Source organism: Marmota monax, unplaced genomic scaffold (assembly GCF_021218885.2).
Source record: "Marmota monax isolate L192 unplaced genomic scaffold, Marmota_monax_Labrador192_F-V1.1 WCK01_AAM20220418_F8-fsc00320, whole genome shotgun sequence".
In the NCBI taxonomy this organism is placed as follows: Eukaryota; Metazoa; Chordata; class Mammalia; order Rodentia; family Sciuridae; genus Marmota; species Marmota monax.
The window spans coordinates 4559-285427 of record NW_026694783.1 but is presented as its reverse complement, the minus strand read 5'-3'; the positions used below and the strand labels follow the sequence as shown (position 1 = coordinate 285427).

Genomic DNA, 280869 nt, shown 5'->3' with positions numbered 1-280869 from the left:
CGCTCAGTCACAGAAATGTGGCAGAGCTTTCCCCACCCTTCTTGGGTGCGAGGATCAGTGTCCCGTGCATGGGTGTGTCTTGCTACAGCCCCATGGGTGAAGCTATGCTCACCTGTTCCTTTGTAATCTAACCCCTTGCCCTGTTTAGGATAGAATCTTCCATGGAAGTGCCTTGTGTGTGTCCCCTTCTCTTACTGTGCCCTTGGGTGTGGCCTACCCAGGTGTCAGTCAACCTGCTGACAGTGGACATCATGAAGATAGACTCAGCCCCCTGAAACCTGACCTCTCGCCTCATTTGAAGAGCTTCTCCTCAATAAAAGGGGTCAGTATGTGCTCTCGCTCTCTCTTCCTGCGGACCCTTAAGGTCAGAGGAGCCGTCACAGTGACCCCAAACAAAAAGGTATTTGTGTCTCTTGTGGGGTTATTTTGCGCAGCCCAGTCAGCCCAGTTCAACTGGAGTGACCCCTGAGCCTTTTAGTTTAGAACAGAAACTCGGCACTGGGGATGAGGCTCAGTGGTAGAGCATCTGCTTAGCATGTATGAGGGCCTTGGGTTCAATCCCCAGTACTGCAAAAAACATTGTGTTGACATCTTGGCCACAGTGTTATGATTCTGAACTTAGCATATACTGAATTATGGTAACATCATTGTTCTTTGAACAACCATTGAAGAGCTCAGGAGTTTTAAGCTTAATATTTCTAAACTAGATGTGAAGCAGATACTGTAACATGTGTCATTTTAACTCCATATTCTCTAAAAATGAGGCATGAAAGATTTGGCTGAATTGATTAGACCTTAAAGATACAATCAAGGAAGCATTTGCTCAAAGAACCCCAACTCTACCTGGCACCGGAATGCAAGCCCTCTGGCTGAGACAGAAAAACAGCATAGTTTACCTGAGGAAAGATGGTTTGAAACTTCAACTTTAAAAAAAAATTAGGTTGAATCATTTGTAAATCAAAAACAGCACAATTTCACTTCGTTCAATTTAATTTACCCATACATTGTTTTTGATGGCTTCTGCAAGCCAGTTAAAATGAGTACCACAGGTCCCAGGAGCAAAAAGTACACAAATTAGTATGGAGAGGGTTTTCATGAAGGTAGAGGCAAAACTGCCCTCAAAGGTTATTTATCGATCTCCTCCCACAACTACCACAGTCACTATTCCCAACTCCTGCTCACTAGAGAGTTAAATTTGATTAAACCTAAAGGTTAAGAGAAATCAACACTTTGGACTCTTCATTCATTCCTAAGTAGTTTTCCAACCAGAGGACTGATACATCTGGTGTGTAACGGGAGCCTAATCTCTACCAGTTCACATTCTCCAATGGATGGAGTTCTTTCATGTATTAGGAAGCTGCACAAATGCAAACAGGTGCTCTGAATATGTGTGCCTGCTACTCTGCAACTCTAATTCTCAGGCAAGTCATCTGTATAAAGAGAACATCCATTTGGCCACAGGTCAACTGTGTTCTCCAATTCACTTGAAAAAAATTAAAGTTTTATTTCCATCTGTCTGGCTGCTATGTTTTATTTCTCAATACATTTTAGACTCAGAGATGGAGGAAAGAATTATGATTGATAACCAACCATCACATACAATTAGACATGTGTATCACAGGATAATAGTTTAATAAATAAAGTGTCAACACTAAAGAATGTGAAGTCATAAAATTATTATTATTATTATTATTATTATTATTATTATTATTATTATTTTGGAACCAGGGATTGAACCCAGGGGCACCTGACCACTGAGCCACATCCCCACCCCTGTTTTGTACTTTATTTAGAGACAGGGTCTCACTGAATTGCTAGCACCTCACTTTTGCTGAGGCTGGCTTTGAACTTTTTTTTTTTTTTAATAATTTTTTCGTTGTCAATGGACCTTGATTTTATTTATTTATATGCGGTGCTGAGAATTGAACCCAGTGCCTCACACATGCTAGGCAAGTGCTCTGCCACTGAGCCACAACCCCAGGCCCCTGGCTTTGAACTCTTGATCCCCTACCTCAGCCTCCCGAATGGCTGGGAATACAGGCATGCGCCATGGCACCCAGCTATAAAATATATATTCTTAATATAAAATAATAAGTTATAAAATGTATAACTATAGAAACACAATAAAAAGCTGGGCATGGTGGCACAACACTTGGAATCCCCACAATTCAGGAGGCTGAGGCAGAAGGATCATGAGTTCAAAGCCAGTCTAGCAATTTAGCAAGACCCTGTCTCAAAATAAAAAAAATTAAGGTGGATACGTTCATTACTTACTCCTTTCTGCCTGCGGGTGCTGCTCAGAAAGCATCCGTAAAGTCTCTTTTCCTACTGCTGTCATGTCTAGATTAGAGCCCCCAAAGGGCCCAAACAGCTGCAGAAGCTATTCACTGGAGGGCCGAGCTTCAAAACAACTGATGAGAAGCCATTCAGAGCCAGGGGACACTCATGGACTGTGTGGTAATGAGAGACCCGAACACCAAGAGCTCCAGGGCTTTTGGGTTTGTCACTTAGGCCACTGTGGAGGAAGTGGATGCAGCTCTGAATGCAAGATCACGAGGTGGACTGAAAAGATGTGGAACCAAAGAGAGCTGTCTCAAGAAGATTCTCAAAGACCAGGGGCCACTTAACTGTGAAAAAGATCTCTGATGGTGGGCATTTAAGAACATCACCTATTTTGAACAGTATGGGAAAAGTGAAGTTATTGAAATCATGACTGACCAACACACTGGGAAGAAGAGGGCTTTGCTTTTGTAGATTTTGACGACCAAGACTCTGTGGATAAGAGTGTCATTTAGAAATACCATACTGTGAATGGGCTCAACTGTGAAGTAAGGAAAAAGCCCTGTCAAAGCAAGAGATGGCTAGTGCTTCATCTAGCCAAATAGGTCAGAGTGGTTCTGGAAACTCTGGTGGTGGTCATGTAAGTGGTTTCTGTGGAAATAACAATTTTGGTCATGGAGGAAACTTCAGTGGCCATGGTGGCTTCAATGGCAGCCATGGTGGCCGTGAATATGATGGCAGCAGGGAAGGCTACAATGGATTTGGTAATGATGGAAGCAATTTTGGAAGTGTTGGAAGCTACAATGACTTTGGCAATTGCAGCAGTCATCAAATTTTGGACCCATGGACGGTAGAAACTTTGGAGGCAAAAATTCTGGACCTTATGGAATGGAGGCCTATACTTTGTCAAACCACCAAACAAGGTGGCTATGGCAGCAGCAATAGCTATGGCAGTGGCTGAAGGCTTGAATGCTGCGAGGAAAAAAGCTTAGAGGGGAGAGGAGAGCAACGGAGTGCAGGACAGCTACAGGTTCCAAGGGACGGTGAACTCAGCTAAGCACAGAGATAGGTGGCAGGGCCTGGCTGCTACAAGAAGGCATGGTTTAGACAGTACTCATGTGGATGGGCAGGACCTGCAGGACTGTGCTTGTGACTAGCTGATAACAGGAACTCTAGTTTCCATTCTGTGGAAATTGTAAAGCATTCCACACAGGGTTTTAATGTAGATTTTTTTTTTTTTTGGCACCCATGCTGTTGATTGCTAAATATAAGTATTTTTAAAAAATAAATAAATAATTAAAATTTCAATTAATTGAAAAGGGCTGGGAATGTGATTCAATGGTTAAGCCCCCCGGGTTCAAACCCTGGTACCCCAGCATCCCCCCAAAAAAGAGACACAAGAAAATATTCATGACATAATACTAAGAAAACTTTTAAAAACATAAATACAATATGGCACTGAATGATTGCAACTGAAAACAGTTATGACGCAACCAAACAAAAAATGAGAAGTATTATGCCAAAGAAACAAATAAAGCTGTAAGACGGTAACGAGAATATGAGAGTTTCAGATTTTTTAAAAAAATCTTAAATGTTATAATTTTCAGATTTATGCCTCAGGACAAAACCTGAATGGAAATGTATTGAGAAAGAGTTAAAATAGTTAAGACTCAGGATATTTTTAATACCTTTTTTTGGTCATTATAATGCTGCTTAGCAATAACAAATTTTATTTTATTTATTTTTAAATATATTGTTTTAGTTGCTGATGAGCCTTTATTTTATTTATTTATATGTGGTGCTGAGAATGGAACCCAGTGCCTCACACACGCCAGGCAAGTGCACTGCCGCTGAGCCCCAGCCCGGCCCTCGTTTCATGTAGGTAAACAGGCAGGTGGGGGCGCTCTGCCTCCTAGAGCACGCCTGAGCCCTTTGTCCTCCTCCGTGACTTTCTCTAATCTAAAGCAGCAGGCACGGCCATTCTTTTTCTTTCCTTTTTTTTTTAATATTTATTTTTTAGGTGGACATGGACACAACACAATGCCTTTATTTTTATGTGGTGCTGAGGATCCAACCCGAGTCCCGCCCGCTCCAGGTGAGGTGGCTGAGCCACAATCCCAGCCCCTTTCCATTTTTTTTTTTAAACAACTTCTTGATGTAAAGAGTTGATCAGAGGGTTTGGATTTTTTGCTTGTTCGCTTGGTTTTGGAGCTTTTTGTGTGTTTGTAAACTAGGAATTGAACCCAGGGCCTCAAGCATGGCGAGCACGCGCTCTGCCACTGAGCTCCAGTCCCCACAGTCATCCCTGCAATCAAGACATCTGTTAAGTGGGCTGAGACTCTTGAGATCAAATATCCCACGGACACCGGTCATGGTCGGAAGCTTTTCAAGTAATCAATGAAAGCCCTCAGGTAGCCGTGGGTCCACTTCCCCAGGATACCGTCAGGAACTTCAGAATAGCAATGCTTTCTCTTTCTCCAAACTGCTAGCAATACTGTTAGACTCCCTACCCACCATCCCTCACATGTCACTCAAACACGGTTCCCATTAACTAGTAACTTACCTACTGCTTTCTCTCCAACTAGCCACTATCATCACCACCACAACCTCACTTAAAAAAAATTGAGACTTAATTTATCAGGAGTTTTCTTGGACTAAATCTCTTCTAATACACACAGTATTTTAGGATTTCAGTTATTAGTAAATACTTGTTATAGAGAATGACCTTTTCACTGTAAAGCATCTCCAGCTAAAGAAAAACAGTAAAATAGAGCATAGCCTTTGCTAAAATAATCAACTAAAATATGGAAAAGAAAAATAACTTTAGTTTCTATATATAACTTTATTTCCAACTTTTTTCTCCAGGGACATGAGTACAAAAACTTTACAGCTTAGGCAGACTATTTTGAGAGGTTTTTTCCACATCTTTGCTTATCTAAATTCTGCCTCCTCTTTAAGGCACCAACCATTGCTGCAAGTTTCACCTTTTTCTATGAAGTCTTAAAATGGCTAAAGGTTATTAGGCACTCACCATACGGCAGATCTAGCACTGAGAGCTACCATATATGAGTCTAATCTTCACCACATCTCTATGAGGTAAATATTATTATTTTACCCCATTACTTTTCAAAGTAAACAAAGAGGCACAGTTAAGTGGCTGATCCTGGATTTGAACTCAGTGTCATACGGTTCCAGAGGCTGTGCTCTTTTAAGCACTCTATATGACCTTTCCTGAAGAAAGATTTTCTTCCTTCTATTGTGGTTACATACATCCCACAATAAGTTTATCATACTCTGTACACTCTTCCTTGTTTTCTTGTTTGCTTCATGTGTTTACATTTGCTCTCCAACTAAACTATAAGTTCCTTGTAGGCATGGCAACTATGTCCTCTGCTTCTCGCCCCTTCTTCCGGAAGAGTGCTACGCATGAAAACATGGAAAACAGACTTCTTGGGTAACTTTTCAAAATCCCTGGCAACATCTACAATATTTTAAAGACAAATTTTTTTTTCTAATTTTAAAATGCAAAACGTACTTTAAAAAGAAGAAATTTAAATATTGAGGCATGATAACAAGGGAATTCTAAGGAGAAAGAACTGGGCATAATTATGCCTTGCTATAAGCCTGTCACTGCTAAAGAACATGAAGTCACCCACTATGACTCTGCAAAATTAACACCTGAAGGATAGCTCACACCATCAGTGTCAGATTTAGCATTACTAAAGTTAGGAAACTGACTACATATATTTATTTTTCTTCTTACTCAAAGCATCTCTTCCTGGTGAGTCATACCTATAAAACTGACAGACCAATCTACTTCCATTTCCTAAAAGAGAACACTTAAAATCAAATGAGGTTTTTTTCTTGGATATGCGCAATCAAAAACCAATAATCTGTTCTAAGTAATAACACACAGGGGGTGGGGGATGCTGACGTCAGAAAGTCTACCAGGATTCTAAAGCAGAATAAATTTTAAGAAAAGTTTTTCACTCCATAAAAATGAGAGTTCAGAGACATAATCTATCTGGAAGCACATTCTACTCAACCCATCTACCAGGCTATTCAGAATTAACCAAAAAACTGGAGTTAGGTTAGGAAGTGCCACAGACCATAAGCAAAAGAAAACATTCTTGGGCCGGGGCTGGGGCTCAGCGACAAAGTGCTCGCCTAGTGCACGTGAGGCCCTGGGTTCCATCCTCAGGACCACATAAAAATAAATAAATAAAACAAAAGTATTGTGTCCAACTACACAACTACACCTAAAAATAAATAAATAATAATTAAAAAAAGAAAACATTCTTAATAAAATGGGACTATTACCCAAACATTCACCAAGTTTTTCAATAATGATTTGAGGGGTACGGAATACATAGGTCTTAAGATAATTTCAGAAACTAAGAGAAGTCTAGGGTTTCATGGCTCCTTATTAATACCACTTTTCAACTGAAACTGTAGTTTCAATTTACATACAAAACAAATACTAAAACATTTCACTATACCCCTAGACATTTCAGCTACCTCTGGAAAAGACTAATGGGATCCTGAAACAAAAGAATTCTGATTATGGGATTTAACTTTTCTGTTAGCATCGGTCAGCTTTCTAGAGCCCGCAAGCTGTGTGACAATAGAGGATACACACCCAGAAGCAAAAGCAAAACCAGCGTCTGTTGCAGGTTGAAATGGTCTGTCCCTTTTGGATTCTAGTTTCTAAATGATTAAAAACAAAGCATAATAATGTCATTGAATTGCAATTTAAAAATAGCTAAGATGGTCAAAAAGACAACTGAAGAGATTTTTAAGATAAATGGATAAAGTGAAAAAAAGTGCATTGAATTTCATATAAAAGTGAAAAAAAAATACTCTGAATTTCATATGAAAAGAATGCCCTATTTTCAAATTACAGTTTTTTGTTTTTCTCTAAAAATATGAATGCCACATTTTACAAAGAAATTAAATATAGGCTCCATCTTGGGATTTGAAAGGCAATAAATGGCCTTAATCTATCCCCAACTACCAAGCTGACCTGAGAAGCAAGCTCTCTGTTACACTGCTGAAGAAAGCTTTCTTACAATCTAAATAAAAATTCTGGCCTGCTCATTCTTTACTTGATTGTGATGCCTCTAAATTAGAGTCTGCCACACTGATATTTCAAAAACAGCACAAGCTTTTTATTCTCATACCAAATACACAATGAAGAAGCAGAAAAAGAACTGAAAACATCAACAGGTCTCAAAGACTATTACTTTCTCCTAATCAAAGGTTTTCAAAAGTAACTTGCCAAAGCTTCAGCTACTGAAAGATCTTTGGAAAGGCTACTCTTACCCATATTTTTCTTATACATTCAGTCAGATTTTGATGTTTTGCTGCACTGGAAAGTGATTACCTGTCTGGTTTTAACACCCACCCACTTCCTAAAGAATCCCTACAGCTAAAGGAAAACTTACCTCTGCAAAACGAGTTGATGTGCTATTGTCTATCCGGCTGCTGCCACCACCTAAAAAACTGAAGAGAAAAAGGAATGGTGGTAATTCTATTCCCAGGAACAAGCTCCCTTCCCAGAAGCTAAATATAGAATGGCATAATGAGAACAAAGCCCAATAAGGAAAAACAACTCATCCCACACAACACCTACAAAGGGAATTATGAAGACTGCATGTGCAGTAATAAAAATGAAATCATTTCATTAAGAACTGAAGATCATCATGTTAAACAAAACAAGCCAGACTAAGAAAGACAAGTATTGCCTGTTTTCTCTTATATGTGAGATCTGGAGTAGAGTCGGGGCAGATGATATAAAAGCAGAAATGGGACCGACTATTAGGAAAGGGAAGGGGACCAGAGAGAGGGAGGATAGGGCATGAGAGAGAGTCATATAGAGGGCGAATGCAATCAAAGCATATTACATGCATGTATGAAAATGTCACAATGAAACCCACTATTTTGTATAATTAACATGAACTAATAATTCTAACTCTGAAAAAATACTGTATGTTAAACAAAGACTGGAAGGTGGTTCCATCCATGAAAAAATATTACAGTAAACCACAGAATCAGGTGGTTTTCAAGTGAACCAGACTAAATCAAGTGAAAATTTGGGAAGAACTACCACCACAGAAAAGGAAGGCAAACCCACAGCCAGTAATGCAATTCAAATCTGACCTAGCAAAGAAGAAAACACTCATCCTCAGAGGGGCTAAGAAAACAAGCTGGGTGCAGTGGCTCATGCCTATGATCCCAGCGATTCAGAAGGCTGAGACAGGAGAATACAAGTTGGAGACTAGCCTCAGCAATTTAGTGAGACTACTGCTTAAAAAAGAGACAGAGAGAGAGAGAGAGAGAGAGAGAGACAGAGTCAGAGTCAGAGAGATTAAGAAAACAACAATTTTTCACAATAAAACCATTCAACCATAATTGGGAGACTGAGGCAGGAGGATTGCAAATTCGAGCCTCAGCAATTTTAGCGAGACTGTGACCCAAAATAAAAAAGGGTGAGTACGTACTCAGTGGTACAGCACCACTGGCTCAATCCCCTGTACCAAAAATAAATAAATAAACAAAACCATTTGACTACCAGATGATCGCAACTTTGAGAAAATAAGTTAATATTTCCTGAGAATGATTAAATGTAGTCATATAAGGGGTCTGGCACAGAATTTAGCACATTAGAAAAGGATTCAATAAATATTTTCTTCTTCTTCTGATCATTTATCCAATTATTTGATTATCCTATCCATCCTGAAGAACTCATCTCAAATACTACCTCTTCCATTAAATCACTTCTGAATTCACTAACCAAATAAGAATCCTCTATACCCCTCTACACTCTAATGATCCTAAATTCTACCTTGTATTATAAACATCTAGGATTTTTCTCATTCACTTCAACCCTTTTCCTTCCTTTCACAAAAATAAATTCAAAAGACAAAGACTGTACCTTATCATGCCTCTAAAATATTTAGTGTTTATTACATAGAACACTCATCACCTTAAAATATCAATAACTCAAAAATAAAAGTTGTTGAATTAATATCACATGTTTAAACAATAAAATACCTACCTATTCCCAAGGACTCTGAAGAGTGGGAAGAAACATTAAATCTCATTGTCCAAGCCAGGTGTGGTGGAGCACACCTGTAATCCCAATGGCTCAGGAGGCTGAGGCAGGAGGATCACTGAGTTCAAAGCCAGCCTCAGCAACTTAGCGAGGCACTTAGCAACTCAGTGAGACCCTGTTTCAAAATAAAATATAAAAAAGGGCTGGGGATATGGCTCAGTGGTTAAACCTCCCTGGTAGAAAAAAAAAAAAAAAATCTCATTGTCCATATGAAATTTGCCAAGAAGAGAAACTAACACTGTAAAGAAAGGGAGATGGAAAGACTCACAAGAACTGCTGGATACCAGCTCAAGAGACACACATAAGTGCATACACATACATACAAAAACCCTAACAATAGAACATCTACAAACTATTATAATAGCTTTCATTTTCAGGATTACAATACCCGTCCAGGCACTGTGCTGAGTTCAATACAGAAACAAACACATCCTGTTAGTCAAATCAGAAGCAAAAAGCGAATGCCAATCTCTATGTAATCGTTCTCAGGCCTTACTCTGATTAGCAACAACTTAACGCCTGTTTTGCTTCAGAAGTTAAAAGTGCTTTTATAAAAATCACTTCCATTGTATAGCATGCACTTGTGTACCTGTACATCTACACTAAATACTACCAGATACCCTGAAAGGCAAAGTTGAACGGCTATATATCCATTTTATTGCCTGAGCCTAACAAGCTTCCAAGGCTCTTCTTCTCTGCCTTTGCTACATGGTTTCAGGAATTTAAATATTAGTAACTCAAACTATCAATTTGCAATTAAAACCATCAACTGTATCTTTTAGGATTCTGCTCCCCCTGAAACTCGAAACCTCCCTTTCCTTAACATTCCTTTGCATTTTAAAAGTGACAGAGCTAATCATAGAGAAGGGATAATAAAAACAATGTTCTGAGAAATTTTACAAAGCTAAAGAAAATTCACAAGATGTCTTTCTAGATGTATGTTTACTTGGGGTCCATTATCCCATATTTACATTCAAGGACTTCCTCTTATTAATTTTTAAAATCTAATCACTGTAATTGCTAAGTATTCAGATCAATAAACACTTACAAAGAGAAGGGAATCTTATGCTGCTTCTAAGATTGATTCTAAGAAAAAGACTTCTTTGCTTATTTAAAACACTGATCTCTTTCAAAACACAATCACTGGGGTTGGGATTGTGGCTCAGTGATAGAGCAACTGTGAGGCACTGGGTTCGATCCTCAGCAACACATATAAATAAATAAAGGCATTGTGTCCATCTGCAACTAAAAAAATTTTTTTTAAACACAATCATTACTTCTCAGTAATTGCTACCAAAAGCACCTAGGTAAGACTATTTTTTTGACCTATAAAGGTAGAAATAAAAGAATTAAAGTCAAATGAGAAGTGGAGCTGCAGAATTCATAGTTCCATGCTAGAAAAAGACTTATCCTGGCGTTTATCACTGTATCATTTATAACTATATCTAGGTATGAAAATACCGTTGCCTAAAGAAACCAGGATTGCGGTTTTAAATCTTAGAGAAAAAAAGTCTCATTAATTACTCCCCTACAACCAATAGGCTCTTATCCAACACATGCAGAGAACAAGTGCCTGATAAAGTATTTGATGCAATTATAACAGCACAAATAAAAAGCTATCCCAAGTCAGCATTCCATCCACACACATTGCTAATTTTGCTGTCATGCTATCTTATAGGGTCAGTGTTGGCACTGTTATTTAAAACCAAGATTATTACATCAACATGTAAGTATTTGTACCAAATTAGATTCCATGCCACACAGAAGCCCCAGCTCATTTACACATATAATCAGCAATCTTTAATAAAGTAAAACTAACAGTACATACTGTAAAATGCAGAGTTTTTCTTGGTAGTTGAAGGGACCTTCAACCTTAGATTCTGCCAACAGCAATGGTAAAGAAATTACCTAATGCCATTAAAATTCCCAAAGTCACTCTAAGATTAAGAAGCTTCAGATTGCAGATTCTTTTTAACAGCTGGAAGTTCACTTCTTTAACCAATGTTTAACTAGCCCCAAAAGAACAAGTGCCATTATGTTTAGCCACACACACACAAATGCCAATACAATATCAATGCTATTCTACAATTTTTAATAATTTTATTCATATTAGCCAAAAAGAAATCTATAATATTGTCCCTTCTGAGAATATTTATTCCTCCTTTTTTCAGTTTTATTCCTTTACAAAGGCCAATGAGAGGGCTAGGCTTATAGCTCAGTGGTACAGTGCTTGCCAAGTATGCATGAGGCCCTGTGTTCAAGTCCCAGCACCACAAAAAAAGAAAGAAAGAAAGAAAGAAAGAATACTAAAGCAAATGAAAACGAATTTCAAAGCATAACAGACACAAATATTAATATTACAGTGGCAAGATGGCAAAAGTTTGACAGTAATAATCTTAAATAAGAACAAGGGATCCAAGGCTTCCTCAAAACAGAGTAACAAATCAAGTCCCCTTGGCTAGATATTCTATCTACCTTCCTAGATGTCTTTATGAGAAGTTGCACCATAACCCACCAAAGACACATAACAGCAATTTACCTTCAGGTAACAAAATGATCCCCAAAAACTAACCAATAATCTAAGAGAATCCCAAAGTCTGAGAAAATAAATGAAAACTTACCAGATTTACTCTGATATGGGTATAGAATGAAACACCATCACGAGCAAATGGGTCTCATCACACTCCCTATCACATTACTTTGTAAATTTTCCCTTTTTCTTTTCCTTCTCTCCCATTCTTCTGCCCTCTCATGTGTACATGCGCACACACATGCACACTAGTGCTTGTGTGTGTGTGCTCTCTCCTTTTCTCATAGTGTAAGTCATAAAACAAATTCATTCAGTTGATGGCAAGAGAAAACAGTTTTAATAATAGAATGCCTGATTTATTCATGAGCTCATACAATACCTGGAATCATCTGTCACTTCTTCAATAAAGCCTGATTCACATCTGGGACATATATATTCCTATAAGAGAAAGGAAGAAGTAAATAAAGGTTTTTTCATTAGGAAGCTAAGTATGTAGTTTCAGAATAGTATGCAGTATACAAGGTAAAGTACTGAAATGTTGTATTTAATTGCTGATTCCCAGGATGATTTTTTCCTATCATACACTGGTAAATAAAGAATTCCCTAAGATGTTTGTGGAATGGCTTCATAGGTACCTAAATTGTTCCTATTGAGAGATGGAAGGAGAGTGTCAAAAATTTGTTAACTTGATTTTTGCTTGTTTTTAAAATTTGGGTTCATTGGTTTATTCTGTGTTATTGTTTTGGTGATAGTGGTAGGACAGTTGGTTTATTTTTTAGCTGAAATGAACTCATTATCTAATTTTATTTCCAAATTAAAAAAAAAAAGATCCACTACATACATGAGAGTCGTAAAAGATATTAATAGATGGATATAGAAATATTTTTTAAACATGAACATACAGGAGACAAACTAAATCAGACAAATCACAACACTAATCCATTCGCAGACTAGAAAATTACAATTTTCTAGTAATTGATAGGGGATGCTTATCATAGTTCTCCAAAGTATAAAACAGGAAGAGTAACATGTGCTACTTGGGAGCTGAAGCAGAAGAATCATAAGTTTAAGATCATTCTGGAAAACACAGGATGACCACAACTAAAAGGAGAAAAAAAAAAAAAAAGAAAATGACAATAAAAAGTATATTTTAACTACCTTTTAAAATAGATGTGGGAAAGGCTTCTTCAACTTTTGTTCCTGATACTTTATGAACTCTAAACTTTGTTTTATCAGACCGTGATGTAGCAATATTTAGCTCTTCAAAGACAGAATGGTATCTTAAATATTCAAAGGCTTTCTTAAGAGGAATGTAAAGAAAAGAAGGTCAATCCTTCATGTCAAGGAGATTAGTTTGATGAGAAGAGAGTTAAATCAAGAAATGGTAGTATTTAATAAAATAACTAATATCATCAAAGAATACTGGAAATGAAATAAATATCAAGGTTTTGTCTGAACAGAGTCCCCAAATACTAGTCTGTTTGTTCAATTAAGAAGGAAATTATAGGGGCTGGGATTGTGGCTCAGCGGTAGAGTGCTCGTCTAGCATAAAGGCATAGTGTTGTGAGGAAGGAAGGAAGGGAGGGAGGGAGGGAGGGGGAGGGGGGAGGGGGGAGAGAGAGGGGGAGGGGGGAGAGAGAGGGGGAGGGGGGAGGGGGGGAGAGAGAGAGAAAGAAAGAAAGAAAGAAAGAAAGAAAGAAAGAAAGAAAGAAAGAAAGAAAGAAAGAAAGAAAGAAAGAAATTATGGGGGCTGTGGTTCAGTGGTAAAGTGTTTGCCTCGTATGTGTGAGGCACTGGGTTCAATCCTCAGCACCACATAAAAATAAATAAAAACCACTGTGTTCATCTACAACTAAATAAATATATAAAAAAAAGAAGAAGAAGAAAATTATGGGGCTGGGGCTGAGGCTGGGGCTCAGAGATGGAGTACTTGCCTCTCGTGTGCCAGGTGCTGGATTTGATCCTCAGCACCACATAAAAATAAATCAATCAAGGTATTGTGTCCATCTACAACTAAGAGACAATTAAAAAAAAAAAAAAAAAAAGGAAATTATGTATTTAGGATCATGATGACAGAAAACAGCAGGCATGGGGTTTGGAGGGGAGTTGTATGAGTGTGGATATTCAGAATAGGCAAACAGGGACCAGACTGTGGAAAACCAGATCACCATAAACCTTAACCCTGTGATCAGAAGCTCTCAACCCTAGAGACATATTCATAATGGACATACTACTATAGAAATAAATCCCCGAATCCCTCCCCCTACTGCTTCACCCTCCATACTCCCAGGTAGCGGTAACTCCAACCCTTTCTTTCCCAATGAATCAATAACTTATTTTATTTTGTGTTACTAGGGATTGAACACAGGGCCTCATGCATGCTAAGGCAAGCACTCTACCACTGAGCTACCTCTCCAGTTCTTTTATTTATTTTTTAATTTTAAGACAAGATCTTGCTAATTGCCCAGCTAGCCTCAAACTTGTAATCTTCCTGCCTCAGCCTCCCAAGTTGCTGGGATTACAGATATGGACAACTGCACCCAGCCAGATTTTCAATGTAGACCAAACAGCCTTATATTGAAGATGCCATTGAGGACTTTCATAGGTAGACAGAAGTCAAGGCCTAGCCTCAAAGGACAGGCTGACCTTGCGAGGGGCCACTGCAGCTGGCTTCAAAGCCAATGTTCATTTACCATTCTGGGATTCCTAGGGCCCAGAAGACGTATACTAAATCTACTCTGCCTATGCTCTACAAATGGAACAACAAAGCCTGGATGACCATCCATCTGTCTACAACATGGTTCACTCAGTACCTTAAGGCCACTGTTGAGACCTACTGGTCACCCAAGAGCTCTGATGAAGATATACAGATGTACAAGATCAATGCTGTTTTCATGCCTTCTAACATAAATCCATTCTGAACCCAAAGATTAAAGAGTAATTCTGACTTTCAAGTCTCATTATATAAAAATATAAAACACCCAATAAGATACACCCCTGTAATCCCAGGTACTCAGAAGGGCAAGGCAAAAGGGTCCCAAGTTCTAAGCCAGTCTCAGAGACTTAACAAGACACTGTTTAATAAAAAATTAAAAGGGATGGGGATGTGGCTCAGTGATAGAGCACCCCTGGGTTCAATTCTCAGTATAAAAAAACAAACAAAAAAACTATCACAGATGACCATGAGGTTCAATATGTGGCTACAGAAGGAGAGAGCAGCAAGAGGGGTGAGGGTCGCTAGAGGTTAAGGGTCATCTGTGTTTATGGTGGACTTCAAAAACATTTGATCGTAGGTGTGGCTCTAGGAACAGGCCATAAGCCACCACAGCTCCGTCATAGGAACAAGACACTTCGGAGGTATACGTAAAACTGTAGAAGTACTAGATGGTTCTTCCTATCATTTGGCAATAACAAATACTCCTTCCATTTATAAGAACCAATCAAACTTTTCTACATAGCTCTTGATACAAGGAAAAGAAGCCGAATTTTTCCATATATGTATATATTTGGGGGGGGGTGTTTTTTTAGGGGTTTTTTTTGTTGTTTTTTTCAATACTTGGGACTAAACCCAGGAACACTCTACCACTGAACTACACCTCCAGCCCTTTTTTATTTTTATTTTGAGACAGGGTCTTGCAGGGTCTTGCTAAGTTGCTGAGGCTGGCCTGGAACTTGCAATCCTTCTGCCTCGGCCTCCCTAGTAGCTGAGATTATGGGCACACATCTGTGCTGGTGGTCCATAAATTATCCCTAATAATAAAAGTAGCTAATTGTAAAACAAACCAACCCCACAAGCATGGACTATCCCTCCTGCAATCAATATTACAGAAAACATGGGGCTGGGGATGTGGCTCAAGCGGTAGCGCGCTCGCCCGGCATGCATGCGGCCCGGGTTCGATCCTCAGCACCACATACAAAGATGTTGTGTCCACCGATAACTAAAAAATAAATATTAAAAATTCTCTCTCTCTCTCTCTTTAGGAAAAAAAAGAAAACACAGACAAGTTCTTCATCCTCTATCAAAGTAAAAAAAAAAAAACAAAAAACATTGATGTCTCATACTTTAGTAGACTGACTTCAGAACAAAGCCTGGCCTCAGAAATTATCTCACTTCCATTTCTTTAATCTGCCTCTTGGAAGCCTGAAAACCCTAAAATAATATATTGTTGTTCCTGTTTCTAGTTTTGTTTTTTTTTTTTTTTTTTAAGGCTTATATCATTCCACTTACTAGCACTACTCTTCAGGATCCGACCCTATTCACTGGAATCTACCCCTCCACTGCACAACAGAATTACATTAATCACGTCAAACTAATCCATAGGCACAATACTGAGAGAGGAGAGAGAGGAAATAACATTGACATACACTGATAGTTGTTAACACTGAGTTAATTTTTGGAGGTGTGTCTATGTGGGTTTATTTTATGGGGTTTTTTTTGTGGTTAAAAAGAAAGAAAAAGAACACGTGAAACTTGAAACTTAACCCCTTAAACATTTTTAAGTGTATAGTTCAGGAATGTTACATAGATTCACATTGCATGAAGCAGATCTCTAGAACATTTTTGTCTTGCAAAAGTGAAACTTTATACCCATTAAACAACAACTTCCCCTTTCTATTCCTCTCCCTATCCCTGGTAACTACCACTTTACTTTGTTTCTATTAATTCGACAATTTTAGATATCTCATGTGAGTGAAATCATATAATATTTTTCTTTTTGTGACAGATTTATCTCCTTAAGTATGAAAGTTCTCAAGGTTCACCTACATGGTAGCATGTGACAGGATTTCCTTTCTTTTTAATAAGACTGATATATTATTCCACTTTATGTTTATACCACACTTTATTTTGTTTTACTTTGCTTACTGAAGAACATTTGGATTGTTTCTACTTCTTAGCTATTGTGAAGAGTGCTTCTGTGAATACAGGTGTATAAATCTCTCTTCAAAATCCTGCTTTCAATTATTTTGGACACACAGCCAAAGGTGGGATTGCTGGATCATATGGTAATTCTATTTTTAATTGTTTGAGAAACAAACATACTATCTTCTATTTCAGTTGTACCTCTTTAAAGTCCAACACTATACCAGAGTTACAATTCTTTGATGCACAAAAATTGTTAAGTCTGATATAGTCCCTTTTATCTATTTTTATGTTTGATGACCTATACTTCTGGTGTCATATTCCAAGAAATCACTGCCAAATCCAAAGCCACGAAGCTTTTCTCCTTTCTTCTATGAGTTTTATAGTTTGGGGTCTTACATTTAGGTCTTTAATCCATTTTTAGTTGATTTTTGTGTACAGTATAAGGGTCCAACTTCATTGTTTTGCATTCAGAGATTGTTTTCCTAACATCATTTGTTGAAGAGGTTGTCCTTGTCCCATTTAGTGTTACTAGTATCTTTGTCAAAAATCATCTGATATCATCTAACCATCCAGCAAGAGTTTTTGAGTGAGTTCTCTATTCTACTCCATCAGTTTAGGTCTATCTTTATGATAGTACCACACAGTTTTGAACACTCCAGCTTACCATATGGATTAAAGTAAGGAAGTGTAAGTCCTCCAACTTTGTTTTTCAGAATTTTTTGTTGGGGCGGGGGTATTGGGAATTGAACTCAGGGCACTCAACCACTGAGCCACCTCCCCAGCCTTATTTTGTATTTTATTTAGAAACAGAATCTCACTGAATTGCTTCATGTCTCGCTTTTGCTGAGGCTGGCTTTGAACTTATGATCCTCCTGCCTCAGCCTCACAAGTCGTGCACTACCACTCCTGGCATTTTTCAGAATTATTTTAGCTATTCATTATCCCTTGAGATTCCATCTGAATTTTAGAACAATTTTTGCGATTTTTGGAAAAAATGTTATTGGGATTTTCAAAGGGAATTGTGTTGAATCTGTAGATCACTGGTAGTATTTATATCTTAACAAAATTAAGCTTCCAAATCCATGAACATATGATGTCTTTACATTTATTCATCTTCTTTAAATTTCTTTTAGCAGTGTTTTATAGTTTTTAGTATGTTAGCTTTTTACTTCCTTGGGTAGGCTTACTCCTAAGTATGTTTTATTCTTTGGGGTGCTAGTATAAATGGAAATTTTTAAAAAACATTTTTTAGTTATAAATGGATTATTTGTTTGTTTGTTTATATGCAGTGCCCAGGGCCTCACACATGCCAGGCAAGTGCTCTATCATTGAGCCACAACTCTAGCCCATAAATGAAATTTTTTCTTAATTTCTTTTTCAAATTGTTCATTGCTAGTGTATAGAAATGTGATTGATTTTCGTGTTCATTTTGTGTCCTGCAACTTTCATGAATTTGTTAGCAAGGGTGTGTGTGTGTGTGTGTGTGTGTGTGTGTTTTCTTTTTCTTACCTAACTGCTCTAACTAGGACTTTGAGTACTAGTTGAATAGCAGTGGTAAGACCAGGCTTCTCTGCCTGGTTTCTGATCTCAGAGTACAAGTTTCCAACCACTGAGTCTGATGTCACTATGGCTTTTCAAACACGGTCTTCTAACCCTGATTTGTTGAGGGCTTTCATCATGAACGGGTGCTGAATCTTGTCAGATGCTTGTTCTGCATCAACTGAGATGACTATGTGTTTTCTCACCTTTATTGTGTTAATGTGGTATTTTCTCCACTTCAATGTGCTTGAAATTTTCCACAAAAAAGTTTGATTATTTTGTTTTTGATTTACAACAGTCTAAGAAACATAGATCAAGAAACTGGTAACTAAACCACACATAGATCAAACTGTAACAATCCAAAGTAAAAATAAAGATTAGAAATAAGCTATTATCCTAGAGAATTAAGAGAAAAGCTATTTACACCTAGGAAACACCTACAATGAACTTTACCCTGTGATAGTCCTCTTAACTACCCTGTAAGGTGGATGTTGTCCTTTCTATTCTACATGCATGAAAATGAAGTAAATTGTCCATGGCAGGTAATTATCCAAAGATGGCCCCCTCAAAATCTCCCAATCCACATGCTCTTCTACAGTGGGACTTCCCCACCCCTTTCAAGAGATGGAGTCTATTTTCCAGCCCTTTAAATTTGGGAGACTCTGAAATTTAAAGAGAACACTGTGTTAGTTCCGGAGCCCTCAACTGCCTGGTAGCTTCTGCGTCCTGACTCCTGGAGCCTTGAGCGATCCTAAGGTAAATCCAGACTCTTCTGCTGGATAGAGAGGCCATGTCAAGGAGCACCGCAACATCAGACGACAACAGGGGAAAAGAAGCTTGGCGGTTCATCAGAACACAACCAGAAGAGATCCCCTACGTGAAGACCGACCAGCTGAACCTAGTCGATCCACAGGAACGTGAGAGATAACAGTCACTTTAAGTCCCTGAATTTGGGGTGATTTCTTACAATAAAAGAAAACCAGAACAATGCCCATGGAATAAAAAAGAGCTTTAAACCTCGACCTTTATTTTTTATTAATATTTTATTTTATTTTTATGTGGTGCTGAGCATTGAACCCAGCCCATAAACCGTGATCTTTGTTGAATCCAAAATTCCATATTCTTTTCATTAAACCATGTTAATTGAAAATAACTGTTTTTAAAGAAAAGAAGAGTGATTGCCGTTTGCAGAAGATTGTATGGAAAGATTTATGGCCGGACCAAATGAGGCCTTGAAAGTACAGATGCCATTTACATTACCCGCATCTGCCTTACAGTGGAGCACACACAACCCAAGGTCTCAACTTCAACCTTATGGACTCAGAAATCTAAGAGAGAACCTGTCTTCTGAAGAAAAAATCACATTAAATCAAATTCAGAGGTCATATACATAAAACCCAGAATGCCGATTTTCTTAATTACAATGAAAAAGCCTCATCCCACATCCCCTTCTAATTGGACACTTTCTTTTTCCTGATAGAATATACTGAAACTACTTAGCTGTACATTCTTAGTTATAATCACAATTTAGTCATGCCCTACACTGAGATCACAACCATGTTACATTTTAATTATGAATCTCATTGATCACTTATAAATTCATATACATTTTAATTTTTCCAAAAATTTTCCAGAGGTGACTTTAATTTAGGGGAAATTTCCATGAACTGAGGAGTGTGTAAAAAAGTCAAACAGGAGTTATACACTGTCCTTCTCTGCCTTCATGCTCCTTCTCACATCCAGGACTTGGCCTCAGTATCATCCTGATACATTCACATACAGAATTTGCTGGAGTGGGGAAGTGGGGAGTAAAGGTAATCCAAAGATAATGGTGCTGTAGAAATGTTTCCTCTGCTTAATACATTAAGTCTTCAACCTCTCTCCTCTTGTGTAGTATTTCCAATGCATTTACCCACGTGGTCACAAAATCTTGTGTGCTGTGTGTGTGTGTGTGTGTGTGTGTGCGCGTGCGCACACTGGGGGTCAAAGCTAGGACCTCACATATACTAAGTATGTCCTCTTATCACTGACCTCTACCTCCAGCCTGGTCACAAAATCTTATCCAACAATTCAGTGAGCCATTTCTATCATTCCATCTATAAAAGAAAGGCCTAATAAACCTAAGCTACTTACCCGAAATCACTAGACAACAGGAACTTAGCTGTTTATATCAAACTGCTTTCCTCCCAGGATCTAAAAGTTTATTGCATACAACTCTAATTAAAATGTTTAGTAGCTAGTACACTTGAATGAACTGCTTCAGATGTCCCACTGCCTATTTCATCTAAAAATATCTATAAAGAGAAACATTTTTCACATTAATAGTCTGAGTCAGGAACAATTCCCTAAACATTACTTAACCCTAATGCTTACCCACTTAGAATAGCATAAGAGGTCACAAAGCACTATAATATAGGAAGAAAAGGGAAAGGATGGTTTTAAAGCATTACTTTCTTTTGCCTCCCGTATTTCGATGGTCAGTGATCACCAGGCACAGTGGTATGCACCTCCAATAATCCCAGAACTTAGGAGGCTAATATAGCAGGATCACAAGTTCAAAGTCAGCCTTAGCAACTTAGCAAGGCCCTAAGCAACTGAACAAGACCCTGTCTCAAAATAAAAAATAAAAAGGTCTGGGGATGTAGCTCAGTGGCCAAGTGCCCCTGGGTTCAATCCCCAGTAGCAAAAAATAAATAAAAAGAGATGAATGATCAAAATATGTGACATCTTGACAGGACAATAAGGTATAAGCCAGGACCTATTTACATCAAGTCCCATAATATGAAACTTACATGAATTTGTAACCAACATTTATTCAGTATATCAAAAATAGTATAGACACTATTAATTTCCCAATTCCACAGCTGTGCTTTTATACATCTGTGTTATCAAATCTCAATATTTTTATTTTTATTTTGTCTAAAACAAGAGGACTAGGCATTTTCTGTCTAGTGTGAAAGTAAAAATCTAAGATCACAATATTAAATTAGTCACAACCCCCAAAGCGTGGAGAAGGCAGGGCAGAGTGACCTCAGCCCACTGCGGCCCCCCACCTAGCAAGGCATGGCTCTCCCAGCCTGTCTCCATCTAGAGACAACAGCCAGGACTGCAAGACCCTCGCCAAGGTCCCACAGGCCTGGCTACCAGAGGCAAGATACTGGCACCCTGCAGGGACACAACAAGATTACAGGGTAGAAACTGTAATACCTCAGATCCCTACTGTAGAGAGAAGACACTGAGCAACATAAAGAAACAAGGGAAGAAAGTGCCCCAAACAAACCAAGATGCTCTAATAACAGAATCCATTGACAGCACAGTAGATGAACTTTCATAGGATTCAGAATGTTGAATGATCTGCGAAGCACAGAATGATATAAGAGAGCAAATACACATAGCAAAAGACTACCTCAAGAAAGAGATTCTGGGGGAAAAAAAAAACCAAACAAACAAAAACAGAAATCCTTGAAATGAAGGAAACAATAAACCAAATAAAAAATTCAATAGAAAACATCACTAACAGACTAGATCACTTGGAGGACAGAACCTCAGTCAATGAAGAAAAAAAATATAATCTTGAAAATAAGGTTGACCACACAATGCAGATGGTAAGAAACCATGAACCAAGAATTATGGGATAACAACAAAAGAACAAATCTAAGAATTATCAGGATAGAGGAAGGCGCAGAGATATAAACCAAAGGAATGCACAATCTCTTCAATGAAATAAAATCAGAAAATTTCCCAAACATGAAGAATGAATTGGAAAATCAAATGCAAGGGCTTACAGGATACCAAACATACGAAATTATAACAGATCCATACCAATGAAATTATAATGAAAATGCCTAGCATATAGAATAAGGATAGAAGTTTAAAAACTGCAAAAGAAAAGTTTCAGACTACATACAGGGGAAACCAGTTCTCATCTCAGCAGATTTCTCAACCCAAACCTTCAAAGCTATGAGATCCTACAACAACATATACCAAGTTCTGAAAGAAAACGAATTTGTTTTCATTTTCTTTCAGAACTTGGTATATGCTTATATCCAGCAAAATAAAAATCTAAAATCTAAAAAAAGCTTTAGATTTGATAATGAAATAAAAACATTCGATGATAAATAAAAGTTAAAAGATAATACAACGAGAAAGCCTGCACTACTGAACATCTTGGCAAAATATTCCTCGGGAAGGAAATGAAAAACAACAATGAAGATTAGCCAAGGCAGGAACACTCTAAAGGAAAAGATAATCAATGGAGAAACCAAGTCAAGATTAAAAACCAAAAATAAACAGGAATGCAAACCATATTTCAATAATAACCCTGAACATTAATGGCTTAAACTCATCAATTAAAAGAAATAGACTGGCAGATTGGATTAAAAAAAAAAAAAAGACCCAACATCATGTTGCCTTCAAGAGACTCATCTCATAGGAAAAGACATCCACAGGCCAAGGTGAAAGAATGAAAAAAAAAAAACATATAACTCACATGGACCTCGTAAACAAGCAGGGGTTTTCATCCTCAGATCAGGTGAACTTAAAACCAAAGTTAGAAAGGATAAAGAAGGTCCTTTCATACTGCTTTAGAGAATCACACATCGAAAAGACGTAACAAGGGGCTGGGCTGTGGCTCAGTAGAAGAGCACTTGCCTAGTACGTGTGAGGCACTGGGTTCGACTCTCAGCACCACATACAAATAAATAAAATAAAGGTCCATCAACAACTAAAAAATATTTTTTAAAAAGACATAATAATCATATATATCTATGCCCCAAACAATGGAGCACCCATGTATATCATACAAACCCTTCTCAATTTCAAAAATCAAATAGACTACAACACAATAATACTGGGTGACTTTACTACACCTCCCGTCACTGAACAGATCTTCCAAACAAAAATTAAACAAAGAAACGATGGAATCAATAATTCAGATTCAACAGACATATACAGAATATTTCATTCATCAAAAAGCAAATTCACTGTTTCTCAGCAGCACACGGATCCTTCTCTAAAATAGACCATATGTTACGCCGCAAAGCAAGTCTTAGCAAATGCAAAAAAAATAGAGATACTACCCTGCATTCTATCAGACCATAATGGGATGAAATGAGAAATCAATGATAAAATAAAAAAGAGGAGACTAAACAATACATGGGGCGGGGAGGCGGGGGAGAGGGTACTGGGGATTGAACTCAGGGGCACTCAACCACTGAGCCACATCCCCAGCCCCATTTTGTACTGTATTTAGAGACAGGGTCTCACTAAGTTGCTTAGTGCCTCACTGTTGCTGAGGCTGGCTTTGAACTTGTGATCGTCCTGCCTCAGCCTCCCGAGCCACTGGGACAATACACTATTGAATGATGCATGGATAACAGAAGACATCCAGGAGGACATAAAAAACAAGCGAGAACTCCAATACAACATATCAACATCCCTGGGACAGTATGTAGGCTGTACCAAGAGGAAAGTTCATTGCATAAGCTCATTCATTAAAAGAATAAAAGTCAACAAGTAAACTACCTGACATTACATCTCAAAGTCCTAGAAAAAGAACAAATCAATACCGCAAGTAGTAGAAGACGGGAAATAATTAAAATCAGGGCTGAAATCAATAAAACTGAAACAAACAACTGAAAAATTGACAAGACATAAAGCTGGCTCTTTGAAAAAATAAATAAAATTGATAAACCCTTAGCCACCCTCACGAAGAGAAAAAAATTACTAAAATTTACGATGAACATGGAAATATTACAACAGACACTATTAAAATACAGAAGATAATTAAAAACTATTTTGAAAATTTATGCTCTAGTAAAACAGAAAATCCCAAAGACTCTGTCAAATTTCTAGAGGCATGTGATCAGCCCAAACTGAATCAGGAGGACATACACAATTTAAACAGATCAATTTCAAGCAATGAAATAGAAGATGCCATCAAAAGCCTACCAACCAAAAAAGAGTCTGCAACCAGACGGATTCTCAGCAGAGTTCTACAAGACCTTCAGAGAAGAATTAACACCAATACTCTTCAAATTATTCCATGAAATAGAAAAGGAGGGAACTCTTCCAAAATCATCCTATGAAGCTAGTATCACCCTGATACCAAAACCAGACTAAGACCCATCAAGGAAAGAAAACTCTAGACCAACATCCCTGATGAACATAGATGCAAAAAATCTCAATTAAATTCTGGCAAGTCACATACAAAAACATATTAAAAAGATAGTGCACCAGGGATGCAAGGTTGGTTCAACGTATGGATATCAATACACACATCACATCACATCAATAGTCTTAAAGACAAGAATCATATGATCATCCCAATAGATGCTGATAGAGCACCTCTTCATGTTCAAAACAGTAAAAAAAAAAAAAAACTAGGATAGTAAGAACATACCTCAACAGTTAAAAAGCTATGTATGCTAAACCCAAGGCCAGCATCATTCTAAATGGAGAAAAATTGAAGGCATTCACTCTAAAAACTGGAAAATGACACGGATGCCCTCTTTCATCACTTCTATTCAACATCAGACAGATAGATGAAAGAAATTAAAGGGATACACACAGAAAAAAAAAAAAAAAAGAACTCAAACTATCACTATTGCTAATGATACAATTCTATATTTAGAAGATCCAAAAAATTCTACCAGAAAACTTTTAGATAAATGAATTCAGCAAAGTAACAGGATATAAAATCAATACCCATAAATCAAATGCATTTCTAAACATAAGCAATTAATCCAAGAGAAATTAGGAAAACCACCTCATTCACAATAGCCTCAAAAAAAAAAAAAAATAACATACTTGGGGATCAATGTAACAAGAGGTGAAAGACCTACAATGAAAACGGAACACTAGAAAAGAAATTGAAAAAGAGAAGATGGAAAGATCTCCCATGCTCTTGGATAGGCAGAATGATGCCCTTCAACAGATGAATGGATAAAAAAAATGTGGTACATACACACAATGGAATATTACTAGGCACAGTATTGGTACCAAAATAGACATATAGACCAATGGTATAAAACAGAAGAGACAGAGACAAACCTACACAAATACGGTTATCTCATAGGTGCCAAAAACACACACTGGAGAAAAGATAGCCTATTCAACAAACGGTGCTGGAAAAACTGGAAATCTACATGTAGCAAAATGAAATTAAACTTCTATCTCTCACCCCGCACAATAATCAACTCAAAGTTGATCAAAGACATGAGAATAGAGATCCTGTGCCTAATAGAAAAAAAGTAGGCCCAAATTTTCATGTTGGCTTAGGACCTGACTTTCTTAACAAGACTCCTAAAGCACAAGAAGTAAAATCAAGAATCAATAAATGGGATGAACTTAAAACTAAAAAGCTTCTTCTCAGCAAAGGAAACGATCAATAACATCATGAGAGAGCCTACAAAATGGGAAAAACTGTTTACCACACACACCTCAGACACAGCACTAATTAATCTCCAAGACACATAAAGAACTCAAAATACACACACTCACACACACAATCAATAAGTGTACTAAGGAAGTGAACAGACATTTCAGAGAAGAAGAAACACAATCGATCAACAAAGATGAAAAAAGGCTCATCATCTCTAGCAATTAGAGAAATGCAAATCAAACCTACTCTAAGATTCCATCTCACTCCAGTCAGAATGGCAATTGCCAAGAATACAAGCAATAACAAGTGTTGGCAAGGATGTGGGGAAAAGGTACACTCATACGTTGCTGATGGGACTGCAAACTGATGCAACCACTATGAAAAGCAGTATGGAGATATCTCAGAAAAACTTGGAAAGGATCCACCATTTGACCCAGCTATCCCACTTCTCAATTTATACCCAAAGGACTTAAAATCAGCATACTACAGTGACACAGCCACATTAATGTTTACAGCAGCTCAATTCACAATAGCTAAACTATGGAGCCAACCTAAATGCCCTTCAACAGATGAATGGATATAGAAAATGTGGTACCTACGCACAATGGAATATTACTCAGCCTTAAAGAAGAAAAAAATTACGGCATTTGAAGGTAAATGGATGGAACTAGAGAATATCATGCTAAGTGAAACAAGCCAATCCCATAAAGCCAAAAGTCAAATGTTTTCTCTGATAAGTGGATACTGTTTTATAGTGGGGCGGCGGGGATAGGAAAGAATGAAGGCTGATTTCTGTAAAGGGGAGTGAAGGGAGGGGTGGGGGTGTGGGGATGGGAAGAAGGATAGAATGAAACAGATGGCATTACCCTATATACATGTATGATTACATGACTGGAGTGAATCTGCACCATATACAGCCAGAGGAATGAGAAGTCATGCTCCATTTTGTATACAATATGTCAAAATGCACTCTACTGTTAAATAAATAAATAAGCAAACAAGCAGATAAATAAATAAGTAAATGCCTACTCTCCGCATTCCCTTTGAGAAACTGACACATGGCAAAACAGTTCAGAGCCCTCATTAGAAGAATTAGCTTTTTCTCCCCACTTGATGATACTGGGGATCAAACCAGGGCCCACACATTAGGCAAATGTTCTGAGATGCACCCCAGCTATAGGAGGGTTAGAAATACAAAAGTTTTAAACACATCCCATCCCATCCAGTAGGCGTCACCCCTTGATTCCGTGTCAAGCTACATCTCCAAGTTAAGGACCCTGTGTGTGAGTGTGTGAGTGGAGGGGTTGTTGTTTTTCGTTTTGGTAGTTGCAGATGGACAGCAGGCCTTTACTTTGTTTTATTTTACGTGGTGCTGAGGGTCGAACCCATCGCCTCACACACACACAAGGCAACTCTACCACTGAGCCCCAGCCCCAGCCCCAGCCCCAGCCCCGGACTCTCGTTTTTTCTTGAGACTGGCTCCATGATCCCTATCACCTGTTTTAAGACAAGTTGTACTTCCTCCTCAAGAGCATCAGATGAACTCTGCTGGGAAAAGTATAAAGGACAGCCGCACCCCAGAGAAAAACCCCAACACGGCGCCTAACGACCTCCTCTTCCTACCTTCCCCTTTTCTGCAGTGGCGCGAAAAGTTCCCGCCCTGTGAACTCTCCCGCCCGAGCCAGTTTCAAATCTCGCTGGCGGGGAACCTTAGCTCCAACGAGAACTAATTCCTGGGCTCCGGAGCCGATATCTGGAAGAACTTGCCAATATAGGGGTGGCCTGCCATTTATCTAAGCCCTGCCATCTCCCCTTAGATCTATATAAGCACACAGCCTTTTGCAATAAAATTGGAATTCTCCCGGCGAAGTGTCTTTGCGTGGGGAATTCTTTCAAACTCCAAAATAAAGACAACACAACTTGTGAGTTCTGCTCCCAGTTCCACCAGTACCTTCGCAGACTTAGTACAGACCTGTTTCTAGAGCACAACTGACTTATCCAACTCTCCTTCAAAAAACAGGAAGTCGTGTCTCTCACTCATGTAGCGATCTACTCAGTTAAAAAGAAGAGAAGTGGGGCTGGAGTTGTAGCTCAGTGGCAGAGCGCTCGCCTAGCATGTGTGAGGCCCTGGGTACCATTCTCAGCACCACATACAAATAAATAAACAAACCGAACTACTGTGCCACACCTCAGAGCTAAAGACTGATATTTGGGGGATCATTTACCATTTTTTAAATCTGTGCAACTAGGTTGCTCTATTTCCTACTACTTTAGTGTAAGCTAAAACACTATGTAGTTAAATCTTTTCTGGCTACATTTTGTTGTATGAGGTTAACCTTTTTTCTAATTCTTGTAGTTCAGTTCTTCTTTGTTCTTAGAAAATTTGGTTTCTTGTTCATCACATCAGTGAGCTCACATCAAATAACGCTTTGTCCTGTGACCTGATCTTCTGCCTCACTACACAGTGAGCTAAAGAAGGTTCACTGATGATACCCTTGTGTGTGGGAGTCCCTGATAATGTCAGTGTTCAGTCATGTCCTGGAATGAAGGAACGAAATGGTGGAGAATGTGAAAAACCAAGGCGTTAATAGTTGAAAAGCTGAATATTTCAAACAGTGTAAAACTGTATAATTAACCTTGTATAAAACTTAAACTGGGGGCTGGGGATGTGGCTCAAGCAGTAGCGCGCTCGACTGGCATGCGTGCAGCCCAGGTTCGATCCTCAGCACCACATACAAACAAAGATGTTGTGTCCGCCAAAAACTAAAATAAATAAATAAATATTTAAAAAAAAAAACTTAAACTGTACTTGCTTAGCAAGTATGAGCCCTTGGGTGCAATCCCTGAGGGAACAGACACAACAATATAAGGTGACAGTTTCACAGGCGCAGGGGAAGACAACAACAAAAGGCACAGTCGTTTGGTTTATAATTTATCTTCTTACTTTCCAGTTTAGGCTGATAGAATCTTCTTTCATAAACTGACAAGTCATTCACTCAGCAAATACAGTCTAAGTTCTACATATGCTGTGCAGAAAGAAAAAAAATAATCTGGGACTTCAAGTCATAGAAATCACCTACAAAGCATATGCTCTATAAAATCACTTCCACTACTATATTTCAGTAACGGTTTCACTATGTTTAGGTATGTCAAAATATCATGTTGCTCACCCATTAAGTACCAAGGTTTCAATTTTGCAAATACTTCAAAGAAATTGACACAAGTGCATTAAAATAGGTTGGAAATCATAATCTAGAATTTACATATTATCATAAACGGTACCTGAAATGTAATAAGTTCTCAACCAACTGTAAGTCTAATAAATTCTTTTGGATATGAAACATTTCTTAAGCCATGCCTTAAGTTATTAAGCAATGGTCTCTTTTTCAATAGATCTTTTTATTTGTTGATGGGCCTTTATTTATTTATTTTTATGTGGTGCTGATGATGGAACCCAGTGCCTCACACATGCCAGGCAAGTGCTCAACCACTGAGCCCCAGCCCCAGCCCCAATCACTGGTCTCTTAAGGGAAAAAAAGACCTGGAAAAGGATGAATTAAAGAATATTAAGCATGGTGCTTTACTGAATAACTTTTTCAGAACCATTCTGAACCATATTTTCATTTTTCAGAAAGACTGTGTCATAAATGGGGAAATGAAGGGATAGAGATGGGGGTGGAGGAGAGTATAAACTATTTTATCATGAATGAACTCCTATTAAATCTCCAGGCATAGTTTGAGAAAGTTATTTAGATAACTGATTATTTCCAAACATTTAGATTCCACAAAGCAATTCAATTTTAAAATTAAAATTAAAAAAAAAAAAAAATAGAAACGAACGTGAATTGCCAACTTTTTCAATTTGACAAAAAACATTTTTTTTAAATCACCACTTACTATCACCATTATTTCATTTGAAAAGTATTATTTTAAAACCAAAGGACAGGAATAAGGCATACACTTTTAATGGCACACACCTGTAATCCCAGCAACTCAGGAGGCTAAAGCAGGTGCCAGCCTCAGCAATTTAGCAAGGGACTAAGCAACTGAGTGAGACTCTTATCTCAAAACAGAAAACAAAGGAGTCTGGGAATGTGGCTCAGTGGTTGAGTGACCCTGGTTTAATCCCTAGTATCAAAAAAGAAAAAAAGAAAAAGAAAATCTTTAAGTTAAAGAACAGATCTTTAAATTACATCTACCTACATCTTCCTATCACCGCCCTCAAGGCAATCCAAAATCTCTAGTTTAGACCTCTCTATCAAAATACAAGTACTCAGGGGCTGGGGTTGTGGCTCAGTGGTAAAGCACTAGCTTAGCAGGTACAAGGCCCTGGATTCGAGCCTCAGCACTACATTAAAAGAAATAAGTAAAATAAAGATATTTTAAAAAAATTATAAGTACTCAGAATTCTTGTATTGACTTTCCATCAAGAAGATAAGGATACCAAGAGGCATTCAAGTCAGCAAAGATCACATACAAACTGGTCCTTAACAGTAGCCACAGACCACTACAGAGTAAGAAAACAATAGAGTTCACTGAATAGAACTTTAATAATGAAAGCAACTTAAAATCAACCTCAAAGGAAAACCATGAGGTATATTTATTTTTTAATAAGTTCTGAAAAGAAAGTTTTCCAAGGACTGGAATTATAGCTCAGTGGTAGAGCACTTGCCCAGCATGTGTGAGGATTTGATCCTCAGCACTACATAAAAATAAATAAGGGTTGAAAAAAAGAAAAAGAAAGTTTTTCCAGGTCAAATGTACATGCTACTGAATCCCAAGTCTTCAAAACAAGTGTTAATTTATTCAGTCAACATTTCCAGCATTAACAAGGTATTGCTGGGCTGTGGGTATACACAGGTAAGAATGTTTGTCTAGCATGTGCAAGGGCAGGGATTCAACCCCCAGCACCATAAAAAAGAAAGAAAGGGCGAAGAGAAGAAAAATCTTGACATTGCTTTGCATTATGTCCTGGATTCTGACTAGCAATTTTCAAAATTGTTAGTCACCATAAAACAAGAGAACATATGAGTTTGTAACTCATAAAGAAGATAGTTTCAAGGTATATTTAACTCCCAACAAGATTAATTTGATGACTATCATATAATTTTCTATGTGGAAAAACTATAGAACAAAATTCTCTTATATGAAATCCAAAAATACCCAAATGCTCAAATCATTAAAGCAGATAGCAGAGATAAATGCAACTAAACTGCCTTGGTTTACAGACAAGGAAAATAAGGCCTTAGAAGGTTCAATCATGTGTTTAAGGAATGAAAAAGCCAGGCACGGTGGCACACACCTGTAATCCCAGCAGCTTAGGAGGCTGAGGCAGGAGGACTGCAAGTTCACACAGCCTCAGCAACTTACCAATGCCCTAAGCAACTTAGCAAGACCCTGCTTCAAAATAAAAAATAAATAGGACAGGGGATGAGGCTCAGCAGTTAGCACCCTAGGTTCAATCCCCTAGTACCAAAAAAAAAAAAAAAAAAAAAAAAAGGACTGGGGATGTAGCTCAGTAGTAAAGCATCCCTGGGTTCAATCCCCAGTACAAAACAAAAAAAAAAAAAAGACTAAAAGAAAACTTTTTTCTCAGTGACATAATACTTTATATATTTAATTAGTAAAATAAATAAAACCAACTATGAACAGGGATAACAGTTGCAAAATGAGTTAATTGTTAGTTTTACATCTTGAAGTCACAACTTTTTATTCTTAAAGCCCTTTCCTACCATTTTTAAACTGTTTAAAAATGGTAGGAAAGGGCTTTAAGAATAAAATGGTAGGAAAGGGCTTTAAGAATAAAAAGTTGTGACTTCAAGATGTAAAATGGGCACTCCATAAATACAAAGTGTGTGCCTGGGCGCACACCTCTGTCCTTGGAAGAAAATATCACACTTGGGAATAGAAATAGACTCATTTGAAATCCTTTCTTAGCACGAGTGTTGCAGGATGAGACAAATCTATGTTACATTGCCAACCTTATTAAAAACCTTAGGAACTCTGAATCTATCCATGTATATTAAAACAGGATGCTAGTGTGTGAGGTTAAGGAAGTTCCTCTCATTGAATCAGCATCTGCACTTGATAGAGAATAATAAGCCAATAATTTTAGTGTATTAATGAAATAAAGTTGATGTAGCTGAGCAGTAAAAGGCTTGTTTGGTATGTGAGGCCCTGGGTTCAACTCCAGCACCATTAATTATATACATAAAGGTTGAAAATTTCAGGGAATTAAACATTTTATGATTCTCATTAATATCACTTTCAATTACTTTGGGTTTTGTTTTGTTATATTCTGTTTTGGATAGTGGGCAAGGTCTCCCTAAGTTGCCTAGGGCCTCGCTAAGTTGCTGAGGCTGGCTTTGAACTCATGATCCTCCTTGCTTCAGCCTCCCAACCCACTGGGATGATAGGTGTGGGTCACCACACCCGGATTTTATATTTTATTTTGAGGCAGAATGTTGCTAAATGGCTAAGACTGGCTTCAAACATGGTGACCCTCCTGTGTCAGCCTCCCCAGTCACTGGGATTACAGGCCTGTGCCACCATGTCCAGCCAATCACTTTTTAATCTACAACACTCAAAACAAGACTAGCAGAGAAAGTTGATTTGATGAATTTATGTTTTACATGTTATTACACATGAAGTGAATGTGTACAATTATAACAGTTTTCACAGTGTATGAGCGATCCAAATAAATAACAGTTAATATTTTTCAAATCAATGAGGTTAAGCTACAAAATTTCCAGTCTTCAACCTAACTTTTCTTAACTAGGTACACTAATGCCTCCAAACTTTCAGCAGTTACCATATTACAAGATCACTAGTAACTGGCACTATAAATTCAAAATCACAGAATCAACAGTTTATAAAGCTTGAGGGTTAAAGTACCCTGACTACTACTTAAATTAGAAAAGATCTACTAGATGAAGTTATATTCAACAAATTCAGTTACAAATGATTAATGAAAGACCCATTCAGTCATTCTGAAGGGCATATATCTATGGACAGTCTCCTCTACTCTCATATGTAGTAACAATGCTATGTTCAACACAAAAAGGTTCAACTCTGCCTAACAGTAATGCTAAATGGTCCACTGGAACACTGCTTTGAGCCAATTATTTATTCGATTGTCTACAGGTTTGTATTTTTTTTTTAAGTTTTTTTATGATATCCTCATCATTTACCAGGTACACAGACAGAAAGTGACAAGGGAAAAAAAGCCTACAATTACAATTCCCTCATTAAACAAGTAATTAATGAACATCTACTATGTACCAGGCACTGTTTCAACACTAATGACAAAGGAAATGGTAGTAAAAGTGGTAAGGAGCCAGGGGTATGGCACACACCTGTAATCTTAGGTACTAAAGAGGCTGAAGCAGGAAAATAAAAAACTTGAGGCCAGCCTTAGCAATTACATAAGACGTTTCTCAAAAAAAAAAAAAGAAAAACAATTTTTTTTAAAGGGTTGCATGTGTGAGGTCCTAAATTCAATCCCCAGTACTGCAAAAATAAACAGGAAGAGTGATAAGGAAATGAGAATGTAAAGGTACCTAAAGAACAGGTAAACCTTTGTCAAGTGCAACTTGTAAATGTCTAAAAGACAAGACTGAATCTTGTAAAATGAAGAGTTACTTTGTTAAAGAATTCAAAAAAAAAAAAAAAATTTTTTCTTCATTATGTCTAGATTCCCTGCCCCCCCAGGACTGGAAATTGAGCCCAGGAAATTCTACCACTGAGGTACTGAGCTACATTCCCAGACCTTTATATTTTTCATTTTGAGACCAGGTCTCACTGAAGTTGCCCAGGCCAGCCTCCAACTGGTGAATCTCCTAAGTCAGCCTGCCAAATTGTTGGGATTTTAAGAGTGTACCACACCCAGCTTAGCAGTCACTCTTTTTTTTTTTTTTTTTTTTTTTTTTGTAATTTTTAATTGTAGAAGGACACAATGATTTTATTTTGCTTATTATTTTTATGCAGAGCTGAGGTTGAACCCAGTGCCTCACACATGCTGGGCACTCGGTTACTGAGCCACAACCCCAGCCCTAGAAGTCACTCTTAACAAAGAAATACAATCCATTAGGAGACACGCTAGACATCTGTGGAAGGCATTTTGGTTGTCACAGCAATAAAGAAGAGCTACTGAAATTTAGGCTGGGGGTACAACTCAGTGGTAGGGTACTTGCCTACCCTGCACAAGGTCCTGAGTTCAATCGCCAACACTGGAAAAAAACATAAAACAAAAAAAGTGCTGCAGATATTTAATGAGCAGACGCCAAGAAAGCATAAGAAGTCCAGAAAATGATGAAATCTCTCTATTCTCAAACTTACATATGCATTGTTTATAACTACCAAAGCCGAGGACCTAATTCCATTCCACATTTAAGCAAGTCTTTCTATATAATTTTAACATGCACTATATGCTCAGAAAAGAAACTACTGAATAAAGCAAGAGAAAGGTATACTTTATTTTATTTTGTACCTTGACCAAGAATTTTTCATGATTCTGGTGCTTTATTTCTAGTGGTATTTAAGTCCCAAATATCCTTATATAAGTCCACTTGGGTAGCTATCATGTCAAGCTGATTCTGTTTGGTGATAACATCTACTAGATTTTCCTGTTATGAAAATCCAATATTTACAGACTGAAATATATACCCCTAGCACCACAAAAATAAAAATTAAAAAGAACTATGATTTAGAATTAGTCATAAATTATTTTCTATTTATCCTTTTTTTGTGTGTGATGCTGGGGATTGAACCCAGGTTCTTGTGCATCCTTTATCTTCCATGAGAATTTTTTAAATTATGTGCAGAAAAGTTATATTACCTGTGTATTTTATTTCATTAAAGGGTGGATTTCAAAATGTTTATTAAATATGAAGCTGGGGGCTGGGGTTGTGGCTCAGTGGTAGAGCACTCGCCTAGCACCTGTGAGGCCCTGGGTTCAATCCTCAGCACCACATAAAAATAAATAAAATAAAGGTGTTGTGTCAAACTACAACTAAAAAATAAATATATAAAAAAGAAAAGAAAGCTGGGAGCCAGGCACAGTGGCACACGCCTGCAATCCCAGAGGTTCAGGAGGCTGAGACAGGAGGATCACGGGTTCAAAGCCAGCCTCAGCAATGGTGAGGCGCTAAGCAACTCAGTGAGACCCCATCTCTAAATAAAATACAAAATAGGGCTGGGGATGTGGCTCAGTGGTCTAGTGCCCCTGGGTTCAATCCTTGGTACCAAAAAAAAAAAAAAAAAAAGCGAAAATGAGGGTAGTAAGTCTGAGAGGTTTTAGAACCATCAGAATAGAAGATCAGCATCATTGTAGGATGCCTGCAGATCTCAGTTAATCCAGGAAAAGGCAGAAAAAAGCATATAACTACAGTAATTTTTTTCTTTTGAAAATGTAAATTCTAAGTACAGTAAAGAGTGAACAATTAAACCTTTATCAAAAGATGGCTCTATAGATTTAAAGCCTATTCAAATCTGTACAACACAGTGGTAAGGAGAAGGTAAATACAGCACCATGTCTTGTCTACTCAAAAGTTCCCTGAGTCACTTATTGAAATTATCAAGGAGAGAGATTAGCTGTCTTAACAGGTTTTCTTTCTTTCTTTCTTTTAGTTGTAAATGGACACAATACTTTCATTTTGTTTTATTTGTTTATATATGGTGCTGAGGGTCAAACCCAATGATTCACACATGCAAGGCAAGCGCTCTACTACTCTACCACTGAGCTACAACCCCAGCCCTCAACAGGTTTTCAAGGAAGACAAAATTAACTGATTTATTTTGGGAAAAGAAATTCACAATCTATTTATGCTCCAAGAAAAAATATTCACGGTTTAAAATCAAGAGATTAACATACCTAATCTGGTATGTTTACATCTGGGGACTGCTAAAAAACTTTAAACTGCTAACAATCAGAAACAAAAAACTTAAAAAGAAGACTCTTTCAGCACCTAACCTAAACTTCTGTATGTGACATTTTAAGAACAATCTAAAATATTTCTACTTTGGCAAAGGCCCTATTTCTTTGCTAATAAGGATTGCTCATCATTTTTACAGTGCCTTTCACTCAGGATTAGATACCTTCATTCCTAAGAATGTTCATTCAAGCTTCTAATAGGTGCACCTAAGTATCATTTTACAGTACGTATCTACAGTAAACTGAGAGGGTCAGATGACTCAGCTTCAGTCATATGAAGACCTTGTATTAGAATAAGGAATGAGAACTTCAATCCACTCTCTCCACCAAGATTTGAACAAACTCAAAATTTAAGTGCAAAATTTCCTGAGCTCATGACACTTAAAGTTGTAAGAGAAATATAAAGTAAAACATGATTAACACTAAGGTGATCCTTAAAAAAACTGAAGTTAGGCTTCTCTTCTTTCTGTTTTGTTTTTAAACTGGACTTTCCAGATGTTTTACTAAGTTACATGTATTAGAACTAACTCCCAATTAATTCCCAACTAACAAAATTTTAGACACTTTTAGAAGTTGCCCTACAATGTAATGTGTAACTTGGGAGAAATAATCCAATTCCTCTAGCCTCACGAATCAGGAGAGAAAATAAACCCAACAAACACTGCTATAATGTAATAGCAGCCACTAACTACCAAGTTCTAGTCCCTATTCTAAACAACCTCCCCTTGAGGGCTTTGACTAAAATTCTATGGTCTCAATTATCTTACTGAAAATTCTATGGTCTCATTTATCTTACTGAAAATTCCCAAAATTAGCAATCAAAGCTACACACAGTAAAAACTTAAACACCCCTAGCATTAGGAAGACAATGACTGAGCTGGGGATGTGGCTCAAGCGGTAGCGCTCGCCTGGCATTCGCGGGGTGCTGGGTTCGATCCTCAGCACCACATAAAAATAAAGATGTTGTGTCCACCGAAAACTAAAAAATAATATTAAATATATATATATATTTTTTTTAAAAAAGAAGACGACAATGACTGTCCCTTTATCCCTCTATTCACACCAGGATATCTTAACTTCAGCATTCTTAACACTTTGGGCCCAGTAATTGATGGTGGCAGGCAGGAGGGAGCTCCTGTGCATTGTAGCAGGAACTGGTTGGTTTAGCAGCATCTCTCTGGTTTCTACTCACTAGACCGTTGTAATCCTCCCAACCTCCATTTGTGGCAATCAAAAACATCTACAGATATTACCAATGTCCTCTGAGGGCAAAACTGCCCCCAATTTAAAGCTACCTTCTTTACTGCTCACTATTATGGAGCAATGGAACAAAACCAGCATCCACCCTATCTTACTCTTAAACCCCTTCTAATTCAACTGCCGAAAAGAAGAACCAACAAACCTTTCCTCTTCTGATAAGCTGGCTGCCTGAAAGACCTTAGCATCCTCTCTCTGAACAAAAGAAAAGGTCATTAAAGGCCAACTAAACATAAAGAAACACAAAGTGTTAGCAATATAGTCAGTACCTTCCCTACCCCTGCCAAGAAAGATAAGAAATTTCATACACAGTAAATTTAAGAGTTTTTTCTTCCCCATATTGAGAAAGTCCCACAAATTTCCCAACATATATACATGTCTATTTATCAGGAGAACTTCAAGCAGAACTAGCCTTCTACCCATTAGAATACAAATTTCTTACTTCTAGATCTTGCAGGAAATACATATACTGGCACTTTATATTCAAACTTTTTATACCACTGTAGTCTTTTAGAAAAAAGATCTCAAAATACTAAAGTCACTACTTTCTAACTATTAAGTAATTGATTCATATCACTCATTAGATTAAAAAACATTCAATCAACTACTATAAAGCACCAGAAAGATGTTAATCAAACAGACTTTTTAAATGTTAAGTTGCCAACAACAGAGTTTAAGGTGATCCAATAATTAAAACCTCTAAAACCCAGATCAAATCACTACAGTGCTTCCCTCAATCCAAACATTATAAAGTCCTGAAGAAATCTACTTTCTTGGCTACTCTTATTATGAGGTAGGTAGAATGTTTTCCTGTATCAGAGCCATTACAAGTAACACAGCATGATGAAAGCCTGTGTAGAAGTTGGTGAAGAGCCAAACTAGACAACATTACTTATTGATAAGGATGATATTTTATCAGATCAAAGAAGCTGATATATAAGAAAATGGGGAGATGCCTACTAGTCCCTTCAGACAGTGCCCAGAGGTAAGGAATACACAGGCAGGCCTAAACTTGACTGGTTTCTGGGAGATGTCTTGATCTCCATAAAACACTTAAGGACCGACCACCTTAGCCTCATCAACACCAAAAGGGTACTATGCATATGATTGATGTCATCGACGTAATGATGACTTTACCAGGACTGAACTCATAAGGTATTCCCCAACCTTGGTTTAATGGAGAAGGGGGGAGCACAGTAGTATGAAAGGATGGAATGACATCCTTACATTCCATGACAGAGCCCTCTAATGGTATACTACAGATTCTCCTTCAAAATAGTTTAGTAACTCCATTATTCTTGGCTTCACATCATCTCTGAATAGGACACTTAGGTGAGGTATGAGCTTGGTGAAGTTTCTGTAAGTATTGTTTCTATTGCCTGATGACCAAAAAATGCACAATGCAATTTTATCCCATAATATATAATCTTGAAATCCAGTGGCTTAGGAAATCAAAACCAAATCTTTTTTTTTTTTTTTTTTGGAAGGGGAGAGGGTACGGGGTATTGAATCCAGGGGTACTTTACCACTGAGCTACATTCCCCAGTACTTTTTTTTTTCTTTAATTTTTTTTTTTTTTTAGTTGTAATAGCTGGAAACAATACCTTTATTTATTTATTTTTCTTAACATGTTGCTGAGGATAGAACACAGCACCTTGCCTGTGCTAGTCAAGCACTCTACCGCTGAGCCACAACCCCAGACCCCCTTTTATTATTTTGAGACAGGGTCTCACTAAGCTACTTAAGTCTTCACTAAATCACTGAGGCTGTTCTCAAACTGCCTCGGCCTCCTGAATCACCAGAGCTAAAGGCATGTCCCACATGGGCCCAGCCAAACATCTCTTGTTTTAAAATCCAAGTTTAGAGCTGGCAGTGCGGCTCAGTGGTAGAGCACTTGCCTAGCATGTTGAAGGTCCTGGGTTTAATCCTCAGCACTTAAAAAAAAAAAAAATCCTAATATTCAACTAAATGGTACTAAAATTTTTTTCAGTGTGAATAGGAAACACTTTTTATAAGAGACTCCTCAAGCAACATTCACTTGGAATGGAGATTCTTATCTGAAGCATATCTGATATCGGTTCCACTGAATACATTTCATTTAAAACTACCCTATGATTTCTCATTTCTTAGTATCTTCTTTCTAAATGAACTTCTGTCCTCTAATCTGGGAGGATCCAAAGACACGAAGCAAAGACGGATACAGCAGGAAGAGCAGTAAGAAGTGCTATCTCATCAACTTAAACTAATTCTTTCTACAGATAGCTGAACCCACATACAACTAGGCATACTACAGTCTCTCTCAAGTAACAACCAAAACTGTTTCTCTTAATACAAACATTAAAGTTAGCTGGGACCATGAATCCTTCAGAGTAACTGGACTGACAAGAAAATGAAAAACAAAAACCTAAGGGTGTTTTCAAGGCTGAATATTAAGTAAGCTATTGCTGTTGCCTGTATATACCTCCAAATGTATCAAGAAGTGCTATATCCTAGAGTTGATTAAAGAAGAAATAACAGAAAAGTTGTAAAACCTTGCAACATAGTCCCATAGAAAACACTTATAATTGTGCTATGTGGTGAATAAACTGGCAAAAGATGAACTGGCTCTGAAGCAGTCCTTCCCACTTAGTAACAGCTCATTAAAAGCTGATGTAGGGTTGGGAGTATGGCTCAGTGTCAGAGCACTTACCTAGCACATGTGAGGCCTTGGGTTTGATCCCCAGACCGCCCCCCCACCCAAAAAAAAAACCCAAAATAAAAAAACTGATATAAATACAATACCTAGTCTCTGGTGTTCAGTGGGGACAGTACCCATGGATGATAATTCTTGACCTCCAACTACCCCAAGCATCTTACCCTCCAGCAATACAACAGTCAAGACAGTGAAAAACTTTATTTATAAGCTGGGTCTGCGTATCCTCAGAAAGATGGTCAGGTTTCCCTAACAATTATCCAGTTCAAGAAATTATGCGTGCCTACTGTATGCTGGACCCTCATGATGAGGAAATTTCAAGTTACCTTATAAACCAAGTGTAGTGGCCCATACCTATAATCCCAACTAAGGAGGCTGAGGTAGAAGGATCCAAAGTTCAGAGCCATAGGGGTGGAGTTTCAGCTCAGTGGAAGGCCCTGGGTTTGATCAGCACCACTTAAAAATAAGTAAAACAAAATAAAAGTACTGTGTCCATTAAAAAAAAAAGTCCAGGGCCATTCTGGGCAACTTAGTGAGAGCCTGTTTCAAAACAAAAAAATAAAGGCTGGAGATGTAACTCAGTGGGAGAGCACCCCTGGGTTCAGAGTACCACAAGAGGAAGGAAAACTGTGGAAACCTTTTCAGTGTCCTCCCAGAGGGATCAAATTACCAGTGTTTCCCGTGGTTCTTCAGTAACAGATGGGCGTGTACTGGACAAGAGTTACTGACCTGGTGGTTCTTGCTTTTTCTGTTGTTTGTTCGTTTGTTTGTGGTACCAGGCCCAGGGGCACTAAACTATTAAGCCACATCTTCAGCTCTTTTTTATATTATATTTAGAGACAGGGTCTCGCTGAGTTGCTAAGGCTGGCTTTGAACTCTTGATCCTCCTGCCTCAGCCTCCTGAGCTATTAGGACTACAGGCGTGTGCCACCATGCCCAGCAACCTGGTCATTCTTAAATCAACATTTTCAAGCCAACGTCTGGGATTGAGGATACAGAAAAGGCCATAAAACAAGGTAAAACTCGCTGACATATACAAACAGAAACTCGAACTCTGACCTCACTGTACCTTTTCCTAAAAATGGGTAACAATAATGATTTTCTACTGTACATCGTTGTGACCACAGCTCGTATATAATTTGAAATTGTGCCAGGCATGGTGACACATGCTGTAATCCCGTGACTCTGGAGGCCAAGACAGGAGATTTGAAAATTCAAACCTGGGCAACTTAGTAGTACCCTGTCTCAAAATAAACTAAGGGCTGGCAGTGTGGCTCAGCAATAAAGTGCCACTGGGTTTCATTCCCACTGCCACAAGAGAGAAAAATTTGAATAAACTATACAAACAAATATATTACATATACATTATATATAAATATGCATGTTATATATAAACATCATGCTAGACCCACTCCATAAATATATACAATTATACACTCAACTTTAAAAAAATAAAAACAGTGATAAGACAAAATATTTCCCCCTTCTTTCTCAGTCCACTTTTCCTTTTGCTACCTCATGGCCTTAGGCTTCTGTTGGTTGTTTTTGTTTATGCAGTACTGGGGATATCACTAGGCTACATCCCCAGCCTTTTTTATTTTGAGACTAAGGCTAAGTTGCTAAGTCTGGTTTCACACTTGTGATCCTCCTACTGCAGCCCCACTAGTTGCTGGGATTATAGGTATGAGCCACCACAACCAGCAGTTTTGGATATTATAAATCTGAATTGTACCTATTCTCCAAAACTCAGTTTAAATCCCACCTCATAGCCAAACTCAGAAAGTGAAGGGTTTCTTATTTTCTCTCATGTGTGGAAGCTACAGAGGGGGAAAAAAAAAAAGAAAGGGGAGAGAGGTGACATGAAAATCAAAGGGAGATCAACAGAGGACAGGCACCAAGGGTTGGACGGGAGAGGGAGGAGGAGTGACAGTGGCCAAATTATGTTGCTATATTATGTGCATGTACGAATATACAACAACAAATCCCATTATTATGTACAACTATAACGCACCAATAAAAAACGTGGGAAGAGAAAAATCAACAAATCCCACCTCAGCTGTCTCACCTTCCCCACAGCATCAATGCCACCACACACACCCCTCCCTCTAATCAAGAGTACATACTATCCATGCACTAGTAGTCATGCCCTACTTAGGTTCCAGTCAACTAACTGCATGCAGCCTAGAGGTTGGGTCTATAAGACTGCACTGCCCAGTGACACTGTAGCTGTCTTTGTATAAGTACATTCTCTTGATCTTCTTACAAGAATGAAATCACCTAACAATGCTTCTCAGAACTTGTTCCCATTCTTAAGCAATGTGTGACTATACGTTGTTACTTTTTCCATGTTTGTCTTGTTTTTCTTTTTTTAAAATATTTATTCTTAAGTTTTAGGTGGGCACAACTGTGGGAGACCAACCTTACATGTGACTGAGTCGCACTCCCCAGCTGGGTGCTGAGGCGCTCAGTCACAGAAATGTAGCAGAGCTTTCCCCACCCTTCTTGGGTGCGAGGGTCGCTGTCTTGTGCATGGGTGTGTCTAGAAAAAGGTATTTGTGTCTCTTGTGGGGTTATTTCATGCAGCCCAGTTAGCCCAGTTCAACTGGAGTGACCCCTGAGCCTTTTAGTCACAAGAACAGAAACCCGGCACACAATATTTTTATTTTACATTTATGTGGTGCTGAAGATCGAACCCAGTGCCTGGTGCATACTACCACTGAGCCACAACCCCAGCCCCCTTGTCTTGTCTTTCAACAAACCAATAAACAAACAAAAAAAGGTGAGGTTCCTCAAGAGCAATAACCACATATTCCTTCACATTTCCTCCAGGGAATCAAGCAAAGGAAGCATTTGGTTATAGTAACTGTGATAGGTCTCGATTTATAAGTTAGGCAAAAAAAAAAACAAACACAGATAACAAATCAGATTAAAAATATCAAGAAGTTCTCAGCCTGGCACAATGTCCCATGCCTGTAATCCCAAGGGCTCAAGAGGCCAAGGCAAGAGGATCTCAAGTTCAAAGTCAACCTCAGCAACTTATTGAGGCCCTCAGCAACTCAGCAAGACCCTGTTTCTAAGTAAAATATAAACAAGGGCTGGGGATGTTGCTCAGTGGTTAATGGCTCCTGGGTTTAATCTCTGGTACCAAAAAAAAAGAAAGAAAGAAAGAAAGAAATTTTCCAGGCATCTAAGGTTTAGAAAAACACTTTAAAATGCCTCTCAAGGGCTGGGGTTGTGGCTCAGTGGTACAGCGCTCGCCTGGCATGTGTGAAGCACTGAGTTCAATCCTCAGCACCTCATAAAAGAAAGAATAAACAAATAAAATAAAGTTTTTAAAAAAGCCTTTCAAATTACCCCTTTGAAATGAAGACTTGGGATAAGAGGATATAATAAACTGTAGAAATTTAGGCTAAGTCTTCTCACCCTAAAAGGCAAGTTAGTGAACAACTTGCAGATCCTAAGAGAACGTACACCAAGGCACCATACATACTCAACCGAGCTGTCCCTGGTCACACAGCTGAATCCCAGACTCCTCTCTGCGGAGAGAGTTCTGCGGGCTCTGATGGCCACTGGAAAATACAAGGTGTCTGCTTTCCCAGCCCTGAAACATGGCAGGAAGTACCTGGACACACAGCGAGATCAGCAAATGGAGCCAGGCAGCGTTGGAGAGAAGTATGAGTACGCATTTGGGGATGAGACAAAAAGAGATGGAGGAAAACATCATAAAGGCCTGAAAAGCACATGACTTTTAGGTGAAAAGGCTTTTAAAACACTCCTTAGGTGCTAATTCACTACACTCCATTTGTCTTAAAACTGAAACTAAACACTCCGAAGGGAAAGAAAACCATCACCCGTTCTATAAAAAACAGCTGACGAAGGCAGATTAACGTTCGTCCAGGCTGGGGTCTTGCACAGCGGCGGGTGGGTTTGGGGGGCCGGCCCCGGCTAGCTCGTTACCCCCCAGCACTGCCTCTCTGCTGGCTAACTGGAGTCCGGAGAACTGGGGAAGAGCGGCTCTCTGCCGAGGAAGCGGTCCCCGCGTCGGCCTGGCCTGCTTCCTAAGAGAAGGGGAAGAGAAGAGCGGGCGGGAGGCAGGCGGGAAGGCTACGAGGACGCCGGCAGCACGTACCCAAAGCACCGGGCGCTGAGCGTCCTCGGCAGGGCCAGGGGCGCCGGCAACCTGCAAGTCATCAGCCCTCGGCCTTTCGCTTTCACAGGGACCGGGAAGCCACCGAGACAAAGTCCCCTCCCCAGAGCGTCCCCCCTCCGACCCAGCTGCGACCCTCGGCCCTCGGCTGCGCGGCCTCCCAGGCGGCGGAGGAGCGTGCGGCCCGGAGCCGCGGGGCAGCAGGGGACGGGGAGCCGCGGCGCGGAGTCCGGGCGGGTCCGGGGACGGGGAGCGGCGGGACCCCGGCGCGGATTCCAGAGGGCTTGGCCGGAAGACAAAAGATGGAGGGGGCAGGAGAGCCGGGGCCGCAGCCGAGGAGGGAACCGCGCCCCGGCGCCCGCGGACTGCGGGCAGCCCAAGACGCAGCTCCGGGCCCCGCGGCCGGGAGTCCGGGCCGGCGCCGACGCGCAGGGGGCAGGGGCGCTCACCGGCAGTTTGGGGCTGACCTCGCCTTTGCAAAAGTGGCAGAAAAACCGGTGCGCGGCCACAGCGGCGCCCGCGTCCGCCCCGGCCGCCGAGGCCTCCGCCATTTTCCTCCCCGCCGCGGCTGTCGGAGGGCGAGGGCAGCCGGCCGGTCCCTCGCCAGGCCGCTACCTCACAGGCTGCGCTCGCCGCCGCCGCCGCCGCCTCGGCGCGGCCCGCCGCTCCAGAGTCCGCGTCGGTCACGTGAGTCTGCCGGACCCGGAGGGCGGCGGCGCGGAGAGGACCCGGCGGCCCGCCTCCCGGCACCAGAGAGGCGTGGGCCGGAGAGTGCGCCGGCCGCAGCCGCCCGCCGGCAACTCAAAGTACCCCTCGCCAGTCCTCCAGCCTTCCAGCGAGAAGAAAGGCAGAGTGTCCCCGGAAACCACCGACACTCCGGGGTAGAGCGGCACCCGCGGCGGGGACGATCTGCTTCCGGGAAGGCGCCCGGGGCTGCCCGAGCGCGGCGAGCACCCGCGGGCTCCGGGAGCCCACGTGCGGAGGCGGCGGCCTGGGGTTGGCCGCTGTGGACTAGCACTGACCCCGAGGTTAGTGGGTCCAGACGAGGCGGTTCTGACTCTCGGCCGAGAGACCAGAACCGGAACCTGTGTGAAGCCAGCGGAGCGCAGTGGGCTGGAGGGGAGCGCGGGCCAAGGGCGCGGAGCTTCTCGGAAGCCGTGCGGGGGGGCTCGGGCCGCGCGAGGCCGGGCGAGACCCGCATCCCGCGGAGCTGGAGGATTGCGGCCGCCGTGTGGGGGCCGCAGCCGTGACCGGGAGTCGTCCTGGAGGCAGCCCTCCGTGTCTGTGTGCGGCGAAGGAGTCGAGCTCAAGAAGTAAATCCTGCTCCGCAAGGATCTGCAGCTCCCCGTTGAAACACCCGGTTGAGAAGCTCGGCTTGGCCCCATTTCTGTTAAGTTTGATTCCCTTAAAGGACCGAAGGAGAAACTGCCTGTTCACCCGCTGAACAGTGGAGACTCTTTGTAGAAACTAAGGTCTGGAGCAGAAAAGTCATCTGCACGCAGTGTTTGTTTGTTTGTTTATTCATTCATTCATTCATTTTACTTTTTTGGTACCGGGAATTGAACCCAGGGGAGCTTAATCACTGAGCCACACCCCCAGCCTTTTTTTTTTTTTTAAGTTGTTGATGGATCTTTAGGTTTTTTTTATATATATGTGGTGCTGAGACTCGAACCCAGTGCCTTACACAGGAGAGGCAAACACTGTGCCACTGAGCCCCAGCCCCCCCACACACACACACACCCAGCCCTTTTGGTGTTTAGAGACAGGGTCTCACCGAGTTATTCAGGGCCTCGCTAAATTGCTGAGGCTGGCTTTGAACGTGAAATCCTCCAGCCTCAACCTCCTGAGCTACTGGGATTACAGGCGTGCGCAGCCTGGCTAATCATCTACACTCAATCTTTAAAGAAAGTTAGAATGACACATAATCCCATAAAACCTGACATATAGACTTCCAATCTTTTTTTGTACGTGCATGTTTTTTATTTTTCTACAGTAATTGAAGTTTAGGCCCGTTTTCTTTGCAATTTGTTTATATTAGGAACTATTATATACTAGAATGTATTGTACTAAAGTATTTTAAATGTTAGTGTATATACCCTTATATAAGTGTAGTGGCACCCCCTCCACAGAAAATCTTAATTAAGCTTCTCCAGAAACCTTCCCCATAATTGATCTTAAGACTATGAGCAAAGGAGTTCAATGTAGTTAAATTTCCTATTTCCTGTCGCTCTGTCTTATTTCCAGGGGCCTGAAAGAGATCAGCACTCCAGGTGCTGAACATCTCTTTACTACTTTTTTTAACAAACATTTATGAACTGTCTATTATGTGTGTATCAATTTGTAAAGTTTTTACAGTTTTTTTTTTAGTTGTTAATGGAACATTTATTTTATTTATATGCAGTACTGAGAATCACCCAGGGCCTCACACATGCTAGGCAAGCACTCTACCACTGAGCCACAACCCCAGCCCAGTTTGTAAAGGTTTTCAAGGGAAGTGTGCCTGCAAATGCAGAGTTGATAAGAAAAACAGATTATTTTAACTAGGCCTCTGGCTTTGGGCCAGAGCTTCACACAGATGTTTACATTTCAAGGAGAAAAGGTTTCTAATTGGGCTCCATGGTAACAACTGGCAGGGGGAGGGAAGAAAGGGGAGAAGAAGCTCTCCCCTTGTCAGTGGCTGACTTGAAGAGTTAACTTGCCCAGAACAGTGAAAGAAAAAGCTGCTTCTGTGTGAACTTCTGAGCCCTTCACCTTACACGCTGGGTATAAAGTTCTGAAACTTCCTGAACTTGAGTTTCAGAGGGATTAATTGATTACAGTGAAAGCTGTGCCCTCTGAACCTGGCTGCAGCCAAATGAACCTGCTTCCTGTTTCCTATCTGGTGTCCTGCCTCATCTGTACATAAGTATACCATAATTTGTAGTTAGATATTAGGTTGTTTCCATATGTCAGTATTATAAAGAAAATGAACGATGTCTTTTTATTTCCTTGGAACACTATCCAAAATGAAATTGTGAGGTCATATGTATGTAATATTTTAAAGCGTTTCAAATGTATTGTCAAATTGCTCTCCAAAAAGAATACATGAATTTACATTCTTGTTTTTCTTAGTTCTGAGACTCCCCAGTACAATGACTCAAGCGGAAATTAAACTGTGTTCTTTGTTGCTGCAAGAGCATTTTGGAGAGATCGTAGAAAAAGTTGGAGTTCACTTAATCAGAACTGGCAGCCAGCCACTTAGAGTAATTGCCCATGACACGGGAACATCACTGGATCAGGTATGTTTAGATGACATCATTTTGCTATCTTTAATTTCCTTCATTAATGTCTTCCACCTACTTTTGGAATATTTGTGCTTCTTTTTTTTTGTGTGTGTGTGTGTGCTGCTTAAAGTGGAAAAGCCTACTCTAGGATATAACAATGTTTCCTGTGGGGACAGAGGGTGATACTTCAGCCCTGAGGTTTTGCTTCTCAGAGTGTTCCTAGATCACTGTGGCTAAATAAATCTTTATTCTTCCCGTGCTACATCTCATTTTTTCATAATCAATCTACTAATCTCAGTACTACCTTTAAGTAATAAGAATGATAGAAGAAAAGTAAATCGTTATGTGAAAGCTAAAGATCAGAAAAAATATATACATCATAGCAAGGAATCTTCCTGATTTCTTCTACTGATGTTTGATTGTTATTAGCTACTCCAGCAGAGAGGAAATAAGAACAGAAATTCTTATCTAGCCATCCCCTGATGTTTAGTAAACTATAGGACAAAAAAACTGCCAGCAGTTATGAGCTATGTCTCCAGGTCTTCTCTTTTGAATTCTGTCTAGGTGAGAAAAGCCCTTTGTGTCCTCATCCAGCATAACCTGGTGATATATCAAGTGCATAAACGTGGTGTGGTGGAGTATGAAGCTCAGTGCAGCCGGGTGTTGCGAATGCTTAGATATCCCCGGTACATCTATACTACCAAAACACTATACAGCGACACTGGAGAGCTGATTGTTGAGGAGCTGCTGTTGAATGGCAAAATGACAATGTCAGCTGTTGTGAAGAAAGTAGCAGACCGACTCACAGAAACCATGGAGGGTAAGTACAGTATGCATATCTGTTAGCAAGAGCATCAGTTGGCTGATTAAAGGAATGAACTGTCATCTTAGGCCAGCTGACCTCCCTCTTTCCTTCTGTTGTACAGATGGCAAGACCATGGACTATGCTGAGGTATCAAACACATTTGTGCGACTAGCAGATACACACTTTGTACAGCGCTGTCCCTTAGTGCCTACCATTGAGAATTCAGATCTTGGACCACCACCACCTGCCCCAACCCTTGTTGTTAATGAAAAGGACATGTACCTGGTTCCTAAATTGAGCTTGATAGGTAAGAGATTTTGAACATAGAACCATAATGCCCTAATGGTGGATTCTTATTTAATAAATGTTAAATGAATGAATCAATTGAGCATTTACCAAGTATTCACTCTGTGCCAGACATTGTGATATAAAATAATGAGAAAACCATGATTCCTACCCTAATGGAGTTTAAGTCTAAGTATAGGAGATACACACTAATCAAACAATCACATAGATATATAAAAAAAACAGTGATAAGTACTGTGAAGGAGAAGTATAAGATGTTAAAAAATATATAATGGGAGAGTAGAGTTATACATGGGGTTAGGGCACATGTTTCTTTGAGAAAGCAAAATTGGAGCTTAGATTTGAAACAAGATTTTGAGCTAAGATTTGAAACTAACCAATGAGGTAATAGAGGATAAGCATTTTTATCAAAGGGATTAGTATGCAATAAGGAAAAAAACTAGGCATTTATGAAATAAAAGAAAGTCAGTATAGCTAGAACAAGGTGAGCAAAGTCAAGAGAAGTATCAGGTCAGAGCAGCAAGCAGGGGCCAAGTCAAGCAAGACCTTATACAGCACCTGTGCTTTATTCTAAGGATTTTTAAGCTTGGAATTAACATGTCCAAATTTACATTTTGGTGGGGGCGAGGGGCACCATGGATTGAAACCAGGATCACTTAACCACTTGAGCCCCAGCCCTAGCCCTTTTTTTTTTTTGGTGTTTTATTTTAATACAGAATCTCACTAAGTCCTTAGGTCTTTGCTAAGTTGCTGAGGTTGGTCTTGAACTTGCACCTCCTGCCTCAGCCTCCAGGATCACTGGATCTAATTTACATTTCTGAAATATTTTTCTGTCTACAGAAAGGGTAGGAGGATGAGGCAAATGGTAAATGAAAACGACTGGTGAAAAATTGATGTAGAAGTAGTGAATTACTCAGGGGGCTGAGGCAAGAGGATCCCAAGTTCAAGCCCAGCCTGAGCAACCTAGCAATACCCTATTTCAAAATAAAAAGAGCTGGGATGTAGCTGAGTGGAAGAGCACTTGCTTAACAGGTACAAGACCCTGGGTTTCATCCCTGTTACCTCAAAAAAAGGAAAAGAATAAGAAACAGTTAAAAGAGAGAGGTATCAAAAATAACATCTGTGTGTCTAACTTGCACATGTGAGAGGATAATGATGCCATTACTGAAAGGAAGCATTGGAGGAGGACCCGTTTGAGGGAAAAAGAAAGCATTTCTTTTAGTTCTTCAGCCTCTTAAACAACTCTAACCTACAGGTAGCTTTTGGGATGAAAATACACCTGCCCTCGTGTTTGGTCATTTCTCTCATCATATGGTATATAACCTAACTGTTGATTTGTTTTATTTGGCAGGAAAAGGTAAAAGGAGGAGATCATCTGACGAAGATGCTGCTGGGGAACCCAAAGCCAAGAGACCAAAACATACCACAGATAACAAAGAGGTAATGGAGCTTCTTGATTAGACTTCTCACCCTGAAGCCGGCCAGAAAGAGCACACAGATAACAAACCCCAAGAGACCTTAAAGGTCCCTAAGCTAAGAGGTAGTAGGACTAATGTCAAATATCACTGGTCAGGAGTGACCCAATGAAGGACAGGAACCATTGTGTCCTCCTTCTGAGGCTTGACGGACTTCATGCGTTGAACAATGTAACAGTGTGTGCAAAAGTATGGCTAGAACACGTAGACACATGGGGCCAATAGTGAGGAATGAGTCCGGAAGGACACTTAGGCCTAAACTCCTATATTTATATGCCTCCTCAACATTCCTATAAAGATGTTTAGTAAGTGTCTCAAAATTAGTATGGCCAAAGCAGAATAGTTGATATCCCCCTCCCAGATATCTGCTCCCTTCCAAGCTTCCTCGTCTTGGTAAAGAACACCATCACCTACATTTTTTGTTTGTTTATTTCTTAATCACTCACTGGGCACAGTAGTGCACATCCGTAGTCCCAGCTTCTCAGGAAGCTGAGACAGACCAGCCTGGGTGATTCAGTGAGACCTCGTCTCAAAATAAAAAATACCAAGGGCTGGGGAATGTAGCTCAGTGGTAGAATGCCTGCCTAACATACATGAGGCCGTAGGTTCGACTTCCTGTACTGGGGGGTCGGCGGGGACAGCAATTGGACTCCTTTAAAAGCTTCTCATTATCTTAGAAGAAATCCAGACCACAGACTGTCAAGCCTTATGTGATCATTCTCACTTCTTCCCAACTCTCCCTCTTGATCACTGTGTTCTATCTACTCTCTTTCTGTTCCTTAAATACATTAGGCTTTCCCCTTACTATTCCTCCTGCTTCACATGTTTTTTACCACAACTTCATGTAGTTGCCCCTTTCATCATTCAGATCTAAGCTTAAATGCTCTTTTTCTTGGAGTTCAAGACCGTTGCCCAGCCCTATTCCAGTCTCTGCACATTTTTCCATTTCCTTATCTTCCAGCATTTAGATTCATGTTTGACATTATATATTGTTTATGTATGTGTTTGTTGTTGTGCCCTGGGTAGAATATAAATTCCTTAAGGGCAGCATATGGAATACTAGCACATGTTGATCGACTAAGGTTTGGCCTGTATCCTGAAGGCAGGAGGGTCTGTTAATGTAGAAAGATGTATAGCCCGTTGTTCACACAACTTGTCTGGCTCCATGGAAGATTCCAGAGTCCACTTGTACTTGTGCTCATGTGCATATTTTAGTGGACCTCTCCGTAGCTTTCATCTGATCCTTTAGCAGAACTGTGACCCAAGAAGGTAAAAGCGTACTTAGGAGAAATGGGAGAGTGGTGCAAAAGCCACGAGATTAGAACCAGAAAATCCCGGTTACTCCCTTAGAGAGAGAGAGAGAGAGAGAGAGAATGAATGTGTATGTGGGTTTGTTTTTTTTTTTAGTGAAAATCCCATCAGGGTAGTGGTGCACACCTGTAATCCGAGCAACTTGAGGAGGTTGAGGCAGGAGCATCACAAGGTTGAGGTTAGCCTCGGCAACTTAGTGAGACCCTAAGCAATTTATACCCTTAATAATTGTCTCAAAAGTGAAAAATAGAAAGGACTGCTTAGTGGTAAAGCACTCCTTAGTTCAATCCTCAGTTGAAAATGAGTTAGGAAGCTATTATAATCCAGTTGAGCCATGATTAGAACCTGAAATACGGTTAACAACATTAAGGATAATGAAGAATAGACATCTCTGAGGTGATAGATAATGCCAGTTTCCCTGATCTGATCATTTCACTATACTCCATAAACATGCACATAAACATGTCAAAAATTAAAATAAACAGTAGAGATCTGGCTGGAGATGTAGGTCAGTGATAGAGCACTTACCTAGTGTGCAAAGGCCCAGAGTTTGACCCCCCACACACACCAGTGCTACCAAAAAAGAAAAGAAAAAAAAATTTTAAAGCAAGGAAGAAAGAGGATGTGTGCACAAAGTCAAGTGAGTTTTTACTTAATGACTTCTGATTTCTCTGTGAAATCAAAGGCAAGGTCATCAGCGAAAAGTAAGAAAGAAAGAATCAAGTAGGAGACTTGAGATAATGGAAAAGAGTTAAAATAGAAATAGATTGGAGATTAGTGTGAGAACTAGTTTGAAGCTGGAATTTATCAAGACACTGATTCATATGATTGAATGATTTTTCTCCAACCAATTTAGTTGTTATAGTAGAGGAAAAGAAACGGTGAACAGTCAAATCCAAGCTCCTCACCAGAAAACTCCGCATTGTTTAAACGTTTCTCTCTAATACTTTCTCCTCTTCAGCCCATTCCAGATGATGGGATTTATTGGCAGGCCAACCTTGAGAGGTTCCACCAGCACTTCCGTGACCAAGCCATTGTGAGCGCAGTTGCCAACAGGATGGACCAGGTCGTATCTACATGGGGTCTGTCAGTGATCATAGGGAATAAAGTCATTCAGTTGCCAGATGTGGCCCTTGGCACATAGCCAGATCTGGGGCAACACAACTAATTCTGAATCCCAGTTTACTTTTCAAACCCAGACAAGCAGTGAGATTGTGCGGACCATGCTCCGGATGAGTGAGATTACCACTCCCTCTAGTGCCCCCTTCACCCAACCCTTGTCTTCCAATGAGGTGAGTTTCATGTTTTTGTGCTAGCTTCTAAGACTTGTGGATATTATAACAATTAGCATACGTGGAGCCTAGGGTCTAGGTCCAAGCTTTGAAAGAAAAGGGTTTTTATTATTTAGATTACCTTCAAGTGGTGAGCACTGAAATACTTGGTCTCTTGGGATCCAGCTTTTAAAAATCTACTTATTTGTCATATATAACTTATTCCTAATTATTCTAAGAATTCACTAGCAGTGTGTGTAATGTGCACCTTGTAGTCCCAGCTGCTGGATAGGTTGAGGGAAAATAATCACTTGAGGCCAATCTAGGCAACATAGTTAGATCCTATCTCAAAAACATTAAAAAAGAATCTTTGAGAACCTTAGCATTTGGGCATTATTTGTATTTGACCCCTTGTGTTTGAATTGTGTGTGTGTGTGTGTGTCTGTGTCTGTGTCTGTGTTTGTGTTTGTACTGGGCGCTGAACCCAAGGGCACTCTACACTGAGTTATATCCACAGCCCCTGTTGTTTTTTTATTTTGAGACAGTGTCTTACTAAGTTGTCCAAGCTGGTCTTGAACTTGTGATCCTCTTGTCTCAGCCTCCCATGTAGCTGGGATTACGGGCTTATGCCACTATACCCAGCTAAATTTTGTATTATCTTTAAAATATTAATGCTTAATATATCAAATATTTATATTTCATAATTTATTTAAATTGAATGTTGTGGCTAAATTTTTTAAAGTTACCATTTACCCAAAGGTTCAAGGGTGGTAGAATGTTCTTTATCTTATTGTGCCTGGTAGTTACATGGGTATATACAATTATCAATACTGATCAAATTGAACCCTTAAGATCTATGCTTCTTATTTTCTGTAATATACATCAATTTAAAATATCCATAATTTTACATAATCTCAGCCCCAGAGATCCCTGTTAATAGTTTGATATATATGTTTATTCAGAGCATTTTTTAACAGATAGCCTAACATATATGTAGATCTATGTATTTTTATTTTAACCCCAAAAAATGAGATTGTACTCATTTTTTGTTTTGTGGTGAAGGGTCAAACCCATGACCTCTCACGTGCTAGGCAAGCACTGTACCACTGAACTACATCCTCAGCCCTACAACTTACTTTTTTCATATGACAGTATATGTAAGACTTCTTTTCATGTAGTACTTACAGATTCTCATTCTTTATGACTATCACATTAATGCCCATGCTGTAGTTTATTTTAATTCCTTATTACTGAACATTGGGTTGTTTCTTATTTTCTTACTCTTAACAGTGTTACAGTGAATATTTTTTTGAACTTTTTTTTTATACTTGTGATAGCTAAAATTAAAACATCTTTATTAATGTTAGCAATCCTAAATGATCAAGCCCATTTTCAGTGTCCCCTCTTGCTCCGTAGATCTTCAGATCCCTGCCGGTTGGCTATAACATCTCTAAGCAAGTTCTTGATCAGTATCTCACTCTGCTGGCAGATGATCCTGTAAGTCTATTTTTGCACTTTTTTTTTCCTGCTCCTCTGTTTACAATTTACTTCTGCCACTGACACCTAGTATCATTCTCCTATAGCCTCATTCTGTACTAGCCAGCTCAGACAATTTCCCCACCATCATCTGACAGGAAAGCTACTTGCTGCAGACTCTTGGCCAGATTCACTCCATTGGAAACAGAATCACTGGACTTTCCATTCAGTTAACACTCTTTCTCTTTTTTTTAATAGCTAGAGTTTGTTGGAAAGTCTGGCGACAGTGGTGGAGGAATGTATGTCATCAGTATCCTTACCAGTTATTCTTTTTTCATTAAATTTTTTTAGTGGTTGATGGACCTTTATTTAATCATTTATATGCAGTGCTGAGAATCAAACCCTGTGCCTCACATATGCTAGGCAAGCTCTCTAGCACTGTGCTACTCCTACCAATTATTCTTAGTTATTATGGTACCCTGAGCTTTAAAGCAGAATGGTGACTTATGAAAGAAAGATTTGGTGATGTTTATTATACTAAATAAATTAGAAAATTGAAGTAACTTTCTATTTTTCTATGAATTTTCAATTAACTACATTAATGACAAAATAAAAAGAAATCTTACTCAACCAAATTTTAGTTAAGCAAAATTCTCAAACATTTTCATTAATTAAAATTTTAAGAAATATACCATAAATAAAACTAATGTGAAAAATAAAATGTCTCTTAAATTTTAATTATAAATTAGAAACTTAGGAATAAAACTGTCAAAATGACAAGGCTAAAACATTACTAAGTGACCTTAATCCTCTACATAAAGACCTCCATAAGGCATTAGCATCTCTAGCCACAGCCACTCTGGAATCCGTCGTACAGGAGAGGTAAGGGGGTCATTCTGATTGGGATTGGAGCTAGACACTTCCTATCCATACCTCATTTGAACAAGCATTTAATCATTATGTAAGTAATCAGTAAAGGCACATTTTGCCCCATTTTTCCACTGAACAGCTATGGATCCCACCTACTACTACTCTTCACTCCCCCACCCCACCCCCCAAAAAAAAAAAAAAAAAAAAACACTGTTTAATTCCTGGTTATGCAAATTAACCAGGCTCTTTAAAGTCTTGTAACACAACAACTGTGGCACTCAAATGAGTCAGCAGTTGGTGACTCCTTTATGATGAACAATACCATCACCAGCCTGTGGAGCTGTGAAGGAATTCTCCGATTGCTGTTCCCTTTTGGTCCTGGCTCCACTTATGGACTAGGACAACAACCATCTAAGACCAGGAGCTGATGTTGATTTTTTTTTTTTTTTTTTTTTATTGGTACGATATTTATTTTGTTTATTTCTTTCCAGATTCGGATCTCGCTGTGCCAGAATATTCCGTCTAGTTTTGCAAAAGAAACACCTGGAGCAGAAGCAGGTGGAGGACTTTGCAATGATTCCTGCAAAGGAGGCAAAGGATATGCTATATAAGATGCTCTCAGAAAATTTCATATCACTCCAGGTAGCCACGCATATAATTGCCAACCAGCAAAACTGTCCTAGAGTGAGAAAAACTCTTGAAGTAGAGTTTCAAGCAAACTGAGTCCCCAAGCAAACTCTGAATCTAGCTATGAGACAGAAAAATTTATTAACAAAGACATAACAAGCACTTAAAGTATACTGTGGAGCTTTAACTGGCCTAGTAAGAAAGATAGCCAAGGAATTGCCTTAACACCATGCTTCCCTTTTTTCCTATCATTCCTGTCCTTTCCTGAGCCTTAACTCTATCAGTAGCATATGTTGGGGCTTTGCAAAGCCATGTCAGAGACGCTATCGGGAAGTAGGTAGAATAGGTTTTAGAGCAGATCACAGCTCTGCCTCTTACCCAGTTACATTGAACAAGTCACCTGCCATCATTAAAAATGGTGACAGATTGTGGTAATAAGAATATGTTTGGTTGTAAAGATCAAATATAAGCCACCTGGCATGTTGAGTTTGCTCAGTAAGTATTATTTGCCTTTCCTTTCTTTCCCACTCAGGATGCTGATGGTCAAATGAAAAAATCAGGGCTATGCAGTCTTCATGTGGCTGATTGTGTCATAAACAGAGCGACTAGATAACTAGGGAAGGGGAAAGTATTAGTGAAAGAGAGAATTGAATGACTCTGAATGGAATGGGTGCTTACTTTGCCAATTCTGAAAAAATCGTACAATTTTTCTTATTTTTCTTTCTGTGACAAATAGGAAATTCCCAAAACACCAGACCATGCCCCATCTAGGACCTTCTATTTATATACTGTGAATGTCCTATCAGCTGCCCGGATGTTGTTGCACAGGTGCTACAAGGTAACCTCATGTGGTTTCTTCCCATTCCCTTCACTGAGACGTTTCATCCTGTGCCACCTCTACCCATTTTAGCTGAGCTATTTAAATACAACTATATGCATTTCTAGTCTTTCTTCTCTTTCCTCAGAGCATAGCCAACTTAATAGAAAGGAGGCAATTTGAAACCAAAGAGAACAAGTGAGTAGCATTTTCATTTGTCATTTACATTTTTCAAGATCAAAGGCCTAAAGGGAATTTTCTATAGAAATGGAGACAGATATCCAATAACTAGTCTAGTTAATTGAATCATTGTTTTAGGTTGGCATAAATCGTGCATTAGTCTATAGACTTTTCCAGTATACCCCCAAATACTTTTGCAGAGTAAGTCTATAGAAAATGTCTTTAAATGGTGCTGTTATCCACTTTGATCAGGAACATGGTGAAAGGGGAACTTGTGCCTCGGGGAGAAAGGGTAAGAAAACCTCAGAGTTTAAGGAAGAAGCCTCAGAGTTGTGTTTGTCTGACAGGCGTCTACTAGAAAAGTCTCAGAGGGTAGAAGCCATCATTGCATCTATGCAGGCCACAGGTGCAGAGGAGGCACAGCTACAAGAAATAGAAGAGATGATCACAGCTCCTGAACGTCAGCAGCTGGAGACCCTGAAACGGAATGTCAACAAGTAAGCATCATAGCTTCAAGCTATATTTCAAAATACCTTCCAGACCTCAACTTAACATGGGCCAACCTAAACTCACTATTTCAGATGATTTATTGACTACCTATCTTTATGGTATAAAGGCCAGGCTTTGTGTGACACACAGGGACTTTCACAATTTATAGCAGCCTGTATTACCTTCATGTCTTCTTGCTCTTCATCACCAACCTGAATCAGGATAATGATGAACATGCAGACTGCCTTGGGGAACACTGCCATCTTAACATTAAAATCCTCTACCTGTGAGCACAACAAGCATGCTGCCCATCTACTTAGGCCATCTTTAAGTTCCTTCAACAATGAGTTACTGTTTTCTGTGGTCAAGACTTCACCTGTTTTGTCAGTTTATTCCCAAGTTTTTTTTTTGTTTGTTTTGTTTGTTTTTTACTTGTGTGTCCCTATTTTAGATCATTCATTGCTAGTATAGAGAAAAACAACCAATTTGGGGGCTGGGGTTGTAGCTCATCGGTAGAGCACTCGCTTAGCACAGGCAAGGCCCTGGGTTCAATCCACGCTACATAAAAATAAGTAAATAAAATAAAAGGCATTGTGTCCAACTACACCTTTTTAAAAAAAAACAATTTTTGTGTAGAAGTGCAAGAACAGACATCCTACTCTTGCTCCTGATCTTAGGGGAAAGCTCTCAGGTTTTTCACCATTAAGTATGATGTTAGCTGTGGTTTTTCCCTAGGTGGAAAAAAACCCAATCGCCACGAACATTACGCTCCAGCCACTCTTCTCACAATTTTAAAATACACTAGCTCCTTCTACCTACACCTTTATGTGTGCTAGTCTTTCTCTTGGTTGCAAGTTAGGCTAAACTCCCTAAAAACGGAGGCTTGATCTTATACATACTCAGCAGCCTCCACAGTGCCTGGCACATAAAAGATGCTCAGTAAATGAAAAGTGATTTATTGGTTCTTCTGCTTTCCACCCAGTATTCTCAAGGGTAACCAAGACACACCTACCCCAACCTCTAAATTCAATATACTAATGAACATTCGGTCTGGGCAAATGCTTTTACTTTTTCACTCAGGTTGGACGCCAGTGAGATCCAGGTAGATGAAACAATCTTCTTGCTGGAGTCATACATCGAGAGCACCATGAAGAGACAATGACTCAGAAGAAGCACCTTCCTCAAAAGATCTGGGGAGATGGAAAGAAAAATAAAGGAGGTGGTGCCTGGATGCATTCTTTTAAGTGGAATAAGTTGCAGGTTCTTATACTGAAAATTCCTTTATGAATATACCTGGAAAAGTATTTTTTCAAGTCTGCTGACTGGCTTAGACCCATCACTATATTCTCCTCTCATCAAACCTTGGCAGTAGAAAGAACCTTAAATGATTAAAATTAATCATCTATAAGATTTATCAGTTGTTATCAAGAAGTTAGCCAAGCCTGTGTTTGAATGTCTCACAATAGAAGTTTCTCCCTAAGCCATCAATTCCATTTTCAAAAGTCTGTTGTTTATTTCATTGAGCTGTAATTTTTAACACATACACACGTTGTGTAGGGAATGTGGAAGATTACCATGAAGTGGAGAGAAAGCCTATTTTTAGGGCTAACAGGTGGATTGGCTCAAGCAGTCACATTTGAATGTGTGGTTACCAGACGCATTTGCCAGCTCTGGGCTTCTGGTACATCTGAAAATATGAAGGTAGAACACAGCACAATGTCAGGCTTCTCATAAGCAAGCAGTAAATTATTGCTTTCCTTTTCACATGGTCTCTGGAAAATGACAACTCTAAATTCTCTCTCACCATCATGGATATAATTTGTCCCAGCAGCTTCAATTCATTTAAAGCAGTTACATGTTGTTTATGATCCAAACCAGTGTTTGCTCTAACTCTTTAAAACAAGAGTGCTAATTAAATACAATATACAAAACCCTCCCACCATCGTTCACTTAGTACCAAGAACTGAGCCAGCCCTCAGGGATACAAAGAGCCGAGTACCTACGGCCTGGCGGGGAGAAGAGACCCGAGTACACGGAGAGCTGAAGTGGAGGAGTCGGTGCCAGGTGCACAGAGGCAAGAAAGGAAAGGGACAATCTGTGGCTTGAGGGGTGAGGGATTTTCCAGGTGACAGGGGTAGAGGCTGGGGTTTGTGCCAACTACAAATAGCGAGGACTAGAAAAGAGGGCGCGGGCGGTGCCAGAATGTAGGCTAGAGAGAGGGCTGACGGTCGGTCCCTGCTGGGAGCGGGGAGGAGTGGGAGCCGCCCTGCCTTAGCAGGTCCCCCCAGTGCAGTACGGTAGGTGGCGGTGAACTCCACCGTCGTGTGATCGCAGTGAACCGACTTGAGCTCATTCTGGCTGCTGGCAGAGGACGACTCGGGACAGGACATGGCGCCTGCAGGAGGGAGGAAGGCTGGGAATCGGGCTCTGCAGGCCGAGGAGAGAGCAAGACGTCAGATTTGGGGAAGTGTAAGGCCCTAGGACCCGCGGCACGCGGTTCTGAGGGAGGTGAGGGAAGGTGGCGGCATCCAGACGTCGCCTGAGTGACTTGGGGACGGACGTCATCGATTCTAAGGGGCGTGCACAGTGCGGTGGCGGGAGGTGGCCAGAGGCCAGAGAGCGTCCGTGCGGAGATCATCGTCCTAAGCTGAGGAGTCGGAGGAGGTGAAGCCGGGGCCTGCGGACAGCACCCCGGGGACCGTCCCCAACAGGACGGGGGTCGCGCTGGGCCGCCAGAGGGCGCGCGGCGGAAGGCGGCGACCCACGACCGCGCGGCCTCCTGCGGGCCGGGCCCTTCCTCGGAGGCTTCGCGCGACTTCCGCTCCAGGTCGCGAAGGGCACCGGCCGGGACCATGGCCAGGGCGCGGCTGCCGGCCCATCCCTCCGAGCGCCCCCGCCCCGCGTGGCCCTTCCGGGCCTTGGCCTGCGGCCCGGGGCCTCGGGTGTGGGCCTCGGGGTGGCCGTCCCGCTGCAGCCCAGCGGCCAGTCTGCCTCCTTGACGTCTTGTTGACTCGCGCTCTCGGGGCTCCCCCAACCTCGGGGCTCCCTGCGACCCGGCCTAGGCCAGCGAAAGCTGCTTCCTCCTCCCCGCATGCCCTTCCGGCCTGGGAAGGGTAGAGAAGCCGGCCCCAGCCTGGCTCGGCCGCGGTCCCCGGGGGCCACAGCGCAACCTGCGCACTGCGGGTGGGGTGGGGGGCCTCTGCCGAACCCCACTTCCGGGCCCCACTGGTTCCACTTACCGTAGGTGGACATGGGGACCTTGATGAGGAGGTACCAGGCCGCTGACCCACCTGCCCTGAGCCAAGAAACCCAAGTCCGGGTCCACCCTGGGCGGGGTTAAGGGAGGAAAAGACCAAAGGACTAGAGACGGGTTTTGGCCTCGGACCTGCCCTCTCCGACTCCCAGCTGCTGACGGGGGACTTGGAGAGCTGTGGGAGGAGACTGGACTGCAGCTGCCCCAGGGCCAGTTGTCTTGGGTCCCGTTGGGATTATGGGAGCTGAGACAGGGCCCTGGAAGAGGCCCTTCCCTATTTAACTGAGACCTCAACGACCCCCAAAGTCCACAGAATAGCCTCTACCTGCCTTGGACACTGGGGAACTGGTGAAGTGCGGGTAGACTGGAGTCCTCAAGCCATGACAACCCTCCCCATGTCCCTCCTGCACCACATTATCCACTTTCTCAGTTTCTAGCCAGCATTTTGTTTCATCCTAAAACTATACTTATGAAGTCTCAAAAACAGGAATTTCTCACTTTGGCTGTTTTCTTCTTAGTCTGCCTATCCTCCTAGGTGAGCTGGGGTTTCCCCAAATACCATCACATCATTCTTTATCCACTTGTGATCTCCCAGGGGTCAGGGCAGCAGCTGCAGGTAGGTCTGGCAGTGGAGGAAGAAAATGGAACTTAAGACTCAAGGGAACCCAACCAACATGGTTCCAACTGAGTGTGATCAAGGATGTGGGAGGAGGGAGAAACAAGAACAACCAGTAGCATCTCTCTTGCCCCTGCCCCATGTCTCTCTCCATTCCACCTGCGGGTCTGCTGTGCTCAGAACAGGCCAGGGAGAGGCCATGGCTAAGGAAATCAACATGTCTAAACCCAGGTCCGGATCTAACCAAACCCAAGTGAGGTGAGCGCCTTTATGTGGCTGGAACCAGATACAGCAGCTGCAGTGGGTGCCACAGAGGATAGGACAGAAACACCCAGAGATCTCCCTCAGGACCTCCCATCCTCTATCCTGTAAGTAAGAGCTTCTTCCTTAGCCTCCAACATAACACCACGTACACACTGAGAAATTCAGTTCCCTTCTTTTCTTTAGAATGGAATTTTGTGGTGTAGAGAAGATTTAGGGAGTGAGTTGGTTCACTGATGATTAGGAGATACACGAGATCAAACTCCAAGGGTTCTTACTCCAACTGGCTAGAAATGAGGACCTAAGTTTGACTCTCAACTAAGGGCACCCTCCTTGAACCTCTTGCCTTTCTGTAAAATGAGATTAATACCCAACCGCCTAACATGACCTAACAAAGTTTTTTCTAGGGGCTGGGGTTGTGGCTCAGTGGCAGAGCACTTGCCTAGCTTGTGTGAGGCTCTGGGTTCGATTCTCAGCACCACATACAAACAAATGAACAAAATAAAGGTCCATCAACATCGAAAAATTAAAAAAAAAAAAAAAAAGTAGTCCTTTCCAAGCCCTAAGGGACAACTCAGACAAGAGCTTGTCACACTGCGGTGCAGTAGAACTAAAGGAGGATGGAGGAGCCCAACCTCTGGTCCCACGTCCACACTGCTGTGGACAACCCCAACCACAGAGGAGGACAAGGAGAGGATCAGCACTGGAACCAAGTTTGCCCTCCGGCTATGGCTGCAACATCTGCACAGGTAAAGATGAGGAACGACTTGAGGGCTCCACGGCATTGGGGCTGGAATGGTCTAGGGTTCTTACAGGCATGGAGGAGAGGAAGGGATAAATAATAACTGCTCTTGAAGTCCTCAGCGTAACACGCCATCAGGTGAAAGTGGAGCTTACATGGATGTAGGGCCATCAAAGGAAGAATGGAACATGGACCCTCTTCCCCCAACCCAGGGATATGGAAAGTGAAGTGCCCACCCCCACGACACTCACAGAACATTCACAACCTTTATTATGGTGAGAACTTTGCTACAACTTTGAAAGTAAAAAGTAAAATTACAACATAGGTTCCAGGCCCTTGAGGAGCCAGAGAAAAGAGATTGGGAAGGAGGGCACAAGGGTCCTCCCACCTGCCAGGAAAGGTGCAAAATGAGCCAGGGCGAAGCCCAGGGCCACGGGCCTCGAGAGGCACAGGTGGGCCTCGAGAGGCACAGGCCCCAGGCTGGTCAGTGTTCAGACACGCTGTGAACTTAAATATATAAATAGAGAGAGACCCAGGCAGGCGGCTGGGCCCTCCCTGTTCTCAAACCCTGGGGATCTTGACTTAAGGCCTCTCTCCTACTCAGTCATACTGGGAAGTAGGGGCAGGAAAGTCATCTTTGGAGTATTTGGGAGTTTTCTGTTTATGTACAAAAAAATCCACAACACAAAATAGAGGTTTTTTTGTCCATCTCTGAAACTGCCTGTCTGTCCTGCCGCCTGTGTGGCCAAAGGGAACGGAATGGACATGAAAAGTATGAATGGTTGCGCTTGGGGGACAGAGAGGGCATCTCACAGACAAAAAAAAGAGGCCCCTTCCCCAGGAGGCTCCAACCCTTCCCCAACTGCCACCCCATCTCATTTGCCCCCCACTGCCTGGGTTAACACAGCAAAGGACCGTGCCACCATCTAAAGAACATTCCCCAAACAGACCCCAATGTCCTTTAAAAGAAGCTAAATATTAACCTTTTGCTGCTGGCTTTGTTAGGCAGAGATGAGGCCAAAGTAGGTGTCCTTGAAGGTCTGTGTGGCCTTTGGCCAAAGCCCCCGAGGGATGAGAGTGGCCAGGGGCTGGGGTCCACACAGCATATTTGCTCAGTGTTGGAGGACAGTGAAGGTTCCATACTCCAAGGAGCTCAGTCCAGGGAAATGATATCTGACCGACAGCCAGTCACAGAGGGACCTGAAGGCAGAGGTCCTCCATGTCCCTCCCTCAAGGGCGCCCCAGGAGCCACAGAGCTGCTGACACGGCCAGGAGAGGGTGCTGGAGTGGGGCTGCGGTGACAGCTCCCCAGTGCGGGGGCCAGGGGGCCCAGAAAATGGGAAGGGGTCCCCCGGTACTGGAAGAAGTGGCCCAGGGCATCCTGTTCATCTAGCGAGGTGATGACGGAAGGACCATAGTGCTGGAGGGATCAAGGGCACAGTTTAGGGTCTATCCCAACTCACCCACCTCCCATAACTCAGCTCAGAAATGTCTCATGGGGTCAGTGAGCCCCTGTGGGTTTCAAGGGCCCTTGTTTCTCCAGACGTAGGACCTCTGTGGCTCTGCCTGCTCTCCCACACCCCTCCCTTTCGCGCTGCCTGGAGACAGCCCCTCCAGCACACCAGGTTCTTGGCCTTGAGGTGTCTGAAATGTGGGCCTGGGCGGCGGCGGGGTACACCCAGTGCTTTAAGTGCACAGGATGTGTGAAGGCGAGCAGGCAGGGGCGGAAGGACACTAAAAATCCTCAAAGAACAGTGACAGGATCCAGGAAAACAGGTAGGAATCTGAGGAAGTACTAGTGGGGGCCGAGGAGGGAAATAAGCTACCTTTATCCTCCCTCCCTCACAGAGAAGACTGAGTTCCCAGGGACAATGGCAGAGATCAGGGTACCCTCAGTGCCTAGAAAGGAAGCTTCAGAGATCTCAGATCTTCATGGAGAAAGGAACCACTTACCTGACTCTCAGTCTGAAGAAAAGAAAATAAATCTAAACCTGGCAGGAAAAGAAAAATCAAAATCAACTTCCTATCTGACCCCTTCACTGCCAAAAGACAAGTTCTGTGGATGGTGGCTTCTTAGAGGAGACCCAGGAGACTTTGCAAAGGAGCAGGGTCCCATCTGTGCATCAGTGTCATACCTTGGATATCAGCCCCCAGGGGGAAGGCAGGTGGGTACTCATGTAGTGGGAGACCAGACAGGAAATCACTGCCCAAGGTGCCCATGGCAGGACTCCGTAGCACCGAGGAGGGCTGGTGACCAGGTGTGAGGACTCTGTAAGGAAAGCAGGGCCTGGGTCAGCTAGTGGACCACACCGTCCCCCAGGCCGGCTTCCCAGGTCCCCTCTACCCTCTCCACCTTTCCCGGCCTCCGGGTTTGATCAGAAAGCATTCCCGACTCTTCCATTGTCCCTTTTGCTGTAGATCCTCTTACCCTTTGCTTCCAGGTAGTGTTGGGATGGCAGCTGAGGTGACAGGACAGTGCTTCTTGGTTGGGGGCAGATCCTCCTCATCTGATGAGCTTTCTATTGTCAAGTCAATAACTTCAACCTTCTTCTTATTTTCTGAAGGATTTCCCTCTTGAACTGGGCTATACTGGAGGCCTGTAGGTGGTAAGAGGACTGTCTTAGAAAAAGGGCCATCTGAGATTTAGCTCAGCTGGGGGACAGGGGGTCACTCACCATCCAGCCCATACCCTGGCGGGGGGCAAACCTCAGATGCCTCCTTCTTGGGTTTCATTGGGCACCAGGATCCATCTTCCATGAACTGGATCTCATCACAATCCGAACAGGAATTAAGAATCTCCATGAATAAACTAGAGGAAGGGAAAGATGGGCATTTATGAGGCCGGGAGATGGCTGCACAGTACTCAGTTCTGTGACTCACCTTCCTGTGACTCAGTTTCCTCATCTGTAAAATAGGGATATCCACCCTACTAGACCTCTGAGTCACTGTTGAAATCAAAGTAAGTATATATGTAAAAGAACTTTGCAAGCTTTTGCTGTTAGGTTTTAACATAAATACAATCTGAGCACTTGTTAGGTATAATTCTAGGAACAAGATAGAAAAAGAGATACAGAACTTCTTAAACCATCTCAAAAAACACACTGCAAGCAAGATCCATATGAAGACTCTAGAAGATGGATAAGATCAACTAAGAAAAAGAAATTCTTTGCTTATGAAAAAAAATCTTTACTTGTGGGGAATAAAATATTCTTTGCTTGTAAGGAAAAAAAAAAATCTAACTGGATTAGCACACCCAGACCCTCAAATGAACTTTATTGCTATGCTCAGTGGAAGGTGAGATAGTTGTTATAAGCAATATGTCATAACAATTTGGTTCAGTTATAACTGCCCTACTAACAGTATAAACTTGAGCAAGACTCGATCTCTCTAGGCCTCAATTTCCTCTATGGCAGCTATCTCACAAGGTCATTAGGAGGATTCAATGAGATAAGGCACACAAAGTGCTCAGCACTAGGCCTCATACATACATATTCCTTAATATGTCACACTCACACACGTGCATGTCTGCATGTATGTACATTTGTGAATGTACAGCTAAAGGGGACAGAGCGAGAGCTGGAGTTCATGTGACGGGAAGTTAAGCCATTTATGTCAAGAGGGTCCTGGTGGATGCCTAGCTAAGAGGAAGAAAAATGACCCTACCCATCAATAATAAGAGATTCGTAGGGAGCCTTCTTGTCACACACAGGACATGTCCATGTTGGCTTCTTCTCATTCATCTGTAGATAAAGGGCAGCATCGAAACTCTGCAGGTGGGCGCAGGTGAGGGCACGACATGGGACAGTCAGGCGCATCTTCCCTAGCTGAGGAGAGAACTTTCTAGTCAGAGTCTTCACTCTGGTTTCATTCCAGAAAACCTCACTCTCACATCCCTAAGAACACTCATCACTCCCTCCCCTTTCCCTTCTCCCCTGGTACCCACCGGGCACATGAGTGACACCCGGAGACTCGTAGTAGCCACCTCACTGTCAGGGTCAGCCGTCAATTTCTCCTTGACTGAAACAAGAGTGAGGCCAGAGCCATAGGATCAGTAAGGCGGAAGGAAGCCCCGGGGTTGGTGAGGCCGATGCAGATGGCCCTGGCTAAGGCAGCTGGGTGGAGAGTCTTTGGGGATCACTGGACTGGTCACGTGGATGGTCTGAGATCTGGGTTACAAAGGCTGGGTGTGAGGGAGAGACTCCCAGTTCCTGAAGTGGTTCAAACATGGCTACATCAGAGATGACCTAGAAGGGACTGAAGCTGCTTTCCAGTCCAGAGAACCCAGATCCCATCCATCCTGGGAACGGTCTGGCTTCTCACATGAAGACTGGCAGGGAGTCAGGAGGGAGTTGGAGTTAGTGTGAAAAGAGAAGGGAGTTGTCACAAGAAAGGTATTATGAAGACTGAGGTCCAAATCAGAGGGGGAAGAGGAAAAGGATGCTACTCACTCAGGGCCCGAGAATGGTCTGGGTTGCGGATGCCCTTTGCTCTCAGTTTCTGTAGAAGGGTCCCTGCAGTCAGCTGCCTCACCAGGTACACAGACAAGGAGTAATTCTACTTGGAGGAGGGAGTCAGAGGGAGAAAATCAGCTTCGGCTTCTCATACCACCACCACCACCCCCTTTTGTCCCATGAAGAACAGAGATGATTTCCCTTCATCTCCTGTAGGCCTTTCCGGGCACCCTGTTTTAGTTTTGCTCACCCGTCCAAACTCAGATGACCAATTAACCACAATGGTGTTGGGAACAGTGGCTGAGAGTCGAGCCAGTGGTGTAATGTTGATGGGGCGGCTGGGCCTCTTAGGTTCAGCCCCATTCTTGGTGGGAGGAAGGTAACCCTGAGGAAGGGAGGAGCTGGTCAGTGGAGAGGTGGCTCTGGGAAGGGGCTCTGCTATGACAACAAAAGACACCTTGTCTCAGGTTGCTGACCACCTGGGGGAGAGGTCGGCTCACTCATGACCCATTCAGTGACACACAAAACTGGGATATTACCTAAGGTTGTGTAGGGGGTTCATGCCTGGAAAGAAAGGAGAGCTTACTTACTGACCAAGGAAATTCGAACCCACTCACTAAGTCCTTTAGGAGGAAGAACAGGGATACCTCACTTCCTCTACATAGAGCTCTAGGGCTTTGACTTTTAAGTCTTCCCTGCTAGGCACCATGGTGCACACCTGTAATCCCAGCAGCTTGAGAGGCTGAGGCCGGAGGATCACGAGTTCAAAACCAGCCTCAGCAAAAGTGAGGCACTAAGCAACTCCAGTGAGACCTGCCTCTAAATAAAATACAAAACAGGCTGGGGATGGGGCTCAGTGGTTGAGTGCCCCTGGGTTCAATCTCCAGTACCCCCACCCCACACAAAAAAAGAAGTCTTCCCTGAACCTTTGGATTGAAATCTAATGTCACTTCTCTGAGTCCTAATAGAACTTTTGTTTAGCTGTATCTTTTTTTCTTTTTGGCAGTATTGGGAACTGAACCCAAGGGCATTATACCATTCTACTGAGCTACATCCCCCACTCCCTTTGTCCCTTTGTGTGTGTGTGTGTGTGTGTGTGCGTGCGCGCACGCTCGCACAAGCAATACGGGGATAGAACCCAGGGGCCCTTTACCACTGAGCTACATTCCCAGCCCTTTTTTTTTTTTGAGACAGGTCTCACTAAGTTGCTTAGAGCTTCACTAAGTTGCTGAGGCTGGCCTTGAACTTGTGATCCTCCTGCCTCAGCTGCCCAAACTGCTGGGATTACAGCAGTTTTTAATACTCTCTAGATTATATCAACTCTTTCAATAAATTGAGTGCCTATTATGTGGCAGACACTGTACTGGGAATATCTCTCTCATAATAGATTTATAGTTGTTATTTATGAACTAAAACAGGAATGGGTTACTGTCAGGAGATGGAAAAGGCATTTACCGGAAGGGGGCACAGTTTCCCATTGACCTTGACAAAGAGGTTGGGGGGAAAATAATCCTCCTGGGGGCAGCTGGTCTCACAGAGACAGAACCTGGTGAAGAATGACAAAAGATAAAAGGTGGGAGGCAGTTACTGGAGTTGAATCTGGCAGAGAGGCAGGGAACCTCAGAAAATCAATCATGATCATCTGCAGCCCTAAGCATCCAACAGTCCCAGGGCTAGAGGAAGGAGAAGTTGTGCTCCATTTGTGTACAATGTGTCAAAATGCATTCTACTGTCATGTATAACTAATTAGAAGACAAGTGGACAGTGGCAGAGCAAGGCTACCTCCTAGGAATATCTATCAAACCCCTATTTCACTCCCACCCTACTAGGAGCCCAGCAGGGTAGAGAGGGAATATTAACTCACCTTAGCTGCACCTGTATGGTATAATCACATTTGGCCCCTGGCAGAACCTCTCTGTAAAAGGGAGAAAGATATCAGCCTCCAGATGGAGGGGTGAATGACAGAGACAAAGTTGATGTCCAGAGAATAGGGAAGAAATATACAAATGAAGGACAAGCAGGTATAGGAGGATGAATAAGGAGGAGAACAAAAAAGAAAGAAGGCAGAGTCCAAGGATAAGGGAGGAGGACTAAGAGAGAGGTACCTGGATGTAAGAATCTGCTGCACTTGCTGAGGTGTAAGGGCAAAGGTAAAGTGCGCTTCCTCAAACCGCTGGCTAGAAGTGGATGCTAAGGACACAAAGGGGCAGTTATTCCCAAGTCCATGCACAGGCAGCCACAGAAGTTGCTTCCATCCCAGATTTCTAATCCCACAGAACTGAAATCTAAGGAAGGAGTCCAGCCTACACTGGAGTCCAGGAAGACTGAGGGATCACAGAGAGCCATACCAAGGGTGGTGGGCCGGATGAGTTCCCCGTAGACTTCATAGAAGGGCAATGGTTTCATGGTGACATCAGGGTGCACGGGCTGCGGTAGAGGGGGATGCAAGTCCACCTCACGCTTGGGGCCCAGAAGGGTGCCAGGAGCCAAAAGGGCTGGGGGAATGGGAGTCAGAGGGCCAGGGGAGCCTACAGGAGAGGTGCCAGGGGGCAAAGAGAGCAGAGAGAGATCAGAGGGCCCTAGGGTCTTCCGGGGAAAGCGACGGCGGTAAAGTTCTTTGATCTTCATCTGGACACTGGGGGCACAGCTGGATTTGAGGAGGTGTAGGGCCTTGGCTAGGAGTTCGTGCTTCCGTCCACTCTTGTTCCGGCCAGCAAAGCCAAGGAGCACCTGCAGCTCAGATACCCGGAAACTCATCACCATGTGCTGTGAGAAGAAGAGAGAAGCTTGGGAATCCCACCGTGCACAAGCCTGTTAGCTAAGAGCACTGGGCTGCGGCTGCCCGGCGAGCGAGCAGTGCCTTTCCCTCCAGGGTTAATCGGAAGGGTGCTTCACAACTAGTAGATGACTGCCAAGCAGCTGTCCTGGCCACTCAGCAACACTCAGCTCAGCCTCACCACCACCACCTCTTCCCAGAGCCAGAGCGACCCTCTCCACACCCCTGGAAACTGGACGGCGGGGACAGAGGATGGCAGACAGCCTTAGCCATTAAGGCCTCCTACTCCATCCTTGCCTCTAGCCTAGACTCCCCTTTAAGCTGCTTATCTCCTCTTCTGCTCTTTCTCAGACTTTGAGACCCATCCCAGCCTCCTGGGAAAAGGACAGAAGGCAGGAGAATGAGGGAGAAGACAGGACTCGGGGCAGGCGGCCCACAGAGGAGAAAAGGGCCAGTGGCTGGAGCACTGCGCACCCTGCCCCTCCCTCCCCAGCCACCTCAGTCCCCCCAGGTATCGTCCCCAAGCCTCTGGGGCTTTATGGCCAGGGTTTTCGGTCAGAGTTCAATGCTCATAAGTCCCCCAAGTCCTTTCTTGGCATCGTTACGTAGCCACCTCCGTCATCCCTGTTCTCTGGGAGGGAAACAGAATCAAACCCAAGGGGGAAGGGTTCACGGGGATCACCAGCCCAGGTACCCTGCGGACCACCTGTGGACGCCGCCTGCTGGCCTCCCGGGAGAACAGAGGCCCGCCCCCCACACCCCCTGCGGACAGGCGGCCGGGCGGTGGGGGCTCTCCCGCGAGGGCTGGAGCCCGGCCGGGGGGCGGCGGGAGAACACCTGCCGGCCCGCGGCCCCGGGTCTCGGGCGGAAGCCAGCCGGGAAGCAGGGGAACCGGCGTCCCGGCGCCGAGATGGCCGCAGACGGGGTTACCTGAAGGGTCTGCGCGGTGGTGGGCGCAGGTGCTCTCCTTAAGAGACCCGCGTCGGGGGCCCTCCGAGACTCACAGGCAGGGGCAGGCCCTGCTCGCCAGCCCTCCCCACTGGTCCCCCCACCCAAGGCTCCGTGCTGGACCCCCTCTGGGGAACGCGATGGCAAACTTTGTTCCACCCTCCTCCCCATCCCACGCCGCCGAGGGTCCACTTCTCCCCAGCTCGGCCGGTGCCTTCCCTCCTCCCGCCCGCGGCTGCCCAGGACCGGGGCTCGGGAGGTCCGGACGTCCCGCTCAGCCCCAGGCGCGAGGCTCGGTCCGGGGCGCCCCCCGGCGGCCGCCTCCCGGAGGCGCGCGCGCGGCCCCCCCGCCTGGCCCCGCCCCCAGGCCGCCCTCCGCCCTCGCCGCGCGTCCCCGGCCCCCAGCCTGCGCGGCACCGCGGGCGGCTCCACCCAGACCACCCCTAGCCGCCGGCCGGCCTCCGCCCGCGTCCCGCCCCGCGCCGCGGCCCCCGGCGGCCCCCGGCCCCACCCTCCGCGACCCGCAGCCCCGCCCCCGAGCCGCCGCAGCCCCTGCCTCGCCGGCCCCAGCAGCCGATCCCCGCCGCCGTCCGCGCCCTGCGCGCCCCCCGGGGCCGCCGCCCGGGCTCGGCCGCCCGCCGGGCTCCGAGCGAGGCGCGGAGAGGGCCGTACCTTTAATTCGCCCAGCTCCGCCATCTTGAGACATCGCAGGCGCCCAGCCCGGGCCCGAGCTCAGGCCCAGGGACCGGCGCACAACTCCCCACCCGGCGCTGGCCGCAACTGCCGCCCGCTCCGCCCCGTCCGGCCCCTACACCTCCCCTTCCCAGCCCCGCCCGCCCGGCTTCGGACGAGCCCGGCGCGGCCCCTCCTTCCGCAGCGCCCCGGCCCCCGCACGTCTTCGGCCGCTGGGCACCGCCGTAGAGCGGGAGGGAGTGCCCTGCGCCACGACCGCGGGTCCTCGAGGGTACCCGAGGAGGCGGCCGAAGTGCCAGGGGAGGGCTCCGCCACGCCCGAGCTGGGGGGAATGAGCATCCGGGGAGCCACGGGCACTGGAAGGATGCAGGAAGGTCTGGGAGCCGCGGAGCGCAGAGCCGCGGGGAGGGCAGCGCGGTGGGCGCGAAGGTCCTCGCTCTCCGTCCCTAGAGTCTGACTCCAGAATCAAGGTCCTGCCAGCGCGCGAAACGGGCGACGCGGCCCACTTTGGGGAGTCGTGCGCAGTTAGAGGCTGTCCCCGTCCTTCGCCTCGCCTCCGTCCCCCCAGCACACCAGCGACGACCCGGAGCGTGCTCCAACTCGGCAGCGGAAAAGTTTGGTGCGGGGAGCGAGACTCACCAGCGCCGTTGCGGGAGCGAGGCGGGGCTCGGGAGGCCCGAGGGTGCCTGGGGTCCGGAAGGGGGCTCGGCAGCCCTCCGACGGGCTCCGCGGCTGGAGACCGACGGCCGCCGGACGCGGCGGCACCGCAGCTCCGCCCGGCCCAGCTCCTGGCTGGGGCCGCCCCCTCCAGGGTTAGCCCGCCGGGCTGTGGCCAGGGGAGGGGGCGGAGCCGCAGGAGGGAGGGGAGGCGTCGGAGCGGGGCGCGGGGCACCGAACTCCTCGTGCGGGGGCCTCCGGCGGGACGGGGTCGTGGCACCTCGGCGTTCCCACCTCCTCCGCGACCCTTCGCAGTGCTGCGCGGGTTAGGGGCGGGCCGAGACCCTGGCGTGCTAAGAGGTTCCTTCTTGGATTGAGACCTCTTTCTCCCGAGGGGAAGACCCAACCCTTAGCTCTACTGTGCACCTCCATCCACTGCCCCAAAGCCAAATGTATCCCACACCTTTGGTGCAGCGAAAATGAACATAGGAAAGATTTTCTTACAAAAGTAATCTCTCTGGCCCTCTCAGAACTGCCTACACGACTTCCTCCAGAGCCCTGGATCCTCCAGAGGCCCTAAACCCGTTATTACTCGCGATTGCAGAGTAAATCCGTTTCTATATCCGTGGAGATAACGACCTTAGGGCAGTGTATCCATACTTCAGTCTGGAAAAACTTGCAGCATTTTATAGTTGTCTGGGGCCTAAGGAATAATGTTATTTGTTCAATAATTACTTTCAAAGGGGGTGGGGGGGGGGCTCTAAATACTTGAGTGTTGGTTAGGGATTATTAGGTGTGAGGCTATAAATAAGTACCTTGCAAGAAAAACTCAGGTATTAGCAAAGACATGTCTATAATTGGCCTTACAAATAAAAAAGCTTTAATAAATATTAGAAACAATCCCCTCATTGAGCCTATGCTTTCAATGTGATCATTCCCATGTACTCCAACCCAAGCCGTAAGACTGAAGGTGCTAGCTTAGCAATATTCCTAATTACCTGTCAAGTGGACCCTGCCCAGCTACTTGGTGGTGTTCCTGGGGAAGACAGCCACTCTCTCCTGACACTCAGGTCTTTCCTTCCCTGTACTGCTGCTTGACTGGTAGGCCCCTCAAGGTAAACTTTGGCTAAGTATTTGGTTCTAAATCCCAATTGTTTCCTGCAACATCTGAGCCTTCTTCAGCCCCAAGTTCATTTTTTGTTGTTCTGTTAAGTCCTCTAAACTCAAGTTACTATGGATTAGTGTTTTCTAGAATTTTCAGTAGTTGTGGGGTGGAGAGAAGGGAAGATTAAAAAAGGAATGGGGCCGGGTGAGGTCGCTCTCGCTGGTAATCCCAGCGACTCTGGAGGCTGAAGCAGGAGGATTGTGAGTTCAAAGCCTCAGTAAAAAAAAAAAAAAAAGTGAAGCGCTAAGCACTCAGTGAGACCCTGTCTCTAAATAAAATACAAAATAGGGCTGGGGATGTGACTCAGTGGTTGAGTGCTCCTGAGTTTCATCCCTGGTAACCAAAAGCGGGGGGGGGGGGGGATTTTTGAGTAATGGTTATCTTCATTATTTTGATTGTATGGTAATTTTGTGGGACACACACACACACACACATATAAAACAACATGTCAAATTGTATACTTTAAATACATGGAACTTATGCATGTCAATTATACCCCAATAAAGCTGTAAAAATTTAAAAGAAAGTTAGCCTCACCTTGATTCTTAGTGATTTCATAAAGGAAGAATCTCCTTTAAAAATAATTTGAGGTTGGAGATAGGGGTGTAGCTCAGGGGTGGTATTTGTCCTTAGCATGCATGAGGCCCTAGTTTCAATCCCTAGCCCCACACACATATACACACGTTAATCTGAGGTTATAAATTCTAGCCATCCTACAGGACAACACAAAACTGGGGACCTGAACCTCATCCTCCGTGCAAGCTCTATTAAGGACAAAAACCATTTATGTGCTGTTCATACTCTGTCCCCAGGACTGAGCATATAGGAGACGCCTTGGATATCTGTTTTATAAATTAATGGGAGGGAAACTGGCAATCAAGACCAAGTTCCAGATTAAGAGCATTCAAAAACAGTCTGCACCTCATTGTGGCCCACCAGGCTCCACCTACTCTCGCCCACACACTCCTACTGTCTGAAGCAGGGAGAAGGAGGGGAGTGGAAGGGAGAATCATAAGTCCCTACTAAAGTCTTATTAAACAGGAAGGGACATTAGGGTTATAGTTACTTTGGGGGAAGAAAAGGTTGATTTATGAAATCAAGGAAAACTTCAGGGTTTGGAGGTGGGGATAACACTTCATAGGATTGTATAGAAGGAGACTATTTCAGAAAACCAGGGACTGGGGAGGGTTCCACTCCTGTTAACAATATCACTCACCACTTCTGTAGGCCAGCCATCCTGGGATAAGCTTCCAGAAGCCCTGGAGGGAGCCAAAGACCTGGCTTCCATTACCAAAGCTGTTTCCTGACTCATACTGAGCTTAGCCAAATGAGCTCCCACTCTCTGGATCCTTCTCTCTGCAGTTTCTTCATTCTTCCCATCCAGAAACCCAATATATAATGAGGAACTTAACAGTTCTTTGATACACTTTGGGCACTCTAAGAGCAGGAAGGAAAAGAGAAGCTCTGTTCCCCTTAAATGACTCCGACTCTTTTGATGCTCCTCCTTGGGCAGCTGCACCCCTTCTCCCTACATCTCCATCAATCCCTCCTCTTTCCATTCTCCCTCTGCCTTAAAGCAATCCTATACTCATTCACATAAACTCTAAAACTGATCTGCACCTTCTCTAGGATCTGATCTACACATTTCAGATGTTTCCCCCCTCAGCCAGTCTCTGCAGCCCTTGTGTAGCCCCCCCTCCCGTTGCCACAGAAACACCTCTCCCCACTCTTCCCTCAGTCCAGTGTCTTTACTGCCAAACCACTGCTGTCTGACCCAGGGTAACCCAGCAGAGGGCGGGCTTGAGAGATGGAATGGGGAGGGATCCTGGTGTTAGCCACCAAACCAGGATTCCAAATTTTGCAAGAACTCAATCTCACCTAGCAGCCTGGCTGGAGGAGGGGAAGGCAGGAGTGGATACTGGGGGAAGTGACTGAGAGATAGTCTTTCAATCCCAGAACAGAACCAAAAAGAAGCTGCAAAATTTGGGTATCTCTTTCTCTTTTTCTCAGGAATCAGACTTATATCCCTCTTTGTACCTGGGACAAAGAAGGGTGATCACTTGAGGCCATATGTATCAAACCTAGACACATTGTTTAATACATGATAGGAAATTTTAAATTGAACATCTTAAAAGAAAATCCAGTTCTCTTGAGCTCTCTTTAAAAAGACTGTGGATTAAGCAGGGCACAGTGGTGCAGGTCTGTAATCTCAGCTACTCAAGAGGCTAAGGCAGGAAGTGTTACAAATTCAAGGCCAATCATGGCACCTTAATGAATCTCAAAAATCAAAAAGGTCTTGCTGGGCATGGTGGCACACACCTGTAATCACAGTGTCTTGGGAGGCAGGAGGATTGCAAGTTCAAAGCTGGTCTCAGCAATTTAGCAAGGCCCCAAGAACTCAGTGAGACTCAGTTTCTAAAAGTAAAAAAAGGCAGGGTGCGGGGTGGGCTAGAGATATGGCTCAGTGGTTGAGGGCCCCTGGATTCAATCCCTGGTACAAAAACAAAAAAGGCCTGGGGTATAGCTCTGTGGTAGAGTACCCCTGGTTAAGTAGTTCACTTACACACACACACACACACACATCAAAACAAACTACTATAAACTATTACATAAATAGTGAACGTATGCCAATACAAATTTATCTAAACCCATGATATATGCAACACCAAAAGTGAATCCTAATGTATTACCTCTGATGGATTCTGGCTTATAATGTGTCAGTGTAGGCTCATTACTTATAAAAAATATGCCACTTTAGTAAGGGATATTGACAATGTACATAGACTCTATATACATGTGAGACAGGGTACATATAGGAAATCTCTGTACATTCTGTTCAGTTTTGCCATGAACCTAAAAATGCTCTAAATATAAAGTCTGCTTTTAAAACTTGTTTTTAAAGGACAAAGGAATGAACAAGATTTCATCCCCCACCCCTTTAGACAGGAAAAAAAAAAAAAAACAATGACACCCAGCATCATCCTGCCTCCTGCTTTATTTTCCATAGATACCCCTGGTTTCCACCCACACCTCTTGTCTCATCCTTGCTGATTCCAGGATGCATATTTTCAGGTCTGGGGGTCCATTCGTCAGGAGAAGCCCCACCTGCACCACTCCTAATGGCCAACCCCCCCCCCCACCACAGCTTGATAGAGTCTCTGTAAACAAAGGATGCTCTTATTCCCTGAAAGAAGAAATTCAAGAATGAAATACACACACCTCCATGTCCTCGTCTCCTCCTCCCCATGTCAACATGCTAAAGGGAACCCTTATCTTTCTGGACTGAAGGAGAAAGTCACCTTCATAGAGGTGGGGAGAAGATAAGGGAATAACTGTTCTTTGAATGAAGGAGAAATTCTGGAATTTGTAGAGTCCTGCCCTAAACTTGACGCCACTGTTCCACTATTGGTCTTTCACTGGCATCTCCATACCCCAGACCTTAGGAGAGTCACCCAAGTTCTCTTTTCCATCTCCATTTCATAAGTCTGCCCCACACTCCACCTGCTCAGATTCCTGACTCCATCCAGTGATTTCCCACACTGTCTTCTCAAGTGTCCTTAACTCAAATGCTCTATGCTTCATAGAACTCTGCAGTGTCAGTCACCACAGGGGTAAAAGGAGACTCACCAATTCCTTTCCATAAGCCTCCTTTCCCAGTTCATTTTTCCCAAGCTACATCCCTCTTCATCCTCAATCCACAACTCACAACAAAGAAATCCCATTCTCTCTGAGGGCACATAACAAGGCTGCCTCACTCCTCCTGAATGCTGAGGATTCGAAGTAGGATAGTGTACACATCCTGTTCCATGTAGCCCTGTAGGTAGCAGGAAAGACACAATGGAGATGGAGAACAGAAATCAGAGACACAGGTAAAGGAGGGGTTCTGTGGAATCTGTGTACAGTGGAATGCCATTTACTGGTTATCTTCACTTATAACTTTATCTTTTAAGCAGTCAACTTTTCCATAGTTGTCTCCTGCCTTCGTGGGAAGATAACTGATGTCTATTTTCAGGATTGCTGTGAGGGTTACAACTATGATTGTGAAGCAAAGCACCTGCTACACATTCTACAGTGTTCCACTCTTCATAGTTATCATTCCTCATAAAGGAACAAGCCACCTAGCTTTTCGTACTTAATTAGGGCTAAGTAGCCTCAGGAGGAAACTGAATAGTGGTATCAGGGACAGGAAAAGGCTCTACAATGGATCAGGCAATTGAAAAGGGGTTGCAGGGGCTGGGGTGGTGGCTCAGTGGTAGATGACTTTCCTGGCATGTGTGAGGCACTGGGTTTGATCCTCAGCACCACATAAAAATGGGTAAACAAAAGAAAGGTATAAAAAAATGTTGTATCTGTTTAAAAACTTTTAAAAAAAATGAGACACAAATACCTCTCTTTTCTTTTCACATTCATGAACAATCTCTTTAAAAAAATTTAGTTGTAGATGGGCACAATACCTTTATCTTATTTATTGATTTTTATATGGTGCTAAGGATCTAACCCAGAGCCTCACACATGCCAGGCAAGTACTCCATCACTGAGCCACAATCCCAGCCCCACATACAACCTTTATTGATCTGCCTAATGAGATCCAGAGATCTGGCAATGGATCCAGCTCTCTGAGAAACAGCAAAACTGTACAGGAACGAGAAGAGACCTCAAATGCAACATTCCCTACCAGCTTTGTGTCTGCCTCCCTCAAAACTCTACCATGCTCACCCGAGCAGCATTCAGCAGATGATTCCTGTAGGTGGAGATGACCTCTTCATGGTTTTTCTGGGAATCCTGGAAATGAGTATCAATGGGAAGTCATGTGCCCACCCTCTCAACACTCACCCAAGCCTAAGGAACAATAAAGGAAAATGGTCAGCTTTACTAGGTTAGCTCCCTTGGCCCATCGCTAGCTCAGTCTGGACCACTGCCTGGCTAGGCCTCTGCACCTCTCAGAGTGTCTCCCACATACCCATCACTTCCACTGTCCACCCTCTTCTCTAGCAATATCCATTTTCCTGAGGGTCAAAACATACCTGCAACTGTAAGGCAAGGCGAGTATTTTCACCCCGAACTGCAAGAACCTCCTCTGAAAGCTGCTCCAACTTCTTCAACAACTCCTTGATCTGAGGCCAAAAGGAAAGAAAGGGAACCAGTAAGGACCAATTCATTCCTCTCCTCCTACCCCAAATGCCACCGAGGAAAAGATCACCTCCTTTTACTGGCTATTTAATATATGCCAGATACTTTTACACACATTGTCTCATTTATGCCCAATACAGCCTTTCTTCTGAAAAGAATGATACTTCAGAGGTAAATATTATTATCTACATTTTGTAGATAAGGAGGTTGAGTTTAGTAATTTGTCAAAATCATACAGCTACTAAGTGATAAAATCATGATTCGCATCAATATCTCTTTGATTCCATAGTTCATGTTCTTAACTCAGTACTGGATCCTAACCCACTTTGGCTATTGACACTTGATGAAAATGAAGATGAGTCCTTTGTGTCTCAGGAGGTAGAGACACAAATGCAGTTAATAGTAACCAGCAGTAATAGGCATGGTGATAGTAGGAATAGTAATAACTACTCTTTATTGAGTACTTGCCAAAAATTATTCTGAGCATTTTAGATAAATACTTTATTTAATGTACTCCTCACAATTACACTATTATGAAGCTCATTTTGTAGAGGAGAACACTGGGGCTTAGAGATGTTAAATAATCTGCCTAAGATCAGATAACGATAAGAAGAGTTTTTTGTTTGTTTGCTGTTCTAGGGGTTGAACTCAGGGCCTTGTTCATGCTAGGCAAGTGCTCTACCACTGATCTACAACCCCAGCCTGAGTTTTGAAACTGGAATTCAATCCAGACAATCTCAGTCTAGAGAGTCTTAACTACCATTGAACCATGTCCCCAGCCCTATTTTGTATTTTATTTAGAGTCAGGGTCTCACTGAGTTGCTTAGGCCTTGTTTTTGCTGAGGCTGGCTTTGAACTCCAGATCCTCCATTCTCAAACTCCCAGCCATTGGGATCACAGGCCTCCATCGTGCCTGGTTCCCCGGTCCTTTTTTTTTCAGTTGCCAATGGACCTTGATACGTGGTGCTAAGAATCAAACCCAGTGCCATTCACATGGTAGGCAAGAGCTTTACCACTGAGTACAACCCCGGCCCTCCCCAGTCCTTTTTATATTTTATTTTGAAACAGAGTCTCACTAAATTGATGCTGGGTGGGCGGGTGGGTGGGGAGGGGGGGACTTGCAATCCTCCTCCGGACTCAGCCTCCCAGGTCGCTGGGATTACAGGAATGTACCACTGCAACCCAATTTGTGAAAGAAACCATTTTGAAGTGGGAGGGAAGAACAGAGCTGAGGAAAACCTCAGCAAGCCATTAAACTATAAGGCTTCTTCCCAAGTTAATACACCATTTAAGTCAAAATGCAAATCATCCGCGAGACTGCACACTGTTTCAGAACCCTGAGTCCTGAATTCGAGTACCTAACCCACTTCTGTCTTCTGTATCTACCTTTCCTCACCTCCAATTTCAACTCCAACCCACTTAGTCCCGGGAAAGCATCGTGTGGACCATGCAAAGGATCAGCGCTATGTTGGGGCTTCAGCCTGACCAAAGGCTTTAATCTGGATTCAGGTTAGCAAAGCCCCGAACTCACGGGAACTTTCCACGGTGCGCTCTGGTGCCCAGCTGCTCACCTTGGCCTCCTGGTCCCGGCAAGCCCCAGTGAGATGCTCCACCTTCTCTTTCAGCTGCTCGGCTGCTTTCTCCAGCTGCTCTGCGCGCGCGCGCGCCTCGCTGGCCTGGCGCTCCTGCTCAGAGGCCCGAGCCGCCAGGTCCTGGCTCCGCAGACGTTCCCCCGCCGCGGCCTCGCGCAGGCGCCCCATCTCGCGGCAGGCTGTGTTATACTTCTCCAGGACAGCCTTCAGCTCCTGGCCCCAAGCCTGGGCCTGGGCCGCCAGCGAAGCCCGCGTCTTCTCGTGCTGCCGCAGGCTGGCCGCCTCCCGGGCCCGCAGCTCAGCCACCTCCTCGGTGGCTTGGTACAGCAGCTGCCTCAGCTTCCCTATCTCCTGGCTCTTCCCGCTCATCGTGGCCTGAACCGCCCTGAGTTCCTCCTCCAACTTCCCCAAATCCTGCTCCAGAGCGGCCACTTGGGGGGACACTGGGACCTCGGAGAGGGCGCCCAGCTCTCTACTGGGGGTCAGGGATCCCCGCAGCTGCTGGTTTTCTGCCTCCAGCCGAGCCAGCTTGTGCTGGGCCTGGCGGTGCCTCTCCGCCAGGGTGCCGACGCAGACCCGCAGCTCCTCCAAGGGCTCCGAGCCTCTGGTCCGGGCCCTCCCCTGGCCCACCAGGTCCGGGGGCAGGCAGTCCCACAGACCTCGGAGGCCGCTGCTCTGGGAGGCCAGGTGCTTGCGCAGCTTCTCCGTGGCCTCCTTCTCCAGGGCCAGTTCATCCATCAGCAGCCCTACACTCCGCCGCAGCTGCTGCAGCTGGACCTGCGCCTCGGGCTTAGGCATAAACTCCCGCTGCAGCCGCTGACTCAGGGACTGCAGCTCGCCCTGCAGTCGCTGCCGCTCGCGTCCCAGCTCCCCCAGCTCCTCCAGCAGGCTGCTGTTGCTCAGTCTCAGGGCCGACACCTCCTTCTCCAACTGCGCCTTTGCCAGGCCGCCTCCTGGGGCCTGCTCTCCTCCAGAGTCCCCCGGAGGCTCTCTGCGGGCCCCGGGAGCCTTCGTCTCCTCGTGGTGCTCTGTGATGCACGCTGGGTCTGCCTTTGGGACACCCGTTCTGTCCTCCTGGGCAGGGCCCTCAGGTCTCACCTCTAGTCCTGCCTTGGCTCGGTCTAGCCTGACCAGCACCCTCTCCAGCCGCGCCTCCATTTTCTCCCAAGCAGCTGCTGCAGCCTCCTCGGCGCGGGGGGCTCCCAGGGCTCCCTCCAGAACGGGCCTTGACAAAGCCCCCCGGGCTGCGTCCTTTTCCCGCCACACTGCAGCCAGCTCCTCCCTTAGTTGGAGCAGGAGTTGGTTCATGGCTGCAGTACCCACTGGTTCAACCCCTGGGGCCTGGAGTCTCTCTCTCTGGCCAGCACAGAGCTGGTCAGTGTGGTCAGGGCCAAGGATCTGTCCCTGACTGGTGGTCAGTTGCTGTCCTGTGGCTTTCCCAATGACCTCAGACACTGGGCTCCGGGCTGACCCCTGTTCTGGTTGAGACCTTCCATGGACTTCATTCTGGATCTCTTCTGGGGTTGACTCTTCAACCCTTTTGGGAGCCAATGGGTTTGCTGTGGCTGCTGCCTGCTGCTGCTTTAACTCTTGTATACACTCAGCCAGCAAGTCCAGGGGACGGCCCTGCTCCATACCATCCCCTCCTCCGGGCCAGACAGTAGCGCTCTGTCCTCCTGAAACTCCAAGCTCTTGGGAGAGGAAGCCTAACTCCTGCACCTGCTCTCTAATCTGGTTCTCCAGGCCCAAGTAGGCTGCTGCTTGAGCCTTGCACTCTTCTGTCTTTCTCACCAGCTCCTGCTCCAACTGAGAAACTTTCCTCCGCTCCTCTTCATATTTCCATATCCATTCTTCTAAGCACGGGTCTTCATCCTCCTCTTCCTCCTGTTCCTCCTCAGGCTCTGCTCTCCATGAGCTCTTAGGTGGAGAACCCACCTGGGGCTCAGATGGAGAGGCCTAGGTCAAAAATAGAACAGTGAAGTGAAGCCAAGCAGCTCACCCAGCCCGGGAGGGCTTTCTTCTCCTAGAACATCTTGTCTTGATGCCCAAGGACATTTAGGAGAGGGTCCCAGTGGGATGACCTGGGGTGGGTCAGAAGCCAAAGGGAGGACATGTAGGGTCTTACCTGGGAGGCAAGATCTGGGTGTAGAACCAGCCCCTGACCTATAAGAAAAGACATGGGGCAAATGAGAGACAAGAGAGCTGTAGGCTGCTAACCCACACATTATCTCAGACTTTCTCCGAAATGAGCCGCCCTGCAGTGTGATGACCCTTAACACAGGTCTTCCCAGTGCCAGGAGCTACCTGGTTCAACAGGTCCCTAACTATCAGTAACTTTAGTTTCTGATCCCAGAGATAGAGCCACTCATTCATTTTGTTCACTCATTTATTTATTGACCACTCTGCCAGGAACTGTTATAGGCAGTAGGACCTCAATGATGAGGAAAATAGAGGGGTTGACAGTCTAGTAGGAAAGAGGGATATTGATCAGCAAATCATACCAATGAATGTACAATTCCTGTATTAAGGAATTTATGATTGTGCTTTTAGGAATATGGGGTTATCTCATAGTAGTAGCAATAAATAAGTAAACTCTCAAAGTGGCAATTGTTTTTCAGATGGATTACTTCCATGGGAACAAATGAGATACCAAGAAGTTTCTTTGATTCTTTGGCTATTGAGCAGAATCTTGAAATCACAAAAGGGCTTTTACCTCCCTGCCGGCGCAGCAGCCCCCACAGTGCCTTGTTCTGAGTGTGCAGAGCATAATGCAGAGCATCATGCCCCGTTCTGTCCACTGCCCCTGCATCTGCTCCATGGCTCAGGAGCAGTTCAGCCACCTCAGCACTGCCCTTCTCACAGGCCAGGATCAGAGCAGATCTGTAGGTGAAGAGGAATCTGAGCATAGGCTTTCTCTGTGGAATCCAGGAGTCCTGGTTCCAGAAATCCCACTCACAGGGTGAGCTATCACTCAGTCGGGTAAGAACAAGATACCAACCTTAGCCAATGACGAAGCATTGGGTAAGGTCAGAACTTTTAAAATGTCATTTCTAGGAGCTACAGCATCAGAAAGCAAGGGGTCAATTCAAAGGGCTCCATTTTTAGCTGTTTTATATAGTATAAAGGTTCTGGATAAAATTTTTATTGGAAAAAAGGATCACATTTTTCAGAAGATAGCTTGAGAAGCAGTACATTAAACCAATAGCTCCAGAGGCATCCATTCCAGTTCTGGGATCATTTATGCGAGGAAGATGGTCATGGAAGCAGGCAGAGCTCTTCTAAACCATCACTAGGGAAGGAGATTCCCAAGGACAGAGAGCACACTGCCCTCTTCTTCTATAACACAGATGGATACACACACACATACTCACACACACTATGCCCATTGACTCCTTTCTAGATTCAGGGTCTAGAAATTGGCATGAGAAGCTGGGGAAGGCTCACTTGTCATCCTTGTCTGTGACATTAACTCGGGCACCTCTCTGCAGCAGCTGTGAGCAGATAGCTGCGTGACCACCCAGCGATGCAATCATCAGGGGTGTACGTCCATCCTGCACAGATGGTGGGAAGGGGGTTTATAAGGAGCCAGGAAGAGTCATGGGCTCCACACAATCCTCCCAATGGCCCTCTCTCCCACCCCTTCAGGAAAAAGTCCAGGTCTCAGGGCTAAATACCGGCTTTCAAAGAGTTAAAAACCCTCCAAAAGATAAGGCTTTAACTTCTCTGTGAGGAAGAGGAGGAGAAATAGAAGGAGAAAGAATGTAGCAGAGTAGTAGTGTACAATATGGGTCATGGAATGTAACCAATCCAGCTCAGAAAGAAAAGCAGTCTCCCAGGCAGAACATTACCCACCTGCCACCTAATACTTACGTTATCCAACACATCCAGGAAGGCTTCATGGTCACACAGCAGAAGCACACTTGAGGCACAGCCAGAGGAGGCTGCGGAAGGTGGAGGGATGATTGGGTTAAGGTGAATATGAAGGACATCTGCATAAAACATGACCCTACTTTCCCTCCGACCATTCCAGCAGTTGGCCCTGGCTGCCCTTCCCACCAAATGTCACCCTCTCCTCCCCTTTCCCGCCCTACAGTTCCTGCAACCCTGTTCCCACCAGTTCCCCAGCACACACCTGCCCAGTGTAAGGGACTACGGTTTTCTGCATCCACAGCATCTTCGTTAGCACCATGCTGCAAATAGCCACAAAGGGAAGCAGCATGGAGCTTGGTGTTAACATCCTCATCCCACACCCTCTACTGGGCCACCAACTTCTATCTTAATATGGGGAAGGCAACTATTAGTCAAGCTCAGTGTATTCTTTTTTTTTTTTTTTTTTTTTTTTTTTTTTTTGATACCAGGAATTGAACCCAGGGGCACATAACCACTGAGCCACATCCTCAGCCCTTTTTCTTTTTTTATTTTGAGATAGGGCCTCGCTAAGATGCTAAGGCTGGCTTTGAACTTATGATTCTCCTGCCTTAGCCCCCCCCCCCCAGTCACTGGTATTATATATATGTTTGGCAAGTCTATTCCTTTTGTGTGTTTGTGGCAGGGGGGTACTGGAGCTCAAACTCAGAAGTGCTCTACCATTAAGCTATACACCCCCGAGTCATTTATTTACTTATTTATTTATTTCGGCAGTGCTGGGGATTTAACCCAAGGGTGCTCTACCACTTATCTACATCCCCAGCCCTTTTTATTTTATTCTGATACATGATCTCACTAAGATGCAGAAGCTGGCCTCAAACTTGCAATCCTCCTGCCTCAGCCTCCTGAATTGCTGATACTACAGGTGAGCATCACCATGCCTGGCAAGCCCAGTATATTCCTTGCAGATTCCTTGGATTTTAACCCTAGTTCCTGAATACAGAGCCTAAGAAAAATTAGATGCTAGGTAATAAACATGCTAGGGAAAATGACACCCAAATTCATATTCATGGATGGTACTTAAGGATCATAACTGTGAGATTTGGAACAAGTTAAGAAGAACAAAAGCAAAGCAGCCATATGCTCAATGGTTGAGCCTTTTGCACTTTGGGGACTTGTTAGAGTCTGTAAACAAGTCTGGATGGCGCCTGCAAAATGCCAGAGGGAGTGGTTTGAGAAGTAACAAAAGCGAGCCATTAAGTGTGGAGATTCCTGATTGGTTGACTGATGTATCTAGTTTATGCTAATTAGATAAGCTGTGTGGAATGTATAAATACTGCTCCTGTCCTGCAATAAACGGCTCCCTCTCCTGCTGTATCAACATACACAAGTTGTTCGTCACCCCCCGGTTATTTTGCTGCAGCCGGACTGCAGCAGGGACTCACTTATAAGTTGTTTGCATGTCATTTCACATGTGTATCTCTCTTTATACAACTGGATTATAAACTCCTCAAACACAGACAGTAGGACCTTGGCTTAATTTGAACATGACTGCCCTCCTTCCACCTGCCTGTCATTGTAGCAATTAGTTTCTGCAGTCTAGGCTGGCTTTGAACTTGTACCACCTCAAGGGAAGTATCAAGCTGGTATCTATTAAATAAAAGTTTGTGGATAAATGATCATCAGTTCTCTTACTGGGGCTGAGGGAGGTCAATTTAGCTAACTATTTCTTGTAACTGCAAAACAAAGTTAGGAGGCTCTGGGTCCATCTCTTCCCTTCACAGGAGTAGTATTAAGAGATCGCTCTTACCTGAAGCAGGACCTTGACACACTGTGGCTGGCAAGAGATGGTAGCCAAATGCAGGGCAGTGCTTCCTGGAAAAAGAAAGAGGGAGAGAAGAAGGGTGGGTGGCCCCATACATGCAGATGACTCATAGGGAGGGAAGGAAGGGACGCACAGATAATCAGAGGGAGATTAGAGAGAGAAGCTCTCAGCCACATGGGGCCAGAAATTCCTGTTCCCCAAGCACTCTGTACCTACGATGAGGGTGAGAATGGGGGTAAGGTGTGCTCAGCTTCTGGGAGGGAGATGCCTGCAGGGATACAGGCTAAGGCTCACTGAGAAGAGAAGCAAGGGTCTACAGTTGGAACCTCCAGCAGGGACCAGCAATGGCCCCCACTGCTGCTATAAAAGGGACAAGCCAGCAGTATGGTCAAGTGCTCAGTCTAACTCACCATCCTCATTCTTGCTGTTGATGTTAGCCCCATTTGCAAGAAGTATAGTCAGACACTCTGTCAGTCCTTTGGAGGCTGCCAGATGAAACCTGCCAGAATCAAAGCCAAAGGCACAGGATGAAAGGACCAGGGGATGAAGAGGGGGAGAATCTTAAAAAAACACTGCTTGCTACACTTCCTACCTCAAGTCAATGCCAAAAGCACAGAGGGAAGCTCCCCCAGCCTGACTTCTTGAGAAAGACAAGGCCATATGGCTTTAGTCATAAAATCAGGAAGCTAGAGGCAAAGCTGGAACTAAGAACTATAGGTCTCAAGGAATCTCAAGCTATTGCAGGGGTATGCAGGGGACTCACAGTGACGGGCCTCTCTGAGCACAGAACCCTTAGTGGAAACCAAAGCGTTACAGAAAGAATCTGCCAGAGCAGAGCAGAAGGCTGGACATTTGAAGCCATTTGAGGCAGCAACAAGGGGTGACATTTCCCATATTCTAATCACTCCCTCGGGTCCTGTGGCTCCCATGGCTACCACTTCATTCCTAATTTCCCAAGGATACACACCCTCCTACTTGTGCAATGAAGAAACCACCTATTTAGCATATTAGTTTTCTGTTTGTTTAATGAGCTTCGTATCCTTCTCAAGTCAGTGTTGTCACTGTGGGTTGTGAGGTGGATGGAGCTCAGGAGTGATATCTTCTTCCCTCTCTTTGTGCTGCATTTGATACCAAAGGTTTATTGATATGCTTACTAACTATGACCACAAAAAGGGCTTTGAAGTTGTAGGCATTTCCTGGTCCTACATCATATTAGGGTTTGGGGCTTTCAAAAGGAACCGTGTACTAGGGGTGGGATCAAGAGGACTTACTTACGGGGACTGGCCGTTTGAGTTTAGCTTGGTGGGTCGGGCGGACTTCCTGGAGGCCAGGGCAGCCACTCGTCCCACATCCCCACTCTGTACCGCCTCCAGCAGTTTCTGATCACGACGGTTCCATCTCTCCACCTGGTCCAAAACCACAAATTGTGTGAACATGGAGGATGGGGATGCTGTGGAAAAAGACAGTTTTATGCCAACTAAGGCAAAAGAAAAATCTCCACAGTCCTTTCACTGTTTCACAACCATTCGGCCTAGACCATTTGGTTCTTAGGTGGGCCAACTAAGTACTAACCAACTCATATGCTGCCAATAAGTATTGGCAGTACTGCCAGCCCTGAACCTAGAGGTCACTGGGCCACTGACTGAATTAAAAATTATCTGTGGGGCTGGGGATGTGGCTCAAGTGGTAATGCGCTGGCCTGGCATGTGTGGGGCGCTGGGTTCGTTCCTCAGCACCACATAAAAATAAAATAAGGATGTTGTGTCCACCAAAAACTGAAAAATAAAAAAAAAAAATTATCTGTGAGTGCTGAACATATCGTATTTCAAGTGTCTTCTTAGTTTTTTTCCCCCAATTATTTTCTTTCTGTACTTGGGATTGAACCCAGGGATCTGTACCATTGAACTATATCCCCAATCCTTTTTTTTTTTTTTTTTAATTTTGAGCCAAGGTCTCTCTAAGTTGCTTAGGCTGGCTTTGAACTTGCACCACCTGCCTCAGCCTCCAGAGTAGCTGGAATTACAGGTGTGCCCCACCACACCTGTAAGAGTCACTATGATTATTGTTGCTAGGTGCCTAGCCTCAAAGCAATGCTAGCAATGATTCCTTTTCCTTTTGGTCTCTAGGTCTTGGTGAAGAAAACTGCAACCACTTGACCACTTATGACTGGGCTCACACTGCCTCTCACCTCTTCCTGCTATTCTGAATTTTGTCCTTAGTTGCTAGAGAAGTAAATCAAGACACCTAGCATCACATCACAGCTAGGAGTCCAAAAAACTAACAATACTATCTCTACCCATTGGCCCCCCAATTGGGAGGGAAATCACAAGAGTTTCTATTTTCCTAACATAACTATTTATGCACTTTGGATAGTCTCTTTCCCTTCCATGGAAATAATAACCAAAAGGAAAAAACAGGGCCTTAGCTATTTTTGAGGAGACAGCAAGAGGAAGAGGCAGAAGACTCCCCTCCTCCTCCCTTTGAACCCTCCCAGTCTCCCTGGCAGGGAGCAGCTGTCCCGGGCAGCAGCCACACCTGAGCACGCATTGTTCTACCATTCCAGCTTGAGTTTTTCGGGTGGAGGAGTAATTACAATAATTGAAGTGTCACAGGGAGTGAAAGGGAAAAACTATGTAAAAGCACCTCAGACTGAAAGCACAGAAAGCCTTGTTTGGTCTAGAAACAGGAAAGGAAAGGAAGAAGGGATGAATATGCTATAAAGGGTCCCAAATGAATATCTTGTCAGCCAGACTGTTTGGGATCTGGTTCAGCTACATTCTTGGCTTTGTGACCTAGAGCAAACTATTAAACACCTCTAACCTGTTTCCTCGTCTATAAAATGTAGGAAATAATAACTACCTCATCATGTTGTGAGTATTAAATAAGGTAAAGTATATAAAATCTCTTTGTAAACTGTAGAGAGCCATATAAATGTATGGCATCCTTAAAATAAAACAGGAAGTAGTGAGAAAGTATTGGTAGCATATTGCATTTTATAAGGTACAACCTCTACAAGAAAGAGGTAACAGGAGGAGGTAAAGAAAAATAAGGTCTGTGGAAGCCCAATAATACATTTTCAAATATTGTTTATATAGCCAGGGCAAATTGTTAATCAACAACAGGAAAGATTTAAGTGTGCAAACCATAAAACTGTCTAGGGTAGATGAATTCAGAGGTCATACTCCTGTACAACACTCGTAACTCCTCATGGTCCTTTCAAGTGATATTTCAATTTCCAGGGGTATCTCAATATTCCTGGAAAATAGGGCTGATATTTGTTTTTATTTCATCTCTTTGACAGAAGAAGAATCAAAAGCACCATGAGGTCAGATAAATTTCCAGGATCACACAAAAGAGGGCTAAAATTGGGATTAAAACCCAGACTACCTAATGCCCAATCCTATTCTCACCACGAGACCATACTACTACTGAGCTATGGAAAAAGGTTCAATTTGTTTCCAGAGAAGTTTAATTATTTCTCAGACTAGCTCCAAGGCAAGCCACCCACCCTCATATGCTATTCCTTTTATGGAGAAAAGTCTCCAAACAGGTCAATTCTCCAACGACAAAATAAGCAAAATGACTTCTCCACATACTAACAGACTCTCATGTAAGAATACATTTTCCAGTACCCCTTGGGGACCAGGACAAGCCTGGAAAACAGAGAACTGGTCCATGCCTTCACCACACAGGGCTGACATCAGCTGACCTCCCCCTGAAGTTCTCTGTTTAAAGTCTTGATTCTAACACTTTCTGTCTTTGTGAATGTTAGGCACATAAGAACTTCTTTGAACCTCAGTTTTCTGATGATTGAATGACATATAAAGCACCTTTCCAGGTGTGTTGACACACGCCTGTAATCACAGCTACTCCTGAGGCAAAAGGATCACAAGTTTGATGCTAGCCTGTTTCAAAATTTAAAAAACAAAATTGGGGATGGGACAACTCAGGGAGGCTTTACCTCTAAGCTACATCCCCATTTTTTTTTTTTTTTTTGAGACAGGATCTAAGTTTGCTTAGAGCCTTGCTAAATTGCTAAGGCTAAACTTAAACTTGAGATCCTCCTGCCTCAGCCTCCAGAGTCATCGGGATTATAGATGTGTACAACTGCCCCCAGCTCACAATTTAAAAAAAAAAAAATTAAAGGACTGAGGATGTAACTAAATTTGCCCTTTTGTTCAAACCCCAGTACTGTCAAACAAAAACATATAAACCTTCTATCTCTGTGTCTGCCACATAGTAGGTTGACAATAAAAGTTAATTCCAATCCTCATCCTTCCTAGCTTTGCTGGACATAGAATTCTCCAGCTAGGGGAAAGGAGGAAGGCATCTTGCTTATATCAGCCAAAGAACAGCCAGGCTGTATAGATGGTAAAGGTGGTTTTGTTTGTTTTTAGTTTTTTTTTTAATTTCTTTTTTCTTTTTTTTTTTTTTTTTTTTGGAGAAAGGGTCTCCAGGCTGGCCTTGAACTTGGAATCCTCCTGTCTCAGCCTTCCAAGTTGCTGAGATTACAGGCATGTGACACTGTCCCTGGTGATAAAAATGATAAAGGTGTATTTCCAGCAAGGTAGACACTTTCTTTCCAGTTAGATAGTGCTAAATACACTCACCTGACTTTTTTTCTGGGGGTACTAGGATCGCCTCATAGGTGCTGGGCAAGCAATCTACCACTGAACCACATCCTGAGTTTCAATTCACTTTCTAAAATCTCATTATTCTAAGAGTCTTAAATGGGTGGAAATTCTTCATGTCTAAACCTCTGCAGAGCTGGAATAATAAAGGACAAAAGAAGGATGAGTCCATTGCTCACCTTAGCATCTTGGAAAGGAAACACTGGATTATCATCAACCCCAAGGGAACAATCACCAAATTAATCAGTAGACTAATAACAAGGAAAAGCTTTGTTGTTTCTGTATCTGAGATTAGGGGAAATTTTGTAGGAGTCATCGTACTCTCTCCTATCTCTGACTGTGAACCTGTAAGCACCCTGTCAGGATGGAAACACACCAATAGGTAGTATAAGAGAAAGAGAGTGGCTACTGCTGCAGAACAGGTGAATGGAAATGGAAAGACTGCCTGTAAGGCATCAGGACCTGCCTCTCAATATTTAAATGCAACAGAAATTCCTCTACTCTGATTCAGGATCAGAAGTTTAAAGTTATTCTCTGTTTTACTTCTTGGTCTGCTTCCTACCTAGGCAGAATAAGCTCAAATGTAAGATACCCTCTATTTGACTACAATAAAATGAGACTACAGGAGATGGATTTTTGCTTGTTTGTTTTGCTTCCTATATAGGGGATAATATAAATTAATTTAAAGATGATCACATATTTTTCAGAACTTACCTCAGACTAAGAACACAGGGCTCTGCCCCTGGATTCAGTGGTATGTATAAGTTGGGATAGGGAGGGGCAGTCTTCAGGCAAGACTTGGAAAAGCCAGGCTTTTGGAGTGACCAGGAAGATTGTCACATCATTTCTCTGATAAATAGGTCTGGCATGGCTAGCTACCCAGAGGAGTGGAGGAAATTATGGGAAGTACGTGGAAGCTTTGTGAGGAAATAATATGCTGCTGAAACTGACCTATTTTCAAAGCTTTCTGCAATCCCAGTCTAAGGAAAAAGTTTTCCTTCCAGTTAAATAGTTCTAAATTCCCCAATTTAGCTCCCATGATTTCATTGTACCAAGATCTTGTTTTACTAAGAAGAGTTTAGAATGGTTTAGACATTTCTCACAGCCAAACCTCTGTAGAACTAGAGTCAAGAAGGAAAAAAGGAATGGTTCTAAATCCCAAGTTCTGGACCATTACTCATTCTAGCACCTTGGAAAGGAGACACTGCCCAAGGATTGAAGAATCAGGAAGAATGCTGGGTTTCCACATTCCTAAAGAAACAGCAAACTCCACAAACCAGAAAAGGGAAGGGCGATGTTGAGGACTTTGGTATCTAGGGAAGAGTCTACATGAATAAGAAAATCATTGTGAGTTAAGACAGAGTTTGGATAGCCTCAGTTTCTGGTGCCTATAATCGCAAATGTCTTTTTTTTTTTTTTTTTGTATTGGAGATTGAATCTAGGGCCTCTCATAAGTAAGCACTCTACCACTAAGCTATATCTGCAGTTCTTTTGGTAACTACCTTTTGACTAGTTTATCAGTATGTGGAAACTTAGTGGAGAAGCAAATGCAAATGGGACAAGGACAGGCCTCAACAAAGTTCCTACTTTTGCCTCATAGCTTTCTTTCAGAATTCTGTGGTCTGCCCATGCAGAAAGAGTGAGCTAACTGAGCATTTCTCATATTTGCTTTTAAACGACAACACTAAATCAAGGTAACTAAGCAATATTACTCCAAGTAGCTGGCTAATTCACTTCTGATTTATAACCCCGACCTCCACAAGAAAGTCCATCCCCAGATAGGGGGTCTTTCTGTAAGAGATCATTAGCGATCTCTTCTGAGCTACTACTTTCTGCAGTCTTCTTCCTTCTGCTTTGTTCTGGGGGAACACAGAATGACTTCTGTCGTGGATTCTCATGATGATCCACCCTAACCTCCTCCCTTCTCCTCTCCTTTCAACATCACTTTCTCAAATTCAATCAAAGGAAACAAGGAATACAAGACCTAAACAACTGGATGAGGGTTCAGAACAAAGGAAGAGTCTAGAGAGAACTGGGAAGAAAGCTTTTGACTGACCCCAAGAATCAGTCTGATATCCAGACACTGCAGTGAACTAGAGGGTGGATTCTGCAGGCAACTCACCCAGTCCCTTGGGGAGCAGCCAGGCAACTGTGCGTCCTCTGGCAGTGCCTGCCAGGCTGGCTAGACTGCAAGATTAACTCACAAGTGAGCGGACAGAAGGTGGTCCAGGCAAAAGAGGGAGAAGTGGGACTGGGTGACCACTGGGCAAAATGGGAAAAGGGGGGGAACAGAGGCTGCTGTTGTGGGAGCACCAATTGGAAAGAGGTTTGGAGTGATGTTTGAAGTTCAGTAGTGCTAATAAGAAAATGGCAGTGGAAGTGGCATGGGGTGGAATTAAGGCAAGGAGAGAGGAGACTGTGAAGAAGGGCTAGGGAAAATGCAGCTTGTTGGGATGACAGAAAACACTACGGACGGGCCACCTGGCAGGGCAGGAACATGAGAACTGGGAAGGGATGGACAGTGAAAGTCCTGGATAAGAATTAGGGTGGTTGAATGAAGTCAAGGGCTGGGCAGGGACCGGATCAGATACTTGTGGGTGGTTTGATACCGAGAGACAGAGTAGAGGTAGAACTTGGGAAGGGGACAGGACTGCAGAAGTTGGGGGTGTAGATGCTAGGAGGACAAGAAAGGGGCTAAGGAAAAGAACCTTGGGTACAGCAGAGGTTAAGAAGGCAAGATGGAGGCTGGGGAACAGGTTATAAATGACCTCCACTAAGTTAAGTTAGCAAGGCTAGTGGGCTGCATTGCGGTTTGGGGTTCTCTGGAAAGACCGATGAAGAGATAAGGAAAGACGATGAAGCCTGGAGATGGGATTCAGGACTACTGTCAACACAGGGCTTGGACCCCAGCCCCATACTCCCCACGTTTTTGGTACCTACCGCCACTTGTGAACTGGAGCAGGAGAAGATGCGCTTCATGGCCGGGGCCAGGGCCACAGAGGGGACGGGGACGAGTGGAGAGCCGGGCCACAGTTTCCCAAACCCACCGGACTCGGCTGCGGCTGCTCGAAAGACAGCTGTCAAAAAGCAGAGAGGGCCCCGCCTCAGGCCCCGCCCCGGCCCCGCCCCGGCCCCGCTCAATCGGAGGCCCGAAGTGGGAGGCTGGGTCGCCAGCCCCGCCCCGGCCCCGCCCCACGCCCCTGCAGAGGGAGAAAGCCCGCAGTCTTCGGCGGCGACAGGGGCCGGCTCTCCAGCCTCCCCTCAGTCTGAGCCCGCCCACTCCCCCGCTCCGACCTGCTCCATCCGAGAAGGAACCCCGCGGACAACGGCTGAAAGTCCCCTCGGGCCCCGCCCACCTCCGTTCCGGGATGTGGCTCCGCCCCAAGCCCCGCCCCGGCCCCGCCCCGAGTTCGCGCGCTACTGCAGCCGGAGCTCGGTCCGGCTTCTCTGGGTGGCCTTGGCTCTTGCCTACTGCCTGCTTTAACCCTAGTGACGGCGCTTTATTAGATCCAAAGACCTTTGTCAGTTATTCTGCTTCGCTTCCCCCCCCAAACTCCAGCCCCAAAGAGGATTTAAAGAGAGCAGTTTGAAACAGGAGGAGGTTGTAGTGCTAAGCAGAGGACTGAGCACGGATAAAGTGGCCCACTGCACCTGGGGACAAAACCCGAGGGAAAGGGGATCACGCTCAATTTCAGAATTAGGAAAGGATAAGAAGAAATTTTTTATTTTTTAAGTATTCCCTTTCCGGAACAATTATCTTCCCTATTTCCACGACCCTTAAATTCAGATTTCAGTAATTCTTGCTTGAACAATCAATCGGGCGCAACCACCTGGTCTTCCCAGCTCTGTTAACTCCCTCATGTGGCTCCAGCAAACCCGCTGTGAAAACCTAAAGAACACCTGGGGACATAAGTCAGTGGTGGAGCTTGCCAGAGGCCCTGAGTTTGATCCCCACCACAGTGCCAAAGGAAATGTGTGTGTATGTGGTCTGGGTAATGAACCCAGGGGCCCTCTACCACCAAGCTACATCCCCCCTCCCTTCCCACTGTCTTTCTTTCTCTCTTAATTTTGAGACAGGGTCTAAGTTGCCAAGGTTGTCCCTGAACTTGTGATCTTCCTGCCTCAGCCTTCTATATCTCTGAGATTAGATTACAAATGCATGCCACCAGACTCTCAAAGAGAAAAATTCTTAATGTGGTTTGAAAGCTCTTCCAAAGCAGGACTGTCTCTTCATCCTCAGTGTCTTCTCTCATTACTTTTACAAAAGAGCCCAAACTCAAACTGCTTTAATTTACTACAATTCACTTTGCAGCTGGCAATTAATCCTCCCCAAAATCCCCTCTCACATTCAGTGAGGTCCCAGATAAAGTTTCTGTTTTTTTTTTTTTTCAGTTAAGTTTTCCCTTAAAATCCTGCTACATTGTCCAACAAAGTATGCCTCTTGTATGTAACATACTCCTACTACTTAATGGTATACTAAAGTACTCTATTAATCATAAAGAATAAAATATTGAGGATAAAGGATTAGATGAACCAATATTCAAAAAAATCTACTTTCCTTCGGAGGCTCACTGGGGGGTTAAGACGTAAGGAAATCTGTTAACATAAGTAGACTTCAGTTCCAGTCCCAGACTCCATGAAGGTTGATCAAGTTAGAGCCAATAAGAAGTGCAGGGAGGGGCTGGGGTTGTGGCTCAGAGGTAGAGTGCTCACTTAGCTTGTGTGAGGCACTGGGTTCAATCCTCAGCACCACATAAAAATAAAGATGTTGTGTCCATGTATAACTAAAAAATAAATATTAAAAAAAAGAAGTGAAGGGAGGGTCATCATGGACTATACTCTTACAAAATAACCCACAAATGCAGATGGTTTCCCTCCCTAAAAGGCCAGTTAGGCCACCTGATCTCTATAAGGCCATTAAATGCACATGTTCTTGGGGATACTAAAACTCTGTCTCAAGAGGAGTCTAGAAGACACCTAGACATATAAAGAAATAAAATAGATCTGATTTCTTTCTTTTTTGGTCCTGGGGATTGAATTCAGGGGCACTTAACCACAGAATCACATTCCCAGTCTGTTTAAATATTTTGTTTAGAGACAGGGCTTCACTAAGTTGCTTAGGGCTTCACTAAGTTGCTTAGGGCCTCGCTAAATTGCTGAGGCTGGCTTTGAACTCATGATCCTCCTGCACCAGTCTCCCAAACTGCTAGGATTACAAGTATGTACCACCATACCTGGAATAGATTTGATTTCTACTATTAGAACCTTAGGCTAATCAGTTAATGATCACTTTTGAGGGCTCAGAAACATTTGAAAGGGGTGAGGCATAGAAAAGATTTAGTGGAAGAAGATAACAGCACATAGAAGAAACAAATCTTCAGGGTCCGGGAAAGAATCACCAGAACAGGAGTATCACTTGGTGCTTCAGTGTACTTTCTTACTAAATCCTCATAACACAGGATAGATTATTTTATAATGAAACTTTTTTTTCAGCACTGAGGACTGAATCCACAGACGTCTTACCACTGAGCTACATCCTCAATCCTTTTAAACATTTTTTAAAATATTGAGACAGGGTCTTGCTAAATTGTGGAGGCTGCCTTTTAACTTACTATCCTCCTGTCTCAGATTCTGGAGTCATTGGGTTTACAAGAGAGAGCCATGGTGCCCGATATATAACAAAATATTTTTATAATTATAGTTACCATTTTTGAGCACTTACTATATGCTCACTTTTCTTGAACAATCTCACAACCCTAATACATTTAAAGGAGAGAAGTTAAACCTGTTCTAAGACAAACAGGTTTTAAGCAGTATAACCTGGATTTAAATCCAAATCTGTTTTCATTCCTAACCACTGTACTACACAGACTTTTATTGTTATCTTAGCCTGAAGGAAGTTATAATTTGGTTAAGGCCCGAAGCTAATAAATAGCAGACCTGGGGTTTCACTCTATGCCTCCATGCTTTCCAAACCTACACACTTTAGACTCTATGGTCACTTAAGTAGGTGAGAATTTCAGGAGGCCAGAGCAATCTCCAGTGAGAGAATCACGAAGAATATTCAGACTATTTCATAACTTTGCCTTCCAGGGACTCTACTATATATACAAGGTCTCAGGCAAACCAGTAATTTACTTTTCACTATTCCTGAGCAGTCCATATCCTAGGGAACTCAAATTGAGCCAGAAATCACCTGATACTGAACTTTATTTATTCTGACCACCTGAAACATTGTCCACCCTGCTGGGAAACAATGTTCAGGAGTGTCCCTGTCTATAGCAGACAAGAGACATGCCAAAATAAACAATGCACCTAGGACTCAATAACAGCCTGGGAGGACAGGTTTTTGTGGCTGCTAGTCAACTGCCCAATCAGTTGTCTTCTTTCTTTTCAACTCTAAATGGGTGTTGATTCTTCGGTGGTTGTACTCTCAGACTGACTCTGGTATCCATAGCCTTGATTACTAAGTAACAAATGTTTCCCAGTGTCTATGATAATCCAATTGCCTTTAATGGCCATGACCAAAATATGGGATGAGGGTGGAGTAGGTCAGAAATTTACTTGGGGATTTCCAGTAAACAGCAAACAAGGTCTGATAAACTGGTTCCAACAGAGAAACCCTACAAAGTATGATTGGGGTTGCCCCAGAAACATTTTCCTAAGAGCTATTTGTGCTACACAACCAGTGCTGGGCAAGAAGGGGCTTGCTCCCTAGAGAACTCATGCCACCCACTTTGACTTCTCAATGTACACCCTACTTGTTCGGAGCCCATGGGGCTGCTGCTTCCCAAAGCTGGTAAAGCAAAAGAGTTTCCCACCATCCAGCAGTATTCTTCTCTTGGCTTTCTATGAGACTCCAAGGAGGGCTGAAGAGAGCAAGTAAGGTCAGAGAAGTAGAGAAAACAAAGCTTAACTACCTGGTCTTCTCTGCTATTCTAGTTTCAGCCACCTGGGGGCCCCTGGCTCCAGAAAATCAGGCACCTGGCCCTGGCTTTGCTCCCAGGGAAGGCAAAGGGTTGGGAAGCCCATGCCCAGCAAGCCTGGGGGCAGCTCTGTGTCCCCAGCACCTGAGGGTTGGCGAGTGCACCACAGAGTCTCAGGTTTCAGGGGGATGGCAGTTGCCTGTCTAAAGGCTTCTCTGTTCCTTGGAATTGTACACAGTGTCTCTTGTGGCTTTTCCTCCTCCCTCCTTTTTTCCTGTTGACTCTCCCCATCCGGCTCCATGAATCACTAGACTCCACAGGAAAGCAGCAGATGTTGACTTTACATCTTGCAAGCCAATGCCAGCTCCCTCCTGTGGAGTGGGGAATAGGCAGGAAGGTGAGAGAGTGGGGCAATGGAGGAGGATAACACTCATCCTTTCCAGGACAAAGGGTTCTGGAAGGAGAGAGACCTAGGAGAAAAATTCTTTTGTTTCTGGTGGTGATAGGTGGGAGGAACAGAGACCCCAGTATTGGCTGTGGAACCGGGATCCTGAGGAATAGGGAAGCACTGGGTGGGAGTGTTGCTAGTTCTTGTGACAGCCTTTTTTTTTTTTTTTTTTTTTTTTGAGGTAAAGCTTCATCTCTTGCCAGCAACATTCTCAGGACTCAAAAGTCAAGTCAAGCTGCAGGTCTGGGGCGTTAGTCCAGAAGCATCTTCTTGTCCCCTCTGAGCCTCCAAACCTCTCCTCTGACGCAAGTCTCTTGAAGAAGCTGCCAGGCAAGACTTTCTAGAGCCTTATTTTACATTCATTGCTCCAGCTTCTCTCCTCTTTTTTCTTCCTCAGGGATTTTCTTACGTGCAAAGAAGCCAAGCTGTAGAGGAAAAGATAAGAGGCATTGCCAGATGCCCTTACTGGGGACCTTGCCAATAGCCCTCAGACTTATCTGAGGTTTTCACTTTTGCTCTGCTTCCAAAAACGGGATTCAATTTTATTTTCATTGGCTTAGTTTAGTCCAACCAACATTTGTGGAGTACAGTGAAGATCTGGGCATTAAACCTACAGCCTGTTTAGCTGCCTAGTACAAACCCTATTCTCCCTGTTATAGTCTCGGATCCCTCAGCTGGTGGGCATCACGTTCCCCACTAAGCAGTGCTTACCTTCCACAGACAGAAGACAAGGAGAGCAAGCAGGAGCAGCCCTCCCAGGGCACTGCCAATGAGGATCCACAGGGAGATGAGGACAGGGTGAGTCTGAATCACCTCCAGGAGGCTCTATGTGAGGGGAAGAGTTGGTTTTTACATGTGCCCTTTAACCCCACCAGCCACCCCCCCCACATTATAACAATGCCAGCCTCAAAATAGAATAAGGAGATTCTTTCTACTCAAAGGAGAAAAATTGAGATAGGAATGGAGGCAGTGGAACCCTAGAATCCTCATTTATCATTCCTGACTAAAAGGTCACAAGTGTTCTATCCCACTGGGGATTGAACTCAGGGCCTGGTGCATGCGAAGCCAGCACTCTACCAATTGAGCTACATTCCCATCCCCCATCACCATTATTTTCAAATCTGTCAAACTCAGTCTCTAGTCTTACCTCACTCCAACGGGACGCTTCAGTTAGCTGTAGGACACCGCCTTCCTCAGTTCCCAGCTCAAAGGTACTGACCACTGTCACAGACTTGAACTTGGCCTGTGGAACAAGGGGATGGGAAGGCATTTAAAGTGAGCCATCATCAGGTGGTGTGGTGCAAGAACAATGTCTAGCCTGAGTGGTACAACTCCAGGGCCCTTGAGACCAGAAGAGGTTGGAGGCCAATGGGAAAAGAGAGGAAGGGAAACAGAGAGAAGCCTCTGGACCTTCAAATGTGCTATTATCTGAAATGCATCCTACTCTCCTTTCATTCACCCCTCTGGGAATTAGGAAAGTGTCTCTTCCTAACTATGGAATTACGGTTTTGATGAATTCTGATATATTTCTCAACAAGTCTTCATGTGTTGAAATTCAATCCCTGTTGTAAGATTAAGAGGAAAGAAACTTTATCCATCTGTGGTTTTTAGAGATGGGCCCTTTGGGATATGATTAAGATTAAAGTCATTAGGATGGAGCCCCTCTTGAATTGAATCCCAGTGGCTTTATAAAAAGAGAGACCAGATGACATGTTTGTATGCTCCTGCCATGATGTGACATAGCCAAGAGGGAGCTCACGAGAGCTGAGCACATGCCAGTCACATGTCCCTAAACCTAACATACCTGGTGTTTACTTATCTTTTTCCACTGAACTATAAGACCCTTGAGGTTGAGGTCTGTGTTTCACTAACCATTGTGTCTCCAGTGCCTAGTGCCTACCACAGTGCCAAGAGTGTAGCAGTTTCTTAATAAATCTTTGTTAAGAATAAATAAAAGAGTGAAAAAAATATCAAAGAAGGATAAAGTGAGAACCAGACTTGGAGATATGTGGTTTGATAGACTTCCTCCAAACTTATACCTACATCCCTGGGATCTGGTATTATTCAAAGTAGGTGGTATATAGAAATATACAGGAGCTAGGGTTGTGGCTCAGTGGTAGAGCACTTGCCTTGCAAACGTGAGGCACTGGGTTCAATTCTCAGCACCACATAAAAATAAATGAATAAAATAAAAGTCTGTCAACAACTAAAAAAATAAATAAATAAATAAAATATACAATATAAAAAACTTCTAGTGCTACATAGCTATTTATAATTAAGATGTCATTTCTGGGGCATGGGGTTGTGGCTCAGTGGTAGAGAACTCGCCTCACACGTGTGACACCATGGGTTTGTTTGATCCTCAGCACCACATATAAATAAATAAATAAATAAATAAAGGTATTGTGTCAACTACAACATATATATATATATATATATATATATATATATAAAATCTTACTTCCTACCCCCCAAATACAAGTCCTACATGTAAAAATAATTATTTTATCCATTCATTTAACAAAAATGTAGTAAGTACCTACAATGAGTTAGGCATGATGATAAATGTTGGGGACATTATCCTCAGTGTTGACTGACCTAATACCAATCTTTTACATAATAAGTATTCAATGGATTATTAACTGATGAAGTTTAGGTGTCCTATAAATGTTGATTGATTATTAATACAGCACTAAAAGATGATAAAGGAAAATAGAAAAATAATAACTAGGTTTACTGAGTGTTCAGCGTCCAGCTCACTATTTTTTTTATTTACAAAAACTCCATAAAATAGACACTATCCCATTTTACTTTAAAGATCAGTAAAAAGAAGCTCATGGTCAAATAGCTAGTAATAGGCAACAGTAAAACTTGAACATGGTTCTGTCGACCTCCAAAACTTATAATAATGTCATAGATAGGAGTAGAAAGGGAGACTAATAGGAAAGGGAAGTATTACCCTCCGGAAAAATTCATTGTGAACCAGCCTCAGTAGTCCAACAGAGACCTCGGTCCCCTTTGCCAGCTGCCCAAGGTGGCACCTCACAACTTGACACCAAGTATTGCTGACATTCTACCAGAAAAGAAAGACAGATCAGGGTCCCGGAGGAGAAAGAACCCCTCTTCCCACATATACCACCCACGCATGCGTGAGCGCACTCACACACACACACTCACTCACACACACACACACACACACACCTCCATCACAGGTAACTGACTCTATTTGTACTCCTGCTCTGGTTACTCTCTTGTGACTCATACCAGCCTGTTTGTGTGCCGAAGCTCCTCTGGATGCACAGGGGGGCCTGGGGGCTTGGTCAGGTTCTGCACTGTGCAGCTTGCCTGCAGAGGAAGATTCACCCTTAAAGACCTGCTGCTGAGGGAGGCCAGGTGGAGCAGGGTACTTCCCACATTCTTATGATCTTTCTATGTAAAACCCCTTTCTTTCCTCTCAAAGGAGCCACACATGTAAAAGAAATGTCCCCAGGAAGTAGAGCTCTGAGGGTGCTGGGCCAACAGACAGGGAGCTGGTATGGTATCCAGCTTCAGTGAGTCCATCAGCTCCAGATGACAGGATTCCGCATGCTCCAGCCCAGACTCACATTATCAGTGATGACTTGAGATAGTGACAGGAAGTAATTGCCTCCCTGGGCTACAGCTGGAAGAAGAGCTGAGATGATGAGGCCACTGACCACATAACAGCCAAGGTTCTGAACCTGAGAGGAAGATTGTAAACAAGAAGAGGTGGGAGACACCATTAAAATCCAAGAGAGTCTCTGCCCGTCCTTTTCCCACAGTTTCCCTTTCCCACAGTTATTGTCCTCCCCACTCCCATGCCCCTGTCATGGCAAGGCCCCTCCAGCTTCTCACCCTAAGAGTAGTTTTGAATTCAGGGCCAGGACCCACTGGGAGGGTCCTATAGGGGTGAACCTCATAGCGGTGCAGGGTGGACTCACTGTGTGGACAAGTCAGGAGATTGTAAGGTCACCGCCAAGACAGGCACAGGGGCACATGATCAGCACACAGGCATGGATTCAGAGAAATAGGGCCAGCACATGGATAAAGTGATGGGGGTACGTGGAGAATAAAGAAACGAAACATGACATAGATGCGAAACAAATTTTATAGCCACATCCCATATCCCCTCATCCCAGGGGAAATGCAAAGTCTTATACCTAGAAAAGTAAGATGCTTAAAAGAGAAATTTCCTTATGGGTGAGAGCGAGGACAAAAAGAATGAGTAGCCCCAAGGGTTTGTGTTTCTGGGAACACTGAAGCATGTGGAAGGAGAGGGAAGAAACATGAGTCTGGCATAGGAACTGAGTCCCAGCTAGGACTGGGCCATACCTAGAGAATAGGAGATGAGGCTCATACTGGATGTAGGCAGAGGTCTGGGCTGTGTTATCTTGAAGGGTCCCATTTGTTTCCAGGCTACTGCTGTAGGGTCAGAGGGGGGAGGAAGGGCTCACATCCCAATCCCTCCTCAGATATCCCTCCATGCTAGTAGAAGAGTCAGGGCTGTTCCTCTCCCCAACCCCCAACTCAATACCAAAAGAAGAGAGCTGGAAAGAAGTTCCCTTTGTTCTCACCTACTGGCATTCAACCTCACCAAGACCTGGCTCAGGAGTGAGGAGCAGCTAAACTCAAACTCAAGCAGAAAGGTCACCTGGGGGCAGGGGACATTGTTAAGGTACATTCTTCTTCATAGAACAACAACGGAGGACCAGGAATCCTTGTGTACCTCCTTCCCTGACTTCCCAGGCCCCACAGATTACAGTCTCTGTTTTTCCTGAACCCCTTCCTCAGCCTGGGCCCCAACTCACCTTGGCTCCAGTCTGGAAGACAGGATGCCCCACACTGCAGAGCCGGGCATTAGGGAAAGGAGCTGCACATTCCACCTTTACTGAGCTGTCCCTCTGAGGGCAGAGGAATAGGGGTAGAGGCTGGGGCTGGGCCTGCAACTGTTCCCCTACCCACAGCCTCCCTCTAGCCACTAACCACTGAACATTTCTCCAGAGCACCTCGCAGTCAAAGCCAATACCCCAATCTTCTTCCTCCTCCTTTCTCCCCTCCTCCCCTAACCCCTTTCTCCAAAGGCACCTGAGTAGTGAGACTGGCTAGGTGGAGGTTTCTAGAAAAGCTGAGACTCAGGCTAGTGTTGTAGGCATTTTCCTTCCTGTTTTCCAAAGTTGCTGATACCAGCACTTTCCTCCGGCCACCTCGAACCACAAATGGGGCCTTCCTGGGGGTGGTAGATAAGGGAGAGACCAGGAATTGAAGGAGCACCAAAATCTCACTTCTGTTATCCTTGTAAGGAACAAATCCCCAACTCCCTTTGAGTTCCTCCCCGTCTTTCTCAGATCACCCTGGTGTGCCCAGCTCATGTCTATCAACCTGGAGCCTCTGATGTCCATGTTAGCTTGAAGCACCAGGTCTGTGATGCATTCATTGTCAGAGCCACAGTCTTTGGAGAAGGGGACCTGGAAGAGAGAAAAGGGCCTCAGGGATGAGAGGAAGGCAGGAAGAAAGGCATGTTCTTCAGGGAAAGCAGAAAGAGAAGAATGAGCATACTTCCATTAGAGAGGTCTGTCAGCTTTCAGCATGACAATCTCACGTTCCCCCTCCCCTTTCTCCTGAATTCACTGGGCGAGCAGTGTTGAGACCCAAGGGTAGGGCAGGGCTTGGCACTGCTAACCAATTTTCGTATAGAGGTGGGTGCACCTTCATCCAGCACAGGCCCTGGCTTTGTGGTGTTGTCCAAGGCAAAGGTCACAGTCAAGGCCACTGGCCGGAGATAATCTGATGTATCCTGAAGGAAACCAGAGTTAAGGATTATGGGAGCCAGAGTTAGGTATGAAACCCAGGCCCATGAAAGAATATGATAATTATAGTGATCATTCAGGAAGCACTTTCTGTGTGCTGGGTACTATCTTGAGGTTTTACCAATACTATTTTTGTTTTGTTTTGTTTTGTTTTTGCAGTGCTAGGGCTTAAACCCAAGGTCGTGATAGTACTGGGTTCTACCACTGAGCTATATCCTTAGGCCCTTATCAATACTCTTAAATTTGATTTTAATACAACTCATATGATATAGTTATTATTATCACCACTCTGCAGACAAGAAAACTGAGATTTGGAAGAGAGTGGCTTGCCAGAATTCTTGGTAGTAAATGGCAGAGGAATCAAACACAGATTAACCTGATCCCAGAGCCTGAATTGTCTTACTTTCCCTGTTTCAGCTTTCTTGCTGATCCACTTGAAATTCCTCCTCTGACCCAGTCTTTTCCTAGCTCTAAGGTATTAATGCAAAGTAGTTCCTGCCCCTTTCTCACCAACACATGAAAGTGCAGCTGCTCACAAGTGACATTCCCCACGCTGAGCTGGAGCTGCCGAGGGGGCATCCTCTGACCAGAGCCATCAAATGCTGCACGTGCCCCTACCATCCACTCATCTATTGATGCTGTGAAGTGCACATCTAAATGAGAAAGGCAAAAGTGAGGGTAAAGAGGAGTTCAGAGACCAAGGCAGGCAAGGGTTGAAGGTTGCACTCACAGAATTGGTGATCCCAGCGTCCAGGTGTGCGGGAGGTCACTTGGAAGCAAAGGGCTGCAGTCAAGCATGCTGCCTCCTGGCCTCGCCGCCCACAGTCCCTCTGGACCACACTGATGGCAGGTGGGGTCACCTCCAGTGATGGAGCCAAGTAGACAATGGGCCGGGAGCTAGGAACAGGGTAGACACAAAATTCCAGAAAGAGGAGGTAAGCCCTTTAAGAAGTGCCACCCAGTGTTTGCCTCCCCCTCATTGAAATAAAAATGAGGGGCTGGATGCACAGTGTCACCCTTCCCTGAACTCTATGACAGAAGTATAGAGTTCTATACTTCTATTCAATTCAATAAGCACTAATGGTGCTTAAATCTTTACATGGATGATCCCATGTGATCCTTACAATAAACCAAAAAGGCAGGCAGCATGCTTATAAACTAGGAATGGAGGCACAAAAAACGTTGTTCCAGAAACCCAAATCTAAGCCCTTTATCTTAACAGATGTGCTGTGCTGTCCACTGCTACCTGAGTTGGGGCTCCTCACCTGAGCAGGATGGCTGCCCCCTGAGCACCCACAGCCACATCTACTAGATCATCTCCATCCAGATCTAGTCGGCCATCCACACTTCGGCCAAAGTAGCTAAGGGCCTGTGGCATGGTGACAGCAGCAATTCTCTAAGAGAAAGAGAGGGAGAAAGATTGAGGCAGGGACTCATATATCTGGTTTCTCAATCCTCCTGCCAAGTTCCTTCCTGTCCAATAGGGGAATAAGAGAAACTTGACTGTGTTTAGGAGTCCCTTGGTTCAGAAACCTGCATCCCACTGCACTACCTCACTGTTTTACCTACTGATTAAGCACTTGTTTGGTTTGAGACTCAAGCAAGGAGACTACAGATAAGCAAAGGGCATACCTCCCTCGTGCTTATACCACTGTATCCCTGCTCATCTGGGAATTTCTGACCTGGGCAGGATGGGGCCTGACTCCTCTCTGGGTTCCATGGTACAGGTATAGTGCTCCCTGGTGCCCATCCTCCAGGGGTGCCCCTACAGCCACATCAGCAAATCCATCTTGGTTCAGATCAGGAAGAGCACCCATGGCAAAGCCAAACCGAGCATCCTGGGGAGGTTCTGGCTGAAGTATTCCTTGGAGTGTTAGCAAAGTCTGCTGGTGGAGGTGAGAACAAGATAGAAGATAAAAATCCGGTTGCCCCAACCTCTCAGCAAACCCATCCATTCCCCAACCCTGACAAATCCCAGGGAGTCCCAGCAAGTCTCACCTGGCCCACCAGATACACATAAACACGTCCTGTCTCCTTGTTCTGGGGTCCCAGGAACATGGGGGCAGCCACAAGTAAAATATCAGTTGTCCCATCCCTATCTGTATCCAATGGGCAAAGCTCACTGCCAAAGTATGAACCAATCTGGAGAGTGGTAGGTAGTGATGACCCCAGAAAAAAGAGAGTGTGGATAAATGGACTCAGTGGGATGTACTCACCAGTCTGCCAATCTGGCTCTTATATTCCTGCATTCTGATAATCAGAATTTGGAGACATTTTTTTTTCAGTAGTGGGGATTGAATTCTAGGGCCTTATGCATGCTAGGCAAGCACTCTACCACTGAGCCACATCCCTAGCCTAGCATAGAATTTCTGGGCCTCTCTCCTGCCCTATCTCATTCTTTCCCATCAGTCTGGAAGTCCCTGAAGATCCAAGGGCCCCACCCTTACTTGACACTCTACCTGCTCCCCCTGGAGGCTCTGGGCGACCCTCACGGCCCCATCTTTCTTAAGTTGGAAGGCGATGACTTTTCCTCGATGTCTAAACCTAGGAGCCCCTGAGAGAAAGAGGCGGCGTCCACCCCGCAAAAGCATGGAGGAAACAGAGTAACCTAGAAGCAGGTAAGGCATCAGAGGTAGAAGGGAAAGAAGATGAGATCAGGGTGGGGACTCCCTAAGGGCACAAGAGGAGGCCCCAAGGGAACCAGAAAGAGACCGGGGGAAGCTACATGAATTAAGAGGGAGCACCTCATACCCCACACTAGGAACGCATTCCTTCCTCCCACTCTCCCATTCCTGCAACCTCCTGCTACTCACCCAGGTAGGCTGCATGGTTCTGCAGGGCAGAGGGAAACTCATCTTCCAGGGCTGTTCGTGGGGGGAAAAGTCGATGACCTTCTTCAAGCCATAGCACTGAGCCTCCCCAGTCATAGGCCCCCACCATCCCAAAGAGAATCCCATCCTGTGGGGTTAGAACCAGAAGGGGTCACTGAAAAGACAGCGGGGAATAAGGAGTAAATAAAAAGAGAATCACTACAGGTCTGCTATAGTCACTTAGAAAGGCACTGAGGCTCAGCATGGAGGCTGGTTAGAGCGGGAGTCTAGAAGGGACAAGGGTTGAAGTTGTCTGAATCAGTAGCTGGAAGGAGTCATTGAGGAGGTCAGAGGCTGGGAGATGTCATGCAGGGGTCAGAGTCTGTCCAACCTTTAGTCGATGAGTGGAGAAACCAATCTGAGACATTTCCAGCCCAAAGGAACTTTCATTTTCTCCATGAGACCCTTGGACATGAGAAAATATCAATGCACTATCAAGGTAAGACAATTCTCTCTTTGACCTACTGAATTTACTCTAGAACCCCAACTATATTCCAGAATTCCCCCTATTCTTTCCTTCATTTCTCCAGGGTAATCATTACCCTCAAGGCCAAAAATTCGGTCTCCTAGGGCATCTACAATGTCAGTCAGTGCAGCCTCATCAGTAACATTGAAGAAGAATCGCTCATCAGGATCACTGGCAATAGCTCGAATTTCCCGTAGGAAAGAGCTGGGATCTCGCTGACGCCGAAGGTAGTGACCAAGAACCTGAGGTCAGGAGATCAAGATGGCATCTATTAGATGTGTGGAGTGAAGTGTTAGAGCTCATAGAGAACATAGTCAACTAAAGTGAAGGAAGGGAAATGTGGCTGAAGTCCAGGAAGTAGATAATACCCCATTTTCTTCAAGTTCCTGGTCCTCAGAGTCTTCCCCTGCCAACCCTTCTAGATCCAGAGTCAATTCTCACCGCAATCCCATAGCGTGTCACTCTTCCAGCCTCACAGGCCTTTAGTGCTGCTGGAAGCTCCTCTCCATCATGTGATTCTCCATCAGTGACAACCACCAGTAGCCTGGCAGCCTCTGGTCGGCCTCCCCGGGATTGACTGAACCCTTCTGTGCTAAGAAGAGGGAGAAAAGAATGAAGTATGATCAGATATACCATACATACAGGATTTAACAATGTCAGCAGCTCACTGAGATCAATCATCTTGCCTTTTAGGCCATTTCCCAAAAGTAATATTGGGATTAGCATACACTTAGAACTCAAATGTACAAATGCCATAGAATATACATTCAGTTCAAATAAAGCACAAAATTTATCCAAAATATTGCATTTGGGAAGAGAAATATTAAGGAAATGCAGAATAAAGAATGGTTGTAATCCCAGTGGCTCAGGAGGCTGAGGCAGGAGGATCACAAGTTCAAGGTCAGCCTCAGCAATTTAGTAAAGCCCTAAGCAATTTACTGAGACCCTGTCTCAAAAAGAGGGCTGGAATGTGGCTCAGTGGTTGAGTGACCCTGGGTTCAATCCCTGGTACCAGAAAAAAAAAAAAAAGAAGAAGAAGAAGAAGGAGAAGGAGAAGGAGAAGAAGAAGAAAGAAGGAGAAGGAAGAGGAGGAGGGGGGAGGGGAGGAGGGGGAGGAGGAGGAGGAGGGGAAAGAATTGTCAGGTCAGGGGGGGTCTTCCTAGAGATGAATTTTGAATCATGTTTGGGAAGAGGGGTAAGATATGAGTGGTGGAGAACCTGATCAAAGTTGGAGTGAAGATATACAGAGAGATAGAGTTCTGTCTGCAAAGATAGAGCAGAGACTTAGAGAGATACAGACATAAACACTTTGTAGAAATGCAGTGAGAGGGAATATAATGACGGCCAACTTAGACTTCTTCCATGCGTCACCCATATGCATATAAAAATAAGCATGCAAGACATCTTGGGATATACACAATATATTCCAAACCCACTTGTAACCCTTCATTACTCTGCCTCCCCTTCACAATGCCTCACCAGGCCACCAATATTGCTTGGGCAGTCTTTGTTTCTCGTCCTTCCCGCCGGCTGAGGTTCCTGGCTGCTTTCACCACTTCTTCCTTGGTTCGGAAATCTCCCAGGGACCACTCATGTACAGGACTTTCTCCATACTGTACTAGTCCCACCTGAGAATAAAGTGTGTACCCAAATGAAATGTTTTGGGAGAGGAGAGAGGAGGGAGAGAAATACCTGATACTACTGAAGATACCACCTTGCGACTATCTCTTTCCCTCCAAGCCCATCTATGTTGCCTTCTCTTACCTGAATCTGCTCTGGATCAATAAACAATCTTCCTACCAGCCTCCGCAGGAAAGTCTGAACTTCAGACCAGGGGTAGATGCTGTTGGAGCCATCCAAGACAATGACAACATCCATGTAGGTGGGGCAACCTAGGAGGAGGGGTAAGGTGATAGGAAACAAATAAGTAGAGAAATACTGGGCTGGGGTCAACAAGTGAGGGCACAGGAGGTCACAGGAGGACACATTCAACTAAATATTTATTAGGTACCTTCTTATATGCAAGTAAAAAACTGTGCCAGGCCCTGGATAAGTTATAAATGACAAGAGAAGAGGCAGGAATATATACTATTTAGTAAAAAATGGAGGAAAGAAGAAGCCAGGGAGAAACAAAGCACCACTTTGCTGTGAAGAGTGAAGAGGCCTTTTTTCATTCATACTCAGCCCATGCACTTCCACTGAGCTACAGCTCCGGCCCCAGGGAGTGGATTCTGATTGAAAGTCAAATGGGGGAGCAGATAGGAAGGTAATGGGCTGGGGCTGTAGCTCTGTGGAAGAGTGCTTGCTTGCCTGGCCTACAAAAAGAAAAAGGAGAGGAGGAGGGGGAAAAGAAAGAGGAAGAAGAAGATACATGAAGTTTAAAGATGTTTGAGGAGAGGAGAATATAAGGAAAGGCATTTGAATAGAGAACACTTGTAACAAGGGGAAACAGAGGTGCGTGAAGAGAGATGACACATAGAGAGTGGTGAGAGGAATGCTATGGTCAAGGCCCAGGGTATATGAAGGTGTAAGTTGGGTTTTTGAAATTAGTTAGACCAGATCACCAAGTCTTTATGCCTTGGTAAGGAATCCAACTCTAATCTGTTAGGAAACAAGGAGCTTTTGCAGGTACATTAAGTAGCAATGAGGATGGCCAAGCAGAACCTCTGCCAGACATCAGAGCTTTTTGCCCCATCTTTCCCCCACCCAGCTTCCCATTCTGGGAACTGAGTTTTTAGGCTCTTCCTCCAGCTCACGTTGGGCAGTGGGTGCCAGGCTTCCCTGGGGCTGGAATGAAGCATCCACACGAGCACATATTCCAGAACTGAAGACAGAGCTGCCACAAGCACGAGACCAGAGCGGGGCACAGGCCTGGGGACAGTCAGGGGAAACAGTTACTCCCATGTTTGAAGAGTACCCTCAGAACATGCTCCCACACACTGAGCCTACTCCCTGGGAGGCCCTACCTTTCTTTCTAGCTTTAACTCCTTGACCCCTCCACATGGACTAGTTTCCTTTACCACAATGTTCTTTTGTTTTCTACCACAAACCTTCCGAGACCCTGCCACCATCCTTTCCTTAGCTCACCATGAATCCCCCATCATCATCTGTCTCTAACAGAGACATGCCCAGGTGCATATTCACAGCAGGATGAGATGAATTTCCCAGTTGATAATCACCTGGTTGGAGGGGAGTGGAAGAGAATGAGATCATGAGGTCACAGATGGCATGACTGAGTTCAAGGTGGCTTTAGAAGAGAATGTGAAGGGGAGAGGGCATGTGTGGATTATGGAGGTGAAGAAGCTAACAAGGGGTCAAAGATACTAGGGTGTCAAAGGGTTAGGAGGGGAAGGGTCAGGCATCTTCTTACCCAAGTGGCCCTTGGCACATGGGGCATTGTGGGGCCCCCCTACAGGGCAGCGATAAACGTCCCCCCTCCGGTCACCTGAAGGCCCATCCCAAGGAGCGCCCACCAGCATCCTGGGAGGAGGATGTGAGTATAAGCATAGGGTGAACATGACCCTTATCAGAGGTCAGAGGGAAAGTACATTGAGGTGGCAAGTTTAGAGCCCCAGTCACTTTGCAAAAACCAGACAAACCCGGAATCCCATCTATTTTGCCTCCCCTTTATTGGCGCTATCACAGTCCCAATCCCATCGCTCTCTGGTTTCCTCCTCACCATCTCTGTCCACCCCCAATGTGTTGTAAGACACTGTATCCAAATTCAGCCTCAGGTGGCCCTGCGAATAGGCGTGGGTGATGCACATCCAGATTAAAAGGGGAGCAGAGACCTGTTGGGCCAGGATCATAGAATTAACATGAAATGGTCAGTCATGACTGGGATGCACAGCCAGAGAGAAACCATGAGGTAGCATCTGAATCTCAATCTTTCTGCCTTCTTCTTACTCATAAGCTCTCCTGGACTCTGTCAATGTCATAGATTCAGAGTCTCCAAAGGAATGCTCCCTTCCCGTGTTTGGGTCCTGTGGCTCTCGGCCATGATGATGCACAACTGTATTTCCATTTCCACTCCTGAAATCTCATTCACAGATGTGTCTGGAAAGGTCACATTACTCTTTTTCATATCATTCCTCCTACACATCTTCCTCTCCAAACTGTGAGGGTCAAAAGAGGGAGAGGACCTTTCTACAACCCCAGAACAACCATTTCTTCCAAAATCCCCCCAAACTCAGGACCATAGGCAGAACAAAAGCAATATAAAGTGCATTGTGTGTCTGGGTCTCTCCTCTCTCTTTTTGACTCCCAGTGACACTGTCACACTCTCTCTTTCTCCAATGTCTAGGTTGCTGGTGGTTCCAGCCCTGGAAACCTCAGTGGTAATTAACCGGGTGGGGCCACCCGCCTGCCCACACAGTTTGCCATCCATCCTTGCCAACGAACCCATTACCCCAAAGTTTCCCTTAATCTGCTTTCTTTTTATCTCATTCAACTGCCCCTTGCCTACCTCCATGGCTTCCTCAAACTTCCACACACTCTAAAGGCCCCCAGTCATGTCCTTGCTGAGTCTTTCCTTCTGACCCCAATCCCTTTAAAATCAGAGCTGGTATTTCAGGAAACAAAGATTATAGGGCACTATCAAGGAAAAATCCAGTTCTCTTGTCCCTCCCATGTTGCTCTTCCCAACTGGGTCTTACTCCTTACTTTCAAGCAACCCCCTCCCAGGCTACCCCACCACCAACACTACCAATGACCACAGATAGTTCTAACCCAAACCATGCTTACTTTCAGAAAGGTGTTTTGTATGTGAACCTTTTGCATCCAGGAAATTGGCAGGGCTGTATGATCAGGGACTATGGATCATGGGTTAGATAAACCCAGAGTTCTGACCACATAGTCAGGCAGTTATGTTTCAAGCCCCATGTACTACCAAGCATAGGGAGAAGGAGGGAGGGAAATAATAGGAATCAGACTAGCCACGTGGAAGGTCACATCATGTTGCTTTTCCGTCTCCTCACTCCCACAGGGTTAAGGAAAGGTTTTAGATAATTAAGTACAAATCTTTGGCAAGGCCCTAGTCAACTTCAGCCTCTGCTAATCTCAATATCAAAGCAGTCGCCTGTGGGAATACACACATGGAATACTGAATCCTATTAACCTCCTACCCTAACTCCCAAAGAACTTTTATACCCCAATTGACCCAATTTCATACAATTCATACATCTTTCATTCCCACCAGAAACCAAGAAGTTAACGTCCCTCACCTGTCAGGAACATCAGGGGCAAGAACAGGTGAGGGAAGACGGGGAGCTCCATGCCTGGTTGTTCTGTCCTGTGTCAGAAGTCCTCTGTGCTTCTGTCTTTCTCCTTTTCTGCTACTTTCCCTCCTATCCTGCCCCCTCCCACTGGTAGCTAAAAATAAAGTTGGAAGGAATGGGAGGAGTGATGGTGGGAAACTGTGGGGAGCCCCAGACCAAGGAGGCCTAACTAAATTGGTTTATTTCTCTGTCTTCGTGCTGCCCCCTGGAGGCCTCCTTCCAATATCCAAAGAGAAAACAATTTTTGACCATTTCTGCCACTTCACTTTTATTCTACTCCTTTTATTTGTTGACAGGTCAATAACGCTTTCTTCAGATTTAGAACAGGAAGTAGGTAGGGGTGGGAGACAGATTATTTTCATCCCCTATTTATCTCAACCTAGGATATGCAATACCAAAGAGAAGTGGTACCATTTACCCACCCACCCAGGAGAGTCCCAGTGTGTGAAGGCACAGACCCCAAATCAAGTCTTACCAATCTCATTCCACTTAGTTCTGTTCATGGATTTTAGCCTGTGCTGCCTTGTAGGGCTATAGTTTTTGGAGGGACTATAACTATGAACTGGTAATGATGTGTGTTTTGAGGAGCCAGAGTAATTACTTTAGCTAAGACCACTTCTCCCCCAACTCTTCAAGCTATAAACATAAGCTATAAACATCTCAAAGAACTGTGGCACTACGGAGCTTCTTAGCTTTTGACATGTTCACTACCCAGTATTTTGCCCTGCATACTATAGGTGCTCAATAAAAATATGTGGGTAGTGATGGTTGTGGCCAATTCCATGGAAAATCCAAACCACAGTGACAGGAATAGGGGCCACTGAGTGACCAGAACATGAGGGAGCAGACCAAATGTCAATGAGCAAACTGATCTTTAATTTGCTGACCTCGAAGGCTTGCTCTTCACTGTGGGCATGGGCAATGGCTATTTACAAAGATCATTGTACAGTATTTACAACAAGATGCTAGACACAGCATCCATTTGGATAGGCAAAGATGGGGTAAGACGCAGCTGGGGAACATAACTCTGAAATCAAGTGCAAGCAGAAATCTGAAGGTGTGGATACAGAGAATCATAATGGAGGTTGGTGAGGTAGATACGAGGGAGGAAGAAAAATTATCAACCTGTGGTACAGAGATAGGAGAAAACACTGGAACATAAAAATTATGACTTTGAGTTTAAAGGAGAAAACCTGCTATGAGCTACCTCTCTGAGAATAAAAAGGCAGTTAGAACCTTTCAAACCAAATCTTAAACTTCCCCTACCAAAAAGCAATCCCATTTTAAATTTCTGGACAGAGGTCTGAGAAGGTAAAAAAGATACACAGAGATAGACTCTTAAATTGACTTAAGATTGATAAATTACATCAAAAGAGACACAGACAATGAAAAAAATAAAAGAATAAAACCTCAGGCATAGCTGTGTATTAGAATCATTCTATTGGCAAGTCATCTGTCCTCACCTCATCTTCCCCAAAGTTCCTTCCTTCACCCCCAAATCTCTGGATTTTAATTTCAATTAAGGAGTAGAATTGGAATGAGGATGGTACAGGTGGTGGGGGGGATGCAATCTAAAATTCCACCTCACTAGTTTAGTTCCCCTCCTTATCGTATACCAGAACATCAGGGCTTGAGTCGTAGCCAGGGGCAGATTAGGGTGAGAATAGACAGGATGGAGGACACAAGACCACAAAGCCCCACAACCCCAGGGCCACAACGCCAGAGGCCTAGTTTGTCCAGTGGAATGAAGAGATCGCAGGCATTTCTGACCACATCCAGCAGAAGAGGGGGATGCCCACGAAGGACCCGAGCCAGGAGCAGGACCCGGAGCCGAAGCTTCAGAGCCAGTTGGGGCAGGCCTCCTCCTGGAGTCCCTGGGCCCCCAGGTCCCCCAGGTTCAATTCCTCCTGGGACTCCTCCTCCTCCAGAACCCTTCATTCGCCGGCTACCAGCTGAAGACTCTTGTTCCATCAATAAGCGAATCTCATAAGCATCACGGCTCAAATTCATGATGAGAGAAAACAGATAGTACCTGAGATACACAGGGCAGAAAGTCAGAAGGGCATGCAGACCTACTTAACATGTCCAACACACAAACATTTACTTCTCATGTAGAGCAAAGGGATTATACATTAGAATATCAGAAGTGAATGTTATCATCTACTATTAGAAATGTCCTCCCTTCAGGATATTATGCTGATTGAAATAGCTAGACACAGAAAGATAAATACCACATGATCTCACATACATGTGGAAACTAAACAGTCTAATTCATAGAAGCACAGAATAGAATGACAGTTGCTAGAGGTTTAGGGGTAGAGGAAATGGGAAGATGTTTGTCAAAGAGTATAGAGTTTCCGTTATGCAAGCTGAGTAAGTTCTGGAGCTCTAACATATAGCATGGGAACTATAGTCAACAATATTGTTTTATATATTTAAAATTTGTTAAGAAGGTTTACTTTTCCTTTTTGATACTGGGAATTGAACCCAGAGGAGTTTTACCACTGAGCTACATCCCCAGCCTTTTAATTTTTTATTTTGAGACAGGGTCTTTCTTTGCCAAGGCTGGCCTCAAACTTGTGATGTTCCTGCCTCAGCCTCCTGAGTTGTTGTTGGGATTACAAGCATGTACCACCATGCCCAGCTAAGAAAGTAGATCTTAAGTGTTTTCACTATTGGAAAAAAAAAAAGGTCACTATGAGGTAATGAAGAATATGTTAACTAGACTATTGTGGTGATCATTTCACAATGTACAATACCAAACATCACGCTGTACACCTTAAATGTATACAACTTACATTTGTCAAGTATATCCCAATAAGAATAAGAAAAGAAAAAGTCCTCCTACCTTTCTATAACCAATAAGTGTTTGTGTGCACCTTAAGATTCAGTCTTAAAATTCATTATCATGAAATCTTTAAAGGTCAACCTGAAATTACACTTTTAAGGCAACCCCTTAGCCTATACTATATTCAACTTTTGTCCCATAATAATGCAAACTTAGGCTGGGTGCAGTGACACATGCCTGTAATCCCAGTGGCTCAGGAGGCTGAGGCAGGAGGATAATGAGTTTAAAACCAGCCTCAGCAATTCAGTGAGGCTCTAAGCCACTCAGCAAGACCTTATTTCTAAATATAAAAAAGGGTTGAGAAGGGGGCTGGGATTGTGGCTCAGCGGTAGAGTGTCCCCCTAGCACGGGTGGGACCCAGGTTCGATCCTCAGCACCATATAAAAATAAAGGCATTGTGTTGTATCCATCTATACCTAAAAAATAAATATTTTTTAAAAAGGTTGGGAATATGGCTCAGTGGTTAAGCACCACTGGGTTCAATCCCTGGTATGTATGTATGTATAAATAAATAAAGCAAGCAAGCAAGCAACAAACTTGTTTTCAAAGAACAAACTTTAGTTACTGGAGAGACACATACATATTATAGATCAGCTAAATCCAGTTCTTTTTTAAAAAAATGTTTAAAAAGAGGCCTAAAGGTTTTAAGTAATTGCCAAATGTGTTAAGATCATAAATTCCTTAAGTACAAAATTTGTTTTTGATTGTTAACCCACTCTGACAACATTGGTCTGTACTCAACAAATCATCCTACCTCCAAAATATATCCTGAATTTAATAACACTGCTTTAATCTTTTGACTAGTCTCTCTATAGCCATTTGCCCTACAACAATTTCATTTCATAAAGTAGTTAGCATAAATATAAATCACATCACTACTCCTGTTCTTAAAACGTTCCACAATTTCCTTCCTATCACATTTACAATAAAATTTAGATACCTTAAACAGGCTTCCAGACTCAACATATCTGGCCTCTGCCTCTCTTGAACCATTCTTTCCTCAATCACTATGTTCCAACTATGTTGGTTTCCTTCTATATTTCGATCCCATCCAGATTATTGCCGTCTTAGTGCCTTTGTATTATCTACTTCCTGTACCTGGAATCTTCTCTCTTGAAAAACTTCACATGGCTGACTCATTTTTGCTCTTCGGGTCTGAGCGTAAATGTTATATCTTCAGCGAGGGTTTCCTTGACCTTCAGTCTAAAGCAGTGAGCCATTTACTATCTACCACATGATTCTATTTCAATTTTCTTCATAACACTTGCCATTATCTGATATTCTTCTTATTGTCTGATCTGTCTCCCTTATTACACTGTACATTCCATAGGAAGGAGGACCTTGTTTGTCTTTAACCACTTTATCCCCGTTTCTAGACCAGTGCATGCAATATAATATGAGCTTAATAAATATTTGTTGAATAAAATGAATAAATATAGCATATACACTCTTCTAGGGAGTTGCCTTTCAATATCATTCCAGTAATGTCTCCACTCTCACCATCATAAACCATTTTGGAGTTGTGACTCACTGAGAAAGATTAAAAGCAAGGCGGAAACAGAGATGGAAAGATGCTGATATAATGAATAAGAAAAGAAAAAGTCCCCCTACAAAAGACAAATAGAGATGATATGTACAGTTATCCCTCAGAATCTGAAGGGAATTTGTTCTTGAACCCTTATCCCTACAGATACCAAAATCTGCACAAGTTTAAGTTTCTTATGTAAAATGTATGCATAGTATTTGCGTATAACCTATGCACAATCTCTTGTACACTTTAAATCATCTCTAGATTCATTATAATACCTACACAATGCAAATTCTATATAAATAATTATTATACTATATTGAGGAAGAATGGCAAGGAAAAAAGTGCATACATGTTCAAAACAGATGCAATTTTTTCCCCTAATATTTTTTGATCTGTGGTTCGCTGAATCTGTAGATGGGGAATCAACTGTAACAGGAAGAATTTTTTTTTTTTTTTTTTTGGTACCAGGGATTGAACCCAGGAGCACTTAACCAATTTTATTCTCAAATCATATTTCACATCACCCACTTAGTCCATGCCAATATCATTTCTTGCCCACAATTGATCATCTCCTCCCCTTTTGCTTTACTATAATCCATTTTCCACATCACAGCAAGATAGGTGTTCTTGGCCAGGCATGATGGTGCATGCCTGTAATCCTGATGGCTTGGGAGACTGAAGCAGGAGAATTGCAAGTTCAAAGCCAGCATCAGCAACTTAGTAAGGCCCTAAGCAACTCAGAGAGACTTGTCTCAAAATAAAAAATAAAAAAGGGTTGGGGATGTGGCTCAGTGGGTTAAATCCCTGGTAACAACAACAAAATGTTCTTTAAATACAATTCAAGTCATGTCAAATCCCTTTTTTGAATCCTTCAATATGTATGTAGGATAAAATTTAAACAATAACAACAACAACAACAACATCTTACCTCAAAGGCTCTGAATAAGACTGGCTCTTATCTCTCAACTTGAATTTATGCCCTTTACTCAATACTATTCATCATCTAGCTTTTTATTATTTACTACATATGCAATTTTCTGTTTGGAAAGACCTTTTCTGTTGTTTCTTTTGTCTAACTACTATTCAGACTTCAAGTTTGAACTAAAATATTACTTTCTCAAAGAATTCTTCCCTGATCCTTGAATCTAAATCAGCTCCCCTTGATACATTCTCTCATAACACCCTGTACTTTTCCATAAATATAGGTGAGTGGTTGTTTTAAAATGGCTCTCCCATTAGATGGGAAACTTCATGGGAATTGGTACTACATCATGGAAGAGCATGTGTCTTCCATGTGCCCACATTTATTTTTCTCTGACAGTTTAGGATCTAAATGAAGATTTGAAACCAAGTGATTAAGACACATATAACTATCTTTGGTATATAGTTTCCCTTTGGGGAATTGGTTCAGGACACTCCTTGGATACCTAAATCCTACCAAACTCCACAAATGCTCAAGTCCCTTTTATAAGCTGGCATATTATTTTTGTTTTGTTTTGTTAATTTTTAGTTATAAATGATGTACTTTGGGGCTGGGGATGTAGCTCAAGCAGTAGCACGCCTGGCATGCGTGCGGCCTGGGTTCAATCCTCAGCACCACATACAAAGAAAGATGTTGTGTCTGTCGAAAACTAAAAAAATAAATATTAAAAATTCTCTGGGCTGGGGATGTGGCTCAAGCGGTAGCGCGCTCGCCTGCCATGCGTGCGGCCCGGGTTCGATCCTCAGCACCACATACAAACAAAGATGTTGTGTCTGCCGAGAACTGAAAAATAAATATTAAAAAAAATTATCTCTCTCTCTCTCTCTCTCTCTCCCCTCTTAAAAAAAAAATTCTCTCTCTTTCTCTCTTAAAAAAATGATGTACTTTGACACATCATACATACATGGAGTATAACTTTCAAGTATTGTAGTTATATGTGATATGGAGTTACAATGGTCATGTATTCATATACAAACATAGGAAAGTTATGTCTGGTTCATTCTACTGTCTTTCCCATTCCCACCTCCCTTCCTTTCCCCTGTTCCTCCATTAAACTGGCATAGTATTTGCATATAACCTATACATATCCTCTCACATACTTTAAATCAACTCTAGATCATTCTCTAATACTTACTACAATGTATATGCTATGTAAAGAGATGCTATACTATATTATTTAAGAAATAATGACAAAAAGACTGTTCAATACAGATGCATTTTCAATCTGTGGTTGGTTGAATTTGTGGAACCCATGGATATGGAGGGACAACTGTGCTCTGGGAAGATCCTGAGAGATTTTTTTTTCTCTTAAAAGGCAAGCTATGTAGTATGGAGGCTACCAAAGGTATTTCAAGAAAAAAGGGTAACAGACCTGAATGAACGCTGGGCCCACTTTTCCTGATCCACATGGGGAGCTAGTCCAGACTTTCCAGCCCATAGGACGTTGTCACAGGCAAAGTACAAGGCGCGATTGAGGTGACTAACAGTGATGCAGAATCTCAGGACAACGTCTGACAGGTGCACAGCTCTTTTGGCTGATTCAAGGGCGTCTGCTGAGTTGCCCAAGCGCAGAACTTGTGGAGATAACAAGGGAACACAAGGATTTGGAAGTGGAGTCAGAAACAAAACACACAACAAAGAGAGCTGAAAGTTGAACAAGTGATAGTAACAACGATTTCTAAAAAGAGCAGAGTAGTTCATTATTCTTTACTTCAAATTTTAGTCCTAGTTTTCTCAGGTTCGCTCTATTCTCTTCAGCCCTCCTTACTTCCTTATGCCTGCTCTCGTCTCAGTTGGGCACATTCAGAGAACAAGTGCAAAGTCAAACGAGGGAGAGGTGCTAAGAAACAGGAGCGGGTCAGTGGGAGAGCAGGTGAGGGCGGAGGCGGGCTCACTTACGCTTCCTTCCGAGGCTCAGATGGCCCTCCAGTTGTCGGATCTGTTTCTGCAGCTCGGGGCTGGCCCCGTGTCTCTGCAGTGCGTGGCCGAGGAGCGCGCAAGCGTACTGGGCGGCCCTGCAGGAGAGGCCAAGTGAGGGGGACCCTCCCGGGGACCCTCCCTCCCCTCCCCGCCAAGCTTCTCCAAACACCGAGGCAGCGCTGCGCGGTCCTCCTCTACACGCCCACGTCTCACCGCGTCTCTCCAGGCAGGGGAGGGACAGATAGAGGACAAGGGTTGGGAAGGGTAATCTGGAGCGTGGGGTCTCGGGCCCTGACGGCCCGGAGGCGCCGGAGGAGCAGGGTCCCGGCGAGCGCGTCCGCCCGGCGTGCACACTCGACGCAGAGGGGCGGAAACCCGACAGCCAGTCTCCTAGGTGGACAAGACGGGTCAGGGTCTCGGCGGAGACCGCGAGGGAGCGGGGCCGAGGCCCCCTAGACAGCACGGTGGGGCACCGGGAGACGGGCGTCTCCTCGGCTCTGGGCAAAAGCCCGGTCGCTGTCCACCGCGGGTGAACGCTCCGCGTCCCACCACGGCCTAGTGGGCAAACTGTTGATCACAGGTGGAAGCAACCCCCCGGGGGCCGCCCCGCTGGCCCACTCATGCCTCAGTTTTCCCATCTTTCCTGTGAGTAGGAGAAGACTCATCTCCTCACAACCAGCTCAAGTCTGTGCCTCACTGTCCGTCCGGGCCCCCGTAGCCGGAGTTGACCCTCTTGGACCCCCGTACCTGCAGTGACCCCCCCCCCCCGCCTCACGATAATGTTCTTCTGCCCACCCTTCCCTATTCCTATTTTGGCCGCACCTACACAGCCGCTCCCGGGCCTGGCTCTGAGCACTGAAGCGGACCCAGGCGTCCATGACAGCGGCAGCCCCGCCTCCACCGTCCTCTCCCGCCCTAATCCCAGCACCCAGTCACGCCTCCTAGGCGATCCCACGGTGCCTCGCGAGGGACACACAGCATCAGCGAGACAGCGAATGGAGCCGGCCCTGGAACGGAATTTCAGGGCGCCAGCGTTGATCTCGTGGCCGACACTTCCGTGTGGTGGTGCTTCTCGGTCAGCGGACCCCTTATGGGATGGTCTCTATCCCTTAAACACGCCTCCAGCAGCACCTCGAGATCTAAGTGTTCAGGACCAAGGCCGGGGCCTGGAGGCCCGCAGGCGGGACGGGAAAGGCGCCGCAGCGTGCGCGCCCTGGCCGCGGGATGGAAGTCGCGGCGGGCGGACTCCGCGGACCGCCCCACGCGCGCACACTGCCGCGTGCACGCGACGCTCCAGCCGAGTCCAGCAGTCTAGGCGCTACAGAGGTCTTGGCAGTACGAGGTCCTGACTGATCGAACTGTCCAAGTGGGAAAGGGCGTGATTAGCACCAGGTTCTTGGTGTCCTCCAGCACAGATAGAGCGTCTCAAGGGACAGAGCCTTTAGTGGACGACATCCGCAGTAGCCCTCTTCAGGTCCTGAAAAGGCGAGCGAAGAATCAGCCAGCGACCAGAGCTCACTGCTGCAGACCCCACTTCCTCCTCCCCAGCCTTCCCTTCCAGGCCACCATGTCTGCTGGCAATGGCACCCCTCGCGGGTCAGCAGTGGGGGAGGAGATATGGGCGGGATCAGGAGTGGAGCTGGAAGACTCAGAGCTACCCACTTTCTCAGCTGCAGCCAAGGTCCGAGTGGGGGTCACCGTTGTGCTCTTTGTTTCTTCAGCTGGCGGTAACTTGGCCGTGCTGTGGTCTGTGACACGGCGGCAATCCAGCCAGCGCCGACCCTCCCCCGTCCGGCGACTCTTCGCCCATTTGGCAGCTGCCGACTTGCTGGTCACTTTTGTGGTTATGCCCCTAGATGCTACCTGGAATATTACCGTTCAGTGGCTGGCTGGGGACATCGCATGTCGGACACTTATGTTCCTGAAACTAATGGCCATGTATGCTGCAGCTTTCCTGCCTGTAGTCATAGGACTTGACCGCCAGGCAGCAGTACTCAACCCGCTTGGACCCCGCTCAGGTGCAAAGAAACTTCTGGGAATAGCCTGGGGACTTAGTTTCCTGCTTGCCTTGCCCCAGGTGAGTGACTTGGGAATCGGGGCTGGGCCGGACGAGAATTTGATTACATTTTATGAGCCTTGGGTGTCAAAAAAGAGTGCCATTGGCCACATTAGCCATTAATCTTCCTTGGGGGAGCCTCTTATCTCTTGGGCAAGTTAAGATCGTTTGCACGTTAATTTACATCTGGTAAAAGCCTACTTTTGAAAAGCACTACCCCATTATAGGGGCCTCTTCCTTTAGGTTTGCTTTACTGAGCATGGCTTCCACCTCTGTGCAGCTTACCGTTTCCACCTCCTTCAGGAGATTGGTGCAGAAAAACTCTAGGGCAGGGAGGAAACATGGGAATCTACCAAGAGGAGGGAAGTCAGGGGCTTTGGGTAAAACTTGGAGATATTCATTCACAGATTCAAAAAAATACATGTCATCTCTTGATACTCAAATGCTAAGGATATAGCAACAAAAGTCCTGTCTTCAGAAAACTTATAGCCCGATGTGATGGAACATGCTTGTAATCCCAATGACTCAGGAGGTAGAGGCAGGAGGATCAGAATTTCAAGGCCAGCCTCAGCAATTTAGCAAGACCCTGGCTCAAATTAAAAGAAATAAAAGCACTGGGGATGTAGCTCAGTGGTAAAGCCCCGGGGTTCAATCCTCAGGACCAAAAAGATAGATAGATAGATAGAAAGATAGATAGATAGATAGATAGATAGAGACTCATGCAGGAGACAAATTGGGCTATTACACTAGAGTGTACAGTCAAAAGTGTTATGCTAAAGGTAAAGAGTTAAAGAACAATGACGAGTGTCTGACCAACTTTTGCAGTCTGAAAAATTTAATTCTTGAAAAATAGAAAGGTATTAAACAGGTTAAAAAAAAGGAAAAATGCTGAAGATGGAGGGTGGAGGATCCCAAGAGGTTGCTACTCAGGGAAGTACTAAATTCATATTTTATTCTGAGAGCAGTGGAAACACTAAGGTAAAAGAAGAATGACATAATCGGTTTTGTAATTTTTTACTCTGGCTTTACTATAGAATGGGTGTTAAAACTGTAAACAGGGGAGCATCCAAATTTGAGTACTGGTTAATCCAATCTCAATTCTGTAGAAATCTAGAAAAAAGCTAAATGTTGAGCAATTCCTTCAAAACAAAAACCACTAACCAAGAGACTGTAGAATTAGGACTATGTCAGGAGACCGAAAAGGGTCTATGACTTCACTCTGTGGAATAATGCATTATAGTCGGATTTAAGGTTTGATGTTTAAATTCTCAAATATTAGAAATTTAACTATCAAAAGTCTGAGTACAGTACTAAAGGACACACACGCAGGCGCGCGGGCACACACACAATCTTCCAATGATGTTTCAAACAGGATCTTTACCACCCCAAACAATAAGAAGCCTGCAGGCTAGGAATATAGCTCAGTGGTAGATTGCCTGCTTTACATGCTAAACATAATAGGTTCACTCCCTGGCACCACACAGAGAATTAAGAGGCCTGTTGCCACAGGGCAATAGAAATTGGGTTTGTTTAAATAAAAGTTTAGATGTGGGGGATGACTGTTATTATTGTATTGTTTGACTCTTTTACTTTGCTTTTTTTCCCCTCCCAAGTCTAGGCTCTACCACTACCTACCTTATGCCTTTGGCTGAATCCCTTGAAAATCCATGCTGGCACAAGATGATGTAATAGTAAATGAATTTAATTCTTTTTTGAAGTTTGGCAATCTGATAATTGCAATCTTTGTTTCAATGGCAAATTTGTAGTGACATATATATATGTATGTAATGTATGTATGTGTATGTGTATATATATATATATATATATATATATATATATATATATGATGATTAGTCTTTTGAATAAATTCTGTACTGTCCATATCTTGGTATTTAAAATATTAGTTTCCCTAAAAAATTATAGTGTGATGTAAGAGTAGAGAGGGAGTATTAGGGATAGCTAGAACTTCCTTTTTTTTTCAGGCTCAGAGTTCCAAGTTTTAAGTAGTTGAAAGGAATATTTCTATTGTAGGTGGTAAGTTAACATATAAAATATAAAAAAGGGGAGAAGCAAGGCTATGGACCAAACTTGTAAATTTCAAGGGCTTTGACTATTTTTATAGTCCTTCTCATAATTCTCAAAGTTCCTCATGTTTGCTGAACTCACTTTCCTAAAAAAAAGGCTGAGTATCTAGGAATCCGACACCTACTGGGCTTACCTCTTATCAAACAATGACTCAATTTACATTACTAGAACAAAGGTATTCTAACCCTGCAACTGTAAACTGAAAAATATTCAGTTCAATGATTCAACCCAAACCCCAGCAACTTACCAAAGGGAGGAGGGGCAGTCAATAGGATTTGGAAAATATTAAACTGCCAAGGCAGGAGGATCACAAGTTCAAAAACAGCCTCAGCAACTTAGTGAGGCCTTTGCAGAATAAAAAACAAAAAAGGGCTGGGCATGTTGCTCAGTGGTTAAGTACCCCCGATACCAAAAAAGAAAAAAAAAAATTTACCACAAATGTAGCAGAAAGCCATGAGGGTAAAATGGTGGTGTTACCATTCTTTCATAAAGTGCAGTGTTAAGCTAGTATTTGAAAAGGCAGGATTCTCTTAAGTTCCAGGATTTTAACAAGTTGCATGCTAAGCACCCTATTCAAGCTTAAGGGAGACAGGCATTTTCAAGATACATTTCTCACCATTTTAAAGTGGTATGATGGATGAACTACTACCCAGTGCTGTACTATTCCTCCTGGAATTAATAACGATTAATTGGGAGGAGCTATTGTGACACAGGTGAGTAGGTTGGATTGTTTGGGAACCAGTTCTAATAGTCTCAACTTCATTCCAGCTGTTCCTGTTCCATACTGTCCGCCGAGCTGGCCCAGTCCCCTTCACTCAGTGTGTCACCAAAGGCAGCTTCAAGGCTCAATGGCAAGAGACCACCTATAACCTCTTCACCTTCTGCTGCCTCTTTCTGCTGCCACTAACTGCCATGGCCATCTGTTATAGCCGCATTGTCCTCAGTGTGTCCAGTCCACGAACCAGAAAGGGGAGCCAGGGTGAGACCAATTCCCAGGCCCTAGTCCTATGCCCAGAACTGTTGCCTCTAGCTTCATTTATTTATCTACCTAACAGCTGTATATCAGCCACTAAACCAAAGTAAGATGCTAACCATATCTCTAGCACCTGACACTGGAGATAAGCTTTATTGAATGCCTTCAATTCTAAACTGCCTCTAATTCAGTTGAGTAAACTAGGCAGAAATTAGAGAAAAAGATCATCAGTGTTCTTTATTATTTAACATCCTCAAGTCGACCTGTAGACCTGGTAGCTTCACCTAACAGCATCTCAAACCAAAACCTCTCACGAAAACAATCTAATCTCTCACCATCATAGTGGCAAATGCCTGTAATCCCAGCTACTAAGACAAGTTTGAGGCCAGCTTGGCCAATTTAGTGAGACCCTGTCTTAAAATATAATTTACAAGAAGGTCTGGGTATGTATTTCTGTGATTAAAGTACTTTCCTAGTATGCAGGAAGCTCTAGATTCAATCCCCATATCACAAACAAAAACACCTTTTCTCAAGCATGTCTGTCATGTCTAGAAGGTGATCAGATAGTGCCAGGTTGGGGAGGGTAAAAGGTTTTACATCATTCTCTTCCTTGGTTGTGAGGGTTCCATTTCACTGACTGCCCTTCCATCAATTCACCCTACACTCAGTTCAGAAGCTGAGTAGTTCTGAATTTCAGTATATTTTCTAAATTCCCAGCCCCTGCTGATGAATTTACCCTACGCCGCTCCTTAGACACTCGCCCCCGTGTTCGTCTTCGGGCCCTGCGACTGGCCCTCCTTGTTTTACTGACCTTCATCCTCTGCTGGACACCTTATTACCTACTGGGTCTGTGGTACTGGTTCTCCCCCACCATGCTAACCGAAGTCCCTCCCAGCCTCAGCCATATCCTTTTCCTCTTTGGCCTTCTCAATGCTCCTTTGGATCCTCTCCTCTATGGAGCCTTCACCCTCGGCTGCCGGAGAGGGCACCAAACACTCAGTAAAGACTCCTCCCAGGAAGGAGGGTCTGGGAGAATGCCCCAACACGAGAGTAAAACCCTCAGACAGCTGAAAATGCAAACAAATGTGACATCAAGAAGAGGAGAAACAAAAGAGACATTCCTATAACATCCATTTTCTTACAACGGAGTATAAAGAATAGTCATTACTCTCCAATACCCTAAGAACATCTCTGCTGCCCCTGCTTTTTTAGCTTCCAACAAAAGAAGTGCTGAGAAGATCTGTGTTTTGACCTGAGACTTGAGACTATGTCTAAAGCAGAAACTCACAGAATTCAATCCTTAATAGAAGTATCTCCACAATGACCCATATTGCCTTACTGTAAATAGTTCATCAGAGCTTCACTACTAGAACATGAAAGTAATTTTAAATGTAGAAAACCAAAAACTAAAAAGGGACATTTATTCATGACTCAAAAGAAACAGTAAACAGGATAACAGTTTAAATATAAACAGAGTGAGTTCCACTTCAGCCCTATTTGTTGACGGCTTGCATAGCCAAATGGAATCTTGGAGAGACCACCTGGACAAGAGAGGAACTGTCAACGACGTCTCCGGTCTGGACTCCTGCTGCGCCTTCGGCCACCTCTAGGAAAAAAGAGGAAGGCAGGGAATTCATCATAGGATATAATAAAATGTCCTTGTTCAGTTTTATTCATGTTCCCTTCACCAACAGTGTTTGCCCTCTCCATTTTACCTTCTCTTGCCTTTGGGTGGACCTCGAACAAAACACCAATCTACGCTGATCTGCTGTCCCATCAAATCCTGGCCATTGAGTCCTTCCATAGCAGCCTGAGCCTCTTTGTATGTTTCATATTCAACTAGAGTATAACCCTGAGTAAGTGAAAAGTAAGATGTTAAAACCTTCCTGTTTCACCAAGCATCAAGTATCCTCATCCTCAAATATAAATTCATACTTAAACAGAAGAATCTAAAAGCTTTACACAATGACTGTACATCGTATGTCCCTACTGTACACAGGTGTCTGTTTTGTTTGTCTCCGTCTCTTTGTCCAACAAAATCAATTTCCTATGTCATTTTATTTGAATCGCAGCAAACAGAACCACCAAGGCTAAGGGGAAAGGAAGGCAATAAAGGGTCGCTTAAGATACCTTCAGGTATCCTGTGCGCCTATCCAGGTTAAGGTGGATGTTTTTTATTTCGCCATATTCTGCAAATTTGTCATGAATGTCTTCTTCAGTGGCTTCCTCATGGACTCCAGTGACAAAGAGAATCCAGCCTTCAACAGCTGTTGGGGAAGAAAGGGTGGCTGTATGCGCGCCTGGGACTGGGGAAAGCAGTAAGTGCAGACTCCGGAGTGAGTCTCATGTCGGGGAGCTCGGGTTTCAACTGCCCACAGACACGCTCTCCGCAGGCTCCACCTTACTCACAGCGTTGTGGTCCCGGCTCGTCGCCGTCCTGCTCCACACTGTCATAATCCTCTCGCATCCGCGCTCGGGACCCCTCTTCTATAGAGAACACAACCAGATCACCGGAGGCTCTCCCCGGAGTCCGGGGGCTCCAACTCCGCTCCCGCCGACAAGCCTCTCGACCTCAAGTCCCCACACTCACCTGAACCAAAGCCGCGGCCCTTCCTTTTCTTCGCTTTTTCTTTAAGTTTGTGGATACTCTCTGAAGCCCCAGAGGAGAAAGGATGGGTAACAGTCATTTATGACAACTGTATCCCACCACGCCGAGAGCCTAAGCCGCCGCCAGGCTGTCCCCTCCCGGCCCGGCCCGGCCCGGCCCGTTCCTTCCGAAGGGGGAGGAGTCTCTCACCGAGACCGCACTCCCCGCTCCCATCCGTCCGCCCCAGGACCTTTTTCCTGTTACACTCTTCTCTCGCACCTTCCCCGCTTCCCGTAGCCGCCTCCACTGTCCTCACCGTCCCCATCCTCATCCATGGCGAAATCCTCGCCTCCGGCCTCATGAAGATCCAGCACGTCAGCCATCTTGCCTCTGTACTAGCGCTCGTCCGGACCGCCGGGAACTAGGCACCTCGGCAGGCTGTCGCAGAGGGGAAAGGTCGCCAAGCTGACCAATCACAGCCCATCTTTAAGTCCCGCCCTCGGCGCGGTAAAAATACGCACGAAGGGCGGGCCTAGTTCAAAAAGATGCCGGAAGCATTTGGTAGCCATCTTGGCAGGTCACGAGCCGAGACCAGCTGCGTTGGCAGGGACAAACTAGGAGGCGTCAATGGCTTCCGTTTAATCTTGAGACCGGGCCTAATTCCTTGCTGAAGGGCAGCTTTCATTGCAAAGTAGGAAATGGAAGAATTTAAAAGTTTTTTTATCTTAAAAGTTGTAGGCCTGTACCCTGTTCTGAGAAGCACCCCATCCATGATAGAAGCCTTAAAAAGAAAAGAGACGAGGTTCAGATCAGGGCTGGGGAGGTAGCTCGGCGGTAGCGCGCTGGCCTAGCAGGTGCGGGACCCGGGAATTACATCCCACCCCGCAGAAAAAGTTTAGCTGCCCCAGGCCGGAGGCTGAGGCTGGAGGATCACAAGTTGGGACCCAGCTTCAGCAACTTAGCGGGGCCCTGAACAACTCGGTGAAACCCTGTCTCTAAGTAAGTCATAAAAAGGGCTGGGGATGGGGCTCAGTGGCTAAACGGCCCTGGGTTCGTCCCTGGACCAACAACAACAACAACAACAAAAAAAAAAAAAAACAGAAACAAAACACCTCCCAGAACGGACCGCCAGCCCCGAATTTCTTCCCAAGAAAACCAACACACAAGGCTGCGGTTGAAACCCGGCTGTAGGGGATGAAACCAGGGGCACTTTACCACTGAAATACCTCCTCAGACCCCTTTTTACTTTTTATTTGGAGACAGATCTTGCTAAATTGCTGAGGCCATCCGCATACTTAATCCTCCTGCCAGCCTCCGGAGTCTCTGGGATTACAGTAGTGGGCTAACCGTGCCTGGATAATTTTTTTTTTTTTTAGGATATATCTTTCAAACGCTCCCTGCCACCCTCTGGAAATTAAGGAAGGAAAGGCATGGCCTTAAATAAAATAATGGCTTTAGTTCTTTGATGATGGAACAGGTGTTCTACCTTCAAACACCTAGGAGTTGAAGTAAAACCTATATTGCCCCCAAGTTCTGGAATCCTTATGTACACCTTCAGCAATAGCAGGCTGCAGATTCACTTATTAATCAAATAGTTATGCCTATATGTGTATCTAATATTAGAAGAAGTGCTGGCAAGAGGATAAATAATTGCATTGATAGCACTCACTATATATAGTACATTATGAAAGTGATAACTGCTATCATAATGGCAGTATCAAGAACGTTTCTGGAACTAAGAGGGTTTAGCATTTTAACTGGGCCTTTGGAGATGAGTAGTTTTCCAGGAAAAACAGTTGTATACATTACATAGTCTAATCTTTAAAAGTCATCTGGTTACATTCCTACTTTAAAAGTCCTTCCGTTGATTTTGTTGCACTTAGACTAAAATTAAAACTTACATAGCTAACTGTCCCTATGTCTCCAGTTTTGTCACCTGAGATTCTCCCTCACCCACTAAGCCCTTCCTATACTATCCCTTAACTCATCTCTGGGCATTTGCAACTTTCTGTTCCTGATGCTTTTCCTCCAGCCCTTCACATGGCTGGCTCAACCTCATTCTTTAGGTCTGAATACTACTGTCACTAAGGGGTTTTCTCTCTTTTCTTTGTGGTACTGGAATTGAACCCAGGGGTGCTTAACCACTGAGGCGTATCCCCAGCCCTTTTATGTTTTATTTTGAAGAAGGCTCTCACTAAGTTGCTTAGGGCCTAAATAAGTTGCTGAAGCTGGCTTTGAATTTGTGATTCTCCTGCCGTAGCCTCCCAAATTGCTGGGATTACAGGTGTGTGCCACTACACCAGGCACCAAAGGGGTTTTCATCCTTCTAGGACTTAAGTCTGTTTTATTTCCTTCACAGAACTTAAACCAGAATCTTTAATTATCTTGTTGACTTTCAACCTTGTGTATTGCCTCTTTTTTTTCCCCAGTAGCTTGTAATCCTTTTGGCAGAGATGCTTAGAATTATATCTGCAAGTTTATCCCAGTGCCAGGCTCTTAGTGGGTATATGGTACATACTTCATGAATGGATAAATATCAAATGGCAAGGAGAAGGAAAACTGCTGATTGGTAAAGACTACAGAAGGTGGAACCCAGTTCTAACAAATGTCAAACAGCAATAAATTTGGGGGCAGCATTGTTTCTTTTGTTGTTCTCTGCTTGGATCTCTCTCTCTCTCTCTCTCTCTCTCCACTGCCTGACTTAAGTGAATAAGATTTGTCACATTCCTCAGCAAACTACCTATTATCTGTAGGAGAAATGAAGACCCAAAAGAATATGGATGAGAGAGAGAGAGAGAGAGAAGGAGGATGTTCTGTACTTGAATTTTACTTTACTGTCACTTTATTTTCCTTTATAAGAAAATTCTCCTACTGGTTTTTTGTGTCTAACTTTAGATTTCCTCTTGTCAGGACACATCTACAGAGGTTTGGAGCTTCAGGTTCCTACTCTCCTGTGACAATGTCACAGAAAATAACATAATGACCCATTAAGTTTTAGCAAAAAGGAAGAGCATTGTTAGTAAGTGAAAGGTGAAGGTAGACATTCTCAGAGAGTGAGCAGCAGTCTTGGGCTCTTCTTTGAGGGGGAAACTTTGTAAGGTATGAGTACAGGGTGGTGGCCTGTGGATGGTTCTGGCCTGGTGATAACAAGATGGTTTTTGGTGGTCTGGCCATTCTCAGGATCTTCAGGTCGATGTTTCCTTTATCTAATCAATAGATGATGTTGGGAATGTAGCTATGTTATAGGTGTCTTAAAATATTGAATCTCCCTTTATTTATTCTAAAAATACATGTACTAGTATGTTACATAGGCTAAATAACAGTGTCAGAGCAATTTTCATTAAGAATGAATTTACAGTAACTAAGGTTTTTGAGTCAATTTACAGTAACTTTAAGATTTATAGATCTCTTGGGGTTGGTTGGGACTGTGGCTCAGTGGTAGAGCACTTGCCTCATATGTGCAAGGACCTGGGTTCGATCCTCAGCACCACTTAAAAGTAAGTAAATAAAAAAAAGGTATTGTGTCCAACTACAACTAAAAAATAAATACGTTTTTAAAAAAGATTGATTGGGGCTGGGGATGTGGCTCAAGTGGTAGCATGGTTGCTTGGCATGCACATGGCGCTGGGTTTGATCCTCAGCACCACATACAAATAAAGATGCTGTGTCTGCCAAAAACTAAAAAATATTAAATCTTCTCTCTCTCTCTCTCTCTCTCTCTCTCTCTCTCTCTCTCTCTCTGTCAAAAAAAAAAAAAAAATTTATAGGTCTCTCAAAATTGGGAGTTACAAGCCTAAGGGAAAAAACCAGCCTGGGGAGAAAAAAAAATGTCTGAGAAACTTTAGCAAAATGCTTCCAGATTAAAGTTGCAGTCTATTTTTCCTTCCCTTTTGTCCTCTTTCTATCTCTCTTTTATTTCTTTTCATTCCTACCTCACAATAACCTCAGTTCCTTGCTCGGGGCCCCATTTCCTAAGTGTTCCACCACTTAGGATAGCATCACAGGCCAGAGACCCAAGTTTTTAACCCCTGAGCCTTTAGAGACATTTAAGATACAGACCATAACAATTTTCAAGCATTGAGTTGTGTTATTGTTCTTTTAATTTGTGTTATTAGTTTATAGGTTTATTGCATTGTGCATTATGTCTAAGAAATGTCGCTTGTACTGATTTCTGCTTTTTGAAATCATTAGAGGTCTCCTTGTCGCCTAGAATAAGATCGATTTTGAAAAAAAAATCCATTATTTATCATAAAAAAGGTATATCAAGCACCCCCCAATCGAGTTCAATGTTCAGTATATAGTAAAAATTGTTTTTTTAGTGAACATGAACACTAAGTAATTAAATATTAATTTATCTTGTGTATTTATTCAAAGTCTCTCTGTCATTGATTTTTATGATTTTATTTATCAGCCGGTCTCCTACTTTATATTTTGCTTTCTCCCCTAGCCCTTTTCTGAATAAAATAGAGTTAGGGCAGATGTGTTAACATCTTCCATTTTGACTAGAGTTCTGGCATTTTTCTTTGACTTTCAACCATTTGCATTCTAGCATTTTCATGCTGTGTTACACAGGACATAAATATTTATGTGTACTATAATTTCACTGTGGATTGCATTAGTCATCAGTATAATAAACCTCTTTGCCTCCCCCCCCCCAAAGACATTCTGTATGCCTGATGCTATGTGACTGGGAAATAAGTCTGTCTGGAGGCATAGTTTAGGGTCAAATTGCCATACTAAGTATTTTGAAATTTTTCCTATAAACAAATTTCTCTACTTCAAATATTTTTTGAGTACTCATGATTTTTAATATTTGCAGGTAGTCCCTATATTATTTTTGCTTACTATTCTTCCTTAAATAGGCTTTTGTAAACACAAATTTACACCAACAGGAAATTTTAATATTACTTCCATAAGTGAAAACCAATATTTTTCTACTATAAATTCAGATAAAAGCATAATTATTGAAGACTAATAAAAAAATCACCTAAAATCATCTCAGGTAACATAAATGGTTCCCATCTAAAACTTTTGGAAGTATTCCTCAAAGTAAAAACAGCTAAACAATGGTTTAAGGAAATGAATGGCAGTAGTATTTCAGTAAGGAATATCAGAGTAAAGTGAAGGATATTAAGGAACATAAAAACCAACTAGGAAGCTATTGCAGTATCTAGTCCAGATATGACGGTAAATACGGACAAAACAATTTATATAGGAGGTAGACTCCAGAGTAGTGTCTGGCCAGGTGTGGTGGCATGCGCCTGTAATCCCAGCCGTTTGGGAGGCTGAGGCAGGAGGATTATGAGTTCAAAGCCAGCCTCAGCAATTTAGTGAAACCCTAAGCAATTCAGTGAGACCCTGTCTCTAAATAAAATATTTTTTAAAAAAAGGGCTGGGGATGTGGCTCAGTGGCTAAGCACCCCTGGGTTCAAACCCTGGTACCAGAAAAAAAGAGTGGTATCTGATTGAATGATGGACCTAAAGTTTCTAGCTTAGAAAATTAGGTAGATAATAATTCCAATAACAGGTTTAGAACATCAAAGAGGAGCAAGTTTGGAAAAATGGGCTCTACTTTTGATATGTGAGGTCATGGTACTCCCGTCACCACCAGGTAGTGAAGTCCAGTGTGTGGAAATATAGATGTAAAAGCTCAGAACAAGATAGGGTAGAAGAAATGGATTGTAGAATTGTGTGTATAGAGGAGTTTAAAATCACTGTAGTTGTGAGAGAGTGGGAATGAGTAAAGCTGAAGAGAAAGGGCCAAGGACAAACTTCAGGCTCCATTCCAGGCACAGTGACACACGCCTGTAATCCCAGTGGCTAAAGAGCTGAGGCAGGAGGATCAAAAGTTCAAAGCCAGCTTCAGCAATTTACTGAGGCACCAAAGCAACTTAGACCTTGTCTCAAGAATAAAAAGGGTTAGGGATATGGCTTATTAGTTAAGCACCCCTGGGTACAATCCCCAGTACCAAGGAGAAAAAAAAAAAAAATCAGACTCCTTAAATGTCTAGAGAAGGGGAGGCAGAATGCCTTTCCCCTGCAGTGCAATTTTATTTTTACCACTCCCAAAATACTCAGAATTCTTTTTTAATGTGTAAATGAATGGAGCCATTTTAGAGCTTCTCTGATACATGGGTCTCAAGAAAGAGTCATTCTGGCTCACTAGACAAAAATCTATTTTAATTGTATAAAATTATACATATAAAATACATAGAAAGCATTAGAAGATAACTAAAATCTTTGACAACAAAAATGGACAGATAAGGAAACAATTTTTTCTCAAATTCTTTGGAATTTGGGGGTATTTGATAAAAAGAATAAATCTAGGAAGTACAAGGACAATTCTTCCCAAAACTCACACCCTTAACACTTCTTCCCAGAGAAAGGAGCACAGGAGAAACTAGAGGGTTTATGATTGGGGGGGGGGGGTTATAAGTATAAATAAAACCAGATATACCTATTATTTAATGTAGGAGCTCTACTCCAATATTACATGTGTTTCATGGAATATAAAGATGGGGCTTAGAGAATCAAGGAAGCCACTTTCAAGCACTAATAAAATTGTAGCTGGATTCTTTATCTCTGATTCCATATGTACTGGTCACCAAGATGATTCCAAAAGCAAGAAATCTGCCTTTCGTAGATAGAGATTGCTTCCAAGCAAATTAGGAAGTAACCCTATGAGTTGTGTTTATAATTCCTCTTGTATTGATGGGCAATTTCTCAGGAATGATTTAAAAATAATAAACCAGATTTTCACTCCTTTCTGAATAATAGGGTAGGGAACCCTCAAAACAAAGGGTTAGTAGAGACAAAGAAAGAAGTAAGGTAGTGGTGGGGACAGGAGAGGTACCAAGCAGATCCAGCTCAAGATAAACCAAAGCCAAAGATTTCTTACTCATACCCTGTTTGAGACAAGGTGAGGGTGGGGTACATAGGTATACCCGTTATTTTAAAGGGAGACATGAACACTTGATCATATTGTGTTATTGAAATGACCATACAGAATTAATCTGGAAGTGTACAAGCTCTAAAGACAGCCTGCTCTTTCTCAAAGAGTGAATGGAGAGGTTTTAAAATGGAGAGGTCCCCAAACCTGGAAGTTAGAAAAGAGATCTCCTAGCAAATGGGAATCCAGGTGTGGTTTATACATATACATATATATTTTAAAGTATAAAATTGAGTAAGTATGTACAGAAATCATCCTAAGTCTTAGAGAGGAGACATACAAAAAAGGTCCAGGAAAGGAGAGGGAGTATGAAGGTAGATGCCTAGCAGTTGGAAGAATGCATATTGCCCAACTGCCCAGCAGCCAGCATGAGAATATCTTTCTTCTCCTTGTGGAAGCGCAGCTCCTTGCCTGCCAGCCGGGCTTCATCCAATTCCCGTTCAGTGGAGGCCAGCTCTCTAGAAAGTGCCCCTGGCACACTCTGCTCCCGGCTCACCCAGTCCAAGGCCATTTGGTGGCGAATATCGTCATCTAGGGCTCGGTGTGAATAATGAGCCAACACCTCCTGGTTGGAGAGAGGAACTGAAGATCACTGAGAAGATAAAGGTTCATATCATACCACACAGACCCAACTGGGACTAGGTATCTTAGCTTTGGAGTCCTCACCGAAGCAGCACCTAAGGCCCTCCTGGGAGATTTTTAAGGAAAACTTCCTGGTGGAGTGAAGTGGAGAGGGCACTGAAGGCTTTCAGCGTTCGCCACCCGTACCCACAGGCTTGCTTCCCTTACCACAGCAGCAGACCCTGTCCCTCTCACTCGTGAGATCTCTTACCTGCCGAGAGCACTGTCTTTCCCTCATGGCCTTAAGGCTGCCATTCCAGTGCAACAGCTGAAACACTGTCATTAGCTCCTGGGGGAAGAAGATATCTAGTACCAGGACAGTGGTTTTTAAAAAAAAAAAAATTTCCTTTAAAAATTTTTTTCATAGTTGTTGATAGATCTTTATTTTATTTATTTATACATGGTGCTGAGAATCTAACCCAGTACCTCACACATGCCAGGCAAGTGCGCTACTGCCGAGTCACAATCTCAGCCCAGGACAGTGACTCTGATATTGATAGAATCACATGGAAATTTTTTTACAAAATATATTTGTGGAAGCATCTCTAATCACCAACTCTGATATATCCCTGGGGGAAGGAAGTATTTATATTTTGAAAAAAATTCTACTTCCTTTTCCTTCCTTTTTAAAAAGTCTAATTGTAGTAGAGATTAGTAGGAGGCATTATGTGTACATTAGCAGGCTGACCATGTTATTAGAGCCAGGGAAGTAGTGGAATAGTACCTGGAACTCCAACATTGACTTGCCCTTGTTGGATTCTAACATAAATCGGAAGGCACCAATGCCTGTATTTGGGTTGTCAGCTTCCTCCCTGTTGCCCTGGTAACAGAGGAAAAGAAAAGACAAATAGATTTCCAATTGGAATTATCATCTTGAGCAGCACTATCCAACAAAAAAACATGAGCCACATATTTAATTTTAGATTTCACAGTTGCCACATTATAGTAAAAAAATTTTTTTAGTTGTAGATGGACAGGATACCTTTATTTATTTATTTTTATGTGGTGCTGAGGCTCGAACCCAGGGCCTCATGTGTGCTAGGTGAGTGAGTGCTCTACCACTGAGCCAGAACCCCAGCTTCTGTTTTACATTTTTTGAACCAAGTTTTTGAAACATATTTTATACTTAAAATACATCTCAATTCTTATCCAGAGGTACTTTATCATTGAATTACATCCCGGTCCTTTTATTTTAAAAAATTATTCCCAACACATTAAATTGAAGGCCTTAACTGGAAGGGAAAATGTAATCTTTAAAATTAGGCTTTAGTGGGGCTGGGATTGTGGCTCAGTGGTAGAGAGCTTGCCTAGCATGTGTGAGGCACTGGGTTCAATTCTCAGCACCACTTATAAACAAATAAAATAAAAACCATTGACAACTAAAAAATATTTTTAAAAAAGATTGAAAACTTAAAAAAAATTAGGCTTTAGTACTCTGAAGCAAGTAACTATTTTATTTGTGCCAGTAATTGTTCACTATGACACCTTATTCAGTGCTTACCAAACTTTTCCATGACATGGCACATATGAAATAATCCTTATCTATATAGCTAACTGAGTATACAGAAGAGGTTGCTGGCAAGCACAGTGACTTCAAACAGAGGAGTCCATCCATCCCAGGCATTGCCCAGTCTCCTGAGAGCTGAGGGGTTCAAAATCATGGCACACCTGAAATCAATCTGGAATATATCAGACTAGATGGAATTACAAGGATACACCAACACACTTGACTCCCCTGACTCCTTAACTCCTCATCTCCCCAAATGGAGTCTTACTATGTTGCCCAGGATAGCCTCCAACTCCTGGGCTCAAGTTATCCTCCTGCCTCAGCATCCCTAGTAGCTGGAACTGCAGGCACGCATACCATGACCAGCTGTAGATATGATGACGTTCTTTTTTTTCTTTTGCACCAAGGGGCACTTGGCCACTGAGCCACATCCCCAGCCCTGTTTTTAAAATTTTATTTAGAAACAGGGTCTCACCGAATTGCTTAGCGCCTCACCATTGCTGAGGCTGGCTTGGAACTCGCAATCCTCCTGTCTTAGTTTCCCAAACTGCTGGGATTACAGGTATGTGCCCCCCGCACCCAGCAATGATGATGTTCTTGATTCATGGAATCAACTAGTCATGAAATCTGCCCTACTTGTAGACTTCCTGTCATTTTAGATAATGAATTTCCTTTCTTTGCTAATTTCCTTAATTTGATGTGGGATTTTCTGTTACTTGCATTTAAATTGATAACGTGCTAAGTGCTTAAATATCTCTTTTATCCATTAACCTTATGTGTCATGTGTAATTTTTAACCTATTTGGTAGATGAGGAAACAGACTTGATGAGATAACTTGATCAAAGTTATATAGCTGGTAGAACTATAATTTCAATACAGTAAATTCAGAGCCTATATGCTAGTGCATATCCTGCTTTCTATAATCCAAACAAATATTTTATTTTATAATACCATTAGATGAAGAGTGGCAAATGCACTTTCCTGATTTTGAACTGACTGATTTAAAATGATTTTATTAATCAGGTAGTGGTCAAGTCACTCAGGATGCTGAGGCAGGAAGATCCCAAGTTCAAGACCATCCACAGCAATTTAGTAAAACCCTAAGCAGTTTAGAGAGACTCTGTTACAAAATAAAAATAAAAAGGGATGGGGATGTAGCTCAGGGGTAGAGCACCCCTGGGTTCAATTCCCACTATCAAAACTATAAGAAAATAAAATAAAATTGTTATTCTCTAAGGATGCTGTTGATTAGGACAAAGAATAATGTTTTGAGGAAAACAGATGGGTTCTAAGTAACAGAGGAAAGACAAATTGTGATTTACAGTGTTCAACAACTAATCTATAAAACTGATAAACAAACCAGTTTAGCATTATGTAATTACACCTTAACTAAATGTAAACAGAATAGAAATAGGGAATCTGTCTGACTTTTTCACCCTGTCGGTGGTCTGTAGGGAGGAAAGAAGAAAGCAGTGTTCTTTCCTAGGAGGCATCCCTCAGTTAGGTCTATCTGTATCCTAATCGTGGTGTAACCACTTACTACATCACTTTAGGCAAAACTTCACTTCTGTGGTTTAGACTTTTCATCTGTTAAACAGGGGTAATAATAATACTTCCAGGGTTATCGTAATGATCAAATGAGATAAAGTACATAAAAATCCCTTATATTGGTCCCTGTTATTTATGATTATTATCACATCACCATGATAATTTGAAAGAACAAATGTTCTTTTTTAAAATATTTTTTTAGTTGTCAATGGACCTTTATTTTATTTATTTATTTATGTGCAGCACTGAGTATCAACCCAATACCTCACACATGCTACGCAAACGCTCTACCAGTGAGCCACATCCCTAGCCCCTAGATGTTCTTTTTAAAGAAAGCAGATAATTTGGGGTTGGGGCTGTGACTCAGTGGTAGAGCACTCGCCTAGTGTGTGTGTGAGGCCTTAGGTTCGATCCTCAGCACCACATAAACATAAAGAAATAAAATAAAGGTTTGTGTCCAACTATAACTAAAAAAAAAAAAAAAAAAAAAAGAAGAAGAAGAAGAAGAAGAGAAAAGGAAGTAGATAATTCTCCTGTTCCTAAAAGGGAAAATGATAAAACATTGTATAAAAAAAGGGGTTCTTTTTAAAAATATATTTTTATTAGGGCTGGGGTTGTGGTTTAGCGGTAGTGCACTTGCCTGGTTTGTGTGAGGCACTGGGTTCAATCCTCAGCACCACATATAAATAAAAAAAATAAAGGTCTATCAAAAACAAACAAAAAAAATCTTTATTGAACCCAGTACCTCACATAAGCTAGGCAAGCACTCTACCACTGAGCCACAACCCCAGCCCCCCCCCCCCAAAGGGGTTCTTTTTCTCAGTATTTTTTTTTTGTTTATTTATTTTTAACTCTATTTATTTATATTTTATGTGGTGCTAAGGTTTGAACCCAGGGCCTCACACGTGCTAGGCAAGCTCTCTACCACTGAGCCCCAGCCCCAGCCCTATAAAGGGGTTCTTTATTGATAAGTTGAAGTAATGGAGGAGGGAAACAAGTACAATAAATGCAGTCATATGGGATAGAACGGCTCTCACACACTTCCTCTTGCCATGTAATACCTGGTACCACCTCACCAGCAAGAAAGCCACCTCCAGATGAATCCCCTCATCCTTGGACCAAAATCATGAGTCAAAATAAATGTTCTTTTCTGTATAACTTAAAAAAAAAAAAAAAGGTCTTGGGGTGGAGCTCAGTGATAGAACACTTGCTTATCATGTGTAAAGCCATGGTTCCATCCCCAGCACCACAAAAAAATGTAGGGGAAGGGGTATACCTCAGTGATACAGTGCTTGCCTAGCAGACACTCGGTTCGATCCCTAGCACCGCAAAAAAAAAAAAAAAAATCCTCTTTTTTTAGTAAAAAATTATAAGTGACTAGGGTTTTAAATCAAAATTATGAAAAACAAAATTCAAGCTCAATTTTCATTTATTAAGGAGCTCTAGAATACCATAAATCTTCAATTAAATGTTTCTAGACACCAAAAAGATACAATGAAAGAGACTACACAACAAAAAAAACATAGGTATGAAATTAGGGACAGAGATATAAGGAGCGCATGACATACAAAAAATTAACAGATAATCAGCAGAACAGAGATGTAGACAGAAAACGAGGAACCAGTCAGTTTTCCCATCCCCTACTCTCCTTCCTTCCAGTTCCAAGTACTTACATTGAAAGATGCCAGGGCCTCAGAGACACTCTTCTCAATGAACTCATCAGTGATTCTTCGGGAAGGATGTTCATTAAACACAGAGTTCATTAATGCAATCTTTGCAGCACTCCTCCTGGCCTCCGCTTTTGTGGGGCAAAACTAGGCAGGGAAGAGAAAGTGAGAATACGTGTACATGTGTACTCGAGAGAGAGGAAGAAACAGTGGGAGGGAGACACTTAAGATAGAGAACAAAGTGGACACTCTTTAGATAAATCACTTGTGTTCAACACACTTTACAAAGTTTTTATTGTAAAATGATTGGGATGTTTGGAAACAGACTTTTGATTCAACATCCTGAAGTCATTAAAGAACTGGAGACGACTACAGCTCATAGAAAACTGAATGAGAACTAGTAAGGCCGCTGAAGTGAGCACATAACCACTAGACTTGAAAAATACCTCTGTTTAAACTGTCAACAGAATTAATTACTCAAAAGTCAGATTCTGGCCAGCTTATCAGAAATCTGTATCTTGTTCTCTTGTTCTCTAGACAAGCAAGATTTTTTGGATTCCTCTAGATAATCCAAGATTAGAACAAAGCTGTTTGTAGGCTGCTTCTGCAGAGAAGGCCTCTTGTCTCTATCAGGCACCTATCTGGGATTCATGGATTTCACTTTCAGCTATGAACAGGCATTTCCCCCAATAATGTAATGAGCCAAAGGACTTATCCCAGAAGAGGTCTGAGTAAATTTAGCCTTCTTCCCCCCATAGGAAGCAAGGAGAATAGAGGTGGCTAGGAAAGGAAAGCAAGAAAAACTTAAAAATTAACTCATGTTTTTATATTATTTCTAACAGGTTATCATAGGGAAACTTCGATTTTCAAAAGTCTTAACTCTTTCAACTTCAGATTTCTGGCTACCATAGTATTCCTTTATAATTCACCTTTGCTGGCTGCTTCAAAGACCTCTGTGCCCTTTGTCATTTATGTTTTAAGATTAGAAGAAGGACAGTTAATGTTGCAGTTTTAAGAATTAGACCAGGATATGTTCAGTACTTTGCCATCCATAGTATCATTAAATTTCTAACTTCCTTTAGCTGACAGTTCTCTCTGAAACAATATATGGAGCTTCACACATTAATCCTAAGTCTTTTGGCTTCTTTAGTTTTTCTGTTTCTACTTTTCTATTTCTAATCTGCTGCCCACTCCACTCATTAGTGCTTTTTCTGAAAAAGTTATCTGTGAAGAAAACCACCAGGAAAAATTTCACCTACCAAATTGGATATAAAATATGTAAGCTAAAAAAATCCAAGATAGATAATTCTACTCTTTTAGAAAATAACAGAAATCAAATCACTATAATTGTTCAATTATGGGCATCATCATAAAATTATTAAATCATTATTTAGCATTGTGATAAGGTGGGAAAGAGGAGGAAAGATATTTTCTCTAATAAGAGAAAGCATAAGCCAGGTGCAGTTGCACAGGCCTGTGATCCCCAGCGACTCAGGAGGGTAAGGTAGAGAGGCACAAGTTCAAGGATAGCCTGGGGCAGCTTAGTAAGAGGCTCTGTTTAAAAAAAAAAAAAAGGGTTAAATATGTAGCTCCTGGTAGAGCCTCTGGGTTCAATCCCTGGTACCATAAAAAAGTATAAATATTAGTTATCTGGGACATATATTTATTTCTCTGAAGTAGCTGAGGTTCTGAGGGAAAAAATTTTTAGTCACCTGATTTGAAATGTTTCTGTTTGAGGCAGGAATTGAGCTGCAGTGGCTCTCATTCATGCAACAGATTTATCAGGTACCTACTATGTGCTAGGTTCTGAATCTGGTAATGGGAATTCAGTAGTAAATAAGAAAGTAGACTTAGCATGCATAATGTCCTGGGTTTGATCCCTGGCATCACAAACAAACAATGATGACAACAAAAATACCCAGAAAGAAACAACATATCATGTCTCTTCCATGTTATAGATGGGAAAACTGAGGCCAGAGGGCAATCAGAGAATGAAAACTTTAATCACCTAACTCTTAGATGATGAGGAGCCCCTACCTCACCATACATAGCCACTCCCCTTTGATCTCTTAGAGAATTCAAACATTGCTTTCTTTTGTATATACCTGTGAAAAACTACTGGGGGGTGGGAGGAAAGGGAATGTTGATCTAGATCCTCAAGAAGACACAGCAAGAAGTTGGAATGCAATAATGGACCCAGATCAGAATAAGGGTTGGATGCTAATAGTCTGATATATTCAGTGTTTGTGCAAAATCAAAATTGGTTTGAGAGGCTGGGGTTGTACCTCAGTGGTAGAGCACTTGCCTAGCATGTGTGAGGCATTGGGTTTGATCCTCAGCACCACATATAAATAAGTAAAATAAAGGTATTATGTCCATCTATAACTAAAAAATAAATAAATAAATAGGTTTGATTTTTGCAGGCTGAAAGAAAAAACATGCTACTAATGTGATTTTGTGATCCAATGAGCTTCAGATGCTTGCCAGAATAATTTTTCCAGATTGGCTTAAGTCCTCAAATATGTGATTTCATGCAGAAATGTAATGGCCAAAGTGATAAAGTTCTTATTAGCACCTAAGATTCAGCTTTACCACTGCTGCCTCACAACTCTTACCTGGAAACTCCCAAAGCAACTTCCCCCAGGTAGGGTGACATAGCAGACATAGGGAGGGCTGTTGGAGGGAACCATCTCATAAACCACTAGAGCCCCATTTTTCAAGTCAGCCCCACGGGACTGTTTCATCTGCCAGAATTCCTGAAGCGCCTCCACCACATTCACTATGAAGAAGAAGAAGAAGAAGAAAGAAAAAGAAGTAGTTAAGTTCAGCAACAATCACACCTCTAAATGGTGCTATACTTCAGTATGGTACCTGTAATCTGTACATACACTACGAGTTCCTTAACTTCCTATCTTTTGCCACTTAAACCTATTATATAAATTGGGGCTTGGGATGTAGCTTAGTGGTACAGCACTTGCCCTGGGTTCAATCCCCAGCACTGCAAAACAAACAAGAAAAAAAGTAATTTAAATTAATAAACGTAGACTATGATCAAGCTAATTTGTATAGGAAGACCAGATTAAGCCTGTCCTCCTCTCCTCCACTCCCCAGATCACACTTTGATTTGTCCTAGATACCAGAAGAAAATAACTTAAAATCAGAAGCATAGTTTCTAAGGTCAGCGGACCATTATCTCTACCTAATGAAGTATAAGTAGATTATTCTACAACTGGTCAGCTGCCCTAGGACAATAATAACCATCACAATAATAAGTGTTAACATTTATTAAACACTGATTGTATGTCGGGCATTTCCCTAAGTGCTTGGCTCATTTAATCCTAACAACCTTATGAGGTACGTACTTTTGTTATTCTCATTTTACAGATGAGGGAAATGAGGCATAGTGGGGTTAAATAACTGGCCCAAGGTTATTTAAAAAACTAGAAAGTAGCAGAGTTAAGAGTCAAATTTAGGGAGTCCTGTGTTTCCACAGTCAGTGTCCTTAAACCATTGGGCAATACTACTGCTTAAGGAAATTGGCTATTAGCCATTCTCAAGTTTATGCTTCTAGTGAGCAAACCAATGACCAGATTCCCTTTCCAGCCTGGAATAATATGTGTATACTATGAAACAAAGTGAGGAGACCAATTCTCTTCTGAATCTTTAATTGGGTAAAAATTATTTGTGGAGGAACAGTATGTTGGGAAGTACTCCTACAAGGGTCTCTTCTACTCCTTTAAACCTTGCTGAGCATGTCAAGAGTGTAAAGTCCTGACTGCACTTAACTTGGGCCATTTCTCAGGACTGTGTTTACACCAATGAACCTTGAGGGATGCGGTAATACCTCCCTCTAAGACAAAGAACAATCTTGCCACTGCTTATGATAAAATGGCAGTTTTCCCAAGTTCAGTGTTCCTCTCATGATATAACCCATGGCCTGTGTAGCATCCACCTGAGTCCTCCACATAAGACTCGGGAGACAAGGGGAACTGATGCACCACAATGCTCATGTTACCTGCTGTGCTATGAGTAATAAAGTTCTTTATTTCTGACCCAGAAATCTCTTGACTTCTGCCAACATCCAAGAAACAGTAACTGGCTAACTTATTAGATTGAAGTAGAGTAAAATCAAACTCCAGACCTGACCCTGTATTCCAGAACACTTCCTACAAGTATTTAGTCCATAAATAGGCAGTAAGTACTTTCCCTGTGCCAGACTGTTCTAAGCTATAATAAATAGTAGAATACATTCTAAAGAGGGAATGTAACATGTACACAGTGTAAATAGGAAAAAAGATGTTAAATAATCTCAAACATACATAAAATTCCAACTGTGATAAGTGGCTAGGAGAGGCAGATAGTGGGCAATGTAGGAATATCTGCTCTAGTAAAGAAAGTTACCCTGAAGAGTTGATATCTAAGCTGAGGTGTGAGTAGGAATCCACCAGATAAAAAGTAAAAGAATAGTGCCCTGAGCATAAGAAACAGCACGTCCAAAGGCTGTATGACAGCAGGGAACATGGTAAATGAAGGGACTAAAAGAAGGCCAATGTGGCTACAAAAGAGTGAGGGGATGGAATGCAAGATGAGCTTAAAAAGGAGGTAGGAACCAGACCAGGTGGGGCCTAAAAGGCCCCGTCAGAGCACTGGCTTTATCCTAGGGTGAGATGGGAAGCAACTGAAGGATTTTAAACAGGGGGAATGAGATCATTTTACCTTTATAAAACATAATTTTTCCTTTGACTCTAGGGTTCCAAACATTTCAAATGGCTTCAAGGCCTCATAATAAATTGTCAAATGTGCTCTCCAATATATTGCAACATGATCACTTTCTCACTCTTATAAACAACAAGGACTCATTCATTCTTTCATATTGTGCTAATTCAGGTCTGCCAAGAAGACATCAAAATAGGATAGACATGTAAAAGATTTTCTAGAGAGGAAGTAGGAGAAGGCAGGGAGAGCCTTCAGATCACAGTGAGGGTCTGATACATATAGAAGAGAGGGAAAGAAGGAGGTTTAGATATGTTTCAGCCTGCAGGTTGTTCCAAGAAAGGTTTGGTCAAGCCAGTGGGAAGTCCTTATATCAAAGGAATCCCACAATCTTAACAAGGTGTGCCTGCATTAATACTCCTGTTATGCTCAGTCATTGTCTGGGAGCAGTGTACGACAAGACTGGCCTCCGTACAAATGTGGTGATGGACTTAGAGGGGGCAGGAGCTGAGGCTGTCAGTCACTTATGCTCCCTACAGCAGGAGATCTGATCTGCACATTTTCATTAAGCAAGAACTCGAGATTTAATAGGTACCCAGCTCACTGTAGTCATTAGAGATACAAAGAATAACACAATCCCTGCCAGCTAGTGTTCAAAACCTAGTGACCAATAATGTTATCTCACCTGCTCTCAAACTGAAACAAGGACCCCATGTTCTAGCCGGAGTTTGAAAAGCAGAATAAGCTCTTCTCTAATACCTTATACTTAACTGACTTTTTAGAATGTTCATTCTTCTATTAAAAGGCAGCATGAAAAGGAAACATTCTCTTTCCCACCCTTAGTTTTGGCAAGGGCTCTTTAAAGGTCACTACTGCCCAGAAAGCTTATCCATCTTTGTTCTTTCCATTGAGATCTTTTCAGCCCCAGTTCCCTCTTTGAGACAATTTAGCACAATGCACTGAGTGACAGCTTTCCTGACATGCAAACAACAGGGAGAACAGTGGAATAAAGAAGAAGGGGAGGAGACCACCATAATTGGGAAGGTCCTAGTAAAAAGCATATGTCTATTCTATATCCAGTTAAATCCCTCTCTTCACAGAGTATAGGACTGTTTTTTTAAAAAATTATCACTCAAATCCATAAGAAATGGGAAGTTTTACTTCAGAAATGTGAGTATGAAATGAGAAACTACACAAAATGGTCAGGAAAAAAAAGCAATTAATTGTGATCTGCACTTGAAAATGTTCAGGGAGTGATTTTTAGAGCTGAGACTAAGGAAGGGCAGATGATTTGCTTGAGGTCACACAGATGTAACAGTTGGGGCATGAATCTACGTGTCCTTATGCCAATGTTCTTTCCAATTTGGGAATCTTAATCCAGGGTTTGGGATCCTGTTCACAGCTCAACTTCATGGGGTTTATAACCCCCATAAAACTAGTAAGTAATGTGTGCGTGCCTGCATACATACATGTGAGCATTTCTGGGTATGGGAGTGGTGTCTGTAGTTTTATTTTCTATGAGAAATCATGAATATAATGGTTTACATATGAGTAAAGAAGAGTGAGGGAGGAAACACACACATTGGGCAGATACGATTGTTTTCTGGTTGGCAATGACAGATGGGCTGAAGGGCATCAGAAAGACCAAGACACGAAGAATATCTATGTCAGGACATTTAATGACAACACAAAAGAGAATGATTTGTTTTCTACCTTTAGAAGATGAAATATTAGATGCATGTCTAAGTGGTATGAGAGGTAAAGATCATTTGTCCACCAGAATGGAAACATTAAAACAACACCTGGGGGCTGGGGTTGGGTGTATCTCAGTGGTACAGATGCTTAGCATTCTTGAAGCCCTGGGTCTAATCCCCAGCACTCAAAAACCAAAAAGCAACAATGAACTACAGAAAAAATTTTATATTATAATAATAAATATAATATTGTGGTAAGGAAGCAGGGATAAATAGATAATAAATAGCTAAAGAAATTGAGAGATTAATAAAAAGGTCTTCCCTGATCATACATGTTTGTGAGAATAGGCTGGCCTACCCTCGTTCAAGTTATTATGGAAAATAGTCAAGGTAGTTAACAATATTCTGCTCTATTTCATTTTTTAAAGGGAATAGCTTTAAAATTAATAAGCTTATAATGCACAGTCTCTTTGGAAGGGAGGGATTGTGAAGCACCAGTGACTTCAACGGGGGACTAGGCTAGGCTGAATGATACCTTCTGCCTAGATGAATGTCTAATCCCTGGGACCTGTGAATATTACCTTATGCGACAAAGACTTTGCATCGTGTTTAAGTTAAGTAATCTTTGGTGGAGAGATTATCCTAGATTATCGTGTTTGGCCCTAAATGCAATCAAAAGTGTCCTTATAAGAGGGAGCTCAGATTTGGCAAAATACAGAAGAGGAAAGGCATGGAGGCAGAGATTGGAGAGAGAGAGCCACAAGCCAAGGAATGTCAGCAGAAGCTGGAATCGGCAAGGAATGGACTCTCCCTTAAATTTCTGGAGAGAACATCTCCTTGCCCACACCTTGATTTGTGGCTCAGTGATACTGACTTTGGATTTACTACTAACAGAGCTGTGGGCGAATAAACTTCCGTTGTTTTAAGCAGCAAAATTTGTGAGAATTTGTTACAGCAGCTGTAAGAAACTAATATTGGGATTAGTCTAACATTTCTAAAAACTGGAAATATTCAGACCAATCAGTGTAATTCAACCACTTATAGAAAAACCTGTAGTGAGGAAGAGGAAAGATTAAACAGTAAATATTACATAGGATTCATTTAGTCAGCACAGTAGAGTAGGTGGGCAAAATCTCCAATTACATAGCCCTATTGTAATATAATGGGAGAGCAATAATTCCAAAACAAGAGGCTTGCATATGGAAATATAACAGTTATAAAGCAAGGAAAGTGACTTGCTCAATCATGCCAGTTTAGGGACTGCCAGATGTTAAACATGAGAGAAGATCTACATGCTATGTGGAAAAAAGGGGAGAGAAACATGGTAATGTGAACAATGCCCATCATATGTACAGTTTTCAAAGCATTTCCAAATGCACAGTAATAGCAATCACTCATTGAGTACTATGTGCTGCATGCTTTAAATTCATGTTTTCATTTAATCCACACAAAACTATCAAAATAGGTATAATAACATCCATTTCACTAAAAGCAAACAAGGAAAAGGCCAGAAGTAGCAGAACAGGGTTTAGAAAAAATATTCATTTGTTTACAAAGCCAACCCTTTTTATTGTACTATCCTGCTTTATTATACCATTAATCCTCACATGATCTGTGAAGCAGACTGTGAACTCCATCAAGAGGACTAAATATCTGCCTTGTTCACCACTGCATCTGGTAATCAATAAATATTTGTTAAATGAATAAACGAAATAGATGAGGCACAGAGAGATTAAGCATTTTCTCCAAGCTGCACAGCCATTATTTGGCAGGGCCAGGTTCTCTGATCCCAAATTCTCTCTCTCTCTCTCTCTCTCTCTCTCTCTATATATATATATATATATATATATATATACACACACTTTAAACTGATTAAGATCCAACAGAAGGGCTGGGGTTGTGGCTCAGTTGTAGAGCGCTTGCCTAGCACGTGGGAGGCAATAGTTTCGATCTTCAGCACCACATAAAAAGAAAGAAAAGAAAGGAAAGGAAAATATATATATATACATAAAAGATCCAACAGCAAACAGAACTATGTGTGTCTCTCAGGCAGGTGAGGGGCACGGGGAGATAAAGGACAAATAGGTAAAATAAGAGAAGAGATTTTTTGCTTAAATGCTGGGATCCAATATGAGTGGAAAATGAATCTAAAGACTGAATTGAAAAGGATGAATTTGGAGTAGACAGGAAGAAGATGAAGGATGTGGATTGAAGATGATGTGCAAGGCATTGTTGGGTCAGAAAATGATTTGGACAGAGGCCAAAGTAAATTGTTTTCATGGGAATAGAGCCATCCCCCAGTTACCATGCCATCAGTCACATGGGTATGTGGGTACATGCCAATGGCAGCTTCGCCTATTAATCGGAGCAGAATAAGTGGTTCCATGTGGTGAAGGACTTCTGAGCCAAATCGGCAGAGATTTTGCTTGCCTAAAGCTGAACTATCTGCCAAACTCTCGTAAAGAACTGGCTGGACACCCAGACTGGAAATGGGTAACTCGAGAATAATGAGGATTGTGATGGGAGGTGGGGAGACTGGAGGAGAGGATCACCACAGAGTCTGAAGCCTGAGTGATTGCTCTTTGTCAGCACAATCTCTTTGTTCCCTCATCCTTTCTGAGGAAATTAAGGTTTTATAAGACACCCAGTTTGGAAGCCAAACCAGAGGCTTTCCAGGTAACATAGACAAGGAAAAAGGGTACACTCCTCTATAATTTTAATGAACACCAATAAGTTTCCCAGAGGAAGAATTCAGATTTAGGTTGATCACTCCTGGCTATTCCTATGCCCAGAGGCAAAGACTTTCCCTTGTCTTGACTTCAAGAGACCTGAAGCAACAGGACAATGGCTGATGGCATTCCATCACATAGCCTTGTTAAGCCTATGAATTAAACCAGAAAAATGACTGTATGGACTCTTGATGAATTTCAGAATCACATCCATTTGTATATCCAGCATCTTGCAAAGTACCTGCTCCATGGTAGGAGTACAAATTGTATGAAAAATGAAGAGAAACTAATAGTAAATTAATGATTAGGCACATACAGCAAACTGGATCTAAAAATCTGTTTTCATTGGACTCTCTGGGTTTACAACATCAGGATTTAAAAGTGGGAGAGACACGGTCTTAAGGAAATATGAATCAATGAATTTGAGATGATAATAATAATTATAAGTACCTATTATATTTTCAGTTGCAATTTCTCAATCCACATCATAACCCCTGAGAAAGGTGAAGCTCAGTGTGATTGTTTCTTTCCCCAAAGACAGAGCTAGCAAGTGACAGAAGTCTCTGAAGCCTGTACACATACGTGTTCTTTTCACTGTACTCTCTCAAAAAAACAAAAACAAAAACCTCATTATTGTCTATAGAGAAAGCTCTGCAAATTTTCTCTGTATCAAACTAGAAAGTTAAAGACATAGTTACTTCTGGATCAAACAGGACTTGGCCAAGCAGAAGAAGTGATGTCTTGAAAATTTCAGACTTAAATTCTGAATCCCACACCAGTCATATATTCCTTGTTACTTAAACTATAAATTTGGAACTAGAACTCAGACAAGAAACTCTACACTAGTTAAACAAAAACAACAAAGAAAATCCTCACATTCCCCTTCCTAGAAATTAGGCATCTTTAAGCTGAAGATTTCTAACCGAAATAGGGTTTCTACCTGGCTCATTTCCACAGAATTTAGCATTCAGAGAGCCAAGGCCTGGGATTTATCCTCAGTTTCTGGGCAAGGGCCAGGAAAGCAGAGCCAGACAGTCAGAGGCCAGAGTTCTGAGACTCCATACTACAAAGACAAAAGTGAGCTACTAAGTCACAGGAAGCTGGCATGGGCTCAACGGTATGGGTCCAGATTTAAAGGCACAATTACTGTGACTCGTGAAGGCACTAACTCCCCAGCAAATCAGAAGTTGCCTTGGAGATTTCAGAGTGAAGTAAGCAAGTAAAGAATTAAAAAGTCAAAGCTAAGGAGATGGAGTCACTTAGCAGGGCGGTCCAGGAATCACTGACATCAGAAAGACTGAAAGGATATATAGATGAGAAGTCGCTCAGAGCTGAGATAAAGGATGGGATCCCACACCATGAAGCCCGAGTCTCAAAGCTAGAGAGACGTTAAAACATCAAGTCAGCTACAGAAAGAATTCCATTTCGGACAGAAGAGGTCGAGGGGAAAAGAGGACTATCTGGAAATAGGGGACCGGACAAGGTATCATAATTCCATAGAGTGCCTGAGCGAGTGCCTGTGCTGGTGTGTGCAGCCCAGAGGGAAACTCCCCAAAAGGAAATGCCTGGGAGGGCTTCTCGCCAGGAAAAGGGCCCAAGGCCGCGGGAGCCAGCTCCCGGGAAGAGGGCGTCCGCCGAGCAGGCTCGGACTCACCTCGGCCGTAGCCCTGCGTGTGCTTGGCGAAGCTCCTCACCACGGCCTCCACCGCCTCGCGCAGCACGGCCGGGCTGCCGGCGGCGCCGGGCGGCAGGGGCATTCCGGGGGCCCCGCACAGGAGGAGCGGCGGCGGGGGCGGTGCAGGGGGCGGTGGGGCCGGCGGGGGGCCAGCTGGGGGTGTGGCGGCGGTGGCCGCAGCCCCAGTCACCCCGGGTCGCAGCGCTCGAAGAGTCCCCCTTCCGCTGGTGCCCACTCCGGGCTGCAGTCGTTGTGCTCGCATCGTCTCCATCCCGACGGCCAGCGGAGGAGGGCCCGGAGCCTGCCAGCCTGGCGAGCTAACGGTCCCAGCCACCCCAGCCAGCGAGCGCCGCGGCCGGGGCGGGGCCGGGGCCGGGGCCGGGGCGGGGCCCAGCTGTCAGTCAAGTGGAGGCGGGGAAGAGCCGGGTCCCGTGCCAATCACCAGCGAGAGGGAGGGAGGGGGCGGGCTCTCAGTCCACCAGAAGCAAATCACTGAGGAAGTTGGAGGTGCGGAGAACCAATGCGAAGAGGAAAAACCGATATCCTCTGCAAGGGAGAGCAGAGCTTCGGGGCGTCTTTGGGAATCCTGCGGCGAGCACTAGAAATCCGCCCAGACCCCTGGGGCGGGGCTTGAAGGAAAAATAGGCCTGGATGCCAGGCTGAGATGAATGGTAGACACAGTGCGAGAGCTCATTTGTCCCATCACCTTATTTTATCGATGTAGATGAGGAAACTGGCTCGGAGAAATGATGTGACTTGCCAAAGATCACATGGTAATTGGTGATGGAACTAAAAAGAAAAACTACTGACATTTAATGAGCATACAGTATGTCATGTGCCTTAGTGCATTGTTGTACTTAATAATCACAATCACCACCAGTTTTTATTATTATTTTATGAATAAAGAAACTGACACATAGGGGGGTTAAATTGCCCAAAATTAAATAGCTAGGAAATGACAAGGGGCAGGGAGGCGGGGAGGCTCAGACATAGGTATTCTACTGCCCAATATTTTCATCTTTTCACCATGTCACATTGTTGGGTAAATTTCTGATTCCACCAATCCTAAGGAAGAGAGTAAGATAGTAGAGCGGGTATGTCCCTGAATATATGCAGAAAAACCAGTAAACTGAGAAATTCAGGAAACAGGTTAGGAAAGGCACCCTTGTTCAAAGAGTCTGTCTGGATTCCACTTTTTACCTCACACATGGACACACATCACACACATTACACATCACTTGTCAGTTGACTATGTACCATTTTTACTTAGGTGAAGTTTTTGCTAACCACCTCCCCGGCCCAAAAATCTCTCCTACAGTGACTCAGAAATAAAGATAGCCCATAGAGGTAAAAAGTAGAAGAAAATGAATGCAAAAGACTTAGTGAAATGAAAATTAGTCCCCGAGTAAAAACTGAGTCGACAAGAAATAGGAAGCTAGAAAAGGAGACAGTTCATCTACTGAACCATACTGTCGATGGTGGAGGGAGGCACTCTGTGTAGGAATCTTAAAGAATTTAAGGGTGGACACAGGGGAGACTGGAGGAAATGACAGCCTGTCAAATGCTTAAAACCTTCAGGACCCCTGCCTTTTCTTCTACAGTTGATCAATTGGTCTCCTGAAAAGACAGTAACTATAACCTCTGAGTAATCTCCTGGATCATTGTAGCTATACATGAGTATCACCCTCCCTCCACACTTCCTTATTCCCCACGCCCCAGGCAGAAGTGACAAAACAGAGACTTCTGTACACATTTATTTGATATGTCAAGTGGAGTGAGGAGTGATTTAGAACTACTCCCCACTTCTACTTGTGGGAGTGTTCATAAGCTCAGACAGACAGTAGAGCAGCTTAGAGCCCATGACCCACCCCTTGGGAAAATGAGACAACCTGTTGTAGTGTTTGAGAGAACAGAGTGGGAATAAAAAGTAGGAAGTTGAGAGCAGGAAAGAGCAGCACTGAGACTGGGAGTTGCTGCAGGAACCCCAAGAAGTGAAGAGATATCCTGAAAAGTGTTTGGGGTTGGAAGCAGGGTGTGAACAAGGAGCCAGGCCTGGAGAGAGAAGCAAGACCTGCAAAATGGAGTGGAAAATTCATGAGAAAGTAGAGTGTGCAAAATCAGGATAGGCTGTGTTGCAGGGCATACATGGAAAGCAAGGGATTGCTTCTGCAGGAGGGCAAAGATATAGGAGAATACCCATAAGTAGAGGTCCTTACTGCTTCTGAACAAATGCAAGTGAGTTTGAACCCTAGCACAAGTGGTCCTCCGTGTTTATTGGTGTGCTGTGCCTGTGGGTATTCAAGTAATCCCACATGCTTGTGAAATGACCAGGGCATGAATTCTATGTCTGTAATCCAGTTAATGGAGTACTTATCCTTCCTTGCTAATAAGTTTGCTGTGCTTGTGGACACGTTTACCCATGTGTACGTGCATCGTGCCATAAGCACATGCAAGAGATCCCTGTGTCCAAGGTATGCGTAAGAGCTGGTTCTCCAATCTGTCCCATCAATGTCTGATCCCCGCCCTCCTTGGCTCCTCCCACTTATCTCAACGCCCTGATTCCCCTGGCCCGCCTAGGCTTTGGAAGCCCCCTAGCAAGCGGATCTGCTCAGTCTGCATGGAGTGGCGTCTCACCAACTTGCGCTTGGTCCTGGGAGAGCCGGGCACCCCGGGGTGGGGAGGGGCAGGCAGTGAAGGCGCCCGACCTCCGGGTTGGGGGCGAATGTCGGGGATGGGGGGGTGGGGACTGACGTTGAGTGGGGGCAGGAAACCCGGCCGCGTTTGGGAGATGTGGTCCAGGAGCAGCGTCCCTGAGCCCCTCCTTTCCAGCAGCCCGGGACTCCGCCTCCGCCCGCTCAACGGAGATACAGCCCCGGGCAGACTTTCCTGGGACTGACGCGGGGAGGGAACCGAGCCGGCTGGAGGGAGGGTCAGCGGGGAGGCGCTGTATCGGCGACGTTCGAGGGACAGTCGACTGGACTCAGGCGAATCAGGGCAAAGATGTCCGGGGGTGTCGAGCTCCACCGGCTCCATGCGGCTCAGTTTTTGGCGTAGCCCTGAAGGGGGACCAGACTCTTGAGCCTCGGGCGCCGTGTTTCTGCGCGAGAGAGGACCTCCGCCAGTCACTTTTTCCGCCCAAGGGGGAGGATCCTCTGGGCCTTCCGTGCTGTGACGTCGGGAAAGACGGGGTCGACCGGTCAGAGTCAGACCATTGAATTCCGCGGTCAGGCGCTCGATCCCGGGTCTTCCTTCGGCAGGAGGGACAGGTTGAGGCGGAGCCACTAGGCCCCAGGGCTCGGAGTTAAGCCTTTTGAGTGGTTTAGGGGGATGTCGAGGCGGTTTGGGGAGCGGCTCAGAAGGGGAGGGGTCATCAGGGGGCTTAGGAAGAGGGAATTCAAATACGTCCCGCTTCTCCTCTTCTTCCTGGGCGCGAGGGGATAATAACCCGCGTCCTCCTGCAGTTTGCAATTGGATTTCCGAAGGCGACGTGCAGACCCCGGGGCTAGGAGGAGCGGGAGCAGGGTCCTCCACCCCGGGGGACGGTGGGGAATTGAGATACTGCCGGGTCTTCTTGGTGCCCGAGGGCGAGGTATCCGTGGTTATAATGATGACCTCCGTGCCCTTGGCCTTGCAGGCGTCCAGGAGTGTGGCAAGGGTCTCGCGGTCTCCGCGGTCCAGGGCATGGACAAGCGCCGAGGCGCCTGCGTGATCTCGGACTGAGGGATCTGCGCCGTGGGCAAGGAGCAACGAGGCCACTGCGGCACCCCCACCCCCGGCGCAAGCGTGCATGAGCGCCGTGCGCCCTAGGCGGTCTGCGATGTTGGGGTCTGCGCCTTGCTCCAGGAGGTAGCGTACCATGCGCGCCTTATTCTGGGGGTCGTCGTAGCGGGCCCGACAGGCCGCCATTAGCGCAGTCTCCCCCTGGGCATCACCCTCATTCACGTATGCTCCTCCCTCCAGAAGCAAACGGGCCAAGCGTAGCTTACCCTGACCCACGGCCCGAAGAAGAGCGTGTCCTTCGGTGTGCAGCATAGCTGCGGCTGGGGCGAAAGCACCGATAGAACCGGGACTGGGACCTGCCGAGGATGGCTAGGGATCTGGGGCTTGTGGCTGGCAGAGGCCTGAGGTCTCAGTGGTGAAGCCTATCCCTGCGAGAAAGAGAGAGATTTTATTGACAGATTCAGCAGGGAAACTGAGGCACCGGGTGTGAGGCGGGAGAAATCCAAAGCATACAGCCCTTCCTCTAACTCCTGCCTTTGAGCCGCCCCTTCCCCCCAGCGCATGCCTGAGGAGGTGGGAAGGAGGCACCCGCACCAAAGGATGAGCGAGCGTGCAAATATGTACGTGCACGCGCAGGGATATTCGCACCCCCAACCTCACCCCTCGGCTTATCAGACCTTTCCAGCATCCCCCTTTTCTTAACCACACTTGGAATCCCCCTTTCTAGGATGCTGAACGCCGCCCACCCACACATATGCACCGGTACAGTCACACACCACATTTCCATTCCTAATCTCTTTTAGGTTGCCACAACCCCTAAAATTGAGTAGGGGTAGGAAAACATCTTGCGTTTAAGACCTAAAAGGGATGGAGGAATAATTGCGGGTTTCTATTGCCCCTGATATATTCCCCATCACTCCATGCTCTTTTCCCTTCCAGACTGTGAGCCCAAATAGATACCTGAATGTCCGCAGAATTTCTGCCAGGCCAGGATTGGAGACGCGGCCATGGAGCAGCTGGAATGCGGGAGCCGAGTTCCAGGGGGCTCATATGGCGTGGTGGTGGTGGTGGGGGGTGCCCGGATTCCCCTGGTGTCAGTATCTGCGCCCCAGCGCCGGATCCTGGTCCCTCCTCCCGGTGCGCCCCGGGCACAGCGCCGGCTCTGGAGGAGAGAAGCTGGGGGGGGGGGGGGGCGGAGCTCTGCTGTGCTATTTATAGCCCAGTCTCTGCGGGTGGGGGCGTCGGCACCAAACCGCTCCCCACCCATGCACACATAAACCCTGAAAAACCTAGAGACTGCAGTCCTGACTTCCCTTTCTCAGCTGACCCCCCCTCAGCCCCAACAAACCTAAGCATTCCTTAGGAGACTCCTCTGCGACCTATACAGCAAGCGTTCCGATTCTTCGCGGAGCTTCAGCAGATCTCCACTCAGTGTGTTTATGCGCTCCTGTGCCAAGACCTGACGGCCACACACGGCATATGGCACACTATTGCAGAGGGGTGGAGGGAGGCGATTAAGATCCACATCGGCGTCCACACTGCAGAGAATCTGGTTGTCTTCATGCCAGGGAAACATGGTCCAGCCTGGAGTTAGACACAGCAGTACAGCCCCAGTCCAGTCCTCCCGAAACAGAATACACACCATAGAGAATACACACCTTCAGCTCCCTTATTTAGAGCTCCTAGATAAGTGTGAAGATGATGGATATCCCGGGCATTTTTAGACAGGGCAAGGGTCATTCCCAGACACCTCTTTCCCCTGCGCGGGAAGCGGGGGCGAGGATAGGAAAGGGGCAGGGAGATGAGCAAAGCATGTAACACACACCCTCTTTCATTGTATCTCTTTGCTCTGGATCTTGCTTAGACTCATTTTTCCATCTTGTTGGTCCCTGTCCGAATCACTGTCTTCTCTCTTCCTGTTTGTCACTGTTGGTCTCTCTCACTGTCTGCCTCTCCTTGCCACCTGCCCTGTCTCCATGGTTACCACAGCTTCCATCTGCATATTTTAGGAATGAGTTTGTGTCCAGCTGGAAGACACCAAATGAAATGGGGGATGAAAAAGATCTGAATATTTGTAAGGTTCACCAGGGTCCTAGATAATTCGGAGGCTGGAGGCCCCCAGACAGAAGACACTAAAAATAAAGTTCCTGGGTAAAGGAGAGAGAAAAATATTTACAGCATAACTATTAATTTTTACTAGTTACTGATGGCAAATATGTACCAAGTGCCTCATATATCATATTTCCAATTCTTCACAACTCTGTAAGATGGGAGCTACAATCTTCTTGTAAAACATGATATAAGAAGGTTAAGCAAGTTCTCCGGAGCTTCCCAGCTATGTTTTTGTTCTATTCCAAAGACGGCACTTTCCACTTCACCTACCTACAGCCTCCCAGTCTGTTTTCTGATATCTGGGATATTCTTGTAGACTGACTCCTAGATTCTGTCTCCACTACCTTCCCTCGGTTTCTGTCCTCTGTGAAAGAACGACTCCTCCTTCACCCCCCCGCCCTTTACTAAGGGGTTTGAAAATGAAGAAAACACAGGCCTTTACCCTGGTTCCCCAAACCTTCTTTCCACCTTTTCCTAGACTTGGCAGCAACCCACAGAAATAACGTTTTTAGAAAAAGAAGCGTCCACTGGTGGCGCTGGAGAAGGTGGTGCAGGATTGAAGGGAAGGTTGGAATAATGGAGGAGAGGCCAAACTGTGAAGTCAGAGTCACAAAGAGACTTGATTCCTAAAGAGTAGCTTTCAAGGGGTTCATTTCTCTTTAGAAGCTTTCCTTTTTCGGCCTCTCTTGATGCCTCCCTCAACAGAGTCCCTCAATGATATATGAGAGGGGGTTCTCTCTGAGAACGCCTGCTGGCCAGGCGCACCTCTAACTGCGGAGAAGACGGCAGTAAGTGAGCCCCGCTAATTCTGCAGCCGCACCCCTCTGGGCGGCCAGCTCCCGGGCCCTAGTTCCGGCGGCCGGCTTCGCCCCCTCCCTCCTCCGTCTGGGTTTCACGGGGGCGGCCCTCCCTCCGCGGCTTCTACGAGATTGGCTGCGAGGACCCACCAATCGCGAGCCCCGGGAGGACCCACCAATCGCGAGCTCCGGGAGGACCCACCAATCGCGAGCTCCGGGAGGCGGGCTCAGAGCGCCGCCGGTTTGAGGAAGACGAGCCAATTTCAAGTTGGCCGCGCCGTGCGCTCCGCGTGCGGGAGGGGGGGCTGGCGAGGTCCGGCCCGGCGATTGGCCGCTTGGGTCCCACGCTCCCAGAACTGGTTCCCCGGGCCGGCTGGGGACCGACGCCGCTTCCGGCAGCCCGTTGGGTCGCCCTCTGGCCCCTTAGCTGCTCTCGTGGGCGCCGGTGGCTGTGTCGGTCGTACGGAGAGAACCGTAAGTTGTACCTCCTTCACGGGGAGGGGGCTGAGGCCAAAGTGAAAGGCTCTTTCGTGTCTCTCTTTGCTACGGCCTCACCTCCGTGAACCTCCTGATATTCTCCCCTGAGAGCCTGACTTTTTTTTTTTTTTAAATCCATCAAGACGTAGCTATCCCCTCCTACCTGTGGCTTTCCTGGACTGCTTTTCTTGCAGAACTCATTTGTCCCAGTCGATGGTAGTATTTTACGCCTGCCTCTATTAGGGTGCACTCTCTTATAGTGTTTCTGTTTAAAATCATTTGATTTGATTTGATTTCAGTTGTTAATGGATCTTCATTTTATTTATTTATATGCGGCGCTGAGAATTGAACCTGTTGCCGCACACATGCTAGGCAAGCACTCTACTACTGAACTGCCATCCCTGCCCCTCTGATAGTGTTTCTGTTCCTCTTAGATTGTAAGGCTTTGTAGGGCAGGTTCTAGTACTTAATACATAGTGCCCAGTGAGCGTTAATTGAATGGAATTGATTTCTGGAAACTAGCACTCTCGGGGAGGCAGAATTTAAATTCCTTATATAATTAGGGAACAATAAGAGACACTACAGTACATAATTACGGGCTTTTAAATTAGTGGTTCATAGTATTAGCGTTTCATAATTGCTTTCAGAATCCAGAGAAGAAAGAAGGCAAGAAGAACTTGAGAGGAGTCTTTATGCATCACAAGGTCTCAAATTTGCAAAGACTATAGAAATCATGTATTCATTCTACAGATATTTATTGAGCAGCTACTATATGCCAGAAAAATGTTAGACAATGAGAATCATAGTGAATTATTTACTCTAGCCATGCATTGTTCTTTTGATAAACCCTTTTTAATAAATTGTTATTCAGCTTCTATGTAAACATCTTTGGGGGTGGACAGGATTAAAGGCAGGTCCTCCTGAATGTTAAGCATGCACCCAGCCACCAAGCTACACACCCAGACCCTCCCTTTTTAAAAATATTTTTTCAAATTGTTGATGGACATTTATTTATTTATTTATATGCGGTTCTGAGAATTGAATCCAGTACCTCACACATGCTAGGCAAGGGCTATACCACTGAGTGGTCTGCCACTGTGCTGGCTCCCCAGTGTTTTTAATGTTTTATATAGAGACCAGGGTCTTGCTGAGTTACTTTAGGACCTTGCTAAATTGCTGAGGCTGGCTTTGAACTCACCCCAGCCCCAGACCCTCTCTTTAATAAAAGAACTCCCTATTTTTCTTTGCAGGTCATTCCATTTTTTTTTTTGTTGTTGTATTTTTTAGTTGTAGTTAGACACAATACCTTTATTTATTTATTTATTTTTATGTGACGCTGAAGATAGAGCCCAGGGCCTCACACATGCTAGGCAAGCGCTCTGCTGCTGAGCCACAACCCAATCCCTAGTCATCCCATTTTTTATATTTGTTCTTCAGTCAATATCCAACAAATATTCTAAATAATATGTAGCTCAGGAGACCTATCCTAATTGTAGCACTCTTTTTTTTTTTTTTAAGAGAGAGAGAGAATTTTTTAATATTTATTTTTTAGTTTTTTGGCGGATTGAACCCAGGCCATACGCATGCCAGGCGAGCCCGCTACCGCTTGAGCCACATCCCCAGCCCCTAGTTGTAGCACTCTTAAAAGAAAATCACTCCTTTTATTTACTGATTATAGAAGTTATATGCGTTTATTTCAGAAAATTTGGAAACATAAAGATATAAAGAAAAATGCCCATTATTTCATGGCCCTAATATTAAATGATAAATATTATTAATATTTTGATATGTACTATTTCAGTTTCTTTCTCTGTGTGTATATACACATACAAAATTGTGTGTATATACATACATATGTATCTTATACATAAATAGGACTATACAATAAGTAGAACTTTATATTGTTTCCTCCCACTCTGTATCGTGAACATTTTTCTGCTTTTATTTATTTTTATTTTTTAAAATATTGTTTAGTTGTTAATGGATTTTTTTTTTTTTTAATGTGGTGCTGAGGATCAAACCCAGTGCCTCACACATGCTAGGCAAGCGCTCTACCACTGAGCCACAACCCCAGCCCCCTGCTTTTAAATATTATTTCAAGTTGTGATTTTTATGGCTACACAATAGTCTAAAATGCTATTTGAGTTTTTTAATTGTTCATTTATTACTGCACCATTGAGGTTATTTCAAAAATTTTGTTACCATAAGTAGCTCTTTGATGAACATATTTGTATATCTGTTTTTTCGGTTTTTTTTTTTTTTTTTGTACCAGAGATTTTACCTTGTGGTGCTTAACCAGTAAGCCACATCCCCAGTCCTTTTTTTTTTTTTTTTTTTGGTACAGGGATTGAACCAGGGGCACTCGACCACTGAGCCACATCCCAGCCCTATTTTGTAGTTTATTTAGAGACAAGGTCTCACTGAGTTGCTTAGGCTGGCTTTGAACTCGTGATTTTCCTGTCTCAGCCTCCAAGCCACTGGGATTACAGGTGTGCGCCACAGTGCTGGCTCCCCAGTCCTTTTTAATGTTTCATATAGAGATGGGGTCTTGCTGAGTTACTTTAGGACCTTGGTAAATTGCTGAGGCTGGCTTTGAACTCACAATCCTGCCTCAGCCTCCTGAGCCGCTGGGATTATAGGCATGCACCACCACACCCGGCTAACTGATGATTTCTTTAGGATAGTCCTTAAAAGTAGGATTATGTATTAAGAATATAAATGTTTAAAAGGCTATTAATTGAAGTGATCCAATTGCTCCCTTGAAAGATTGCTTATAGTCTTTCCAATGAGGTATGAGAGTGTCCTTTCAAAAAAAAAAAAAAACTTATAACAGGCTAAGTATCACTTACATCTTTGTTACCTTTGTCAGTTTGATAGATGCAGAAAGTCTTTATTGACTTTTCTTCTTTTTTTTTTGTCAATTGCCTGTTCATCTTCTTTGCCCATTTTTTTTTTTTCTGTTGGGATGATTTTTTTTCATTAGGTTTCCCAAGAAATATATAATAACAGTGTTGACTTTTTACCTTATTTATGACAAATATATCAACTGCAAATATTAGAGTGCCTAGGGGCTCAGTCCCTGGATCAGTTCCTTTAGGGATCTCACAGTTAATGGGTTGAAATATCATTTATAGGTTAGGAATGGTGGTCCATGCCTATAATCCCAGCAATTTGGGAGTCTGAGGCAGGAGCATCATAACTCTGAGGACAGCCTTAACAACTTAATGAGACCCTGTTTCAAAATAAAAACAAACGGCTGGGGAAGTAGCTCAGTAGTGGTGCTACTGGATTCAATTCTCAGTACCACAACAAACAAACCAGAAATAATCATATATAGGCTTATGACTCCACCAGAATAAACTCCACTTAAACCTTGTGGGAGCAGCAGTTTTGTTTTTTGTTTTTGGTCCTTTTTGCCCACTTTTATATCACTACCACTTAGAACAATGCCTGGTACATAATAGGCATTCAGTAAATATTTATTGAATGAATTAAGGTTATAGTATTTATTAGCGCCATTTTATAGATGAAGAAACAGGTTTGGAGATAATAAATAAATTGCTAACATTTATACCTAGGAAATGACAAAACTGGGATTCAAATCCATGTTCTTACTCCCTACAGTTAACTGCCTTCGTCATCTCTGATGTATATGTTGATGTTTTTCTGTATGTGTTGTTGCAACTTTCTTTTTAGTAACTTGTACCACAGTACACAGTTGTGCGTTACTGGGAACGAGAATAGCATATATGAGATGTTATCATTTGCGGGAAGGCTGAGTACAAGGTAAGCACTAGAGAAGGTCCATGTTAAAGGGGAGCGGATTGGAACCAGATTATGGGAGACCTTAAATATCCTCAAGAATTTAGGCTCTATCCCCGTATTAAGTACGTAGAGACCCATTACAGATTCCTGAGCTGAACGGGGAGATGAATGGTTTATAGTTTCCAACTGCCAGTTTATAGTCTAGAGTAAATAAATTTTGTCTTCTCTCTGAGCCTTTGCTCCCAGCATCCTTGGAGGTCACTCATTTAAATGGAAATGGAGTCAGATTTGTCGACCTCCAAGCTCATGGCCTTGTCTTGACTCCTCACTGCTTTGCAATCAGTGCAGTTCCCACCTCCTCTGCTAGAATTGTCTGTCAAGCAGAAGGGTCCCTAAACCAGTGCTTTTTCCCTTGAAAGGGACTGTAGATACAATGAGAAATTCTTATTCTCTCTCTAGTCTCCAGGACACCCTCCCTCCCCTAGTATGTTCTCTCTGAAGAGATATAATTTTTTCCTCATATTTTTTATGTAATTTTTTCCTCACTATTTCTGTATAAGATACACATGTATGTATATACACACAGAGAAAGAAACTGAAATAGTACATATCAAAATATTAATAATACTTACCACTTAATATTAGGGCCATGAAATAATGGGCATTTTTCTTTATATCTTTATGTTTCCAAATTTTCTGAAATAAATGCATTTTACCTCTATAATCAGTAAATAAAAGGGATGATTTTGGGGCTGGGTTTGTGGCTCAGTGGTAGAGCGCTTGCCTAGCATGCATAAGACACCGGGTTCATTCCTAGGAACCACATAAAAATAAACAAATAATATAAAGGTATTGTGTCCATCTACAACTACACAAATATTTTTGTAAAAAGGGATGATTTTCTCTTAAGAGTGCTACAATATAATTTTTCCCTCACATTAGGCTTAAAACTTTCTGGATTACCCAGACACATTTTCCCATCTTTTCCTTCCAGCTACAGATTATTAATCTTACCAACTAGTTGGTAAGTATGTTTAAATTTATCATTACAAAAGCAGTATTTATTCAGTATAAGGAAAACATTTAAATCCATATACCTAAAACAAAAATCCCCATCACCTCAAATAAATCAATGTTAATTTTTAGTGTATATCTTTCAAGAACAACTTTTTAAAAAATATGTATTTTTTTAGTTGTAGATGGACACAATATCTTTACTTAATTTTTATGTGGTGCTGAGGATCAAACCCAGGGCCTCATGCATGCCAGGTGAGCCCCAGCCCCAAGAACAACTTTTAAATTTATTTGTCTGTATGTATTTTTGACAAAACAAATTATTTTCTACATATTGTCTTTTTTTCATCAACTAATCTTTGGTGAATTTCAAGTTGCTACTCACTTTAATGAAATAGATTTTACTTTTAGAACAGTTTTAGATTTACAGAAAAACTAAGCATATAGTATCTAGAGTTCCCCATATGTTCCTGGCACATACTTTCATAGTTTCCTTATTACCAGCATTGTACATTAGTATAGTGCATTTGTTACAGTTAATGAAACAATATTGATATGTTATTATGCAGGTCAGTGTGTGTGTACACACACACACACACACTCTTTTCATGTATCAGGATATTGGTTGAAATGTCTCCTTAGGCTCCTCTGGGCTGTGACAGTTTCTCAGACTTTCCTGTTTTTGATGACCTTGACAGTTTTAAGGAGTAATAGTCTGGTGTATTATAAGATGACCCTCTGCTGGAAGTTGATGTTTTTCTCATATCAGACTAAAGTCATGAGTTGTTCTGTTGTCGTTATTATTTTCTTCCAGTACTGGGGATTAAACTCAGAGGTGCTTTACCACTGAGCTACATCCCCAACCTTTTTAAATTTTCTACTTTGATGCAGGGTCTCACTAAGTTGCTGAGGCTGGCTTCAAACTTGCAATCCTCCTGCCTTAGCCTCCTGAGTCATTGGGATTACAGGTGCATCACTGCACCTAGGGAGGTGGTGGGGTTTTGAGGGGTAATCACAGAGATAAGAGTACCATTTTATCATATCATATTAGGGACACATGTGTCGACATGATTACAGTTGATGATGTTGACTTTGGTCACCTGGCTGAAGTAATACTTGTTCATCTCTCTATTGTAAAGTCATTTCCTACCCTCTAGCTTTCCAAATGGTTTTGAACAAAAATTTCTATATATAGTCCACAATTAAGGAATGAGGAGTTATGCTCCTCTCCCTTTTAGAGTGGAGTATCTACATAATTTATTTTTGGAATTTTGCACGAAAGATTTGTCTTTTCTCCCCCATGTATTAATATATTCAGTCATTTATGCTCTTATAGATTCATGGATAATTATTTTATACTTTGAGATTATAATCCAATATGAATTTATGTCATTTCTCAAATTATTCCAGTTTTGGCCATTAGGAGCTCCTTTAGTTGGATATCACTTTGACAGCCCCATCAATGTGTGTGTATGATTGTGGAGCACTTCCTTACTTTCTGGCACCTTGAGATATTCCTGGTTCATTTTATTTCTTTCCTGCCCAGTCCTAAATTCAACCATTTCTCCTAGGAGCCCTGTTTTTTGTTTTTGTTTTTTTTTTTTAATGGGAAAATGGTATTAGAAACCAAGATCGGAGTGTTGAGTGTGCTTATTGGTGCTTATTGAGTGTGCTTATAGCCTAGCTACCTATGACTGGCTCCTCAGGATTGATAGCAAGAGGCAGAGTCCAGTTCAGTGCAAAGAGAAACTTTCTATTCATTAGAGTTGATTCACACTGGTAGGAGCTACCTGGGGGAAGAATGCATATCTTCTCTTTAGGAAAATACCACCAGAAACTGAATAGTAATTTACAGAGTGGAGTTGTACATTAGGAGGGGTTTGGATTAGATGACTTCTAAGGGTCTTTCCAGTTGCAAGTTTCTGTGTGCTTACAAGTGCTATTCAAAAGATCAGTTTGAGCTGGATGCAGAGGCACATGCCTGCAATCCCAGTTACTTGGGATGCTGAGGCAGAAGGATAGCAAGCAAGGCCATCCTGGACAACTTCCCAAAACTGTCTCAAAATAAAAAATAAAAAGTACTGTGGGTGTAGCTCAGTGGTAGAGTGTGTCTGGGTTCAATTCAGTGCTACAATAAATAAATAAATATATGATAAATAAGATCACTTTGATTATGTCTTTCTTCCTGTGGGTGACAACGAGATTCCTCTGGTGATTCGATTCATTCTTGTGTCCCCACAGTGCTTGGCACACTACCTTTTACATGTTAAATACTTAATGAACGTTTTGCTGAAATGCATTCCAGTGGATTAAATTCAGACTTGGTTAGGTTTGAAGATCAGGGAGAGAAAGAATTAAAAAATTATATGTAGAAATATAGGCAATGATATACCCCAAATTGTCTTAGGGATTTATGGAAGTTTCATCCAAACATCTAGTCACTTTCTCCTTTGTGTAGCAGTTAGACTAACTAAAGTTATCTGTTCTGTTAAGACTATGTCTCATCCATGTTTATATTTCCAGAAATACCCTGCCTGACATTGTGTCTTCATGGTCAAAACTTGTTCAGTGACACTGACTTTTCAGGTGTCAGGGAGAGAAGATTGCCTTGCCCAATCCTTCGCTTCCTGACTCTTCTGTGGTGCTTCTTTTTCTCTTTGTTTTTGTTTTTATCAGGTTTTTCTCACTGGATCTCTGACAATCCAGGCCCCCCTCCACCATGGCCAGCCGGGGTGGGGGCCGGGGTCGTGGCCGGGGCCAGTTGACCTTCAACATGGAGGCCGTGGGCATTGGGAAGGGGGATACTTTGCCCCCACCCACCCTACAGCCTTCTCCACTCTTCCCTGTGAGTGTTCCCCTCCGTTCCCATGACTCCCATGTGCCCCTGGCTGACTCTACCTGACCCTAGATTCCTCCTGGGCCACCATAAAACTGACCTCCTCCCTGCCCTCCCCACCCTCCACCCTGTCTCTATACTTTGAACTCACAGGGATGTTTTTTAGGCCAAAAAAGTGTTTCTCCTTACTTCCCATACCCACAGCTTCCCAGCTTTCAAAATGCTGGGGTGTTCGCCCTTTTTTTTTTTTTTTTTGGCCTCTGCTTATTCAGTGGGAGCATTGGATTAAATTGAGGCGAGAAGCTCTCATAAGTATGTCCTCCAGAATTTTCTCTCTGAACTGACCATGGCTCCTGCCTCCTTAGCCCTTGGAGTTCCGCCCAGTACCTCTGCCTTCAGGAGAGGAAGGGGAATATGTCCTGGCACTGAAGCAGGAGCTACGAGGGGCCATGAGGCAGCTCCCCTACTTCATCCGGCCAGCTGTTCCCAAGAGAGGTCAGTTGACGTGCTAGCATCATGTTTGGAGTGCTTCCCATGGGCAGTGCCTGTGCTCAGCACCACCACCGGGAGCTAGGGGAAGTACACTAACTAGGGAGATGATGGTAATCACTTCTGTGTCTAAAATGCATTTCAGTGTGATTTGTTTTGAGTCTTACAATAGTCCTGGGACAGTGGGAGGTTAAGTATCAAGATCTCATTTCATACGTATAAATGAGGTGTGTATTAAATTTTAAGCAAAATTTAATAAGCCCCAAACAATCAGAAGGATGCAGGGTCTTTGAGCATCCTTCCTAGGTAAAATAGTAACCCTCTGGCTCGTGGGTCACAGGGAGGTAGGTAAGGGGGAACTAAAAGAGGAAACGTGGAAGGCTTGGGGCAGTGACCACTTACCAACTGGTATGCAAGTACAGTGTTTCAGTGTATTGACAGCTGGTGCTTTTCTGCTGGAATCCTGAAAACTGGGGCTCAGAGAGGTGAAAAACTTTGTAAATTAACCCTGTTAGCAAGGAGAAAAAGACTGAAACACAGGTTTCTTGCTGGGTATACTTTCCAGTTCACTACTTTATCTCTTAATATGGTAATGCCTTTGAGCTAAGGGAAAAAGAAATATCGTCATAATTTCAGGTGGCAGAAGGGCAGGTTAGAAGGGTAATGAGGTCCTCACTGAAGCTGACTCCCTGGGCTGTGTGTTGGTATGAGAAGGTTGACCATTTCTTAATGTTGAAAGGGTGAACCCTCAGGAACAATCCTGTTTAAGGGCTCTTAAGGGATAAACCCTGATCCCTCATGTGGAAGCTAGAGAGAAAAAAGGAAAAGAAAGGTGGTGATAGGATCTCATAAAAATCAGAGGGAGGGGCTGGGGCTGGGGCTCAGCGGTAGAACACTTGCCTAGCATGTATGAGGCCCTGGGTTCCATCCTTAGCACCACATACATACATACATACATAAAGGTATTGTGTTTATCTATAACTAAAAAAATATTGAAAGAAAAGAAAATCAAAGGGAGATCAGTAGAGTTGAGGAAAGAGGGCGGGGCAAGGAGAAATATTAGGGAGTGGTATCAGTTAAATTACATTATTGTAGCATGTATACGTTCAAATGTGTAATGATGAATCCCACCATTATGTACAATAATGCACCATTAAAAAATATGGAGGAGACAGACATGGAGGCACATGCCTGTAATCTCAGTGACTTGGATTCTGAGGCAGGAGAATCTCAAGTTCAAGGCCAAACTCATCAACTTAGCAAGACCCTCACCAACTTAGTGGGACCCTGTTTAAGAATAAAAACTAAAAAGGGGCTGAGGATGTAGCTCAGTGGTAAAGCACTCCTGGGTTCAATCTCCAGTTCAAAGTAAAAGAGAGAAATAAAACTCTGACCCTTGACCTTTGACTCTTCAGATGTGGAACGTTATTCAGACAAATATCAGATGTCAGGACCAATTGACAGTGCCATTGATTGGAACCCTGGTAGGTGGTGAGCTCTTTCATTGACTGCCCTTCTTTTAAATGCTTGATATGCCTCAAACCACCACCCCACCCTCACCCAAATGTCCCTGTATTCCCTTCCCCATGTAGCGTCTACAAACTAGAACTTTACATATGCTTCAAAACACTCTAAGATTTTTGTCCCCAAAAAATCTCATAAGTAACCCTCACTCCTCATGAGGGCATCTAACCCTCAATTTTGTCCTGAGAAACTTTAACCCAACCCCATCCTTCCTTCCTGTCCTTAAAAACCCTCTTCTCCTTTAATAGCAGTCATTCATTATTCATTGATGACTCCAGGCAGGGTCCTGTTGACACTCACATTTTCATCATTCCCAGATTGGCGGCGTCTACCCCGAGAGCTAAAGATTCGAGTGCGGAAACTACAGAAGGAGAGTAAGTGTATCTGTAAAAGGAGGGAGAAGTTTCTTCTGTCCGCTAAAAGGTCTTTTCTCCTAATTCCTATCTGGTCCTAGAGTTTTTGTTAGGTGTCATGATGGCCACATGAGGGCAGCAGAGTGACATGTTCACTGCAGGAGAGTAGAGTGGACGGCAGCCACTATGTGCTTTCTGACCCTTCATCTCTCAATCCCCCCACCAGGGACCACCATTCTGCTCCCCAAGAGGCCCCCTAAGACCACAGAAGATAAAGAAGAAACAATACAGAAATTAGAGGTGAGGAAAAATGTCAGTAGAGAGCTCCTGGGCCCTAGATTTACTCTCTGTCTCTTGGCACATGTTTGCCTTGATTTTTCCCATCTGTGAACTGAATCTGAGTCTCTTCATCTTCATATGAGACCTTGGAAAAAAAGGAGGAAGAAGTGACTTCAGAGGAAGATGAGGAGAAAGAAGAAGAAGAAGAAAAGGAAGAGGAAGAAGAAGAGGAGTACGATGAAGAAGAGCATGAAGAGGTGACAGGGACCTTCCACTTCAGTCCCCCCTCCCTTCCTTTCCGGATTCTCAACTCTTCACACTGCAGATGCTCTTCTCAGGGGGTTACAGGGCCAAAGGAGAAAATGCCACTGAAGGACGGGGTTTCCCTTCACTTAGTGTGTCCCCAGGCTGTGCTCAAAAATGAACTGCGGCACACGCCTGCGATCCCAGCAGCTCAGGAGGCTGAGGCAGGAGGATCACAAGTTCAAGGCCAGACTTAGCACTTAGCAAGACCTGGTCTCAAAATGAAAATAAAAAGGCCTGGGAGGTAGCTCAATGGTAGAACACCCCTGGGTTCAGTCCCCAGTAGGGCAGAACAACTACGGCTAGAAGGGATGCTCCAGACCTGGGTGGGGTGATTGGGAGTAAAGGGTCCTGTACAGAGGGAGAAGGAGAATGCTGAAGCATGTCTGACTTTCACTTCTCTTTTTCCATTTCAGGAAACTGACTATATCATGTCATATTTTGACAATGGAGAGGACTTTGGGGGTGATAGTGATGACAATATGGATGAGGCTATATACTGAAGAAAAGCTTGAAACAACACCCTGGCCCTCATATTTTTCTTGATTTGGAATAATTGTCCCTATTATTTAGTTTTGTGGACAAAAGAAATCATTTGGTCAGAGTCCACATTACCTATTCAGTCCCTGGAGAAGGAATGATGACCCATAGCATTCTTTTTTACCCCTCTTCTTCTGAAACTTTGTATCACTCTGATTCTTGGGGAAAGGGGCAAGTATCAATGAAGGGAAAGAAGAATGGAAAGAATAACCAGGTTAGAGCTGAGATAGCTGTATGCATACCACTACCTGATTTTTAGGTTTTGTTTTGTTTTTGTGTGTGTACATAATTGCGGGTGGGAACGGGAGGAATAAGACCAATTTTATATTTTTAAATAAAATGTTTTTTATCTGTCTCCAAAAGGATGTCTGGTGAAAGGCTGAAGGGGATGCTGGGCTGAACCTGTCTCTACCTGACAAGAGTCCAGTGGGTACACTGGGTGCTGTAGCCTTCTTGACCCTTGTTTCTTCCCTCCCACCTGCAGATGGGACACATATTCACTGTCTAGCCCTGCCAGGGAATATTCAGAAACTCACCTGCAGGGGCTGGTGGTATAAGTGTGAGACCCTGGGTCAATCCCCAGCACCACATAAAGATAAATAAACAAATAATAAAGATATTGTGTCCATCTACAACTAAAATAACTTAAAAAAAAGAAACTCATCTACAGGACTGGGGGCGAGTTGCAGAGACTAGCCCATACTCTGAACAGACTGGCCAGCTTCTGAGTTTCTGGTCTTTAGGTCAGAGCTACGTGATCACCTCTGTTCACATGTGTTCACAAGGACACAGGCCCTCGCTTTCCCACACTTGACCTTGATCATGCCCTTATTTACAAAGAATGATTACAGCTATTTTTGTAGGGAGAGTCAAGAAAGCCAAACGTGGGGGGAGAGGCGGGGCTGACTGTTGTTCCACATGCTCAGTCCTCTTCTAGTCCCTGGAGACCCCACTTTGAATAGAATGTGTATGCAGAGGGAGCTCCCTAAATATCCTAATCTCCGCTTGCAGAAGCCACAGTTTCTCTTTTGGTCTTTCAATTTGTAGAATTCAGCTAGCCTTCTCATTCCCTTCTTTGAGGAGGGGGTGTAGGCGGTATTGCTTTACAGGAAGTAAGGAGGGTGGAGAGGAAGGGAGTGACTTAGGGACAGTCAGCTCTGAGAGATGCTTTCTCGCCCACACAGCTCTCCCCTGGGTGAGGTCACTTCCCTAGACTCTGATTGGCTTCTGAGAAGCCTTAGAAGAGCTGATTGGTTCCAGCTACTTGCCACGCAGCTGTCATGAGTAAACTGCGTGTCCAGAATAGGAACTGAATAAGGAAAGGAGCGTACATATCTGGGTTGCTATAATAGCGGTGAAAGTCGTAAGGTGTTTGTAGGAGAACCTTCAGGAAGTTTCCCAACTGCATTTAAGCAGGCCATTCCCTGTAGCACCAAGTGGTAGAGATTGGTAATCGGAGGTCTGATGTTTCTGACCCCTTTGTAAACCATGAAGAGGAGCTTTGACTTCATTGAGGGAAGCCCCTTAAAACTCTAGTTTCAGGAGCTGGGGTTGTGGCTCAAAGGTAGAGCCCTCACCCAGCATGTGTGAAGCACTCGGTTTGATCCTTAGCACCACATAAAATAAAATAAAGATATTGTGTCCACCTATAACTAAAAAATATTAGAAAGCAAAGTGTAGTTTCAACGTGGTAGTGTTAAGATAGAAGCAGCCAAGAAAATAGAAAAGGGAACAGGAATAGAAACAGAACATTCCAGAGTTATTGAGCAATTTGTGATGATTGGTGTGTTTTCTTTTCTAGTTCTCTGAGGTATTGTATGAGTGGAGCAGGGGCAGGGGATCTGTCACTGGGGTTTTTCATGACTACATTTCAGCCTATGATTTTGATTAGGGAGAGCTCAGCAGAAAACAAAAGTAAAAGACCCTGAATTTTTTTCCTTTTACCATATTCTGTATATGTACATACACACTGCACACACCCCGCAGTCCTAACCTGCTCCACTATATCTGTAGCTATGGTGGGTAAGGGCCATTCACTAAATCCTGTGTAACCTAGTCTGGGAACAAAGAGTCTGGACAATAAACAGTGGAGGAGAGCTTGAACCCTATCCCACCTGAACCTCTACACATGCACACATCCTTTTTCACCAAGCTGGGGAAAGCAGGACAAAGGTTGGAATGACCACTTGGGATCAGTTGTACTGCCTCAAAGACAAAGTGTCGGAAAGATTCTTGAACTCTACTCTGTCTGGCCTCCTGCCCTTCCTGGCAGGTGACCTTGTTGGGCAAAGCCAGAGACAGGAGACCCGGCAGATTCCCCAGATTCCAGGCATAAGCTAGAGTGTTTCCATTGACCTTTCTCCGACTTACCATAGGTACTACTGGGCGGGCAGTCCAAAGCCAAGTACACAGAGCTGCCATTCCCTTGGAGGAACACTTGCAGAGGACTCACACAGTGCTTGTCAGCCCTGTACTGTGGTCAGCTAGGGCCTGTTTGTGTGGAAGAGATGGTTTCCATGCCCACAACCTGGACCACACTGGCCCAGGCAGAGTAGGTTCTATGACAAGAATCTTATTTTTCCCTACCCATGCTCCATCCCTTACCTTCCTGGTCCTCTCCCACTTTGGCAGGCAACTTGAGAACCAGGTCTGCAATAAGTATAGGTACTCAAAGTAGTTTGCAGGAGGCCTGAATGGGAGACCTCGATGTAAATTGCAACCTAGGGGCTGGGGGTGTGGCTCAAGCGGTAGCGTGCTCACCTCGCATGCGTGCGGCCCGGGTTGGATCCTCAGCACCACATACAAACAAAGATGTTGTGTCCGCCAAAAACTGAAAAATAAATATTAAAATTCTCTCTCTCTCTCTCTCTCTCTCTCTCTCTCTCTCTCTCTCAAAAAAAAAAAAAAATTGCAACTTAGGATGGGAGTGGAGACCAAAAAAAAAACAAAAAAAACTAGAGAGTCAACCTGGGTATGGTGGCTATGCCTTAATTACAGCGATTTGGGATGCTGAAGCAGGAGGATCTCAAGCTCAAGTCCTGCCTGGGCAACTTAGTGAGATCCTGTCCCAAAATAAAAAAAATAAAAGGGGAAAGGGATTAACTTCAGTGGTAGAATACCCCTGGGCTCAGTCTCTCAGTCTCCAGTACAAAAAAAAAAAAAAATTGGAGAGTCAAATGGATAAGGTGATTGAGTGCCCATGATTTAGAAAGAAAAAGACAGTTGTTTTCTTTAATTGATTTTTATTGTTGTTTGAACTTTGAAAGAAAGAAAGGGAGGCATGTAGGCGCAGTCTGACTAACAGATAAGTTCAAGGGAAGAAATGCCATCTCAGTTGGGCAAAGCACTATTTTATTGTCCTAGTTTCACTACTTCATAGTTTTGTGCCCTGAAAAAAATCATGTGAAAGTTCCATGCCTCAATTTCCTCACTCTGATATGTGGATTTGGACTACGTGTCCTCTGGGAACCCTTCCAGCTCTCACACAGTAGTACTGATATTGATCCACCTGCAAGAGTCCATATGGCTCTGAGAACAAAGGCAGGATGTGTCTGGCTTTTGCTAAACACATTCTATCCTCTGGATTTTCCCACCTTATTTTTGGCCTGGGCTGGCTAAAGATACCTCAGGCATCTAGCCAGTCATTCCCAAGAGCAGCAGGGAGATCAGAAATTCCGTCAACTAACAACAACCAAAAAAAAAAAAAAAAAAAAATGGGGGGGGGGAATCCCTAGAGTTCAAGGTCACAACCTGCAAGTCCCAACTCAAATCAAGCTGACTATTAAGATTTCTGACCAAGGAAGGGGCTGGCAGGTAAGGTCTTCTCTATCCTTCTCAAATATCTCATCTGGCCTGTGGACAGAGAAGATAATTGAGCTAGACAGAAATAGCTCAGTTAGATAATCTGGCCAAACCAGTTGTAACCTTTTCTCTACTGACCTTTACACTACTAAGTCCATCTATTCCCCAAGGTTATTTGGGATCACAAATCAGGAAATAAGAAATTTCACCTTTTTAGCATCATCTTGGAAAGGGCGTTGCCTATCCAACGGACCTAAATTTGCCTCTTTGAAACCTAAAAGGAAGGGAGGTTCTACCACGACCCTAATAGGAGTCAGTGGGGAGATGCTGATTGATCCCTAACTGCAGGACCTTGAACTCCAAGAGCTAGGGAAGGGATCCAGAGTGGACCCTGACCCATGTTCCATGACCTTGGAGTCTAGGACTATTTTCCACTCTCAAACGTCCCTTCCTCTCGGGAGCCTCACTGTGGACTATGTTCCCCAAGTTTAGACCTCTGCTTCTTCCTCAGTTGTCCCCATCCCATGTTTCCTTTTCTCTTGGTGTACAGTAGAGAAGGGGAAGTGTCCAAATTCTGTCTAGCACTTTACTACACTCAGAACAGCATTGGTAGTATTAGAATAGAGGGGGTCAGTTAGACCTATGTTTGTCTTTCTGAAAAGGGTGGGAGGAGGAAGAAGCCCACCAAAGTCAGGGACACAGGTTTGAGGTCTTTCTCTTCTTGGAAGGAATAGTTGAAGCCTCATTTGGACAGAGAAAGAAACCCTGGTTTTCATCCTCCTTTTGCTCAGCTATGGCCAGAGACATAGCCATCTTGGAGAGGAGATTCCCTCATCAAGTTAATGCTTCTCCCTTGTTTTTCTCGTGTAGGGTGGTAAGAGGAAGTGAAACAGAGATGGACCTTAAAGAAAGGGGAAATGCTGACCAGCCCTTTTCTGAACACTCCATTTCCTTTCCCGAGCCTCTCTCCTGACGCCTGGGCCTGGCTCCTGTCCTGGGTCTTGCTCTGCACCCCGAGCTACCACTCTAACACCTGTGCAGAGACATCAGGGATGTCTGCACACATCACAGAAGCTGATGGGGCCAGGCAAGCAGGGGTGGCTCAGGACCAGAAGGAGATCTGATCTCTCAGGCTCCTTCCTTCTTGTCTTACAAAAAAATAATTTCCCCATCTTGAATCTCTCCCCATGTCTGTCTCTCCATGTCTCTCTTTGCTTCATGCCTTTCTACTGTGCTGCTTAAATTGGTTTTTCCATGGGAGGATGTGGTAAGAACTATTTGGAGCCACAGAATATACCTGGCATATCTTCCTTAGTGTCAGTTTTACTTTGAAGATTTGGTGAGAGACAAATCACTTTTTATACCGAAACCAACACAAGTATACTATGTAATGTAAATCAAAATTTGCATTTTTTAAAGACAAAATAAGCACATCAAAGACATTTCTCGCTTGTGACAGGTCTACTTTGGACTCCTATGAGAGCCCTGAGGAGAATGGTTCACTATCCCAAATCTTAGAAGTCCTCCGGAGGAAATTCTTAGAGCAGCAATGACAACCCTAGACAAACTTAAACAGCAGACAGAGGGCAGGTATGAAGAGATGAATTGGGTAGGGTGATGCCACAGAGGGAGGTGAGAACTGGCTAATCAGAATTTTCCTGGATCGATGCAATGAACGAATGTGACTCAGTATTACCAAACATGGAGGCTTTTAATGAGAAGTTTGACAGTAGGTCTGAGTGGAATCTGTTTTGGTTATATTGTTTCTTGACAGTGCAGGGGATTGAATGATTCTGTGCATGCTAGGCAGACATTCCACCACTGAGCTCAATTGCCATCCCTGAAATCTGGTTTCTAAAGGTTCACAACCAATTTAAATTTTTAGAAAGAAACTGCATCGTGTCTAAATGTTTGCAAGCTGGTGCAGCCTGTAAAACTTCAGTTTGCCTCTGGCTCAGAGTTTCCTCCGGCTGTGTTTCAGTTCATCGACCTCAGCTAAAATCAAGACAGAAGGAGCGACATGAACCACAGGGCAATCCCTCTTCCCTACTTCTACCTCCCCACTGGGTTCCCATTAACCTTGGAGTGTCTGTGTCAGGAACAGCCTTCCCCACCCACAAAGCAGCGTGGGTCATATCAGAGAAGCTGAGCTATAGGAAAAAATAAGGGAAGAAAAGTTTGAAGAGAAGGCCAAAGGAAGATGAAGCCCCAAATGAGGAACTCTGGTAACTTATCACTTCTTCCCTACCTCCTTCCTAACGTGCAGACCTCCCTGACAGTGAAACGGAACTCACAGCCTCGCCAATGAGCTGTCTCTGTCCTAGCCCTTCCAACCCCTAGGTGACAAAGTTTGCCAAAACCAGAGATAGAAAAATGTGCCTGGTCAGACTCTGTCACCATTTTGAACCCCTCTGACCTCCACAAACATTTCTTCTACTTTCCAAAGTTATATGAAGCCCAGACCTATGTTTCCAAGGTCTTAGATTATGTTCCTGAGGGTTGGGACCGGTGGGGTGCATGAAGTTGCAGGAGAGTTTGGAGCCCTCCCGCAGGACAGCCTGAAGAGGGAGGACTGCAGAGAAGCCTCCCGGGAGGACAGGAAACCCTGGTCCCTACCCAACCACTGTCTCGCAAAGTTTCTGCAACCGAGAGGTGAGGCAAACCTGAAAGACCAGGAATAGAAACAGAACAAGGGACAAATGATTAACCATGAGTCTGGGTGGATGAAGGAGGAAGTGGGAATTAGACAGGTGAGGTGGAAAAGAGGGGTCTTTAGTCACAGAACCATATAAGGAAATCACAATTTTCATGCCCCTAAACTCTCCTTCCCCTCCCAGCAACTGAAATCCTTTCTTTGACCATCTGTCCAGGAGGATAAAAATACCCAGGCTGAGCACCTCGCCAGATATTTCCAAGAACCTGTTTACTGACCATTTGATTGACTTGGAGAGATCTAGTCAGCAGCTCCATCACCCAAAAAGGACTGAGAATGAAACTTGCTCGACATCCCAGGTCTCAGGGCACGTGGAATTCACAACCCTGTCCCCATGACCTCCCATCTTCCTCCTTCTCCCACCACTCTGTTGCCTGGAGATGGCCCATCAATTGGTAGTCAGAAGAATCTCAGCCTTCCAGTCTGCTCATTCTTTTCTCTTTACATAACAGGTCCAGCAGAGGGCGGGAAAGGGTCAAGCCAAGGGAAAGGTCAGGATTGAATAGAAACAGTGTGAAATAGCTCATCGATGGTCTTGCTGCTGCCGACCTTTGTGCTAAGCAGTCTAGGCCACTTCAGGAAAAAAGATCAAAGACGTGTAATATGTTCAAATAAGGAATCTAAGAGTTACTGCAGCATTGCATTGTATGCCCAGTATTCTCTATTCCTCAGCTTATCACCTCAAACCGTGGGAAGCTTTTCCCCTCTGCTGTGCACTGAAGAGTTAAGAAGGTTCAAGCAGGGTGCGGTGGCACACTCCTGGAATCCCAGCTACTTGGTAGCCTGAGGCAGGGGATCACACTCTCAGGCCAGGCTGGGGCTACTTGGTGAGACCCTGTCTCAAAGCAAAAAAACAAAACAAGACAAAAACGACAAAAAAACGCTGGGGATATAATTCAGAGGTGGAGTGCTCTTTTAGGTTCAAATTTCTAGTACTGCAAAAAAAATTTTTTTCCAGTTAATTTCCAGAGGATGACAGGCCTATAAAGCATAATAGGAATATGAAAGAGAAAGTTTTAGTGCTCCCAGAGCTCTATTATGAGATGCTGGTGTGGGGGGCGGGATATACAGGGCCCAGTCAGCGCCAGGGTGGGTGGGAGTCCCCATGGTGCCCTGCCGCCCCCCTGCCACCTGAACTCCAGGCAAGTCAGCTCCTGTACCCTGTGTTGCTGCCCCCAGAGGGGAAGGAAATCCTCTTTTATTTTAGATAAAAAACACATAATTGACATCGTGCTAATACTGCTCATGTGTGAGGGGAAAGTGAGGAACGAGAGATGGTAAGTGAGAAATGAAAGATGGAGAACAGGCAGAGACACAAGAGAGAGTCTGTTCCTCAGAGCTGACAAATGAAGGCCATCTTTCTACAGGAGAGAGAGGCAGCGCAGGCTTGGGTTCTGGATTTTTATAGGGAGGCTCAGGAATCAGAGCTGGGCAGGCCCTAATATGGGTGGTAAGGGTTGTGTTGGTATGAGGGAGTGGTGAGCCTTTCTCAGAAACGCCTTTGGGCTGGAAAGTGAAACTTTTTCCTTAAAATGGCAGCTGTCACTTAAGATGGCCATGGAGATGCTAAGCAAGGACCTTATAACGCATACTTTTTTAATCCTTTCAACAGTGTTCTGAGGTAAACATGGTTATTTAATCCCCCATTTTACAAATGAACTGTAGCATAGAGAGGTTAAACAAGGTGCTTAAGGTCACAAAGCTGGTCAAGTGGTAGAAGCAGAATTTGATTTTAGAAAGTTTGGCTCTAGGGTCCACATGCTTACCTACTATTTCTTCTGAATAGTTAGGAGGCCTAATCCCTGAACCTTTTCCAGGTTCTAGACTCACCTATTGGACCAGGATCTGCAACCCTGGATCTGTAGCCATCACTGAGAGGAAACTTTCAGTTTAGAAAATGGAAGTGGAGGCGGGGCGTTGGCGCTTGCCTGTCATCCCAGCAGCTTGGGAGGCTGAGGCAGGAGGATCACGAGTTCAAAGCCAACCTCAACAATGGCAAGGCACTAAGCAACTCAGTGAGACCCCGTCTCTAAATAAAATACAAAATAGGGCTGGGATGTGGCTCAGTGGTTGAGTGCCCCTGGGTTCAATCCCCAGTACCCCACCCCACCCTACCCCAAAATAAAGAAAAAGAAAATGGAGGTGGATGGAGAACAGAAAAATCTTTTGATCTCCCATTTTGTAACTATTGTGGTCATGGGTTTTTAGGACAGGGACTGGGGGCCTTTGGAGGATCAGTAAAGTATTCCATGTCTACTTTATGCATTCTATCACCTCGATGTGGTCCAGGAAAAGAATTCTAGGAGGGGTCTGTAGACTATTGAAAGAATTGTGAAAAGATCCTCTTCTTCACCCTACTCCACAAAATCAACTTCTATACGATGGTTTTTACTGACCATATCCTTAGTCACATCCTCTCTCCACACTTTGCCTCCTCAGTGCCTCAACCAAATTAGATTCTTGTATTTCCAGTTTGTTCAAAGTAGCCATGGGAGACAAAGACCCTGGTCAGGAAGTACGTGCTTCTTTCTTACGATTTTCATTTTCTTTAGCTTTTTCTTACTTTAGATGATTTTCTTTCTGACTTTTCTCAGATCTTCCTATACTAGACTGGACCTGATGAATACATAATATTCAGAACTAAATCTCCTCTAATGGCTGTATGTGTAGGTTACAGCTCTTTAAAAAATTTGAAGGCAGAGCTGGGCACAGTGGCCTGTCTCAACAACTTAGTAAGACCCTATCTCAAAAGAAGAGGGGACTGAGTTCAATCTCTGGTACCCGCCCACGGCCCCAAACAAAAAACGGGGGTGGGGATTTGTGTGCGAAGGGCATAGCTCAATGGTTGACCACCCCTGAGTTCACTCACTGCTGAAACAAATAAACAGCATGTGAGAGAACATGGGAAGAGCCCATAACCACCCATTCCAATGCTGGGCTGACACCCAGGGAAGTGTACAAGTTACCCCCTGCAGAAAACGTCCTGGCTGAGGTAGAGATTGTACAGAGAAGGCCAAAGGAAGTAGAGAGGGGCCTTTGTGCTGTAAGGGAGGGAGGGTTTCCTCTAAGGGAGCAGTTCTAGCTACTTCCTTCCTCAGATTTTGCTGTGCTGCTGAATATAGAGTCACTAGTCACATGAAGCTATATTGAAAAAAATTAAAATTCAGATCATCACCACAGTAGCCACATTTCAGAGTTCAATTGCCACGTGTGGCTAGTGGCTATACTGGACAACACAGATGCAGAACGTGTCCATCATATAGATAATTTTTTAAGACAGTGCTGAATTAGGGATTTTAGGGTATCAGGAGGAGATGCATATGTTCTGGCCCTTTCAGGACCCAATCTCTAAGAGGCCTTGGGTGTAGATTGTCTCTCTTCTCCCTGCCTGTAGCCAGACTGTGTGCACAAGCTGCTTGTCTGCACCAGTAGCCAGACTGTGTGCACAGGCTGCTTGTCTGCACCAGTAGCCAGACTGTGTGCACAGGCTGCTTGTCTGCACCAGTAGCCAGACTGTGTGCACAGGCTGCTTCTCTGCACCAGTAGCCAGACTGTGTGCACAGGCTGCTTCTCTGCACCAGTAGCCAGACTGTGTGCACAAGCCGCTTGCCTAGAGCGCCTGGGCCTCTTTATCTCTTTGTCTTGCTCTCTGGTCGGCTCTAGTCCTTGCTCCACCCTCCTAGTCCCTGGAAAACAAGCTGCAGAAAAAACTTTTCCATCAACTTTGACCTAGTTTCCTGATCACAGATTCAAAAGGGGAGGAGCCACTAAATTTTTAAACAGGTGAAAAAGAGGGGGAGGAGTTCAGGTGAGAGTCACCCTGACAACAGGGAGAGCTCTAGATTGACACAATGGTAATGAAAAACAGATGGCTAGCCAGGAAAGGTGGCATTCATCTGCAAACCCAGATTCAGGAGGCTATGTCAGGAGGACTGAAAGTTCAAGCCAGCCTTCAGAGAGACCGGACACACACATACACAAAATAGGGCTGGGGTATAGCTCAGTGGTAAAGCATCCTTAGTTCAATCCTGTTTCAAAAGGAGGGAGCAAGCCAAGAGAAGAAAGCAAAAGAGCTATGGAGAATGAAAGATTAAAAAAAAAAAAAAGATTGAAGTGAAAAAAATATTTTTTCAATTTCATTTTCTATTCAATTCACATTATTTTTAATACCTTTTAAAAATATTTATTTTAGTTGGACCTAATACCTCTATTTCGTTTATTTATTTTTACGTGGTGCTGAGGATCAAATCCAGAGCCCTGCATGTAGAAGGTGAGTATTCTACCGCTGAGCCACAACCCCAACCCCAATAGCTTTATATATATATATATATATATATATATATATATATATATATATATTTTTTTTTAGTTGTAGTTGGACACATATCTTTACTTACTTATTTTTATGTGGTGCTAAGGATTGAACGCCACAACCCAGCCCCTGATTTTAATACAGAACTTCTAGGAACCTCTTTGGAATTGGTGTGTGGAGATCCAAAGAAAAGCCAACCCCCAAGTATGGACCAAGACTGAATCTGGGGCTGTGTATAAATAACTAAAAAAACATTTAAAAAATGAATCTGTCTTAAGATTTAAATGAACCAAAAAATCAGAAAGTACTGTGTATTGACCTCTGCCATCTCAGTTTCTCACCTGTTACTCCTTTGAGAATAATAAAAATCATTTCAATTAGTGGTGAAATTTAATCTATTATTAAAAATATGTGAAATAAATAGGGATTACTGAAACATTCTAAGGGTGGGGTTAAAATTTAGCAAACACTTTCTGAGTTATGAGTATGTGCTTGGATAAGAACTGTGCTAGCAACTAGAAATTTAAAAAAAAAAAAAAAAAGCTGCTTCCAAAGAGTGTGATACTCATAGGTCTTAAACTCTCAAGTTCTGAATAAAGGTTCTTCTTTATGAGCATGTAAACTACATTTATACTGGGAAGAACTTCTGTCATGCAAAGTAAATTATGAAAAAGCGAACCTCATCCCTTCCCTTTCAAATCCCCTCTCTGTTTAAAATTCATGTACTCCAAAAGTGGAGGAATTTTATGGTTACCTATGGATGTGAAAAACTAGCCTAGATAACTAGAAGATTCCACTGCAATTCTTTAGTGAATTGGAAAACAGACTAAACTAGCTCAAATCCCTTCCTGCTTCCCTCCTACCTGTACTCTGTTTTTTAGAATAGGGAGTGTTCTTTCCACGATGTTTTTAGTAGTATGAATTGTGAGGAAGAGAAGTTTCTTTAGGAATACCTTGTTTCTAACAACTTTCCAATGCCACCTCAACAGACAAGAGACAAGAAAAAAACTGCAATTAAAAACTTTATTTTTTTTTTAAACAAAGAATACCCCCTCTGGGGTGAAAATATATCTGGTTAAGTACAAAATATAGTTTTTATCATACAAAAAGATACACAATTAAAATACAAAAAACTGAAATCACCTTTAGCCCACATAGTTTCTGGCTGCAGTAATTCTCAGAAGAGGGTGGAGCTCAGTGCTCTGACACAGGACAGCTGGACAAAGTGCTGTGGCTGAGGGTGACTGGCCAAGTGCTAGTGGCTGCAGTGAGAGGGGCTGACTTCCCTTCCTCCTAAGGCTGGGCGGAAGGACTTGCCAGAGCCTCTCATGGCAGTGTTAGGAGACTCTGATCACAGTCCTGAGGCTTCTAGATGCAGAGTCCCTCCAAGTTTAGTCACAGTGAGCAAGGCCGAGAGCAGCAACTCATTCATACAATTAGAGTGTCAGAATCACGTAATTCCAAACACTGGGACAAAGTCTCAAAAGTAATAATACTAACACTTTTTTTGAGTGTGTTATTATGCTTACCCCTAAAGACATAGTAGACCAGTAGCTTACATTTGAGAGAGAGAGAGAAAACAAACAAAAACAAAACCTGACAGGAACTAAAGTGCTAAGAACATCACCTCAGAATCAATTCCAAGGAGTCGTATAAAAAGAAAAACAGATTCTCCTGCATGAATACATTTCAACAGGAGAACACCAGTGCAACAGGCTCTAACAATGGCTTTTAAGACCTTTGGTGGGGCACAGTTACTACTGCTTTAAGCAAAGTTAAAGTTCATTTTAAGCAAAGACACCTCAAAGCAGTTTTCCTATAATTCATGGGGAGGAAGCACCTCTCTGAAACCCAAACCAATTCAGCCCTGGAGAGTTTTTCGTTTATAAGGGTACAAAACAGAGAATACCAGTTTTAAGAACTTTCTTTTCCCCAAGTTTTGGCCATGGTTTCCCTTTTCCTAGTGTGCTAAATTGGCTCTGGTTCCATGTGGAACAGCAGTTCAAGATTTGAAGTTGTTATAAATCTGTAACTCCCTTCGATAAACCTTGGGAAGACCATACCATAAGGCCATTTCTATCTCGAAACTCAAAACTACTGAAAATGCCTCAGTTTTCAAGGAGATCTGAAAAATCGGATGGGCCTGAATTTTTCCAGACCCATCTAGCAAACACTCCCATATCACAACATTGGCGCTGGTGGAGGACGAGTTTGCACCATTTGAGGCCTGAAGATTGCCTGCTGATCACCTCCTACTTTGGGGAGTCAGAGGCTGGGGTGGATCCACACCTCACTGTGGAGACTATTTAGTCTCTAAAAAAGTGAGAGTCCAGGAAGAGAGGTGGAAAGAAACAAGTAGGTCCCGCTGCTTCTTTTCTCCCACATGCTCACTGCACATTGTTGTTGAGGATGCAAGGATCCACCTGAGAGGAAGAAAGAAGAGACTATTTTAATTTGGGTAAGAACTAGAGCAAGAATCTATTTAGCAATCTCTCCAAGTCAACTTCCTATGGAAGGCTTAGGACAAATGTTAACAGTAAAAATGACAATTCTCACCTCAGTGTATGTGGGTGGTGGCATGAACTGGAACTCAGGAGCATACATAAAGATAGGGCTGTCTTGAGAGCCATCTACATCATCTAGCAGAGGAGTTGTAGGGCTCTCCAATCTGTGATCTTCAGGAATGATATCCATGTAGCAAGGAGGAGCTATAAAGAGAAAATAGGGGAATAAGAAGCCTAGCCAAGAAATGCCATATCATCACAAACTTACAAGGCCAGAGGGAAGAAAAGACATCAGGTCTGGCTCACCTTCTGGGGTATCAGGGATGTTTAAATCAACCCAACTCATTTCAGAGCTGGTTTGGCTGGCCATGCTCGATGTCCTGCTGCTTAGACCTGACCTGCTGCCGATTACCAGGGGTAGGTCAAGGATGACTTTCTTGGAGCCTGGTACACTAACATAGATCTAGAAAGAAAGATGACAGTATGTTAGATGAGAAGTCTGGAGAGAACACCACTGTTGTGACAGATGAGCAATTACCGTGGCAGAGCTACCCCCGACCCACTCACCAGTAAGAAATATTCAACTCGAAGGATGTTGCAGCCCAGGATGGATGGCCTGATCTTTTGCACCCGAAGGCTCTTGCCACGCCATGATGCACATGCTCCTGAGATAATATGATTGCCTCTGACCGATGACAACTTCTGAGTCAGCACCTTGGTCTGGCCATTAGCAAGGTAAGTGTGGCGGGCCACAATGGCCGCTTTGGGGACTACAATGCGGGAACAAGTATTCTCAAAGTCAGCATGGATGGAAATGTCATCACCTAGCAATGAAAAAGACAAAAACATATTAATTGATACTCAGTTCAGTTAATGATATCTCCTCCTTTGCCCCATCCCAAGTTCTCAGACCCAAACCCATATTTCTTGTTATATTTGTCCACCATTTTAAAATTAGGTTTTTACCTTCACAGAATCCTTTTCTGTCAATTCGAGCAGAAACAGACACTCGCCCATCAGGAATGAACATGCAGGAAACTTTTTTCTCCTTTTTAGCAGATACGGGTGCCTATGTACAAAGGGAAAAAGTGTTTTGAAGTGGTTCAATGTAATGCCTAAGATACCTAATTTACCATCCTGTGACCAAGGAGAATAGAATATTAAAAATGAACCTCACCATTAAATCAGGGGTATTGACATCCACTAGATCCATCACTTCAAAGTTTTTCTTCGTCTCTTGAGTTGGCTGGCTGGGGCGATCAAGAAAAGCCTTCACCCAGTAGTCTACACAACCATATTTTCCTTTGAAAGATGTCCCCAGAGGCCTATGTCAAAACAAAACAAAAAAAGGAAACAATTTTAAAATGCTCTCCAAGAACAGTAAGTGATCACAAGATTTTTTTTTTTTTTTTTTTTTTTTTTAAGACATGGAGAGTCCAAAATGCATTTAACTGATACCTACCCTTGAGGAAGCTCAAAGCCGAATTTGTACTCATATTTGTTCCCAGGTCTCATGATCACCATCTCATTCTCACCTGAAGAAAGAGAAAGAAAGCAAAGTTCCATTAGGTTTCTTGTTACACTTAAAAAGCGTTTGTGTGATGAGGAATGCTTGGGCAGCATGCAAGGATATTTTAAACACCCCCATTTTCATCCCTTACAATCTTAAGTGAAAGATTCTGATGCATTTTCTTGCAAAGAAAGTTGCAAAGCTCTGCAGTGCTGAAAGGCTCACCCAGGATGGTTACCCCAGGAATCAAAGAATGAACAATCTATGTATTCAGATCCCTCAAGATCATCTTTAGGACCCAACACGTAAGAGATTGTACAGATCACCCCTTTTGGAGGGTAGGAACACGTTTGCAAATTGAAACTTAAACAGAAAAAGCAATACTTAATTCAAACCACTCAAACTGAGCAACTTAAAAATTTTAATATGAATTCCTTTGCAATCTCTAATCAGCTTTCACCCTCCAACAAAGAACTGGGCCATCTACCTGTGGGCTGGTCTTCCAAGAGAAGTGTGTCTTCGTAGCGGAGGTAGTCCAAGGTCTGTTTGCATTGCTGGGATCCCTGCATCCAGAGGACTTTTGCCACTCCGCAAGCCAGGATCCGGACGGCTTTGACTCGAGTCACTTCACACACTTCCACCGTCACCCGGCCAGTCACCTTCTCCCCACTGCCGTACACTTTTTCAGGGTCGTTAAAGAGCACTTCAAAAGACTTGATCTTCTTGAACATCACCATGATTGGGCTGAGTTGGCTCAAGTGTCAAAAACGAAGGGAAGAGGGAAGAAAAAAAAAAAAAAAAAACAGAAGACCCTAAATCCAATAGGGCACTTTACAGGAAACTTCAGTCTTCCTAAGGAATGGGGGTGTCCTTAGCAGGTTGGGCTTTAAAAACAAAATTTAAAGAAGCCCACAAAGGGATTTTTAAGTTCTCGAAAAGGTGCCTAAAATTTTCAAGTTGCTGGCAGTGCCAACTCCTTCCTTCCTTTCCTCCAGCGGCCGAGGAGGAGCTCCCGAGCGCGGCAGGAGGCTGAAGCGAGCCCACTGGGAACGCAGAAGAGAGTTCGCCGCCCGAGCCGGAAACGGCTTTATATAGGGGCGCGAGCCCGCGGGGCCACGCGAGCGCGAGCCCGGAGGCTCGTGCTGCCCTCGTGCACAGCCCTCCCATTGGCTGCCTGCTCCTTGTTTACCGGGAGCTCGGCCAATCAGCCAAGCCCGGCGGCGCGTGGACACGGTGTGCTGCTGCGGGGGGAGCGGTGGTGGGGCGAGTGCGCCGCCCGCGGGGGCGGGGGAAGCCGGCTCAGGAGCCGCGCGGCCCTCGGGGCGCCGGGGCTCGGGGCGCTGTTCCTGTTTCTCCAGGTAAAGGAGAGTGTGCCTGTGAGAGGCGGCCGCTGGTGCCCGGCTCGCCCACCCTGGCTCCCGGAGCACGGGGAGGCCGGTCCCCAGGAGGCCTGCCGCACCTGAGCCCCTCCGCCCCCCCCCCCCAGAACCGAGGGACGGAAACGGCCAGGAGCGCCCACATCCTGTTGTCCCCGCGTCTGCCTGAGAAGTCGGGGACACGGTGTCCCCCGCTTGGCCCAGGGCCTCCCTCCTGCTTCTCCAGGAAGGAAAGAGAAGGGGTTTCATGAGGGCAAGGAAGCCTCGCCCGTGCCTCTGTCCCCCTGCCTTCCTCCCCTTCCCCGCCCGCTACGGCGAGTGTGCGGTGGCCAGTGTGCGCGTGTCCCGCCCTCTCAGCCTTCAGGTTGCTTCTCCTGGTGGTCACTGAGGTCTCCTGGGAAACACGCCGTACACCTGTGTGAAGGGACAGTCTCCCCACGCCCGCCCCCGCCCCCCAAGCTGATCCGAACCCCCACAGGAAAGAGCAGGTAGGGTCACAGAGCACTGTTCGAGCCGAAAGGGACCCTGCTCCTGAGTGGGCTTCACCCAAGCAACTGCTGACGCTGGTGCCCTAGGAGCTGACTGCCGAGAATGTTTCCTAAATGTAGTAAGGAAACCGGTCCGAATCCCCCTTTCTCCTCTCCCTCGCTCTTTCCCCCTTTCCTTTTCACAGTGCTGGGGTGGAACCCAGGGCTTCGGCGCATGAAGGCTGAACACGTTGCTGCTGAGGCCCATGCCCACCTCAGCAATTTTGTGTTCTAGCTTTCAGCTACTAGGGACTGAAATGGGGGTAGGGAAAGTGTTTACCATGGGGCTACATCCCCAACCCCGACGTTTTTGTTTTTGTTTTGTTTTGAGTCAGGGTATCAAGGCCAAGTTGCCCACACGGGCTTTAACCTTGTGATTCGGCTGTCTCAGCCTCCCGAGTAATTGGGATTGCAGGTGTGTACAGCCACACTGGCTCTAACTCACTTGGCTTTAATTCCTAGATTCTTTCCTTATCTGTACTGGGTCGTCAGGAGGTTATTACCCCATTCCTTTTGCTGTCCCTACACTTGAGATGGTGACGTAAATAAAAAGTACTTAAAAGTTCTACCTTCTCAGCGGAAAAAAAAAGGCTATTCATTGCTATTAAGAATCCCTCTTCCTTCCTCATACACCCTACCAGGGTTGATAGCCTAAGGCTCACAAGTTACAACTCAACCCTAATATTAAGCAAGCTCAGAATCTGTTGGAAAACACATGCAGCACCCAATTCCAGGAATATGTTGACCCATGGTATGGGTTGGTGGTGGCACCTTGTTCTAGACAGTTAACCAGCAAGGCTTGAGGTATTTTCAGTTGATAAACAATATTGATTATTATGAGCAGGAAAGGTAGGGCTCTCACTAAAGTGATTTTATTTGTTTATTTATATAGATATTGGGGATTAAATTCAGGGGCTGTCTTCTACTGAACTATATCTCCAGCCCTTTTTATTTTCCATTTTGAGACAGGGTCTCATTAAATTGCCCAGGCTGTCCTTGCATTTAGGATCCTCCTGCCTCAGCTTCCTAAATTGCTGGGATTACAGGTATACACTACTATGTAACTTTGGAGGGAAGGTAGCTAGTAATAGATTAGAGTGGTTTTGATTGAGACATCTTAAAAGGGGAAAAAAACCTGATGTTTATTTATTTGGGGACATCTATGAAGTAGTGAATTTTTGAGTTTCTAAAAATCCTTTAACAGTTCTCTCCTAAGTTTCTACTTTGGGTCCTAGTTTTTTCTTATGTTCCCATTTTATGGAGCTCAGTGTAGACCACTTGTTTGCTCTGTGTTATGCCTGGGTTTCCTTGGATGCCAAAAAACTGTTTATCTTTGGCAGCAGCAGCTGCCTGCCTACCAGGCCTGTAGCCAAGGCATGTTCTGAAATAGAGGCCTACTGGATATAGTTGTTTATAACCTTTCACCTTATAACCTGGTATTCTGATAGAAATCTGTCTCCTAATTCTTCGTTTTCAGTTTTTGAGTCAAAGAAAAATATCTTGTAAATTCCTATCTTAAAGACAGGGTACGAACACTAGAGTTTGAAGAAAAGGACAGACCCAGGAGGAACAGAAAAGTAGGGCTCAGTCCATAGTTTTTAAAGTTAGGTCATATTTTACCTGCCCCTTCCTCACCCTCTTTATCCCAGTGCCAATAGGGAACTAAGTGGTGACTGTCATTCGTTGGCTTTACTGTAGATGACAGAGCCAAAGTTTTCAGGGAGGATAGTGCCTGTTGGCAGATAGAAACAAAGCCGTGATTGCCTTCTCTTCTCTTTAACCTCTGGCCTGACAAACATTTAGGACTCTAAAGACTGAGTTCCCAAAGCAAAAGAAATCCCTTCCTTTGTCCTTTTAATCACTTCTGTCACCTCCACTCCTAAACTTTTCTTTACCCTTACACACTTTCAAGTAAGTTTTGAATGAGAATGTGGGATTGAAAATTATAACTGTGTATATGGCCCCAAATCATAGATAAATAAGAATACACTAATAATTGTACAGCATCTTAGAGTTAAAAGTGACTTTAAGTAATTGTCATTTTTGAGCACCAATAAAGAACCCAGTTCTTTATCTATGTCAATATTATTTATAAATTATTTATCATTTTGTTCCAGAAAATATTTAAGGTTAGGTTATTTCATTTAACTCTCACAATAACCCTGTGACTCCGTATAAATTTATTCAGGCTCAGAATGGTGAAGTAATTTGCCTGGGGTCACAGATTTTGTAAGTAGAGTAAGATCTTGAACCCAGGTCTGTTCAGTTAAAGTATGTTCTATGTTCCTTTTTTTTTTTTTTTAAATATTTTTTTAGTTGTCGATGGATCTTTATTTTATGCAGTGCTGAGAATTGAATCCAGTATCTCACACATGCTAGGCAAGTGCTCCACCACTGAGCTACAACCCCAACCTCATCTATGTTCTTTTTAATGTGTTGTCCTGGCTCTCAGTGGTTTGACATGTAGTATCTTGTTTGATCTTCATATGGTTTTATAAAGGATTCAGGGCAAGACTCAGAGAATGGGGATTTTAGTAGATTGTTTTTGTTTTTAAAATCATTTCCCTTATTTTGGTTAAGTAACTTGTTTTAGGATACAGCTAGCATCTGGTGGAGCTACTCTTCAAACCCAGGATTGATTTTTTTTATTTTTATTTTTTGAGTACCAGGGATTAGACTCGGGGGCACTTTACCACTGAGCCACATCTCCAGTCCTATTTTGTATTTTATTTAGAGACAGTATCTCAGTGAGTTGCTTAGCACCTCCGTGTTGCTAAGGCTGGCTTTGAACTTGAGATCCTCCTGCCTCAGCCTCCTAAGCGATTGGGATTACAGGTGTGTACCACCATGCCAGCCTGGATTCTTAGTACTAGAATTCTTGTCTCTAGGATGCCTTGTGAGTGCTCTTTGATGTTTAAATTTATCTTTAATTATAGTAGTCCCCCTTATTCAGGGGGAATATATTCCAGTACCCAAGTGGATGCCAAACTAGATCATACTGAACCCCATATATATTGTTTTTTCTTATACATACCTATGATAAAGTTTAATAAAAAAATTAGGTAAAGTAAGAGATTAACAATAATCATACATAGAACAATTAGAATGATAATATACTGTGACAAAAGTTACATGAAAGTGATATTTCTCTGTTTCAAAATACCTTATGGTGCTGGCACTCACCATTCTTGTAATGATGAGATGATACAATGCTTAAATGATTGAGAAGAAGGGGGGTGAATGACAGAGGCACAATAACCACAGCATTAGGCTACTATTGACCAGTGACTGTACTTATTTCAGACCACAGCATGGTTGTTGGTGGGTAACTGAAATTAGGACTAGTAATGCAGGTCTATTGTATTAAAAATACCTCATTTGGAAGTCCACATTTCAGATTTAATTGAGGTTCTTTTGGGTTGTGTGGGGCAGGGGACAATGGTTGAATTCAGGGTTGCTTTCCACAGATCTATATCTTCAGAAGAGTCTGTTTTTTATTTTGAGAAAAGTTCTTGCTAAGTTACTGAGGCTAGCTTTGAACTTGGGCACCTCCTGCCTCAGCTTCAGAGGCTGGGATTACAGGCATATGAGATGGTGTCAACTATTGTCAAATTTCTACGAGAATAACCTATACCAGCTTTCTCTGTTGACTAAACTTATTTTTTATACTCTGGCTTCTGTTACCCCTAAAATGTTTTCTCCAAACTTTGGAGTTTTTTTTTTTTTTTTTTTTTTTGCCTTGTTCTCTTTTACTCCTGTATAATTTGAAAACTACCATCTTTTAAAAATTTAGACAGACATCTTTGCTTTTGTACTTCATGCTTTCCTTCTGTGCTAGCAGTTTTCTCCTTCCTCTTCTACTCTTCCTCCTTCCTCTCCCTCCTTCACCTCGTCCTCCTCCTCCTAGCTTTTCTCAAGGGCTTCTCCTTAGCCCTCCCCTTTTCTTTTTTTTTAAGTTTTACTCTTCATTTTACCCATCACTGTGTATAAATAACATTAAAATATGTACTATAGCCTGTTTCCAAAGTTCCAGCTAGCATCTCAAATTCAATGTGTCCAGTAATTAATTCACAAATATTTCCCCTGTCCTCAAACTCATTTCTTTTCCTTTAAGAAAAAAAAATAGAATTCCCCTAGTCATCAAGTTAAAATCCAGAAATTGCCTTTGATTGCATCCTCTTTGATATTTGCCCACCCAATCAACTGCCAATTTCTTTCTTTTTTTTTTAAGAGAGAGAGAGAGAGAGAGAATTTTTTTTAATATTTATTTTTTATTTTTCGGCGTACACACATCTTTGTTTGTATGTGGTGCTGAGGATTGAACCTGGGCCGTACATGCCAGCTGAGTGCCCTATCGCTTGAGCCACATCCCCAGCCCCCAATTTCTTGTAGAGGAGGTCTTTCTAGGATCTATCTCGTGTTTCTTATTCCACAACCACTACTTTTTATTACTTTTGCTTAGATTATCTTTTGTTTTCTTTTTGATACCAAGAATTTAACCCAGGAGCTCTCAACCACTGAGCCACATCCCCAGCCCTTTTTATTAATTTAATTTTTTATTTTGAGACAAGGTCTGAGTTGCTTAGGACCTCACTAAATTGCTGAGGTTGGCTTTGAACTTGTGATCCTCTTGCCTCAGCCTCCCAGACTGTTGGGATTATAGGCATGTACCACTGTGCCCACCTCTAGGTTACCTTAATAGCTTTTGACTAATCTTTCTGTTATAATCTATAGATTCTACCTAGATTAGTCTAACACAATTTTATTCCTGTCTGCTCCTGTGATACCACAAAATCCCTTACTTACTGAATCCTATTCAAATGCTTCAACCTGGCACTTAAAGCCTTCACAAAATGACCTCAACCAAAATTTCCAGCCTCATTTTCTACTACTTCCTCATGTATGTACCCTATACCTCAGCCAAACCTGAGTACTGAGTATTCCCCTAATATATCCTTCTCTGCCCTTGTGTCTTTGCTTATTCTTTTCTCTCTTCCTGGAATACCTGCCCTTCCTTCCACAGCTCTGCTTTTAGAAACCCTATACCTGCTTCTGAAGATAGCCAAATGACTTTTCCTCCATCAAATCTTTTTTTTTTTTAGTTGTAGATGGACAAATACTTTTGTTTATTTATTTTTATATGGTGCTGAGGATGGACCAGGGCCCCACACGTGCTAGGCAAGCATTCTACCACTGAGCCACGACCTCCGCCCCCCCCCCCCCCCTTTAATTTTTAATTTTGAGCCAGGGTCTCACTAAGTTACTCAGGTCCAATCCATGTTGTCTAATGGCATGAACTTGTGATACTCTGGTCTCAGCTTCCTGAGTAAGTGGCATTATAGGTGTGTACCACAGTGTCTGGCTGATTCAATCTTTTTTGAATATTTCATAGCATGTTATTTATATTTCTCATATAGCACTTACATATAAGTTGCCTTTTCTTTCTAGACAATGAATTCCTAGAGAGTAGGAGCTATGTCCTTTTTTATTTTTGTGTTCTAGCACCTATTAAAGTACATTTCACAGAGTAAATATACATTAAATTAATAGATGTCTTTGGAGTACAGTATGTCACTAACTCAGAACCTAGAATTGTTTTGTGTCAGTGTTGGGCTTTAAACCCCAGTTTCAGTTCCTTCTACTATACGGTAACATGTATAACCAGTTCTCTTCAAAGCCAATTGCCCAATTATGTATCAGAGTTAAGGGGCAGTAAGAGAAGATGGTTTGTTTTTCTACAAAGGGAAATTGGACTGTGTTGATGTTTATAAGTGTGAGGGACATTGCGTACTCAGCCCAACTTCCCCTTTTCTGAGAAATTCTTTCTCCATCAGTTTAGGAATCCAGTTGGCTCAGCCCTGCCACTCAGTGGGTGGTTTAATGTACTGTCAAGATCCTTTGTCCAAGAATTTTCTCAAACACACAAGCTTTTCTGAAGACTGGTATAGATGATTCTTAATTATAAGAAGATACTGATGAAGGAAATATAGTACTCATAACTGAGAGAAAGAAACTATATATTAAAACAGCTTTCTATTTTAAAAAAATCCAGAATAACAATCTACAGTACTTTCTTTGTTTACTCTCTTTTTCTCAGTTATAAAGCAATTTCACAAATATTTGATTCTCACTAAGGGACCAAGATAGTTTGCAGAAAGAAGTGCAAATGCTTAAGTGACTCACGCAGCTTGAACAAAATCCTATCTGACTTATGGTTCAAAGATCTTTCCACTAGTGCATTTCTGATTCTCGTGGGGATGGGGGGATCCTCTCTTTTGTAAAGCTTTCTGTGATTTCTTCAAGCACATATAATTCCCACCTTCTTTGTATTCTGACAGCATGTTGTACACACTTCTGTTTATCATTGATATTGATCATTTTGTCTTGTAGTGATGTGTTTACCTGTTTCTTCACATTAAACTGAACTCTTCAAAGATAGGATCTTTGTCTTATGACCTGGCATAATTTAGGGGCTTCAAAAATTCTAAAGAAATGTCAAAATTAATCAATAAAATTATTTTTAGTTTGACCAGCTAATGTGTTAGTTATATAGCCTACCCCCTTGCTCATCCTGATTGTGGTTTTCTCTCCAATCCTGTTGGTATTCACCCCAGGCTATAGGCTTGGTTGTGATAGATAGAGGGCAGTACATTGCCCCATAAAGAGAAAATAAAACCATGACAGAAACTTTCTGTTTCGGAGGCTGTAGTTTTAGCAAAGAGCCTTTCAGTTTTGGGCTGGAGTGAGTTGAGGTGGGAGGGCAGGATGGAGAGACTTATTAACCTAATTAAAAAAAAATATATATATATATAGATAGATAGATAGATAGATAAATAGTTACTTAACAGTAGGAATAGAAGTTCTATATCAAAGACAAACCACACGAAACCCTTGCTATTAAAGACATTTGTTCTGGGGCTGGAGTTGTGGCTCAGTGGCAGAGCGCTTGCCTCACACATGTGAGGCACTGGGTTTGATCCTCAGCACCACATAAAAATAAATGAACAAAGATATTATGTCCATGTATAGCTAGAAAAATATATATATAAAATGTTGGTTCTAGTCTAGTCTTATGCCTTAACAAGAGCAGTTTCAAAATAAAATTTACAAAGGGCTGGGGAGGTCCCTTTCCTTTCTGAGAAGACCCACTCTCTCCCTTGAGGGTGTCCCCTTTCCCTTTTCCTGTCCCTTCAGTAAATTCATGCTTGTTATTAAAAAAAAGAAAGAAAGAAAAAGAAAAAAGAAGAGGGCTGGGGATTCAGGGATGTAGCTCAGTGGGAGAGCACTTGCTTACCCCTGAGTTCATTTCCCATTTTGGATTGGGGTTGGGGTTGGGGAAATCATTCCATGAGCCAATAGCAGAGAATGATTCCACAATAGCTTTGATGGTAGAAGCAGAATCTAGTTATCCTTCCTGATTTCTCTTTCGCTTTCTCAAAGCCCACCCTCCATTTATAACCAGTTTTATCTCAGGAAACATATGTAATGTATTCCTTCCTACTAATTGTTGTGCAGATGGTGAATAATTTGGTTTGGACTTAGGCAAAAAAATTGAGAAACCCCTTTTATTTTCTAATGTTCTGCCTTTTTCCTCTTCCTTAGTTCTGGTAGTTTTCTGGCACTGGTTTTTAGAATTGTAATTGCTGGGCCATGGATATTATCTCTGTTTCCTTAAGAAGAAATGAGGGAAGGAACTTGCCATGAAAGTATGAAGAGCAGGGTGGAGTTGGGGGGGGAGGTGTTTGGTTGATCTGAGAAATGGTGGAGGTAGACATAAGTTTAAGAAGTTTAGGGGAGGATCAGGGATGCCACTCAGTGGTAGAGCAGTTGTGGGAGGCCCTGAGTTTGATCCCCAGCACTTAAACAAACGAACAAACAAAAACATTAAAAAGTTCAGACCAAGGTAGAAATGCCTCACCCCCTTTTTAATCAAAATAATATAAAGTAATAAAAAATTATACAGTGTTAAGTGTTTATACAAAACAATGCAGTTCTCAAACCCTTCTACTGAGGTTCTCTTCTAGTTTGTTCAGCTTTTTCCCCTTGTTCAGACATTTTATTTGAATTTGAGAATGATGGTTAGTGATTTGATTGAGGTGCCTTACAGAGAAGTAACCTCTCTTTCAGCTTTTTCATATGGTGTTTGCTTCATATTTCAAAGTAAAAAGTTTTCTTTCTTTCTTTTTTTTTTTTGAAACAGGGTCTTGCTAGGTGCCTTAGGGCCTTGCTAAATTGTCTAGGCTGGTGTGGAACTTGGGATTTTCGTGCCTCAACTCCTGAGTAGTTGGGATTGCGGACCTATGCCATCCTCTTTAAAAAAAAAATTTAGGAATATTGGACATATCTACCATATTTTGATTATAGACTGAAATTTTAACATTTGTTTTTTTCTTTAATTCTTTTTTTTTTTTTTTTGGTAATCCTAGGGGTCAAGTCCAGGGCCTCTTACATGCCAGGCAACTGTTCTACCACTGACCTTATCTCATCTTCCCAATGGAGTTATATCATAGTTTTTGTTAGGCCAGTATTATTTTCACTATGTAAATAATATTCGTTATGATGTCAAGTAGTGAATTTTGATTGTTTCATGTCTTGAACAGCCCTTTGTTTTTTATGAAGTTATAATAATTAATTTAGTTTACTATGCACCAATTCTATCAAATGCCTATTAATACTTTCTCTCAAATGGCCAACGTATCAAATAATCTTTTTTTAATATTTTTTAATTTGTAGATGGACACAATATCATTATTTATTTTTATGTGGTGCTGGGGATCAAACCCAGTGCCTCACACATGCTAGGCAAGTGCTCAACCCCAGCCCTCAAATAATCTTAAGAAATTAATTATCCTTCTCCTGGAGGCTTGTCCCAATGCTCTACTAAATAACTTTTAGTAACCAGCGCCACCTGCTGACTATTGATGAAGTAGAAAAATCAGAATTAAGAGTCACATAGTTAGCCTTTGGGGGAAGTAGATAAGGCCTGTAATCCCATAGACCTGGAAGGCTGAGGTAGGAGGAGGATGGCAAGTTCAAAGCCAGCCTCAGCAATTTAGCAAGGCCTGAAGCAACTTAGAGAGGCCCTGTCTCAAATAAAAAAAAAAGGGGTTGGGGATGTGGCTCAGTAGTGCTTAAGCACCTCTGGGTTCAGTCCCTGGTACCCAAAACAAAAGTCACAGGGTTGGTGTTTTAACTGGTAAATATCATGGTTTCTGACCTTCTAAATGACATTCTGGAGAAAGGGATATGGACCTTATGTTAGGACTAGAGAGGAGAATATAAAAATAATTGAATATTCTCTTTCTTCCCCTTGCCTTATCATTGTACTCTGTTTTCCTAGAAAGAAAGTCTGTGTTCAGATATTTCTTTTCTAAGCCTTCTGTCTGATCCACCAAAGGAATAAGGAAAGGTGGGCTACCGTTTTTTAAAAATTACATTTTTATTTTCATATACTTGATATATGATAGATTATACATATTTAAAGGGTATAATTTCATTGGTTATCCGTGAAATGACTGCCACAATCAAGATAATAAACATTTCTGTCCCTCCCCAAAGTTCCTTTTGCCTTCCATTCATTTTCTCACCACCCCCCCTTCTTCTTCTTTATAACTTAGGTGCATTTTATTAGTTTTCTTCCAAAATCCTATGAAAGAGCAAAGTTAAGCTGGGTGCGGTGGTGCATGCCTATAATCCCAGCAGCTCAGGAGGCTGAGGCAGGAGGATCACAATTTCAAAGTCAGCCTCAGCAAAAGTGAGGTGCTAAATCATTTCAGGGAGACCCTGTCTCTCAATAAAAAATACAAAATAGGGTTGGGGACATGGCTCAGTGATTGAGTACCCTGGAGTTCAATTCCCAGTACCAAAAAAAAAAAAAAAAAAAAAAAGGGCTGGGGATGTGGCTCAAGCGGTAGTGCGCTCGCCTGGCGTGCGGCCCGGGTTCGATTCTCAGCACCACATACAAACAAAGATGTTGTGTCCGCCGAAAACTAAAAAAATAAAAAATAAATACTAAAAAATTCTCTCTCTCTCTCTTAAAAAAAAAAAAAAAAAGAACAAAGTTTAAAACCAAGACACTGGCAAGCAGATGAGAATCCTTCCTCAGCCCAGAAACTGTCCCCCATTCCTGTGTCCCCTAGTTGTGTCACTGCTGCAGTTCACAGGGGTGAAGCACTTGCTACTTTTGCTCATCATCAAACCCCACAGGGGAAAGAACTACTACCCATTTTCTTCATCCCAGCTCCACAAGCTGATCCAGGTGCAGAAAGCCATGGTAAGAACTATTGAGATCTAGCAGGAGTTCTGAACCCCAGAGGGCCAGAGTCAGGGCATAATCTGTAAAGAAAAGCACATCCTCCTCTGGCTTGGTGTCCCCTAAGAATAATGCTGGGCCTAGTACCTCACTCCCAGAAACCAGTTGAACACTGTTAGGTCAAAGAGGACCAGAGGCTTGGGTTCATTGGAAGCTGGTACAGATAGATGCAGTCAGATTTGAAAGGGCAGAGGCCACTCACCTCCCCCCCTCCCCCATGAAGAACCGACAGACGATCTGGCTGTTCTGAGCCTTGAAATTTCTATTGAGCTGCTCCTTCTTGATTCTCCCCACCCCAGAGCTTGTGGGGAACCATGTAGCTGGAATGGACTTGGCCCTGGGGACATGCCCTGTATGATACTGACTTGATGACATCTAGTGGGAAGTCCTGAAGGTTCTTCTGCCAGGTACGTAGGCAGCCCAGGCAGTGAGCATGGGTACAGCTGAGCAGGATGCCAAACACCAGCTGAGCTTCTGGCTTGTCCCATACTTTATCCATGCAGATGCCACACACCACATCCCAACTGCCCTGCTTTCTCTGCCACTCCTCAAGGCTCAGGCTCTGAAGTAAGGCTGTCAGCTCCCAGACAAAGTCAGACTGTGGCTGAGATTACTGGAAGTGGCTGTGATGCCCATCAGCAGATGATAGAGATGGGCTTCCTGGAACTGCCACTAACCTCCTGCAGACCAGGCTCCATGTCCCAGCAGGTCCCAGCCCAGGCCCAACCTACAGCCATAACCATGGAAGGCAGGTAGGTGGACTTGGAGCCCCTGGGGGTGATGGGGTGGCTCTGAAATGCAGAGCCTTCCAGCTGGGGCTCTGGTGGGGTGATGTGTGGTTCTGAATGGCAGCGATCCTATTCTGGGGGATTAGGTGGCCTCAGGTGCTGACAGCTGCTTTGGTCTCCATGGAAGCAGAAGCCCCGCTGGAAGTACCTGCAGACCTGGGGCACCTTTCTGTCATAAGCATGGCAACTTGACCCCCAGTGATCATCCTTGAATGGCAGCTGGGAACGGGGCTTGTTCTCCCTACCGTGACTGTAGTCATCCTTCCCTGCAGCGTCCATCCCAGCTGCAGGTCCTGTGAGCCTCCATTCATTTTCAAACACCTATTGATCAATTTGGATTTTATGTGATTTTATATATATAGAAACATACAGCATGTTCTCTGTTTTGGTTTGGCTTTGCTGTATGGTTTGGATGTGGCTTGTCCCCAAGAGTTCATATATTGGAGGCTTGGGTCCTTAGTATGGCAGTGGTGAAACAGTGGGACTTTGTAGAGGTAGGTCCTTGTGGAATGTCTTTAGGTTATTGGGGCTTTGCCTCAAGAGGGATTAAAGTAGTTTTCCTGAGACCTGAGTTAGTTTAATCAGAGCAAATCACTCTAAGAGAGACTAACCTGGAATCTCTCTCTGGCTTCCTATGTCTCTCCATATGATCTTGCCCTCTCATATTGCAGTCTCAGCATTGTGATGCCCTCTGCCACAAGTTCCTCACCAGAACCAAGCCAATGCAGGTGCCAGACCCTTGAACCTTCAAAATTGTGTTAAATAAACCTCTTTTCTTTACGAAGTTATCTAGTCTCTTGTATCTCACTAGAGTAATAGAAACAGAATACTACATGGTTTCTTTCACTGTGTTATTACTTTGAGATTCATCCATGTTGTTGTGTGTGTCAGGAGTTTATTATATTTTATTGCCAAGTATTCTATTGTACAGATTTATCACAATTGGTGTATTCTTCACTTGATCATGAACATTAGGGGTGTTTCCAGGTTTTGGTTATTACATATAAAATTATTATGGACATTTGTGTACAAGTTTTTGTGCAGACACACATTATCATTATTTCTGAGTCAAAACCCAGGAGTGGAATGTCTAGATCGTATGGTAAATTTCCACTTACCTTTTGAAAATAACTGCCAATCTGCCAATCTCTTTTACGAAGTGCTTGTGCCATTTTACATTCCCACCTAGTGTGTGAAAGCTGTACATCTTGCCAACATGTGATATTGTCAGTTTTTTAATTGTAATTTTTAAGTTTACAATGTTTTTTCATTATAGTTTTTATTGGATTTGCATTTCCCTAGTGACTACTGATGTTGAACATCTTTTCATGTGCTTTTTTTGCGCTGTTTTAAAATACTTCATTAGCGGGCTAATGCTTAAGTCTCAGTGAAGGATGAGTGTTACACAACAAGTGCCATGAAAAAATCTCATTCACCAGTTGACTATGACATTTTTTAAAATTCACTTGAAATTCCCATACCTGAGGGATAAAGTTACTCTTGAATTAAGAGCTCCAATACAAGAAGTTCTTTGAAATAAGTTTTGCATTAAAATGTGTATATCATTCCTAAATTAAGGGTCAGCCCAGAATAGAGTACTCCCTCTTCCCCATTTTCTTCCATTAGAACAGACTGTTTTCTAGATTTGCTAAAGGTTATTTCAGAAAACACAGAATCTGTGCTTTAAGGGAATGGCTGAGGTCCTTAGAGAAGGATAAGTAGGGGATGAGGAATTGCATAGGAAAATGGAAATAGCAAACTTGTTAGGACACTTGTCTGGTAAACAATGGGTAAGTGTTCAGGGAAGTATTGTCAGGCAGATGGGACTGAGAGAAGATGGGGAGGATAGTGATGAATACATGCTTAGATCCCTGAGGGCAGGCCCCAGATGAAAGAGGACCTGAAGGGGGAACATGAGATCAGTCACTCAGTAAGATACTAACTATACAAGTAACCTTCTTCATAATTTTGTGCAGAGAAGCACCATTCTTAGAATACCTGCACGATGACGGCTTCTCTTCTCAGTCTTTTTCTAGGAACTAGATTCCTCCCACATTGGGCTTTTTCTCCTTTCCCAACTCTTGTTTTTTTGGATTCATATGAAAAAAAAGAGAATGGCTTTTGTCATGGCCTCCACTGCCTGAGCTCTCTTTTTCTGCCCACCTCTACAACCAACATTTTAAATTGTTCTGTTTCCTTATTTGGTGTAGTGGTTGATAGTTAAGTTTCTGAGCTGGGTTCAGTGGCTCAGATGTGTAATCTCAGCAATTTGGGAGGCTGAGGTAGGACAATCACAAGTTTAAGTCTAGCTTGGCAAGACTTTCTCAAAATTAAAAAAAGGGGGGATTTTGGGGGCAACTGGGGATGTAGCTCAGTGGTAGAGCACTCCTGTGTTCAATCCTAGTACTGCAAAAAAGGAAGAAAAAGTTAAGTTTCTGGATTCTAACTGCCTGGATTTAGTTTCTGGCTCTGCTATTTATTAGCTATGTAGCTGAGGGAAAGTCAATCATCTGTATCTCTATTTCCTTACGTAAAAATTGAGAAAAGAGACAGGTGTTGTGGTGGTGCATGCCTATAATCTCAGCAGCTGAGGAGGTTGAGGCAGGAGGATTTCGAGTTCAAAGCCAGCCTCAGCAACTTAGCAAGGAAGGCCCTAAGCAAGTCAGTGAGAACCCGTATCTAAATTTAAAAATTTTTAAAAAGGGGTGGCGGCTGGGGATGTGGTTCAGTGGTTAAAACGCACCCTTAGGTTCAATACCCAGTTCAAAAAAATAAAAATTGAGAAAATACTACTACTTTCCTTAGAGAGTTATGTGAATTTTGTTATTATTTTTGCAGTGCTGAGGTTGGAACCCAGCGCCTCATACATATTACATATTAGATAATACCCTAACACTGAGCTTTATTCCCAGACCTAAATGAATTAATATTTTTAAAGTGTTTAGAACATTGCCTGGCAGAGTTTCAAGCTCTCAGTAAATGTTAGCTATTAGTCAGATTTTAACTATTTGACCCCACTTTCTTTTCTTTTTTTGTTACTGGGGATTGAACTCAGGGGCACTCAACCACTGAGCCACATCCCCAGCCCTATTTTGTATTTTATTTTAGAGACAGGATCTCACTGAGTTGCTCAGTGCCTCGCTAAATTGCTGAGGCTGGCTTTGAACTTAAGATTCTCCTGCCTCAGCCTCCTAGGCCGTTGGGATTATCGGCATGCACCATTGCACCCATCTTTGACCCCACTTTCAAGGTGCTTCATAACCTCTATCTAAACTTCTATCCCATTACTCCTGTCTATTTCACTTGAATTTTGCTGTTTTCCTCACCAAATCATGAACCTATGCATAACTTCCAAGTGGAAAGCCCTCAACAATTCAAATCCTACACAGTCTTCAATGCTGTCTTTATAAGCCATCTCCTCTATTACCTTTTACTACTTCTTATTACTTTGATTCTTATCAATTATCTTCCCATCTGAATTCATAGCACCACAGAATTGAATGAAGAATCACACACTCATGATTCCTTCGTGTGAATCAGTTGATTCTCCAATAGCTTATAAACTCAAGGAAGATAGAAAAAACAGCTGATAACTTCTGAGCCCTCTTTCAGTGGAGTGAATACATTTTCTTTATTCCATTTCATGAAATCTGTAGAGAGGTTCAACAAAGCAACAGAGGGCAGTCTGGGAAATTTATAGCTTTAATAGTAGATTGATTGGAAGTGGGGTGATAGCTTCTGTCCTAGCTGTGCCATTCTCTAAACGTCAGCTTTCTTCACCTAAGGTCCAGACAATGCCCACTTCATCTATGAACAAAGAAAACAGAACACACTTTATCCATATATATATATATATATATATATATATATATATATATATATATATATATATTCATTAAATAGAATAGTTTCCTCAGATATTTTCTCTTGAATTTCTTTTGGGTAATGGTCATGTTTTTCTCTTTCAGTTCTTGCCTCTTAGAAATCTCAACCTTTAAATTCTTTACTGGCCTTTAGCACCCCCATAATGTCTAAGCTTATAGGAGTGATCTCATGAGTAGATGGATTGGAATAATCTGCTTACTCTAAGTGGGACTGGGAAAAATGGTGAGGAGCCCCTACAGAGATCTGAAATGCAACAACCTTGCCAAAAATCCTTATTCTGTGATCATGTCAGCCTCACTGGAGCTTCATCTGACTGGATAAATGTCACTGTTCCATGTATCTCCTAGTCCCCACTGTTTCCTTTAGCAATTCTTTGTGTTATTCCATGACAACATTTATTCCCAAATAATTTCTAAACTAGTCATGGGATTGCTGGCCTACTTACTGAATGCAAAACCACAGAACAAAGAGTCCTGAAAGAAATGAGGTTAGGAAGGTTGCTGGGGAGAGAGGAGCCCCTGCATCTGAGGGGAAAAGATGCAGCTTCTCTAAGTCTGGCAGGAAGGCTCGAGCATCCTCCAGAGCTGCCTGAGCCGTCACAGTAAAGTTGGGGTCACCAGAGATGGAAACATCAAAGACACAAGATTGGAAGTAAGCATCTTCAACTGGAAGCCCTTCCTTGCACAGCTGTCTGGCAGTATCTACAGTTATTGCTCGCCGGCGGTTGCGCTCTAAGCGAGAGAGTCTCTGACTTGGAGGGCACCCTCCAACACAGAGCTGCAGGTCCTGTTCAGCTGAGAAGGCCCTGGCCACATCTTCTGCTACCTTGATGGAGAAGGAAAGCTGCCCAGCTGTCTGCCGAATGATTATTGTTGTGCCAATATAGGCAGCTCGGATCTCCACATGGCTCCCAGGGTTGGCAGTTTGAATGGACAAACTTGAGCCCCCAGGCCGGACACCTCCATTGATAGAACCATCTTCAAAGGCTGCAGGAAGATTGTCCACCTCAGCCTGATAGACCTTCTGATCAATGCATTCCTGCATGTTCTTAAATATGATGGTAAGCTGTGAGGGCAAGAGGGAAAAAAGAGTTCATTTGGGGCTCAATGCATCCTCCCCACCATCAGACCTTACAGACAGTCAGGGATCTGACCGGAGCAGAGATGCAAGGTAGCCCCAATCCTAATCCCTTCTATTATGTTCCACCATTGCCTCATCCCTACTCAGTCTTTCTGTCACAACCTCAACAACTACCAAAGAGAAGAAAAGTATCCCTTCTGAAATTCCTCAGCTCTGCTACCCCCAGTTTTCTCTTCAGTGTTTCCTGCATTTAATTTACGGAAAATTAATTTACAGGAGCAAATGTTTGGTAGGAGGAAGTGATTCAGGATGGGAGAGTGGTTGGCGAGGAAAATAGGAGCAATTCTGTGAAATAGTAGGGATGGGGAGGAAGTGTACCCTGGGTGACCGTGAGAGGATCTCAAGAAATGGAAGCAGGGCGGCGGGGAAGGGGGATTGACTCCCTGACCTTCCGTGTGGTGGTAGCGTTGGCCCCCGATGCCACGGGGGAGCTGGTGGCCTGAACAAAAAGGAAGTCATTATCCAGCAGGGGCCAAGCTCCTTGGACACGGCACGTGTGAAAGTGGTGGTGGAAGCTGCGCACGTGGGGGTCTCCAAAGGAGGCGCAATGCAAGAAGCCCGGGGGACGGCCGTGCAGCCGCGAAAACCGGCCTTCATAGTCACAGGGGTCTGGGGCTGGGGGGCCAGGGCCAGCGCCTGGAAGGGCGGGGCCCCGGGGTGGAGGAGGGGCCGTAGGGCCCTGGCGGGAGCAGTTGTGCTGGATCATTAGGTCTTCTATTCCGTGCACCGCTGAGTGGAAGGCCAGGTCCCCACGGCAGGTGCGGGCAGTCCGGCGAGTGCAGAGCGCGTAGGAGCGGAGGGCTCGGCAGAAGCCGCTGGAGCCCACCCCTCCACCCCGGCCTCCTCCTCGAAGGGCTCCTGGTGAACCCCCACCTCTAAGGCTTAGGGTGGATGATACATATTCAGCATTGCAGCGGAGGATCTTGCACTGAGAATGAGCTGAGGACAAGAAGGGAGACGATTGTGAGAAGGTCCCCAGAGGCTCCTCTATCAGTTATGTTCTTAACTCCCCCAAATATAATCAAGGAATTCCAGTCGGTCCTATAACCCAATTAAAAGCCTTCCCCAGCCCCCAACCCTCAGCTCCCTAGGCCTGTCCTCTTTCAGGGTAAGCCGTTAGATCTCTTCTCCCTACCAGCCAAGGGACCTTCTCCAAGTTGAATGGGAAATAAAACATGCCTATCTGAGAGTGGGGCAAGTGTCTGGGACTCAGTACCCATTTCTCCTCACTCACATGCTTACATGCCCACCCCTACATAGCAGCCTACCCTCTAGATTCCCCCAAACCCTTCCCTGGCCCTTCCTTACCATGTCCACAGAGGAGCAGCAGGAGAGTGAGAGTGCTTAGAGTTGGGGGACTGCCATGGGGGGGTCGGGGACTAGGGGACTGGCCTGGGTCCCCCATACCTATCCAGCCAGGTCCCCCCCAGGCGCTGGTTCTTCCCAGATGATGACCCTCCTACCTAGTGAATTTTGACAGGCGGTCCTGTAAGTGACTGGAAAAAGAAATTTGGCTGGGCATGGGGAAAGAGAAGAGTTGGAGATTGGTCAGGATGCTGTGAAGAGGATCTGGGGAGAAGAAAAGGGTGAGCAGGCTGGAATTGGGGGAAATGAGGTTCCCCAAACCATACATGTGGCTGGTAAACTCTGTGCCTTGCTCCCAAGGCCATTTTCAGGTCCCTTGTGCAATCAATACTCCTAAGTGGGGGAGGGAGGTGCAGTGAACTGGTGGGCAGAGTCCACTGTGTTGCCCCATCCTGAACTACCAAATAGCAGATATGTAAAAATCGAGGAATCATGGGGACCAGTCAGATATCAATCATCCTAGTGGGCTCTCCAATAGAATTAGGATCTGAAAGTACTTCTGAAACATACCTCTTGTTTGTCCCCCAAGAGAAGACACCCTCCAGGAGTCATTCATCTCTTTTCCTCCTTTGTGTCAGAAGAACACAAAAAGGAGAAAGGTGGAATACCTATGCCTTCTAGAACATCAATATTCAAATGTAAAGTTAACTGGTCTCTTTCATCTGCTCTAGAGTGTTACAATTATAATCTCTTTGGAGAACAATGGAATGCAAACCAAGCATGCAAATATATTTTTTTCTAAGTCAGTACTTGTATTGTTCCAAAACTAACTGAAGAACCACTCTTTCCATTATTCTCCCTTTCACAAAGTCAGAGGTTCCTCATCTTTTAAGGAAGACAGGGATTTGGAAGGACCTAACTCCTTCCCTCCCTCCTGCCCAACTGCCCTCTTTTGTGGTAAAAATGATTGCGGGAAGAGTCCAAAAGAGGTAGAATGAGATAGAGGGATTAGAGTTGTGAGGAGAAATAATTTACAACAAGAAGCTCCACCCTGGGAAGCCCAACAAGGAGGGCATTGCTGAGTAGGTAGGGTAGAAGAATGTCAGTAACTGATCATCTGATTACCCATTTGGCCTTGGTGAGAAGAGTACAGAATAGAGGGTGTAGGGAACTCCTAAAACTTCAAAGTCTTGAAGTGAGTTTTGGGGTACAACTCAGTGGTAAAGTGCATGCTTAGCTTGCACAAGACTCTGGGTTTGATCTGCTAGCACTACCACAAACTAAACCAAACCAAATCAAAATAAACAAAAAACCAGAAATCCTTAAGGTATCACAGGTAAAGAGGGAGCTAAGACTTCCAGAGGAGAGACAAGAGTATTAAACTTCAAATGGTGGGAGATCAGAGACCAAAAAGAAATGAGACCAGAGAAAGGGAGGTTGTGGCACCCTTGGTAGGGAGAGATCCTAGCTTTGGGACTGCAGACATACAAGAAGCTATCTGTAATTCTATAAAAGTCAATCCAAAAGCGTGCTAAAGCAGTTGCGATTCCATTTTGACTTACTGTTTCCAGAGGTCAAACATTACTCTGCTATCCAACTCTCCTGCCACGGTTGCCTATTCTGTCAGTCTGCTGCAGCCAGGGGGTCCCCTGTCTCTTTCTCCATGCTCCCCATGTTCCCCAGACAGGCTACAATCTCACTGAGGTCAGGGAGTCAGTCAGAGAAGGTTTGGTGTTGGGGGAAGGGGGAGTATATGGCTGGCCAGAATATTGGACAGCTGAGCGGGGGAGGGAGGTGGCTACTGAGTTGACAGTTTTAAAAATAGCTAAGTCCAAAATTCCAGGAACGTGGGTGGCAGTAGGGTGTGGGAGTGGGGGCAGTGAGGAGGGTAGGAATATTGGACAGAATATGGAGTACTGGGTGCCGGGTAGGGTAGGGAATAGAGAAATAAGTCAGATATCCAACTCCAGCATATGTGACTCTATAGTCACTGCCTACTCCAGGCAGCCCTCCAGCATTCTTGATAATGAACTCCTGGCCTTTATAGTGGGCAAGTAGGGTACCTCTCATTTCCCACCCTCATCCCTGCTACGTTGAATATTACACTTAGTTTCTATATATAGTAGCTCAGGGGTAGCTGACTTTAAAGATCACCAGCATAAGTAGTTCACAGCCCCTCCCCCATCCTTGCAGAGTATTTCAGAAACTAAAAAAGCCAGCTGTCCAGAGAAGAAATCGGATCTCTGAGTTGTTTAGGATGAGGGTTTGTTCCGTCTATCCAGTTCAGATCCTTGCAGCTGTCTATCGCCCTACTTCTTCCATTTTCATTACCTTAGTTTGGATAGCAAGTCCTTCTCCCTCCCCAGTCAGTCCAAAAAGTAAGCTGCTGAGTTATTGGGAAAGAAGGCTGACAAAGCCATGGGGGTGAAGAAGGAATAGAGAAAAAACTTTTGAAGGCTACTGATCCACAGGGGAGGGGAGTTGGAGAGATAACTGAGAGAAAAAGATTTAGAAACATGTTTTGTAGAATAACATAATCTTGAGACATTTTAAGATATTACCACCAAGGAATTTAGCCATGTTATGTTTTTACAGCCATAGGCATAGCTGGATCATCAACTTATAGTACTGGCCAAGTAAAATTAACACAAGGATTGATTGCAAATAGTGTCACTAATGCATCTGTACATCTGTACCAGTCCACTCTACATTTAATTCAAAATCTTGAGGCCCATACAAATACTCTTCTCAGATATACCCACATACATACACATTTTTATGGCAAACTTAGTTTTTCTCTCAACCACATGAGGCCATATCAAAGAGAAGTTTATTTTAAAATGTAAAATTCCCCCAACCCAATTAATCAAGTGACTTTTTTTTTTATATTGGGGATTGAACCCAGGGGGCTTTACCACTGAGCTACATCCCCAGCCCCAGCCCTTTTTATTTTGAGACAGGGTCTCACTAAGTTGCTTAGGACCTTGCTAAATGTTTAAGGCTGACTGTGAACTTGAGATCACCCTGCCTCAAGGATGGGATCATATGCTTGTACCACCACACCTGACTTGAGGGACTTTAAAACAGTAGTTTGTTACATATAAAGTGAGAGATTTTTTTTTTTTAAATATCTTTTTTTTTTTTTAGAGAGAGAGAATTTTTTTTTTAATATTTATTTTTTATTTTTTGGCAGACACATCTTTGTTTGTATGTGGTGCTGAGGATTGAACCCGGGCCGCACTCATGCCAGGCGAGCACACTACCACTTGAGCCACATCCCCAGCCCCAAAGTGAGATATATTCTAATTACAAAAATAAGTGCAGAAATATTTTTAAATACTCATTAGTGGTAGTATTGGTATTGTTCTGAAACTATTGTGAGATAAAACAAATGGGTACTAATGTTGGTATTTTTGAGAATCAGGAATTAAAGATAAAGAGGTACTGATTTATGTTGATGAAGTTAAATGAAAACTCTATAATTTAAAATTTAAATTGCAAGGCTAATTGAGTTCATGCTATCTTTTATCCAAAATGTTTTCTTTGCCTTATTTTGAAAAGAACAAGAAACAATGACCCAATAATAGCAATGAATGCCTCCAGTGTCCAGATGGTGATATTTAAACACTATCTCCCAGTATTTCCTACTAAAAGGGATTCTAGGACTCCTTGGAGAAACAGCTGATTCCAGATTTGGAATTGTCCAAGATAAACTAGGAAAAATACAATATACTATAATTTTAATAGTTTTTTAAAACTATTTTTTAAGTTTTTAAAAATAATTCAGGAGGCAACTAGAATACAATAGTTACTACCAAAGATGAGACAATTTGATTATCAAAATGGATTGAGACACTTCAAATACATTTAAATCCATGAGTTCACAGTGATACTTACAAATATAAACTCATTGATCATTTTTGGAAAATATTAGCAGATCATCTCATTATTTTGTAAACGGCTAGTATTTGGAAATAATCAAGTTTTTATCCTGTTTTTCTTATGAGAACCATATCGGAAGATGATAGGAAAATTTCTCTTTATTGAAGTATTCCTGAAGGAATAACATAATTAGAATACCAGCATTTATAACTCTTAAATGAGTTAGTATATCTAGGTTATGAGCAACAATGGCTATTAATTCATCACAAAAAGAGAGGCAAACATTATGTCCTCCTGATTATAGGTGCAGTTCATAACTCCACCTTGAGTGAAGTAGTAGCCTTGCAAAAACAAAACAAATTAAAAAAGACTTCAGTCTGAATTTGATCAACCCCTAGTCTAGAGCTGACTAGTAATTCACAGGAAATTCTGGAGACATCAAATGGCATCTCAGAGGTTCAAATTCATATTGGGAGAATAGTATACAGCACAAATGACCTGGATTCTTAAAACAAAACAAAAAACCAAATTTGAGACCTCAAACAACTGCAGAATAATGGGCTTTATTTGATCCTAACTCAAGAAAGCAAAATGAAATTATGAAACAACAGGAAATTTGAATGCTGATGAATATTTACCTCATACTTGATGATTTATAAGAAATTGTTGGTTTGAGGCCAGCGATATAGCTTAGTTGGTAGAGTGCTTGCTTTACATGCATTAAGGCCCTGGGTTCAATTCCTGGCACCTCCCAAAAAAGTTGTTGGTTTGAAAAATGGTGCTTTTTTTTTTTTTTTAAAGAGATAATATATTGAAATATTACAGATGAAAAATTTGCTTCCAAATAATCTGGGGTAAGGAAGAAGTGGGTGGGGTAAAAATAAATAAGATTGAAACCTAGAAACATGAAATTAATAATTGTTGAAACTGTCAGCAAAATGAAAACAAACTGACAGGATGGAAGCAGATTATTCTGATATTTTTCTAGATCTTTGAGTTATATATCAAATCTAGGGCTGATCATTCCACACTTTCTTAAATCTGCCTATGAGATTCACAATAATCTTCCTCACACTGTAATCATCAATGATTTCAAATACACCAATGTAATCATGGACAATGACTTTGGAGCATAGCCTAATAAGAACCTCGTGTTTGCCTCCCTTTTTGGAATTATTGGTTTCTTGAAAGCATCAGCCAAGGCATTCATGAGCTCTGTTATGGCAGCATGGAAAGATGGTGGAAAGAGCTAATATATATTCACATATAAATATATGTAAAGAGTTAATATATTCATATCTATGTATATATAAACACAAAAAATGCACACATGCATACTTTCAGAAGAGAGGGTATTTGGTAATTTTTGTGATTGCAGAGTGGGTCTTGACTTGATCATTGAGAACCCAGTTTTAGGGCTGGGGATGTGGCTCAAGCAGTAGCGCGCTCGCCTGGCATGCGTGCAACAGCACCACATACAAACAAAGATGTTGTGTCTGCCGAAAACTGAAAAATAAATATTGAAATTCTCTCTCTCTCTCTCTCTCTCTCTAAAAAAAAAAGAACAAAAAAAAAACCAACAAAAACTTGCAGCTGACTGGCACCTGATCCCCCAACCTAAAGGGTCAGCTGCAAGTTTCTTTAAAAAAAAAAAAAAAACAGTTTTAGGGGCTGGGGTTGTGGCTCAGTGCCTAGCATGTGTGAGGCATAGGGTTTGATTCTCAGCACTGCATATAAATGAAATAGAGGTCCATTGAAAACTAAGAAATATTTTTAAAAAAGAAATAACCAAGTTTTAAAGAAAAGAAATACACACACAATCCTTTGTAACCCCTAAAACAATGGTCTTCTGAAATATTGTTCCTATTTTTTCTGATCTGAGCAGAATCATAATAGGATCAATTTTGTATAAATGTCTAGACCTGTTTTTTTGTGTTTTGTATAAATGTCTAGAAATGTCTTATCTAGCTAGAGCTCACACTTTTCAGGCAATCAAACCTTGTACATAAGGATAAAAATCAAAGAACTGTCAATAAATGCAGCAACTTTGATATTTCTATTGTATTTTTCTAGAAGAGAGTAAAGAGGATTACAGAGATCTGTGAAAGAATAAGCTTTGCTTCATGATTTCTGTTCCTCACTTAAAAAAAATGCTGGACTATGAAAACTAAACTGGTAACTTGAAAATCAACTACTTGGCATATATTTTAAGACAATTGTTCAATATAAGAAGGCTGAGTTTGGAATAGGTAAGACTGGTTTTTTTTTTGAAATATGGAATAAATTATACTAGTAATAATTACCAAACTTAGACTTCTATTCTCAGATAAACTATTGTTATACGGATTTAAATATAAGTAAAACATGTTCAAACAAACCAAAACTTGAAGGCATTTTCCACCAATAGATCCTTTTTTTATTAATTATTTTAAAAATTTATTTTAATTCTAGTTAGTTATACATGACAGTAGAATGCATTTTGACACATTATACATAAATGGAATATAAGTTCTTATTCTTCTGGTTGTACATGATGTAGAGTTACACCAATCTTGTAATATTACATACACATGGGGTAATAATGTCCTATTCATCCTACTATCATTCCTACTCCTAAACCCCCTCCCCTACTTTCACTCCTCTCTAAGACAAAGTACCTCTATTCTTCCTTCCTTCCCCCCCACATTGTGAATTAGCATTTGCATACCAGACAAAACAATTTTGCTTTGGTTCTTTGGGATTGGTTTATTTTGGTTAGCATGATATTCTCCATTTCTATCCATTTACTGGAAAATGCCATCATTTCACTCTTCTATAAGGCTGAGTAATATTACATTGTGTATATATACCACATTTTCTTTATCCATTCATCTGTTGAAGGGCATCTAGGTCGGTTCCATAGCTTGGCTATTGTGAATTGTAGTGCTATAAACATTGATGTGGCTGTGTTGCTATACACCAATAGATCCTTACCAAAAGAACTGTTGGGGGCTGGGCATGGTGGCTCTCACCTGTAATCCCAGCTACTTGGGAAACGGAGGCAAGAGGACTGTAAGTTTGAGGTCAGCCTTAGCAATTTAGCAAGAACCTGTCACAAAGAATAAAAGGGACTGACATACATGTGTATGTATGTGAATGTGTGAGAGTGTGTGTGTGTGTGTGTGTTCTGCTGTGTCAGAATATATATATATATATATATATATATATATATATATATATATATATATATATATATTTGAGCTGGAGTCTCATTATGTTGCCCAATCTGGCTCCAAACTCTTGTGCTCAAGGGATTCCTTTGTCTCTACAGGCACATGCCCATACCTCATCTATCTAAAGAGATTGTTATTATTTTATTGTGGCTTTGATTATGTTTGGTAGAGCCAGCTCACCAGTGGCTCCTGGGAGCTACAGACCTTAACAACATCTGAAAAAAAGTATTATTCCTTACTGATGAGATCTTGATTGTGAAGGTGGAATGTGAGTACCTGGTAAAGGTACTTGGCAGTGGAAATAATGAGAGAGAAACAGTAGGGTTACTTAGAATTCAGTCATGGCAGAATATATTGAGATGTGTCATGGTGACCTTGAATATAGAATAACCCAAATCTTTAGGCTTTCTTGTCTTCAGAGTTCCTCAGTTGGGCCCCATTGACATTATGGGAGGGACAATTCTTTGTTTACCATGCAGAACATTTAGCATTCTTGTCCCCTCTCCCCCACCCAGTGCCAGCTGCATGTGCAGACACTGTAAATCTTAAAAGTGATTCAATATAGCTCTTTTTTTTTTTCTTTTGGCACTGGGGATTGAACTCAGAGGTGCTTTATCACTGAGCCACATCCCTCAACTTACTTTCTTTCTTTATTTTTGAGACAGGGTCTCACTAAGTTGCTTACGGCTTCGCTAAATTGCTGAAGCTAGCTTCAAACTTGTGATCCTCCTGCCTCAGCCTCCCGAGTTCCTGGGATTACAAGCGTGCACCATTGTGCCCCATTGATTCTATATATTTCAACCTACCTACTTGCTTGAAGAAGTTAATACCACTCAATAGAGGAATACTACTAGCTATTGTTAATCCTAGTTTTCTCACACTGTGACCTAAACTGGCTTAGTAGAAGTTTTTTCACCGTATGGAAGACTTTAGAGACAGTTTATTCTTTTGAACTTTAAGGGTATGACCTTCCAAATACTCTCACATAACAGAGGTGGTTATTCCTTTTAATTTATATACTTGGCTTCTCTCTGGAACCGCTCCAGAACAGGACCACACAAAAGTAAATTTCAGCCTCTTTACCTGTAGAATATGGTTTTATTAAGAGCTCTAGGACTTTCTTGCATCCTAGTCCAACCATAACAGCGCTGCTTTGAGCTGTTTGACACTTTGGGTGTTGTGGTATGATTTCATATTAGGAAAAGGGGCTTTATTACTAAAATGGATTGAAAGCTCAATGGATTTAATATATAATTCTTTTTAAAAAATATTTATATTTTAGGTAATAGATTGTCACAACACAGTGCTTTTATTTTTATGTGGTGCTGAGGATCGAACCCCAGTCTCGCCTGTGCGAGGCAAGCTCTTTACTGCTGAGCCACAATCCCAGCCCTATAATTATTTTTTAAATATTTTTTTTAGGTGTAGTTGGACACAATACCTTTATTTAATTAATTATTTTATTTTGGGTGCTGAGGATTGAACCCAAGGCCTCGCACATGCTAGGCAAGCCTTCTACACTGAGCTACAACCCCAGCCCCAATATATAATTCTTGTTTGTTTTGTTTCATGGTACTAGAGATTGAAACCAGGGACTTTCACATGCTAAGCAAGCACTGAGCTACATCCTTAACCCTTGTTAAGACTGGATGTCACTAAACTGCACATGCTGGCCTTAAACTTATGATCCTCTAGCCTTAGACTCCTGAGTAGCTGGGATTACAGGCATGGGCTATCAAACCCAGAAGATTAATTGAAGGTACATTTTTGGTGCCAGAGTCTTTTTTTTTCCTAAATATTTATTTCTTGGTTGTAGTTGGACACAAAGAAGAAGAAACTTTATGCTGTCTTATGCTTTAATGAGAGCCTCTCCTTAAGCTTTTTATTTGTCATGTTTTTAGTTGTAGATGGATACAGTATTTTTATGTGGTGTTGAGGATAGAACCCAGGGCCTCACACATGTGGCTCTACCACTGAGCCCCAGCCCCAGCCCCAGCCCAAGGTGCTAGAGTCTTTATAATGCAAGTACTTCTCCTGTGCCCTCATCTCAGAAGAATTCATATTATCTTGGAAGTTGGGTGGGCATAGAAGACATCTAGGCTGTTAAATCACACAGCAGGATATCCGCTCAATATGTCAGGCATTTTAGGTTCCTTGGATATAGATTATTCCAGTTTTCAGAGTCCATGAGATACAATGAGGTGAACTCCGGCCTGTCGATTACCACCCATTGGGTTTACTTGCTGAGTTTTTAGTTATATGGTATAGAATATATCCACCCAGTCATTCCTCAGAAGGACCTTGGGATTTCAGAACTCCTGTGTATATACAGTCCTGTTCTCTTGGAGAGTTCTTGATAGACTTATTATAAGCTGTGGATAAAACAACCACATCAGACTGGCAAGAGAAACTGCATGAATAACTAAGGCCATTAGAATTGACAACTAATGCTTTTTGGTTTTTTGCCCCCATTTATTGCTAATAAGAAAAATTTGTGTTATCTAGGATTGTATGTTAGCCACTATTAGGAATAGTGTCTGTCATTCTCATCAAATGTTAGGTTTTTATCTTGTGTTCCACCTTAGATGTGTGTGTGTGTGTGTGTGTGTGTGTTAATTACTGGAGATTGAACCCAGGGATTGAACCCTTTTGTTTTTATTTTGAGACAGGGACTTGCTAAATGGCTGAAGCTGAACCAGAACTTGTGATCTTCCTGCCTCAGGCTCTCCAGTTGTTAGAATTACAGGTAGGTACCACACTGCTCCCAGCAGACTTGGACTATATTAATTAACCAAAATTAACTTGGATCTTGGTGCCATTCCAGGAACATTCTGTTAGTTGGCCCAATTCAATTCTGCAAATGTTGGCCAATCACTTAAAATTTGCTAAAAATATGTAACAGAGTAATAGAATTAAGGCCTTTCAGGATGTCTCAATCTTTCCATGGAGACAAAATAACTCAACAATTGAATGTGAGACAAAAGTAATAACAATAGTGCTTCCTGGAAAAAATACACTTTTTTTTTTTTTGATGCCAGGGTTCAAACCCAGGGATTCCATGCATGCTAGGCAAATATTCTACCAATAAACTATACCCCTACTAAACTCCCTTCATTGTTTTTTATTGTGTTTTAAAAACATAAAGTTCACATTTTTAACTGTTTTAAAATGTATGATTCAATGACATTTAGTATAATGAAAATGTTGTGTAACTATCTCCATAATATTTTCATCACCCCAAAACAAAACACTGTATTCATTACTTTGTCACTGTACAACCTCTGGCAACCACCAATCTGCTTTCTGTATATATTGATTTACCTATTCTGGACATTTAATATAAATGGAATTATATAAGAAATGACATTTGTGTCTGGCTTCTCTCATTCAGCATGATGTTTCTGAGATTTATCCAAGTTGTAATTGGATCACTACTTCATTCCTTCTTATGGCTGAATAATATGCCATTGTATTTATGTAACAGTTTGTTTATCCATTCATCACTCTTTCTCTCTCTTTTATTTATTTTTTGTATTGGGGATTGAGCCTAGGGGCACTTTACTACTGAGCTACATCCACAGCTTTTTTTATTTTGAGACAGCATCTCTCTAAATTGCTGAGGGTCTCCCAAAATTGCCCGACCAGGCCTTTAACTTGGAATCCTCCTTCCTCAGCCTCTAGAGTCACCAGGATTACACACATTCACTGCCTTCACCACTGTGCCTGGCTCACTCATCTCTTTAAGAACATCTGGACTGTTTCCACCTTTCAACTATTAGTAGTAGCACTGTTGGAAACATGCACATACAAGTGTTTGTTTGAGTACCTGTTTTCAGTTCTTTGGGGTATATACCCGGAGTGGAATTACTGAGTCATATTCTATATTTAGTTTTTTGAGGAACTGCCAAACAGTTTTTCAGGCAGCTGCACCTTTTATATTCCCACAAGTAGTACACAAAGGTTCTAATTTCTCCTTATCCTCATTAGCACTACTTTCTATTTTTTAATTTATAGCCATCTTGGAAGGTATAAAGTGGTATCTTATTGTGATCTTATTTTAATTTCTCTAATTCCTGAACTTCTTCTCATCTGCTTGTTGACCATCTGAATGTCTTTTTTTTTTTTGTTTTTGAAACAGGGAAAAAAGAACACACAAAATTTATTACATGCCTAATTTATGGGAGTATTAAATTCCATTTGAATATACTAAATAGACATTGGAAAAATGTCTACTAAAGCCCTTTGCTCGTATTAAAAGTCAGGCTGTGGCTGTGGCTGTGGCTTGGGGTAGAGTGCTTGCCTGGCACATATAGGGCACTGGGTTCGATCCCCAGCACACATAAAAATAAATTATAAGGTATTATGTTCATCTACAATAAAAAATATTTTTTAAAAATCAGGCTATTTGTCTTTTTGTTGGTGAATTATTTTCTCTTCATTCTTCAAAAATATTTTCACTGTATCTAGGAATCTAGGTTGACAGTCTTTTCTTGCAGTACTTGAAAAATTTTGTGTCTTCTGGCCTCTATGGCTTTTAATAAGAAATCTGCTGTCATTCAAATCATTTTTCCTCTCAGTGCTTTCGACGTTTGTTTTATTACTTTTAGCTTTTGACAGTTTCTCTGAGGTGCATGCATTTGTTTGGGGTTATTCTGTTTGGGTTTCACTCAGTTTCTTGAACCTGTAGGTTCTGTGCTCTGCCAAATTTGGGGAGTGTTTAGACATTATTTCTTTCAGTATTTTTATCAGCTTTGTTCTCTTTAGTTTCTCCATCTGGAAATTTGATGACACAGATGTTAAATCTTTTGTTGTAACCTCACAAGTCCCAAAGTCCATTTGCTCTGTTTTTAGATTGGATAACATCTATTGTTATGTTTTCCAGTTCACTGATTCTTTCCTCTGTCCCCCTCCATTCTGCTTTAAGCTCTTGAATGAGGATTTTTTTTTTTTTGGTGGGGGAGGAGTTATGACTTTAACAATTAGTGGTTAGTTCTCTTTTCAAAGTGGTAATGGGTGCATAGGCAACTAAAGTATAGAGTTTGGTGACTCTTCATCCTCATTACATTCTCTGGACAACTGTACAAAGAAACTGTGGGACATTCCTTATTACTTTGGCCCAGACAGCTTTGTTGAACCTGGTATCAGTGCACATTTTGAGTCCCCATCTCTTTCTTGAGAAATTTCCCGATCTCTTTGAGTGTCCAAGGGATTCATTTCTTGAGTCTACTCCATGTTTGTGTTTGTGTTGATAGTGTATTTGATATATTCTTGGGTCACCACCTCATTGATGGCAGTGTGCCTCCGGCTCCCCCCCCTCTTTTTTTTTTGGTACCAGGGATTGAACCCAGAACCACGGAGCCAAAAACCCAGCCTTTTTATTGTTAATTTTAAGACAGGATCTTGCTAAATTGTTGACTCTGGCTTTGAATTTATGATCCTTCTGCCTCAGGCACGGTAGTTGCTGGGCTTACAGGTGTGGGCCACCACATCTGCCCCTGCCCTTTTTTAAAGTCACCCTTCTTTTGTGGAGCCATTCTGCAGGGTCCAAGTTGGAAAGTCATTGAGGGTGTATTTTAAGTCACTGTACTTTTCAGCTCTAAAATTTCCACTTGGTTCTTTTTTATATCTTTTGTTTCTTGAGAGAGAGAGAGAGAGAGAGAGAGAGAGAGAGAGAGAGAGGGAGAGGGAGAGAGAGAGAATTTGCTTAATATTTATTTTGTAGTTTTAGGGTGGACACAACATCTTTGTTTGTATGTGGTGCTGAGGATCGAACCCGGGCCGCACACATGCCAGGCGAGCACGCTACCGCTTGAGCCACATCCCCAGCCCTATCTTTTGTTTCTTTACTGATATTTTTATATCTTTGCTGGAAACTTCTTTTTTTTTTTTTTCATTTGTTTCAAGCATTCAAGCATGCTCATAATAGTTTGTTGAAGCTTTGTTTTTCACTTTTGTTTTCCTGTGCTAGGGATCAAACACTGAGCCTCAGTCATCCTAAGCACTCTACCACTAGGTTACGTCCCAACCCCTGCTGAAGCATTTTTATAATGACTGCTTTAAAATATATGTCAGTCCATTGTGGTGGTATACACCTGCAGTCCCAGCTCCTTGGGAGGCTGAGGTAGGAGGATCCTGAGCCTAGGAGTTTGAGGCCAGCCTGGGCCTTGAACTAGACCCTGTGTCAAAAAAGAAAAAAAAAATTCAGATAATTCTGTCATCAGTTTGAAATTTTCTTCATTGCTATTGTGATGAATGCTTTTTGATGAAACCTGGGCATTTTGGGTATTATTAAAACGCTGGACCTCATTTAAACTTTTGTTTTGGTTAGTTTCTCTGATATTGCTCAGACAGAAGAAGGATGGTGTGCTTGTGCCAGGTAGGTAGGTAGGAATCGAGCAGTTATTGTTCAAATGTTTTCTTTTGCTATGTTGCCTCATTTGGCTAGAGAGCTTTTGTTAGTTTTTTATTTTTCCTTTTGGCTGTTCCTTTTGGTACTTACAGGTTGCTGTCTTCTTCAGTTCCAAATCTGGAACATGAGGAAAAAAGAAAGCCAGGGAAAACGCCTTATGTCTTTCCTTGGATTCTGAGGCCCCTAGCTCTTCCGCTGCCTCTTTCCACCTGAGGTTTTTTTTTTTGGGGGGGGGTTGTTTTGTTTTTTGTATTTTGTGGTCCTGGGGATTGAACTCAGGGGAGTATTACTACTTAATTATATCCCCAGACTTTTAAGTTTTATTTTGAGTCAGGATTTTGCTAAATTTCCCAGGCTGGACTCAAATTGAGGATCCTCCTGCCTCAGACTCCAGAGTAGATGGAATTACAGGCCTGACCCCTCATGTGCAGTTTATGTTTTTATATGTTATGTTCAGGTTTATTAGGAGGAGGAGTAGGGAAAAAAAAAACAAAAACATCTACTCAGTCTTTCCACAGCTATTCTCTTTTGTTCATATTTTTTTTTCACTAGCCTTTGAGCTATGTAATATCTATTCTAGCACATAATCAAAGTGTTTGAAACCAGGACAAAAAGAAACAGTATGCAGAGTGAAATAAATTAATTATTAATTTCTCCCATCCAGTTTTTGGTATGGTGCCAAAAAGAAGAAGAAACTTTATGCTGTCTGAAGCTTTAGTGAGAGTCTCTCTTTAAGCTTTTTATTTTTATTTTATTTTTTTTGTTTTTAGTTGTAGATGGATACAATATTTTTATTTTATTCATTTATTTTTAATGTGGTGCTGAGGATTGAACCTAGTGCCTCACACGTGCTAGGCATGCGCTCTACCACTGAGCCCCAGCCCCAGCCCAATCTTTTTTTCTTTTTCCATGTTTTTTATGCACTATAGTTGTACATTATGATGGGACTTGTTACAAGTTGTACATGCACACAATATAATAATATAACTTGGCCAGAATCACTCCCCAACACTTGCCCCTCTCCCTCTCCGCCTCTAAGTAAACCTTTCTTTCTTCTTCTTTTCCCCCTTCTCTGGTGCTAGGGCTTAAACCCAGGCAAGCACTCTACACCAGGCATCCGCAGCCCTCCTGACCTTTGGTGCGGAGAAAGGCTGAGTGCCTGCTCTCCTCGTGTTATGGTCCATGAAAAGGCACTGTTGACCAAAACAGGCTGTGTCCTGCCTGTGACAAAGGGAAATAAATCCCACTGCACGGTACCAACCCTAAACCGTTGTTCTGAAGTTTGTACGGCCGCCACCCCCACCGCACCCACGACACGGCCTCGCTCAGACTGTGGCAGGGTGGCTGTCCACACTATTAAACGGTGCGGTGGAGGAGGAGCTCTGTGGACTCCTCGGGAAGTGGGGCTCTTGGGCTCCCTGAAGACAGGATTGCAGGAGTCTTGAGTGTTTGTGGAAAAAAATGTGCACCATTCAGTTACTCTTCCCCCTAATTTCTGGCATTTAATTTAAGGCCATAGGAATGTAGAGATTGCATGAATGAAATATTTTTAATATTTTAACACTGATACGTTAAAAGTAAAACAACAAAAAGACCCCCCCCATAATCCTACATATCTATGGTCATTGTTTTGTTTCAGGCCCTGCAGATCTGTACACATCACTGATGATTCAATTTTTTAATACTATTTTTTATTCATTATCAAATTATTTTCTGGGTGTCAGTGACACTTTAAAGTTTTTCCGTTTGAACTGGAGCACAGAGATAGGCACTTTGTGGTCATCTGACATTACACATATAGAGCACAATTTTTCATATCTCTGGTTGTATACATAGTGTATTCACACCAATTCGGGTCTTCATACCTCTACTAATAATAATCAAGTTCTTGTTTTTAATTTTTTTCAAATCTACAGGGAAGTTGGAAGTATCATATTATTATGGCGCACCTTTGATCCATTGCCAACATTTTGTCACATTTGCTTCTTTTTCTCTCAGAGAGTTGACTGCAGTTCCTTCAGTTTGGCACACTCCCGAATATTCTTTCTTCCCCCCACTCCCTTTCCTCTTGGATCTCATATACAATGCATTTCTCTTAGTTTTCTGGAGTTAGAACTTTCTGGGTACCAAGAGCCTTAGGCTTAGGCTGAAGGACTTTCACTTATTCATTTACACCCAGGATTGGACTCAGGGCCCTTAAGAGCCGCATCCCCAGGCCTTTTTATATCTTATTTATTTATTTATTTATATTATTCTTTAAAATTTTATTGTTGGTTGTTCAAAACATTACAAAGCTCTTGACATATCATATTTCATACATTAGATTCAAGTGGGTCATGAACTCCCATTTTTACCCCCTATGCAGACTGCAGAATCACATCGGTTACACATCCACGTTTTTACATACTGCCATGCTAGTGTCTGATGTGTTCTGCTGCCCTTCCTGTCCTCTACTATCCCCCTCCCCTCCCCTCTCCTCCCCTCTCCTCCCCTCCTCTCTTCTCTCTCTACCCCCTCACAGGGTCTCGCTGAGTTGCTTAGGGTTTCGCTTCAGTTGCTGAGGCTGCCTCTGAACTCTCTATCCTCCAGCCTGGGCCTCCCGAGCCGCTAGTTTACAGCTGGGTCTAAATCCACACCGCAGGAAACCACAGCCGCAGTAACGACGAACCACAGGAGGCCCGGCAGGGGCTGCTCCCAGACATCCCTTCTGTGCCCCGGTAGTTTTAAGCAGACACACAGGGAACCTTGCTCTTCCACGGAGGAGCTGGAGCTTTCTCTCCAGCGCTTTCCTCTCGGTGGTCTTGGAAGCTGGATCTGGGTCCGCAGTGCTCTCCTGGCTCCAAGAGTCGAGCGAGGATTCTCTCAAGGGCTTTACTGCTTTAAGAAGTGGCGGGGAAGCAGTCTCCAGGCCCAAGCTGGAGAGCCTCGCAGCTCGGGCCAAATGGGAGGCGGCCCGAGGGCGTAAGGGGGAGCATGCTTTTCCTTAGACACATATAACCTTGACGAGCAGGCCCTGCCAGCCTCCCTGGTGGTCTAGTGGTTAGGATTCGGCGCTCTCACCGCCGCGGCCCGGGTTCGATTCCCGGTCAGGGAAAGAGCTGCTTTTTATTTCCTTCCTCGGTTTCTTGTAGAAATTTGAATATTCTAATCACTTCTCCCATCTATCAGAAGCTTAAATTTTGAAAATGTACAAAAACGCAAAGGAAACCAAAGCTTATAATTCTACCAACCTGAAACTGTTTTTAATAGCCAGTTTAGGAAACAGAAAACGAAGAATTTGTGCTGTTTACGTACTATTTTTATTACCTGCTATTTTACAGTTAACAATGTATTTCTAACTTGCCAGTAGAAATAAATATTCAGAAACAGATTTATCTAAGTTTTGAAAAGATGAAGTGTTTACAAGGTTTGGAATTCAAATTTACAAGAAAGCACAATAAACCTGACTTTCGATCTACCATCTATTTTCCCTCTGATAATGCAACCACTGTTAAATTTCCTGATTATGTCACAGACTTTGTGCAAATGTTAAGTTCATGCATATATACATACCTACGTATATATTTACATCTCTTGCACAAACGGGAGCATTCTATTCACACTTCTCTGCACTTTGCCTTTTCTATTTAATAATATATTTTAGAAGTAGATTAACTTTGTGTATATCCCTATATATCCCTTAGGATAAATTTCTAAAAGTGGAATTACTACCTCACACCACCTATTCCATGGTTAAAGAATTAAACGCAAAAACTAAAACTATTTTAAAAACTACATGAAGACATTAGAGAATAACATTTTAGTTTTAGGCTAGGAATGACTTTTTCAAGATAAAAGCAAAGCAGAAATCATAAAGGACAAAACTGATAGAATGGCCTATAGAATAGAAAAATTTGCCTATCTAAAAATATCATAAATAATTTTAAAAGACAAATAATAAACTGTAGTCAGTAGAGAAAGCATAATACCCAATAGAAAATAGGCAAGATACATAACAAATTTCAAAGCTGATACAAATAACTGGTAAGCTTGTGGGAAATCATCAGCCCTAACAGTAATAATGCAAACCAAGGTAGGAGCGCTAGTTTTGCACTCCGCTTTTTAAAGGTGAAAGGAAAGACCCAGCCTGCGGGGAAGGCGGCGGTGCACCCTGTCTCCACGCACGCAGGCTTGGGAAGGTCTCCAGAGCTCTGCAGGCGCCCGTCTCCCCCGCCGCCTTCAGTCCCAGCGCCGGGCTGGGGAACCTTCCGAGTGGGTCCGCTGGGTTTCAGATGCTCCCTTCGCGAAGATGGAAGGAACTGGAATTGACTTTCCTTGAATCTGTCAAGTTTCTCTTCGCTTTTCTTTGGCTTTCTAGTGGAAATTTCTCTTAATGTCAATCTCAAAATGAACGGGAAGTTGCGGAGCAAGACCGTCCCAGGGAGTTCTCATAGGGCGACCGGGGAGCGGAGGCGCCCCAGCGCGTTGGTGGTATAGTGGTGAGCATAGCTGCCTTCCAAGCAGTTGACCCGGGTTCGATTCCCGGCCAACGCAGGCTTTCCCTTTTCCCACTCGCCCCCAAACTATCGGGCAAAGCCATTAACCTCCTTTGTCCTTGTCCCCTGTCCCGGCCCAGCTGGCTGAGCCACAATTCTCCTAGGGCCCTCCGTGGGGATGTGTCTCAAGTAGTTTGTTTTTCTGACTCTTCGGAGGCGAGCCTGATTCACTGAGGCTCAAGACACGTCCGTGGACACAAGCTCAGGCCGGAGCTCGGGCGCTGCTTGCCAAGGTGAGGGCGGGCACCGGCTCAGGAAGGTCCCCGCCTGCCCCGCGGCTCACCAGCCGCTCTCCTTCCGATGCCCCCACCCAGGGCCCAGGCCCGGGGCTGAGTAGGGAACTGCGGGCCAGGCGGCTGGCTCTTTGGAGAGGTAGAGGAGGGGAGCTTCTCCCTCCCGAGCCTCAGGCGGTCGGGGTCTGCGGCTGCCGCCTCCACCTCAGGTCAGCACCTGGGGGCGGCGGCCCCGCGCAGGACCTCAGAATCCCGTTGGATGTCGCAGCAAGACCGTTGAAGAGGAGCTGCCAGCGCGCGGAGGACTCGGAGGATGGGGTGGAACCGCGGGGGCAGGGCTTATATTTCAAGGAGCGCTAAATCCGGGCCCAGCTCGCTGCCTCCAGAGTGGCGCGCCGTGATCGTATAGTGGTTAGTACTCTGCGTTGTGGCCGCAGCAACCTCGGTTCGAATCCGAGTCACGGCAGGTGTGCGTATCCCCAGTTGGTGCGAGGCAGTGAGGTTCTTTTTTTTTTTCCACTCAAAAAAAACCACTCAAGATTGTAATCACTCGGAGGGCCCTTAACTTGACAGCAGGACCCAGGCAACGCAAGCAATGCCTATAGCAGCGTAAAGACAGACGTCCCTGCACCCGCCCCGCCCCGCCCGCCTCCCAGCCCCTGCGATCCCACAGCAGAGTCTGGGAGGCAGGCAGGGCCGCCAATCCGCCCCAGCTGCGGGCTCTGGTCCTTCGCTGCCTCCAGGCCTCAGGGCTCTCAGAGGGACTGTCTCAGGATTTCTTCCTATGCCGACTTTGGGAGGAAATAACTCCGAAGCAGAGAGGGCCACCCAGGCGCCCGGCTAGCTCAGTCGGTAGAGCATGAGACTCTTAATCTCAGGGTCGTGGGTTCGAGCCCCACGTTGGGCGCGTAGCCTTCCTTTTTGGCAGGGTCAGCTGTTAAGAGTATCTGTGAAGCCCAACCACAGCCCCTGTTGTTTTGAACTTAATTTCGCTATTGTCCACAGATCGCCTCCACCTTCCCCATTTCCTCAAACTGGACTAGAGTAGGAGATGCCCCAGCTTGCAGAGACCTCGGTGCTCCTTCACATCTGGCTTGGGGGAGGCGGGCGGGGCTGGCATCCCGGCGCCCTCTGCCCCTCCCAGGAAGGCCGGGCTGCGCGCTCCCTTCCGCGCTGGGAGCCACACGTTCCTCACCACGTGATTAGGGGAGGAGCTCAGGTGAGGGCGCTCGTGGGAGCTGGCGAGCCTTGGTCCCAGGGAGGATGGCTGCGAAGGGAAATTCGCCCTCGCACTGTGTGTGCGCAGACACGGCTGGAAGGGTAGGAGGTGCACTGAGAGCCCAGCGCTGGGGGAGCAAACCAGACTTCAGGAGCGGGGACAAAAGGGAGACCCCCAGACTCCAAGGGACTGAGAGACGCTTAACGCCGACAGCCGGGACTCGGGATGACTTGGGCATTTCCAGGGTCGTGGCGCTTCCGCTCTGTGACTACCAAGAATCGCCCCACGTCAGACAGATTCGGGTTTCTTGGTCTGAGGCGACGTGGGGGACAGCATGCGCTGTGGGGAGCCAGGGACAAGTCTGTTCCAACGCGGAGCCTTGGTAGAGTCCACCCAGAGACGGGAGGAACACTAGTACGTGCGACTCGGCCAACCGGCAGCCATTGTTGGTGTGGAGGGGCGTGGCCACGTGCGACGCGGGAGGGGCGTGGCCACGTGCGGCGCGGGAGGGGCGTGGCCACGTGCGGCGCGGGAGGGGCGTGGCCACGTGCGGCGCGGGAGGGGCTCCTCCCTCAACAGCAACTTGGAAAATGAAACCAGGGTTCGCAAAGCTGAGCGCAGCCATTTCCACCTGGCTGTCTAGTGAAGGACGAGTCAAGCGCACGGATCGGAAGACGTTTTCGGACAGGAGTGCCCCACACTTTGGCGTCCTGGCAACCTTTACAGAAACTGTTGAAAAAGAAGGGGTGAGCGAAGCCCACTTGGGATCCGTGAAGCCGAGGTTCTAACCAAAGAGGCCGAGGGCATCCCGAGGGGTGGCGACGCCCCGAGAAATACGTGACAGCTCCAGGGAGGCCTGGGGACCGAGGTCCCGACCCGAGCAGAGGTCTCTTAGGGGAAAAAGGGTACCGTTTCATTGTGCTGAGTGCAGATTTACAGAACTGGGAGAAATTGGTTATAGTTTGATAAAATAAATACCTGGGAAACTTAGCAGATGGAAAATCAAGATGATTATCACTGCCAAGGGAGAAATAGTGTACAAAAAGTGATGTGGTTCATCTCTTAACACAATTTAAAAGAATATATGTAATTATATATTAATGTATTTAAAAGTATATCAATATATTAACAATGTGGGACGACACAATATTAACATGTATGATATAGTAATAGTATAAGCATTAATCGCATCAAAATTATAAGTTTGTTAGTACATTAGAGCTCTTCATAGAAACCCAACTCATAGTTTATATGTATTGGAGAGGGAGGGATTTACTTTAAGGAACTGGCTTACATGATCGAGGAGGCTGGCAAATCCAAAATGTGCAAGGGTGGGCCAGCAGGCTGGAGACTCAGGGAAGAGCTGATCTTAAAACTTGAATCTGTAGGACGTCTAGAACCAGAAGTCCTTTTTTCTTAGGACATCTGTCTTTTTTCCCTTTTAAGTTCTTCAGCTGAATGGATAATCGGTTTTACTCAAAGACTACTGATTTAAATATTAACCTTCACAGCAACATCTAGACTGGAGTTTGGCCAAATACTTTGGTCCCATAGGCTGTCAAGTTAACACATAAAATTAACCATCAGAATTGGGAAGACAGAAGAATAGGAAATGTACGTGTATATATGTAGTGATAACTGTATGAGAAGCATACAAAAGAGATAAAAGTGCCTGAAATTAGAACACCAAGAAGTAATAATAATTATTTTTAGAGATGGAGATCAATAACCAGTTACTGACACAAATAATTTAAAGTGGCTACCTCTAGTTCCCCCCAAATTAAAACTAGAGTGGGATGTCGCTCAGTGGTAGAGCACTTGCAGTATGCACAAGGCCCTGCATTCAATTTCCAGCATAACACACACACCCAGATTAAAAATAGGACTACCATATGATCCAGCAATCTCACTACTGGGTATACATACAAAAGATATTAAATCAGTATGTCTAAGAGACATCTGTACTCTTGTATTTATTGCAGTACTATTCACAATAGTTAAGAAACAGAAAATTTAAGTATCCATCAACTGATGAATGGAAAAAGAAAAGGTGGTACATATATACTATAGAATACTATTCAGCCATTAAAAGAACAAAATCCTGTCATTTGTAACAATAACATGGCTAGGACTAGAGATCATTATGTTACATGAAATAAGTTAGGCATAGAAAGGCAGTACCTCATGATCTCACACTTATGTGGAATCTAAAACCTCTCATAAGGGCTAGGGATATGGCTCAGTGATAGAGCATTTGCCTAGCATGTATGTGTGAGGCACTGGGTTCAATTATCAGCACCACATAAAAATAAACAAAATAAAGCTATTGTGTACATCTACAACTAAAAATAAAATAATTTTAAAAAAACGATAAAAAAAAAAACCCTCTGATCGAAGTTGAGAGTAGAATAATGGTCACCAGAGGTTGGAGAAAGTATGAGGGAGAAATGGGGATAAATTGGTCAATGGGCATTCATTTATAGTTAGATAGGAGAAATAAGTTCTTGTATTTCATAGAAGCACAGTAGGGTGAATACAGATAACAATAATGTACCATGTGTTTAAAAAAGCTAGGAAAAAAGAATGTTTTTCTTTTGGAACGGGGGATTGAACTCAGAGGCACTTCACCACTGAGCCACATCCCCAGCCCTATTTTGTATTTTATTTAGAGACAGGGTCTCACTGAGTTGCTTAGGGCCTTGCTGTTTGCTGAGGCTGGCTTATGAACTCACTATCCTCCTGCCTCAGCCTTCCAAGCCTTTAGGATTACAGGTGTGCGCCACCACCCCTGGCTTGGATTTTTAATTTTTAACAATGACAGGATAAATATTTGAAGAACCATGTGATGCTTCAGAGTTGTATTGAAACATCACATGGTGCCCCATAAACATGTACAGTTTTTATGTATTAATTGAAAAAATAATAATAGTTACCTCAAGGGAGCAGGAAATGGGTAAGGGGATCAAAAGACAGTTGGTTTCCATTAAAAGCTTTATAAGAGTGTTGGGTTCTCTAAACCCTATGCTTGCATAAGCCTGATAAAAATACTAAATAAGGGGCTGCGGATGTGGCTCAAGTGGTAGTGCGCTCGCCTGGCATGCGTGCGGCCCGGGTTCGACCCTCAGCACCACATACAAACAAAGATGTTGTGTCCGCCAAATACTAAAAAAAAAATATTAAAAAATTCTCTATCTCTCTATATATTAAAAAAACCCGAAAACTAAATAAAATAAGCCTTTTTTGTATGTTGTGGTTTTTTCAAGTTATAGATATCCAACTTGACATGAGTACGACCAGTTAGTCATAACCACCATCTTGCTCACTAGATGACCCTCATACACATTTCAAACCCTATAGGATGAACAGTCATTAGGATAGCCCACAATTTAAAAGGAAAAAAAAAAAAAGATAGCCCAGATCCCAAGCACCACTGCCGCAGTCTGGCTGGGCACAAATCACGAGCCACTGAAGCAGGAACAAACTTTATTTTTAAACTGCAGGAAAACACTTCACACAGCTCCCGGGGAATCCTCCTGAAGGCGCCAGGAGGCTTGTCCAGGAATCCCCAGCCGGAAATATCTCTCCCGGAAATCCCTCCTCCTGCACTTCCCCAACCAATGGGAACTCTCGGGGAATCCCCGGAAATCCCCACGAGAACTGCAAAATAGTGCAAGAACTCAAAAGTTACTGCAGAGGCGGATAGTAATGCCTCGCCTGTCAATCAATACTGTTGGCAAAATGCCAGGGGCCATACAGACTCGGCTGTGGCTCTCAGCACACCACAAATAACAATAACAACAAAAGAGTACTTTACCATTTGTTGTCTTTTGAATTTCACAGGGGAATGGCTGTGTTGTGATGCCAAGTGACCTCCTCAGATTCACATAGGCCATGAAGGCAAATGTTCAAACTGAAGCCATTTGAGTCTTACTACCCGGTCTAGGGTACTTTATTACAGCAACCCAAGATGATTAGGACACCATCTAAAACTCTGAAAGGATCAAAATAAGACTTCACTTATTTTTAGGTAAATCTATTTGAGAATCTAACCTCCACTTTTGTTGTTTTGTGTGTGTGTGTGTGTGTGTGTGTGTGTTACTGTGGATTTAACACAGGATGATCTACCAGGGAGTTAGAGCACTTGCCCTGTTTTTAATTTTTATCTTGAGACAGGGTCTTCCTAAATTGCCAAAGCCAGCTTTGAACTTGCAATCTCCCCACCTCAGCCTTTAGAGTAGCTGGGACATGTTTGTGTCACTTTGCCCAGCTTGGCTTTGTTTTGCTTTTCTTTTTCTTTTTTCTTTTGAGAGTAAAGCAGATTTATTCAAGGAGGGCTATGGCAATAGTTTTAGGGACAGATGTAACAGAATCTTCCAGTGAGGTAAAGAGATTGGATTCAACTCCATTTACTTTTATTTACTATGAAAAATTCTCTTTGGCTACTTGCCCACCTTGCATTTCATAGCAAATACACATATCAGCATTATTGGGTGCAGAGCAGGCAGAACTGTGTTGTCTTGTTAGAGTCTGTAATCAAGTCTGGATGGCGCCTGGCAAAATGCCAGAGGGAGTGGTTTGTGAAGTAACAAAAGCGAGCCATTAAGTGTGGAGATTCCTGATTGGTTGACTGATGTATCTAGTTTACGCTAATTAGATAAGCTGTGTGGAATGTATAAATACTGCTCCTGTCCTGCAATAAAGGGCTCCCACTCCTGCTGTATCAATCTACACAAGTTGTTCGTCACCCCCCCCACACCCCTTATTTTGCTGCAGCCGGACTGCAGCATTGTCTGCAGGGCAGGCTGAACAGATGTTGGCTGCAAGATAGCCCACGCACTCAAACCCCACTCTATCTGGTCCTTTATCACCTGTTTGCCTCAAGTCTGAACATTCAACCCTGCTCAAGGCTGAACACTTAACCCCCCCTTGAGCCAAGAAGGCAGCTTGCAGACCCAGAGGCCCCATTAGATTTGGGCTATAAAAACTCCCTCCTGCCAGGCCCCCCTCTCTTTTGCTTTCTCTCTCTTGCTCTCTCTCTCTCTTGCTCTTGCTCTCTCTCTCTTTTCTTTTCTCTCTCTCTCTCTCTCTCTCTCTCTCTCTCTCTCTCTCTCTCTCTCTCTTTCTTTCCTTTCTCTTTGTTTCACTGCTGCAATAAAGATCTTTTGGTTGCTCCGAGTGTTGTGGTCACTTTTCTTTCAAGCATAGACCAAACAATTCCCTAAGAGCAGTAGTTACTGAGTCAGGAGAATGCAACTCTCCCTCTTAATGCCACAAGAAAATAAGGAAAACATCCATTATCTAAAGTTTCAAAATGATGAAAAGTTAAAGTCTTCTCTTTCCACATTTTATTTGACTCAGGACTGACCATGAAGGTCACACTCTGGAAGGTGAATTGGGTCTGGGCACTCTGTCAAAGGCCCAGAGGTGCAAGGTTACCTGTGAAGACCTCTATCAGCCACGAGACCAGCACGCTAGCTTCATAATAGAGGTTCAGAACATAAAAGTAACTAGTGAGTTTAAAATTAAAGAGACGTGACTCTCCATACCTTGTCGCCCAGCTCAGAGAGGCTCCTCCTAGCTCCTGCACCTAATGCAGTGGCCAGGTTAACACAGAGGCCAGCGAGAGAGAGGGGACACGCCAGGGAGTGAGCTTTTATTGGGGAACAAAAAATTCAAGGGAAAATTCCATCCAATGAAGGTGGAGGGGGACAGCATTCCAAGGTCAGGGTCAGTGACTGGACTTCAGGTCAGTGGTCAGGCACACCCCCACACGACAGGCTCTCGCACCTGGGACAGGGTGGGGAAGGCCCTGACACAGCTGTGCCTGAGCGCCTCTCGCCCGCCAGGGAGGTGACTCAAATCAGGTGCGGGAACGGCCTCCCACCCTCTATGGTCAGAAGAATGCGACCTCCAGTCTCTTGTGAGCCAGTTTCCCTAGTTCTCAGGGATCAGAGGACAAGAGTGCACAGCAGAGCCTCCCCGTAAGACGGAGAGCCACGTGGGACTGGGAGCAGCAGGTCGGGTTTGCACCAATGTCGGACATCTCATGCACCTGCAGGAAAGAGCCTTCCTCAGAGTGGGGCAGCGCGGGCCACCGCTCTGGACATCAGGGCAGTCCCACTTGCAGGCTTGCCCCGGTGACCGGGTGACGGTAGGAAGATGATCTCTGAATAATTACAACAGTGAACGTCAGAAGGGGTCTCACCTCCTCGGTGGAGCCAGGAAATGATGCCGCAGTCCGGCTGCAGCAGAATAATCGGGGGGGGGGGGGGGGGGGGTGACGAACAACTTGTGCACGTTGATACAGCAGGAGAGGGAGCCGTTTATTGCAGGACAGGAGCAGTATTTATACATTCCACACAGCTTATCTAATTAGCATAAACTAGATACAGCAGTCAACCAATCAGGAATCTCCACACTTAATGGCTCGCTTTTGTTACTTCTCAAACCACTCCCTCTGGCATTTAGCAGGCACCATCCAGACTTGTTTACGAACTCTAACAAAATGACACACAGCCAACAGTGCTAACGCTGATGCTGCCCCTGAAAATAGCGACAGTGGCTGGCATCCAGCAAGCGCTTACCAAGTCCTGGTCCCCACTGGTCCCCACTGGTCCCCACGGGCGGGCGTGGCGGAACCTATCCCAAGGCCCTTGCGGCAGAGCCGGGAACCACGAGGAGCTCCCCGCCACATCGGCCGGGGGACGCACAGCCTGCTCCGCGGCGAGTCCTGGCTGACCGGGGTCCAGAGGACTCTGCAGCTTAATGTCATGGACAGGTGACCTGAGATCACCTTTAACGGAAAAAGAGGCCGTCCCTGGGTGGGCTCGAACCACCAACCTTTCGGTTAACAGCCGAACGCGCTAACCCATTGCGCCACAGAGACCCGGGGCTGCGCGCGGCGGGTTCCTGTCTCCATCTGGGAAATGCGAGCGGCCTCGGGTTCGGGACCAGCCCCCGCGGCCGCCGTGCTGTCGGCCCGTCCGGACGTCGCTCGGGGCTGCGGTCCCCCGGGTCTGGCTGCCGGCCGCCGGCTCGAGGTCCGGCCCGGCTCCCCGCGGGCGCGCATTGCCTGCGGGGCCCGAGCCGACGGGCAGCTGGAGAGGCGGAGGAAGGGGCAGGAGCGGGGACCTCGGGTGTGCGTGGGGCCGGATGGCCGGCCGAGGCCCACAGAGCACGGAAAAGGCCACGAGCCTTGTTTCCCCTCTCGCCGCCCGCCGCGCCTCCTCCCCGACGGCCTCGACCTCCGAGCGGAGGCCTGGCGACTGGCCGCCCCGGCCGCCGCGTCCTCTTTGATCACGAGGAGCGCTGCCAGAGCCGGGTGGAAGCTGAGCCGTCCGCGTGACCCGAGCAGGCCTGATGGCACAGACCGCGCGAAGGACAGGGACGGCCGTGGCTTCGGTGCGACGTGACGGAGCCGACCGTCTTCCAGCGCTAGGGACCGTCCTGGCTCCCAGCGAGCAGCTGGGCGAACCCCAGGCACGTTCCTCTGGGCCCAGAGAAGAGGCGCACAACCCGCGGGGCTGAGGCTCCTGGGCCCCGCGGCACCGCGTTGCCCGGCATCTGCGTGGACGGTCACCCGGGCCTTGGGCCTCGCAGAGTAGCAGCCGCTAGTAAGTGACTTTGTAGGAATCTAGCTTGACCTGAGTAAGTCATCTTGGGTGCAACTGCCACTCTGCTGGTTAGGTGACCCTGGTACGCATTCCAAACTCTACAGAATAAAAGGATTCGTGTGACACCCCGACGCCCCACTGTTTCCTAACTGACGTTTGACACACCCATGGTTTTGACAGACAAAGCCCCCTTTGTCTAGCTCAGCAGATCAGTCCCCCCTCCTGCCCGAGTCCGGGGTGCGCCTTGTCTTGCTGCTACCCAAGACGGTTCTGTGCCTAAAAGTCACACCTTGTGCAGATCTGAACCTGTCGTCCTCTTTCTTCAGTCTCGCAGCACCTTCTCCGACACCAGGATTCAGGAAAAGATCGTGGCAGGTGGGACCTCTGGGGGTGGGGGGTTGAAAAAGGATCCTTTTACCCTGGATGTCCCTTCCTTCTTGGTTTCTTCTGGGAGGAGAGTAACAAGGGGCGATCCGGGAGAGGCTGGAGTGGCTTCCCCAGCATCTCACTCCATGCAGCAGTTTTTACCCACTTGCAATCAGAGCCTGAACCTTGACAGAATGCCCATCGGCTCCAAGAAGGAGGGACTCCGTTCAGCTCCGCAATTCTGTTTCTTCACATCAACAATGACCTGAAGAGGTTGCCTTCAGTCTTGACTCGGATTCTTTACATTTGAACAACTGATCTCGTGTTTCTAGGGAGAAGATAGGACAAGGTTTTGTTTCATCCTGCTCAGTTTAAAGCTCCAATATCTTGTAATTTCAAGATTTTGAGCATTGCCCAGAGTTCGGGGTATTTTTTTTTTTTTTTCTTCAGATTGGGTGCTGAAATTGTAGGGATCCCCGGTGGCCACAAGGAGGCGTATGATCCTTCCTTTGGAACTATGCTCTCAGAAAGTATTAATTAGCTAGTAATGATGTCCAGTAGTTGCAGTTTCCCTGAGGCCAGGGAAAACCTAAAATAATAATAATAATAATAATAATAATAATAATAATAATAATAATAATAATAATAATAATTGCCGCAACCCGGCTGGCTGGGCAAAATAACCGGGGGGGTGACGAATAACTTGTGTACTTGATACAGCAGGAGTGGGAGCCGTTTATTGCAGGACAGGAGCGGTATTTATACATTCCACACAGCTTATCTAATTAGCATAAACTAGATACATCAGTCAACCAATAAGAAATCTCCATACTTAATGGCTCGCTTTTGTTACTTCTCAAACCACTCCCTCTGGCATTTTGCCAGGCACCATCCAGACTTGTTTACGAACTCTAACATTCCCCTGGCAAAATGCCAGGTGTTATTTTGACTTGTTTACAGACTCTAACAAATAATAATATTACTACTACTACTACTACTACTACTACTACTATTATGTGTGGGAAGCCATTCTCGCACGTGATTGGGCACCTCCCTGACTGGGTGTGAGGCGTTCTGGCTAAACTGTGCCGAACTCATCCCCACCCTTTCTAGGTGCCAGAGCCCATCCGTGTGGGGGTGTGACTGACCATTGACCCTGAGACCGATCACTGACCCTGACCTTGGAATGCTGTCCCCCTCGACCTTCATTGGATGGAATTTCCCCCTGAATTTCTTGTTCCCCAATAAAAGGCCACTCTCTGGCGTGCCCTGCCTCTCTCTCCTGCTAGTCCTATGTAAACCTCGATGCCCCACCGGGTGGCTCCAGGCAGGAGCCAGAGGGGGAGCCTCTCAGACCTGGTCAAAGAAAAAGGTAAACTGAGTTTTGTGTGTTTATTTTGATCTCACTAGTAAACTTCTATGCTTAGAACCTCTACTATGTGCTGGGAGCCATTAGCCAAGTAGGTATGACAATTTCCTTGCCAGCGTACCCCATGTTGCTGACATGTTGCAGTGACATTGAATGTACGTGACCTTGCTCAAGGACCAAGGCAGATTAGGGTGTTCCCGGTTTTAAGATAATCGTGTTTAGGGCGTTCCCAGTTTAGGTTCCAGGTTTAAGGTTTAAGATTATTCCTGCTGGGAATAGGGCGTATCCTGCTGCCTGAGTTCCCCTTGAGTTCTCACGGGATTCAGACAGTATACTTTGGAGATAGAAGCCCAGTGGAGGTGGATTTGGGCAGAGAACGTGGATTTCCCCAGAACGTGATTGTAGACGGCTGGTGTGAGTTCGGGAATAAAGAGTTGCTGTTTGAATCTACAAGCTGTGTGGTGGCTCGTGATTGTGTGCCCAGCCAGACTGCGGCATTTGTGCCCAGCCAGACTGTGGCAACTATGAAGCTAGCGTGCTGGTCGCGCAGCTGAATTTTGGTGCCAGGGATTGAACCCAGGGACGCTCAACCACCGACTCACATCCCCAGGCCTTTTTATATATTTTTAAAATTTAGAGACAGTCTCACTAAATTGCTGAGGCTGGCTTTGAATTTGTGATTTTCCTGCTTCAGCCTCCTGAGCAGCTGGGATTAAAGGCATGCGCCAGGGCCCAGGCGGAAACCTAGAACAATTATTTTGAATCACTTCAATTCTAGAATCATCTAGGGTCAAGGCCTGAAGGGTTGGTGTATGAATTCAGCCTCTTCCCTCTTAGTCTTCCTCATTCTTTCCACTGTGGCTATGAAAGCTCTACAGATTAAAGAGTACTCTATTTCCTTTGTAACTATAAGCATTCTACTGGTTAAAACCACTATTTGGGAGCTGTGGATGTAACTCAGTGATAGAGCACTTGCCTAGCACAGGTGAGGCACAGGTTCAATCCTCAGTACCATAAAAAAATACATAAAAGATATGTAAAAAAAATTGAACTGGGAGTGTAACTCAATTGTAACACTGAGTTTGATCCTCAGCACCTCTTTATTTTTTTTTTCCCTGTGGGTCACGCCTGTAATCCCAGCGCCCGGGGAGGTTGAGAAAGGAGGATTATGAGTTCCAACCCAGCCTCAGCAGTTTAGCGAGGCCCTGTCCAAGCAAACAAACAAAATTCTGACAGTTGTTGTGAAGGCCTCAGCAGACTACCAAAGGGTCCTCTGGAATGAGGATATGCGCACATGGGGTAGATTTGAAAGACTTCCGGGGAACAGACCCTGGGCTCTGTGGCCTCCTACACAGGAATGGGAAAGAGAATAAGGCTCAGAGGAGGAATTGTGCCAACTTTCAGAATGGATTATTCCACATTAAGGTATTCCATGTAGCACTGCTTCTGACCAAGAACTCACTTGACAGTTGTAACGGGCTTTTGCCCATTGGTTCTATCCTTAGCTACATGGGATGGTGGAATGTCTTCTTGAAGATTCAATTTCAGTACCAGTTGGATGACAATACCTTGAGGACCTAGGTACTATCCCTCAGGACGTAGAATATGTCTAAATCAGTGACAAATGTTCAAAATCAAATGGTGAAACTTGAAGCAGTTCCTCTCATTACCACCAGTGACGCATTAATGGAAATTTTACTTCCTATCACTCTTCCTTTGGGCTCTGCTGATCTAGGAAAATCTTTGGTCTCAAGAGGGAAACGCTTCGACCAGTAGATGCAATAATGGTGTTTAAAATGGGCGTTGAGACTGCCATCTGGCCATCTTGGACTCCCTAGGACAGGGATTAGATTTCTTCTTTTTCTTTTTTTAATGTGGTGCTGGGCATTGAAGCCAGGGTCTTGTGAATGCTAGGAGAGCACTCTACCAAAAGAACTATATCCCCAGCTCTCACAGATTTCCAGTTATGAATATCCAGCTATGTCCTGTGACAACTGCATAAATGAGGACTGTGGTGCAATTATATTGTGTTAAGTTTGCTAAAATGGAGGTAAATTCTCTGTTGTAGGGACAGACGAAGCAAGGCACAGAAGACGGCGGGAAAGCTGGGATTGTGGCTCAGCGGTAGAGTGCTCGCCTAGCACGAGCAGGACCCGGGTTCGATCCTCAGCACCACATAAAAAAATAAAGGCATTGTGTTGTGTCCATCTACACCTAAAAAATAAATTTAAAAAAAAAAAGAAGAAGAAGACAGCAGGAAAGAGTTTTATTTGGCTGCAGCCAGGCTCAAAGGGCACAGATTTTGCTGTAATCAATCAATCCCCTGAACCCCGAGTTCAGGGAGTTTCAGAGTTTTATACCCAGTGTGTAAGGCGAGGGGTTCAAAAGTTCACAGTCTAAGTCTGAGAAGTTCACATAAAAGCAGCTTTTATCTTTCACTGTTCTGGATAAGTTAGCCCTTCAAGGACAACACCTGAGAAGGGGAGAGCTTCTTCTCCCCTTCCTTTCCTCCCCCTGCCAGCTGTAACCATGGAGCCCAGTTGGTAACTTATCCTAAAAATATATAGCTATTATGGCTTGCTTAGGTCACAAGAAACATTCACGAGATTTGAAAAGTAGAATCAAAGTGGCTCACAGTCTTTACCTTGTTGAGCTTTTTCTCATTCTGGGTCTGGGGAGTGTTCTGGCCCATGACGGAAAAGCGCCCCCTGTCGGACTTTCCTTTCACCAACCCTGGAAGACCCAGAAACGCTTGTGAGAAGAGCGGTTTGCGCCGATGCTTGCACCCCTACCCATTGTCCGCAGAAGGGAAAGAGAGAAGTGCAGGACAAAGACTGAAAAAAAACAAAGAGACAACACCCAAGACGCCACGAAGCGAAGCAAAACGAGAAATCTAGATCAAGACAACTACTACTTTTTAGTACCGTAAATGCCAGGGGAAAGCGCGAACGCAGTCCCCCACTACCACAAGTTATGCAGTCGAGTTTCCCACATTTGGGGAAATCGCAGGGGTCAGCACATCCGGAGTGCAATGGATAAGCCTCGCCCTGGGAAAACCACCTTCGTGATCATGGTATCTCCCCTGCCAGGTAAGTATGAGTTCCCCGCCTTCCCGCCCACCTCAGCCTCACACGCCCTTCACTGTACACACACGGTTACTTTAATTCACGCACTCCCGGGCTCTCTTGGCCCTTACACACAGCGGATACGACCCGTCTCGAGCAACATTCCTGCACTCGCTCCCACAACACGGGGAAATGCACCGCGTTTAAGCAGCAGGTGCCCAAACAGCAGCCCCTGCGCTGTCTCATCTACATAAACCACGCCCTATCTATGGCGTCATGCGTGGCGCCCTGCCCTACGCTACACGCCCCGCCCCACGTCCGCTCCTCCCTCTTCCACACGGTCCACCCCGCCAAGCAGCGCGCAGCTCGGGGCGGGGCAAGTGCCTTCGGCCTCAGCCTCTTTCCCTCACGCCCCGCCCGGTGTCAGGGCGGTGAGCAGAGCCCGGGCCTGGTCTCCCCGAACTGCGCAGAGAACAACTCCAAGGCTCTGTGCTTCCAAGTCGTGATCAAAAAGATCGATTTGAGCCGGGCGCAGAGGCACACGCCTGGGATCCCCGTTACTCCGGAGCCCGAGGCAGGAGGATCGCTCACTCGGCGAGACCCTGTCTCAAAATGAAAAGGGCTGAGGATGTTGCTCAGGGCCACAGCGTCCCCGGGAACGATTTTCGGAACTGAAAACACGCACGGTTTTATTCTGACTGGTTTCTTAACCCGTGTTTGGGTGAAGAGCGTATTGACCTCTTGCCAGGCTCATGGTAGGCAAAGGCTCTATGCCCACTCTATGCCCGACCCTTACCTCCCAGGATTCTTGCTGTAGACAGACAAGTTCTCAGACATTATCTAGCCTAAGGCGAGGAAGAAGAACACTTCTATATGTAAAGGGTGCTCAGATATCAATTGTTGGAAATCTGTCCAAACTTAGGATGATTCTTGCTAAAACTGAGGGATAGAATTGAATTGGGAAGCGCAAAAGCTAAAGAGAGCTGGGAAGAGGATTAGAAGCTCCAGTAGAGCTGGTCTCAGTGGCACAGGCCTTTAATCCAAGCTGCTTGAGAGGTTGAGGCCAAAGAATCACAAATTCAAACCAGCCTCAGCAAATTAACTTGTCCCTGTTTCAAAATAAATAAAAGGTTGGGAATGTGGCTCAAGGTCAAGCACCTCTGGGTTATAATCCAAACCAGCCTCAGCAAATTAACTTGTCCCTGTTTCAAAATAAATAAAAGGTTGGGAATTGTTAGAGTCTGTAAACAAGTCAAAATAACACCTGGCATTTTGCCAGGGGAATGTTAGAGTTGGTAAACAAGTCTGGATGGTACCTGGCAAAATGCCAGAGGGAGTGGTTTGAGAAGTAACAAAAGCAAGCCATTAAGTGTGGAGATTCCTGATTGGTTGACTGATGTATCTAGTTTATGATAATTAGATAAGCTGTGTGGAATGTATAAATACTGCTCCTGTCCTGCAATAAACGGCTCGGCTCCCACTCCTGCTGTATCAATCTACACAAGTTCTTCGTCACCCCCCAGTTATCACCCCCCAGTTATTTTGCTACAGCCGGACTGCGGCAGGGAATGTGGCTCACGGTTAAGCACCTCTGGGTTATAATCCTTGGTACCAAAAAAGAAATAAAGACAAAAACTTGAGTAGAATTTGGTTAACGTGATAAGCTTTGGGGTTAGGTCTGGAGCTCAGTGGTAATGTTGTACCTGCTTTGGCATTTGAGTCCCCAGGTTCTGATACTGGTTTTGGAGAACAGAAACTGGTCCCTGTTCCCCAGTGTTGAAAATTGAACTCCTGAGAAACTCCAAGTCAATCAGAGAAAGCAAGTTTTATTTAAGAAAGAAAGTGATTGCCGCAGTCCGGCTGCAGCAAAATAACGGGGGGGGGGGGGGGGGGGGAGGGGGGGTGAGGAAGAACTTGTGTAGATTGATACAGCAGGAATGGGAGCCCTTTATTGTAGGACAGGAGCAGTATTTATACATTCCACACAGCTTATCTAATTAGCATAAACTAGATACATCAGTCAACCAATAAGGAATCTCCACACTTAATTGGTCACTTTTGTTACTTCTCAAACCACTCCCTCTGGCATTTTGCCAGGTACCATCCAGACTTGTTTACCAACTCTAACATTCCCCTGGCAAAATGCCAGGTGTTATTTTGACTTGTTTACAGACTCTAACAAGTGATAGTGACAGACTCTTCCAAGAGAAGGGGCCCAAGAGCTGGGTGTCCGTGGGAGGAGGAGCATCTCACTATTTTGTAGACCCTGGAATCCCTCTTTTAATTATTGTCTTCTCTTTCCTTTTCTGTGTATGTGCCTAAGTGCGGGGAAGCAGAAGTTAATTGTTAGCAATCTGGAGTGCCCAGGAGCAGGATCACAGAAGCTAAAAACCCATGCTCCTGTTTGGTAGCCAGTGATGATCGCTCATCATCCTCTCTGTGTTACCGCTGTTTACCGGTGACAGTCCTTGCTTCCCCAATGTTGAAGTATAACACCAGAGAAGCACGCAGAGGCAAGGTCAGAGTGGAAAGTAGAAGTTTAGTAAAGGACAGCAGAAAAGACTTTCCCGGAGGAAGGAAGGGGACCCAAGAGGTGGAATCCCTGGAAGGGCAGTTGTCTCCCCTTTTTTATTGATAAGGACTTCTTTAGCTTTCCCGCATTTCTGTCACATTCCTGTCCTTTGTTCTGTCAAGGGTGGGGCACAGGTGGGCCAAAGGGGTAATCTGGGCAGGAAGGACTTTTGGGTCAGCATCTTCAAGTTTGCTGGGAGCTGTTTCATTGACACTTCTTTGGGATGGGCTCTGGGCCTTGGGGACATTAACATTCCAAGAGTTGTTCTGCTTTTTCCAGACTTCATTCTCAACATGGCCTCCATTTTGGATCTTACTCGATATTAGACCCGATTTACCTAACTACACTGACTATCTTTGAATCTGGCTTCATCTGGACCCTCCATCATACCTTAGCAACCCTGACTATCTGGCATTGGTCCTCAGTCTCAGGCCAGGAGGAGGTACGGAGATTGCTTTTTGGCAGAGAAAGCATGTGGGGGTATGACACAGTAGGCTCATTTCAGATTCTCTGAATTTGGTGTTCCCACCATTCTCATCTACCTGTCTTCTTACAGTTGGATGCTGTAAGAACAAAAACAGAAACTCAAAAGACCCATTTGGGGGAATGCTAATTCTAGGGGCCTAGAATTCATTGGCTGCTAGTGAATTCCAAGTGAATAAAACCGTGCGTGTTTTCAGTTCCGAAAATCGTTCCCGGGGACGCTGTGGCCCTGAGCAACATCCTCAGCCCTTTTCATTTTGAGACAGGGTCTCGCCGAGTGAGCGATCCTCCTGCCTCGGGCTCCGGAGTAACGGGGATCCCAGGCGTGTGCCTCTGCGCCCGGCTCAAATCGATCTTTTTGATCACGACTTGGAAGCACAGAGCCTTGGAGTTGTTCTCTGCGCAGTTCGGGGAGACCAGGCCCGGGCTCTGCTCACCGCCCTGACACCGGGCGGGGCGTGAGGGAAAGAGGCTGAGGCCGAAGGCACTTGCCCCGCCCCGAGCTGCGCGCTGCTTGGCGGGGTGGACCGTGTGGAAGAGGGAGGAGCGGACGTGGGGCGGGGCGTGTAGCGTAGGGCAGGGCGCCACGCATGACGCCATAGATAGGGCGTGGTTTATGTAGATGAGACAGCGCAGGGGCTGCTGTTTGGGCACCTGCTGCTTAAACGCGGTGCATTTCCCCGTGTTGTGGGAGCGAGTGCAGGAATGTTGCTCGAGACGGGTCGTATCCGCTGTGTGTAAGGGCCAAGAGAGCCCGGGAGTGCGTGAATTAAAGTAACCGTGTGTGTACAGTGAAGGGCGTGTGAGGCTGAGGTGGGCGGGAAGGCGGGGAACTCATACTTACCTGGCAGGGGAGATACCATGATCACGAAGGTGGTTTTCCCAGGGCGAGGCTTATCCATTGCACTCCGGATGTGCTGACCCCTGCGATTTCCCCAAATGTGGGAAACTCGACTGCATAATTTGTGGTAGTGGGGGACTGCGTTCGCGCTTTCCCCTGGCATTTACGGTACTAAAAAGTAGTAGTTGTCTTGATCTAGATTTCTCGTTTTGCTTCGCTTCGTGGCGTCTTGGGTGTTGTCTCTTTGTTTTTTTTCAGTCTTTGTCCTGCACTTCTCTCTTTCCCTTCTGCGGACAATGGGTAGGGGTGCAAGCATCGGCGCAAACCGCTCTTCTCACAAGCGTTTCTGGGTCTTCCAGGGTTGGTGAAAGGAAAGTCCGACAGGGGGCGCTTTTCCGTCATGGGCCAGAACACTCCCCAGACCCAGAATGAGAAAAAGCTGTGTTAGACCTTAGATCCTGAAGGACCTGCGGTTGCTCCTGGCCTACCTGCCCGGCCCTGCCCTTTCCGGGGTGTAAAGAGTAGGCGGTTTGGGCTGGGAAGGGGGCTCAAGCGGTAATGCGCTCGCCTGGCCTGTGCCGGGCGCTGGGTTCCGTCCTCTGCACCACATAACATAAAGATGTTGTGTCCACCGAAAACTGAAAAATATTAAAAAATTGTCTCTCTCAAAAAAAAAAAAAAAAAAAAAGAGTGGGCGGTTTGCAGAAGCCTGAATTTGTTCAGTGGACGGTACTCTGTAGTGCGGTTACTTGGTCTTTACTGCAGCGAATGTGATTCTTGCAATGAGGGGGAAACGCCCATATGTAGAGACTTCAGGAACATTCCGAAGTCTCATTGTACTGGAGCCCCAGGGCACAACTAATCTAGTTGAGCAAAGCAGAATCTGTATCTAGAAATAATTGACTTTTCTTGGAAAGAAGGTATTGACTTGGGATACTTGCAGTGATGGTTCTAATAGCAGAACTAACAGGTTCATCATGTGTACAGGAACAGCTCCGCCCTGATATCTTGCGATCTTGCTCATATTCTCAGGCCACCCGGGTCACAATTCTCTGCTGTCCTCTCAGGAATATATAATAGGAACTCTTGAACAGGAGCCAGGACCACATTCATCTCCTGGGGCTTCCACTAGGGCAGTTTTCCTACCGACCTCCTCCTTTTCGTCAGACTTCAGTGATGGCTGCCTTGCTAGCACATCCTATGTCCTTTTCGGAAATGCCTTTAGATATCATTCTAAACCATCCTTTACACCTAAAGCCACCTCTTCAAATTTAAGGTTTCTTTTTCCTTCCTGTCCCCAGCCCTTGCTTATTGCCTTCATAGTCAGAAAGGAGTGCTACCCTCTCAGTCTCATTTTCCCCTGACGTGCATCAGTGGCCTGACAAATCGTGGATGTTCCTTGATATCCCTTCTCCTCAAATGGCAGTACATATTGTAAACAGTTATTGTTAACTGTCGGAAGTCTTTTGGGGGGCTGGGGGTGGGGGTGGGTGGGAGCTGGCATCCTGGCTCAGGCCTTATGCCTATAATCTCTTTAAACTCCAGAGGCTAAGGCAGGAGGATCATGAGTTCAAAGTCACTCTCAGCAATTTATGGAGGTCCTAGCTAACTCAGCCAAACCCTGTCTCAAAATAAAAGGGCTGAGGATGCAGCTCAGTGGTTAAGTACCTCGGGGTTCAATCTCCAGGAAGAAGGAGAAGGAGGAAAAAGTACTGTTTTTTTTTCCCCAACTGAAAATGCCTGAGGGGTTAGCTACACTTTGGTGTTGGTGGTTGCCAGCATTTTGTCAACCTCTCTCAGGTGTTTGGTGACCCCCTCCTCACTGCTCTGAAACCTAGCCTAATGGGAAAGGCATGACCATGGCAGGAAGGACTGTGGTGTCCCCCATGCCTACTCAAGTACCAAACTCAGGTCTGCAAAGTCCCAGAAGGTTCTGATATCCTGGCAGAGCAGGAGGCAGTACTAACATCAGTCGACAAAGAAAATCACTTAGAATCACAGGAAGCTCAGCAGGTATTCAGGACATTGCCAGTAGAAGCCATGAGTCCTACAAACTGATCTGGTGTAAGGGTTCTGGCTGTGGAAACGTTCAAGTCAGAGAATTCCATCTGGTGAGCAAATTTGCAAGGAATAACAGGTGTTTTGTTTTCCACTGTTGGAATATTCTGCAGTTTCTCCCAGGAACTAGTAAGATAACTAATGCATGTGCAATGCCTAGCTGCTGTGGCAATGCCCTCCATGAGGAGGCTCTGCTAGAGTCTTATCAGCCTCAAAAACTTGATCTCAAACACTCAGCTCCTGGGAATAAAGGAACTCTCTTGTTAGACAACCATATGTTTCATTGTGTCTGAATCTGTCCACATAACAGTAACTTTATACAACGGACATTATTATTTTTTTTTTAAGAAAGAGTGAGAGAGATAGAGTGATAGAAAGAGAATTTTTAATATTTATTTTTTTTTTAGTTTTCGGCGGACACAACATCTTTATTTGTATGTGGTGCTGAGGATCGAACCCGGGCCGCACGCATGCCAGGCGAACGCTCTACCGCTTGAGCCACATCCCCAGCCCCAATGGACATTATTGAGAGCTACACAACGCTCCTAACATTGCACATCGCAGCTTAGTATGTACCTAAGGAATAAGCTGCGTGATGTTGCCAACTCTGTGACCTGCTTGGTGACATAATGAACAATATGTACTAAGAATGCCAGTGACTGAATATAACCTATTTGTCGGAGACCAGCTCCAACAGGTGGTCTCAGGAGACGAACGGATGGTGAGGAGTCGGCGAAAGAGGGGTGGAGAAACAACACAGACACCAAAGTGAAGGTGTTGATCCCAATCTTGTGAAGCTGATCATATATACTTTTCATTTTGGCAGGCTCACAGTACTTTGTGGTTACAAAACAGGAATCATTATTCAAAGAAACAAAATATTACGTAGCTACAATTAGAATAGAAGAATGTATCTTGGTTTATGCATAAGCAAGCATTTGTACTTTCAGTTCGAGTTTTGCTTTGAGCTGTTTCTGCTTAGTTAACTTTTAATAATAGTTACAAATGTCCCAAACTATTGGCCTATACCTTGACTATTCTTTCCTGACTTACTGACTGGAACCGGTGCCATGGTTACGGCAAGTGGTTGACTTGTTATTAATTTTAATCAAACAAGAGTAAGAGCACAAACCACTGTGCACAGGAACAAGAACAACTTGCCCAGTACCAAGCACTAATCTGTCTTCTTAACATGAATTCTTCTTCTCTAGATTCTAATTTAATTTCTCAAAAACTTCCTTGACAGGAATACAGGGAGTTTTTTATTAGACATTAACAATTTACGCTCCACAGCTGAATCACTGCATTTAGAGCAAACAGATCTATTCTTTAGAAGTAGTTGCATTAATTGGGAAATCATGTTTTTTCCTTCATAGTTAATGGTCATATGAGAAATCACAACTATACTTATTAAAGGAATACAAAAACAAACCAGCCCATTCCCAGAAACATACTGCGCTCCTCCAGAGGATGGACGCCTTGCGCCATCCACCTCAGTAGGGCCTTGCCATTGCCTGAATCAGGGGAGGGGCGCAGCACCTATTGCTATAAATAAGGCTGGCTGCTGGGGGGCAGCTTTGCTTTGCCTCTGCACTTTGCTTCTCTCTGCCTCCTTTTGCTTTCCTTGCAATCTAGTTTGATGAAGAGCCATCTGTTTTTCCCCAGCAGCAGGAGGAGGCTTCTTTGCTCAAATGTAAGATACATAAGCCACAGCTGAAGTCGACTTTTACTGCCTTACCAAGAGGAACAGTTTTTTAGAGTGTCAGCCACAAATGCCATGGCTGGGAACTGCGTGGATATTGGTTTCCAGGCCTATCGGACCAAAGAATATTATGACAAAAACATTAGGTTTTGTCTGCCTTTGGCAGGGAGGGCGTCCCTTGTGATCCTGGAACCACCAGTTTCTTCTGTTTGACTGTGGATTGACTCTTTCAACTTGCTAGGCCTCAATTTCGCAAGGGTCATTTGAAAAAGAATATCAGTACTTCAAAATTGTTGCATAAATCAAATGAGACAATATAATAATACAATTAGCCTAGTGTGTGCAGCCTATATTAAAGATGGGCTAAAAGGAAACTAACCAAGATAAAATTTTTCCCTTAATTATGAAATATAGAGAAAAGTGCAGAGGGTTTTCAAGATGAAGGAATAGAGGAGATTGCTTTCCTGGCTGCTCTGTGGTGAAACCAAGAAGACAGGCAACTTCTCAGCAAGTTAGGTACTGGAAAACTTCAGGGACACCAAGTCCATAGGGTAGAAATTCTAGTGCCTCAGATCCACACTGTTATATGGGTAGACACACAAACAACACGAAAAAGCAAGGGAACAAATCACCCCAAATAAATCAAGATATTCCAACAACAGAATCCGTCAACACCCCAGTGGAAGAAGTGTCAGAGAAGGAGTTTAGAATGTACATAGTTAAACGACAAAACAAAGGACGGTACAAGGAGTGAAATCAGAGAAAATACAGGAAGTGAACATCACTTCAATAAATAGAGATTCTGGGAAAATAAAAACAAGCAGAAATCCTTGAAATGAAGAAATCAATAAACCAAATTAGAAATTCAATGGAAAGCTTTGCCAACAGACTAGATCACTTGGAAGACAGAGTTTCAGGCAATGAAGGCAAAATATATGATCTTGCCAGGCATGGTGATGCACACCTGTGATCCCAGGAGCTTGGGAGGCTGATGCAGGAGGATTAAGAGTTCAAAAGCAGCCTCAGTGACTTAGTGAGGCCCTAGGAGACTCAGCGAGACTGTTCAACATAACATGTAAACTAAAAAGGGCTAAGGATGTGGCTCAGTGCTTAGGCACCCCTGGGTTCAATCCCTGGTACAAGAAAAAAAGTGTTAGAGTCTGTAAACAAGTCAAAATAACACCTGGCATTTTGCCAGGGGAATGTTAGAGTTCCTAAACAAGTCTGGATGGTGCCTGGCAAAATGCCAGAGGGAGTGGTTTGAGAAGTAACAAAAGCGAGCCATTAAGTGTGGAGATTCCTGATTGGTTGACTGATGTATCTGGTTTATGCTAATTAGATAAGCTGTGTGGAATGTATAAATACTGCTCCTGTCCTACAATGAACGGCTTCCACTCCTGCTGTATCAAGTACACAAGTTATTCGTCACCCCCCGGTTATTTTGCCCAGCCAGCCTGGCTGCGGCGAAAAAGAATTATGCATATATATTTTTATATATTTAAAATATTTTTTACTTGTTGATGGACCTTTATTTATTTGTATGTGGTACTGAGAATTGAACCCAGTGCCTCACACATGCTAGGCAAGTGCTCTTCCACTGAGCTACAACCCCAGCCCTATGCATATATATACTTTATAAAAAATATGGTTTATATATGTGTGTGTGTGTGTGTGTGTATCTTGAAAACAAAGTTGACCGTGGAGAAAAGATTTTAAGAGACCATGGACAGAATGGCTTAGAAATATGGAATAAGGGCTGAGATTGTAACTCAGTGGTAGAGCACTTGCCTAGCATGTGTGAGGCACTGGGTCCAATTCTTAGCACCAAACATAAATAAATAAAATTAAGGTCGAACAACAACTAAAAAAAATTTTTTAAAGAAATATTGAATAAACTGAAAAAACACAATTTAATATTTATTGGGATAGATGAAGTCTCAGAGATAAAAAGAAAAGGAGTGCACAATCATTTCAATGAAATAATATCAGGAAATTTCCTAAAACTAAGAATAAAATGGAAAGTCAAATACAGGAGGCTTACAGGACCTCAAATATACAAAATTACAACAGACCCACACCAAGCCACATTATCACGAAAATGCCTAACATACAGAATAAGGATAGAATTTTTAAAGACTTCTAGAGAAACACAACAGGTAACATTTAAAGGAAAACCCAAGACCCTCAACCCAGACCCTCAAAGCAAGGAGGTCTTAAACACCAATCTCTGAAAGAAAATGGATGCCAGCCAAGAAAATACCCAGAAAAAATAAGCTTCAGAATTGATGATGAAATAAAAACCTTCCATGATAAGCAAATGTTAAAGAATTCACAACTAGAAGGCTTGCACTATGAAACACATTCAAGATATTTCATGAAGAAGAAATAAAAATTAAAAGTGAAACCAGCAAAGAGAGGAACTACACTAAAAGAACAATGAGTCAATGATAAACTAATTCAAATTAAAATAAAATGACAGAGAATAAAAATCATATCTCAATAATAACATTAAAAGTAAATGCCCTAACCTCATCAATCAAAAGATGCAGACTGGCAGATTAGATTGAAAAATAAAACCCAAGAATATGCTGTCTCCAAGAGACTCACCTTATAGGCAAAGACATCCTCAGACTGAAGGTAGAAGGATGGGAAAAAAACATACTCACGTGGATCTCATAAACAAGCCGGGTTTTTATCCTCATATCCGATAAAGTGGACTTCAAGCTAAAGTTAATTAGAAGGGAAGAGACAAAAAAGGACATTTGAAACAAAATAAATAATCTTAAAAATTGACAAAACAAAAAAGTGGTTCTCTGAGAAAGTAAATAAAATTGATAAATCCTTAGCCAAACTAACAAAGAGAAAGACAGAGAATATTCAAATTACTACTATTTGTGATAAAAAAGGAAATATCACAATGGACACTACTGAAATAAAATAATCTATTATTCAGAACCTATTTTGAAAATTTATACTCCAATAAAATAGAAAATCTTAAAGACATAAACAAATTTCTAGAGACATAGGATCAACACAAATTGAATCAGGAGGCTATAGAAAATTTAAACAGATCAATTTCAAAAGCCTACCAAGAAAGGAAAGCCCAGGACCAGATGGATTCTCAGCTGAGTTCTACCAGACCTTCAGAGAAGAACTAACACCAGTCCTCCTCAAATGATTCCATGAAATAAAGAGGGAACCATTCCAAACTCATTCTATGAAGCTAGTATTACCCTGATACCAAACGAAACAAAGACACACCAAGGAAAGAAAATTTCAGACTAATATCCCTGATGAACATAGACGCAAAAATTCTTAATAAAATACTGGCAAACTGCATACAAAAACATATTTAAAAGATAGTACACCACAATCCAGTGGGGTTCATCCCAGGGTTGCAAGGTTGATTCAACTTATGGAAAACAATAAGCATAATTCATCACATCAATAGACTTAAATACAAGAATCACATGGTTATCTCAATAGATGCAGAAAAAGCATTTGACAGAATACAGCATCCATTCATGTTCATAACACTAGAAAAACTAGGGATAGTAGGAACACACCCCAACATTGTAAAAGCTATCCATGCTAAACTCAATGTCAACATCATTCTAAATGGAGAGAAATTGAAAGCATTTGCTCTAAAACCTGGAACAAGACAGGGATGCCTTTTTCACTGCCTCTGCTTAACATAATCCTGGAAACTCTAGCCAGAGCAATTAGACCGAAGAAAGAAATTAAAGGGATACAAATAGAAAAGGAAAAACAAAACTAACCCTATTTGTTGATGACATGATTGTATATTTAGAAGACACAAAAATCTCCACCAGAAAACTTCTAGAACTCATGAATGAATGCAGCAAAGTAGCAGGAAATAAAATGAACACCCATAAATCAATTGTATCCCTGTACATCAGTCAATGAATTGACTGAAAGAGACATTAGGAAAACTATCCCATTCACAGTAGCCTCAAAGAAAATAAAATATTTGGGAATAATATTATATATTACTATTATAGTAATGCAGCCACATCAACAAAAGAGGTGAAAGAACTCTACAATGAAAACCACAGAACACTAGAGAAATACATTGAACACTTTCGAAGATGGAAAGATCTCCCAGGCCCTCAGATAGGCAGAATTAATATTGTCAAAATGGCCATACTATCAAAAGCATGACAGATTTAATGCAATTCCTATTAAAATTCCAATGATGTTCTTAACAGAAATAGAAAAAATAGTCATGAAATTCATTTGGAAAAATAATAGGCCCAGAATAGCCAAAGCAATCCTCATCAAGAAAAGTAAAGCAATACATCAATCGATGAATTGAATGAAAGAGACCTTAGGAAATCATACCACAGAGCTATAGTAACAAAAACAGCATGGTATTGGAACCAAAACAGAACTGAAGACCAAAGGTACAGAATAGAAGACACAGGGAGAAACCCACATAAATACAGTTATCTCACACTAGACAAAGGCACCATAAACATACATTGGAGAAAAGACAGCCTCTTCAACAAATGGTGCTGGGAAAACTGGAAATCCATATGTAATACAATGAAATGAGACCCCTGTCTCTCACCCTGCACAAAACTCAACCCAAGTAGATCAAGGACCTAGGTATTAGACCAGTCACCCTGCATGTGCTAGAAGAAAATGTAGACCCAAGTTTCCATCATATCAGCTTAGGAACCAACTTCTTCAACAAGACTCCTAAAGCACAAGAAGTAAAATCAAGTATCAATAAATGGGATGGTATCAAACTAAAGAACTTTCTCACAGCAAAGGAAAAATTAAGAACCTGAAGAGAGAGCCTATAGAATGAGCCATATGCACCTCAGATAGAGCAGTAATCTCCAGGATATATATAAAAAACAACATAAAAAATGAATAACCTAATCAATAAATGGGGCAAAGGAACTGAACAGACACTTCCCAGAAGAAGACATACAAATGGGTGATAAATATATGAAAAATGGTCAAGATCTCTAGCAATTAGAGAAATGAAAATGGAAATGACACTGAGAGTCCATCTTGCTGTAGTCAGAATGGCAATTATCAAGAATACAAGTAACAATAAGTGTTGGCGAGGATGTGGGGGAAAAGGTACATTCATACACTGCTGGTGGGACTGCAAATTGGTTCAAGGGCTCTGGAAAGAGTGTGGAGATTCCTCGGAAAACATGGAATGGAATCACCATTTGACATTGTTATCCCACTCCTCTGCATATACACAAAGGACTTAAAATCAGCCTATTATAGCAATGCAGCCACATCAATCTTCATAGCAGCTCAATTCACAACAGCTATGGAACCAACCTAGGTGCCTTTAAAGAGATGAATCAATAAAGAAAATGTGATACATATACACAATGGAATATTACTCAGTTTTAAAGAAGAATGAAATTATGGCATTTGCTGATAAAACTGGAGGCTATCATGCTAAGTGAAATAAGCCAACCCCCCCCCAAACATCTTATATGCAGATGCTGACTCACAATAGGCAGGGTGGGTTGGGAGAGGAGTGGAGGTTCACTGGGTTGGACAGGGGTAGGTGGGGGAAGTGAAGGGGGAATGGGAATAGGAAAGAGAGCAGAATGAATTGGTCATAACTTTCCTATGTTCATATATGTACACTGGACCAGTGAAACCCCATGTCACATGCAACCACAAGAATGGAAAGTTATACTCCATGTATGTATGATATATCCAAATGCATACTGACATGTCATGCATAACTAAAATGAACAAAATTTAAAAAGCAAAAAGAAAGAAAAGTGAATAGACTTCCACCTTGGGGTTTCATAATATTCAAATGAATTTTGTGTGTATGAATAAAATATCCATTCACAAACTAAGTTAGCATTAAAAATAAATTTAAAATGGGATTTATAAAACGTGTCCACAAAAAGGATTTCTTGTTAATAGCTTTCTTTGTGATAGTCCCCAAACTGGAAGCAATTCAAGTGTTCTTCAAGAAGTGAATGAGGGGCCGGGCTGGGGCTCAGCGGTAGCACACTTGCCTGGCATGTGTGAGGCACTGGGTTCCATTCTCAGCACCACATATAAATAAAGACCTGTCAAGAGGAGGAGGAGGAGGAGGAGGAGGAGGAAAAACAAAAGAAAAAAAAATAAGTGAATGAAATCTGGATGCAGTAATGCAGGCCTGTAATCCCAGTGTCTGGGGAGGGTGAGACAGGAGGATTGCAAGTTCAAAGGCAGCCTCAGCAATTTAGCCAGGTACTAGGCAACACTGTCTCTAAATATAATGCAAAAAAAGGGCTGGGGATGTGGGTCAGTGGTTGAGTGCCCCTGGGTTGAAACCCCAGTACTTAAAAAAAAAAAAAAAAAAAAAAGATTGGAAGAGAAAGAGAAACATATAAAGATGTTCTTCAGGTTAAAAAAAAAAAATCCACTGACCATGGACTGAAACCATCACAGATCCTAAAAGCTGACTAACATGATGATTTTGTTTAAGTTTCATCACTTTTCTAAGGCAGGGGATTTCGAAGGGAGAGTACAGTCCTCCTCTCTGCGCAGCAGTGATCTGCTTGCAGGAAACCCCTCAATGTAGGGTAGGCTTGCTCCTCAAGGGAGCTGCAGATTGCGAGCTGTAGAAACCACGTGTCTCGCACCTGCAGAACGCTCTGCGCAGTGATGGGGTCCGCCAGGCTCCAGGCTCCTCTGCCAGCGAGAAGGAAGTCGCCTTCCCACCCTGCGGTGGTCGGACGCATCCTCTCCCTGGAGCCCAGCTGGCTGTGCACAGAGGCCTGCAGACCGCGGGCGAGGACCTCCACGCCAGCGCTCGCTGGAGGGGTCCGGCTTTGTGCCCAGCTCGGACCCGGAGTGAGATTTCCCGGAGTCACCTCCACAGCGGCTGTCACCGCGACCTTCGGTGTCCAGGGGGACACGTGGGAGCCAGGCTGCTTTTATTCTAGGCGGTCACTGGTCGGCTCTTGACCGCCTGGAATAAAAGCAGCGTGTCCTCGGAGCAAAGGCCCAGCCGTCCACCCTCCGAGTGCGAGGCGCTCCCCCGGCGGAGCTGACGCGTCGTGCTGAGAGCGCCCCGGGCTTTCTCGGGGGTGGTGGCCGCCGCCTTCTCAGCGCAGGAGGGTCCGCCGACAGGGCTGGGGCCGGGGTCCTTTGTGGGGTCCCTCGGAGGGCCTCCCATCTCCCTCTAAGCCGCGGTCCCTGCCTCGGTGGCCAGTTCCCCTGCTGAGCGGGGATTGCTGCACCGCCTCGTTTTCCTTCTTGGCCTTTCCACGTTTCCACTGCCCAGGGGAAGTCCTGTCCGACACGAGTGGACTTCCTCGGTCCTGGGCCACCGGACCCGGGCCCGCCGGGAAGAGACAAAGGGTCACCGAGGAGGGGCGGTGCCAGGGAGCCATTTCTCCTTCACATCCTCGGGCGCAGGTCGGGGTTGGGGAGAGAAGTTCTATTACAACGAACCCACGTTCGGGGAGAAGGGGCGCCGCGCACCGCCCGAGCCCCCGGCGGGAGGCGAGTTAAGGAGGGAGCGGCCGTGCACTTCCCGCAGCGGCTGCGGGGGCGCGGTTCGGCCGAGTGGACCGCTGAGGGCAGGGAGCGGCCGAGGGACCGAAGGCGAGGCGCAGGTCCGGGGCGGGGCTCCTTCTGTGACGTCATCACAGGGGCGGGCGTATGTAGATAAGAGGGCGCGGGGGCTGCTGAGCGGGCACCTGCAGCACAAAGGCCATCCACTTGCTGTGCTGTGGGAGCAAGCGCACGGCTCTAAGCAGGGTACACTCGCTGTGCGTGAGGACGAAGGAGGCCCGGGATTGCGGCTTGCAGTGACCGTGTGTGTACAGTGGAGGGCGAGGGAGGCTGTGCTGCGAGGGCAGGCGAGCGAGTCATACTTACCTGGCAGGGGGGATACCATGATCAGGAAGGTGGTTTTCCCAGGGCGAGGCTTCTCCATTGCACTGCGGAGGGGCTGACCCCTGCGATTTCCCCAAATGTGGGAAACTCGACTGCATAATTTGTGGTAGCGGGGACTGCGTTCGCGCTCTCCCTGGCAAGTTTGTTGCTTAAAAGCAGATCTCAGCGCTTAAGATGTTGTGTAGTGTGCAGTGTAACTTCCGTTGTCCTTCGTGAAATTTTGCTAGAACATTGAGCTTGAAAATTGCTTTCTAGCAAGCGAAGGAGAGTGTCGTTTAGTTTTGAGTTGTAAAAGGGTTTTTCCTACCAAAGGAGATACTTTTCTGCAAGCAGTTTTCTACACACCCCATCTTTCCTCCCATTTACTGAAGGTGGGTCTGGGTTGACCAACTGTTCTGAAGAAAATCCCCAGTGGTATGTGCTGGCTGCTGTCGGTTGGTCGTTCTCTCTCGTAAATGACTGACGATCTCATTTTCCTATTGGTTTTTGCAGTTCTATTGAATAGAAATTACCTGGCCCAATGGAGGACACTCTTCCAAGGCGCGTTCTCTACCACACTGGTCCCCTTCCCTTGGTACCTCTGGGATTAATTCCAAGACCTTCAAGCTCCCAGATGGTCCTGATAAGACACCCAAGTGGATTAAGGTGGAGCGCGGCTCTCTCTCCACATTCCCCCCCCCCAAAAAAAAATAATAACACCACCACCCCAAACCTAGATGCACGGGGTTACCAGCGGAGTATTCAGAACACTGCAAGTACAGGTCTGGAGGTCTACAGACTGATCTAGTTTGATGAAAAGCCTTCGCTTCTCTCCAACAGCGTGGAGGTTTCCTTCCTCATATAAGATTCCTGGACCACGACAGGTCAACTCTTAGCGCCTTACTGAGAATACTGGAGTTTTAAAGTGTCTAGGAATTTCCTTTTCTCAAGGCTGTTTTCACTACTAAGGCTCTAGATCCTTGATGGAGGAGCTTCTGAACAAAAGCAGCCTTCCAATGCAGCCACTGGGCGGGAGTAGCACAGAGTGTGGGATTGGGTTCCCTAGAGTCTTAGGAATTTGAAGAATGAAATCCACTGGGCGGGCGGGCGGGGGGGGGGGGTGACAGCAAAGTAACAGGATTTATTGAGTAGTAGAAAGAAGATGGAGCTCACAAAGGGAGGGGGTCCCAAGAGAGGCATACCAGAAAATGGCTATTATCTAGTGGTTTATGAGAATCTACACGAGCTATTTGAGCTAGCCCCCACCCAATCCTGAGTAAGGCATTCCGTGTCCATGGCCTCCTCACCTGTTCTTTGATCCAGTCAGGTTACTCTGTGTCCCTTTGTGATGGGGGTCTGGGACCAGACAGCAGGTGTCTTACCAGTTAGTTTGTTTTGGTTTCATTTTTCTCTGCTAACCCAGAAGTAGGCCTGGCCTGGATGAAGCCTACCTTGTGTCTGTAGTTTCTCAGCCCTGCTGAATAAAAACCTGACCTGAAGGAGTCCAACTCTCCTACCTGCCCATTTTTACCCTTTCTCCTGCCTCACTTGGATAGTGTCAGACAAACTGACATTACTACAAAAGCATTAGGTTTTGTCTCCCTTTGGGAAGCTCATTCTTTTGGTCCTAGATCCACCAGTGGCCCGTGGGCTGGCTCTATGAGTGTGTTATGCCTCAATTTTGCAAATGTCTTATGAAAAAAGAATATTAAGTACTTCGTGGATTTGTTGCATGACTCAAATGTGATGATCTAGTGCAGCCTGCATTAAACCTAGGCTGGAAGGAAACAATCTCCAAGCTAAGTTCTCTCCCTTAATTATGAAATACAAAAGAAAAGTGCATAGGCTTCTTGTTAGCTGCAGAGTGGGCTGGACACTGGACCCCTGTCTGTCTGCTTCCTTATCGCTTGTTTGCCTCAAGGCTGAGCACTCAGGCCCACTCAAGGGTGAGCACCCAGCCCCACTCAAGGATGAACACTCAGCTCCCACTCAGGGGTGAACACTCAGCTCCCACTCAAGGGTGAACACTCAGGCCCCATCCCTCTGGTGAAATGGAAATACACATCTGACCCCTGCCCCCCTCCCTCTCCCCCTTTCTCTCTCTCTCTCTCTCCCCTGTCAATCAGACACCACCACAATAAAGACCTCTTGGTTGTTCTGAGTGTCGTGGTCACTTTCCTTTCACTTCTGCTTTCACAACATTTGAATGAGTTTGTATTTTTGAAGAAAAACCATACACAACGGAGCTCAACAAATAATCACTAACAGAAAGACAGCTGGAGACCCCGAATTGGGTGATTAAAACCACATTGAAGTATAACAGATGCATCAAAATAACATTTCAAGAGAAATTAAATATTTTGGACTAACAATATAAATACAATCTATAGAAATTTATCAATAGAATCAAACCAGTATACACAAAAGGAGACATAGTCTACTTAAGTATTCATGTATTTAAAACTGGAATCAACAGCTCAAAATCTTGTAAACAAAGCACCAAGTCTAGGTAGTTTTTTATTTTTTAATTAATTCTACTCGAACTCTAACATTCCCCTGGCAAAATGTCAGGTGTTATTTTGACTTGTTTACAGACTCTAACAAAATAGGACAGGACAGAGAGAGAGAGAGAGAGAGAGAGAGAGAGAGAGAGAGAGAGAGAGACCGGTGTGTGTGTGTGTGTGTGTGTGTGTGTGTGTGATACCAATTCCCTGTACAATTTCTTCCAGAAAATTTAGATCAAGGGACAACTTAACTATTTTATGAGGCAAGTTCTAGTTCAGTACCAAAATCAACAAATGACCGGGGTGTTGAAATAATCTGGGTTGCTGCCCAGGTTTTCAGAATCAACCCTGGAGGGAGTTAGGAGCAAGAAGGAAACGGAGCCTGCAGGACTTTTGAGGAGGGGGTGGAGGATGTACAGGAGAAGAGGGAAGAGGAGGAGGGGAGGAGGAGGAGGAGGAGGAGGAGGAGGAGGAGGAGGAGGGAGAGGGGGAACCAGGGCAGGAGGAAGAGGAGGAGAAGGATCAGGGGCAGGAGGAGCAGGGCAGGAGGAGGGGAACAGGGGGCTGGCGCAGGAGGAGGAGGAGGGGGGGGGGCAGGAGGAACAGGGCAGGAGAGCTTCCCCGGAGACTGGAGCCAATTCTACTCAGTTCTGTTGTCGCTGGCGTCTCCCTCTGAGCTCTTCCCGAGGCCTTTTCGTGAGAGTAAAGGACCGCTGGCCCTTGGCCAGTGCGCTGGAGTGGGCAGCACTTGGACTGGCTGCGAAGAGCGCGTGAAAACAGGCGGGGTCCACAGACAGGACGCAGCTTGGCTCGTCCCGGGCTCCTCCTCCAATCCCACGCCGCCCGAGGCCGTGCGGGGGGGTGGAGCTGGGCTGCAGAGCCCCAGGGGATCCAAACTCTGCGCAGAAGGCAGGGCGCCCGTCGGGGGGCGAAAGCAGGAGGGTTAGAAGGGCGTCCCCCTCGCCGCGCTCCTGGGCCACCCTGAACTTTGCCCAGACGCCGCGGACTGACTTTGATCGTGGCCACCAGGCACAGGGGCGGCTGTCCGGCCGGCGGCGGCCCCGCGAAGAACCCGCGAAGCGAGTGGGTCTGGGCTCCGCGCCTCCCGGTCCCGTGGCCCTGCCATCGGGCGTTCCCTTCCGGGTCCCCTTCTGCAAGGAAAAGGGGCCCAGTCATCTGTCCAGTGCCCTGTCCAAGTGCAGGAAGTGAATCTGTGCGCAGGAGCCTCCAGATCCGAGGAAAAAGGGTGGCGCGGGTTTGCAGAGCACAGACGGGAGGGAGCGGAGGACAGGCAAACCGACACTGCGTAGTCAGCCTGTGCCTGCCGAGGTCCCGTCCTGTGTGGCAATTGGGAAATGACCCTGAGGTCGTGGTCTTTGTGGTCTTTCCTGCCCAGGGTTTGCTGGAGACCAGGGGAGGGAAGGCGAAAGCGGGGCTCCGAGCTGCGCCAAGAAAAGGCGTGCATTGGCCGGGAATCGAACCCGGGTCTCCCTCGTGGGAGGCGAGACTCCTCCGCGTCCTGTCCAGGCCGAGGAGCTGGAATAGGCGACAGCTCTGCGGGGACGGCCGCAGGTCGTCGCCTTTACCGCGCGTTCCCGCCTCTGCTTTCCCCTTTCTTCTCTCTCGGCTGCGGTGGGAACCGATTCCTCGGAGCGTCGGCCCTAGGCGCGTCGACGTGCACCTCGGCCCACTCCCGTCGCGGGGTGCAGCGCCACGCCGCCGCTCCCCGCTGGCCGCCTCCTCTGAGGCCACCCGCTCCCGGCGCGGCCACTCGCCCACCCCAGCCCCGGGAGCTCCGGCTGGGACCGCGCAGGCCGTGCGCAGGGCTTCCCGGCCTCCCGGGGTTACCAGGAGACCACCGCGAGGGGAGCCTTCTAACAAGAACCTCGCCTTTGCCGAACTCTGGGAAATCCGCCCTCGGGTTCTTCGGGGGGACTCCTACGTGACGACGTCCATGGCTTAATCCAGCAAGTCCTAAGGGAGCGCCCGAGGAGGGCCGAGTCCGGGAGTCGGCGAGGGGACCCAGGACCACGTCGTCGACCTCTGCCTCGTGGAGCCCCACCGATGCACACAGAAATCCGAAATGCAGGGGCGAGCGGCCGGTCGTGTGGGCACAGGACTTTCCCAGGGTGATCCTGGCGCAAAGAACAGACAAGGCCACCGCTGGGACCCACCCGGCGTCTCCCCGGGCTGCGACTCCTGAGACGGGGTGACTTAGGGCCGGGCCAGGGCCTTTCCGCGGCCCTTCTGGCTCGAAATCCCGCAGTCGCCAAGTCTCCAAGGCGTCAAACACCGCGATTCACGCTGTGAATCCCTGGATGCTCTTGGCTTTGGAACTTGGTCGGGCGCCCTGCAAACCCTAGGGCGCGTCGTCGTTCCTCCCCACCACCTAGAGAGGGGACTCAGGTATGTGTCTCTGTGGCGCAATCGGTTAGCGCGTTTGGCTGTTAACCGGAAGGCTGGTGGTCCTAGCACACCTAGGGACGCCAGCGACTTCTTTTAGCCTCCTTCCTGCTCTCACGCAGCGGGACACTTACAGAGCACGACCTCCTCCTGCCACAGTCATGCCACCAGGCCTTCCTACAATATCTGATGGCATAGCGGTCTGGCACCTGAGACACTTAGACATTGAATTCCCAGGGACAGGAGGCCAGGACGACCAAGGCGAACCCTTTCATCAGCAACCTGAGAACCCTTCTCATCAGTATCCTGTCTCCACTGGGATCCTGGATTTGGATTTGGGGATTGCTCTGTCTATACTATTGCCGCCTCATCAGATTTTCGATCCTCTTTTTTTTTTATTTTTTATTTTTTATTTTTTAAGCCTGTCTTCCTTAGTGTGTGCTATCACTATGAGAGTCTAGTAGGTGCAGTGCTTAGCCAACGGGCTTTCCATCAGAAGGTCCCAGTCGACATGACACATACACACATTCCATCGCGTTTTCTGAATAGCTGAACTTCCTGGATGCTTTAAAGTCCTCCAATAACTAGTTGTTTTCTGTGGTGGCCTAGTCAGGGCTGGAGCACTCTGCCCAAGTGACCACAGCTTTCTGACAGGCCACCTATCCAAAGGAAGTGTGTTAGTCAGTTTTACATTGCTCTGACAAAATACCTGAGAAATCAACTTAGAGAAGGAGACATTTATCTTTGCCTCCGAGTTTCAGAGGTTCCAGTTCATAGTTGCTTGGGCCCATCATTGTTGGCTTATGGTGAGGAAGAAGGCCATCCCAGTGTGAAACGCTTGACAGAGCAGAACTCTTCACCCCAAGGTTGCTGGGAAGCGGAAAGAATGAGAGTATTAAGAAGGGTCAGAGACAAAACATACCCTTCCAGGGCATGCTTCTCTGGCTAACTCCTGGTTCCGCCACCTCCCAATGTCCATTTAATCCTGGACCTACCAATGGATTAACCAGAGCCCTCGTGATCCAGTTGCTTCTCAAAAGCCCCACGTCTGAACGTTGCTGCCCTGGGGACCAGGAGTTTAACCCAGATCCCAGCTACAACAGGAGGAATATCTTGGTGCTTCTAGCCATGGTTTTCCTCCTCACCATTCCTCTCTTCTTCATAAATATGGGTTTGGGTACATGACAGCGCCAGTGCTCCCTCCTGTACAATGCAATGAATTAGCATCCAGATAAGTGTCTATTTTTCTTTAACAGAAGTAGACATGGCTTTAAAATTAGCCCATCCAGTCCACATGATTGGCGCCAAGAGAATCCTGCCGCCTGTAACAGGTACCTGAGGGCTGTTGGATGTCTTTCCTCAGCTCTCCTCAATATTTGAACTCTTGGATTTTACATACTTCGTGTAGTTAATGAACAAGGAATTTGTCTCTCTCTTCTCTTGTCATCAAATGATGAATGCAGGTTACAGCTCTCGTGATCTGATCATTCCATCTCCTGCTCACACAGGAGCTTTGGGGATTCCCCATCTCCAAGCCATAAGAGGACTTGAACTTGGCCATCACTTCTCCTGGATCTCCAGCTGGCTGACTTCTCATCTAGGACTTTTGGTCTCCATAATCATGTGAGCCATTTCCTTTCAGTAAGTTTCTCTATACATATCATATTTGGACCTTCTTGGGTTTGTTCTCTGAAGAACCCAGACCAAACACAGAATTTGCAGCAGTTTTGTTCACCATACTTTTGAAAAAGGAAAAGAAAAGAAGAAATTGTGGACCGTTTTCAAGAGTAAGGATCGTGTTCAACATTTCCTTCAAGACAAAGTGCAAAAACTATTTTATTGAACCTATTTCAGGAAAATAGTTTTAGCCTTAGTGTCTTCTTTCTTGTTTATTTATTTATTTATTGGGCTGTGGATGGAACCCAGGGCCTGCGCATAACCTTAGTGTTTTCTAAACAAAGGTCAAAACAAAGAGAAATATACTTATATTTTATTTGGCAAATGCATTTTAAATGTAATTCAGATATAATCTTAAGAACTCATAAGAGAGATCCCCTGTGGCTTCTTTCCCAGTTTGCTCCAATTGTAACTTCATGGTAATATTTGCAAAATGGTGTGGTGGGAGTTAGACATGCTTATACCATAGAACCAGGATATAGCCATTGGCACAACCAAGTTACACAAAGTCTTCATCACCACAAAAATCCATCACCTTTTTAATGGCTCTCTTCAGGACCGCCTCTCCTTTCCTCTTTAACCTCTGGCTACCACTGATCAGTTTCCATTCCTGTAACTTATTCATTTAATCAATGGTAGGTGAAGGGAATCCTATAGAAAGCCCTTGGAACTACTGTTTTTCACTTAGTGAATTTCTCTGGAGAGTCATTCCAGTTGCTGCATCAACAAGTTGTTCTTTTTGTATTTCAGAAGCTGCACACTTTGCCTTGCTGCAGATAAATTTGTCTACCTATTCACCTAGAAAAGGTTATCCAGATTTTTCTCTTTTTGGGAGATATTAAGAATAAAGTTGCTCTGAACTATAATACACAGGTATTTGTGTGAACATAAGTGCTTATCTCTCTGTGATAAATACTGGAATGCAATTCCTGGGTCCTATGGCAGATGCATGTTTACCTTTAAAAACAGACTATAAAAATACTTCCTAGAGTGGCTGTAACATTTGCCATTCACACCAGCAATATAGGTGTGATCCAGGCTTCCTTGAATTCTTGCCAGCCATTGATGGTGTCATGCTTATTTTGGTTTTTGGTATTTTGTTTGGTTTGTTTTAGTGCCGGGGATTGAAACCAGGGGCACTCAGCCACTCAGCCACATCCCCAGCCCTATTTTGTATTTTATTTAGGCACAGGGTCTCACTGAGTTGCTTAGTGCCTTGCCATTGCTGTGGCTTGTTAGAGTCTGTAAACAAGTCAAAATAACACCTGGCATTTTGCCAGGGGAATGTTAGAGTTCCTAAACAAGTCTGGATGGTGCCTGGCAAAATGCCAGAGGGAGTGGTTTGAGAAGTAACAAAAGCGAGCCATTAAGTGTGGAGATTCCTGATTGGTTGACTGATGTATCTAGTTTATGCTAATTAGATAAGCTGTGTGGAATGTATAAATACTGCTCCTGTCCTGCAATAAAAGGCTTCCACTCCTGCTGTATCAATGTACACAAGTTGTTCGTCACCCCCCGGTTATTTTTCTGCAGCCTGACCAGTGGCTGGCTTTGAACTAGCAATCCTCCTGTCTCAGGCTCCAGAGCCACTAAGATTAATATGTTTTTTGTTGTTTGTTTTTAATGAGGACATCCTGATTGGTGCGTACTGATATCTATTTAATTATCAGATCCTTAGTGGCTGATGATGTTAGGACTTCACCAGTGAATCTAGGCTTGAGGGAGGGCACAATTCAGCTCATGATAATATGCATTCTGTTGCTGCAGAGGATTCTAAAATTGTCAATTAAATTCTGCTGATGGATTGTGTTGTTGGGGTTCCTGTATCCTTGCTGATTCTGATGGGTTTTTGTATATGTTGTTGAAGATACTGAAGTCTGAAAGGAAAGTGACCACAACACTCGGAGCAACCAAGAGATCTTTATCGCAGCAGTGCAAAAGAGGAGAGAGAGAGAGAGAGAGAGAGAGAGAGAGAGAGAGAGAGAGAGAGAGAGAGAGAGACCAAGAGAGCAAGACCAAGAGCAAGAGAGATAGAAAGAGCCAGAGCAAGAGAGGGGCCAGGCAGGAGGGAGTTTTTATAGCCCAAATGTAATGGGGTCTCTGGGTCTGCAAGCTGCCTTGTTGGCATACAGTGAGTGGATCATACAGTAGTGTCATCGTCTGCCTTCAGGGAGATGGGGCAGAGGTCATTTGTGGGTTTCCAGACGGGTGGGGGTGGAGTGTTCAGCCTTGAGTGGGGTCGAGTGTTCAGAATTGACGCAAACAGGTGATAAAGGACCAGACAGAGGGGGGTTTAAGTGCGTGGGCTATCCTGCAGCTAAAGTTTGCTCAGCCTGCCCTGCAGACAACTTAGTTCAGCCTGTCCTGCACCTAACAAAATATCTAATTGTAATTGTGAAATGCTCTATGTCTCTCTTCATTTCCATCCATTTTTGTTGCATATGCACGTATACCTTCTGTTATTTTTAAAAATACTCTTTTAGTTGTTAATGGACTTTCATTTTTATTTATTTATACGTGGTGCTGAAAATTGAACCAGGTGCCTCACACATGCTAGGTAAGCACTCTACTGCTGAGCCATCAGCCCAGTCCCTCTGTTGGGGTTTTTGTTGGATTGACCCTTTTATCATTGTGTAATGTCCCTGTGGGTCACTCTATCTGATCTTAATACATCCAGTGCTGCTTTCCTTTGCTTAATGTCTGCAGGCATGGTACATCTCTGTCCATCCATTCTTTCCTACCTGCCTATATCATTATATTTGTCATTAGTTTCTTTGTAAGCAGAATATACTTGCTTCATATCTCTTCATCCACTCTTCTAATCAGTCTTTGAACCATTTACATTTAACATACTTTATGAAATGAGCCGGCTTATGTCTACCATTTTGTTGTTCACTTTCTGTTTGTAAAGTTTCATTTGTTTTCTGGGACCATTTTCTTTTCCTTGCCTCTCTGTGGGGGCTGCAATATATTTTAGAATTACACATTGCTGTATCCATAGTGTTTTTGATAAGATTGGTTTATATAGCGGTTTAGGTTTCTGTCTATATAGAGACACAGTACATCAGTGTCATTATTTTACCAGTTCAAGTGAGCTACAGAAAACTTACATGCCTTTTATATGTCTTTACCCTCCCTGTTTAAAATCTCATTATTTTAAACACTTCCTTGACATAAATGTAGAACCATGCCAAACAGTGTATGAATTTTTCTTAAACCATCAAACATAATTCAGGGAACTCAAGAGAAGGAAATGTGGTGTTGATTATTTTCCTCCTTTCTTTCTGACGTCTCAGATTGCCTTCTATTATTTCCTTTCTGTTTAGAGAGCTCCTAGGAGCCATTCTTTTATGGTAGAAGGGTGGGTGACAGGTTCCCTTGGGTTTCCTCAATGTGACAACTTCTGATTTCCGTTCAATTGCTCAAGGTGCTTGTTGCTGTGGAGGAGCGTGGCTTGACCCTTGTTTCCTGGGTTCTTGAAACTTTGTGCCACTTAATTCTGTCTCCACGTTTTCTGATGAGCACTCCACTGTCATCTGAATTAGTTTCACCCTGTAGATAATTTGTTATCCTTCTGTTTTTCTTTGTAGGTAGCTTCTTTGTCTTTAGTTTTCAAAAGTTGGATTGCTATGCATCTTGTCATAAAGTTCTTTTGATTTTTTTAAAATTCCATTTGTGTTTGTACAACATCTCAAACCTGTAGGTTTCTGTTTCTTGCCAAATTGGTCATTTCCTTGTTTGGCTGCTGTTTCAGTCTCGTCCTTCAGCCTTTGATCCACACTCTGGTAACTAGAACATTAGACCTTTTTACGTTGTTTCCCAGGTCCCCGTCGGAGGGCTCTGCTGGTCTTCCACAGGAACCCTAAGGGCAAGGCTGGCAGAGCAGCTCAAGGACGAGCCCCAGGGTGAGGAGCCCCGCAGTTCCGGAGACCAGGCCCGGGCTCCGTGCACCGCCCCGACGCCGCGTGGGGCAGGGGACCAGGTCGGAACCAGCACTTTCCACACGCACTGCCAGGGCTCCTGCAGGCGCCAGGGACCACGCAGGAGAAGGCGGAGCTAAGTGAGCCGTGGCCAGTGCCGTGGGGCGGGGCGCGGCTCGTGAGGTCACAGACGGGGCAGGCGTATGGAGATGGGGCAGGCGTATGGAGATGAGGCAGCGCAGGGGCTGCTGCGTGGGCACCTGCCGCTCGCACGCGGAGGCTTTCCCGGGCTGTGGGAGCCGAGGCAGGACTGCTGCGCGAGGCGGGGTGGATGCGCTGCGCCAGGGCTAAGAGGACCCGGGAGTGTGAGAGTCAAGTGACCGTGTGTGCACAGTGGAGGGCGCTTGAGGCTGCGTTGGGCGGGAAGCTGAGCCACTCAAACTTATCTGGCAGCGGAAACACCACGATCACGTAGATGGTTTTCCCAGGGCACGGCTTCTCCATTGCACTTGGGAGGTGCTGACCCCTGCGATTTCCCCGAATGTGGGAAACAAGGCTGCATGGTTTGTGATAGTAGGGATTGCGTTCGCGCGCTCCCCTGGTTTCACGACAGTGAAATAGAGTTGAGGGACCCGTACCTGACCTTTCCCTACGGCTGCATCCCCCACACCTGCGTGTACTCCTGTCCCCTCTCCTTTGGCTGTGTAGCTTTGCAGTGCTCGGATTTCAATTTTTTGTGATTATTTTGTACCCAGGGCAGGTGAAAACAGAGGCGCAAGAGCATTGTGTCTCCTGGCATTAAGGGTGTTACTTCGTAAACGAGTTTTTGGGGTTTGTAATTTTTGCTTGAGATTATCACTACTTTGTGTGTGTTGCTGCAGGTGTCCTGCTGGCTATTTTCTGAACCATGTCTCTCACGGTGTTGAGAGGAAGCAGTTCTTCTTTCCCAATTCACATGAGTGCTTCTATGGGAAAATGGCTTTCGTGGATCCGACAGAATGTTCCTTCCAACAACAGTTTTTAGGCTGTGCAACCATGGTAGGAGAGCTGCCTGTATCTACAGTATTTATTAGAAGGCATTGACTCGGAAACGATCAACCCTGGTCCCGGTTGTAGAAGTAACAGGCTCACCATGTGTGCAGGAACAGCAGCTCCACCGTGATTGATATCGTGGGATCTTGTTCCTATCTTCAGAGGCCCCCCGGGTCGGAATTCTGTGCTGTCCTCCCAGGGGCATAAAATAAGAGGCTCTTGTACAGGACTCAGGACCACAGTCTGCCGCAGTCTGGCTGGGCACAAATCACGAGCCACTGAAGCAGGAACAAACTTTATTTTTAAACTGCAGGAAAACACTTCACACAGCTCCTGGGGAATCCTCCCGATCGCGCCAGGAGGCTTGTCCAGGAACCCCCAGCCGGAAATATCTCTCCCGGAAATCCCTCCTCCTGCACTTCCCCAACCAATGGGAACTCTCGGGGAATCCCCGGAAATCCCCACGAGAACTCCAAAATAGTGCGAGAACTCAAAGTTGTGGCAGAGGCGGATAGTAATGCCTCGCCTGTCAATCAATACTGTTGGCAAAATGCCAGGGGCCATACAGACTCGGCGGTGGCTCTCAGCAACATTCCATCCTCGGGGCTTCCACTAGGGCGGTTTTCCTACCCACCTCCTTGCCTTTGAAGTAGATCATCCTTCCTCAAACTTCATTTCTTATGTGATTGCTGACTTGCTTGATCTCTTGCTGTCACACAATATATCTGTTCTCAAGTGACTTTAGACATCACACCGACCCATCCTTTCCAGCCTCTTCACATTCATGATTCTCATTTCCTTACCGTCCCCAGCCCTTTCCTCAGGCCCTTGCTTATCACTTTCATTGTCAGAAAAAGTACTGTTCTTCAGCCTCTGCGATAGTGTGCTCCACTGTCAAATTATAGAGGCTTCCTTCCTACATACCCCCTCTCCTCAAATGGCAGAACAAATTGTAAATAGTTATTCTTTTTCACTGTCAGAAGTCATGTCTTCTCCTTCAATCCCAGCACTCAGGAGGCTGAGGCAGAGGAGGATTGTGAATTCAAAGCCAGCGTCAGGGAAAGCAAAGTGCTCCATGAGACCCTGTCTCTAAATAACACACAAAATAGGGCTGGGGATGTGGCTCCATAGTCGAGTGCCCCTGAGTTCAATTCCCAGTAGGAAAAAAAAAAAAAGCCATAAAGAAAGGAAGAAATTTATTGTGCCAGGTGTTTTGTTGCATGCCTGTAATCCCTGTAAACACCTGAGGCTGAAGCAGGAGGATCACAAATTCAAAGTCAGGGGCAACAAGGTCCTAGGTAACAGAACCAGATGCTGTCTCCAATCAAAGAATAAAAAGTGCCGCAGTCTGGCTGGGCACAAATCACGACACACTGAAGCAGGAAAAAACTTTATTTTTGAACTGCAAGAAAACACTTCACACACGCTCAGGGGAATTCTCCCCAATGCCACGCGACTCCTCCAGGAACCTCCAGCTGGAAATATCCCTCCCAGAAATCCCTCCTCCTGCACTTCCCCAACCAATGGGAACTCTCGGGGAATCCCCAGGAATCCCCAGGAGAAATCCAAAGTAGCACAGAACTCAAAAGTAGGAGCCGAGGTGGATAGTAATGCCTCGCCTGTCAACCAATACAGTTGGCAAAATGCCAGGGGCCATACAGACTCAGCCGTGGCTCTCAGCAAAAAAGGGTTGGGGATACAAGGTAGATGAACCATGACCGGTCAACTTTCAGCACCATACAGAGGAGAATACTTTGGGTTTGTGGAGTGTCCAAGGAATTTCCTTGTTCTCAGGGCTGTGAACACTACCTTATGTTCCAGATCCCCAAGGGAGGAGTTTCTGACCAAGAGCAGCCCTCCAGTATGACAGGTGGGAACTGCTGGCCTAGGGATGTCCAGGCCTATCTGAAACACTGATGTTACCGCAAAGACGTTGGGGTTGTCTGTCTTTGGGAAGGACATCTTTCCAGTCCTGGAGCCACCAGTTGCCTTCTATCTGACTTACAGTCAGCTCTTTCAGTTTCCTTGGTCTTAGTTTTGCAAGAGTCATATGGAAAAAAAATAAGAATGATAATAAGAGAATGTTAAGTACTCATACAATTGTTGCATAAATCAAATGAAGTAGAGTGCTCCCCTACCAGGTGTGAGGCAGTGGGTTGGATCCCCAGCACCACATACAAATATGTGTCCACCTATAACTAAAAAATAAATATTAAAAAAAATCAAATGAGATAATCTGGTAATAGACCTAGATGTGTGCAGCCTATATTAAAAATAGGCCAAAAGGAAACAATATCCAAGATAAAGTTTTTATCTGTAATTATGAAATATAAAGGAAAGTGCATAGACTTCCGCTTTGGGCTTTCATAACATCTGAATGAACTTGCATTTATAAATGAAATATCCATTCACAAAGTAACAAAGTAAGTTAGTATTGAAGGATACCACATTTAAGACAGAATTTATATACATATCCACAAAAAATGATTTCTGTTTAATACATTCTTTTGTGACTGTCCCCAAACTGGAAACAATTCAAATGTCCATCAAGAAAGGAATGGATACAGAATGATGCATCCATCCATTGGAACACTACCCTGCAACAACAGGCAAAAGTAACTTATAGTGACAGTATTTTGAGTGAAACTGCCCAAAAAATTGATCGTGGTCTGGGATTGTGGCTCAGCGGTAGAGTGCTCCATCTACAGGTAAAATGTATTATTGGGAGGTGGTGAAATCTGTAGAAGGTGGCACCTAGTAGAAGGGAGTGAGTCCTTGGTGGCATGACCTTGGGGACCCTGTCTTGTCCCTGACCCTTTCCTGCTTCCTGTTTGCCAGAGGGTGAGCAACTTTCCTCTGCCTCATCCTTCTGGGGTGATGTTTCTGCCTCACCACAGCTCAAAATTTTAAAAAGGAAGAGAAAGAAAAGAAACAAAAACAGACTCAGCTGACCATGGACTCAAACCTGACACCGTGAGGCAATATAAAGGTTTCATGCTGATTTTATTTAAATGTCAGTTTCATCACTGGAGCTTTTTGGAGGCCGAAGACCCTCAGAGGGAGAGTGCAGTCCTCCTCTCTGAGCAGCAGGGACTCCTGCTCCCAGGAGTGTCCCAGGAAAACGCCTCAACCTATAGTCGGTTTGCCCTGAAAGGAGCTATAGAGAATGAGCCATAGACTTCATCGTACCTGGGAATTTTCTCTCCTTTAAAGGGGGATATTGAATCAAATTATGGCTTCAAAACTGCCTCCATACCGTGTCTTGTGTCTTAGTTGCAGGGTGGAAGGCATTTTTACATGGAGGGCAGGGGAAATGCTCATTCCTCACCCATCCTCAGCTCATGGCCGAAGCCTCTATATGAAGACACAGAGTAACAAGAGGAAAGCATGCACGTTTATTTAGTCACAAGCTTTTCCTGCCACAGTGCCTTCCTTCCTAAGGAAGAGACGGGAGTAAGCTGTGCACCCAGAGGTGTTTTCTACATGACATTGTTGAAGAGTGGACGGCAGTTAAGGAAGACCATGCCACAAAAGGAGAGTGATCTAAGGTGATCCGCAAGGAAAGGAAGCAAGGCCCACTCGGTTCATGTCGTGTCCCTGGCTCAGAGATAAGATGCTTCTTTCCTCTGGGTACAGGGGATCCCTCTCACGTGAGGGTCTTAGCACCTGCTTCCATGGAGAAGGGGGGTGGGGGTGGTAAACTTTCCACTCTGTTCCCAAATTGCTTTGACTTCTGCCATTCAGTGTGCCCGTGCCTTGGAGCTGGGGTAGTGTTCCATCCCAGGCCTGCAGACCGGCCTCAGGGAAGGCGGGCTTCGTGCGTTTCCTTCCTGCACTCCACACCAGGGAGCCAGCAAGCCGCGGGCCTCTGCCTCGCTGCGCCGACCCCCTCCCGCCCGCCCAGAAAGGAAGGTGCGGGAACCCAGGCCCGGCAAGTGCTGGGCTGCGTCCGGGGCGGCGTGCCCGGTGGATGGCGACCGGAGGGAGCCTCCCTGAGCGGGGAGGAGCCACAGGCGGCGACCTGGGCTGGGCTGCGCCGCCCCCTGCGCCCTGCCCTTCCCGTTCCTGCTGGTCGCCAGCCGTGTGGCCTCCCGGGGCACCGCGGCGCGGCCGGGGTCAGCCCCTCCGTGGCTCCACGCCGCGGCGCCCAGAACACTGTGGGCAGTGGTCAGGACCCGAGCCTCGCCCGCAGCTCGGCTTCAGAGAGCACCGCACTTCGGCCCCGGCCGCGGCGCGACGCCTCCTGTCCCTGGGGCCCGGCGGGCTGCGCCAGGTCCCCGCGGTCTCGGCTCGCGCTCGGGCTGCAGCTCGTGTCCCCTGGCGCCCGGGACCTCCACGCCGCCGCTCGCTGGAGGGTCCGGCGACTCCGCTCTCTGCCCGGGGTCACCTCCGCAGAGGAGCCAGAAACTCTGGACAGAATCTGCCTATGCAGAGCCACCAGTGGCCGCCTGCATCGGGCACAGGCCTCGCAGCGAAGGCTTTCTCGGGGTGGTGGCCGCCGCCTTCCCAGCTCAGGGTCCGCGGAGGACAGGGCTGGGTCCTTCCTGGGTCCCTCCTGGGTCCCTCGGAGGCCGGCTGGGGACTTCCGACAAAGAAAAGGAAAAGGTCCCACCGAGATTTGAACTCGGATCGCTGGATTCAGAGTCCAGAGTGCTCACCATTACACCATGGAACCGTCGAAGGTGGCCGCTGAATCGATCTGAGAGGTGCCCAGGGACAAACGGCATGCCTAGGGACCAGTGCCAGGGACTTCGTTTGCGCTACAAACACGCGGGGGCAAATGTTCTTTAGGCTCAGGCACAGGACCGTACGGCCCCCATCTTTCTCTGCCTCGGGTGACCACTTTCCTATCCTCAGGTGAAAGTTCTGCAAGCGATACTGTGATTTTCCTTTTCCTGGTCTTTCCACTTTTCCCTTGACCCAGGGAGACCCCAGGACTGTCAAGATGGGACCTGGGACTCCCGAGTGCCTTGGCTTACAGGACGCAAATTAGGTAAAGGTGTATCATCAAGGGAGGATTGCTGTGCAGGGAACTCTCTTTTTCATATAATTAAGATAGGTTTGTTGGTCTGGGAAGGGAATATATTCTTTTTCACAATGAATGCAGATTTGTTGAATTAAAATAAAAACCAGTCAAACATGTTTTTTTTTTTTACATTTTTTAGATGTTGATGGACCTTTATTTATGTGTTTGTTTATTTATGTATTTATATGTGATGCTGAGAATTGATCCCAGTGCCACACACATGTGAGGCAAGTGCCCTACCACTGCCACAACCCCAGCCCTCAAACATGTTTAGTGTCTGTTTTTTTCTTTTCCTTGTTCCCAGGGATTGAACCCAGGAGCACTGAACCACTGAATGAGACCCCTGGCCCTTCTTAGTCTTGGAGACAGGGTCCCCCTAAATTCCTTAGGGCCTCACTAAGTTGCCAAGAGTGGACTGGAACTTGCCATCCCCCTCTGCCTGGGCCTTGTGAGCCACTGGCATTACAGGTCTGTGCCAAACCCTGCCAATGTTTGCATTAATACTGAAACAAGAACATACGTGCCCCTGACTCAAAATCCACCATACACGGCCTCCCCAGGGGGCAGGGCCCTGACACTTAGACACACTGTTTCCTGAGAGGTGGCCAAGCTGAATCCATTCCAGTGTCTCTGCCAGAACCCCTAAAGTTGGGTGGTTTTTAAAAAGTCTCCCCGAATCAGAGTACCCGAGAGCACTCACTACTGCGTCTAGGGTGTGTGTACCCAGGTTCCCTCACATTTTACACAGTACTTATGTGCTCATAAGTACTGCATAAAGTTAAATAGTTACACAGATGATAATAAAGATGGATATGATGTCTCAAAATAACAATGTGCGTGCATCGCAGGAAAGTTCTCCGGGTGGCCTTCATTTGTGAACCATAAACCTGGACACCTTAACATTTAAAGAGTGGGAGGAGGAGGGAAATAAATGAAAGGTACTGACGATGAGGTTGATTACATTAACTGTACGTACAAATATGGCCTAATGAATCCTGTTATTAGGTATAATTATGGTGCATCAATGAAGACTTTGAAGAGAACTTACTTGAACATTCAGTGATTTAAAAATGGGGCCTACTCAATTTGGAAAGCAGTATGGAGATTTCTTGGAAAGCTGGGAATGGAACCACCATTTGACCCAGCTATTCCCCTTCTAGGTCTATTCCCTAAAGACCTAAAAAGAGCATGCTACCGGGACTGCTACATCAATGTTCATAGCAGCACAATTCACAATAGCAAGACTGTGGAACCAACCTAGATGCCCTTCAATAGACGAATGGATAAAAAAATGTGGCATTTATACACAATGGAGTATTACTCTGCATTAAAAAATGACAAAATCATAGAATTTGCAGGGAAATGGATGGCATTAGAGCAGATTATGCTAAGTGAAGCTAGCCAATCCCTAAAAAACAAATGCCAAATGTCAATTCTTTGATATAAGGAGAGTAACTAAGAACAGAGTAGGGACGAAGAGCATGAGAAGAAGATTAACATTAAACTGGGATGAGAGGTGGGAGGGAAAGGGAGAGAGAAGGGAAATTGCATGGAAATGGAAGGAGACCCTCAGGGTTATACAAAATTTCATACAAGAGGAAGTGAGGGGAAAGGGGAAAATAATACAAGGGGGAGAAATGAATGACAGTAGAGGGGGTAGAGAGTGAAGAGGGGAGGGGAGGGGAGGGGGGTAGTAGAGGATAGGAAAGGCAGCAGAATACAACAGACACTAGTATGGCAATATGTAAATCAATGGATGTGTAACTGATGTGATTCTGCAATTTGTACACAGGGTAAAAATGGGAGTTCATAACCCACTTGAATCAAAGTGTGAAATATGATATATTAAGAACTATGTAATGTTTTGAACAACCAACAATAAATAATTTTTTTTTAAAAAATGGGGCCTACTGTACAAGCAAGTTAGCAGTCTGCTGAGGGGGGCAAGAAAGGAAACTTGATAAAATGCTCATGGAAAACAAAATAAAGAAATCGTATTTGATGGTCACAGCAGAAGGTTAGAGATTAGTTGATGGTTTCTGGCTGGTAGGCCTCAAGTTCAGTTTGACTCTTGTTTGCCTGAGTGTGAATCCAAAGCTCTAGGCCTTCAGCCTAATAGCATGTCAACAAAACAATTCCTCGTTCCTGTCCCCCAGACTCTCCTTTATGAGGGATGGACCAAAAGTTGGGCATAGGCAACACTCTCTGTCATCATGATGGCAGGTTTCTCTCTGTCTCGGGAAATCAAAACGGACCATGCCAGACTCACTGAAGAGATATTCCTTTAGTGGTTCATCTTGATTTTTCTTGCTCTAATCACAAGGACACTTGCTGGTATACTGAGTAACTTCCAAACCTACTGTAAAAACAAATTAGGAGAGAGGTTGTCACTGTGTTGTCCAGTGCAGCTCCAAACCTCTGGGATCAAGCAATCCTCCTGCCTCAGCCTCCAGAGGAGCTTGGACTACAGACCTAAGGCATAGGTCAACATGCCCAGCAAGGAACCTACTTAAATGTGGAGAAGCACAGATAGATTCTAAGTGAAAACGGGGAAAGGGAGAAAGCAACGTGTAAGATGGAAGAGGAGCTCTCTCCCTGAGAGCTGGGAGGATGCTGAGGGCAGGAAATCCAGATCTTCTGCCCACGTGCCCGGTGCGATTCAAGAGGATAGCCTTCCCACAGCCCCTCCACAGACCCACATCCTCTCCAGGACCACCAACAGTGGTGTGGACAGCGGCCCCAACTCCAACACTGGGCCAGCCCTTCAGGACAAGTCCCTGGCTCAGCTGGACTGAGAATGTGCAGGCCCTGAAGCACATGCTGTGCAGAGCCAGCCCCAAGCAGCAGGAGAAACCCCACCCCCACAGGCCAACCAGGATCTCCTGACCCAAAGACAGCAGGCAGCCCAATAATGGGATCAGAGAGCCTTTGGGTCCTGAGGGGTCACAAGGCCTCCAAGAGAAGGAGAGAGATACACTAGGCCCATGCTAATTGAAAGACAACTGGAGGAGCTATGTTGATTCCAGACAGAGAAAACTTCAGGGCAAGGAAAGTCGTCAGGGGTAAAGAAGGATATTACTTAATGATAAAGTGGTCAGTTCCCCCAAGAAGATGATGCAATTCTTAATAATAGGGTCTCTAACAGGAGAGTGTCCGAATATGTCAGGCAAAACCTGAAAGAAGAGCAAGGAGGTATAGACAAATGCACGGCTATAGTTGGAGACTTCAGCCTCCCTCAATCGGTCGTCGACAGATCCGGCAGGTAGAAAAATCAAAGAGGATAAGGTTGAACTGGCAGCACCACCACAGGTTTATAGATCACCTCATTCGACAAGGAAGAAACATGTTCTTCTCTAGCTCATGTGAAATACTCACCACGATCTGCACACTTTGGCCCATAAAACACACTTCAACAGATAGAAAGCAATAGAAATCATACAAAGCATGCTCTCAGGACAATGAAACTCAACAAGAAATCTCTAGGAGAAAGGTAGCTGGAAACAACCAAATTTGCAAATGAAACATAACCCTTCATTACAACAGATGCAACAAAATATCTCGGGAGATATTGAATATTTGTAATACATGACAATGAAAATACAAGTGTGTCAATAGAGTCAGGCCCAGTGGTGCTCCTGTAATCCCAGCCACTTGAGTGGCTGAGGCAGGAAGACTACAAGTTCAGGACAGCCTTAGCAATTTAGGGAGAAGTTGCTTCAAAATAAAAAGTGAAAAAAGGGTTCAGGATGTAGCCCAGTGGTAAAGTGCTTCGGGTTCAATCTCTAATGACATTAAGTAAATAAGTAAATTAACAGCAATAGAACCAAGCCAATGCTCACAGGTGCATTCACAGCAATGAGTGCACACGTCAACAATGAAAAAATCCCAAAGTATCATCGAAGCTTCCATTCAAGAACTCTAAGCAGAAGAGCAGATTTAATCCCAGGAGTGGGGAGCAAGGGGAGGAAAGGGTGGAGGAGGAAGACAGGAAGGAAGGGGAGGAAGAGCAGGGCAGGAGGAGGAAGAGGAGGAGGAGGAGGAGGGGAGGGGGAGGCCCAGGAGGAGGAGGATGAGAGGGAAGAGGAGGAGGAGGTGGAGCAAGGGGAGGAAAGGGAGGAGGGGGAGGAGGAGGGGAGGGGCAGGAGGAGGAGGAGGATGGGGGAAGAGGAGGAGGAGGGGGAGCAAGTCGAGGAAAGGGAGGAGGAGGAAGAGGGGAAAGAAGGGGAGGAGGAGCAGGGGCTGGGGAGCGAGGAGGAGCAGGGGCAGGAGGAGGAGGAAGAGCTGGTGGAGGAGGGCGAGGAGGAGGAGCAGGGAAAAGAGGAGTATGAGGAAGAGGAGGGGAGTAGGAGGGCAGGAGGAGGAAGAGGAGCTGGAGGAGGGCCAGGGGAGCTGGGGCAAGAGGAGGAGGAGAAGGGGGAGGGGAAGGAGGAGGGGAAGGGGCAGGAAAAGCAGGGCAGGAGGAGGAAGGGGAGGAGGAGCAGGGCAGGAGAGATGCCCTGCAGACTGGAGCCAATTATGCACCGCGGTGCAGGTGCGGCTGACCTTCAGAGGCAGGACAGAGGACACAGAAAGGGGAGAAGCCTACTCAGTTCTCTTGTAATGGCGTGTCCCTCCGAGCTCTTCCTGAGGCCCTTTCAAGAGAGTTAAGGCTTGGCCAGTGCGCTGGAGTGGGCAGCACGTGGACTGGCTGCGACCCACACAGGCTTGTGCAGAAGAGCGGGTGAAAACAGGCGGGGTCCACAGACGGGACGCAGCTTGGCTTGTCCCGGGCTCCTCCCAAGTGGCCCAAGGCCGTGCGTGGGGGGGGCTGGGCTGCAGAGCCCCAGGGGATCCAAACTCTGCGCAGAACGCAGGGCGCCCGTCGGGGGGCGAAAGCAGGAGGGTTAGAAGGGCGTCCCCCTCTCCGCGCTCCTGGGCCACGCTGAACTTTGCCCAGACGCCGCGGACTGACTTTGATCGGGACCACCAGACACAAGGGGCGGCTGTCCGGCCGGCGGCGGCCCCGCGAAGAACCCGCGGCGCGAGTGGGTCTGGGCTCCGCGCCTCCCGCGCGGCGTGCGCACCCCCGGTGCCTAGGCGCTGCCGTCGGGCGTCCCCTTCCCGGTCCCCTTCTGCAGGGAGAGGCGGCCCAGTGACCTGTCCAAGTGCAGGAAGTGAATCCGTGCGCAGGAGCCTCCAGATCCGAGGAGGAAAGGTGCACCAGGTTTGCAGAGCACAGAGGGAGCGGAGGACAGGCAAACGAGATCCCTCCCTGTGTGGCAATTGGGAAACGACCCTGAGGTCATGGACTTTGTGGTCTTTCCTGACCCGGGTGGCTGGAGACCAGGGGAGGGAAGGCGAAAGCGGGGCTCCCAGCTGCGCTAAGAAAAGGCGTGCATTGGCCGGGAATCGAACCCGGGTCTCCCGCGTGGGAGGCGAGAATTCTACCATTGAACCACCAATGCTTGGGGTCACAAGTCTTGCTCCATACTGGTGACGCGGAAAGCAATAATATACAGACGTCACCGTGAAGAAAACCATCTGGATTCAAGAAGCCAAGTCTGCAGCGGGCTCTGGACAACCGGGTGGAGACCCGCTACAGGAAAACACCAGAAATTCACCCGTTTTCGGTCCCTGGTCTTTATCTGTCGCGAACCTACGGAAAGGTCATTTCCTCGCTTGTTAATCTATATAGCCCCTGCCCTGCCATGGGTGGCGGCTGCTAGGGGCTGACGAGTGGCGGGAACACGAGGGTACGGGAATAATGCCACACACAGGCTCCACTGAGCTGATTCACGCAGGCTTTCTTTTTCCAGAAGCAATCTCCCTGCAGCCCTGCCTGACATTCATGGCCAGGATATGTCCAATTTCTCAGCGAACTACCTGCCATACCTGCAGGAGAAATGCAGGCCGGAAGTAAAGTCCATAAGAGCAGCACAAGTTACCCTGGAGGGGGAGCCTTTTCTGACCCTTTCAACAGGCGAGGCTCAGAACTCAGGGAGTAAAGGATAATTCCCTCTAATCTTAAAATCTGTAAAAATTGATGGCCACGGGTCCATTTAGAAACTGTCAGCATGGGCCAAAGTGACCTAGAGTTGTCATGGCAGAGGGGACGTGCCAGTCTGATGTCATTCTACTGTCAGTCACAAGTGAAGAGGTGGACCTGAGCGGGACTCTCAGGATCCCCAATAAACCTGGAATGCAGGAGAGGCACTCTGTCCCTCTCCTCTCTGAGGGGACCCACACCCTCTCTCGCCTGACAGTATTCCCTTTCTCTTTTCCTTTCCCTTCCATAAACTCACGGGTGGTTTGAAGGGGTCTTCACAGGGCCTCGATTCCCACCAGGCCCCAACCCTGTAACACTGCCTCCCAAGCCCATCCTCCAGACCTTGAGACCCATGTCAGGTGTTTTCCCAAAGACCTTCAGAACCCAGCTGCACTCTTGGGTATGTCCCTGGGTTATTCTGCATCTGAGTGGTAATGGAGCTCTCTCCTCTCTCCTCCCCTTCTGCATCCCTGGAAAGGACCAAGGATTGAGTCTGGCTTTGAGATTCTCATGTCCTACAGAGACTTACACAAGAGCCAATAAAGGACAGTTCCCAGGAATTCTGCCCTCCCCAACACCCTCTTTGGCCACCCAAGAGGCTGGTTCAGGGAGGAACAGTGGATGGTGGAGCCATAGGATGTTGTTCCTCTTTCTACCAGCCAATTGCTTTGTCCACTTGTGCTTACGAGCAGCCTGGTACAGAATAGCACCGTCTTATCTTTCTCTGTCTGATTAACTTCTATAGCTGGAATTTGCTTTTATATTCAAAATGAGTGAACTAGGTCTATTCTGATGGGCAGGTGTTGTGTTGGAGATTCGTGGTCTAGTTAGACCCATTTTTACCACCTCATCGTGTGGTTCCTGTTTTTTTTTTTTTTTTTTTAATGTAAAATTTCTTTGCATGTCCTTAAATCTCTTTCTGCCTTTTATAACTAGACTGTTCTGCTTCAAATGACTTTATGTTTTTCTATATCAGTTCTAAATTCCATATCCCTGATCAGTTAAGATATTTCTTGGATCTTGGGTGCAAAGGACAAAGGCAATCCTCCTTAGTTCAGGACACATAACAGTGGCTTCTCTGAGCAAGGCCCTCTTTGTCTTCCATTATCTCCTGAGTGTATCCTACTCCTAGTAGCAAATGTATTTATGCTTTACTTGGGACAAAGGTATCATTCTAATGTAAGATGTTAAAGGCTAGGGGAAGCCGGGTGTAAAGTGTATAGAAATTCTGTGCACTGTCTACTATCTTTCACAAATCTAAATGAGTCTAATAGTAAAAGGTTATGAAAAAAAGAGGGGAAACAAGGTGGGTGTGGGGACCCAGGCCTGAAATCCAGCAACACTAGAAGCTGAGGCAGGAGGATGGCAAGTTTGAGCCCTGCCTCTGCAACTCAGTAGTGCCCTAAGAAACTTAGTGAGACCCTATCTCAAAATTTGAAACATAAAAAGGGCTGGGGATGAGGCTCAGTGGTAAAGCACCCTGGGTTCAATCCCCGATAACAAAAAAGAAAAAGAAAAGGAAGGTGGAAAGACACTGATCAGCATCTCTCCAACAACATTTCTACATGACCAAAAGAAATAAGAAAGGAACTCAATATCATTGCTCATTCAGGAAAATAACAATAATATACCCTTACACACCCACCCGAATGGGTCACTTTTAAGAGATAGTTAAAAACAGGAGCTTACAAGAATTTGTATCTTCTCTCCCAATGGGAAAAGAAAAACTCAAGTATCCTTATTTGCTGAGGACATGATTCTATGCATAGAAGACCCAAAGAACTCTACCAGAAGACTTCTAGGACTCATAAATGAATTCAGCAAAGGAGCAGGATATAAAATCAACACCCACAAATCAATTGCAGTCTTATACATAAATGATGAATCAATTGAAAGAGGCACTAGGAAAACTATCTTCAAAAAATAGAGAGAGATTCCCAAGTATATGCATATACATATACATTAGACCTCTACAATGAAAGCTACAGGACAATAAGAAAATAATTGAAGAACACCTTAGAAGATGGAAAGTTCTCCCATGTTCTTGGACATGCAGAATTAATATTGTCAAAATGACCATATTACCAAAATACATACAGGAGAGGTCTTTCACCTCTCTTGAGATTCCCTCCTGCTCCAGTCAGAATGGCAATTATCATGAATACAAGTAACAACAAATGTTGGTGAGGATGTGGGGGGAAAGGTACATTCATATTTTGCTGGCAGCACTGCAATTTGGTGCAACCATTCTGGAAAGCAGTATGGAGAGTCCTCAGAACACTTGGAATGGAAACACCATTTGACCCAGTTATCCCACTCCTTGGTATACATCCAAAGGACTTAAAATCAGCATACTACAGGGACAGAGGCACATCAATTTGACAGCAATTCACAACAGCTAATCTATGAAACCAGCCTAATGCGCCCTTTAACAAAGGAATGGGTAAAAAGAAGGTGAAAAAAATATATGTGTATATATATATATATATAACATTAGACAAAGGGGAATGAGGGGAAGGGAGGAGAATGGGAAGAGGAGAGTACAATGAATAGGACCTAAGTTTCCTTTGCTCACCTATGAATACACTACCAGTGTAACTCCACGTCATGTACGACCTCAATGGTGGGAAGTTATACTCCAGGTATGTGTAATATGCAAAAGACACTCTACCATCATGTATGTCTAAAAAGAAAACAAAGTATCAAAAATGAAAACATAAAAATAATTAGTATGTTTTCTTGTGGTGAGAGAGTAAGACAGTGCAAACATCCTGAAAACGGTTTGCTAGCTTCTCAGGAAGTTTAAAATACACCTGCCCCATGACCCAGCAATTCCATCACTAGGTTTGTACTCAAAAGAAATGAATGCACAAGGCCTCAGGGGACCTCTACGGGAATGTTCATAGCCACCTTCTTCTCCAGGGCTGCAACTAGACATAACCGGTCTCCATCCACTTTACTATATTCACATTTTGGGACAATACCAAAACACTGATCCTGACAACAAATGGATGCATGGCAGAAACTTTATGCTGCATTAAACAAAAAAACAACCCAAATGCAAACCACTGGCCAAAAAGTATGGTATTTGATCGAGAATTTCAAGAATAAAGCAAAACTAACCCTGGAGATAGAAAACACAGTGGTGATTCCCTTCAGTGAGGTTGTGGGGATGGGCGGAAAACAGACTCCACGGACTTCCTGAGCTGATGGCAATTTTCTGTCACTTGCTCTAGACGAGGGTTCCTGTTGGACTCGATCCACGGGGCCATGCACTGAGGATGGGTGCAATTTAATCTGTGAGCTGCGGTTTTTATTGTCCCCCCACCCCCGACACACACACACACACACACACACACACACACACACACACACTTGGTTGGGGAACGTCATTCACTTACTATGGTTATTCGACCTTGTTTCCAAAGCCTCGTTGGAGTGCAAATCTCATCTCGTTTCTTATTTGGTCTAAAACGACCCCACGGATGACTGCAATATGTGAACCAGAAAAAGGAGGTCGACCACAACCACTGCATCAGAGGCAGCACCTCAATCCTCGGGTTCTCTGCTGACCGAGCCCTGGCCAAGGACGGGGCTTCCTTTCTTCCTCCAGACCAGAGAGCTCCGGAGCCACCTGCAAGTTTGGCACTGGATGCGGCGGTGAGGATTGAAAGACAAGGGGGGCCACGTGAGTGCAGGGCCGGCCGTGACTCGGATTCGAAGCGAGGTTGCTGCGGCCACAGCGCAGAGTACTGACCACTGGACGGTCACGGCGCCGCGCGGGCGAGGACGGGCGGCGCCTTCTCGGTCCGGGTGGTGGACGTCCCTATGGTGGACGTCGCTCAGGGGTGCTACTCCGCGGCTCCCTGTTCACAGCAGCAGGTCGTCGCCTGTCTTGCTCGCCACCGTCCGTTTCCCCTCCTTTGCTCTCCTTCGGCCACAGTGAAACTCAGTTCTGGTCCCTGGGGACCCGGCCCTGACGCAGGCTGCCCTCTCGCTGAAGTCTCCCGCCGGTCGGGCCCCTCCGCCCCTTCGTGCTCCTGGCCGAGGCCTTCGGCCGCCGGGTCGCTGCTCTCGCCCGCGCCCACCCCGCGCCCACCCCAGCCTCCGTGAGCCCCGGGACCTCGAGGGCGCTCGGGTGCACCGGGCCTTCCCGGCTTTCGCCTCCGCGGAGGCCTAGAAACTTGGCCGAGTCGAGGCTTCGTGCAAAGACCTTGGCCTGGGATAAAACGCTCGCGTTTCCGTTCTCAGGGTCCTTTAAAGCACTGACCCTGCGGCCCGTCCCAGGGCGGCGCGCTAGGGGGGGACAGGCCCACTCAGGGCAGGACGAGGAAGAAGCCTCGACCCCGGAGCCCAGCGGGCGTCTCCCGTGAAATCAGCGCCTGGCAGCTCGGGGTGGAGGCCATTCTGCTGCCCTCTGGCCTCGGAATCCGCCGATGGTCAGGTTTCCAACTGGCCGCGCTGATCGGGCGGCTTTTCTGAGCTCTGGGAATTTGCCCCGGATTCTGCAGGAGCCACGGCGCGTTGCCTGGGGAAAACGGCTCAGTGTGCACTGGGCCCTATGGACTCCCAGCAGAGGCCCTTCCGCGTCTCTGTGGCGCAATCGGTTAGCGCGTTCGGCTGTTAACCGAAAGGTTGGTGGTTCGAGCCCACCCAGGGACGCTTAGCCTCCTTCTTTGGCAAACAGCTCTTGCCCGGTCGTTTTAGCCTCCGTTCAGCTCTTTAGCAACGGCAGGGCGCTAGGGACCGCACCACCCTGCAGTGTAGGGCCATCTCACCCTTGTTCTGCCTTCCTGGACAGGCTGCCACCACTGAGGTCAACTCTGGGATGGTTCTCTTCTTGTTTTTCATCAGCAGCAGAGTGGACAGGTACACTAGTACCCTGGCCCCAGGAGGGGGTCAACAGTGCCATCCCCAATATGATTATCCACTTCCTTTACAAAAGGAAAAAAAAAAAAACAACAAAAAACCTTTCTTTCTTAGTTTTTGCAGTTTTCAGTGACCTTTTCCAAATGGTTTTGAAATTGGGTTGGTTCGAGATTTTATGTTGAAAAATAATGCTGCCCATCATTCTTGTACCACTACCTCATTTCCGTGGTGCAGAGAACTGGCCGTGCAATTGCTACATCACAGTGTTTACCTGATACTTCTAACTTTTGTATATTTTACAAATTTATCTCCCCCACGAATGATGACAAATCATATTCCACGTTACTTCCAACTCTATCAATTGCCCTTTCTTTGTGAACTTGCCAGGGTGGCAGACTTTCTCTTCTTCTACCTATCCATGATTTTCCAGTAGGGGCAGTGCTAAGGCCTGGGGGGAGGGCCACATCAGCAGGCCCCAGTGGACATCACACACGGATATGCTGTTGCATGTTTTGCACAGCTTAACTTCCCAGATATTTTAGAGTCCTCCAGTAACCATGATCGTTTCTTGGTAGTGACCTAATCACTCAGGTCAAGAGAAGACTGGCCTCTGTTGCGGGGTTCTACCAAGCCACCTGTGCAAAGGGAGATTAGCAAAGTCCAGAGTTTACTGATATTTTGAAAAAACAAAGCCACGCCAACAATTCACTGGTGGTAATGATGGTAGGGGCTGGGTGAGACCACATGAGGTCAAAATGACCCCGTGTTCACTGAAAGCCCAACATATTACCGCTGCAAAGGAGAAGCCAACGTTATGCTGAAATGTAGTAGCTGTATTTTATAATTGGGTAAGACGTTATGCTAAATGTATTACTCGGAGTGATGAGGGTATAGGAGTAGTGAATTTTACATGTCAGCTTGGATAGACCAGAAGGTGCTGTGACATTTGGTAAAACACTTCTGAGTATGTCTCCAAAGGTGTTTCTGGATGAGATTAACATTTGAATCCATAAACTGAATAAAGCAGATTGCCCTCCTCGATGTCTATGAGCCTCATTCAGTCAACTGGAAGCCCTGGATTACAACAACAAAAGAAGAAGAAAAAATAAAAAATAAAAACAAGGTTAAGGAAGATCTCTACCTCTCTCTTTTTAAAATACACATCTTTAGCTGTCAATGGACCTTTATTTAATTGATTTATTTATAGGTGGTTGCTGCAGTCCAGCTGCAGCAAAATAACCGGGGGGGGGGGGGGGGGACGAACAACTTGTGTACCTTGATACAGCAGGAGTGGACGCCGTTTATTGTAGGACCGGAGGGGTATTTATACATTTCACACAGCTTATCTTAATTAACATAAACTCGATACAGCAGTCAACCAATAAGCAATCTCCACACTTAATGGCTCACTGGCGTTACTTCACAAACCACTCCCAATGGCATTTTGCCAGGTGCCATCCAGACTTGTTTACAGCCTAACAGGTGGTGCTGAGATTCAAACCCAGTGCCTCACAGTTGCCAGGCAAGTGCTCCACCACTGAGCCACAAGCCCAGCTCCTCTTTCTCTCTTCTAGACTGTCTTTGAGCTGAGATATCAGTTTCTGCCTTGGGACTTGAGCTTGGACTGGAACTACAGCACGGGCTCTCCTGGATCAGATGAGGTCTAGGATTTCTCAGTGTCCATGATCACGTGAGCCAATGCCTTTTTATAAGCCTCTCTATGCAAATAATGTTTGAACAATATGGGTTTTGTTTCTCTAAAGAATTCAGACCAGTACAATCTTTTAGAGTAGTTTTGTTCTCCATGCCTTTGAAAAACGCAGAGGAGAAAAGAAGAAACTGTGGACAGTCCTCAAAGAAGAACAGTAGGGATCAGTGAACATTTTATACTCTTCATTTTAAAAAAGGTGCAAAGCCTGGTGTTATTGGTGCTATCTTCAAGGGTATCAAGGGTGCTGGGAAGTTTTGTTTGCCTTAATGTTTTCTAAACAACGTCCAGGACAAACAAGGAGAAATATACTTAGATTTCATTTAGTACATGTGTTTTTTTTTAAAGTAATTCACATACTATCTTAAGAACTGATACAGAGAGATCCCTTGTAGCTTTTACCCAGTTTCCTCAAATTGTAACATTTGGTGGTATTTACAAAACGGTGGTGTTTTTTAAAATATTGCATGTAGTGTAGTACTGGGACACTGATATTGATATAAGCAAGAATATTTTCATCACCATAAAAGTCCACCACGAGGGCCCCTATTTTAAATTAAACTTTATTTTTTTTTAGTTGCTGATAGAACATTATTTTGTTTATTTATATGTGGTGCTGAGCATCAAACCCAGTGCCTCACACATGCTAGGCAAGCATTTTACGACTGAGTTGCCACCCCAGCCCCCTCGAGGCCCTTTTGGAATGATAGTCTCCTCTCTTCAGGACGGCCCCTCCTTTCCTCTTTAACCCCTGGCCACCTCTAATCGACTTCCATTCCTGTGATTTATTCTTTTCAACATGATGTATGAATGGAACCCAGTGTTTAGCCTTTGGGATTACAGTTTCTCACTGTGAGTTTCTCTGGAGAGTCATTCCGGTGGCTGAGTGTATGAATGGGTTGTTCTTTTTGTATTCAAATGCCTGCGTACTATTCCATGCTATGGATAGATAACCCATAATTTGTTTACCCAAAGGTCGTCCACATTCCCTCCCGCTTCCGCCAGATATTAAGAATTCAGTTGCTATGAAATTTACGATACAGGTATTTGTGGGAGCCCCAGTACTTATCTCTGCCTGGCCTTTGCTCATTGTACAGAGCAAAGGAGTTGGCCACTATGGACTGAGACTTCTGGAACTCTAGCCCCAAGTAAAGTTTTCGTCAGGTTCAGTCAGGTATTTTGATCACAGCAACACGGAGCTGACCAAAGAGTGGCTTTGATGCTTCCTATTCACCCCAGCAATATATGAGTGATCCAGGCTTCCTTGAATCCTCATCAGCACTTGATGTCGTCAGGCTTTTATTGAGGACATCCTGATAGGTGTGCACTGATATCTCACTGGGACTTTAATTATCATATGCCTAGTGGCTGATGAAGTTAGCCGTTCAACCTGTGAATCTGGGCCGATGACTGTATGCATTCTGCTCTTGCAGAGGTTTCTAAGCTTGACAATTATTTTCTGCTTATTGATTGTGTTGTTGGTTTATTCAAGATCCCAGCTGATTCTGACTAGTTGTTCTCTGTATTATTGAAGTCTCCAGCTCTAATTGTGAAATTGCCTGTTCAGTTCCACCGGTATTTGTTGCACATGTTGGACCCACCCTTCTACCATTGCCTAATGTGCCTGTGGGTCTCTGGTTAGTGTCTTTGTTCTGAACTTCACTTTATCTAATATTAATACAGCCAGCTCTGCTTGCCTTTGCTTAATGCTGCATGGTATAGCTCTGTCCATCCGTTCTTTCCCACCTGCCTGTATCATTATATTTGACTTTGGCTTCTTTGTATCCAGCATGCACTCCGGTGGGTCATACCTCTTACTGCATTCCTCTACAGTCTGTCTTTGAATGGATGTAATCAGAAAACTTGCATTTAAAAATGAATACTTATTAGGGGCTGGGATTGTGGCTCAGGGGTAGAGCGCTTGCCTACTAGCGTATGTGAAGCACTGGGTTCGATTCTCAGCACCACATAAAAATAAATAAATAAAAAACAAAGATAATAATACTTATTGAAAGGAGGGGGCTCAAATCTGCCATTTTATATTTCATTTTCTGTTTGTAAAGTTTCATCTGTGTTCTGGGACCGTTTCCTATTTGCTACCTTCTTGTGGGGACTGGAATATATTTTGGAATTGCATATTGGAGTATATGTAGTGGTGTTAATACGATCTGTTTGTGGAGCTCTCTTGGTTTCTGGAGATGGATATATTTTTATATCTACGTCTATATTTTAACACGGTACACTAGTGACATTATTTTGCCAGCTCGAGTGAGCTATAGAGAACTTAGCTGCCTTTTATATCTCTTTGCCCTCCCCATTTGTAACGTAATTCTTTTAAATATTTCCTCTACACCAGTTTGGAACCACGCCAAAGGGGAGGGAGCCACCGCTCCCTGCAGCCTCGCCCAGCACTGGCACCCAGGCCCGCCTGCTGGCCTTGAGTCCGGCGGAGACCCGGGCGCGGGACGGGCGCACGGCGGGAGCCCCGGTTGGGGATCGCGCCCTCCCCCGCGGCCCCGGGACCTCCCGCAGCTGACCATCGTTGGGGGCGCGAGCGCCCAGGCGCGCTGCCCGCGGGGCACGAGGGCGTCTCCCCACTTCGGACTCGGTGCGGACCGGCGGGTCCGCGCGACGGGGACGCGCGAAGGCCAAGCGCAGGGACTCGAGCGGCAGAGACGTCCTGCGCCGGCGTCTGGCTCCGCGCTCCTGAGCGGGCGCCTACGGCAATGAGCCCCCCGCGCGGTGAGCGTCC

General features: G+C 44.3%; 14 protein-coding genes, 2 long non-coding RNA genes, 12 other non-coding genes and 1 pseudogene across 63 annotated transcripts in view; 14 read left to right on the top strand and 15 right to left on the bottom strand.

Annotated features, from left to right (window-relative positions):
* Window positions 1-12364, bottom strand: part of LOC131423455 (eukaryotic translation elongation factor 1 epsilon-1-like) — a 17047-nt pseudogene extending 4683 nt beyond the window's left edge.
* Rnf115 (ring finger protein 115) overlaps window positions 1-44544 on the bottom strand; it is a 91511-nt gene extending 46967 nt beyond the window's left edge. The window contains exons 1-4 of one of the 2 annotated variants that reach the window (XM_058573048.1): window positions 44185-44202; window positions 12304-12362; window positions 11223-11274; window positions 7725-7782 (exon numbers count right to left, since the gene is read on the bottom strand). In XM_058573048.1, coding sequence (XP_058429031.1) covers window positions 7725-7782; window positions 11223-11274; window positions 12304-12313 — 120 coding nt within the window. In that variant the 5' untranslated portion in view covers window positions 12314-12362; window positions 44185-44202. Of the gene's footprint in view, window positions 1-7724; window positions 7783-11222; window positions 11275-12303; window positions 12363-44184 lie in introns of both variants that reach the window. The other variant, XM_046425767.2, reaches the window with a different exon arrangement.
* On the top strand, window positions 44521-57856 carry Polr3c (RNA polymerase III subunit C). Of its 2 annotated transcripts, none has more exons than XM_046425766.2 (15): window positions 44521-44763; window positions 46847-47013; window positions 47563-47818; window positions 47925-48110; window positions 49461-49549; window positions 51857-51961; window positions 52095-52187; window positions 53583-53663; window positions 53901-53952; window positions 54464-54524; window positions 55004-55154; window positions 55876-55977; window positions 56105-56154; window positions 56484-56633; window positions 57706-57856. In XM_046425766.2, exons 2-15 carry the CDS (start codon window positions 46867-46869, stop codon window positions 57785-57787), a joined length of 1605 nt encoding a protein of 534 aa, XP_046281722.1. In that variant the 5' UTR covers window positions 44521-44763; window positions 46847-46866; the 3' UTR covers window positions 57788-57856. The 2 variants fall into 2 exon arrangements, with proteins under 2 accessions (XP_046281722.1, XP_046281721.1); XM_046425765.2 differs by having other exon boundaries at window positions 44522-45207.
* Pias3 (protein inhibitor of activated STAT 3) lies at window positions 56150-71136 on the bottom strand. 20 transcript variants are annotated; one of them, XM_058573042.1, is made up of 20 exons: window positions 69655-69858; window positions 68297-68714; window positions 68054-68138; window positions 67813-67863; window positions 67404-67494; window positions 66199-66333; window positions 65946-66051; window positions 65441-65514; window positions 65161-65321; window positions 64173-64306; window positions 63926-64094; window positions 63633-63766; window positions 63451-63488; window positions 62481-62917; window positions 59865-60500; window positions 58625-59020; window positions 58200-58312; window positions 57919-58004; window positions 57694-57815; window positions 56150-56613 (listed from the first exon to the last, which is right to left on the bottom strand). In XM_058573042.1, the coding sequence occupies exons 1-14, from the start codon at window positions 69841-69843 to the stop codon at window positions 62651-62653; spliced, it is 2052 nt and encodes a 683-aa protein (XP_058429025.1). In that variant the 5' UTR covers window positions 69844-69858; the 3' UTR covers window positions 56150-56613; window positions 57694-57815; window positions 57919-58004; window positions 58200-58312; window positions 58625-59020; window positions 59865-60500; window positions 62481-62650. The 20 variants fall into 20 exon arrangements, with proteins under 20 accessions (XP_058429025.1, XP_058429030.1, XP_058429024.1 ...); XM_058573047.1 differs by having other exon boundaries at window positions 58969-59020; XM_058573041.1 differs by lacking the exon at window positions 57919-58004 and having other exon boundaries at window positions 58922-59052.
* On the top strand, window positions 59478-62205 carry Nudt17 (nudix hydrolase 17). Its single transcript, XM_058573059.1, is given in 7 exon segments — window positions 59478-59567; window positions 59931-60161; window positions 60414-60494; window positions 60726-60862; window positions 61341-61396; window positions 61399-61504; window positions 61613-62205. Coding segments are annotated over 7 exon segments (813 nt in total). The 3' UTR covers window positions 61725-62205.
* A 4028-nt stretch (window positions 71137-75164) lies between the features above and the next one.
* Ankrd35 (ankyrin repeat domain 35) lies at window positions 75165-92304 on the bottom strand. Its single transcript, XM_046425780.2, has 13 exons — window positions 92173-92304; window positions 85877-86007; window positions 85012-85100; window positions 84587-84651; window positions 83042-83099; window positions 82780-82850; window positions 82354-82460; window positions 81623-81789; window positions 81035-81072; window positions 78889-80865; window positions 77212-77301; window positions 76904-76969; window positions 75165-76001 (listed from the first exon to the last, which is right to left on the bottom strand). Exons 1-13 carry the CDS (start codon window positions 92209-92211, stop codon window positions 75939-75941), a joined length of 2961 nt encoding a protein of 986 aa, XP_046281736.1. The 5' UTR covers window positions 92212-92304; the 3' UTR covers window positions 75165-75938.
* A 3120-nt stretch (window positions 92305-95424) lies between these two features.
* Window positions 95425-111759, bottom strand: Itga10 (integrin subunit alpha 10). Of its 2 annotated transcripts, none has more exons than XM_046425796.2 (30): window positions 110990-111759; window positions 109447-109558; window positions 109138-109247; window positions 108855-108946; window positions 108524-108638; window positions 107532-107659; window positions 107247-107395; window positions 106209-106359; window positions 105844-106009; window positions 105633-105706; window positions 105245-105389; window positions 104891-105039; window positions 104430-104573; window positions 104114-104317; window positions 103697-103827; window positions 103162-103328; window positions 102942-103084; window positions 102305-102418; window positions 102004-102089; window positions 101710-101851; window positions 101433-101525; window positions 101199-101275; window positions 100957-101046; window positions 100480-100564; window positions 100212-100325; window positions 99871-99951; window positions 99566-99679; window positions 97754-97849; window positions 97318-97431; window positions 95425-97031 (listed from the first exon to the last, which is right to left on the bottom strand). In XM_046425796.2, exons 1-30 carry the CDS (start codon window positions 111039-111041, stop codon window positions 96966-96968), a joined length of 3504 nt encoding a protein of 1167 aa, XP_046281752.1. In that variant the 5' UTR covers window positions 111042-111759; the 3' UTR covers window positions 95425-96965. The 2 variants fall into 2 exon arrangements, with proteins under 2 accessions (XP_046281752.1, XP_046281753.1); XM_046425797.2 differs by having other exon boundaries at window positions 104114-104314.
* Window positions 111760-111898: 139 nt separating this feature from the next.
* Pex11b (peroxisomal biogenesis factor 11 beta) lies at window positions 111899-119285 on the bottom strand. Of its 2 annotated transcripts, XM_058573031.1 has the most exons (5): window positions 119147-119227; window positions 118538-118714; window positions 118304-118419; window positions 117777-117978; window positions 111899-113075 (listed from the first exon to the last, which is right to left on the bottom strand). In XM_058573031.1, the coding sequence occupies exons 1-5, from the start codon at window positions 119200-119202 to the stop codon at window positions 112667-112669; spliced, it is 960 nt and encodes a 319-aa protein (XP_058429014.1). In that variant the 5' UTR covers window positions 119203-119227; the 3' UTR covers window positions 111899-112666. The 2 variants fall into 2 exon arrangements, with proteins under 2 accessions (XP_058429014.1, XP_046281755.1); XM_046425799.2 differs by lacking the exon at window positions 118538-118714 and having other exon boundaries at window positions 119147-119285.
* Window positions 119286-119891: 606 nt separating this feature from the next.
* LOC124079949 (gonadotropin-releasing hormone II receptor) lies at window positions 119892-129763 on the top strand. Its single transcript, XM_046425798.2, has 3 exons — window positions 119892-120401; window positions 123234-123444; window positions 124156-129763. The coding sequence occupies exons 1-3, from the start codon at window positions 119892-119894 to the stop codon at window positions 124563-124565; spliced, it is 1131 nt and encodes a 376-aa protein (XP_046281754.1). The 3' UTR covers window positions 124566-129763.
* Rbm8a (RNA binding motif protein 8A) lies at window positions 124843-126474 on the bottom strand. 2 transcript variants are annotated; one of them, XM_046425801.2, is made up of 6 exons: window positions 126342-126474; window positions 126029-126088; window positions 125848-125925; window positions 125569-125705; window positions 125154-125290; window positions 124843-125044 (listed from the first exon to the last, which is right to left on the bottom strand). In XM_046425801.2, exons 1-6 carry the CDS (start codon window positions 126406-126408, stop codon window positions 124999-125001), a joined length of 525 nt encoding a protein of 174 aa, XP_046281757.1. In that variant the 5' UTR covers window positions 126409-126474; the 3' UTR covers window positions 124843-124998. The 2 variants fall into 2 exon arrangements, with proteins under 2 accessions (XP_046281757.1, XP_046281758.1); XM_046425802.2 differs by having other exon boundaries at window positions 125848-125922.
* A 2421-nt stretch (window positions 129764-132184) lies between the features above and the next one.
* On the bottom strand, window positions 132185-149482 carry Lix1l (limb and CNS expressed 1 like). The gene is made up of 6 exons (XM_046425795.2): window positions 149108-149482; window positions 140933-141096; window positions 138324-138464; window positions 134320-134415; window positions 133807-133884; window positions 132185-133539 (listed from the first exon to the last, which is right to left on the bottom strand). Exons 1-6 carry the CDS (start codon window positions 149397-149399, stop codon window positions 133297-133299), a joined length of 1014 nt encoding a protein of 337 aa, XP_046281751.1. The 5' UTR covers window positions 149400-149482; the 3' UTR covers window positions 132185-133296.
* Window positions 149483-149992: 510 nt separating this feature from the next.
* Ankrd34a (ankyrin repeat domain 34A) lies at window positions 149993-153946 on the bottom strand. Its single transcript, XM_046425782.2, has 2 exons — window positions 153809-153946; window positions 149993-153276 (listed from the first exon to the last, which is right to left on the bottom strand). Exon 2 carries the CDS (start codon window positions 153158-153160, stop codon window positions 151676-151678), a length of 1485 nt encoding a protein of 494 aa, XP_046281738.1. The 5' UTR covers window positions 153161-153276; window positions 153809-153946; the 3' UTR covers window positions 149993-151675.
* LOC131423454 (uncharacterized) lies at window positions 152194-154140 on the top strand. 2 transcript variants are annotated; one of them, XR_009225056.1, is made up of 3 exons: window positions 152194-152324; window positions 152763-152974; window positions 153788-154140. It is a non-coding gene; the product is annotated as an uncharacterized LOC131423454 (long non-coding RNA). The 2 variants fall into 2 exon arrangements; XR_009225057.1 differs by having other exon boundaries at window positions 152285-152394.
* Window positions 154141-156026: 1886 nt separating this feature from the next.
* Polr3gl (RNA polymerase III subunit GL) lies at window positions 156027-167699 on the top strand. Of its 2 annotated transcripts, XM_046425783.2 has the most exons (8): window positions 156103-156231; window positions 163690-163858; window positions 164215-164344; window positions 165754-165822; window positions 166180-166236; window positions 166442-166515; window positions 166638-166751; window positions 167214-167699. In XM_046425783.2, exons 2-8 carry the CDS (start codon window positions 163733-163735, stop codon window positions 167298-167300), a joined length of 657 nt encoding a protein of 218 aa, XP_046281739.1. In that variant the 5' UTR covers window positions 156103-156231; window positions 163690-163732; the 3' UTR covers window positions 167301-167699. The 2 variants fall into 2 exon arrangements, with proteins under 2 accessions (XP_046281741.1, XP_046281739.1); XM_046425785.2 differs by lacking the exon at window positions 163690-163858 and having other exon boundaries at window positions 156027-156231.
* An 11473-nt stretch (window positions 167700-179172) lies between these two features.
* Window positions 179173-183249, bottom strand: Txnip (thioredoxin interacting protein). Its single transcript, XM_046425779.2, has 8 exons — window positions 182665-183249; window positions 182130-182202; window positions 181845-181992; window positions 181634-181736; window positions 181235-181491; window positions 180974-181130; window positions 180720-180871; window positions 179173-180586 (listed from the first exon to the last, which is right to left on the bottom strand). The coding sequence occupies exons 1-8, from the start codon at window positions 182912-182914 to the stop codon at window positions 180551-180553; spliced, it is 1176 nt and encodes a 391-aa protein (XP_046281735.1). The 5' UTR covers window positions 182915-183249; the 3' UTR covers window positions 179173-180550.
* A 183-nt stretch (window positions 183250-183432) lies between these two features.
* LOC124079928 (uncharacterized) lies at window positions 183433-195968 on the top strand. Of its 4 annotated transcripts, none has more exons than XR_006847530.2 (4): window positions 183433-183535; window positions 194692-194799; window positions 194896-195144; window positions 195267-195968. It is a non-coding gene; the product is annotated as an uncharacterized LOC124079928 (long non-coding RNA). The 4 variants fall into 4 exon arrangements; XR_006847527.2 differs by lacking the exon at window positions 183433-183535 and adding an exon at window positions 183615-184041; XR_006847531.2 differs by lacking the exon at window positions 183433-183535 and adding an exon at window positions 183627-184041 and having other exon boundaries at window positions 195852-195968.
* Window positions 195969-198786: 2818 nt separating this feature from the next.
* On the bottom strand, window positions 198787-203255 carry Hjv (hemojuvelin BMP co-receptor). 7 transcript variants are annotated; one of them, XM_046425774.2, is made up of 5 exons: window positions 203073-203255; window positions 201514-201719; window positions 200594-201144; window positions 199511-200130; window positions 198787-198987 (listed from the first exon to the last, which is right to left on the bottom strand). In XM_046425774.2, the coding sequence occupies exons 2-5, from the start codon at window positions 201608-201610 to the stop codon at window positions 198984-198986; spliced, it is 1272 nt and encodes a 423-aa protein (XP_046281730.1). In that variant the 5' UTR covers window positions 201611-201719; window positions 203073-203255; the 3' UTR covers window positions 198787-198983. The 7 variants fall into 7 exon arrangements, with proteins under 7 accessions (XP_046281730.1, XP_046281729.1, XP_046281731.1 ...); XM_046425773.2 differs by lacking the exon at window positions 198787-198987 and adding an exon at window positions 202081-202137 and having other exon boundaries at window positions 199024-200130; window positions 203073-203254; XM_046425775.2 differs by lacking the exon at window positions 198787-198987 and adding an exon at window positions 202081-202137 and having other exon boundaries at window positions 199024-200130; window positions 201514-201701; window positions 203073-203254.
* Window positions 203256-218035: 14780 nt separating this feature from the next.
* Trnae-cuc (transfer RNA glutamic acid (anticodon CUC)) lies at window positions 218036-218107 on the top strand. The gene has a single exon. It is a non-coding gene; the product is annotated as a tRNA-Glu (tRNA).
* A 1367-nt stretch (window positions 218108-219474) lies between these two features.
* On the top strand, window positions 219475-219546 carry Trnag-ucc (transfer RNA glycine (anticodon UCC)). The gene has a single exon. It is a non-coding gene; the product is annotated as a tRNA-Gly (tRNA).
* A 629-nt stretch (window positions 219547-220175) lies between these two features.
* Window positions 220176-220247, top strand: Trnah-gug (transfer RNA histidin (anticodon GUG)). Its single transcript has one exon. It is a non-coding gene; the product is annotated as a tRNA-His (tRNA).
* Window positions 220248-220615: 368 nt separating this feature from the next.
* On the top strand, window positions 220616-220688 carry Trnak-cuu (transfer RNA lysine (anticodon CUU)). Its single transcript has one exon. It is a non-coding gene; the product is annotated as a tRNA-Lys (tRNA).
* Window positions 220689-227812: 7124 nt separating this feature from the next.
* Trnan-guu (transfer RNA asparagine (anticodon GUU)) lies at window positions 227813-227886 on the bottom strand. The gene has a single exon. It is a non-coding gene; the product is annotated as a tRNA-Asn (tRNA).
* Window positions 227887-233281: 5395 nt separating this feature from the next.
* LOC124079962 (U1 spliceosomal RNA) lies at window positions 233282-233445 on the bottom strand. Its single transcript, XR_006847542.1, has one exon. It is a non-coding gene; the product is annotated as a U1 spliceosomal RNA (small nuclear RNA).
* A 3859-nt stretch (window positions 233446-237304) lies between these two features.
* On the top strand, window positions 237305-237468 carry LOC124079961 (U1 spliceosomal RNA). The gene has a single exon (XR_006847541.1). It is a non-coding gene; the product is annotated as a U1 spliceosomal RNA (small nuclear RNA).
* An 11480-nt stretch (window positions 237469-248948) lies between these two features.
* On the top strand, window positions 248949-249111 carry LOC124079963 (U1 spliceosomal RNA). The gene has a single exon (XR_006847543.1). It is a non-coding gene; the product is annotated as a U1 spliceosomal RNA (small nuclear RNA).
* A 10784-nt stretch (window positions 249112-259895) lies between these two features.
* LOC124079964 (U1 spliceosomal RNA) lies at window positions 259896-260057 on the top strand. Its single transcript, XR_006847544.1, has one exon. It is a non-coding gene; the product is annotated as a U1 spliceosomal RNA (small nuclear RNA).
* Window positions 260058-265092: 5035 nt separating this feature from the next.
* On the bottom strand, window positions 265093-265164 carry Trnaq-cug (transfer RNA glutamine (anticodon CUG)). Its single transcript has one exon. It is a non-coding gene; the product is annotated as a tRNA-Gln (tRNA).
* Window positions 265165-270888: 5724 nt separating this feature from the next.
* On the bottom strand, window positions 270889-270959 carry Trnag-ccc (transfer RNA glycine (anticodon CCC)). The gene has a single exon. It is a non-coding gene; the product is annotated as a tRNA-Gly (tRNA).
* A 5169-nt stretch (window positions 270960-276128) lies between these two features.
* Trnan-guu (transfer RNA asparagine (anticodon GUU)) lies at window positions 276129-276202 on the top strand. The gene has a single exon. It is a non-coding gene; the product is annotated as a tRNA-Asn (tRNA).
* Window positions 276203-280869: the final 4667 nt, after the last annotated feature.

What these genes read in the sequence shown, in the direction of transcription:
- Polr3gl (XM_046425783.2), top strand. Translation starts at nt 163,733, where the DNA reads ATGGCCAGCCGGGGTGGGGGCCGGGGTCGTGGCCGGGGCCAGTTGACC. An exon ending in GCGGAAACTACAGAAGGAGA is followed by an intron (nt 166,237 to 166,441) that starts GTAAGTGTATCT and finishes TCCCCCCACCAG; the next exon opens with GGACCACCATTCTGCTCCCC. An exon ending in ATGAAGAAGAGCATGAAGAG is followed by an intron (nt 166,752 to 167,213) that starts GTGACAGGGACC and finishes TTTCCATTTCAG; the next exon opens with GAAACTGACTATATCATGTC.
- Lix1l (XM_046425795.2), bottom strand. Translation starts at nt 149,399, where the DNA reads ATGGAGACGATGCGAGCACAACGACTGCAGCCCGGAGTGGGCACCAGC. An exon ending in CACGCAGGGCTACGGCCGAG is followed by an intron (nt 141,097 to 149,107) that starts GTGAGTCCGAGC and finishes TCTTCTTCATAG; the next exon opens with TGAATGTGGTGGAGGCGCTT. An exon ending in AAAGACAGTGCTCTCGGCAG is followed by an intron (nt 133,540 to 133,806) that starts GTAAGAGATCTC and finishes CTCTCCAACCAG; the next exon opens with GAGGTGTTGGCTCATTATTC.
- Rbm8a (XM_046425801.2), bottom strand. Translation starts at nt 126,408, where the DNA reads ATGGCTGACGTGCTGGATCTTCATGAGGCCGGAGGCGAGGATTTCGCC. An exon ending in CGAGCCGGGACCACAACGCT is followed by an intron (nt 125,706 to 125,847) that starts GTGAGTAAGGTG and finishes CTTCCCCAACAG; the next exon opens with CTGTTGAAGGCTGGATTCTC. An exon ending in CCACCCAAAGGCAAGAGAAG is followed by an intron (nt 125,045 to 125,153) that starts GTAAAATGGAGA and finishes CTTTTTTCCTAG; the next exon opens with AGGTGGCCGAAGGCGCAGCA.
- Txnip (XM_046425779.2), bottom strand. Translation starts at nt 182,914, where the DNA reads ATGGTGATGTTCAAGAAGATCAAGTCTTTTGAAGTGCTCTTTAACGAC. An exon ending in CAGAAAAGGATTCTGTGAAG is followed by an intron (nt 181,492 to 181,633) that starts GTAAAAACCTAA and finishes TTTCATTGCTAG; the next exon opens with GTGATGACATTTCCATCCAT. An exon ending in CACCACCCACATACACTGAG is followed by an intron (nt 180,587 to 180,719) that starts GTGAGAATTGTC and finishes TCTTCCTCTCAG; the next exon opens with GTGGATCCTTGCATCCTCAA.
- Polr3c (XM_046425766.2), top strand. Translation starts at nt 46,867, where the DNA reads ATGACTCAAGCGGAAATTAAACTGTGTTCTTTGTTGCTGCAAGAGCAT. An exon ending in TCCTAAATTGAGCTTGATAG is followed by an intron (nt 48,111 to 49,460) that starts GTAAGAGATTTT and finishes TTTATTTGGCAG; the next exon opens with GAAAAGGTAAAAGGAGGAGA. An exon ending in AAAATTTCATATCACTCCAG is followed by an intron (nt 55,155 to 55,875) that starts GTAGCCACGCAT and finishes TGTGACAAATAG; the next exon opens with GAAATTCCCAAAACACCAGA.
- Hjv (XM_046425774.2), bottom strand. Translation starts at nt 201,610, where the DNA reads ATGGGGGACCCAGGCCAGTCCCCTAGTCCCCGACCCCCCCATGGCAGT. An exon ending in GCTGCTCCTCTGTGGACATG is followed by an intron (nt 201,145 to 201,513) that starts GTAAGGAAGGGC and finishes TCTTGTCCTCAG; the next exon opens with CTCATTCTCAGTGCAAGATC. An exon ending in ACGCTACCACCACACGGAAG is followed by an intron (nt 200,131 to 200,593) that starts GTCAGGGAGTCA and finishes TTGCCCTCACAG; the next exon opens with CTTACCATCATATTTAAGAA.
- LOC124079949 (XM_046425798.2), top strand. Translation starts at nt 119,892, where the DNA reads ATGTCTGCTGGCAATGGCACCCCTCGCGGGTCAGCAGTGGGGGAGGAG. An exon ending in TCCTGCTTGCCTTGCCCCAG is followed by an intron (nt 120,402 to 123,233) that starts GTGAGTGACTTG and finishes ACTTCATTCCAG; the next exon opens with CTGTTCCTGTTCCATACTGT. An exon ending in AACCAGAAAGGGGAGCCAGG is followed by an intron (nt 123,445 to 124,155) that starts GTGAGACCAATT and finishes CTAAATTCCCAG; the next exon opens with CCCCTGCTGATGAATTTACC.
- Itga10 (XM_046425796.2), bottom strand. Translation starts at nt 111,041, where the DNA reads ATGGAGCTCCCCGTCTTCCCTCACCTGTTCTTGCCCCTGATGTTCCTG. An exon ending in GGGGCAGCCATCCTGCTCAG is followed by an intron (nt 103,329 to 103,696) that starts GTGAGGAGCCCC and finishes CCCTGTTCCTAG; the next exon opens with CTCCCGGCCCATTGTCTACT. An exon ending in AATTCAAAACTACTCTTAGG is followed by an intron (nt 100,326 to 100,479) that starts GTGAGAAGCTGG and finishes TCTTCCTCTCAG; the next exon opens with GTTCAGAACCTTGGCTGTTA.
- Ankrd35 (XM_046425780.2), bottom strand. Translation starts at nt 92,211, where the DNA reads ATGAAGCGCATCTTCTCCTGCTCCAGTTCACAAGTGGCG. An exon ending in TAGTCCCTTACACTGGGCAG is followed by an intron (nt 82,851 to 83,041) that starts GTGTGTGCTGGG and finishes CACCTTCCGCAG; the next exon opens with CCTCCTCTGGCTGTGCCTCA. An exon ending in ACCCAGATCTTGCCTCCCAG is followed by an intron (nt 80,866 to 81,034) that starts GTAAGACCCTAC and finishes TTTTTGACCTAG; the next exon opens with GCCTCTCCATCTGAGCCCCA.
- Pex11b (XM_058573031.1), bottom strand. Translation starts at nt 119,202, where the DNA reads ATGGACGCCTGGGTCCGCTTCAGTGCTCAGAGCCAGGCCCGGGAGCGG. An exon ending in GCCCGGGAGCGGCTGTGTAG is followed by an intron (nt 118,715 to 119,146) that starts GTGCGGCCAAAA and finishes TTGTCCACCTAG; the next exon opens with GAGACTGGCTGTCGGGTTTC. An exon ending in TGGGCCCAGCGTTCATTCAG is followed by an intron (nt 113,076 to 117,776) that starts GTCTGTTACCCT and finishes TGTGTATCTCAG; the next exon opens with GTACTATCTGTTTTCTCTCA.
- Ankrd34a (XM_046425782.2), bottom strand. Translation starts at nt 153,160, where the DNA reads ATGCTGCACACCGAAGGACACGCTCTTCTTCGGGCCGTGGGTCAGGGT.
- Pias3 (XM_058573033.1), bottom strand. Translation starts at nt 69,843, where the DNA reads ATGGGGAGGAGGGTGGAACAAAGTTTGCCATCGCGTTCCCCAGAGGGG. An exon ending in GGGTGTCACTCATGTGCCCG is followed by an intron (nt 65,322 to 65,440) that starts GTGGGTACCAGG and finishes TTCTCTCCTCAG; the next exon opens with CTAGGGAAGATGCGCCTGAC. An exon ending in TTCTTCAGACTGAGAGTCAG is followed by an intron (nt 62,918 to 63,450) that starts GTAAGTGGTTCC and finishes TGATCCCTCCAG; the next exon opens with CACTATGGTCCTTCCGTCAT.